This window comes from Anser brachyrhynchus (genome assembly GCF_964034855.1).
Source record: "Anser brachyrhynchus genome assembly, chromosome: 4".
Taxonomy (NCBI): Eukaryota; Metazoa; Chordata; class Aves; order Anseriformes; family Anatidae; genus Anser; species Anser brachyrhynchus.
Window position 1 is genome coordinate 48,993,893 of NC_137698.1, and position 202,002 is coordinate 49,195,894.

Here is a 202,002-nt window from a genome sequence, read left to right on the forward strand (position 1 = left end):
GAAAAACTGTTTTAGATCAAAAGTACATGAGTTACAGAGCATTTGGCAAATACAGGTGAGTATATTCTTATATTCAGTGATGATAAACACAACAACAACAACAGAAAAAGAAAGTTATCTACTATCTTTTGCAAACTCATCTTTTATATCAGTTGGACTCCTGCAATTCATATCAACCCCTAAAGACATATAAAACCAGGTATTCGATACCCAGTAATATGAGGATGAAACCTTTTTTCTTGTCCATAGTTGCCTAGTTAGGCCTTAGACCCTATTTAAGTTTAAAACTAAAATATCACGAGTTGTTTTTTTTTTAAAATAAATTAGCTTTTGCATCATATTGGCCATCTCAGCTTTGACCTTGGGGCTACATCTATTAATAATTACCAAAAAAAAAGCTATTTATATCAGTGGTTCGCACCACTGCCTTTTCCTATCATTCCTGGAAAAGGATAATCTGAAAATCCATGTCTGCTATAACAATACTTCAATCTAACAGCTCCCAAAGCAAAGCCTACAAAAAGTGACCACATTGCTATTGCTAAAGGTGCACTGAATACATTACATAGAAAACCTTATATAAATACTACAATAATAAAAAATAGTAGCATATTGTCCACACTGAGCTGATGAAATTGGTACAAGAGACAAAGCTGAAAATATGCCATTTTATTTGCCTAACAGTTAAAGTGAAGTTAGGCATTGGCAGCTGTGAAAAGGTGGGTACTCTTAACAGGTTGCTTCAGAGCGTGTTATACTTTGTGTGTTTTTATGTGCAAATGATAACAGGCTATAATTTTAAAATACTGCTTTGGGTATTAACAATCCCATCAATCTAAAAATATCTCTTAATAATTGTGTCTAAATGGGAAGTTGATTTTTTATTATTATTATTTTTTTTTGGTATTGAAGCCATATGACCCTTCTCTCATCTTGTAAAAACCCTTATCAGGAAACGTAGCTTAAAAAAAAAAAAGTTGAATAATTTCTTTTTATATAATTTCTTATTATATCCTGGAGGAATATTATATCTTTGTTCACTGCTCTGTTTTTTTCTTCTCTTTTTTGTCTTCCCAGCTGCTGTGTATTTGTGTAAGATAAAGAGGCTGAGAAGAACCACTTTTTTTTTTTTTTTTAAGAAAAAAAATGAGGCTTACTTTAGGAAAAAAATAAGACAAAAACATTTTTCCTCTTAGGCAGCTTTGTATTTAAAGAAAATTATTTATTTACTTATTTATTTATTTAACTTTCCAGCCATTCTTTACTATCTCTGCCCCCCTCCACCCCTCGCCTCTATTTTTAAAGAACACCGATATTCTGGATGAATTTATTTCTGTACTTGCACAAAGGGATGTGCTTTTCTTCCCTGGTTTTCGAGGTCATGCTGGAAACTAGCCACCAGGAGGCGGCATTTCCACGCGTTAGTCTCGGTTTACGTTGTTGCCTCGTACTGGCGTCTGCTGGTTTTTAGGATCTGGAAGAGAAAAACGAACCTTGAAGCACAGGCAGTCGTTCAAACCCCCCTTTTCCTTATTGTCCTGCAACTAGTAACAGTCTTCAGGCTACCAGTCCACACAACATGTTTAGAAAAATCTTGGCTCAAGTACACAGTTTTAAGTCATGAATTGAAGAAACAAATACCTTGCCAAGTCTATTTTAATGAGAATTTTTTATCTTAGTTACTTTGACATACCTTTCTTAGACGTCAAATCAGTAAATCAGTGCTCTCAGAGCACTCAGGAAGGCTTGAGCCCTCACAGAGCGATCAAGTTTATGGATAGATTGGGATCAAATTTTGAGCAAAGTTTCTGGTGTTACTTTTAAAAATTAAATACAATAGGGATAATTAACCACAACAGTATATGTTTATAATGCTTTTCACAAACTTTATTGGATCCTCTAAATGCATGTTTGGATGGAGAAACAAGGAAATTATTTTGATTTGATTTTAAATCATACAACGGTCCGTCCTACTACAAAACCATTAATACCTAATAATAACTACTATTATTATTACTAATAGCTATTCCTAAATAGCAGCAATACCCAGATTCTGTAGTCTATTTGCAAAAATACATAATAGTTTGACTTTTTCATCTTTTTTTATTCTTAGCCAAAGAATCCAAGTAGCCTGTTTGAATCACAAGGAATGTAAAATGTGCTATAAATACACGCAGATTCTGCTCAAATGGTGTGATTTCCCAGTCGAGTTTAGATTGGGTAAATTTGCAGTAGTCTGCATACTTGTTCTGCCACAACTCTTTTTGAATATCTTGGCTCTGTACTTACAACTCAGCCCAAGTGAAAACAAGGTATCTAGTCAGTGCTGCCGCTCCTTGCTATGAGTGCAACAGCAGGAAGCATGGATTTTCAGCCTTGGAAAGCTTCTCTTAAGCTTTGTTGACATATGTTAATTGCATTTGTATTCTTTTTATGTTATTTCCAAATAATCATTAACAACAATAAACATTGCCGAGACTTAGCATGTGGTTTAACGACACAGCATAAATTATTTCTGATAAAGGGATCTTCCCATGGGTCTTACATTACAGGTTGTTCTCAGAAAAAAATGCCCATGAAAATTGTTTTTCTGACAACGTACATCAACAGAACATAAAACCAGCATTAAATATTGATTTTTACTTCAGTATACTCATATAGTTAGCACTGTTACTGAAGCGAACATGTTGTTATGAGTTTACATCCAAGTAAGTTTTCACTGAAGTCTCCAGCATACCCATCTAGTTATCTTCATTCTTGTCACTTGCTAAACTGTTCGTCAGCTGTCTTTGTTTTTGAAGCCCCTAGAACTCATCTAGCCACTAGACAGCTATGTTTTTTGGCAAAACACTCTTTTGTTCACCATCCCAGGATGTAGCTTTATCTCCAGTTTATTTATATCACTCAAAAAAATGGAAATTCTAAAGACACGTCACAATTTTCAACAGCTTTTTCAGGTCAAACATTTAGAAAAGATGTTGGTATAGCTACAGTTATCTGTATGAGAATCTAAGCTCATGGCATTTGCTTTATGAAAATATATACTGTCCCAAGTCTTCTACAAAATTATAGACATTCCAAAATACCTGTCACATGCATATTGCAGTTACTATTGCCTTATATACCTCAACAGTTTCACCGTCTTTTATGGGAGGGAATGAGTGACTTGGCAGCAGTAATGTGCCAGTGGTACAAAGTTCCCTTTTTTTTTTTTATCTGGGTTTTTGGTTTTTGTTTTGTTGGTTTTTTTTAGAGGCACAAAATTTCTGTCGAATACAGGATTGAAATTCCATTGCTGACTATTCTTTTTCCTTTCAGGCAAGGACAGATGGTCCCTTCTCATGTTTCATTTCTGAGGGCTGAGAGGTGTTTCCTTCTGAATGCGCAGCAGAATGCTGGTCTTTATGGCTGAGGTGAGTAGCTGATCAAACATGATGAACAGGGCTGCAAATGGCTTAAAGCTATCTGGGAAAAAAATACAAATACTGTGGTGGGTGGGGGCTGCAGAAAGACACAGGCAGATTAGAATTGCATTGCCAAGTTAATCTCTGAGCACTCTTCTTTTTGGAAGATACCTTGATGTGCTGATGGGGATTGATAAATCGGAGTCCAGGGACCAAGGGATTTGGGTGCATCACTGTTGGAGAGCTTGTGTGCTGGCAGCTGTCTGTGATCACCAGGAGAATTACAGGAAAGCACTTAAAAGAATCTATGAATATGTGCAGCTGAACTTGGGTGTTCTCTCTTTGAGAGAAGGGCATGGGAGAAAGCTTATGAAGAAATTTCTTGTAATGTTCTGCTTTGCTTTAAGTGTTAAAAAAAAATGAGGTCTATCTTAAATGATTGCATGGTAGTAGAAATATGGTTTAATACACTTATGATGAGTGCACTGTTCCTGGAAAGCAGAAAACACTGGTCAAAATCAAGGTGCAATCTGGTATATTACACAAAAATGGCTGGACAATGAATAAATTGGTCTTTTAAGAGCAAGTCTGTAATCAGTGTGTTTCTCAGGATCTACATTTTTTTTCTTTCTCTGTATTTTTAAAAAAACTTCATTAATATAATTAGATTTTCCTTGTTCTTCAAACTGGACTATTTGCCACTTTAATTTAGATTTAGACTTAATTTAAAGTTAATATTCAATGAGGAGGAGAGGAGTAGCCAACTTCTTGAAATAAAATTAGCTGGTGTGGGGTATATCATATTTATTGTCTAGGTACTACAGAAACAGCGTTTTTCTGGAAACTGATATGAATCCAGCACTTTATTGAAAGGTCACCAATATAATAAAAGTTATAGAAGAATGTATGCAAAACATCCTAGAAACAATTATCAACAATCCATTAATGAGGAGCAACAAATATAGGCATCAAGTACAGCATCGTACCTGAGATTACATATTTCGGGTAGGTATCAGAAGTAAAGCTGTGCTGCTAGCAGGTAAGATGATTACTAAGGAACCTCTGGGCTGGGCTGAAAAGTCATATTTATGCCAACGCACCAATCAGGAAAGATAAGGACAAATTTATCCTTAGTATAACTCTCTTAGGTTAGTGGATGACTTTTGCTTATGATGCCACCTGTTTCACATATAAAACAAAGATGTTTTATCTTCTCTGTGCAAAACCATTTCTGTGCAGAGCATAAGAACCTGCTTTTTTTGTTTAGCCTGACTCTGGAAAGGAAACCCCTTTAACTACAAGGCCTTCACTGAGAATGTGTTTTGCTACTTCACTGAAATAGTACTGGCAAAAAAAAAAAAGCAAAATCCAAAGCCTATAATAATTGTTGCTGGTTTGTCAAGTGAGTTTCTACGTGCTGTTCAGCTCATTTTGGGAGATACTTTCTGTGTTGAAGAGGATGAATGCATCTTCACGGAAGCAGGCATCCCTCTATTTTTAAGGCTAAATAGAGTGTTCTTTACAAGAAATTATCCTGGCCTCCTACAGAGGTCATTACAGAGAACAGACACATTATGACAAAGACTTACTGTGCTGAGGGGGAAGGCTCCAAAGAGGCAAGGAAAAACAATTGGCTGGGAATTAACTTCATGGCTTAAAAAGGAAAAGAAGTTAACTAAAACCAGGTGATAGCTACAGTGTGCCACATGCTTTTGAAACCTCTCTACATTCTGACTTAACATCCCATTTCCAGGGAACACGGCTTAGTTCAGGAACACAGAAACCAAAACCAACCTCTTAACTCCAGCCAAAATAGTGTTAGCAGTGCTCTATAGTTAATTATCTTGGGAGTGGCTGGAGTAGCTATGGAGGATTACTTCTCAATTCGCTCTTGGCAGAGAGATGGACTCACTAATTTCCAAGATTGTTTCTGTCTCTAATTTCTCCTAGTTTCCATCCCCACAGTGAAAATAACAGAAAATGTCTTTATTTTGTTTCTGATTCATGTACAGGTACAACAGTTACCAGCTATTTGCTATTTTTAAATTGTTTTTACCTTCAGATGAAAACTCTGAAATGCAAATTTGAAGCAATTTTAAGTGCTGCAAACTCAGCATTTATTTTTCAGAACTGGAGCAAGTGGTGTGCTCAGGTAACCTAGAAAGCCGATGGCATCCTGGCCTGCATCGGGAATAGTGTGGCCAGTGGGACTAGGGAAGTGATTGTCCTGTTGTACGTGGCACTGGTGAGACTGCATCGTGAATACTGTGTTCAGTTTGGGGCTCCTCGCTACAGGGACACTGAGTTACTTGAGGCTGTGCAAAGAAAAGCAATGTGGCTGGTGAAAAAAACTGGAAGAGAAGAGTTATGAGGAGTGGTTGAGGGGGGTGGAGTTGTTTAGTATGGAGAAAAGGAGGTTGAGGTGAGACTTCATCAGGCTTTACAACTAGGTGGAAGGAGGTTGCAGCAAGGAGAGTGTAAGTTTCTTTCCTCAGGTGACAAGTGATGGGACATGAGGAAATGGTTTCAAGTAGTGCCAGGGGAGATTAAGATTGGATATTAGGAGGAATTTCATCATGGAGAGGGTGGCTAGGGATTGGAAGGGGAGCCCAGGCAAAGTGGTTGAGTCCCCATCCTGGAGGTATTTAAGAGATGTGTGGTCATGGCACGAAGGGACATGGTTTGGTGATGGGACTCGGTAGGCCAGGTTGAACTTGATGACCTTGAAGATGTCTTCCAACCGAAATGATTCGATGATTCATATGGTAGCAGTAACCATCTTTGAGTACTCCTCTAGAGTAAGTAATTTCTAATTTCTCAAAGTATTCTGCTTCCAGAGTCTGCAACTATGGATAACAAAACAATTTCCTAGCTGTTCCTTGAAATATATATTTTTTTTTCAGCTAATCAGGCTTATTACAAAACTGTGCAAAGACTATCACAGTAATCACCCAAAGCTGGAACTTTAAATGGAAACCCTCCTTCCAGTTCCACGTTTCATGCCATGAAAAACAGCTGCAAGGGTTCAATCCAGTTTTAATTTGCAAAATTAGGCTTAATGTGACTGTGTGTTTGACTATCCATAGGCATATATTTGAAGTTTGGAGAGTACTGTCAGGCTTATCCTTCTTTATGCTTAGTACTTTTAGAGTTGCAAGAACTGATGACAGAAGGTCCTAGGTCGCATGGAGAGTTTGAAAAAAAGGGAGGCTTTTTATGTCTTGTTTTCCTAGCATTTATTGTTGGGCAATGTAGTCCCATGCTGCAAGTTGGGTGGGAGGCAAAAGTCCAGGGTTGCACAAGAACATATATTTCCATTGGTGTTTTAGTAGATTAGCTTGTATGTGAAGAAAACATACGACATAGAGAAGGAGGGAAGAATTGCAGCAGTCTTCACTGATCCACAATTTTCAAAAACAGCATACAAACTAGCAGCTGTTCCAAGTGGTAAATTACCTCTGTCAGCTCTTTAGGGAAACTGGTTGTTGGCAGATTTTTTGCCCCACTCTTTGATGTGTACCAGGTAGTCAAAGTAAAAATTCTGCCGTGGAGACTTGTGATTTTGCAAATGGCAAAGTTGAGTGGTTAAGTGAAACTGCATGTAGCTCTGTCTGGAATTTGTGCTACTTCTGAGACAGCGTTGCTAACAGGACAGTGATGCACTAAAGTCTGTTGAGTGGTGGCCAGTACAGGCAGGACTTTCTCAAGGGTGTGGAGAAGGAGCAGAAATCTCAGGTCGCCTGTGAATTGCAGGAAAGGAATGGTGGGGCAGAAGGCAGGAGAACACGCAGCATATTCATGGATGTGGATTGGTGCTGCCAAGGTTGGGGATGGAGGTTGCTTACCTGTGGTAGTTCCCAAGTGCCAGTGATGGAAACAGCTTTTTATATACCTGGGTTTCTTTTCTCCTTGTTTATCAAGACACAGAGTGCTTTGGTGTTGCAACACAGTAAGGCATCACCTATACTTGTGCCTGTTTTCCACAAGAGAGATGAGGAGGGACTAAATCCAACTTCTCTTAACTGTGGCAGACTGCTGAGTGAAGTACACATTAATTTCATAAGAACAGCCACTCCAGATGGGATGGAAGACCCACCCAGCCCAGCCTTCTCTCCTTTGATGGTAGCTAAAAACTTACTTCTAGAAAAGAATAGACCAAGTGTGGGGCAAGAATTTCCCAGAATTGCCCCTTTACTGCCAACAATTCGTGTTCCACAGACTTCCTGAGCTAGTCTTTAGATTTTTTCTTTTTTCCATATGTCTACACGTTATCCATAGGAGATACTTGTAAGCTCCTATTATTTGCAACATCCTTGGCTATGACTTAGCCACATGTTATGTGATTAACCACCTTTCTTTGGTTTCCAGCTCTTTGCTGCAATCAGGCTGCTGAGCACATCTGTGTAATTCTGAGGCATTAAGACACAAGAGATTGAATGTGGGCTACTTGCTTTAGTGGCCTTTCAGTATAAATGTCTTTATGTGGCATTGCTCTAAACAGAATTTCCTACACTCGTAGGGCTGTTGCAGTGCTCTCCCAGGAGAGCCATGTTTGTTGCTCTAACCTAAAGGACTGGATTTGGGGCTTTCCTGCCCCTCATGCAATAAACCAAGCAGCCATGCATCCCTCTGGCATGCCCTGTGGAGCCTCAATCACAGTAAATCCATGTGATAAAATTTGTGTGTATTAAACCCTGAATGCTTTTAAGCAAACCAGTTAAGGGTAATTGTGAAAATAAACTGAACGAGAAATGAGTAAATTGCAGGATACACAAAGCAGAAGTGTGTAGTTTATTTCATAATTGTTTCTGTATTGTTGTATTTGTCATAACCACATAATGCTGTATCAGGCTTCAACAGATGTAGTAACCAGGCAAGTGGCACTGATCCAAGAGAATAATGGGAGCCGTTCTATTTTGCCCAGTGTCTGTTTAAGGGAGGGTGTGTGCATTTGGCATGACAGCTACATCTAAATGTTTTGTGCAGGAATCAATCCACTCTGTAGCAGACAAATGGGACAGAGTAGAGAACCGAGTGTGTTGATGCGATAAAAAAGTCCTCTATTTACTTTTCTGTGCAAGAATGCTAGTTTTGAATGAACTGAGTAGTTCTTCTGGCTGTTCAGCACAAGTAACTTTCCTTAATGCCCATCTAATCGTGTTTTTATCTCCAAAGGAGATTCAAAACGCAGAGTGTCTCTTACATTTTAAAGAGGGCTTGCTACAACAGAAAAGCTTTGAAGTAAGACACCTGAGTATCAGGCCTCACATGATTCTTATGAGTTTGGAAAGAACTGGTGCACCCTCAGCTCAGCTCTTTGGAAAACCCTGGTGTTACTCCTAAGACCCAGTTCTATACTCCTGGACTGTACCTCTGTCCTCATCTCTGTCCTACTGACTTAACTACTGCCTGTGTGTGGAGAAAGATTTGCGAGATAACGTGTAAAACTTATGCCAGGAGACCTTTTTGCTGCTAGAGATTTATAAAGTATGAAGGAGACCTTTTTGCTGCTAGAGATTTGTAAAGTATGAATGGCTAGCGTAAAGATGGTTGTCAAGGCAAAAGTTAGGAGTGTAATTCATGTGGGGGTGGTATGCACTCTGTGTTGGAGTCATGGTGTGAGGAAGAAAATAGCTTTTAGGAACTAGTATATTTTTTTAATTGCAAGGGACATTGGCAATGATTTGACTGCATTTAAATGTAAGCAGGATATGTGAATCTTTTATTTTGCCGTCTGTGGTTCCTGGCTTGGGTGGGCAGGAATGATCCATTAAACACAGTGGGAAATTTGCAGTGGAGACTGGCTGAACTCCTTCAAGACAGCTCCAGCTGAACTGGGAAAGAATTAGCTGTTCTATTAAGGTCAACTGCATGATTTGGTGCCACTTGTGGTCTTAAGTATAAAGTGCTGGGGTTTTCAGCATTGAGGTCCAGTAGTTCTAAGAAATGTGAATGGTAAAGTTAAATTTAGGGCAAGGTTTTATGTTGGGGTACATTAAACTCTGTGGAATTCATGTTCATTAAGGTTAATAAGTTTGCATAAACGATAATGAACAAGCACATTTACATGGGTGTGCATTCTCTGGTTTAAAAATATTATGTGTGTAGAGAGCTGTTGAATAGTATGTGTGTAGAGAGAACAAGAGCCATTTATTTTAAATCCCCCTTGAAAATGAATTAGAAAAATTCTGCAATTACCAACCTAATTTACACAATCTGACCACAGTGGGTATTTCCTAAAAAACACAATATCAGTCACCTACACAATGTTCAGCTTCAGCCAGCTGTGGTATACAGGACTTATTTTCACTTTCTTCAGCCTTTCCAACTTTGTGGTAGTGGCACAGCGGTGGATAATGTCTGGAATTTGACAGCTACTTACAAAATCCTTTCGATTTCCTCTTGAGAAGGTGAGGGCAGACACAACTGCACCCTAAAAAAGCTCTGGGAACATAACTATAGGAGCATAAGCCCTAACACGCAGACAAGCTTTTAAATAAGTTGTGTCCAGCAAGTGAGGTAGATGTGCTGGCAGAATAAAAATGCTCCTTACGGATCTGCAGTCCTTGCCGTGGCTTCTTGCAGCACGAATCTCCAAGGTAGCTTTCCAGAGGGATGCAAGCAGCAGTGTTGGTGCTGTCATGCTCCACTGCACCCCCTCACCAAAGATGCAACTTTTCCTGACAGCACAGGGTTTCTTATCTTAGACAAAAATGCTGTCCTGAGCAAAATAATGTTTGTTTGTTTGTTTGCTGTTTTGTTCGTTTTATTTTTAAATCTGCTTTCACGTTACTATTTGAGTAACACAACTGAGTCAGGGAGTAAATTTCTTCCATGTTCCTAGATGACTCAACGCTTTTTTACCATTCTGAATATAGATAAAACTAAATATTTGATGATGTGGAAAAAGTCTTTTTCTATTCCTTATACAGTTAAAAGCTTAAGATTTTTTATGCCACTCTTTAATGTATGTTTCAGAAGCATGAAGGAAACCAATCTGAACTGCAGCTTCTTCAGGTCCTGAATGTCAAGCAAAGGGTTTTAAGCACATAAAGATAAGAATAACATAGATGTGATTTATCCTGCTCTGGATAAACTTAGCCAGAAAGGAAATAAGTTCTCAGTGTCTGAAACCACAAGATATTTACAGCAGGGTTCTGTTGCTGAAGTTGAAGCATATGGGCTCTGTCAGTATAGCAAATCGAGAAATCAGATTATTTTATTGTTAGTTTCTGAGTTTTGTAAATACAGTTACACTATTTAACTTCTTGGGTAGGTGTTAAAGTAGAAGACGATAGCTATTTTCTGAACTGTAAGCCATTATGTAGAATTCGAATGATTCTGACCCTCTTTGAATTGATGCACTTCAACAGAATCATCTAAAGCTTCAGAGAGCAACACTCTCAAATGCTGAGCCAACCAAAGGTGTTCCTGGTGCAGTTAGTAAGGGTGTTAAAGTTCCAAACAGATGATAAACTTTAATGTCCATGTCTAATAGCACTGTAAAAACTCTACTTGTTCTGGAAGTGACACCTTGCTTTTCTAAACAGAGAAGCATGAAGCCAAACTAGAATGGTATAACTGTGATATTACTAATTGTATTGGGATTGTTACAGATGTGAAACTGGGCTTTTTCTTACTTGCAGAGTGGTAAGTATGAACTGGAAAAAGCCATTTGTATTTCAAAATCACTGCCATCAGTTAGTGATACCAGTAAGCTCATGCTTTAAGTTCATAACCCATGAGCTCACTCAGCCATGTAGACTCAACCGGCTTTTTGTCTGGCTTAGACTTTTATATGCTTACATCACTTCTAAAAATGACATTTATTCGAGGAAGTTCTTGAGGCTATTTTGAACCTTTTATCTTAAATCATAATTATTTTTCTTCTTTATTCTGCAATCCATCTCCCCATTAGACTAGGGTTTTATCTAAGTAGGTCTTTAAGACATGGCAGCTCCGATGTTGCTCATTTCAATCTTTAGTTTTTTATCCAACCACAACATTACCAGGGGGATAAGTATGTGTCAGGGGGTACTTGTACTTTCAGATACAACTCAGCTGTCATCAAAAGATGTGACTAAAACCTTCCACGTATGAAAATCCTCCAGAGCAAGCATGTGGACAATTTAGTCTCAAAAATAATTTGTCTAACAACACTGTAAACCCCCACAGAAAAGTAGAATGTCAGGAGAGATGGCAGCCAAACTTGATCAGAACCTGCTACCCAGTTCCTGTCCATTGCTGGGTTTAAGGCATATAATGCCTTCCTACCATTGCAATTACTACTATTTATGTGCCATGTAAGGAAAACTTTGCTAATATTTAAGAGATGATGACTCGTAAATAGGGTGTGCCTTTGGAAAAACCCTGAAATGAAAAACTGCTATTGCAAAGAAGCAGGGAGAACTGGTATTTTCCATCGTTCAGTAAGCTAGTCACAGAAAATGCTGATGAGTTCATTCACGGGACAAGTATTTAGTATTTATATATGGCAATCATGAGACAAAAGCATCTGCAGGTTACGTTCGCTTGTAGTTTAATTCTATTGACTTCATTGAAGCAACCTCTATGTTGAACTTTACTGTTTAATATCAGTATAAACAGGAAATTTGAGACTTTTCTAATAATGCAAGGGTAATATTTCACACCTTGTGACTGAGATATATTGTATGTCATGTGGGGCAGGACAGAAAGTCATTGGAAGAGTAGACAATTCAGATCATGGGAAAAATCCCATGAGATTTAAGAACTCTTTTACTGCAAGCTTTGTCATGGCATAGCTACTGAAGAAGAGCTCTAGAGAAGTCTTTCTCTTCAGTACTAGCTTACCTACCCTTTAAATACCCAACATTCTCTCGCAGGGTGTGAAAATAATTTTGATAATATAGAAAAGATTTTTGAAACCACCAAAGGCCTGTTGTAGTTTTGTACAGAAAAGAGTGCTAAGGTACAGCTCGGTGACAAAACAAAAACAGCAGGACTTTGCTGTAGTGCAACCCACATGCAACCCTTCTGCTAGAAAAGTTTGTGTCGAGTAAAGTGAAAGTAAAAAGAAGTGAGAACAGAAGTTTGGTGGAAATTTATGTCTTGTCATGTGCTTTACTGTATTTCTCAGTAGGAAGCTTATCTCAGCTGGATGGTAAGAGAAAAAACAGTGGGAGAGTTTTGTGTTCTGTTTAGGATAAATGGATTGGCAAAGAACACATTTGCCAATACACTTTTTTATTCAAATCCCTGCAATGTTTCATTTCATTGACAAGAGCAGATTTTTGTGTCTGTAAGAAAGATTCCTGAAAATGCTGATCTGCTGATTTGAAGAAGTGGGAAGACAGTCCTTCAGTGTTATACAGCATTAGAAGAGAGGAGACCTTGCTCAAAATTCTGGGATATTTATGACTTCAGTTTCCCCATCACTAAACCACAGGTGATTATAGGTCTTTACCTCCTGTAGAGTGAAGATTTGGTTCTTCATTGTAGCAGGCTCTGAAGTTTTCTAAGAAAAATATCTTTTTGGTCGCACACATCAGTATGGAACTCCATCAGTGTACTAACGTGATATAGAGAAATGTGGCCTGCAGTATGAAGTGGTTTCAGTGTTGTCGTTGAACTGCGGCATTTTATCAAAAATACAAAACTCTAGTGGACAGTTAAATAACCTGGGTATTTTTGCTATATAGGGAAGTAGAACAGCAGGCTGGCAAAGGCTTTTTGGTGTAAATACTTATTCCTCCCAGTTAAAGTAGCTGGTCTAATAAAGGTATTAGTGTTACCAATAAGTTAATAAGGATGTTATCACCAAGAAATCTTGTCTTGAAGACCAATAGACATTTGTTCCTTCTGACATAGTGACGCACTGGACAGAAGTACCCATTCCAAACCCTGGGTGCTGGAAGTCAAAATGTAAAAATGAATCCCAAATGAACCCCAAAATTGCATTTCTTTTCTGACTTTGACTGAGTGTATAAATGAAGAATTACACGCATATTCATCATTTTAATTTCATACGGGCTATTTTTATTCAGCATGCCCCAAGCCTGAAAGGTGACTTTTTATGAGTATACTATTTTCCTTGCAGTGAATCAGTATTTCCCACATAATTTCCTACAGCTGGCATCAGAATGGCACATTTCCTTGTGACGTATGATGACATGGGTAACAATTTAGAGCGCCAAAACTAATGCTCTAGTTAGTCAGGCCAGTGCAGACAGGAACAGGAAGATTCCACACCCTTTAAGGAATCTTTACTGTTCCATTCTTTTCCAGATTTCCTTCTTGGTTTCTCATCCTTCTTTCTCTTCCTTTCAGTCTGAACTTGTCCAGCTTCTTTGGATCAGTTATCTTCATTAATCTCCTGTTCAGCTTTTCGAAGAAACTATTCCTATCAGCTCTTTCTGTGAAACCTGTATTACTTGAGCTGGGATGTAACATGTAGCTGGGAAGTAGAGCACCTTAGAATGCAGCCCATTGAAGGAGGTAAAAATGCTGCAGCTAACTTTGCTGAGGTATTGATCTAAAGACTTATGCAAGGGTTTCTCTTCTAGAATTATTGGTGCTTTCATTCTCATTAACTGGATCCATTTCAGAATGCTGACCTCATTCATTTGCACATAATTTACTAGCCTTGCAGTCAACATGCTAAGCCCTTTGAATTCAGAAATCTTCTGGTGACCGCTTAGTCCTGTTTTTTCATAGAGCAATTTCTCCCGTAATTCACAAGAATCATAAAGTAGCTCATATTATTAAAGCCTCAAGTTATCCAAAGGTGGCACAGAGTGCAAAACAAAAGAGGATGCAACATCCTGAATATGGCTTTACAACATGGATTTCAGCTAGTCTGGTCTGAATGTGATCTCACCCTGGTACTATGCACTCACAGGCATGCTCCCACAGCAGTGTTCAATCTGATGTCCAGTCTTACATCAACTTGGCATTAGGGACAAGAACAAGAATGCTGGGAGAAGTGCAGAAATCAGACTCTGCAGCTACCTTCCTGTTAAAAAAAAAATATAGTGGTACATGAGTGGTGCCATACTTCAGGCTCCTAAATATCCCTGTTGGCAGCATGGTGTAATGTATATTTTTCTGCTGGCACCATTTGGTGTTAATATTTAAGTAGTGAGTGTCCAGGGAGCTCTGGCTAATTGTTTTCATTCTCCATGCCAATTTACTCAGGACCAATATGATCTCATAACTTGGCCTTGCTTTTTGATGGTTTCATGTCAGTGACAACTTTATTACTGAGAAAGGGCAGATGGAAAAGGTACCCTGAGATGGTGTCAGTCTGAATACAGACAATTTGTTAGTGATTGGATGCAGTAGGTCAGGTTGAAGGTTGGACTTGATGGACTCGTTGGATTCTTCATAGAGACAGAGAGGTTTCTTCTTTCTGCTACGACTGCAGGGGCAATGGAAGTGCCAGGGTGAAATCCCTCTTCCCCTTCTAAGGAACAGAGGACAAAACAACAGGCCATCAAGTTCTGAGTCCTCATTCAATGGGGGCTACACATTTAGAAGTACAATCCAGGAACATACACGAGAAGTCCTTCTCCTCTTACTTGACACATGTTGGCAGAGATGACTCCAAGTTTTCATATACTTAGGTCTTTCCCACAAAAAAAAACCAAAAACAACAACAACAACAAAATAGTTGAAGGCAATAAGGGCATTACCAATGTCCTAAGGATCTGCAGTACTAAGAATCTCAAATACTGAAGAATTAAATAGAAGTTACTTTTATCAGGCAAAGTATCCCCTTCTGGCCTTCTGGACCCAGCTGTTGTTTGTTCATCTGACTTGGAAAAACATTCTTTGTGTTCCACATCTGATAGTCACATAGGAAACAAGCCTCAGAAGACTTTTCTGTGCTGTTGAGGATAACATTTTATCTCCTCTGGTTTCTCCTTCCTGACATTTCTTCAGAAGAAGGCAGAAAAACTATTCCAGAGGTGATTAGGCAATGCATTTCAAGGCTGATAGATGTGTCTGTCAATCGAATAAACCATACTGAACTGCATGCTGGTTCCAGGAACAAGAAAACTCAATTCAGATCAGTGGAAGAAGTTTCTGAAATTGTATGTTTTCTGTAGTTTACTTGACATGATTAATTCAAGGAGAATTTATGCACCAGTCCTAACACGGTTCCTGTGCACAGTAATGGTGCAATCTTTCAGATTATTTTCATTCTTCCTCATCATGCTGTGGTGTTTCTAAGTCATCCTTCCACAGTGGAAACTATAGTTTCCTTTTTTTCATGCTGACATTGCCATTCATATGGCCAATCTAGAATATGAAATCAGCAGCATGAGGATTGTAAGATTGACTCAGCATACTTTGTGAAACAAACTGCTTTGTTTTATTGCCTGTTTCATTTCCGTAGGTGTATAGGGGAGATTTTTTGAGCTCTTCACACGCAAGCTGACAAGTATCCTGTAAATGTCATGGCATTTCAATAGCCTTAGGACAAAAGCAGAAGAGCAGCTGCATCACCATCTCATTACAGGTTCATCTAGAACAGTATCTTGACACCCACAGTGACCAGTAAGGCATGCTTAGGAAAGAATAGGGAAAACATATAAAGATACTTTACACTTTTAATATTCCTCTGTATTTTTCTAGATGTCAAGAATTTGCAGCTGAAGAACTTCTTGAGCCAAAGAGAGCATCTTTGTGTTGAGTAAACCTTATAGGATTTTCAGTGATGAATTTGCTTAATCACTGTCTGACCCCCTGTAAACATCTAGTATCCACAAATTAGTGTAGCAAAGAATCCCACAGCTTAACAATTAGATGTAAGGAGAACACATTCCTTTAGTTTCTCCTGAACCTGCCACTGGCTGCCTTCATTTTTTTGGCCATTTTTCTTTTAGATTGAAAGCAGTGACTTCCTTGTTCACTTTATGCATGCTATTTGCAACATTACAAAATTTTGTCACATCTCTTTTCCAGGCTGAAGAGGCATATTCTGCTTGGTCGTTTCCCATCCCATAATCCTTATCATCCTCTGAACCTTATCTACGTTTACTGTACAGACAGACTGATGCCCTTCCTGCTCTCTGCCTCCCACTGTTAGCCAGATCACCTCCCAGTTCTTTGAAACCTGGGTGTTTCAAAACTGTAGCTTGTGCCTGTTCTCATTTGCAATGCAACAGCTGCATGATGATCAAAGTGCCATCAACACTGCCAACTCTCACTCATCCTCTCCGGGGTGATTGCTGCGTGTGGAGTGATGCTTGGCAGCTTGTGTGCTGACTTCAGGGAAATGGTTTGTGTTACATATTGCAGGTCATGCTAGTGCGTTCCTATAGTGTTGTGGGTTTGTTGTTGTTATTTTGTTTTGTTTTAATTTAGGCATTGCTGGTATTTGTACATGTATATCTCCAACTTATTCTCCTAAGTACAGCCTCCTCACAGTACGGTGAAATCCTTGCAGAACCAGTTCAAGGCTTCTCAGCCATGTAAACAGAACTGATTTTTGCTGTCCTAAGGAAGAGGAACCAGGACTGGAACTGGGCCAGGAGGGTCTTGCTAGGGGAAGGAAAGGGGATGTTGTAGGCAGACAAAGAGCTTGGGGTAACCCTGGCAAAAAGCTTGCTATGCCTTGCTGAGCGCTGTGGGTGGGAAGTCCTCCCCCTCCAGTAGCTGTCAGTCCTGCACACTCTGTTTCTCTTTCAGCAGCTTGCCTGACCTTCCAGGAAACAGACCCCGGGCCTTGCTACTGTCCCCAGCACGCTTCTTCCAGACAAGTACTACTTTGTCTGCGGTTTAAGTTGACCTTGACTACTCAGCTGTTTCCTTGAGGCACGTTTTATGTATCCTTTCAGCCACTAAATTGTTGGCATCACTATGTGAAAACAGTAGATGTGGACCTTCTGATGTTTTGCTTTCACCTTGGAGGGTAACCAAAAGCATTTTTGTGGAATTTTTCAGTGTATTTTCAGATCCGCTAGGTATGTAGAGGTCTGGGTTTGGGTTTGTGAATTGGCCTTCTTACCAGTTCACTTCAGGGCTGCAGTTTTTGTCTTCTATGCAATCTGGAGGTGTTAAGGTTCAGGTGTAATAGAGGCTTGATCTGCATGTCAGCTGCTCATCCTATTGGAATATCTAGTTTTAAAGAAATACCCCTCTAAGGTCTTAATGCTTCAGTTGCTTTTGTACTTTTTCCAACATATTTTATTTATGACCACATAATTTTGTCATTTGGACATCCCTCCTTTTTATGTAACTGATCACCAAAAGGCCGCTGTTGCTATGAAGGTCACAAAATACTAAAGGGACAAAGTTTTGTGACTTTGCTGCAGTGTCTCATAAAATGCAGATTGTTTTCCTTGACATTGCCATAGAGCAAACACCTTTCCATCCCACTGGCTGCGTTATCAAGGGCAAAGAGCTCAAGACGGCAGCCAGTACCAAGAGTACCTATACGAAAATGGACTTTTTCTCATGTTTTTTTTCTCAGAAGTCCTCATAAATAGAGGGTATCTGAAGCACACCCTCTATTTCTGGAACACAAGAACTGAAATGAGGAGAGCTCCCTCCTGCTCTTCTCATTTCAATAAGAGGTTTGTCCCCCACTTTCAGCTTAGAGAAGAGGAGATTGACGTGCAACCTCATGGTAGCCTGCAGCTTCTTCCCGAGGGGAGTGGAGGGGCAGGCGCTGAGCTCTGCTCCCTGGGAACAGTGACACGATCCTTGTGCGTACCTCTTAGCTCAGGATATTCTAGGATTCTAATTCTCATATCCCATCGAATGCTAAAAATATGCCTGTAGCTGTGTCACTTTTAGGCTGGAGTGCAACATTTTTTTTGTCACAGCTGCTGAAAGACCAAAAGATTTGCCACAGAATTGTTTTTCTGCTTCTTGACACATTTCATTTACCATCACAGAGACCAGAAGTTCTTTCCCTGAGAGTTAAGCCACATCTCAAAGGAATATTGCAGCTCTCTGCCTACATCCTGTCTTGCATCATAAAAATAAGCCTTGTTTTCATTCACATCAATGATCTTTGTAAGGCAGACTGTTTACAAAGGTCTGTTATGTGTGGATGACCATCTACAACAAATAAAATGCCAGGAAAACAACCACAACAAACTGTGTTTTTAAAATCAGCATCATCATTTCATGGCAAGATGAAGATTTTATCTAGAAGATTATTATTTATGTGCAAGAAAGATTAGCTTAAATCAAAGAAGTCACAGGGAAGAACTCTGAGAGTGCCTAGAAGACTTCATATTCTGCAAAGAGATGAAATGGGTTTACATTGTCGAGAGGAGCTATGGGGACTTTTTGCAGGTACCTTAATGGGAAAAATCTATTTATGCAGCAGGATTGAAATGGAAAAACATCAAGAGATTTTGCATCAGTGCTGGGTGAAAGTACATTGGAAGTTAGAAGAACTTTTCAAGTATCTGCAAGAATCTTTCCAATGGCAGATGTGAGGGCAGAGACCTTAATTAAATCTTTTTAAGATGATGTCCCAGAGAGGTGAAGCAACATCTGGTATCGGATGTGTTTTTGTTTCTTACGGGCTTGGAAGGAGATTCACTTGCTGTCTCTGTGTCATAGTTATGCTGTATTAATCTTCTGTGTCACTGCAGTCACTGGCTGTCTGCAGAGATAAAAACTGGAATCCAAGATAGCAGTTTTGGGTGCACAGAATGACACAAAACTGTGTTTATCAAACATTTTTCACTAACAACTCCTACTGCAATGTGAATATGTGCTCCATGTACCAACATGTGCTTTTGGCAAAGTAAACTGATCAGAAAGCTGCCTCATGTTCAGTAAAGCTGAAAGAAATATTCTTTTAATCCAAATACTGATGAAAGTATCAACAATTTTGCTTCTAACTAATTGACTAGATCAGCATATTTTTCAGTATATTTGGAAAAAAATTATTCTTGCTGAGCTATCTTTTCAATTACATTTACATGTAAGTCTTAGTGGCAAACCTGTTCTTTTGTTTTGTTTTGTTCTTTCCTTTATTGAGTAGTCAGATAGACCTTAAATAGCCCCTCATGCTAAACAGCTGAGAAGTGAGCTCTCAGCTGTGTTTGGAGACCAACAATGTTAGTATTCAGTGACAATATCATGATCTCTTACATACACAAGAACCAAAAATGCATCTGTGTTCAGATGGGGAAAGGGTACTTCTCACTTTGAAAACAAGATAGTATTCAAATATGTTATTTAAATGCATTTCACCAAGTCTTTCCATACTGAAAATAAATGTAAAATCTATTTTTTCCCTGTAAGAACAGGCACAGCAATTCAGAAAATTATACACGGTCTTGTATTTATTATAAATTTTGTTTTACATTTCAGCCCCTGGTGCATTATGAATAAAGCCTCACAATGGTTTGCAGGTGGCAAAACTCTGAGCATATTTGAAACATTAAGATATTTCATACACATTTTCTTTACATTTGAATGGATGGCTTCTGAAAACCTAAAAACCTTTTATAGAGAAGAACCCTTTCGAAACTGACAGTATTATTGCAGTCATGCATGGACAAAAACCAAAATAACTATGACTATGGTTTTAAGGTTAGAGATGTATTTAATGACCATGAGACCAAAAAAATAGGTTTTAAACACTAAAATCTTACAGCATTTATTTCACTTCAATTGATCATATTGCCTCTAAGCAAGCTGCTTACTGATATCAAGAAATTCCTTTTTTCCTCTATCTCTCTCTCCCTCCTTCTTTTTAATACATTCACTAAGAATCTCCTTTGGTTAATTCCTCATTAGTTTGAAAACTACAGCTTTCTTAAACTAGACAAAACCCTACTTTGTAGTCCTTCTGAATGAAGCTTACAGATGGTTTGAAGCTTACAGATGACTTGGTATTACCACCAGTTCGGTGACATCCACATCCTTGGTGTAGCTAAACCTGTGCAGGTGTTTCCAGCTGACCGATGCGATGCTAGGCTAGGGTTTGGCTAGGATATTGCTTTAAATGCTCTGCGGTTAAGCACAGTGTAAAATTTTGTGATAAAATATGAGAGCTTGCTTGTGTTGTGGCAGCCTACTGAGCCCAGCAGTTTCCTTTTGAAAATAAACAGTTTGTGCATGGATAGAAGTGAGGACAGAAAAAATTAAAGTAAGATGATGAATACCTAGCACTGGAGACACTGAAAGGCTACTGGCATTTCCGTGCAGCTTTTGCTTGTTTGCAGAGATGCCTCTCTTTTCTTTACTGATGCTGTTTCTTGGCTGAGCTGCAATGCAGACATTGTAATGAATGATAGAAGGCACAACACAGTGAGATTAATTTACAGACATCAAGAACAGTAAAAAACACTCACTCCTGGTAGAAAAAAAAAAAAGTAATTATTTTCTTTTTTGTTTCTTTTTAGTTGATTGTAGGTTTAAGTTGCACTGGTGGGAAGTCACTTGCAACTATTCTACACTAAGGTTCCCTAGATAGCTGTTGCGTGCAATTTATCTCTGAGGAGATGCATCCATCCACAGACACAAGAGAAGCTTGTCCTAGTGACCAGTAAGGCAGTGCTGAGCAGTGCTCTCGTATCTCTACCGAGGCTATCCCTCCAGAAAGCCCAAACATTGCCCGTGGCATTGTGGAGCTGAACGCAAGCCCGAGGAATCCTAGACCAACATACTCATTTGAAATACGGGATGGATAACATTTAGTGTGGTTGTTTGCTTTAAATTACAGAGATATATCCAGTAAGCCTTGTTTCTGCCTTGTCCAAAGATCGACTAATTCTAGTCCTTCCTTATTCCTAGCCTTGCATTTCTCAAATGGCTCTCAGAGACGGAGTGCCAAACATTGCCCTCACATTGATGTTTCTACCAGAGAAAACATGCCCTTTGGTGGAATAATTCCAGTTACTAGGTAATCCTGACAGCTACCTGTGTAGAATCCTGTTAATTATCATCTTCACCCATTTTGCCTGGGGATCTAAACAGATTTGCTGGCTGTTCTTCAGTGTTGCTCTGCAACGGAACAAACATTTCACTTTAATTAATGTTAGCACCAGAAGAGGCAGGCGGAGGACACAGACAAGGCTGAAGGTTTCAAGCTTAAGGGCTGCCAACTCTTCAGCGTTTACAAGCCGTGCCTTCCATCACCTGCTGACTTTACTTACATGATTTCCACAGCCTTGCAGTGGGGGCCCTTGGGAATGATTTCCACGTTGGCCAGGTGCATAGGCAGCATTAATCGTCTGACGTTCCGGATGCAGTGACACCGCAGCTCCGCTGCCAGCATCATCTCTGAGAGGAAAGGAAAGGGAAGCTCATAATGTCTGCAGACTTTGCACAGGTAACAATGAATAAGCTCCTGTTGCTGCCACAATTCTCTTGGCATCTCACAATATCAAGTACAGTGAAAGGCTACGGCAAGTTTGGGGGCCCTGTCTTAGGAGAGGAAGAAGAAGCTAGCCAAAGAGGCCGAAGGCTGCTCTTCATGAATACAGCCTGGAGGTGAAACCTGTTTGGGCTAAATTTCTGCATTGGCACCTGGTGTGAGAGAGCCACAAACGTATTTAGCTTAGAAGCTTGGCCTCAGAATCAGGCTGCAGAGGAAGCCATGTGGTGTAAGTAGTAGGAGCAGGAAATCTAACTGGCTTTGGGATGAAGTTTAATTGAATTGTGACACATTCCCTACAGCTCCCAAGTCCACGGATCTGCTGTTGCCTGACAGTCCTTCCAGCCCCACATTTCCATAGCAAAGCAAGAAAAATGTTAGCCCAGCTTTAAAGATTGGGCACAGAAAGGTGATGGAATTTCCCAGGATCACAAGCCATAAAGCCCAGAGCTCTCCCAGCTCCACCCTCCCAGCTCCCGGCGGACACCGGGATATGTTCCTGTTTTCAGGTCAGACAGCACAGGGTTAAAGTGTACAATCACAGCTCTCACATTTCTTCATTTTTCCTGCTAAGGCAAGCTAGAGCTGCAGCCTGCAATTCCTGACACTTGAACTGTGGAATATATTTGAAAGGGAGGCTCAGTACTTTTCAGGGCAGCATCAACGAGCAGCAAAGATAAGCTCCAGATAAACAGATGGTGGTGGGAGGACAGAGACTCTTACTGAGATGAGCAGGGCCACAGAAGCTGAAATCCCATTCAGTTCACCAGTTGTCTGTTACTGTGGATAGTATTTACACCCCTTAATACCATACAGCTCTGCCCTTTACCTCACCCTGTGCTACTTCTTGTACCTTGATACGATCATCCACCTATTTCCCTTCTTCACTTATCTTCTGGCCAGCTGAATCCTCCAGTGGTTCTTTTGGCTGACCAACACCTCCCTCCCTACCTGACAGAAAGCAGAAACAAAGGCACTTGAAAGTCAAACACCAGGAAGCACAGAGCGTCACTGCATAGCAGCAGCATCTTTTCTTCTTTGGGCTCAACAGAAGAAAATAAGTTTCCAAAGGTGGTGCCAGAGCTTCACCATGGATGTGTATGATGATACTGGCATCCTGTTAACCAGCTGTCCAGCCTGGAGATTGGTCATAGCTTATCCAGCTCTGTTCTGGCCCAGGAGAGACTGTACGTGTGCCATCCCAACGTGAAGCCAGGATGCATGGACTTCCATGGTGCTGAGGCTTGGGAGCATTCCAGACCCCTAAACTTGGCAAACTTTCTGCCCACAAAATACTTTCTGGACTATCCCAGCAGACTTTGCTTTTGTTTACCCTCATGCTTCTCCGGGAAGAGCTTTAACAGATTGGTGTTGATTAGAAATAGATTAACTCAAATTAAGTTGAATATTCCAGGCTTTAAACTCAGGGGCTGTTATTATAAAAACAGCGTGAAAAGTCATAGTGATGAAACACGCCACAGTTATCGCAGGATATAATTTCTCAAGCCTTGGTTCTAATCTCATTTTTCTCAGAATATTTAAGGGACAAATTTTCAATGTTAGTGCATCTCTACTAGCAGAAGAATAATAGGAGACAAGAAATAGGCTCACTCTGACAGTTTGTGGATATCTTTATCTTGACCTGCTACCTTGAAGACAGTGTGAGTTTGGAAGTCCTACACACCTTGAAAATATTGTTTAGTTCAATCATATTGCAGAAGAATTGAAATATAAAGGAAGATAAATTCAATTTTCTTACCAGGAAAGTTGCCCATAAAAGCAAGAATCAGAAGGGAGATTGCAATCTTGGTATCCATGACTGCTCTCTGTGCCTTCTTATGGTGAACTGAAAACAAACTCGGCTGCCTCCAGACCCACATGGGACTGCTGACACTGCTGCAGGATTTGCTTTGCAGGCACAAGTACATACAGATGGAATTGCTCTCGCTCCTGCCTTTTGCCACAACCAGAAGAAGTAGTGGGAAAATCTGAGATGAAACAGCTTCTGCTAACATACCTGTAAGCGAGCAGCAAGCTGAAGCCACTGGGCTTGCTCTGATTCCTTTAATTCCAAGAAAACAGTAAGATACTAAAATGCTTTCTTTATAGGGTTGAACATTGTGTGCCTTGCCCTCTTTTACTTTCAGCAGTGTCATTCAGAAGCGAGCACAGTGGAATCAGTGGATGATGTTCAGACAAAGCTGATGTGAGAAGAGATTGAGACTCTGTCTGAGGTGAGACAGATACATTGCGAGAGAGTAATGGAGAAATGCATGAGATGCATGAGTATCTGAAGTCTGAGCTTTTCAAACATGCTGGCTAAAACAGTGAAGAAGGTATGAAGCTTCATTTGCTGCCAACATTTATAGCTCAGTACTTGCTTTGTTTTCGCTCAGTGAAATACAAGGCAGAATTAACTTTGTAACAGAACATAGGCAAAAATCTGGATAATTGTGTTATTGGGAAAGAATAAAAATAAAATAAAGATATTAAGGAGGTGTGAGTTTTCAACACCTCTGAATATTACGCACTGTTTTAGAAAGAACTTAAAGCCATGTTTAACTTTGTCATTCCAGGTAGTAACAAAATAAGCTCTCCTTCCCTTCAATAGGAACTAATAATGTGTAGTTCACTAAATGAGGATTTGATTTTATTGTGCAATACCACAGATACACACACAAACCAGCTGTGGAAATGCTGGGAACAGCCACCTCATGGTCCCTCCTGTGCCCTTAGCCCTCCTTGGTATTACTCTCTTCTTCTCATTCAGGAGCAATTTAATTCCTTCTTGTGAGTCCCTTTGGATTTGCAAGCACAAAGAGGTTGTCCCTCTTTATGCTTGTGTGTTTAACCCTTTTGAACACGTCTCTTTCTTTCAGATCTCGTCTTCCCACTTCTTTGTTTGTGTTCCTCCAGAGAGGAAAATGAGAAGAAAAAAAAAAAAGAAAGAAAAAAAAAACATGTGTTAGCCACATGGCTAGTTGCTCTCTCCATGTCTATGACCAGACATGTGCACTGCACGCTGCTTGCAATCCCAGTCCAGCCTTTTCTTCTGCCATAATGAATTGCTGGTGATTTTACTATGCCAAAAATACTGTATTCAGAAGAGGCACTCAGTTCTACCCAGTCTATATATGAATGTTTAGAATTGTCATGCGAGTGAACGATAGCTCACAAAATGGACAAATAATGTTTGTGGTTTTCTGTGCACATTTTCATGTTGTGAAATTGGTTGCTTCATGAAATGACTAAAATGTTGGTAACTTTAGAAAATGACTAAATAAAAGGTAAAAATGTGAAGAAGTACCTAATTACCAGTATTTTTGCTTTTGAAGTTAAAATACAAGAACATTTCTCTGCAGTATAAATTTAGAAAAGCTTTTTTTTTTTTCCAAAAACATCCAGTAAGGCATGCCACTCTGCACATCTATGATAATGCTCACAGCTGAGGCTATTTCATAAAGCAGTGGAAAACTTTATTTTTCTGTGAGTAGTTCCCCATGGAAAAGTATCATTATTTTCTCTAAGGAGCAAGATAAAAAACTTGTTCCAGGTGTATCTTTACATACGTCTTTGTGAGAAATTGCTAACGCTTCATGTGAAATAATTTTTCAGCTTTGGTTCATATGTTGGTTTGCATGGAGTTTGGCTTCAATCCTTTGTAACAAACATGGTGGTATGTTTTTGTGGTTTCAGCAGGCCACAACTGCAGGACTACTCTGCTATATCCGAACACCTGTGTGACCTTGTAATACTCGCATTTTTGGAACTGGTGGAGGAACGTGCACCTCCTGGTTGGGTAACAGCAACCCAATGGGCTTGTTACCAGCACCTGAAAACTTACAATCTCAAGCTTGTCCTTAAAGGGAGCAAGGCAAGCCATAAATTTGGGAACAGGAGAGTGATTTCTGGTGTGAGACCAGCAGAGGAGTATCCTGTGGGATTCCTCAGTGAAGCAGGAAACACCTCTGCAAAATGAGCAAGGCTGGGCACTGGGGATGGTCAGGAAGAGGGATGTGTGGTTTCAGCGTGATAGTACGGTCCGCTGGAAACGTGAACTACATTGGTCCTGTCTTGGAAAGAGGCACCCACTTCTGTGGTGGTCAGGCTGCTGGAGAAAAAGACAGATGGAAGATGGAAGGAGGGAGAGAGGGAGAAGCCAAGGGTAACTCTGGTTCTGCAGCCCTACATGGTGGGAGTAGAGGTGAGTGTTGTGGTTTAACCCGGTCGGCAGCTAAACACCACACAGCCGTTCGCTCACCCTCCCCCCTCCCTCTCTGGGGTTGGGGAGAGAAACGGGAAAGTGAAGCCGGTGAGTTGAGATAAAGACAGTTTATTAAGACAGGAAAATAATAATAATAATAATAATAATAATAATAATAATAATAATAATAATAATAATAATAATAATGTGTACGAAACAAGTGATGCACAATGCAATTGCTCACCACCTGCTGACCGATGCCCAGCCTATCCCCGAGCAGCCGGCCCCCCACCCCAGCTAGCCACCCCTATATATTGTTTAGCATGACACCATAAGGTATGGAATACCCCTTTGGCCAGTTTGGGTCAGCTGTCCTGGGTCCGTCCCCTCCCAGCTCCTGCTGCACCCCTAGCCTGCTCGCTGGCAGGGCAGAGCAAGAAGCTGAAAAGTCCTTGGCTTGGTGTAAGCACTGCTCTGCAACAATTAAAACATCAGCATGTTATCAGCGCTCTTCTCATCCTAATCCAAAACATAGCACCCTACCAGCTACTAGGAGGAAAATTAACTCTGTCCTAACTGAAACCAGAACAGTGAGACAGAAGAGACCTGAGCTCATTTGTCATTGTGCTTCCTTTTTAGAAGCTTTTTGCTCGGTTTGGAGAATTGCCAAATCCAGTAGACTCGTTTTGGTGTCTGGATGAGCCACACCAGAAACTGCCTAGAGCAGTGAGGTCCCGTTGTGTGGTGGTGTAACAGGCAACTCTGGTTTTCTGGGTGGCTGCAGTAAAGCTGGCATTGCTGGTGTGGAAGAAGTGTGTTGGCCAGCACAGGCCCAGTCACAGACCTCTGGTAGCCAGGAGATTTGCACATGCCTGCGTCTGAAGACCATCTCCTGGATTTTGTGAAAGGCTGTTTTGCACCAGAAAGTTGCTAGTCCATTAGGGTGCCAGTAAGAGAGGCAGTCAGGCTCTACAAAGCATCACCTAAAATGCCGTTTATTGGAACTAATGCTACATAGAAGAAGAAGATAGTAAAGATCATCTGATGTCCCTTCAGATGCTGGTAGCCCCACACTGTGCGTTATAGAGCAGGGCTCCAAGCAGGGCACAGCATTCTCTGCAGATCCTGGCTGCCAAAAGGTTACCCCATTTTGCTCACACAAGCTCTTTTGAGGGTTTGCTGAAAACAAGGCAACTCTATTCATCATTTCTACGGTTAGATAAGAAGGGTGCTCTCATGAGGCCTTCTTGCTGCAATTTTCGATAAGGGCAAGGATGTGTAGTTGGTGTAATCACCAGCATTGAGCTCAGGGTAACACTTACATGGGACACTAGTGCCTCGATGCACCCATGTCCCAGCCAGGTCTCTACAAGGGGGACCTCCTCTGACTCCAGTGTCAAGTGGCACGGGGACATCTGTATTGTAAAGGACTCCCACGGAGAGAAACAGAGCAAAGTTTCTCTTTTTCTCTCCAGCAGAAAACGGTATGAAGTCTACAAAGGGCAGAAAGTTGGAAAAATGCAAAAACAGTCTAATAAGATAAATTTTGAGAAGCAAAATGTTCTCGGATAGGACAGTAATAATCACTCCAGCTCACTTGGCAATGTGGGGAAACTCTGAATATTTTTGTCTGACAAATAGCATCACAGTCATTTGGAAGCTGCTGATTTTCCTTACAGCCAGATTTCACTGTATGACCGAACCAGTAACACCGGTCATTTCATGAAATGCCTTCAACTTCTAGCTAAGTCATGTTGTGACCAAGTGCACTCAGCAGTTGGGTAATAGAACATCTATAATTCGAGTCATTTTGTGATTTCGTAATGTGCGCCTGATACAAGTAGATGTGTGTGTATTTGGCATATTGTAAAACCCACCCTTTGACAGAAATTTTCTTCAGTTAATTATATACGTAGCTGTAAGTACCTTCCCATCCTCTGTACCTTTTTGACAGGTAGATTTGTCCATTTCTCCCCTCACTTCTCTCTTTAGTGCTTGCAAACATGCATAATTGGATTCACTGCTTTTCCCAGATGCGTAACATCTTTTTAGCCCTTTTTCATTTTAAATTTCTGTACTCAGCAGATGGATAAGTTCAGGCAAAATAATTTATTTTCCTTGGAAAAGCAGTTAATATAGTAACACTTCATCCCTTTACTTCCGATAGCAAGAATATGGTATCACTGAAAAAAAAATTCTCCTTTCTGAGTGATGGAACAATTCCTCTTAACCACAACAGCCTATCAGACTTTAAAATCTTTGCATTACAGAGAGAAAAGCTATTTTATACATCAAGAAGTTTTCAAAAGTCTGATTTTTTTCTGTGTCCACAACTAGAAAACATAGATCATCTGGACTTGTCAGGTAAAGAGGAATAAATAAGGAACAACAGTTTTTCATAAGAATTTGCTTTCCTGTGATTTCTCTCAAAGAAAAGCTAGGCAGTATTGTGAGGATGTAGATTTCCTTCAGTTACCAGAGCAGAACGCTGTCAGCTGTGTCCCAAGGCCAGGATCTCGCTATGTCATCAGATAAGGGCCTGTTGTATTTCGGGAGCAAACAGCACTCTATTTTTCTGTCACTAAATAAGTGTTATGTACCTAGTGATTGAACATATTGTTTGTACTTAAAATGTGTGCTAAAAATAATAGACAGAGATTCTTTGCTTTAAAAGGTGACAGGGCTTCTTGTTACAGCTGGCACCTGAATGATTTCATTTCATGGAAACAAATTCCTCGCTTCCACTTGCAAATCATCATGGTTCCGTACCACAGCAGGCACCGTTGCTCCTTCCTGACCTAAGTCAAAGCAGAATACAAGCTCCTGGAGATTGCAGGGGCGTACCCGGGTTCAGCACACGAGGGCTAATCTGTCTTCACATCATCAGCTCCAAGTGAAGGATTTAAACGCTGCACCCGGGAATGGAAAAGCACATTTGTTCACTACAGAGCATCCTGGGCACCCTGCAGAAGCCTGGACTGCAGGCAGGCGGGTGCAGAGCTCCCCCCTTCCCGACCTCTTGGCTAGCCGGACTGACGCATCTGCACAGGCCCATTTTAATACAGAATTGGCAGAAAAGCCCAGTATATTCTCAAGAAAAAAAGTATTTTTATTGCATTGCATTTCATTACATTAGCATTACATGATAAATCCGCCTTTTCATGTAAATACATTTTTCCACAGCAGAGTAAGGAAAATGCCGTACTCGACATGAACTAGGACAGTATGTTATGAGTAGACATAAAATATCTAAGCGTTGTCAGAACATTTACTGTTCCATCTTGTCTATAAATACCGAATAATTAAATGTAAGTTCCTTTAAAAAATTATCGTTAGGAACCAAAAAAAAAAAACTACGCACAAAACCCCACAGTTTCATGGAAATTCTTAAATTGTGCACAGTGGTGAATAGAGACCTCGGGAGCAAGTTTTCTGTAATTTCACCATGCAGTATCTTGTTGAAAAAGATCCTATTGTACTGTAAATATTATTTATTTACAGGCAACCACAACAGCAACAAAAGATTTGGCTCATTTAGGCAGCTGAGGCAACAGACAGGGTATGGTAGCACAGAACTGTGTGTGCTTCAACCAGCTTTTATTTTGGTGTCATCCTGAATGGGCACTAAAACACTGAAAATGCATAAATACATATGCAGGGATAGGCAACAATAAAAACCAAGAAAAAGAAAACAATAAAACCAAGAGGATTTGGCCTCTGAATTTAGCCCAGCCCATGTTTTCTTGAAGTTCTTAGGTTTGCAAGGTGCTGGTGGAAACTGAGGCATGAAATCATTTGTCCTGTGCATCTAGGGATACGTTCAAAATTAATTTTAGCACCCGGGTTTCTCTGCCAAATGCACAGAGAAAATTTCACTGCAGATTTATCTGTTATCTGCAAAGCAAAAGGCGTGATGTGAAAGACTGCATGGCCTTCCCTCTCCAGCATGCTCAAAAGGCTTAAAGTCTGCCGGGGGTTCCAGGGGCACCTCTGGGAAGAGGTTGTGGCCGGAGGTGTTAGAACCATCCCACCGTCTCTTCCCACTCTTTGCAGACGGTGCATTGTCTCATTTCAGTTCTCTGCCTGCAGGAGGCAGCTAGGGGACTGCTCTTGTGTGTTCTGGAGCAGTGAAGCAGAACTGAAAATTTTCCACTGCAGTCTTGTCAAAGATGTAATAATTGTGCTATCTTTTTTTTTTTTTTCCCCTTAATCTGGGCAGGAAGAAAAAAAAAAAAAAACAGAATTTAATGTTAGGCAATGGACACCTCATTCTTTTTGACTTGGGCTGGGGGGAATGACAACACAGACTGATTTATTACTGTGGTATCTGCAAGTCTGTAAACCTATTCTCTCCTTAATTGCAAAATATTCCAGGAAGAGGGAAGCTGAGAAGAGAGACCATTCTAACTTTGTGCTCACCACTTGGCTGTCAGGTATTTCCCTGTGCACTGACCAACTTGACTGCCTCACAGTTAGTGAGCTGACTATTTTTCCTCTTGCAGCTGTGTGTGAACTGAGAGATTTGTTCAGATCCAGGCAGCACTTTTTCAGCTCAGGCTTCTCTAAGGGTTCCTTTCCTCCCTGGTGTGTGTTACAGCCTGGCACTGTATGGCCCTAGGTCTGCCAGACCTGAAGCCTTGGGGCACTTCAATATTTCTTGCTTCAGCCATCCTGCAGGAAGTTAGGGAAGCGCTAAACTAAGCAGGAGGGGTAGATCTGAGAACTGAAGGGGTTTGTGTTTCTCTCCAAAGTGCCTGCTTCTTACCGTGCTTGGTCTGCCAAAGGGTAGGTAGGGAGCAAATAATGTGATTTCTGCTAGCCTGTAATTCCTTCTGCCTCGCTCAGGAGATTTCTGAAAGAACTACAGGTTGGGGGCTCAATAGTTAAGCACCATCAAACACTAGTCTGGATGCTAGCCCTTGCTCCACAACACCCAACCTCAGCCACAACCCTGCCTATTACTGTGGAACCACCTCACAAGATGCCCAGGAAAATATGTTTTCCTGCTGAAAATCCCATTTCTCCAAGACAAAAGTATTCTTAATAGAAACTGAAGTGATGTGCTAGCTGTGCCAGATGCAAAGGGGTCATGAAGACACAGGCTGGTTTTAAAATGTAAGGAATACAGTCTCTCTGAACTGTTTTCTGCTGTTTTTTCTCTCCGTATCTCAGGTATTTGGTCCACCCACAAAAAAATTTAAGCTAACGTTTCCCAGCTTGTGGCTGTTTATAAGATATGGCATTATGTGCTGGCCTTTGCTTATTTAGGGAAATCTTTTTGATGTTATCAGTTTGTTTTTCTTTTTGCGGTGATGTTCTGTGCAAACAGGCTTTCTTCTCTGGAGAGTGCCAACTCCGTAGCAGCACAGTTTGAATGCAGTCCTTCTTCCGCTGGCATTAAAGGCAAAGCTCCCGTGGCCTGCAATGGAAACATGCTTGTTGGGTGAAGCCCTCATCACACTGACGTCAGTGGCAAGATTTCCAGTATCTTAGATGAAGCCAGCTCTTCATTGCTGACGTTAGGTGCCATTAAATAGGCAAGGGATAGAAGAACAATTGGGGCTGACCTGCATTTTACCCCTTTTTTGAACAATTCATGGAGGGCAGCAGCGGCTGGGCTCTTAGGAGATCACTACAGGTGGTACATTAAGAGCCCATCTCATAGAGGAAAGGATTTCTCTGTTGGAGTGTGGTCAACGTCTCGTGTCACACAGAAATCTGCATTAACAGAGCATAGTTTGTTAGAGTAACTATGTTAGCTTTATTCAAATCTCTGAGCAGGAATTCAAGTCCAAGAACAGGCTAAGGTAAATGCAATATATAAGAGCGTGAATTACTAGATTGGGCTGGCTACTAAACATGCAAATGGTAAAGTAGCAGTGACAAGCTCCCCGTGCAGTGAGAGTCTTCTGTGCTGTGGGTTTCAAAGTGTCCAACTCCAGCAATGTGGTCAGAAATAGCACTGCTTTCCCGTGCCTTCTCAAACATCTGGACGGCTGCTTCCTAGCCTGGGAGATGTCATAACAAGTAACTGAGAGGGCCTAACAAGAAACAAGCTATCTTCAAATAAAGCTATGCTTCTTGTGAACTGGGAAATTTCCATCGTTTTCCTAGAACAATCATGTCCAAAATCTGTAGGACAGGGGTTGGTGGAACGTGGAGCTTAATCTGTTCAGGGCTCATAAAGTCGACTGGACAACATGCCCATGTTCTCCTGCGCCTAGCACCTCCTCCCTGTGCCGGTGCAGCTTTTCGAAGCAATCTGTATGATTGCTCTTCAACTAGGAACGTTTCATTCCCATAAATTTATTTGCCACTGACTGTTCTTGACGTGAATTACAACACAATTCAGTATGAATTCAGCAGATAAGCTGTTCAGGTACATTGCTTCTAAAGGGAGACCTGAGCGCTGAGCAGCTTGGGACAATGAAATAATTTCAGTGATGTGCTGGGGAAGCAGAAAGGCACTGCAGAAAGGGGTGAAGAAGCTTGCAGATTGCTTCACCATGCCAAAAAGGAAATACTCTTCAATCAGCAAATGTGGCTTGTTGACAAATGCGCAACATCTGCAGTGCTTATGAAGCTCATTTGCTCAGTCATTTTCCTGTGGTGTAATTAAGCATTTTGTTTGACGTTCATAAGAACATTTTTGATGGTCTAGAATGTCTTAATTCTCTGACATATCAAACTCCTCAAGAGCTGGCCTGACCTTTAGCCCAGGCTATGGTTCTGGAAAATTATTGTGCAAATATCTGCCATGCCAGCTGAGTGAGAGGAAACTCGAGCTGTGCTAAGATGCAAAAAATGGCTTATGCTCAGGAGCGTTGCTCAGCCCCTTCTCTTTAATCTGTGTGAGACTAACCCTACACATCTGGCCCCATCAGGATACGCTCAAAGCAGTGCTACCAGGAGCCAGTTTTAGCAAAAAAGGTGATAAATGGTCAGATGAGCACCATTTATTTTGTCTCTGTCCCCGTGAAACAAGAACACCTTGTGCTGTTTGTGGTGGTGCCTAGAATATCGTACAAGTATTCCTTTTTATGGGAACCAATAAAATCATCTTTAAAGAAGTCTGTGACTAGGAGGAAGCTGAAGGCATGAATAGGTAATCCACGCTGTCACTTGTAGATAGACTCTCGACAAAGTTATGAGGAAAATAAATCAGGATCATCCCAAATCATCTCTCAAGGGTCATGTCTGCATCGCTCTGGGCAATTAGCTGAATTTTGCAGGTGGGATCAGCCCAACCTCCTGGCCAATTTTTTTCTGGCTAGGGGGATTCCCCTGCTTTTCCTAACTGACACAACCACTTGGTCATACCTTGGTCATTAGCAACTGGTGAGAGATAAGAGAGGCTGACAGGTCCCTTGCCAGTTCGCCTGACGAGAAGACGTAGCTCTGTTCTCCTCGTGCGCTGGTGCCTCCTGGAAGTGGGCACAGGAAAGGGAGCATGAATCAGGGAAGCCCAAGGAGAAGGAGTAATTTGAAAAGCATTTATCTGTGGTGAGGTTAATGTGTCAAGAGCTCGATCTGATGACACAAAGAGAATAAAAATACATGTTGGAACATAAGGAAAATATGCGATCTGCACAGCTCATCCTGCTGCTCTGCATGGATGATAGGAAAGGCATTCTTCTCAGGTATTGAAAGTAACACTAAGCTCGCCTTGTCATTGGGAAGTGTCAGATCTGACCCTGGTCCCACCGAGTGAGGATTATTGCGGTGGTTGATTGAGGTGCTTTGTGCAAACAAGCAGCAGAACTGACGATACCTGCTTTTCAATGGACATGAGTTTTGTAATTGGATTCTCTGACGTCTAATTAGGTACACAACCCAACCGAGGAAGTTCCCACAATTAAGGCCTTTGTGATTTCTCCCCCTCTGCCATAGGTTCTCGAGTGTGTCATGAAAATTTGGTTGACAAGTTCTGATGGGAATTTCTACCATGCACTGTAGACTTTCAGAAACCATCTAGGAAGTACTCTGAAAATGGCCAACACTCAAAAGATACCAGGGGAACAGAGGAGTATAGAACAAATGAAGCAGCTTCAGCACATGATAGACTTTTTTTTACTAAGAAAACCAGGCTGGATGCTGCCAAACAGATGTGGAGCTGGATTTCAGTCATGTTCCACTCCAGGCAATCATCCAAATAGAACAATCAAATTTTCACAGCAAAAGAGCTACACAGACAGAATATCCTCCCATTGTCCACGGCAGCTACAGACCTGTGGCAGGGAAAAGGACACTTAGCCATCCAGGACCTATTTAAGTCTGTTGGTACTCAGGAGATGGGGGGAAGGGTGGGAATAAAAATACTCAGAGGAGGACAGAAATGCCAAAATGTTGCTATCACTCTCAAAGGGAGTTGGGAATCACTGTCACTGCTTGGGCTATCCCTCATTAGGAAAGAGCCAGGAGCCAAAGGATGTCTGCTGGGCACGGAGGGAGCAGTGGGGCAGCTGCAGCTCCTCGTTACTCCTCCAACCAGCCTTGTAAACCTGCCTGCTTTGCTTCTCTGTTGCCAGCTTTCTGATGTCCAACCTTTCCCTGACCAATGTACGAAGAATTCAGCCTATGCGTGTCCCAAAGGAGCCTCACCGTGCAGATGTAGACCAAAGGGATCGTTTTTGTCCCAAAAATGCTTCCACAGCCGAGCCACACCAACCATCTCCATGCAGCACAGCATCCGTGTGAACTGGGAAAGGCCAGGTCAGGTGTTGCAAACAACAGATACTGTGATACATCTGTACCAGTCTGATTGCACATCTGCAGGGTGGATTTATTACTGGAACAATTAGACAATTTGTGAAGCATGCCTCACAAGCAGTTTAATTTCCATGTTCCCCAAATTTCACTTTCATTAATGAGAACCTCCACCCTGCTCATGTTTTGTGCAGAGGCTGGGAATTAACTTAATGAGGCCACCACAAAAGTTGTCATGACCAGTGACTTTAACTTCAGAAGTGAGTTTGCCTGAGGAACTAATTAGCAGCTGGCTAATTGGGGCTGAAATAGGTTGTATCGCCCTTGCTTTACCCACAGCCTTCATGAAAACACAGGACAGAGTGTGTTTTTAAAATATATAGTAAAAACACTGTTGCTCCTTTGCAGTAGGCAAAATGACAGAAGTGTTACCAGCAGAGCCAAAGAGCCACTTGGTTTTGAGAAGCCTGAGACAAACACAGAGCTTCACACCTCAAAGAGCGTTGCCATGTGACCCGCGAGCTGTGCTGGCTGACCTCCATGCGGTCCTGCACTCCTCATTTGAAAAGGAACCAGAAGGCAGTATAAAAAATTAGGCTGGTATGTGGAAACACATTGTTTTATTGCTCCAACTCCTCTTGTCTCAAGCCTAGTTCTGTTTTCAGGTGGCTGCTGTGAAATTTAAGCAGATGATGGAGCCTCAATGCTTTTCACATCAGCCTCTCACATAATTTCATTTCCCTACAAATGGGACCAAACAAAAGAGGCTTAGTCCCAGTGCTCTCACATCAGAATGCCACTAAGGCAAAGGCACGATGAGGGTTGTAACTGTGGAACGGTGACAGTATACTGATGGGCACAGTCTATATAAGCCATTAACTAAATGGACTTGAAAATCTGATGTTATCCAGATAACACCCATGATGTTATCTGATGGCGTGAACACATGGGAACAGACACCAGGCATATTTAACTAAATATTTATTTTTTAAAAGCAAAACACCATAACTAACAAAGGAAAAACTCTTAATTAGGAAACATATGTAGCAATCAACACATTAGAAAAATCAACCGTTTAAGTTACAGGCACTTATTACAATCAGTCTGGTTGTACGATGATGTACCTACACAATAATTACACATAAATAACTAGCAGAGTTTCTTTGACATTTGGAAAGGTTACAGTTAGCAGATGAATAGAACCCGTATGGTCTCACTGTTAAGACAGTTAATTACCAGTAATTACAAAGAGGCTTAGATTCCCCCTTGTTTTCACTTTCTGCTGGACAGAGCTATGAAGAGTGGGGAAAAATACGTATGTACAATTCCCAAAGGGGATTTGGACTATAGCAAGTAAACATCCACCAGTGCAACAGTCAGTTTTACGTGACTCAATATAAATTATGACATTATGCCATACAAAAAAGACATCACTTGTCTAAGGTTGCCATCACATGTCTAAGGTGGACATCGCTGCCTGCGGATATCCCGAGCCCCACCAGCGGCGTGCTGATGCTGCAGCCCGGCACAGTTTGCGCGTTGAAAGGCGGCAGGGCGGTTGCTGGAAGTCTTCTCGCGCTGCGCCTCTCAGCAAGGATTTAAAGGCAGAAAATGAGTAGGACACTTAAAATTGGGCTTTAAGTGCATCCAGATACCACGGCGTTAAATAAAGGTGCCAAGCCCAGGCATGGAGTCTCAGGAGGCGTCGTCCACTGAGGGCTGAAGCCGAGAGCGTTGCAGGAGCCCCTTCCCCATCAATTCTGCGCTGAGCTGCAAACCAGGGGCCAGGAGCTCAGCAGGGCCAGTCCTGGTCCTGGTCCCACCCCATCCCATCCCATCCCATCCCATCCCATCCCATCCCATCCCATCCCACCCCGTTGTACCTGCGGAGGAGCCTGGTGACCAGCAGCTGCACCCAGGGCGCCGAGGGGCTCAGGCACAGCGTCCTGCCCGCCTTCGTGGTGGCTCTACAGGGTGAGGGGGGACTCAGGAGGGGCTCTGCGAGCCGGGGGACCCCGGGACGGGGACAGGGACAGGGACTTGGCACTTACATCACCTCGGGCACGGCGCAGTGCGGCCCCGCGGGGACGAGCTCCAGCCCGGCCAGGCGCCGCGGGGGGATCACCTCTGTCACAGCCTGCACGCAGCGGCACCGCAGCTCCCCGGCCAGCGGCGCACCTGGGGCGGGGGGCACGGCCTCAGCGAGGCTCTGGGGCCGGCCCCCCCGCCCCCCGTCCCCTGTCCCCCATCCCCTATCCCCCCTAAGCTACGTCCCCGCTGCTCTCACCCCGGCAGAGCGCGGCGCTGGCGGCTAGGAGCAGGAGCAGGAGGTGCGGGCTCATGGCTCGGGATGCTATCGGAGGTGCTACGGAGCTGCCTGAGCCGCCCCGCTGCCTGTCCCTGCTTTTATGCCCCGGCCGGGAGCTGCCGGGGGTTTTCCCGGCGTGGAGAGGGGCCGGGTTCACCGCTTTCGGGCCAGGAACCCCGGGGGCTGGGCGGGACAGGGCTCCCCGTCCGTCCCCTCCATCCCCTCCGTCCCTTCCGTCCCCTTCGTCCCCTCCGTCCACAGGGGCCTCCAGGGGCTGGAGCTCGCTTTGCTGGCGACCTCGCGCCTTCACCCAGGGGGGACTTTTCCCCCTGCTCACCCCTTTCTGCACCTGCCGTTTGAAGGGTGCAAGGCGGTGTTGCCTGCAGATAGGTGGCACTCGCGTTTGCATACCTAAAATCCCCTCCTGCAAGCTTCTACTCCGCTTCTCTGCAGATAGGTCCCTCTCGGTGTTCAGTACACCCAACAAATTTTGCTAACTTCTGCCCTGAAGCAGCGAAAAAGCAGCTTTCTGGGAGTTTTTAAAAGGAATTAGATGCTATTTAGATTTATTTATTTATAGATTTAGTTAGAGATATAAAAACATTGGCAATTAGCTTTGATATGAAATATCACTTTGCAGGGTTTCGTTTTGTTTTGTTTGTAGCTGATGCTTTTTTCTCTTTTCCATGAATGTTTGTGAACAGACTTCAGCAAAGCGAATTGTTCCAGAATTGCTGCCATGAGTTTTGCTCCAACAGCTCACAGTTTATCTAGTTTATCAGCTCTAGTTTATCTCTAGAGCTGCTGGTATTTTTGTACCATTTGTTGCTTTGGTTCGTGACACAGTTATGGCTATACAAGCATTAAAGATTTGTAAGGGTGTTCTTTGATCTCCCTCCCCTTGCAGTGTTCTAATATTTATTTATTAAATAAATACTTTGCTGGGGAATATACATCTACGACTTGAAGCACTAAAGCAAGATCCCATGAAAACAAATTTCAGCACAATATTCCTGGTTTATGAAGAAGAGATTTGCTCATGAATCATTATTAGACTGACCTGAGATCAGGCATATTATAGTGGCTATTTTGAACTGGCTTGACTTGATTTTCAGGGGAAAATGGGTATTGTTTCCATATAAGAAGACTCACTACAGAGGTGGCTTCTTGCAGCTGAGGTACATAGGTTACGTTTATTTTTTTTAAGTGACTAGCCAAGTATGCATTTTAATGACAGTAATAGGACAGAGTAGGAATTAGCTGCAGGTAAAGCTGTACTGGTGGGGACACCAACATGGAATGCAAAATAAAGTGATTATTAAAGTCACAAGGATCACAGTACAGCAATCCCATTAGAAAATTTCCTGTCTGAAAACAAAGCCAAGCTCAGGACTGAAAGCAGGTGGGATGCAGCAGAGGGAAGAGCCCTAGTGAGCCGATTGAGGGGACAAGGGGTACACAGAGGCTCTCCCCTGAGCTCTGTCCTCTTTGCAGCCCAGATGGCTTGTGCAGCTCCTCGCTCAGTCCCTCAGGAGACCAGAAGTGCAGGAAGATTGCACGTCATAACCAAATGGTGATTGCCCCATGTAGGAAGGAAATATCTAATGACTAATTTGCACCCCTTTCCAATGGAAAGGGGCGCAAATGGTAATGTCATCCTTTTGGGCTGGCGGCTTTTAGCTGAGTCTTAGAAGGAAATTACATGCTCAAGATCTCTCTGTCCAGCTCTGTCATTCCCTGCTTCCCCAGCCTCACCCCTCCAGTAAAGTCTGTCTCACTTGGCCAACCGCAGGAAGATTTGTCTAAGAGTTGTAGGTCTGCGGGCTCCAATCAATCAAGCTGATGCGAGTCGGTGTCGTGTCGAGGTGGGAGGGTAAGCCGAGCCAGCGCTGCCATTAAGGGAGAAGTGCAGCGTCAGTCGTGCTCCCTGCCTTGCCAGCTGGCCAGTCTGTCCACTCCTGCCTGCAGCCAGCGCATAGCTTGGCCTGCCTGCCTCCTGCCCAGCTGCTTCGGCGTCCCCAGAGCATGAGCACAGCTGGGGAAATGTTGGGGCACTTACACAGCCACAGGGAGAAAGGGAGCAGCAGAAAGGGACACAAAGAGAACCCATAGTCTGTAGAGGGCATAGGGGTTGCATGAGGTCCAGTGGGTGTTGCATTGGGTGGGTTGGAGGAAATACCTCTTTAAATCTGGGCCTGTTACTGCCCGTGAGTCATGGAACGCCATCTCTTTTTTTAGTTTAGTGAATTAGTTTTAATGAGGATGAATTCTCCACTGATGTGTGTATGAAATTCAGCATAGCTGATGCATCATAACTGTGGCTTCAGGCATCATAGCAGAGGTGCTCTTCCAGGCTGTATTTTTGTGACCTGACTCGTAAGTAGCAGTAGTAGTAATAGACCCCAGTGAACAGTGTTTTATGTGTTTTTGTTTGTTTGTTTGTTTGTTTGTTTGTTTTTTTCCAAGCCAGTAGAATGTCAGCTGAGGAGTTTGGAGCCTTTGAGAGGAAGGGGACATGTTTTTCTCAAAAACTAGAGAGATTGCTAAAGAAAACAATAAAAATACAGCTGTTAAGATGACACTAATGAACACAGATTTTAATTGCATATGCATGTTCATAGGAACACATGCATTTCAGCCACTTTAATTTGCAGCAAGCCAGTCCCCTAGCCCACCCTTGTATCCCCGTGTGTGTCCGTAAGTGGTTTTCGCCTAAACGTAGCCTTTGCGAGCTGAACAGCGCGCTGTGTTACCAGGAAGAAGGATTTGCCCAGCTGTAGCCAACTGAGGCAATAAACAGTTAGGATGATGCACAGATAATCCAGTGCAGATCACTGAAGCTTTCATCAGAAGATCCTATTCTGAATAAATGCAGAGAGCAGATCTGTTGAGTAAGAAATTGTCACAGTCAGATTACGTGTTGTTCTTGGACAGTACGCATGAGTAAGGACAGTTTACGTGACAGTGCTCGGATTTATGCTTGGATGACTGTCCACAATATCTGAACCGTCGGGCTCATTCCGCAGTGGTTACTGCTGGGGAAATTCCAGAAGAAGTCTCCAGGGGTCTGAAAGCGTGAGGCTGTTTTGGATGCAGAGCAGCAATGTGTGAAATTCAGCAACCAGCTCTCCCAGAGAGTCGTGTGCCGAAATGAGTAGTAGTCAGAGGTTGTGAGCATGCTGAGGTGCGGGAGGCAATACAGGAGTATCCTGTGAGTCAGGACACACACAAACAGGCCCGGTGCCCATGAAATGGTGATCTTTGGGAGTTCTCCAGGAGCCAAAACTATTTGCATGAGGAAGACTTTGTACCTGTAGATTTCCAGATCACCTTTAGCTGCCTTCCGTGTGAATGTGGGTAGGCTCTTTTCAGTCCAGATAACACTGAGCTGCAGATGAGCCCTCTTGGATTCTGCCTTTTCCTCTTGATCCCCTCTCTGTCCTTGGCACATTTCCTTTTACAAGGAAGGAAAAGACAGGAAAGAGAGAATCATGTCAGCCAGAATTCAGAAAGCCAGGTTCTTCCCTGCCTCTTGCCTCTTTCATTATGGATTCATCATGCCTTGGCTACAGGTGTATGGCCAAGTGAGATGTTAACACTATCATTTAAAATAATGATCTATAGCAAACTGATGGTCAGTATTTTCTTAGCTCTATTCCCGGTCTTCAACTGTTTTCAACACTTTGGAGTTTTGGGGTCTTCATTTGTTTCCTAACAGAGTTAGAGGTTCTCCTTTTCCTGTTCTCCGTGGTGGCAATAAAAGCATGAACAAACACACAGTGTTAATAGCTGCAAAGGAATGTGCTTATATTACTCAAGCATTACCTTAGCAAATACAAATGCTTGGCTTCGACATCAATTCGTCCGGTAACCATTTCTCCATTGTACAGTTTCAGGTTGCATTTTACCCCTTTAAGGTAACTATCGGGATTGCAGTTACTGCCACACTTGGACCTTGCTTTGTGTGACCCTTACACATGCAAGTGTTTCAAAAGTGTGCAAACTGTCTGGTTCTGGGAATTCATACCCGACATATAAGGGCAAGAGGGGCTTCGTTCTGAGGCTGGGAGCAGTTTGTTCAAGGGAACACTTGCCTACCTCACCCTGAGGGGGAAGAAACCCTGGCTTTTCGGTGGCAGGCTTCATCCTGGATGAAGGCTACAATTTGGTGACACCCTTCCCCTGGAGCTGTTCATCTGGTAAGCTCTGGAAGTCATCATAAGTCCCAAAAGGCTTTATGAGTTCATTTTGGCCTTGCAAAGAGCTGAAAATGCTGCAAATTGTGCAAACTTCCTGTGGGTTTTTGCCCTTGGGTCTGTAAAAGCATCAGGAGCAACTCTTTGCTCGGAAGGTGGAGAGGATCTCTTGCTGTGGGCTCTTAGGCCCTGCTTACCTGTCATTAGCAAGCAGGTTTTTTGATTGCCGGGGCAGATTTGTGGTTTGCACGGTAATTCAGGTATAACTACACTGAATACATCTCTGGATGCTGCTGCTTGCTATCTGACTCTAACATCTGAGAGCAGGACTTGTACTTTGGCAGTGGCTTGTACAGGCGTGGTACCAGTGTCTCCTGCAACAGCTGATGGTTGTTCCAGAAAAGATGTGGCACCAGCAACAGCCACTGACACTCGTACGCTGCCACTCTGCTGATACTTTCTAGGTGTTAACATCTTGTAGTGGTGGGTATGAATATGTGAACACATATGAATATGTGAAAAAACGGAACCATTCACCCAACTAAAAAAAAAAAAAAAAAAAAAGAAACACCAGGAAAAAAAAAGGAAGAGGAAAAAAATTACCCCTATCCCAAACCTGGGTTTTAATCCAATTAAGTTTTTGGGTTCAGTGGAGCTGAGTAATGCTTGCGTGTGCTTTGGATAGCTGTAGTCTTTGGGCTGAAATGATGACATCAGTTGAGGAACCGAATGTGTGCTCACGTGAAAAAGGGGACAGTTGTTGGAATCATCCCAAAATCTTTGAAAGCTTCTCTTACGACATGCACACTTTGATGCTCTGTTACTTTCATTGGTTGTGTTGCAATGAAGGGAAAAAAAGAAGCTGTATTTAATTTATAGGCTAGAATATATCGAAGCTGTTATCTCAGGGAATACTTTCTTAAAACACTTTTGAGTGCTACATACATGTTTATTCTTCAGCCTACTTGGTGGCAGTGGTAAAATTGATTACCTTGTTCCCAGCAACAAACGATGCCTGCTACTTAGTTCAAAGGAAGGAAAGATAATTTTGGTAAGTTTGCATGATTCTTGGTGAATTGTGCAAGGTATTATACAAAACAGAAAGAGGGAAGGGTATTCATTTCAGCCGGTGTCCTGGTTCCAGTTAGGACAGAGTTAATTTTCCTCCTAGTAGCTGGTAGGGTGCTATGTTTTGGATTAGGATGAGAAGAGCGCTGATAACATGCTGATGTTTTAATTGTTGCAGAGCAGTGTTTACACCAAGCCAAGGACTTTTCGGCTTCTCGCTCTGTCCTGCCAGCGAGCAGGCTGGGGGTGCAGCAGGAGCTGGGAGGGGACAGACCCAGGACAGCTGACCCCAACTGGCCACAGGGGTATTCCATACCATCTGACGTCATGCTAAACAATATATAGGGGTGGCTGGCCGGGGTGGGGGGCCGGCTGCTCAGGGATAGACAATTGCATTGTGCATCACTTGTTTCTTACACATTATTATTATTAATACTATTATCATTATCACTATTATTATTATTATTGTTATTATTATATTCCTGACTTAATAAACTGTCTTTATCTCAACTCACCGGCTTCACTTTCCCGTTTCTCTCCCCCATCCCAGAGAGGGAGGGGGGAGGGTGAGCGAACGGCTGTGTGGTGTTTAGCTGCCAGCCGGGTTAAACCACAACAGCCGGTTAGAGGGAGGAGTTTAGAGAAGGATGTGTTTGGAGGGAAAGCATTAATAACGTTTTTGATAACTAAGATCGCCCCTGAGGTTACTTCCCAGTTATCTTATCAATGGCTGTCTTCCCCATTGTCTTGCTTATCATATCAGGAGCACACACAGAGGGCAGAGAAGTAAGAAAGCTGCAGGGAGTCTGTGACAAATAGGCTATTGAAAAAAGTAACTTCTGATCTGCTTGCAATTCAGCATTTTTACCTTTAGTCTTCTTCTAAATAGCCTAAATTCCCCCAAAACCCAATTGATCAGGACACTGAAAAGAATCATTTCACTTATCCCTAAATACTGTGTTGCTGTGAGATCAGAGTAGCTTAGTTTATATAAGCAGTTTCCCATACGCAATTGAATATACGCTTGCATTTGACAAAAACTGTGCATTCTAGTGAAGTTTTTCAGTTTGTTTGAATCCATCAGCATGCTTTCCCTTTGCAGGGCTCCGGCTGTATTCATGGTATGCATCATTTGAGACAAACTACTCAGTACCTGTCACTGAGAACTCACTCTTAGAGTCCTTACTGTTCGAAACACTTACTCTGTTTCTTTTAGTAGCCACTTTAGTATCAGAAGACAATTGCATGTTCTTCACATCCTTTCCTCCAAGTAGGAACAGCATTATGAGGCTTTTTCAACACGGACATTTATCTGTAGGATTTGGCCTGCCAGCAGGCCAACTGTGCGCAGACAGATTTACAGCTCTTTCCCACGCTTCTTTCTCAATCTAGTCCCCTGATGATTTCAGTGAAAGATTTGGGTATGCAAAAAACACTTTTTTTTGTGTGTGTGTGATGTTAATCTTAACAAGGAGTGAAAGTTTCACAACTACAGTGTTCAATATGAATCAGCTACAATGTCAGTTTTCTTTGGCTCTCTTCCAATGAAAACTGGGTTCATGGTGGGCAATGCTCATGTGAATTGCCTTTTTTTTGTAGAATGACATCTTTGCTGTCAGAGGTGAAGTACCAGAGGGGAGCGAGAAAGAAGCAGCAGACTTGAGAGCTGTACCCCTAAACCCCAGATAAACGTGGTTAAGGCAGCGTTATGCTCTCCACCTCTCACAATAGCAGTCTGAGTACTCTGGGACTCCACCTGTCTTAACTTTCTGGAAAAGGAATTAGTAGAAAGTTGAGTTGATAGAATTTTGACAACAGAAATGTAGTGAGTCAGCAAAAGTTATTGTTGTCATTACTGGTCTGTTGCTGTCAGTGTCTGACTTAGTCATCCATGCACGAGCCCGGATTGCTGCGCATTTATCGGTTATTGATCATTCAAACACAAAGCTTTTGGGGTGTCAGACTTCCTGACAAGTCACTCACTCTTCTTTATTTGTGTTGGGTAACACAAGTTGAGGCTGTGGTTCACATCTGTATGGAGAAGGTGCAATACGAGGTCCTTTTAATGAAAATTCACACAGAGGATTCTGCTCGATTTTAAGCATGTCCTTTCACTTCCAGTTGCATTATGATGTCTTCATACTTCTCCTGGATTCCACACAGCACAACGAAGTGGAAATGAAATCTTCGCTCTGCTGTTCTGTTTGCAAATGTATTGAACAGTTGTTCTGATTTGGAATAAGGAAGTAAGAGTATGCAGGTTGTGTTCAGACTTCATTAGCACCCATTTCACACTGCAGTCATTATGTTATGGTGCTGGGTGAAGCCCAAACTCAAGCTGTCCTGAGGCATGATTTATATCCTTACTGACTGATATTCAGTAAGCTCTTAAAAGTGATGGGATATGCCGTCTCCTGCACCCGTGTTTCATCCTGCAGAGGCAGGTGCTTCACTTTCCTCAGGAGCTGTTGATCTTTTCCAGCAGCGGATCAAAGCACAGGTATGCAGACATGAAATGGGACATGAACCTAGATTTCATTCAACTGTTTAGCCACCTCTATGTCCAGGTATGATGAGTAATTCTTCTCCCTGAGCACCTGCTACTGTCTCAGCAGCAAAATCTTTCAGGGAGTCGGTGCCAGGCTGCTTAGTGAAGCAGTTAGCGCAGCAGTGCCAGCTGAGCAAGGTACCACCACTGTCATGGTTGTACTTGGATTTAGGAATAATACTGGGAACATAACAGTGCAGTTTGCAACTTGTTGGGGGGTTGTCCCATTTTTATTAATTTTTTGATAGGGGGTAAGATTTACCCTGACAACAGTTTTTAATTTTATTTTTTTCTATGCAAAAAGTAACAAAAAATGTTAATAAAAACTACAGGCTGGATGAAATTTTACTTTGGAGGAAACCTTAGACTTGGGCTCTGGGTTGTTCAGTCAGGACTATTCCTAACTGTAGGCACTACCATCTGCATCTGATGCAAAAGAAATTTGGAAACCTGGGCAATTCAGTTCAAGAGCTCCTTTTTTTGGCAAAAATGCTGAGTAAACATGGTGCTGACCATTGAAGTGCTTCCCTTTTTCTCTCAGCCACTATAATGATTTTGCAATAAAAATAACCCCAAAATAAATCTTGTGAAACATGAAGACAAACCTATCAGACTGCACCTCCAGACTTGTTTGGGGATTTGGCCAATTCTACAGACCTTCAAATTTCTCCTTGTAGTGGCAATCCCCTTCTCACTGAGTTAAATTAACTTTTTCATTTTTTTTTAATTTTTATTATTATTATTTATTTGGGTTCAGTTTCAGGCTTGGAGCTGTAAGTTTATTGCAAGCAATTTGTCTGTGTTAGTTCAGGTTCAAAAGCATCAGCATGCTTACACATCAGTGGAGTCCGAACAAACAGCAGAGAGGGGCTTTCTTCTCTTCCACTGAGCTTTCTCCAATGGGGCAAGTACCTTGAGCAAACCAAAAGCTCTCAAGGGATTGCCACTAGCCTCACTTTGCTGCAAAATGTCTTTTCTTTTGGCTGTCAGACCCATTTGTCAGTATGCAGTTTAGAGTATGGTGGGAAGATGGATGGAAGCTGTCACAGCATCTGCCACTGGAGATGATGGTAAGAAACCTTTCAGAGTGTCAGACTAGGTAGGATGTCCTGTTTCCTACATTGATAGCATGCTTGATCTCATCACTCACGTCCTTGTACTGATGGTGGGGTAACTCCACAGATTTTGGTCTTCAATATACAATCAGTGAACAAACTCCTGTAGTTCTTTAGCTGATGTCTGAACTAGATTATGGGAATGGTCCTCAAGCCTCTCAGCTTTGTCCCCTTGCTTTGGGATCCCTATATCCTGAGATGCCAGGAATTTTTTCTTTCTCGCTTTTGGCGTTGGCTTGTGTTGCTTAACCACACAAGTTACAACACTTCTTGAAACGGCCTTTTTCACAATGCCAGCCTTAAAACAGAGGTCTGCTGTTGCATTACTGTGAATGCCCTTCATTTTTCTAATGACTCTGTAATGTTCTGACTCTGATGAGGATTCACTTTTCCTCAAATAGCTGAGATAGAACTGGACTTACAAGGCATAGCAATTAGCTTTCTTTTTCTGTGGTGATGGCTGTCATTTCTTTCACTGCAAAGACTGAGGACCCAAGTCCTACAGTAAATTTAGCAATATTTTATAGTGTCATTACCTTCTTTCAGTGCTTTTCATCTTTCCCTATCAGAATCCAATAGAGTACCCCAAATTTGTCCATTATCACTTTACCCCAAAGGATACATCAGTCTCCAGATTTGTATGCTTCTCTGTGTCCTGCTAGCATTGACATTGCTTTGGGCAGCTCAGACTGGATTCTTCATAGCACTGAATAACATGATCTCTTTTCTGGGAGCAAAGTCTGCTGCCATGTCCAAACTGAGCTGCTTAACTTTGCTTCTAGAAGATTCCTTCAGTTCTTCTCAAGCATTCACGTAGACAAAGACTCCAAGCTTAGCAAAGGACATATTATAGAGAGAAAAGTTGTGTTTTGGGTGCAGGCAGCCTCTCATTTTGAGACCTCTGTAGACCAGAAAGAGGACCAAAAGCTATTATAAGTGGCTGGTCTTACCCAAATGGGCCAGTTCTCCATCCTAGAGAGGGACTTCATTGTGATGTATCTCACCAGTACCTTAGATCTGGTGATTTTGAAACACACAAACAAACAAAAATACTGTCCCATACATTTTTGAGGGGAGGATCACTTTGCCTCTCTCCTCCTTAATTTCTGCACCATTCTGGACTGACAAGTCTGCAGCTAGCCCTCTCCCACAGAGCAAATCTTTAATGTTTGCTGTTCCAAAAATGTTTTCATATCTAACCACAGATATCTTCTAGTTTTCTTTGGAAGACTTCCAGCCCCAGTTTTGGAACATCATGGCTTATTTTGAACCTTCTCCATCTCTTCGATGTCTTAGTCTCCCTTTCTTTCGATTTTATTTTAATTCCTTCTATTTTTTTCCAGCCACCCTCCACACACACACATTTGCCCATCTCCTTTGCTTATCTTATCTTTTTCCACAAGGGATCCTAGATGACAGTGTATCTTCTTCGAAAACTGAATCTGCTTCTCATAGCAGCAGCATCCTTTCTTGTTATTTGTACTAAATCAAATGTTGGGGTTCAAAGTGCCTTTTCAGTCTGAAGAAAAGATAGATTTGTTGATAGAACTAGATTTTTTTTTAATGTAATTCCATAGATTTATTATAACAAACAAAACATTCCTTTCTCAAGGAGCTGAAGGCCAGATTTATTTTCCCCACTTCAAATTCCCTTTGTCCAGCAGATGCCAAAAGCCCTGTCCCGGTGTTCTTCCCACTGAACTAATTCCATCTGTGCTGGGCTCTTCTGTCTGGGAGCTTAGTGCGTGCTTGTCCCCTGTCATCCCTGCCCTTCCCCATCGACATGCCACGGGCAGGAATTATTGATGCAAACCCGCATGCTGAGCCAGGATCAGCCAGCTGGGCTGTGAAGTGATGGTGTGTGGCTCTAACAAAATGCTGGCATGTCTTTTGTTGAGTCACAGGAGGACTGCATGGGCCAAAAACAACTTTTTTTTTTTTTTTGCTTAATGTTTGGAGCCTAATATGCACTACAAACCAGATCTTTGAGGCATGTCTCCCAGCCTTTCTTTGTGATCCTATTTTCTGGGCATTTCTGTATTCTCGTGTCCTGTATTTGGATTACAAGAGGTGTGAGTTTGCAATCAGCTGATTACCTACATAATTGCACCTTAAGCCCTGTATAGTCTGGAGATATTGCCATTTCCCCCACTAAACATGGGGACGGGACTGTCGAACTCCAATGGGTTTGCCTCTAAGGGAGGACAAGCAGAGTCTTCCTGTCACTACCCCACACTGGCTTTTTTCAGCATGTTTGCTCTAATAGGCATGAGTTTCCCACCAGTGGGGAACAACAATTAGACCAAACCAAGAACCCAAAATGTCTCCAGCCAAACATTTGTTTAATGACACCCTGCATTTGTGCAGGCAGTCTCTGAGAGTTTGCACGCATCGCATCAAAGAAGCTGTTGGCTGGAGTGGCAAACTGCTGGGTGGAAGGGTTTTGTGTTGTTTGAGCTCCAGTGGGACACTGTCACGTATCCTGCAGGGCTGTCTCCTGCCCAGTTGCACAGTTCCTTTTCTGTTAGGCACCAAGCATGGAGTCATAAGCTATTAATTCCAGGCAGTGTCTTGTGTAATAATTCAGTGAAAGGTAAATGCTAGTGGAGGATCTTGTTTCATTTTTAGTTACTCTTTCTGTGTTCACCTACACTGAACACACACATAATAAAAAGCTGCCTGCCTCTGCAGAAGTCTGAGCAAGAAGTGGTCTGCCTCCCTGCTTAGTTCTTTCTAGTAGGATGAATGGCCCACAAACATCAACTTCTGAGCTGCACAATCCCCACAATTTTTCTGAGATCCTACTGGGTAGATCCTGTGGTACCTGACAAGCCTGCAGCAAATAGATATATTCCCCCAAATGTGCATCTGTAAGATGCTGTCAGCTTCCCGAGAACTCTAGCTTGCTTGGAAGAATTCAGCTGTGCTCGTTTATGAAGAGCTGAGGTCTGGAAAACTGTGAATGCTACTTAAACAAATTACAGATGCACACAAACAAACATAGTTGCCAAATCCCCAGCAGCATGACAACTGTGACAGTATCCTGTGGATAAGTTAAAACAAATTTTATGTGCTTTACAGCATTGCAGCAACTGCAGCTAATGGCATTTTCTAACTAACTGGAAGAAAACATGTTTTAGGTGTTCCCATCTCAGCAGATAAAAAATAGATGCAGATTATATTAGACAGGATAAAAACAGACTGCCATGTTGTAAAGTACTGAAAAAAATTGGCTCATCTTCTTGTTTCCAGATGCAAAACACAGCTGAGTGCACTCATGAGATCTTCACTGTTCTCAAATATTCTGCTTATCTATAAATACACAGACTGTATTTCCTTGTGCAATATTTGTTCTTCAACAATGCTGCAAACTATATTTAACTTCTAAACTATTTACCCCATGTGACCTCAGAAAAACAAAAGATCAATTTTTAAAAAGTTTTTTTTCAATGTCTTCAAAATTCCTTTCTTCTGGAACTCTAAATGCATGTTGTTGCTTATAAAACTCCTATAACATTTCATTATCCAGTAGATAGTCAAGATCCAAGGGGTTTCTGAGGATCAGATCCACAAGCAGGATTTTCATAATGTGCCAGGGTCTAGGGCTTGTTTTGAGGTACACAGTCATTCTCTTTCACTGACCCTGAGTCCATGTGCTTAGGTTTCTGGATCCCAAGGCCATGTGCATAAGGTAGTTTTTGGATTCCCCCTCAAAATTTCCTTCCATAGTTCACTGTAGGAACTGCAGAAAATCTACTGGGAGCTGAAAATAACCACCCTTCACTGATCCAAGTGGCAGACCTAAATTCTGGGTTCAGGGGGTAAATTTGGGAAACAGGAGAAAGTCAACATGAAGTCAGATATTGCTTTGATTAAATTGTTTCTCTTGAAAAGATAGCACAATGTTGTTTTTGCCTGAATGCAAATACCAAAACTTTGCTTGCACTATTCTTTCCAGACAGCAATTAGCCTGTATTTCCAGTGCTCTTCTTGTCAGGATATACCTCCTTGGTTGTATCCTGCTTCATTTCCATCTCCAACTTTTTTTCCCTAGTATATGGGAAAGAGAAGTTTTCCAACCTGGTGCCTGATTCTGCTCCCTGCGTGTCGAGGTTTCCTTCCCGTGAAGATCAGGACGTGGCAGAGGATGACAGAAACCCACATGTTGTCCTGACAGGGAGACAGGGTGCAGCTGGGTCATCTACGCAGCTCCAAGAGCTGGGAAGTGATCTCAAACCTAACATTTTAGATGGAGCTGCTGGAAATGACTATTAGTCTGGCTTTCATCAATCAGCAATGACCCTTTACTTACATATGCTTTTCATATGTCATTGTTTTGCATGGTGTAATGTGCTTTTGTTGCTAATTTTTTCATCTGGAAAACATTGTACTTGTTCATAAAATTATTACTAATGAAGGACAGCAATTGTATCTATTAGTTTCAGTATGATTTCACCTTAACCCATGACACTCTATGTCCTGTCCTTTATTATCTGATCCAGTATCTCAGAAGCTACAGGGAGTTGTGGTTGGAATTTTGGTGGCATGAGTATATGCTATTCTTATCATCCTTCTGCCTTTCCTTGTGGTGGATCCATGCCTGGACATTCTCCTTTATTCTCTATTCGTACCAGTTTTAATGTGGATATTACAAGCCTGTTCAGTGTGAGGCAAACAGTGCTTTATGGACACATGCTGAAGAAATCTTCATACCCATCTAGAACTCTCTGCAGATTATTTAAGTCTACGATAGCCATTTCTCACATATTGCTTCTGTGGCATTTGCAGGGCTAACCACGGTAATTACAAGAGCCATTGGCACAGCAGGTATAAAGAGCAGCCCAGGCCCAGTCTCAGGACGTGTTAAGGATGGAACAGACCCAGAATGCGCTTGTTTCAGGAAGGCAGGTATATACTTAGAGGCTAATTCTTGCACGGATGCCAGATGTCTGTGGATTAACTAATCCAAACAAGTTTTCTCATTAAGCAAGATTCATCATTTGAAAATAAATATTCCAGAGACATAGTTCATCTGTTCAACAATCTCGCTGAAAAGCTAGAGAAAGGTTCCCATCCTTGAAATATGTGCACTCGATCCACATGTCAGGCTACTCCTGAGGCAGCACGTGCAGTTTCCAGCCTGGCGTGTTAGTCTGAGATGCTTTGCTTTTGGTTTATATTAGTATGTTGGGCGGTCAGGGATTCCTAATTCTGTGGGAAAATATGCTGTCTCTATAGTTGTGTAGAAGCTGCAGATGGGAGGAGCCTCAGGTAGGAGAAGTAAAAATATCTGCTTCTACAGAAAGATCACGGATGGCTATTATCAAATTAGCATATCATGGTAATTTTGCCAAACAAGGTACTGTAGTTGCCCTATTTCCTCCGAGAGTGTATGACACCACACAAGATAGCTCAGAAGAAGCAGAGCTGCCCCTTGATATTTGTCCTCAACAAATTACTGTGAGAAGGTGGGAAACCCAAGATGTGAAGGGGAGATTTAAAGAAACTATTTGAAAATAAAAAGGAGAAAAAGGAAGTGGGATGTTTTCCAGCTGTCCTTTTCCTGTCAGGATGTCACTAAAATTTTGGCTTCAGTGGTTCCTCTGCAGTGACACATGGGATTTGAAGACCGATCTCCTAGTCTCTTCCACAACTACACCTCTGGGGAAGCTACGTCATGAATGGCTTTGTGGAAGAGGAATTATATTTCAATGTGAACCTACATTGCTGGTATTTTTTATAACTAAGATGAAAATAGAAAGCTTTTTATAATGAAAAAACAACTGAATAAGAAGGCTGAGAGAAGAAAAAACATCACTGTAAATATGCAGTAATTTAAATTCTTTGCTAAAGGTAGGCAATTGGGTTGAAAAACAGCACAGAATCAAAAAAATTGCAGCTGCTCTTCAATCTTACAGCTGTCCTTTATCTGAGAGAGCAGCTGCCTTGGTCTGAACTGGGAATGGTTCTGAGGGGACCTCAAAAGACCATTTTTGCTCGTGCAGAATGCACATCCACCTTGTGCTGAGCAGTGGGGGCCCTAGCTCTTCGTGTCTCCATTGAGTTTCCTACTGGTGACATATCATGCATGAGCATGAGGATTTGAAAAGAAAATGAGAAATTCTGGTGAGAAACAGGGAATTTTGAGATGCTTATTACTTCCATCTGTAGAACAATTCAGAAACAAATGATTGTAAATCTGAAAAACGTGGCAATTCTGACAGATAGCCTTTTGTAGGGGAAAGGGTAAATGTAAGTTTCATCCCGTTTTATCGACACAGTCATTCCTTAGCAAATCAATCATTGATTCTAAGGAGGAAAATAAAACAACAGGGCTTCAAGCATTTCAGAAATAGCCTTGACTTGGTCAGTTCTTTTGTTAAGTTTAAATTATTTTAATATCTTCAGAATTTTAGAATAAGATTATGTTTATGCTTTGAGATTATATTTATGCTTTGAATGAACACACTTGGATTTGTGATAATAATGGGATGTAATTCCAGTTTAAGCATTTGCAGAAACTAAACACGCTATTACTCATCCATTTAAGTTGGTGATGAAAACTTGACTAATGCATATTTTAGGGAAACAGGCAGATGAAGTACAATGCTACACCAAAGCAAGGGGATAGGCACATACCTGGGAAATGTTCAGGAAGGTATTTTTATTATGCTTCAGGGTGGAGCAGTCTCTGGACAGATCATTTGCAAACCTGTAGTACTCTCAGTTGGTTCAGTTTCATCTTGGCCCAGGTAACAGGGAAGCAAAAAGTCTTTATTATAGCAAACATAATATGAAAGCATCTTTGGGTATCCTTAGATGCAACCTTTTGTCTGTAGGCTACCAACGGGCGATGGAGAAGAGGCACTGAGGTCGTAGCTGACAGAGCTTCTCTACAGATAACGCAGCTGTGATGCTGAGCAGGATGAGAGAGAGTGCAAAATAAGAATCGCAAGGAAGCGATGGTGCAGAGGGAGATGGCATTACCTTTTGGCATTTGTAATCGTTGCAATAACAGCACTGCTCAGAGAACAGAAAGTGCCCCTAGGAACAAGAAAATGACTCAGATGAACCTGTGTCTCATGACCACCTAGGAACCACTCATTACTCTCCATTTACGAGATCTGTGAACTCAGAGCAAAGCTTGAAAAAGCACTTCCAGACACAGTAATAGTGCTGATGTGTAAAGGAGGGACCAAAAAAAAAAAATGGAAGGAAAAAATAAGGATGCATTACTTTTTGCTTCTGAAGTGTAATGCCACATGATGGGCTGTCATTTGCAGCTCTGTCAATCTGGTTTATAGGTGGATTTGCCCTCATGTTGTTGTGGTTATGCCATGTCCTTCCATGCTCCTCTTGGGATGTTTTGCCTTTCCTTACCACTGGAAAAAACTTGCTGGACAGGGAGGGAAAGACCTAGTTAGGATCAGCTACATCTTAATTTTGTACCAACCTTGAAAGAAGGAGGCAGACAATTTTTGCCTTGTGCCTCTTCAGCTCAGGGAGCCTGTGCAGGGCAGGAATTGTGGCACGTGGATTGAAAAGGACTTGCACACTGTCTCCAAATGCTTTGGGTATTCAAAGTGGAAGAAAAGGTGCTTTTGTGCAAACGTTTGTCATGAAAACATCAGCCAGAAGTGTTCGTGCAAAGTACCAAATGCCCAATGGCACCGTTTTGAATTGCTCTGCTAATTACGGCTAGGCCATTTTCTGAATTTTCGGAGTTTCCCTGAGCAAATAAAAGGCTCAGTTTCTATGGTTTCAGCAGAAACAGGGGTGGGGTTCGAGTGCCTGATATTGCTAAACCTTTTATTTGCTGTCCCACAGTAAAGATATTTGCACTGCAGTAGAATTTCTATTTCTGTTTCTGTTTCCTTCAAAGCCAGTTACTATAGGGTTTGAAATCTTTGCTCTCGAGGAAACAACAGGGTGTTTTTAAAGAGTCTGTAATCTGTTAATATAGAGCTACCAGGAGTAAAAATAAAATAAAGATAAATATAAAGGTATAAGGATTGCATAAAGCCTGTGCATCAATTAGTACCAGTTCAGATCATCACGGGGCATCATCAAGTCCCAAACTCAAGCAATTAAAATCTGCAGTTAAATACTGTAGCTCAAATCTTGTTCCTACTTCACTCTACTTCTGAATGTGGAAAAACTTGTGTCTTTCCATTATGTAATGAACAACAGAAAGCTGTGATGCTCGGCCACTGTTTAGCAGTTGGTAGCAATGGTCTTTGTATGAGCTTGAATTAGCCAACCACACCAGCAGACTTGTTTGCAGATAGATTTGGGACCTAATTCTGAAGAGTACTGCAGTATGGAGAAAGGAACCATGCAACTGGAAAACCCTTGAGATGTTTCACCCATAGGCATGCTTATACAAGCTACTCCTTTGGCTGAAAATCAGGCTCAATGAGAAGATGTGAAAATCATGTCCTTAGATGTCTTACAATGACCTGAGCCCCTAGGTCCTGACTTCTGTTTCTGTGCCAGTAAATGTTTCCAGTGTAGACTTGAAAACACTCTGCCTCTGTCATGTTTTACGGTATTTTCAAGAACTGGCCACATTAAACACTTGTTACATAGCAGTAACATGCATAATCACCATCACTGGGTACTGGGTCTGGCTGGGATGGAGTTGACTTTCCCTGCAGCAGCCCATACAGTGCTGTGCTCTGCACTTGGAGCTAGAACAGTACTGGTATCACACCTGTGTTGTGTCTGCTGCTGAGCAATACTGGCACAGCAATAGGACTCCCTCTAACCCCCCCGGAGCCAGCAGGCTGGGGGTGGGCAAAAGGTGAGGAAGGAATATCACCAGGGCAGCTGACCTAAAGCAACCAAAGGGACATTCCATGCCATATGGCGTCACACTCAGCAATAAAATGTGGAAAAAGGAAGAAAAAGGGAGGGGTGGGCTCTCATGAGAATGTCTGTCCTCCCGAACAACAGCTACGTGCGTTGAGGCCTCGCTTCAAGGATGTGGTCAAGCATCGTTAGTTTGTGGGAAGTAGAGTAATTTCTTTCCTCTGCACTTCCACACAGCCTTTGCTTGTTGTTGTTGTAGTTGTTGTTTTTCCCTTTTCTCCTTTCCCTTTTTTCCTTTTAGTTAAATTATTTAATTAATAATAATTTTTCCTTAATAATTAGTTTTCCTTTAATTAAATTATCCTTATCCCAACCTCTGAGTTGTTTCTTTTCTTTTCTTCTTCCCCTCCTCTTCTGAGGAGGGGGAGTGAGAGAGCAGTTGTGGTGGAGTTCAGCTGCCTAGCAAGGTAAAACCACCACACTCCTATATATAGATATCATTCAATACATTAAAAAATGTGTTTGGGGATTGAGAACATATCGTTTCAGATTCTGACACTGCCTGTAAGTTGTAAGTCTCAGCAAATTAAGATTGCCATATACATCAGCTTAGCATTGTCTTTATTATACCACTTCTAATACATTATTTTAACCTCTTTTCCTAAGGAAATATGCCTCATGCAATCACCATGTGCCTGTCTCCCCAGTCATATATAGTTGCATTTGAACCATGCCTTTCAATTTGACAGAAAAGAAACATGAGAAAGATAAAGCTTGTAGGAAGTTCTGGGAAATAGGCAGCCAGGTATCACCAGAAAAGTTTCTCATATTCCCATGTGAGACAAACTATGAATGCCTTGACTACAAGAAAAATACTGTCAGAGCTCACCGTAGCTCAATACGAAACTTTATGCAACTCCAGGGGAAATTGGACTCCATTAATCCTAATGGCAGAAGTTCCTTGTGGATATTTATTTGAGGCATTTCCTTAAGTGTTCTCCTGTTCCTAATGTGTGCTGGCAATGAGAAGTGTGGAACCACAGTGAATGGCTTTTTATTATAACTACAATTTTGTTTTGTTTTGTTTTGTTTTGTTTTGTTTTTACCAATCCTCTCACGTTATTGTGTGTAATGTGCTGAAACTTGCAATGCAGCATCTAGGAAGTCTTTAGGTTTGGATTTATTTTTTTTTCATCTGAAGACAGAAATGTAGCACTGAGAGTGACCTGAGAGAATGGCCTGGTTCAGACTCAGCTGGGAGATTTGAGTCTACCCAGTCTTTCTCTGATGTGTCTTTGGGAATGATGAGAGTTCAATGATCTTCATGGATAACCCATTCCAGTGTCTAAGCTTCCCTAGCTTTCCTGTATAAAGTTAACATCAGAGTAATACCTCCTTTGTTAAAAAGTAGGCTATTTTTTAACCCCACCCTTGTGATGTTCTGCTGAACAACTGACCTCTATCTTCATCCTACAAACATACGTACAAGAAGATATATCTCAGTTCCTGCTCCAATTTCTCTAAACCAGACTAAAAGCTTTCAGTTCTTTGATTTTTTTTCCCCTCAAAGGCCATATTTTCTTTAAATTGTGCTGTCCATGCTGTTGTCTTACTTGACATTGAGATGTATTTAGAATGTGGCCAGTTAATGTATAGCTTTTCTTAAATGCAGAAGATGCAGGATTCCCAACACTGCAGCTCTCAAGGTGTGCTGCAGGGTCTCAAAGTACACTTCAGTCGTATATGATGGTTGTAACTGTGAAAGAAAACAAATTTAGTTTGTAAGTCACATTGTTTTAGAGCCTAAGCTTATGTGCTTAAAAGCAATTACTGCGTTTGCACCAAAGAACACTGTTAGGCTTCAGATTCCCATCTGTGAGGCCAAAATATTGATCTGAAATTGATACTGATCTGATACTGGTATTTGTTGCACTAAGAACCACCTCCTATTGTTTGTCTGAACTTTGCTTCTTTGAGCTTTATGTGATGGCCCTAGTTATCATATTACAAGTGAGAGTGAACACTTGTCTTTCTCTATGCCCCAGCTCAATCACATCTTGTTTGAAGAAACACTTCCTTTTCTTTGTTTTTAACCTGTCACCTGCAAAGTTTGTGTGATACCTTCTGGGCAATATGTACAGTCTACAGTTTCATAGCTATCTGGCCACAGGTCCTGCACTCCCATGGACTGTGGGTCACTCAAAGTCGTTGGAGCTCTGCACATTTACCCTGGACTCAGACATAAATGCAGTAAGCCATTCCCAAGGTCCAGCATCAACTCTCTTCTCTTGGACCCCAGAGCCCAAACCCGGTCCCACCTTCACCAGAGAAACCAAAGGGCTCGGGATGCGCTGCAGAGCCAGCGTGTTTTCTTCTGGAACTCAGCATTTGTTCCTCCTCATGGAGCTCTGGTCTGGTGACATTTTGTGAATCCGAGCTAAGCCTTTTATTATACAAAAATTTGCTAATTTGTTTGAAGCAAGAAGGTTAGATCAAACACTTGAAGACGCATTACCTACAATACATTTTAGAACAAAACAAAATAAATAAATGGACCTGCCAGCCAAATTCTCACACAAAAAGAAATAACTTTGAGTAGTTATGGAAATGAGGCAACAAGAATCAAAATGTATTAAATCAGGAGGGAAAAAGATAGCATTCTAGCTAAGTTTTGAGCCTCTGAATATATAAAACGTAGAAAATCTATAAAACCTCTGAATATATTAACCTAGAGCATAGTAAATGGCTCCCCCAAATGATAACATCAAAACTGGTGTTCATGAATTTGGCTGTGGTTTTTTTTTTTTTTCCCCATAAGCCATTAATGTGCAGTCAGTATTCTGGCCTCAGGCTGACTGCAACTCAGGATATTTTTGATTCAAGAAAGAAGTGGTGCCTCAGAAAGGAGAAATCTTTCCCAGCTCCCTGATTTAAGAACAACCAGACAAACTATAATATAAGTACATCTGCCCTGCAAGTGTGTGGCACTGATAAACTTACTTAATGATTTGCAGTTGTCATCTGGCTCAGCAGCTCCTTTTTCTAGTCTGATCCTTCTACTGACTAACATATATCAGAGCCTGTAAAGCCTTTAAAGATTTTGTTGAAAGGATGCTTTAGCAGTAGGAAATTAACACAATGTACATTTTTACAGAATGCTTCCTCCTGGAGTAAAATAGGCTTTCTTCTGTCTTGTATTCAAGTAGCGTCTGAATATTTTTTTCAACACTGTAGAGAAAGGTAAGAAGAAAAGGATTCTGATAAAGTAATTCACAAATTACACTTTCCTAACTGTCCTGTACTTTAGCATAATTCTGTAATTGACTGCTGAATAGGAGAAGCATAGGAGCAGCAAAAATACAGCAAAAATAAATATCAATGGTTGGGCATTATGAACACGTCGATTAGTTTTGTAAAGAAAAATTTTAAATGACAAGTAGAGGGAATTTTTCAAAGGCACTTATATGGCTTTCTCACTTGGCAGTGAGGTCTGCTTGGATCCATCTTGCTACCTGAGTGACCCTGCAAGGGAAGGGCTCGTAAGTGCTTGTACACTAACACCAGAGCTCACAGCCCACTCTTGCCAAGTCTGACCTGTGAAAAGAGAAAAGGAATAGAGGCCACTACACAAAGCATCTCTCCAGCTGGACCTGGTAAGACATGTAGTTGTCAAAATTGTTCTCATATTGACAAAACTTGATAGAAGAATTGCCTCTGATCCTTGTCCTAAACAGATAAATATTTAGAATGTAAAGCTTTGTTTTCAAGTACTTGGAACCTGATAAAACCACAGTCTGTGGTTAGTTGTAATGTATTAAATCTGCATTAATGCCTTTGCAAATATCATTTTTATTGCTTTGAAGCCTGTCTACAGATGCCTCTTACATTTGTGCAATCCACATTTGTACAATCCTCTTTTATATGGCATAATTGTTATTTTGGGAAAACAAACACAAAACAAACTGCCTCCCATAAAAGTTAAGAAAAACAAAGGAATGCTACATAGAGAAAGACCTTACCTGCATCAGAGTGAGGTCAGACAAACAGAAAATATTGCATAGCAATTATTTTCTACCATGAGTAGACTGTTTCTTTAAATGTTCACTAGGTTTTAGTTCAGAGTAAGTACTGAGGGTAGGTAGTTTTCTCACTGAGCGTAGGCTGTTGAAACTGAAAATCATTTGTCAGTGTTTTTGTCACTGCCTACGTGTATGAACACACACTCAGGTTTTAACAGGTAGGTCACTGGGTATTTTGGAAAGCTACTCTGGCTTTAGTCATAAGGGTTTGAAGGATTTGCTCACATTCAGACACAGCTTGTGATACCAGGGAAACAGTCAGGGCTGCAGCAATGCCATTCGTGATTAGATATGGGTCAAGAATGTCTTCTGTTAGTGCTTCTGTATTATTGGTACTTCATAGCCATAAGCAGAGCTTTCTTTAAGTGCATGGAAGAGGACAGTTTATTTTCAGAAAATGCATGTGTTTCTTCTTACCTGGATTTTAAGGTCACTGCAAAGTGGGACAAAAAAAGTCCTGTCAACAGTTAACAGTAATCACTGCTGAAGACTGCCATACTTTGAGTATACACTAACATAACTTGAAGAGCGATGATAGTCTAGCAGACAGGCAAATGTGTGCCCTAAATATGTATCTTACAGTTCATAAACAGTAAAGAAGGAAAGAATGCACTGCAAAGAGTTAAAGCAAAAAGAAAGAAAAGAAAATGCTCCTATTTCTTAGAAGTAAGGTTTGACTTCCTATCATCTGCCTACATTTTTCTTTCTCTTTGTTATTCGGTATTTCCTGGAGGGAGACTCTCCCTGGCACCACCTGATTCCTTTACATTGCCAAGAGTCCTGTGATAGTAAGCCACTTGAAGTAAGATGAAACAAATTTAAAAGTATCTTAGAGGGCAGAAGTTTGAGCAGAAGCCCAAAGGCCAGGCACCCCTCAGGTCTATTACAGCAAGCATCCTAAAATCAACCCCAGTTCTCCTAGTGTCCACATACATGTGCTTTTCCCAGTATGTAATCCTAGCTACTGCCAAGCATTACCACTTTCTCCTCCACTGAAAAGGTGTAAGGGCACAAATGCTTTCCCTGCTGCATCAAAATGCAGTACAAATGCTCACAACAGTATTATTCATTGCAGAAACGCTGGACTTGCATCCCCTGCAGAGCTAACGCAGCCTTCTAATAATATTCGTCCCATCAGAGGAATATGAACAGGCTGTAAGAGTCAAAAGTGTACCTCAGAAGGTTGAGGGGTGCCAAAAGCGTGGCATTTTTCTTTCTTAATCCTGGAATTAAGATTAATTCCTCTCAGCACCTTCACACCCATGTCTTGATCCCACTTTCACAGCAAATCGAAACTGTCAAGAAAGAACAGATATGAATCCAAAAACCAAAAATACACTTATTTTCCTAACTAATGGTGTCTAACCATGTAGCAGAGAAAGATGAAATTTGTATCCATGTCCCTGGATATGAGAGAAGTCTCCCTCCTTGGTGACATCCTTGTGCAATAAGAAGGTAAATAAAGGTGATAGAAATATTTCCAGAGGAACTCCCTAATTGTAAATAGGAATGTTGAGTATGTCAGACTTTTACAATCATATTGACATTTCAGTTTTAGCATGGGTGGTTGAATTGTGATTCCTTTGTTTGCTGGTAATCTTGAAAAAAAGGTGACCTCAAAAATTAAAAAAAGGAGGGAAAGAAGAATTGACAGTGGTTTTGAAGTCATTGTGATTTCTGTGGAAGAATGAAATACACATCTTTAATTTTAAAAAAGCAAGCTAAGTAGATGGGCTTATTCATTTGATGCACATACGTGCCATGCAGTTTTCATTATTTGAGAAAATGCTTGTAAAGAAAAGCTGGAAATCATCAGTCTCAGCAGCTCAGTGCAAGCATTGCTTCAGTGCTTAAAAACTGATTTTGGCATTTTGGCATATTGTGTTAGCTGAGTCAGAAAAGCTACTTTGCTCTCCTTTTTCCACTGCCTTCCCCAAAAGCTGAAAGCTCATTGGAGGAAGAGCAATTAACTGGGTCCAAATGTGCTTTCAAAACAAGCTTCTTGTCTAATGAAATTTTACTTCCACAAATTTTGAAGGTTTGTATCTATGAAAACAGTGATCTGCAAAGGAAGAACGTACTGGATTTTTCACAGTTTCTCCATCCTCTGGTAGAGAATAGGAGAAATTGCTAGACTGATACTGGAGATGCCAGTGTGCCATTTGGAGAGGAAAGTCTTTCTTCTTATAGCCCCTAGAATCCTGGCTGAGTCAGTAGAGATAGACGCAAGTGGGATCTGGTCAACCTGGTATACCTTTCTTTCCAAAAAAATTGATCATGTTCCTCGTGAATAAGATAGTTGGACCTGTTAGAGGTTGATAATTGGTTAAAATGGATGATATTTGTTCAAAAAAAAAAACAAAAACAAAAAGAAAAACAACGAAAAACGTATCTATACTGAAATCTGTCTGCAGAAAGTTGTAGAAAGATGTCACAATGATGCCTGTTAATGAAAGGGCGATGTAACAGCATCAGTAAGTATGAGTATGTCTAGTTATATCTATAACTAACAGTATATGTACAGAAGGAGTTGTAATTTTGTGATTGCCCCTGAGGAAATAGATCTGGGTGTCACAGGTTTGATGCTCCTAGACAACTGTGTAAAATGTATGGCAGCCAGAAAGGCATCTAGAGTTCTAGGAAGCATTTAGAAAGGGATTATGAAGAAAAAAAAAATGAGAAAATATGAAAAAATCCTGTGTGTCGTGTTGAAGGCAACTAGATGTGTGTAGTTCTACAACACATGATAAAACCATGGAAAAATCATTGTCACAGGATGATGAGAAGGCAAGAAGTGTGATGGGTTTGAAGAAAACATATCATAAGTACTGTAGATATGCAGTTGCAATAATACAGTGTTTGGACTTGAACTTTAGCTAGGCGTTCAGTCAGATGAAAGGGAAACAGCTTATTCCTTTTGTAATTCAAAACTGTAATTTCCAAATTACACTTAGATTCTCAGACTGCATTCTAGATTCTTCCCCTCATAATGTCTTCCTCTCTAGAGATCCATAGAAATGGTGAAAGAAGGCATCTGTACACTGACTGCGACTAATACTTACTATTAAAAATAAATGTATATAATATTAAAAACAAACGTTCGCAATTTTTTTCAACAACAAGCATCTCAGTCTTGATTTCACAGGTGGCAAAATTCTTGTTTCAGTTTTGCACACAGAAATAAAATGTCTATTTCCTGACTCACAAACATCCATGGAAGTCTGATTCTAAGAGGGTCCATTTCCTGTGGAGTCAGTCATAATATCCTCATATAAACAAAAATAAATGCAAAGCTTGGAACAAGTCTGCAGTACCAAGCTGGCACTATGTGTAAATTTCCTGGGATTTTCCCATGTTAAGTGATAACAACTTAAAAAATGCAATAATTTCCAGAATGGGGAGCAATCCATAAAACAAAAGAAAGCAAAACATGGACAAAGTATCTGTCACCTGATACATGACCAGGATGTTTGTATTAGTCAATATACAGCACAGACAGAAAAGGGGAGACCAGCAAGCTAATGTTTGTATTCTCTGTTCTTTTAAGGAAGAGTTTAGAGTGCTTGTCCAGGGACTTTCCAGTATTTCTTTCAATGACTTCCTCTGTGGTTTGCAACACTTATACATTAGAGAGAAATATACTTTCGATATTTTAAGAAAGCACGTATGAAACAAAGCATATGAAACATATGAACCTTGAGGGAACACATTACAGTTCACAATGGAGTTTTTACAGCAACCAGCCATGGGAGGGAGAAGATAAGGGGAATGACGTGAGGTTGCTGCTGGGTTGTTTGGTTGTTGTTATTGTTGCATTGCCCCCAGCTTGAAATTGTTGCTGTAAGAAGGAAGAGAAAGTGGTTTTGAAGAAAGGTGAAGTAAGGGACCATGAAAACAGCTGAGGACAGAAAGTACACATAAGTACCTCTGTTGCATTTAATTGTCAGGATGGCAGGAGAGAAACAAAAGGAGGGTGATGAATGCAGACGGCTGTTATAAAGGGAATGGCCTTCTGGCAGGGCTGCAGAATACAATTCAGATGCAAAATGAAGTGGCCAAGGGGAGCAGAAGCTTCTACACGATTGCAGAAAGGCGAAGGTGGACAAGAATGTAGAGTTAACTGCAATGAAATCTCAGGGTCCTTTCAGTGGTGGCACAAATGTCCTGAGTCTTCCTCAGCTCTCTGGTGTATTACACAGATCCATCTGCAAACACACACACGTGCGCATACACACTTATTAAATAGTCTACATGTGTTCAAAGGATGCTGTTTTCTCCTGTTTGTGCATGACGTGGTAACTGTAGAGCACACTGTTCAGAGGGCAAGTGGCTGAACACCTCAACCTGATGCCAAACTCATGTGGGTTGTGTAGAGAACAGAAATTGATCTCACTGAGCAACGTCTTCAAGAAGAAGCAAGCCAAAGACTGTTCTCTGGCTTTATAATCACAAAGTTACCTGGCCAAAATTCTTTTGAGGTTTTAAAAATACGTAGATCACAGGTAAAGGTGAAGTACCTTCAGAAAGAATGTACGCAGGGTCTGAAGGATATGGATTCACCTGAGTTTCAACTGGTTTTGTGCCAGTGATAAAGCAGGAATCCAACCTATTTTTGCCATATCCTCTGGAAATGCTGTTTACTTGGGGCTATTGTGTAGTCAGTCTCTTGATACTCTGTTTTATCTTATGAAGGTTTCATTTTTTTATAGCAATGCTAGTATTTGCAACAGGAAGAAGTACGTGCAGACTGGCATATTAGATCTCCTTCCTACATGGGCTTAAGTCCCTGTTCCAAATCCAGCAGGACAAGGTCTTGAATCTGATAGATTTAGAGTTTCCAAAACATTCAATACCTCTCTTGCAATCTTCTTTTCCTCCTGTCTGGTATAAAGCCCTTCAAATCCTAACCCTTTTCCTCTCTTAAGAGAAGAAGCAGGCCCGTTTTTTTGCCTCATTCAGCCTTTGGTTATGAAATGGGCAAACAGGTGGGCAAATTGGTCAAGAATTTGCTTTGCATGAGTGTAAATTGGGATGCTAACCCCATGCTGCTGTGGCACGAGGACGGCTGGTTCTTCTGCACAAAGTGCCTTTCACTCTGGGAAGTGATCCTGAAGAAGAGAAAAACAAAAACAAAAACAAAAACAAAACAGAAGCCACGTTTTCAGATCAGCTAAGCCTGATCTGGTTACTCCAGAAGAGAACATACAAAATGCCCTTCGGGTCAGTGCTGATGTCCATCCAGCCCAGCAGCCCGTGTCCATCAGCAGCAACAGGGAGTTGCCATCCCCACTGTACCATGCCAGGTCCTAGGGAAGTGAGAAGTGTGTCACTCCGTATTCCCTTTAGTATCTGAATCTGTCTGCCTCCTTCCAGAAGGTCTATACAATATAATTATATACTGTGTAAAGAAGTACTCTTCCACCTATTTTACACTGACCTGCAAGTTTCATCAAGTAACATCAAAGAGTCCTGTGTTCATGTCATCAGTTGTCTACGTGATTTCTTAAATCTTGCTCAAATTCTCCTCAGCCTTCTCCTCTCCTAAGTGCAAGACATTTTCAGTCTTTCCTTCTTTTCAAAGATGCAGGCGTAGAGCACTCAGTGCTCTCTGTTCCAGCAATCAGAGTAGCAAGCTGTTGTTACACCAGGACAAATGCTTGATATCTGGGTGCCTAAAATACAGACCCTAAAATTTTGGCAGACAAATAGTGGCCTTTTGATGCAGTCAGGATTTACAGCTCTGGGGCTGATCTGGGCACGGGCAGCATTCAGACATCTGAGGGTAAAGCTGTCTTATAACAAGGAACCTAAATTAGGAGCCTTGCCCCACAGCCCAGCAATCCTCAAAGCCAGAAGAGAGGTGGATGAGCATTTTACCCTACCCTCTTCCCAGAGCTAGGAGTTCTGTTTTGCATTCAGTAGTGTCAGGTTACTGTAACAGAGTGACTTAAAGTACCATGGACTCCAAATTGGCATTTCAGCTCCAGAAATCAGACCAGGATAGCAAAACTGGAGCAAATTGTTTCCAAATAAAGTGAATGAAAATGTAAAATAACAAAGAGATAACAAATAGATTTTTTTTTTTTGTAGAAAGCATTTATTAAAATATTGTCAGGAATAATGACATTCTCACAAGCAAATTCTGTCTATATAAGCTACAATTTTTTCCATTTGATGAATAACTTGATAATTAGACATAGAACCAAGTCCTTACACAGCGTAACAGGTCTGTGAACATTTCTTTAAAAATTATTATTAGGAATGGAAAATACAGTAGAAATTAAATAAATTATCATCGCTTTCTGTCTTGTGTAGAAACTACTAAATAAATATATTTATAAATACCACAGAAATCACAATAAATAAACACCAAAGCCACTCTCTTACAGATTCTGCAGGCTAGATTTTTGAAGTCATAAAGTCAGAGCTCACAGTGAAGCCACGGGCTGACTGTGATTAAGGAAACTGCTGTTGACACAACATACTAGAGCACTCCAGGGGAGCAGGAGGATTTACTGGTTTGCTGCTGTAATAGCAAAATAGTAGGGCTTCGTACAAGCAAGCTGTGCTGTAAGTGCATTGCACTTAACTGGTTGTGTTTGACTGAAGTGACTTCCAAGGGATCTTCATTTCCTTGAGCAAGCCACTTCTCCTGTTCAGTATCTTCGGTTTCAATGGACAGCGTGTCCTACGGACAGCACTGACCATTTTGAAAGACTTTCTTAAATAGATGCAGTTAAATAAATAAATAAATAAGTAGACACGGTGATCTACGGCGAAGATAAGAACACCGATGCGGGAGGAGGAAGGTGGCATGCCTCCTGAGAGTAGGATGGTGCTCTCCTTGGGTGTTTCTCTCAGCGGAGGAGCGGGAGCGGTTCTGAGAGTTTTTCTGTCTGTATTTTTCTTACAGCGGTGCATCAGAATTGAGCTGAGCCCTGTTAAGAGGTGAAGGAAAAGGGTGGTTTAAAAGGCGGTTCAGAGAACGATTATCATTACTTAGTATTGCATGAACAGTTAAGAAGGAGTGAGTGCTCTGTTTCCAACTCTGTCTGCTGTCACAAGGCACAGAGACAATGAAGGCAAAGTTTCAAAAGCAATTACTGGAGTGCCAGTGTTTGCATAGCTGGTGCCCAGCTAGGAAACTTCTGCACCAAGAGTTTCTGCATTCGCTCATATCAAGGAATTCATTAACTTTGAAGTATGGATTATTGACATAGGATACTGCAATTAAGGGGCAGATGGATTGTACTAAAGACCCATTTTTCAGGGAATGTTCATTTCCCTGCAGACAGAGTTGCCAGTACTTAGTGGTTTAATAGAGGCATAGCAGCTTGAGCAAGGACCCTGCAGCAGAGCTCACAAAAGAGCTCATTTCTATAACTAAGCAACAAGTATCCTTGTTCTTTAAATCTGACTAAGAGCAAATGGAAACTATCACTATGAAACCCTACAAGTTGGCTTTTTGGGGAGGCTTACAACTTAACTGCCCAAACTGAGAATGAACAGGACTTACTTGGCCAGAATTGCCTTTACGATCAGCTGTACCCAGGGAGCAGTGGGGTCCAAGCACACCTCTCTGTTGTCCTTCAGAGTAGCTCTGCAAAAAGGAAAGAAAAAAAAAGTCAGGAAAATAGTACGTGGGTTTGTTTTGTGCACAGAGTGTAATACTGCATTTTCAGAGTCTGCGTGCCTGCACTCAGATGGCTCACACATTCCCATTAATCCTCCTCAATATTTATAGGTACTTGTTTGGAGTTTGTTTGCATTAGTAAAGATTCTCAAAAAAGCGCTGAAACCTCCAGTGCAAAGAGGAGTTTCAGCAGTATACAGATTGCAACATCTTACTCCCTCCTCCATGCTGTCCCAAACCAGGTTAGTTTCAGGGGCTCCCTAAATCTGCTTAACAGGAACGTATTTTGTCTCTCTGAGGTGGTCACAGGACTGTTTTACTGTGAGTTTTGCCTGCCAAGTAAATGCAGGATTCAAACTAAGTTAGTCCCTCGTGCATTAAGCACTGACCAGTCCTTGCAATTCATGTTCTACCTCTGTAGAACAAATACTCGGTGTGTCCCGTGACAGATAAATACAGATCAGTTCAGAAATATACAAGAAAGGGAGACTACGCAGAAAGCCTGCAGCCACAGCGCAGTGCGGAGTGCAGGTACAGAAGAGAGGCTCTTGCAGAGGTACTTACATGATTTCAACGTTCTTGCAGTGGGGGCCGCTTTGCGTCAGCTTCACATCTTGAATAGATTTAGGGTGGATGAACTTCGAGTGAGTGCTTATGCACTGGCACCGGAGCTCGTTTCCCATCCTTACCAGGCTCCTGCCTATAAGCAGAAAAGGAAGATTGCACTTTGAGAGGCAGTTTTATCATCGCTGTATTGACAGAAAGCACGGCTGCTCCGTCTTAAAAACATTCTAGATTAGAGTCCTGCATTTGGCCAAGCTGACTAAATCCTCATGATGTAAAAATCAGTTGTTTATTTTTTTCAGAGGATCCAATACCTGAGCACATTTAAAATTAAATTAGCGTGGCGTTTTAAAATAAAACCACACATTTTGTTGTTACTTGCACTGACAACACTGCTGATTACATCATTTCACTATCTGGATTGACAGACTGGCACCTGTCTAGAAGATAGAGCCCTGCATTTTTTCCCTAGCTTGAGGCTCGTCTTTGCTGCATGTTTTTATTGTTTGTTCTCCACTGCCAGCTGTATACTGCTTGCCTGAGGCAGCATGGTCAAGAAGTCAAAAACATGAGCTGATAAGCTGAAAAATACTGTCCTTTGTGTGGGAAGGCAGAGGAACATTCAAACACTTTTAAGAAGATCCTGCCTCTAGCCAAATGCACTTGAAATACAGAAGCAAAGCAAATATCAGTAGCATCCTTAAAATTTTTCCCACAAGATGTCAGTAACTCTTCAGTACGAGAGCTGCACGGTAAATTTCTGACTGAGGAGAAGCAGCTGAAAATATTTCAGAAGAAACCAACTTGCTGAAACAAGCATAAAGCTACCTTTCTGCAAGGACACGCGTCTTGGCAGATGCCAAGGCAGTGCTGCAGTCAGGTGGGTCTCGGCAGGGATTCGCTTACCTTGAGACAGAGCCACGGAAATCAGGAGAAGAGCCAGGACAGCCCCAAGTTTGCCGTTCATGATTAGAGAGGAGTCTTTAGCTTGGCTGTTGAGCTCAGGTTCTGTGGAGCTGTGACCTCTCCTGGCAGAGGATTGCTGATATCTGAACTGAGCAATCCATTGTGCTTTTATATGGTTTTGTGCCTGACTTGTGTGCTCTGCTAGCTTGTAGATTGCGTTAGAGGAATTTCCCAGATGCAGTAAAAATGAGTCACATGACTGTTGTGAAACTCCTTCCTAGATGACGATGAATTATTCTCCTGCAAATAATATAATGCATTAGTTTATTAAAATACATAAATAATATCCCTGCAGTCCAGTTTCCTTTGTAGACTTTTGTAAATGTTGTGCTTTTTCTGTAATGCATATGCTTATTATTTCATAATATAACTTTCTGATGGTTTCAATTACTTTTATGTTATAATTGTATTTTTTTCTTCATGGTAATAACTGTTTTTGTAGGGATGTTTGAGATATTTATTTTCTTCTCTCCCTTGGTGGTGATAGCTTCTACTTATCTGATTTTACACAATTGGTATGGAAATCAGATAGTGCTGAAATCAGTGAAAAGCTTTTCCACTGCAGTCAAGATTTTACCTCTGCACTATTTTGATTTTACTGACTTTTTTTGTTCTTTTCTTTTTTTTTTCTGTTAAAGTGGTATCTTACAAAATAAATTCATCTCCAATACTTTCTGTTTAGTAAAGGAATTGAGGGTGTAGTATTCAGAGCTTCCTAGGGGATGTAGATACTTGATTCTATGCAACCTTGAAAATCATTCCGCAATTTTCTTGTAACACATGTTAATGAATGAGGAAGCTTTGTATGCAAACACAGTGACATGACTTGCCGAACACAATTACTTTTGTTTGCTTTATAAATATTGGTATTGTTAATAACTCGTTTCTCTTTCAGTTACGGTAACCCTAGGTCTTAACACAGGGAAATAACAATAAATATTACGGTACTGCTGTAGACAAGCTTGTTAAAGAACCTTGTTGCATGAATGCTGAGTATTTATTTACTGTGGCTGGTAGAAATAATAGCCATTTCAAGGGAAAACTTGGGCTCAAATGGTGATCTATCACATAAACAAAGATATGGTTTTTAACCCACCTGGAGTGCATGCGATTAGGTGAAGACATTCTGTTCTGATGCTGTAGAAAAGTTGTTCTTTTGACTACAAAGACTTTTGCTGCTTGTCATCTCCAACCTCAAAGCTTCATGTTTCTGTGATCTGAGGATTTATAGAGATATTTCTCCCTAGCTTTGAGGAGTTTGTAAAAACTCAACTTATCTTTAGCATGTAAAATATTGTAATTTATTTATAAGAACAATTGAACAGTTTGTTTATAATTTCTTATATTTTACTACTTACCATTAGTCATTAACTCCCTTGATAAAGAAACTTTGTGATGAAAATTCCTCTGTTTCCTATCACTATATCAGCTGGTCTAAGAAAAGATATAACCAAGTTTGACTCTCCTACCACTTTCTGAGTACTGAGTCAACAAAAGATACCACTTTCTGGTTCCAAATGGTGTTTCTCCTTAACTGTATGCCTGTCTTACAGAGCTTTCCTGAAAAATACCTGTAGTTCTCTTACGGCATGGAAAAGGAGGAGATTTTAACAGATATTGAAGCTTGTTTTTTGTTTATGTTTCATTTAAATTAACAGTGTGGTTTAACTGGGATCACATTGTAGATGTCAAACTTCTAGCCAGCTTACTTTGAACAAGGTTTGGCTGATTCTTTTCTTTTGGGATCTCTTTCTGTATTTCTGTCTCTCTACATATGCATGCATACACACACAGGGTAATTAAAATCTGATTAGGAATCCTATTTTCTTTGTAACTATTTACAGCTTTATTATCTAATTATGGCATGCACTGAAGTGTCATTAATATTTGAGGCAAAAAAAAAAAAGAAAAATCCCCTTTGAATCCCCTAGTATTATCACTGACTTCTTGCCCTCCTTAGCACTAGACTAAGCTATTTCCTGAGTGTGGCAGTAACAGAACCACAAAAAATCCCCAGGACAAAAGTGAAGCCAAGAGCCTGCTCCACCTATATGATTAACCCTGCCCCTGAGCTAAGAGTAAGTATCAGTTTAAAAGAGCAGGATATTTGTAATGAAATAGAAGTCCACTATGTTTTCTGAGAGCTAAAGCATCGCCTCTGCCTACACTTTTTCTCCGATATGACACAGTTTCACCAGGACTATGTAAGGAGATGTAATAGTGGCATAAAAAGGTTGAGACATGAGATCAAGCCCAAAGGCTAGGCACTCCTAACCTGTGTTCCTGGGAGTGCCACGCTTCACTCAAGTTCTCCCTGGAACCCTTCAACACTTTGCCCAGTATCTGATCCCAGCCCCTGCCTGTGGGAACTCCAAGCCCATTATCTGATTTTGGCAGCATGTGTTTTCCCGCCACCATCCAGATGACTTGTGCAAATGGAATTGCCTTCCCTTTTGAAGGGTAACGTCATTAACGGAGCTGATACTGCCGCGAGCAGAGACCTTCCATGCTTAACTTTGTTAAAAGCATGCAGCTGTAACAAAGAAAGCAAAAGTTATGCAATAATCCAGTTGCTGAAAGACTGCTGAAAAGGGAAGCAAATACTTCCCTTGCTTGTGCTTTAAGGCAGGGTATAGGATGTGTTCTCCATGCTACAGGATGGAAGACACTATTTCTTCTTTTTCATGACTCATTGCATTGTGTAATGAAAACACAAGCCAAAAGGGATTTTCTTTGGGATCTTGGCTGGTATCATTTAGAGTCTTCATATGTAGCAAAGGATGCCCAAACACAAGGGACATGGTGGAGGGGATTCAGGCATATTCTGGTGATCAAGACCATCATGAGGGGGTGGGAGAGAGGTGGGCTCCAGTACCTTGCTGTTTTGATTTGCCACAGTCCCAGGTGAACGCTTTAACCTCTGCATTCATAAAGTTACTGTCTCCAATAAAACTAGGAATCTGTCTTTTTCAGACAAATTCAAAACTCTCACTTGAAAAGTTGCAAATGCCAGACCCCAAAGGCACAGGAGCCAAAGGTTTCCCTGGAATGAGAGCTCAACCAATGCAAGGTGAGCTCTACCAACTACTGTTTCCTGTGTGCCCTCTCTACCAGCCTACTCCCTTTTTTCTCCAAGAGAAAAAGTCCCACAATCTTCTGAAGTCACCTCCTTTTTCTTGCCAATGGCTTAGCATTTGCTTGTCATTCCACTTGAACTGTGGAGCGCGGAAGGGACAAATACTGGGGGTTGGGAAATAATCATTTCTGCTGCTGAAAAACTGGGCACGTTGTGCAAACTCTTGTGGAAGTTAACGGTGAGGCAACATGTCAGGAACAGATATGTAGAGAGCTGACTGTTTTTTGACTTGTGTGAGGAAGTGATGACAAGGAAAAAGAAGAGCTTAGGTCAACTGTGGTTTTTGTTTTTTTGTTGTTAGATTTTTTTCCACTTAGGTGTCTAAATATAGATGATTATGCACCCAGATCACCACACGCATTGGACTTTCCTAAATCCCTCTGAAATCATAAAATAGCAGGACAGCTTTTTAATTGATTTGCCTTTTAATTTGTACATTTAGAAATACAATAATAAAAGTATGTATTTGTCTGTTACAGCTCTGCTGGCAAACAGTCAATTCTTTATTGTAGTTGTCATTTAAAAGATTGTTGTGGGCTAAATGCAATATTTCATTTGATCCAATTCAATATGAAGTCACTGACTATTAAATATCTAGTAATACTAGTAAATGATACATTAGTGTCATAATATTAACACACAATATTAACCAATCTTCGTAATTAAATATATATTTGATCTACTTGATATTAACAGAAGAGATTATAAGTCCTACTAGAGAATTCATAGGGACAAGCAGCTAAAGTTTTAACTGCTAGATGAAGGCTACATTTATTCCTTTAGTTGCATTTCCCTTTCATGACTGTGGCAGGAAGCATTTTCTTCCTGTCCAGCAGACTGTGGAAGTAAGATATGGAAGCAATGGGAAGAAACATATGAGATGTTTGAGGAAGTTGTCCTGGGAATTTCTGATTAAATTAGAAGTGGTTAGTAGACTATTTACATCATGCATTCACCTCTGGTTCTTCAAAGGTCACTTGCTGTTAATTTACTGGCTGCTTAAGCTACAGCCAGTGTAGCTTTGCAGATATCAGCATGAATGCTTCCTGGCAGTGCGGTCAGAGCAGCTCACTTTAGCCCGAGCCTCGCCAAACAGCTTGCAGACAGGTCGGAGTGCTGGGCTTCGTCACGCTGTAGCCGCACAGCCCTTTGTCCTCCATCTCGCTACATCTGTCAGCATCTTCCGATCTATAAGTGGAAACTAGAGCACGATAAATATCACTTCAGAAATAACAGGTAATTTAGTATCACTAATTTTAGCTTCTTCCTTCCAAAAGCCATTAGTTCATAGTCATTAGGCTACCCTGAGGCTGACAGCAGCTTAGAAGTGCTGATGAGACATCACGAAGCATCTCACAGAAGATAGTTTGGTTGCTAGTTTTCTGGCAGTAGCAGAGAATCCATGCCTATCCATTCCTTGACAGGAGTGCTGCAGGTACACCCAATCAAGTATCATTCAGATAAGTCACTTCTAAAGAAACTTCATTTAATTAGTCAGTCACATTTTAATCAGTCTTCCTCCTTCCAGTGAATGGCATCTCTCAGACATCTAAATCTCCTCTTAAAAAGATCATTTTACAGATATGCTGCCAAGAAACTATTTTCTGGACACACACAAAATGAAGTCAGCTTTGGCGCTTGTACTACACATTACAAAGCTGTTTTAAGACTCTCTGCCTCTTTCTCAAGGGTGTTTTTTTGATGGAGAAATGGGTATGGATTCACTTCTGTCACATTCACCCAGGGGTACCTCACTTTTGAAAGGCAAAAAAAAACCCAACACCTTGCTTGCTTCCTCAGTAGCAGGCACTCAGTCATCTTTCCCAAATCTACTCTATCTTCTTGAAGATGGGAGACCAGGGGTGCAGCATGAGGGTAAATTTACACACCAGCAACACACATTTCAGTAGTTACTCCTTTATTCATGCTGTAGTAGCTCCTAACATTATATTTGTGTTGGTTGATGCATTGTTTTTTGTTTTGTTTTGCTTAATTTTGTTCTAAGGTTCTACTCACTGCTGAGTCCTGACCTGCCCGTCCTATCACACAGCTTCATATAATCCTGTGATCTCTCCCATATGCTAATATCCAGCCAAGAACACCTCATTTTTATAGGAGCTTGGGAATTTTCCCTTTTGGCGTGAACCATTTTTGCTACATCCTGCAGTTAACTTCATCTGGTAGTTTACTGCCTACTCCATGAGTCTCTTTATGTCTTTCAGTAGTTCTTCATAGTTGATCTTGGTCTTTCCTACCCTTCAACTAGTGGCATGAGAATACCACAGCTCAGGCAGAATTACCTTACCAGACCACTTGTAGCTATGCAAACCCAAACAGGACCCCACACAAGCTGGTGTAGTAATCTCCAAGCCATGTCCCTTCATCACAAACAACTGACCTTCCAAATTTTGTCCTTCATTTCTGTGTAACCATCTGTTAACTACCCCATCCAAGACTTCTTAGCCCTGATGTCTTATCTCTAATGCTTGTTGAGGGCTGTGAAACCCTTTTAGGAAGACAGTTGGGCTAGACCTAGGGGAACTTCCATATCCGTAAGCTAGTTGTCATCTTCCAACAACTCGAAGAGGTGCATGAAAGACAATTTCCTTCAACAAAACTTTGTAGACTTGTCCTCAGTATGTTTATTCATGTTTTAGTTATATGTTTACCAATTTTATCCTTTATACTTCTACTTTCAGTAGGGCCATGTAAAGCTAACTCATTTCCTCTTGTTTATTCTTGTCCTTACAACACTGAAAAACTCTTGTTAAGCTTGATTTGCTCTATCTATTGCAGATATAGTTTTAGAGATACAACAAATGAAATAAGTGGAATTAGCAAGTCTCAGGAAAAAAGGTAATAACATACAAGGAATTCTGTTGTGACATGCTATGATTCTCCTGAAAAACTCATTCATTTTGCATCCTTAAAAAATTCCATGACATTTTTCCTTGACTTCTGTTAGACTGATGAGTCTATAGTCTCTGTGCCTATAATTAGAGGAAGCATAAAGTGAACTGAAAGATTCATTTAAAAAAAAAAACAAATCACCAGCTACAAGGAAAGCAATGGGTAAGAATTCATGCTCATTTTTACAAGTCAATAATGAGCAATTTTTACTGTGAAAACCAATTGAAATATGTGCAAATTGTGTTTACACAAGTACTGCTCCAATAAAATCTACTCCCATGTGTGTCCAAACTGAGTTAAATAGGGACCTGCCTGTCCCCAATTACACCTGTAAGAGGTAGTTAACTTAAAAATGCCACCTAGAGATTTATATATCCCAAAAGATGAAATGAATCTGATTTTTGTAAGTGTCAGAACACAAGAATTGAGGCATCTTTTAACAGACATATAGGTGCATCATAAATACGGTCTATTGCCTGGCTTAATGCACAGGGAATATATAAGAGCTACAGGAAGCTATTTTAATCCCATCACTGATCCCCAGGCATTTAAAAACATTGATTTTGAGACAATTGTTGGAAAGAATTAACAGTGCCTGAAGAGGGTGAATATATTTCATTCCAAGAGATTTAAATCTGCTTTTTTAAAATAGCTTTTAACCGAAGCTGTTCTAGTAAAGAAAACAACTTAGTTGGCTCAAATCGCCTTTGTGGTGAGCCAGACCCAGGGAGCAGTGGCTTCCAGACATGCTTGTCATCACCTTTCAGCATAGCTCTGCCAAGAAACAAACGATGCAGTTCAGGCAAGGTGGATCTCTCCAGCTCTCCCAACATGATCAAACTTATCTTGGCTATTTGGCAATGAACTATCTGGAGGACCTGGTACAAACTTCTGTTTGTTAAAGTTCTCGGATATTTTCCAACCAGTAGTCAGAGAACAATGGAAAAATAGTTTTCCTATACTTTTTCTATACTAAAGTTTTGTTTTTTCTTTTTTTTAAATAATGACTTATGTCTCTATATAAGCTTATGATGCAAGTGTTTTTTTTTTTAAGCGTTAGCAAGATTTTTTTTAATTGGGTTTCTCATCTCTATCTGGTCATAGTTAAACACATCTTCCAGGAACTTCTTCACCTTGGCAAAGTGTTCATTTATTTATTTCAATGAAATTTGGCTTGAATTATCAATTACTGGTGAGGAGGACACAAAATACTGCAGAGAGGGTACAATCACTCATGTACTGTTTGCTGGTGAAATTGTAATGAAAACCATATAACCTGAAAGTCCCCTTCTGTTCATGTGTATGCATTGATTCAATTAATGCAAATAGTTCTTGATGTCAACTTATAGGAAGCTCATCATGTCTTTGACTTGGTACTCACATGGATTTTTCAATTTAAATTCCATGCAAAACAAAGTGCTCAGTAAGCAATTTTCAGCATAAGGAACAATATGGGCCACTTCCAACTTTTGCCACATGCAGACCAGGTTAGAGGAAATACTTCGAATTCCCATCAACAGGATCAAGACTTTGTCTTTTACTCTTCATCATCAGAATTGTTAATCATGCCATCAATGTGTTATGGGGATCTAATTTTCTCCTCTGCCATTGGTCTTAATTAGAATATTAGCATAAAGAAACTCTTACAATGTTTTCTGACGTGGCTTATACCACTGTTTGGAAATTAGTTCATTACTTTCCATTGAAAACCTTTTACGTTATACTTACCATCTAGGAGGCTTTGCAGGGGATGTAAAATTCCACTCCAAGTAAGTAAGTAGGGTACAAAACACCAGGTCATTTCCTCTTATAGAGAGAGCAGGGTGCTGTTGGGCAAAGCTACTTATATGATTTCCACCTTTTTGCAGTGAGGTCCTCTTCAGCTTAGTTTCACATGCTGAATTGCCTTGGGAGGGATGAAATTGGAATGACTGCTCATGCACGAGCACTGGAAGCCATTTTCCTCTGTTTTTGCCAGGGCCTTACCTGTAAATATATAATAAAAACTGTGTCTACTTAAATGAACCATCTCATTCTTTGATCTTAAGAAGCAAACAGTATTGTTTTCCCATCACCCCTGTTCATGTTATTTATAGGCATGCTGATTTGCTCAGGACTTGCAGATAACAAAATTTATCTGTGTCTTCACAACAGCAGCAGTGACATTTCAGAGCTGTTGGGAGGCAGATTCATTTAACGCTGATCATGCACCTCTCTAATTATAAATACTTATGTTTTCATAGGTGCAGGATCTGGCCAGGCACAAATGCAGTAAGTTACAGCACTTGAACAAACTAGATGAACATCATTAAGTATGCCCACATATTCTTTACTACTTTTTGCCGTGATCATCTACCCATTGTTTATTCTCTTCTGCAGAATGCATAAATCTTACATCAAGGAAGCACCTTCGTTATCCTGCCAACCAAGAATAAAAGCACAAATAGGAGAAAGTTCTTCAGAAAAGACATGCGTGGACATGTTTAGAAAAAAGATCCTGTCTTAATCAAACATGGCTTAAAATCTAGGGTTTGACATACTTAAAACATGACATACAAATAGCTAGTTTCCTGGCAGAGGCATATTCCACCCCAGCCCACCCCCAGCATGTATGCAGATAGAAATGATACTTTTTGCTGCTGAAAGAAAATTTATTATTTATTATCCATTACTACTCACAAGTTTTCTTCTTGACAGACTTCCTGCTGCACTTCTATATCCTGTCAGGCTTTTTGGAAAGGTGTGCTCCCACCAGCCTATGTGGTTAACACATGCTGTGGATTCTGTACATGCACGTTTCCTAATACCCAAAAGCATCACGAAATAAATCCAGATTTCTGTGCCATCTGCTCAGTAGCACTTCAAAATTCAATAACTTACTTCTGCTGCTGTGTATTAATTATTTTTGTTACATTTTGATTATTATCTACCTCATTCTGTTTGCACTTCATGAAATGTTAGTTTTAATTAGCAGGATTACTTTTGCATTTGGATATCCCTGCCCCCCCCTCCTCAACCCAAAATAAAGTGGCTTCTGCCCCTCTCTGAATCTAGGATTTCTGTTGAGCTCTCTGCATTGAGTTTAAATGCCTTGCACAAAAACTTGCACCCAACATAGTTACTGAGAGATTTCATCCCAAATGTTGTGAATTATCTCTAGATACAGCTCTACTGTAGTTATTTAGCCAGTGTATTATGAAGGCAAGACATAACCAGTTCCTATTGTTATGTGAAAGGATTTCAGCTATCATTTTCAGCTGTGCTAAAGAGATTTAGACACTTTGTTCTGAAAAGCTTCTCTATGCATTGAGCAGGAAAAGATGAGCAGCTTAAAATGACTGAAGAATTACCACCTAAGGCACTTAAGCTCTTACAAAAATGTCATTTGTTCTGAGTATGAAAGAAAGATTTATCTGACACTAAGATTTGTAATAACACCTGATTCAAATAAGCACTTAGCAAGTCACCTGTTCTTCTAACACCACACAGCTAGTATAATAATAGGTGTTTAAAGAAGAAGAAAACACATCAGAAGTGAAATCTCTTGAGTATTGACTGCGTATTGTTTGCTCACTGGGATATTGATATGCTTTTTTTTTTTTGGGTGTGGGGAGCAAGGAGGAAATGGTGGTCTAGAGGAAAGTAACCAGATAAGAACTGATCTGATAAAATATATCATCCATCTGAAGTAAATTTCATTAGTTTTCTAAAATTGATAAACAACTTGGGTTTTGGAAAAGAAGGCACTGACTATACGAAAAACCTGATACTCTGTGGAGAGCAGGTTATAGTTTGTCCTGGACATGCATAGTGCCTAGCTTTTGCTCACTGAGGAGTAGGACACTTGGGATATATTAGCTCAGACCGTTAACTAGTTCACATTAACCTAACTCAGATATGTCAACATGTGATGCTCTGATTGTAGTGGGGACATATCACATCACTTAGCCTGCTCTATTTATGAGGTGCGCTTGTAAACATCCCCAGCTATTTATAATGTAGTGATGAGGAGAGAATCACTTCAGCTAGACCTGATGGTCAAATGGCATACCGGGCTGGCAAAGCATACCCTGCATTCTGCAGTTCATATGTAAAGCTGTTTGGTTTCCGAGTCCCACATCACAACAGCAAAATGTAGACCAGTTAACTAACTCTGGTTTTGATGACTCCACAGGAGTAAAGAACAGGCTGGAAAAAGGACTGTTCCCAGACCAGGTCTGATGATTGGCATGGTCATCTTGAGGGAGCACCAGTCACTTGCTATATCACTCAACTTCTTACCAAGGTCAACTTCAGGAGTTTAAAATAACTTAAAAAATATACTGTATCTTGACAACGTAACCTTTTCTTTACCTCCTGTGGTTATTATTTCTTCTGCCTTTATGTAGTGGTCAGTTATAGAAATTGTGATCAGCCAAAGAAAAGACTTTCTTGATAGAATTATTCTCTAAACTCCTAGACTAGAATGATGATTTAAGACGGAACAGCAGTGGACACCTGCTCCTTAAAGGTCGCGGTAAAAAAAGGGACACCACATCCACCAGCACAGAATACACAACAGCCAGGGCTCATCCCACACTGCCTGAGCAAGACAAGCAGAATCCACCCAAAGATGACATCCAAACTCAATAAGGAATTAAGCTCACTAGCCATGTTCCTGATGATGAGACAGGTCCAAGATCAGGTCCACAAGTCAATCCACAGGTCAGGAACAGGATGTGCTCAAGAGGCTGCCATAGAGGTCTATGGTAGCAATACAGACACAAGACCAAGCCAAAAGTCCTCAAGTCATTGTCTGGATCAGTAGGGTTCATGGTTAGGACAAAACACAACAATAACTAAGCTGAAGAGCAATGCTTATGCAATACAGCTAGGAAAAAAGGCAAACACCCCATGCTAAGCTTAAATGAGGCTCCTGGGCCTATGGGCAGGTGAATAGTTAGAGGCCCCAGGTGAGGCTGATCAAGGCCATTAGGGTTTAACAGTGCCCGCTGGGGCACTCCCTGCTCAAAGGTATTTCACTTGATCTGATGGTAGCTGATTACAGACACTGAGATAGCCTTGTACTGTAAAGTCATTTTAATTCACAGTCCTGATAAGCAGTTTACCCTGATAACATGCTAACAAGATATCTATGTGCCATCTGTATCTGAAGAAGACCTGAACGTTCAGATGTTTAGCAAAAGCCCAGCATATGTTTTAGGTGGACACAGGCTATAGTAACCAGAGGAAAAAAAAGTGAAATTTAGTAGGATGGAAAGTGGCTGAGCATTATGCACACACTAGATTTTGTTATCAGGACAGTTTTGTGTCCTAACCACATACCAGCTTGAAATTGACTCTGCATATTGTTATGTTCCTAAGAAAGGTATCTTGTGATTACTTGCTGAACAGAAATGCAATATTTTATCATTTCTAGCCAGCGTCTGACTCACTTTTCACCTATGGATAAAGAAGAGATATGGTTAAGCTTCTATGTAGATAGCCTGCCCGGGCTCCCTGGAGTAAGCCATTGCTGACATTTTGGACAGAAGCACTGATGAGAAGAGACGTTCCTTGCCATGACTCAGCTGCTGGTAACATGACTGGAATTTGACTGGTGATAGAGCTTGTGCGCTTACTGTAAATATTTGTGGAGCAGTAAAATGGGTGCCAAACCTTTAGAATACATGCATGCTATTATGGGTGTACATATAAAGTCTTTCTTCTGCACTGCTGCCACTTTTTGGCTAGTATTTCAGACATGCTTGCCTCCAAATTGGAGATCTGAAGGAAGCCAGTTTGTAAAGATCCTTCAGAAGCCAGGAGTCTTACTGTTGTAAGATGAGTCTGAACAAAACCTGGTCCAATGAGAAATTTTCTCCTCTTTACATCCTGAGGATGAAGTCTAGCTGTCTTTGTAGTGCACAGGGACAGGAGCAGAGATAGGGATGGAGGCAAAGCATGGTTGGGATTGTTGCACAAGAGCTTGCTCAAACAGCAACAGAAATTCCCTTTTTATCTCCTTGCACCATAAGCAAACATACACTGTTTGTGCAGAATATGGAGTGGCTCCTTGTTGGAAATGACCAGAGAAAATTCAAAATCAAAACATTTGCTCAACTTTCCCGCTTTCTCAAGTGCTCGCTGCTGGTATTCCAGCCATTTCTGTGTAAATCACTGTGTCACAGAAAGACATGGCTGCCCAACTGGAGCACGTTCCTCAGGATTGCTCTTGATGTAGTCCTCCCTCCTCACTGGAATTTGGGAGGGTGCTCACAGACTTCCTTAAAGTTTATCAGGTATCCCTGATAACTGTAGGTTAATGAGAAACCTTGTTTTGTGCCAGATCTGCAGTTGACATGCTGTCTGAGCACCACCACTGCTGTGACCCTGGAATTTCTTTGACTCATCACTGTTTGTTCTTTAGTTTCTGTCTGTGGCTTTTAGCACCCAGGCCTCTGAAAACACAAAGATGGCTTTAATATTTCTTCCTACTAGAAATCATCTGCGCTCACCGGAAGCAAGCATTTGCTGTTTTAATCAGCTGTCCCCACAACTCAGCTACCACTCGCCCTTGTAAGACCCCTTTAAGTGATACACAGTGAAAGTAGACGCATCCTCTTTTTCAGTTCTGTATTTAAATAAGGAAATTAATAACACACAATATTGAAATAAAAACATTTCAACAAGCATTTATTAGGTACATAAACTTCAGTATTTTCCATAAAAAAATAAATAATGAAAGCATGAAGACCAACTACACTCTCATGCCAAAATATAAATTAAGTAATTACTTATAGAAACAATATTAAAAGTCTAATATAATTCAAATAAATAAAGTGCTTTTTTCTAACTGAAATATGTCTTTAAAATAGATGCTTATAGCTTCACAGCAATAATTCACAATAAATAATACCTTGAAAATGATGGCACAAAAAATGGTGCCTCAGAATTGTAGCTTTTTAATTTTGAAAGTCTCCTCCCCCCCCTTCTGGTCAGCAGCCCACTGCGAGTGGCAGTGACCTAGGCACAGTTGTTGCTCCCTGTCAGTGCATTCCTGGAGAAAAGGAGCTTTTGGTCAGCTCCTAAACAATTAGCGAAAAGGGAAGATTTAGAGAAGGTTCTGATGAGAGTGAACTGCACTGATCCAGCTGTGGCTAGGAAAAATGACTCCAGAATCATCTCCATCACTTTTCACAAGCTGTGTTTTCTGCCTGCTTTTTCTGGTTTCAGTGGTTTCTCTCTTGTCTGAGACCTCTTTAAAAGACTTAGAGTACTGTTGTCAACTAACTACACAATCAGGGAATCCCTACTCTCTAGATGCTGATAAAAATGTGAACGTAGGAGGCAGGAGGAAATGAGCTGCCAGAAGCTGGGCGGTGGCATCTCCCATTTTTGCCTTCCTGGAGGAGGTAAGACAGTTTTGTTCTTTGCTTTAGGACACGTTCTCAGGCTTGGTGTTTGCCCTAGAAAGAAATAAAATGGAAAAGGAGAAAATTAAATGTAGTCCATGGAACAAGTATCATAGAATCACACAATGATAGAATGGTTTGGGCTGGAAGGGACCTTAAGGACCATCTAATTCCAACCCCGCTGCCATGGGCAGGGACACCTCCCACCAGACGGGGTACCCCTTGCTGGAATCACATGAAGTCAGCCACTAAGGGTTTGTGCTTCTGTGTCTAAGTCCCTTAAAAGCTGTTATATAGGATGCTAAGGGACGCTGGTCTGTAGTCACCTTTTCACAAGTATTCAGTAACTCCATGGGCTTCCATATTTTGATGCTTCACTTAATACCTTTTGGGACTGATTTTCCCCCACTTATCTAAATGCCATTAGTTCTGAAAATGTATTGGTGCTTTCTACCATTGCAAGCAAAAGAAAACCAGTCAGTTAATGCCTGAATTTCCAGAGGACTGAGCTCTTGAGCTTAGTTTTTCAATATGCTTGTACCTTATAAGAGATGTAGCTAATATCTGCGTGGGTGGCATGTCACTGCAAGGAACTGAACCTAACACCATACTTAAACCACAAAGCAATCACAATATTTGTCCCAGTTAGTGAACTGAAATGGTAGCAACTGTCTGAAGAGACAGAGTTTTTGAACTATTTATGCAGTGAATGTTTGCTAGCTTATTTAAAATACTACTTTTCAATAAACTGTGCTCATTGAGAACAAATGACTCACTTGTCCAAAATTGCCTTGATGATCAGCTTTACCCAGGGAGCAGTGGGGTCCAGGCACACTTCTCTGCCGTCTTTCAGAGTAGCTCTGCAAAACAGAATAAAAAGGAAGGGAAAAGGTCTATTTAGTGAATTCCAAGGCAATTTCTCTTTCCTCTTGTAACATCAGAGTTTTCTAGATACACACTGACACGCACGATCTCCTTTAAACCATATCATTTGAAGCTGTAGTCTAATACATAGTTGTTTTTTTTTTTAAACTGGTTCTTATCATCTCACATCTCTTTATTTGAATGCATCAAATTATTACATGGACTCACTGTTTTCAAAATTGCTTCTTTTTTCACATTGCCTCATTTGTATTTGTGATGTTGTCTAACTGAGGAGCTGAATCTTTCCATCTTGGTTTAGAAACTGAACTGGGTAGTCCATAGGAATTTTGTCACAGTAAGATTTCTGGAATTGTGACTGCATTACATGACTTCTGTGCTAATGGTGTTTTTTTCATTGACTTCAGTAGAGGTACGACCATATTTTTGACCTAGCCATTAAAATTTATATTTTGATAATTTGCTCAGTACAGCTCAATGGCTTTAATTCTCTTTTCTTATGCTGGTGAAATTCTGAGGTTTAGAAATTTATTTGCTTGTTTGATGGCTGCAGGTTTAAGTTAAAATAATACAAGGAGTGTTTATGAAGCAGAGATTTGCAGAACTAAGATGCAACAGATGACACATAGTAGAACATTCGTAGGAGCATCACGCATTGCTCTCTTGGATTCTGAGTAGCCACGCCTGCTGGCTTGTTACATCTTTCACAGAACCCTTACATGTAAAATCTATTTCCTTCTTGTTAAGTAACAGGGAGGATTTTGCATAAGCACTTACATGACTTCGACATTCTTGCAGTGAGGTCCGCTGGGGGTGAGGTTCACGTTCTGGATAAACTTGGGGTGGATGAACTTGGAGTGGGTGTCTATGCACTGGCACCGGAGTTCAATCCCTGAACGGGCCAGAGCCATACCTGTAAGACAAGAAGAAAAAAAGAGGTATTGTATGGACTGTTTCACTATTTATGCAGGAAACACAACATACTCTTTTTGCTTAGAGTATTAGAAATAATTCTCTTTAGGAGCCTGAGGACTTGAAAAATTTGCTTTCACCCATTCTTTTAAGCTGCTTAAGCGTTTAGCTATCCAAAAACTGCTGTTAGAGCAACCAGTGGTATAAGGAAATGGAAAATGATAATGACTGAGCACCGGCAGTTTTAACACTGGGCTTTTATTTGGCTTATCTCTGCACCTGGCTACATCAGATTATACGCGGAGTTACACCTTGTATCTGAGAACATGATCTAGCTCCACACAGAGTTATTCTCTGCACTTTTAAGACACAAAATATCTCCCTTACCGGCATTCACGCTAGCAATTACTTATGAGAGTGTTAGGAAGGATTTCTTTACCTTTGGTTCCGATCACTGAGATCAGGAGAAGAGCCATGCCAGCAGCCACAACCTTGCCCGTCATGATGAGAGAGTGTTTCTTCCTGGTGTTACCGGCGTCTGGTCGTGTGGTGAGGTGAGGAGAGCTCCTACAGCCCTGAGGGTGGCCAATGTCTGTGCTCTGGTACCTGCCCTGGTTATATACTGCCCTGGCCCCCCCGCGTCCTCCAGCGTCATGTGTGGGTCATACCCATGGAAACTCCTGAACCTGTAAGATGCTGTTGTAGAATGAGTCACAGTGGCACGGGTAAACCCCCTTCCCTCAATGACCACAAAATTGCTTTTCATCAACAGAAAACACTTTGCTAATTAAAACAAGATAAAACATAGAATATGTACAAAATAGCCCTTTACTTAGCTTTGTGTAATCAGTATATTTTGTGTAATACTCATTTTCTTGTGATTGTTTTCTTCTGTACCTGCATACTTTTGCCATTATTATTGTGTTACTTGTTGTGACTTTCCCTTCTAGAGGAGGACATTTGATCTGTGACTTTGCACCTGTGTGTCTATGGGCTTTGTGTATGTGTGTTTTAAATACTATCATTATTAGAAGAAATGATGGAAACAGAGACTACTGTTTTTTAGAAATGCTGGGTACTAGAACTGGATTTTAATGAGCTCTCCTACTGATATGCAATTACATTTTAAAAAATATTTTCTGAGATTACTTATGGTACTTTTGAATACATTAATACCTAGCATCACTGAAATAAGCAACAAAATACAGAATGACTTTGGAGGGCTACTGAGAATGTTGAATTTTGAATTTGGGCAGAGGAAAATTCCAAAAGCTGCTGTGGGATTCTGGTTCTGGCATTAATTGAGGTAATTGAGAAAAACTGGTAATGGGATCATGAAAGAGGATTATTCAGATAAAGTCAGACACGTACAACCATTTTTATTAACAACAGAAAATAACACTTAAATACAAGCATGAGATTTTTGTTTTTTAAAGGATTAAGGAATCTTTTTATCGTTTTTCTGTCGGTTAAAGGAGACAATCAAAAGAACAAAACATAGGACCAAATATGAATGAACATGTTTCTTGTTCTCTGACTCATCATAAAGGACACAGAGATTTATGTATGCCAGGTTGAATTCCACTTAATATTACCATAAGTATCAGCATCTGTAGTTGTACAAAGCTATATAAATAGAGGATGGGTTCTGATTAATAGCCAAATAAGATGTGTAGACATGGAATTAAGCACCTGTTTTTCCCGTAAACTTTTATCTTGCAGTGAACGTAGCTGGATTAGGTAATGTGAGCATCTAAGCACTTAATAACAGCCTTTCTTTGTGAAACCAGAAGTCTGCCTGATGAGTATCCTCTCTTCAACTGTGGCTATTAGCAGGTGTCTGGGAACATGTAAGAAAAGGTCAGGTGTGTTTGAGACTTATCCCTAGTACTGTCCCACGCTGTGCCTGGTTTCGTTTGATGCCTCCTGATACTTTTATGGGAAAACAGGAGTTAGGAATTGATTCTTATTGTTCATTTCCATCTTCTTCTTAATTCTATAGACCTCTATCACATCTCCTCCAGATGATCTCGATACAAATTGTTGTCCTCTTGGGTTGCTCATTCCCATATCTGGACTTTTTCACCCCCCAACACACTATTTCTGTGAGCAGCAAACAGTCTACAGAAATGTAAACTCAGGTATCAATGGAAATGTCTTCTGGCCTACACACAGAGAGAACATGGCAGTAAGAATGACACTGCCTGTGGCGTGCAGACCTTGTCCAAAGAAACCCAAGAAACTATTCTTTGTCTTTAATTTCATTAAAGTTTTTCATTAACTCAGAGATAAATTTATTGCTTCTGTACTGCGTATGGAATGAAGGTGATATCCTTTGTGCTCTTTGTGTGAAGCTTACTGCCTGTTGCGTTTTAAGGAAACAGTATTTCTGCTTTCTTGATTTAGACAGACAATTTGTTTGTGGCTATTGTACCTCATTACTAGTCAAACACAAAGAAAGGGCTTAGATGTCTTACATCTGATGCAATGACTACAGGGCAACAAGTTTGATATGAAGCAATGAGAGCAACTGAGCAGAGAGTTCTGGAGCCTGTGTTTTGACTTGCAATTTAAAAATCTTCTTTTAAAAAGTTTTAAAAGTTTTAAAAAAAAATCTTTTAAAAGACAGAAAAGCAAGAAGTAGTGAGCGGAGACTTACCCTTCAAAAACCCACAACCAACAAATGTAAAATTTGTTTTGTGGTTACAGAGAGAAGTCAGAAAAGATGAACCATAAATGAAAACATCACATGTTTTATTGTAAACTTTCATGATTTGGGTGAAGGAGAGGAGTTGCTGTTTAAATTGATTTACAAGCTTCTAGTCTGGGAGATGGGAGGCAGGTAATGACATGAACTAAAAGCTACTGAATTTTTAAAGCATACAGTCTCTGACCAAAAAGAATACTTCCCAAGCCTTAAATATGACTATCATAAACAACATATGGCAGCCTCCAGCTGCAGAACCGTTTTTGTTATCATAAGTTTTATCATTTATTGGTGATAAGGTTTCTGAGAAATGATGGACTTGTCAGCAATATGATACCCCTGAATGCTGGCTAGAGACTAATCTAATATCCTGCATCTGACTTTTGACATTGATGTGTGGTACAGAAGTCCCTGCCCAAGTCACATCGCAAACTGGCACACGTTAGAGTATTTTGAATCAATCTGTAGGTGCTACTGCAGGCCTAAAATTAGCTAATTCTGCTTGTGGAGGCTTTCTCATCAGTTTTGCTATGACACAGCAAAAGGCAGGAAAGCACTTGAGTGAAAAAAATGGAGTTTCTCAGATTATTTTCTGTGTGCTTCTCCCCAGCTTACCCCGACTGGTGAGTGACCTGGAACTTTACATTTCCTTATGCTCCTGTGAGCAGTGGGGGATTTTTTTCCCCTGGGGTTCCTCTAGCACTGCTTTGACCTCATCTACCCCAGTGGTTCCTTACCGGTGTCTTTACAAATCCTAGGTCTAGGTCTGAAATTTTAGATCCAAACATTTAAAAGATCATTTAGAAACAGCTGAATAGGTGAGTCAGTGAATGTGACAATTTGTGTTCTTCCTTAAAAGAATATTAGGTTCAGCAAGAAAACGTAGACCTGCTTGAGCTGTAGATTTCCTTCAGGGAAATTCTTCCCTGCGTTTTCTTGTACTTCTGTGACCCTGTATGCAAAACCTATGCATACTTTTGATCTGCAAAGGGAAAATGTCTCATCTTCTTTGCATCTTTGTCTGGCAGTCTGCATCTTTTGTGTCATCTGTAGTTTCTCTGGGCTGTAAGACAGTCTCTGCTGTGAACTTTACCTGGGGCAACTTGACTGACTTGAGAGGGCCAAACAGAGAATTTACTTATAGTTACCTATACCATAGGGATATGTCTTTTCCCCCTAACCATGTGTTAATTAGGTAGTGACAAAAACAAACAAACAACAACAAGAAGATTTTAAGTTTGCCAGCTGTCCCACTGAATGATTTTCATATGAAAAATGTGGACTAAATGCAACCAAGAGATACATGTTTAGTACCTATCTTCCCGATAAGCTTCAGCAGTGTCTGGATCAGCCCTCTGCCAAAATACTCTTTCTCTTTTGTTTAGGTAATATGCAATTCTGAAAGATTAATGCATTTGGATGAGTCCTCCTTCTCAGAAAAGGCTTACTGAAATTTGTGTGGCTGTCTGTGCCCCTCTTCCTGAAGCTGTTTATGCTTGATATTTAACACCATTAACACAAACAGAAATCGCATTCATTTGTTTCTAGAAGTGCTGGGCATGAAGTGAAGTGCATTTCCTAAATCAGTCCTCGACTGGGCAGGTGTCACAAAGGTCACTGTGCAAGTGATTTAACAAATGAGCATCAATGCATGAAGTTGCACTAAGCCTTTTGAGAACAAGTATGAGAGCACAAGCTCTGCTGTCCCACAGCACCACTTCCTCACCACACAGGAGGCGACCATCCCTGTTCCTGGATTTTCCGCACAGTCTGGTGATTCTTGCTGCAGAGAAGTACAGTTGCAACACCTATGTTGGTGAATCGTTTTTTCCACCTATGCTGATGATGAAAGCTCTGTTTTGGAGGCAGGAGAAGAGCTTTTGAGTTTTGTCTCAAGAGAACCTAGCACGTGGATCTCCTTGCAGCACAAGCAAGTGCTCCAGCAATAGATGCCTATCTAACACATCTAAACCCATCACTGTCACTTCTTGCTCTGCAAATAAAAATCATCTTCTTTGCTCTCTCTCTCCCTCTCCTGCAGTTTCTGCTAGCTGGCTTAATTTCCCTTTTTGCTCATCTTGCTAGCTGTTCTGGATCCTAGTCCAATGCATTTATTACTCCACCCTTGCAGCTTGGCTTCAAAAATTCATTGGTGACAACGTCGAGCATTACTTCAGCAAAGTCCCTGAGCCTCAGTCAGAGCTTTTATTGTTGACTCAGAACTTTATTCACAGTTCTCAGTAGTCCAAAGGAATCCAAAATTGCAGTCCTTCCTTTCTGTGCCCTATGACCTATTCACAATATAATCAAAAGCCATTAAAGGGTCGGTTTTGATGGAAAATATCTGTCTTTGTATATTCCTGGGGTTTCCCCATGTATGTAGTAACTGCATAGGAAATGAAGTCATCTCCAGAAAGGGAAGTAGTATTGAAAAAAAAAAGTAAAAAATAAAAAAAATGGATAGGATGCTGCCTGAAGAGTGATCAAGCTATTCATGCTACTCACAGCTAATTTTTCAAAACAAAAGTGATCGCCGTGCTTTAGTTACATTACTAAAAAATAAACATTTCAGTAGCATTACTCAGGGGCTTTCCAGAGTTTCAGTCAGTATCATCATATGCTGTCTTTCCTATTAAATAAAGACCATTTTTCATTAATCGCCTTAAGTAACTGAAAACCAATCACAATACAGAAGCCAAAGAGTTTTTCAAACAAATATTTTAATGAGTGTGACAAAGCCAAGACTTCCAGACTAAGCAGAAACAGTAGTTAAGAGTAAAGAAAGAGACCATAAAATATGTATGAGTACCACTTGCTCTTGTTCTCACACAAATTTACTCACTTCCTAGCCTCCCCTTTGAAAGTTTCTATCACCTGTGCTATTGGCAAAACTAGTATCTGTTTTCTAGGCAGCCCTGATCTACTTGAGGGAGGAGAATGAAATGATGGTAGTTTTCCTGAAGTTATTTTCAAGCCTACTGCCAGTTAAAATTGCAAAGCAAAGCAGAATCGACAACCTCGTCCTAGCTGGGTATTGCAATTCTAACCATCTGCCTACTGGTGTAAATCAGGAATAAGTGAAAATCAACGGAGTCACGCTTCTGCATCAGATCAGATTACAAAAAGAGCAAGGTCCTGAGCTCAGATGCAGTGGGATGATGTGAAGCATGACAGCTACCACGAGACAGAAGAGGGTGCGTTGGCCTCACATTCCTGTGTGAATCATCATGGCATTTTTTCTTTCCAAAGTTTCAGCTGCATGGAGGAAAAATCAGTTTGAACAAGAGAGACAGAGCTTGTGTATATTCTACCTGCCTGCACCAGAGGAACGTGGAGAGGAAGGGGACTGCAGTCTGCATTTTATCCATGAGGGCCCATCCCCACTGCGTGGGAAGCTAGCTGGCTTTTCATGGGACTGATCTTCATTAAGCAGACTGTATGTATACATCATGTGAAACCAAGACAGAGTTTTTAGCTCCCTAAACAAAGACCTTTAGCACTGGAGCTGAGGGAAAATGCTCCTGACCAAGAGCCAAACTGGAGGCTAAATTGGAACAAATGCATCCTACGGAAACTGCTCCTGGTGCAGCCCTGCTGGTAGGACACTGCAGAAACCTTAGCTGACTCCAGGCAGGTAACTTCTGAAGAATAGATTCTGCTGGTTTATTTACAGGTTCTGCTTAAATATTTGCCTTACTGGGTGCGTGGCATCCGTTTAGGCAGATTAACAATTTGTATTTGTTCTGCTCTATGGTGTGTTGATTTTCAATATTTGCTGTGGAGGAGGCTGGTTTCCCCTATTAATATTTAAAAATAAGGATTTGCACTGCAGTTGCACTTGGGTATTCCAATGGCTTCTGCAGCTGTTACAGACACTGGGCAGGAGTCAGGAAAGTCAGCAGAGATGGGAACAGACCCCGACTGCTGTCTCTTCCCACCCAGCCCTGCTCTTCAAGAAAAAAGAACAAAGGCATTTGCTTTTTTAGATTACTAAGACAGTGCTGGAAGGTTATGTTTTTCAGGGGAACCAAACTCATTTTTCTTGCCACTGGCTTTACTTCTTCTTTTCTTCATTTTATGTCATAATTTTATTCCTATATCAAATTGATTATTCTGACTTCTTGGCAACTCCTGCTGTAGAGATTCTTTTAACTCCCACGGATCCTGTAACACTGATCAAAAGTCAACACTTTTACTGCCTATTGCCTCAAAATCAACAATGGGTGAGTAACAGTTGAGTATTCCTAATGGCAGACCAAAGATGTGAAATAAGATAGAAACAATACATTCAGCAGCAGGTTGAACGAATGCTTTAGTTATGACCTGTTTTACCTTCTCCCCCTGCTCATAGACATGTAATAGCACACCAGAACTTCTGCGAAGGCAGGAGTTTGTGAATTTGCACCTTGATTTTTGCACAAGTAGCTCCCTAGTTTTTTAAAAGCCCAGTGATATGAAGACAGAATTTGTGGGTTTTAAGCCCTGTAGTTTGCCTGCTTTTGGAAAAGTAACTCCTTTTGCATGTAAAACATCTCAGATTTTGTGGAGCTGACATTAAAAAGACCATTGCTCAGCAGTATAAATATATGTCTAACCACCCTGGATTAGTTATGCTCTGAACCATATCTCCTCACATCCTATGATTCTTGTGCATTTGCAGTTCACCCTAGTGCTCTGGGGAAAGCGATGAAGCTATTCTTTAACTCTTCGAAATAAAGTGACAATTGAAAGTAGTCATTTTATAATCTGATCGAAACACCTCCAATGCAGATCACTTTTAACCCGAGGCAGATCCTGCCTCTGTATGACTGGTAAAGTATGACTGTGGGTCTGATGTTTTCCAGACCACCATCAACCAAGATCTGACTTAGCCTGTATGGTCGCAGTTACAATTGCTAGTGGTTTTATGCTTTTTTCATTTACTAAATTGCATCCTGAGCTTCTGAAAGCCCACCTCTCCCTCTGCCATTCTCCCTCTGCCCTCTCTTTCACAGAATCACAGAATCACAGAATAGTCTAGGTTGGAAGAGACCTCCAAGATCCCCTAGTCCAACCTCTGACCTAACACTAAAAAGTCCTCCACTAAACCATATCACTAAGCTCTACATCTAAACATCTTTTAAAGACCTCCAGGGATGGTGACTCAACCACTTCCCTGGGCAGCCCATTCCAATGCCTAACAACCCTTTCAGTAAAGAAGTTCTTCCTAATATCCAACCTAAACCTCCCCTGGTGCAACTTTAGTCCATTCCCCCTCGTGCTGTCACCAGGCACGTGGGAGAACAGACCAACCCCCACCTCTCTACAGCCTCCTTTAAGGTACCTATAGAGAGCGATGAGGTCGCCCCTGAGCCCCCTTTTCTCCAGGCTGAACAATCCCAGCTCCCTCAGCTGCTCCTCGTGAGACTTGTTCTCCAGACCCCTCACCACCTTCATCGCCCTTCTCTGGACTCTCTCGAGCACCTCCATGTCCTTCTTGTAGCGAGGGGCCCAAAACTGAACACAGTACTCGAGGTGCAGCCTCATCAGAGCTGAGTACAAATTTCATACTGTTCTTCAGTGTTTGTCCTTCTGGTCTTGGATCCTTGGATGTGCTGCTGTGCACAGGAATCCACAGAGAAACAGTGCTTCGCCACTGAAGTAGCAGTCAAGTTCCAAGAACCTCCTCGCGATATGCAGAAATCAGGGCATCCTCTGGGTAGGAAAAGACCTACGACATCGTCAAGCCCAACCTTTAACTGCAACAGTATAAGCAAACAGCCCTTTGCAAAAGATGGCTACAGCTGTTCTTGCTGACAGAATCCAGCTTCCAGCCATGGCTGTTAATGAACAAGTTCTTTGAATAAAAGTCTTCTTTGCCTATTTGTTTTAGGGAAAATATTTGTCACTGGAATTCAATGCAAGGTGTAAAAATTACTCTTATGTACCATCGTTTCTCTTACTTCTAGCCCAGACCTAATCTAGTGTCATATAAATTAACGTAACTAGAACACAAGAATCGGCCCACTTGCAATTTATCTTAAACTGTGTGTTAACACGGACCATTAGTGGTGTGTGCCAGACCTGAACCAGGAAAAATGTCTGAATCTTAAATGTGGATCAAGGACGTAAATATGCAGCCAGGGGTTTGATTTGGTCAGCACTTTCCTGGAGGTCTGCTAATACCTGTTCATTAAGTCCTACCTGTTGAGATATCCAGTCCCAGTACAGTTAACCAGGAAACTATTATGAGTGTAAGGCATGCACTAGAAATAGTCACTGCTGAAGGTTTTACCACCCACACAAAACCCTACACCTTCCCCATTCTTCTGAAGTGCAATAATCGCTGGAGAGTCTGGATCCTGTTAAGAGTCATTATAAATTTGATTCCAGCATCTCATTTATCATTTTGTTTCTCAAGCAGTATGCATGACCGCACACTGGCTGACAGTCTTTATAAGGTTCATCCTGCTAATCACGTGAATTCTTCAGAAAACATTTCCCTGGATTCTGCAAAATCTCCGTGATTTCTGCAATTTTGGCAGACAAAACTTCCTTGGGTAGACTGATGATCTCAGGCAGTTTCTCACAGACTGTCAGAGAGTAAATGAGAAATGCAAGAGATCTTAGGGCCCCATCTTCCTGGCTAGTCTTCACGTTTGCATCTACTTTTTGGCTTTGGTGAGGTTTTAAAGGTTCTCTCCCAGATACACGAGAACAATCTCATGTATTCTGGTTTTACTGTTCTGGTCAAGGAATTTGGCTGAGATCTGTTACACTGAAACCACTATAAATTTGCCAGTCTTTAAGGACTTCGGACACTCTGAGACAAATTTTTCTCCTTCATGCTTTGGCTTAGTGTGTCCTTCCACAAAATCTTTCTGATGATCCAAAAGTAGCTTTGACTTTGCCATTACCCAGGAGGTCTGACAGAGCCAACCTTATGGACTTCAAGGTACAGAAATGGAAAGGAATAAAAACAACCTGATTATTTTGATGGGGTAACAGAGGGATAGCATCATTTCCCAGACCTGCAAGGAACACCTATTACAAATGATCTAGTCAAGTTTTGCCAGAACCTGACTCCATGACTCAGTTTCACCTGTAACGAGGGGTGATTCATTGCTGCTGGCAAAGCAGTTAAGTGACAACAGTTACTTCTGCAACGTATGACATTGGAAGCTGGAACCTTATGTGTGAAATCTTATGTTACAAGATCGGGATGTTACAGCACATCAGCATGGCTGCTCTAACACTCCTGCTACTTACTGCACGCAGGTGTTATTGATACTTGTGGGTTGACCACAAGTTTGGTACTGACCTCAGGTGGTGAGTGTTTGAAGAGTGGCAGCACCCTTCATGAGCACTGAAGGCCTAGCAAATTAATACAGATGACATAAAAAAAAAAAAAATCAGGTTGTAGCATCTCAAAGAATGATTACCTCATACTGTATTCAATGCCCTTTGGCTGTCCAGCTGAAATAAGCTCATACTTATTACCATGGTGTTAATTTGGAGCCAGCTTTGGAGAAAGCTTTAATTTACACTTCTGGAGCTGCAAACGTCCCATAACCACACTGCACCTCTCAGCTCTATTGCTGCGATTTCAAATGCTTTTCTCCGTGAAACGAGAGTCACTTTGGCAACTATCACAGATGATAAAATTGTCCAGTTCAATGTACCAGGAGCAGCAAGGGGGGCTCAAATGCTTTGTCTCATTTCCTACAGTTAGTACTTAGAAGTAAAACTCGTTGTAATTAATGGTTTGCAAGCATTTCTTCTGCTCTTTAGTAAGGGAGATGTAACAACTTGGTTGTATTTTTGACCAGGAATGGTTACTGAGCTACAATTTCCTTCCAGCTAATGTTGCAAAATGAGCAGGATGTGCACTTGTTGACTTGAACGTCACTTTTCATGTAAGTTTTTGAAGTACACTATAGAAGTGTGTGAAAGGGGATAGCAACAGATTACACTTGCATTCATAGCCCTCGTTATTAAAATTACTTAATAAGGCTTAAACTTCAAGGTATAGAATTGGAAAGGAAGGAAAAAAATGACTTCAGGAGTACATATGTGCAGCCTCATCCAAATTTTTAGGCTTTTATGCCCAGTTTAAGATAGGGCTCAATTTATCATCGAGCGTTGAAGCACAGTGTACTGAAAGGTCCACTCAAAATGAAAAAGCTGATATATTTTGTTGCCCTGGCATAAATACTTCAGCCATGATAGATAAGAAGAAGTCCAAAGCTTTGTGCCACAGTAGTTCTTGTTTTTAAAATCCTTGGTTTGGGACACTGTTCAGTGTTTTTCTTTCTAAAGATCTTCTGAAATAAAAATTGTGTCATCCCTTAAAATCAACATAGTGCATTCTGAAAGGAATGCTTGTTATCCCATGTCAGCCAGTACGTATCCTACTCTTTTCACAATCCATTCTGAAAGGAAATTCCAAACATTATTGCAATCATTCACCAAAAGAAATTCCAGATGAAAAGCATTTATCTGTTAGAGAAAGAATAAAAGCAAATAAGTTTTTCATATTGATTTTTGAGTATGTGTTTGAGAATGTGATCTAATGCCAGTACAAAGTGTGAACAGGGTGGCACAAGTTAAGACAACTAATGAGTTGCTTGCCTTCTGAAAACAATCAAAATTATACTTTATCGTTCAAGCAGAACATTAAGGCAAGTCATATCATACCATGATGAGTTCCTCCCACTCCTTTATTATCCTCTCCTTATTTCTTCTCTGAATCAAAGATATTTCCCAATAATCCACACCTACAATACTGTTTTATTATGTTTTGGACAGATTAATCCAGAAAGGAACAGTATTTCTCATTAACATGCAGACAAATTAGGGTTTCCATGAAGGACTTCTGGAACTTATTTTGAGATCTGGAAATAGAAAGGGTTGAGATTTCCAAGGTGCTCATTATTATAGAGAGGTTTGTGTTTTGTTTTGCCTTTTTTTTTTTCTCTCCCTGCTGTAGTGCAGTGCTGGTCATTTTATCTTTAGGGTGATTCCTATTTTTTGACGGAGTCCCATTTTATCTTGTGCCTCGATGACAGTGGCAGTGAAATAACCAAGAAGGCAGTCCAAGAGCTGTGCTGCAGCACCACGAACAAGAGATCAGGGCTGAGGAAGGCATAGGAATATCTTCTTTTGGCTTCCCCAAAGTTGTATGCCTCAAACTACATCTTAAGTGGTAGTAACGTGGCCTAGAAAATTACTTATTGTAATCCATGGTTTGAGACATCAGGCATGCTGCACAGGCAGGCAGATAACATCTGAAGGATTAGCAACAATTGCTCTAAAGCCTTAAAGAACTAAGGTGCCATCAAGTAAGTGGTAAGACAGCAGAATTATAAGACATCATGACATTTTTATTGCAGCAGGAAAGCTATTTTTATTAAGCCGTATACATTAACATGTAGATCATCTCATTTCTTGGCAAGTTCAGTCATGTTAGCTTTTCCTGCTAGCAGCCATGGGCGTAAATTAAGCAAGTGCTGGGCATCTCTACAACTATGCTCAATCCCTTAACCCTGACAGAAACCAACGAGGACATCAGGCACGCAGCACTGCTCATGAAGCAGTCAGATCATACTGTTATTACTTCTCATTTACAAAGACTATCACAACTACCGCATTACAGCCGGAGCACTGGGCCGCATGTGGCTTCTGTAGGAGAAAAAGAAAACAAGCAGGCTGGAGGCAGAAGAGCAGTTGCGTAAGGCAAGCAACAGGTGCCTCACATCTTTCAGATCGTGAATATGTCTCCCAGTGATGTTTATCTGCAAAAGGCAGAGCAGCAAAATTGCATTTTGGCAGTTTTGCTGGGTCCTGTCCTCAGGCAGACGTGCCAGCCATGGCTTGTTTCAAAGTGAATCATTCCTTGTGGGGACATCCACCGGCCATTGTCATGTCATTTTACTTCGAGAGAGGAACTTTGTAATGACTTCCAGCAAGACAATAAACCCATACCACATCCTGTTGCAATCTTTGTGTTACATGGTGTCATCCTGGCCATCCTGTGTAAGAAGTCACTTCTGCACTAATGGCACGCAAACAAGGATGCCATCATTTTGAAACAGCGGTGGTGGTCCCTCCTCAAGGACAGCAGGGCAGCTTCCTGCCTAGGAGCTGTAATCGGTATTTTAACATTTCTGCTCATTGAGAGTGCTTTTCTTCTGAGAACGCAGCATTTTGCCACCTTTCTACCTAAGGTCCTGGTGTAGTTCATTAGCAAGTTCAGAGTAATTTTCTGTCCCTGTAAGAGGCTGCATTAGATCCTCTCTTTCAGCATAAACCCACAGGTCAGGAACAGCAGAGAGGGGACATATGCACGGTTTCTGACAGCACTTGTGCTCTTACCTGATGCCATCTGAGAGCGTTTAGTGCAGGGCTTACCGCAGGTTGCAAAACTCCAGCACCTGACCGCAAGCATCCCATTTTCCTAGCTCTTGAGGAGTATCAAGAACAGCATCCCCTTACCCACAGCAGGGCTTTTGCACACTGCCACAGCAGGGATGAATAATGCTGGCAGTGACTCAGCGTGCTCTGCACGCTGCCCGCTTGCAGAGCCACAGCTCTTCCAAGTCCACGGAGCCTTTCCACACCCTTCAGCACTCTTGCACAATCAGCTGCTAATGGCTACGGTCCTAAGCATCAACGAAGAAGCCAGAACTACAACACCAAGACCAGAACCTGAAGCTCCCATTCCAGTGTCGATGTTTGACTGGAGAAATTGTCTGAAATTCCCTCCGAAGACCCAAAAGGGCTTTGTGAAAAGAGAAAACAGGCATGTGTATTTACTGTCTAGTCCATATCTGGTATGGGTTAACATTCTACATGCAAGGTAACCCTTTGATATTTGAAGTCATACACTTGAATCTGCATATGGATACTTAGATAAATGACCTAATTTCCACATCTGCTCTGCATTTATAATTGCTGCTCAAGATGCTGGATATCTGTAACAGTAGTAATCAAGACAATTTAAGTACCTTGCTTAAGGAGTGCCCATGTAAGAACATGGGCCTATTAAAAATTTTCAGGTTAAGGCAAGTCCCTCATGAAATAAAAATGTTAAGAGCCACCCGGGACAAAATGAGTACTTCAATTACATTTATTGCATTTACATGATGTGAAACATTGATCAAGTCAGAGGAAAGACAATCATGTGCTTAAAGCGCTAACCTGGAACTCAGGTGATTTCAGTCCACCTCTTGGCTTCACTGGAGAGTTTTGAGACTGGGATTATTGGTCAGGGTAGGATCTGCAAAGATGCGACTGTCATCCTCTAGGGTGATTCCAGAGCAAATTAATTACATTTGAAGATTTAGGCTTTATTTCTTTGTGCCTGACTTCCCCACTGTAAGATTACCTAGCTGCATAGCTAGAAGCTGCCTGTCTCCCAGGACATGGATTTGAGTTACCACAGTTCTTTTCCAGAGGTTTGGAAAAAGAAACACTCTAAGGCTTACAGCATGAAGAAATGTTAGTTTAAAGGCCATGAGAATTCAACGATTAATGTTTTTATTTTAGCGAAATGTGTGCACCTTTAAAAATGGGAAGAGGGGATTGCTGTAGGTTATGTGATTAAATGAATGATTAACAAAGTTCTTAGAAATAACAGGTACAGACTTCAGACAAGGCAAGTAAATCTAGGTTTTCTTTTTGCAGGCATAGGATTTGTGAGTTATCAAGTAGAATTTAAGATTTCTGGAAGACCTTTGAAAAACACCACCCTCATTCTATCTGTTGTGCTTGAAAATAGGCAGCTTAACAGTATGAGCTTAACTTTAACACTTTAGGCATTTGAACATTTTCAAATTGAAGCTGAGTATGGGGTTTAGTAATGCAAAAGCTTGTTTTCTTGCTTTCTACAATCTGTCTACCTTACAGTCCTCTAGGAAGGATTCCAGCAATACCTTTCACCCTCACTGCATTTAATAAACTAACACAAAAAATAATATTTATGTTGGATTATGGTTTTGCTCCACACCTTAGAGCAAGAAAATTTAGCTACAGCTGACACCCTATTTTTCATTACAACCTGTTTTGTTTTCACAGTAATGGCAGCGATAGACACTAGATGGAAGCTGAATTTCCTTCTAGAAACTGAATCAGGTCAAATGTAGGATTTCGATGACTTATTTCTCTTTTGCATTACTTGACCTGATACATGATTGGAGATTACAAGGGTTTTATTCATCCCACTGAAGTCACTGGGATGGTTTCCCTACTGCAGTATTCACTTGTGAAATCTAAGATTTTTTTCCATTGTCTCACATGCCTTAAGAATATCATTTAAGTTAAAAAGTATGAAAAGGATTTTGGGCCGGTATGTGACTTGGTGCACATTTCAAATGCATAGCCATTAAAGATATTTATGACTACCCTGTAGCCTTGCATAAGTCCTACCACCACTGCCATTTCTACAGCATCAAATTCCTTTTAAATACACACGACTCAGTGGTCCTTTTGAAGTTTTTATTGTTCTCTCTCAGAGCGTGTAAGATAAGCAAACATAACAGGGGTCCAGCTGTGAAAGGAGCATTATATTCCACTGTAATCTTTTACTTCAAAAAGCCTGGGATCATACTCTACAGAAGTAGACATCATTAAAGAGATGTTTTAGGATGGTATTGACTGAAGGAAATTATTAGTAACACTGGAAATAAACAGAATCCACTTGAGTGTTTCTTTATATAAACATGGATTGCAAAGTAAAGAGTCTTCCCGGTTATTATTTGAATTCCAATATATAAATATCTTCTTTTTCCAGTTAATATCTAGCGTGAAACTGCAACCAGACACTAGCATCAGGAATCAGGGCTTAAATGTAGTAAAGCAAGTCAAGAACACATTGATATGAGGCCCCGAGAGCCAGCTGCTCCCCAGGGAACACGGAGCCAAGTACAAGAACCCAGCAGGCAGGACAGGAGCCTCACTGCCCACACCCCATCCCACCATAACTGAACAAGGTGAGCCTGAGCCAGGCAGGCCCAGAGATCACAGCCAGGTTCAACCCAGAGTCGAGATCATGGCAATAAACTAAGTCCAAGGTCAAAGGGGAAAGTCAGTTCACAGCACAGGGGAGCAGCACAACACAGTCCCTGACCATACAGGTCCACAGATGATGCTGAACAAGACACCTACCAGGAAACAGCTAAAGCACCAAAACCAGAGCTTAAATGAGCTTCAGGGCCCCTGAGCATGGGGGTGTGTATGGAGGAGGCTGCAGATGAGGCCAGTCAAGGCTATTAAGGCCAATTAAAATCATAGAATCATTAAGGTTGGAATAGACCTCCAAGATCACTGGCACCCTCAGAGCCCCCGAGAGCAGGCAATCCATGGTGCAATGAGACCACTAATGCTAGAAAAGCTGTTTTGGCCTGCTAGTCATTGTTAGAGGGGTTTAATGAGGTTCTTGAAGGACTCAGCTGGAAATACTGAAGGAGCAAATCTTCTAAAGGAACAAAAAGCTGTAACAGCATTTCTTCCCTCAGCTATAGAGTAGGAAATTTCAAGTTTCAGCTTTAGAAGGGACCTCTGTGCTTTTCCTGAAGGCTTGCTTTCTTCCCCAGTCTAATAAACAGAAATAAAATTCAAACTAAATCATTTCTGAAAAGCAAGGGAAAACTACAGAGGTTTTTCTTCCAGTTCTGGCACACCAGTAAAGACCTCTCAGAATCTCTTTGCCTCCCATCTTCAAACAGCAGCCAAGCTGTAGATATATTGCTTTATTTGAATTGTATCCAGTACACACCTCTCAGTGTAAACAGTCCTTTACTCTGTGAGGATACCTGCCCAGTGCCAGATGTTGAAGGGATTTTTAATCACAAGTGCTTCCTATGGGCTTGATCTCGTGTCCTTTGTCACCAGTGGCAAAACTTCCTAGTGCTGTTTCATGGTCCAGTTGTTGGCTGCGGATGCCTTTGGTTTTGCTGAAAGCTCAGAAGTGCCACTAGTCATGAGGTTTTAGACTGAATTTATTCACATTGCCCAATGAGAGGTGTTACCTAGAGGCAACTTGTTAGCACTAATACCCATTGCTCACTTCTTTTTTTTCTAGGTCAATGGCTTCTACTGTTGTAGCAGAAAACAAAAAAAGCTGAAGCACGTGCCCCAAGACATGATGCAGAAAGAGATGAAGCATTTTTCCCCACATTTGGTAAGATATTTATTTTTGAGCAAGACACAACAGTACATTAACAGGACATTTTGATAACACCAAAAGTGTCGTCAATTAAATGAATGTGAAAAATGAAAAATGTAGAATGCCTGAAATATGATCCCACTTCCCCTGGAGATTTTCAATTGTATGTTTAAAAGCTTTGCAACCTATTTTAAGGGTCTGCCCCAATACAAGGACTAAATTGGTTTCTTTAGGATTGCTTTGAACCAAAGTAGAGAACGATCCGATGTCCATGTAATTTTCACAACGTGACAAAGAGGTGCTCACGTTCTATTTTATGAGAAATATCATCATTTATGATACAATATTGAAAGCAATAAGCAGCGACAAGTTACTGCACGCATAGACAAACCACCCAGGAAATAGCAAGCTGTTGAGAGTTCTCTTTTCCACACAGGTGCTCCATTGTATTGTAAAGCCTGTTCTGGAGTTTGTGCATGCAGTGTTTTTGCTGTGTCAGTTTCAGGCACATCCACCTGGTCCTGGAAGTTCAGATTATCCTTACGGGTCATAACCAGTAAGAAGCTTATGTTTACTAGAGAGACACGTCACACATCAGCCTCAGTGACTGGTGTATAATTGGGAGGATCTCGCCACATCTAAACCTCTAGCAGGTGATCCCATGCTGGCAAACCTCCTAAGGACAGCAGCACACCACTATCTCAATAATTTTGTGCTCATAGATCCAGCAGGCAAGAGCTCAGTGCTACATACAGTACTGGGACCTATCTTGTTTAATATCTTTATTGACGACCTAGATGAGGGGATTGAGTGTACCCTCAGTAAGTTTGCAGATGACACCATGTTGGGAGGTAGTGTCGATCTGCCTGAGGGTAGGGTGGCCCTTCAGAGGGATCTGGATAGGCTGGACTGCTGGGCTGAGGTTTAACAAGGCCAAGTGCCGGGTCCTGCACTTTGACCACAATAACCCCATGCAGCGCTATAGGCTTGGGGCAGAGTGGCTAGAAGACTGTGAAGAGGAAAGGGACCTGGGAATGTTGATCAATGCTCGGCTGAACATGATCCGGCAGTGTGCCCAGGTGGCCAACAAGGCCAATTGCATCCTGGCCTGTATCAGGAATAGTGTAGCCAGCAGGAGCAGGGAGGTGATCATTCCCCTGTACTCGGCTCTGGTGAGGCCACACCTCGAGTACTGCGTTCAGTTTTGGGCCCCTCACTACATGAAGGACATTGAGACCCTGGAGTGTACCCAGAGTAGGGCAACAAAACTGGTATGGGGTCTGGAGCACAAGTCTTATGAGGAGCAGCTGAGGGAGCTGGGATTGTTTAGGCTGGAGAAGAGGAGGCTCAGGGGAGACCTCATTGCACTCTACAACTTCCTGAAGGGAGGTTGTGATGAGGAAGGGGTTGGCCTCTTCTCTCAGATAACTAATGATAGGACTCAAGGAAATGGCCACAAGTTGTGCCTAGGGAGATTTAGATTAGATATCAGGATAAATTCATTCTCTCAAAGAGTGGCCAGGCATTGGAACAGCCTGCCCAGGGAGGTGGTGGAGTCACCGTCCCTCGCTGTGTTCAAGAAGCGCCTGGACAAGGTGCTACGAGATATGATTTAGTAGCTTTGTGGGTAGTAGTGGTGATACAAGGATGGTTGGACTAGATGATCCTGTAGGTCCTCTCCAACCTTGTGTTTCTATACGACTGCAGCATCTGACGGGAGGATATTTAGCCTCTTAGCAGTCTAGCCACTCATTCATCTGAAAGATCAAAAAAAGGATATTTACCTATTCACAACAATGGCAGAAGCAGCTTCGTGCATTTCTGACAGAAAAGCCTACAATGAACATTATTTGTTCAGGCCTCAGCATTTTTACTCCAGATTATTTGCTTTAGTAGTACTTGGCCTTGCTAGGAATATTTGGATTTCTCTTTGCAAGTGCTTCATAGACTGTAGTATCATTTAGCTTTGTACATGACCATTTATTTATTTATTTATTTTTGCCACTGAACCACGGTAGAGCTTGTAACTGAAGGTGAACATCTCATGGCCTTACTCCGCTATTATTTCTTGCCCATGAAGATCTCCTGATGTCCTTGACTATGGCCTCCTATCCGCATCAGCTCCCCCAGCCTCAAACTCAACACAGGTACCCCTTTGGTAGGGAAGTGTTAAGTATGGGTCTTCAGGTGCAGCCAGCTGGCTACCGGTGTGCTGGGGAGAGCTTATGACCCATGTATCCAAGTCTGTCCTCTCCTGCCCTCTTCTCTGGCCCAGTCACCACAGTAAAATGCAGCACAATAAGTGTAATTATAGCACTTCTTAAAGCAACCTCATTAGGAAGTCAAATTTTAGGAACCTCATTAGGTTCAAATTTTAGGACCTCATTAGGAAGTCAAGTTTTTCCCCCACAGATATTTTAGCCAGGAGCACCCTGCTCCCAGAAACCCACTCAAAGTTTTATCTCCCACCGTTTCTTTGGTCGAATAAAAACAAGGTAAGCAATTCCCAGCTCTGTCGTAGTGAGTGCAGGCCCTTACACCGCAGGAGAAACGCGTGTAGCCCTTTCCGCTGTTCCTTTACCCTCCCTGTGGGTCCAGGCAGGCCCACAGTTCCACCTTGAGGCCAAGTCAGACACAGCAGCCTTTTGTCACTGACATTCAGAGCTTGCCCTTAATGGCAAGAAGCAGTCCAACACCAAGTCCAAAATCTTAGTCTAGCCACGCACTTTTCTAGCATGTTGAGTTCATTCCACCTGACCATTATTTGTGTGCAAGATTCTGCTCTTGCCCCGGAAGCTATGGCTGTTGTGACTGTAGTTGTGCCCCACCATTATCCCCAGCTGTCATCACATTACTGTTATTAGATCCGATCCTATATCCTCAAAAGGCCACTGATGGGAGACTTAATTGATACATGCTGTAAAGTACTTACAGCATCTAACTTAGCTTCTTGAACTGGAAGTTTTTTTTTTCCTTATGGACTTCAGGTCAAAGAGCATATGCCCCCAAGTAGAGCTGTGGGACTCAGACCAGCTCTTTGATAAGAAAAGAGACTACTGGATCCTGCCTTCTGTTTCTGATATTTTATTCTTCTACATCCACCCTTTCTCCTCTCCTTTACTGAGGAATATGTGGTGGACACTGATTTCCTCCAGGAAAATATCAGAAAAAGTACCCATATCACCTGGGTCCTCTGCCTGCCCACCCACCAATTCATACTGACACCCGAGGAGGTCCCAGTCCACAGCTTTCCCAAACAGAAGCTTTGTTAACCCTTTGCCCATGTTATAGGTTTAGCCCCCAATTCACTGACTCATCTTCATTCTTTTCTGCTAATTTGCTTCATCCAGGCAAATGACTTAATGGTCTGTAATTTCCCAGACTCACAGAAGACTTAGTTTCAAACTGGGCTTCTAGCTGCCATTTTCAAGTCTGGTACCAAGATTGGTTTAAGTCAGGGTTCTGGCATCTGGGGGTTGTATCTACATATTGCATATACCAAACTTCATATTCCTTTCATCTTTTCTGTATTTGATGTTTCTTTAAATTTTGAAAGCTACTTTTAGAAAGGTCTAATAGCCTCATTAACAGTTTAATTACACAGGCTTTTAAAACATCTTCCAACACAAACAACTTATTTTTTCCTGAACTACAAAGAGCCACTAGAGCATTCTCAGCAGTGCCTTTTACTCTGATACACAGATGCTGACAGGCCTGACAACCCCTCAACCAGCAGGAGAACAATTTTATTCCAGCTTTGCCAAGTGAAATACAAGCTTCTGTCAAGAATAACTCTATCAGCCAAGTAGCATCCTTGGGGCCGCACCACCTCGTGGTGTTTTTACTCCACTGCATCTTTATTAACCAAGGGTTACAAGGCAGGTATTACTCAAAACCTCATAGGTGTTTCCCTGTGTTATTTTGTTGACAGAAATTAGATAAGATGGTTAGTATTAGTACTTATATTGGAATGGCATTTCTGTTTCTTTAGAGACCAGCACAAAGGCTCAAATGTATAATCAGGAGCTTTCATCATCTAAAGAGTGAATAAAATGAAGAAATAAGAAACAAGACCAATGTAGGAAAGTAGTTAACATATCACATTATTTTTGTTAGTATATAGCACTTAGATTAATCTTTTGAATTCAATACCCTTTTCTGAGTTAATATATCAAAGAAGGCTTGCAGTAAGATATTTTTCTGAAAATGGACTTGAATGAAAATAGAAAAAAAATCAGAAAGCAGCAGGGTAAACAACCTAAGTGAGAACTGACAGAAACTTTGAATTTCACAAGAACCTCTGACAAAAAAAGTCTTTTTTTTTTTCATCTGGCTGCTACATTGCACTTGTATTCATTTTACAAGAGAAACTTCAAGTTCAAACATTTTAATTCCAAAGATATGTTTGCATGGATACTACATTCAGACCAAAAAATAAAAAATCCCTTCTGAACATGCTTTTACAGCAAATGATCAAAATTACTATTATACTGTAATGCAGAGTCCCATCAGTTTACATAAGTGTTGCAGATATGTGCACAATGACCACAGATTTAAGCTCCAGGATACAAAGAACTTGAAATTCATTGATTTGAGTGTCTTAGCTCAACCATTTTTAATTATATTTGATGCTATGCTTGTGTTTTGTGATAAGAAGACAAAAAGCACAGGTAAAGTGAAGTCCTTTAAATGAATACACCACAGATGTTATGTCCAGCATTGCAGTCCCAGTCACCCTGGAAGATGGAGCGGAGCAAGAGCAATGCGTCATGCAAATCCCAGGTGCACATTTTGCTGTAGAAACCACAAGAGGCCAGTGCAAGCTCACCGTATGGGGCTGCAGGTTGCCTGCAGCACAAGCCCAGCTAACAATAGCAGACACCCTGCCTCACTGCTTCCCTGACACTGATTTGGGCTTACTACACCTCTTGGTGACCCCAGCTGCAAAGCAAGTCCCCTTGTACCTTAGCATAACAAGCCAGGCAGAACCACAGATTGTAGCCATGTTGAACCACACATCCAGTTACCAGGCAAGATTACAGTGATGATGCAGGTCTGAAAAATCCACACAGGTCAAAATCAGGTCACATAGCAATTGCCCACTTAAGTCTACAACAACATCAAAGGAAGTCAGTCTACATATCACAATCAATAGGATCTACAGCTAAATGCAAACATTACTATGACCAAGACAGAGACAAACCCTTCTATAACACAGCTCAGCAAAAAGAACAAAGGCTCCTCAATTTGATCTTAAATAGGGTCTTGGACCAAAGGTCAGGGATCAGGGGTGGGGAGATCCCAGGTAAGGCAGATCAGGGTCATTAAGGCCAGTTGTTGCTGTTAGAGCCCTAATACTGAACGAGATCATACTTTTCATTTTGCAGCGTGGAGTTATGCGTGTGTTTGCTGTGCAGAGTCCATTATGCTGGCAAAAAGTATATTCTGAACCAGGCGGGGCCTTGCCCATTGCTGCGGAGTGGACAAAGCAGAAGGATCCAGCCCCAGAAGAATATCACCACTAATGACATTTCAGGTAACAAAGGCAGCTGTCTGTGAACAACAGAGCGCTGTCCCTTTTCAAAAGTACTGTTGTTATTTAAGTGCAAATTGATGATGTCCTGTGCCAAGGCAGTGATACCAGGCTGAACGTTCAGATGACTATTGTAGAAAGGACCAGTGGTCTAGGAGTCCTCAATTTCAGGGTATTTTAGTAGATATTCCTTCATTTCTCACAAAGGTCTCTGAAATTCTGACATTTATTGCTGTAAAGCAAAGGCATAAAAACTTAGTGCCAGCTCCTACCGCACTGCCAGACTGACTGCAACAGAAGCACACAGGGACCCAAGAGGATCTGTGCAGCTACAGGGTGCTCTGGAAGCATTCTGCTTCCCATTTACATGCCTCCGGTAATGCTGGACATTTACCGCTCAGATGCGGTTCCCATTTCTTCAATATCTTTTGCATAAAATTTCACGCCTGAAATTGCTTCCATTCCTGCACCTGTTTGAACCTGTGCTTTCTGCACAAAGCAGGGGGAGTATACCATGCAACTTACAGTCCTAAAGACACTCCCGTTTCTCTATAGCTTTTTGATTTTTCTCTCTAGCTGATTGAACTTTCTCTAGTAAGGCGCTGCCTGTGTCCCCCAGCAGCCCATGGTTTCCTGAGGTGAGAACTGCCTCCTGCAAGCGTGGTACATTTTCCTGGTGTGGAGTGCACAGTGGAAGCTGGGACAGCACAGTCCCAGAGTCTGAATTTGCATTTCCAGTGGGCAGCTTTTTCAGATTTTTCACTTGCAGGGACATGTGTACGGGCTGGAAGCAAGGGATCACCCTCAGGGCTGAGTGACAGTTCCAGATGGATCAAATTCCAGACTGGAAGACACACCCTCTGAACAACTGCGTAGGGAAGAATCTTTCCAGAATTTCAGCATTTCCTGAATGGCTATTGATTTGTTTATGTTGCTTTACACAGGAGCATAGTTCATAGTCCAAATCAGACAGTAATTTTACATGCTGCTGTGTTCCATCTGCCTCCGTTGTCATCTGGCTTTATTGTTCCAAAGCACCTCTCAACCAGGAAGATATTCACATGTCCTCAACAATGAGATCAAATTTTAGCCTTGTTAATTCCTGTGAAACTCTAGCATGGGTTGTAAACATATTAGCCATGCACTGAGAGAAGATCTAGCACTTCAGAGTTAGAAACACTATTGTGTCATCCAACACCACCGAAATGCCACCGCCTCTGCTGTAGAGCTGGCACGTAACTGCCTGCCATAGCACACAGCACTCACTGTGCTCCAGGACCCTACTTAGAAGAGTTTGGGCCCTGGATAGCTGAACGAGAAGAAAAATGCGATCCATAAGGTCAAACGCTTGAAAGAATAAGAAATGACACGGTAAGTATGTAAATGTATTTATTCTTTGCAAAGGATGCTAGAATGGTTATTTGGTATTGTAATCAGAAAGCAGAATTGTGCAAGGACAGAACGACAGAAGGGATTCCTAACAAGCAGTTACGGTGTCTACGAGGTGATTTTCTGCAAGTAGAGTGAGTAAAGGTGAGGAATGTCTTAGTGTCAGAGGGAAGATTTTCTTAAAGAGAACTGAAGAGTCACAGAGGTCTCTTCAGGACACCAGACATGAGGCAGAACTTCACGGAGTCAGCCCCATCTGTTTTGCTTTGTACTCTGCCCTTCACAGTGCTCTCTGTGCTCATGTGAGATTTTAAAGAGTAAAATAATAAATAAAGGTGAGAGATGCTTATAGTTCATCTGTTTTACTGTCTGTTTAGATATCTAATGTGGTACAAAAGGTAAAAAGTTGGTTCTTTCTCCAAACACTTTTTATGGTGTACTTCAGGGATTATGAAGTCAATAGTCAGTATGAAAATGAAAGCTTTTAAGTCTCACATTTCATGTGGTAGCTTCCCAGCAGCTTGGTGTATCATTCAAGTTACTTGTGCTTAGCGGCACACAATGAAGAACTGTGCGCTGTGCAGAGACCCCAGGACGCAATGCGAAGAATGTCTGCGCTGCACAGCAGCACTGAGCAAGGGAGCGTGGGCTGCTCAGATGCAGAGGCAGGCTGCAATTGCTGTGCATTCCCTCCATGTGAGAGAGCTACTTGCCATGCTATTCCTTTTCAACCTGGACACTTTCATTGCACAAGGTGTTATTACGTATATTAGGCTATATGAAACTGCTTTCAGTGCGCTTTGCTGCAACAGCAAACTCTGTCCTCATCTGTACAGGAGAAGCTGTGGTGTGTAATGGCTCTTTAAGAAAATCTGACTTGCTTCTAGAACAGGTGCTTGAACAAATGACTTAGAAGAAGTGTCAGTATGTTCTTCATACTTTTTATCGGGGTACCTGACCTGAGAAGATAATGGGGTAGCTGATCTCTTTCTGGGTGACTTGTGGTTCAATCTCCTAGATCTCCTAGTGACACTGTGTCTACTAAGAGGTTATTTTCCTTCAGTATTGATGAAGTTTCATCATTTTATGCCATCAGGAAATTTCGTCGAGTAAATTAGAGTCATGTAAAATATGGAGGAGATAACAAATACCTTTATATCACGTTTTTTAATAAAATTAATTTATAATCTCAGTAAAACATCTGCAGTTTCCCCATCTTATTTTGTCCTAGATAACTAGTAATAGGACAAGAGGAGTGGACTCAAGTTGCGCCTGGGGAGATTTAGATTAGATATCAGGAAAAACTTTTTCTCTCAAAGAGTGGTCAGGCACAGGAATGGCCTGCCCAGGGAGGTGGTGGAGTCACCGTCCCTCATGGTGTTCAACAAGCGCCTGGACAAGGTGCTACGAGATATGATTTAGTAGCTTAGTGGGTAGTATTAGATGGTTGAACTAGATGATCTTGCAGGTCCTTTCCAACCCCATGTTTCTATGATTCTGTGATTTTCTTGAAGTTTGTAAGTTCTTATAATGCTGGGTAGCAAGGTCGTCAGTCTTTGTTCATGTTGCTTCCACTTGGTGTCCCTATGCAGAATGTCTGAAGAAAATATATTTTCTGTTGACAAGTATGAACGGAATGATGTCTAGAAATCTGGACTACTTTTTTTATCCACTAAAGTATTTACATAAATGATGACAAGGTGTTTACATGAATGCTCTCTCACCCATATCCAACCTAACATTAAACTAATTTAACATTAGGAGGTTTTTTGATTCATAAGTATGGTTCAGCTTCAATCACTATGAAGCAGCAATATTTATCTTATTTTAGTAGTATGCTGCACTATATCTTGGTAGTACAGTGTATAGTAGTGACACTCCTGAAATGCAGTTTACTTTCAAATATATCTTGCATTTTACAGAGAAAAAAAAAAAAACAAAACTTGCTGCTGAGCTCTTCTGTGAAATTTGCCAGAGACTTGCATGTGCTCAGGGTATTTTTAAAATGAGCAGAAAAGAGTGGACAGTCCACGTTATGACTCAGCTTCTTTAACAAAGAAGTATCTAAAGAAAAACTATTAGCATATTGGAAATGGGAGTCAGGTGCTATAGTCAGATGACCCTCAAATGATCGTTACAGAGGAGTGACCAGAGCATAAAAACATCCTATAAGGGGCATATAAGGAAGGGTTGGTATTGTTTTAAGGGTTGGGGAGTATGTAAGGTCTTGATTACAAAACTAAGGGGGTGGGTAGTGGAGGAAGGCAGACTTTGAGGGTCTTATTTTGAAAGCAGAAGACATTCATAGATAGAAAGATACTTAAGAATAAATCAGAGTAAGTAGTGTTTCATAGAAAACTCTGTAGTTGACTTTGGTATAGATCTAGAAATCTTGAGAGTAAAGAATTGAGTTTGGAAGCACTGTGAGAGTGGGCTGGGGTTTTTCTCCCAGTGGGCTGCAATGTAGTGAGAAGCTGTGTGACTGCTGCTCTTTTGTGTGGCAGGTTGTCCTCTGCCCTTAACAATATTGTTTAGCTCCAGGCAATGAGAATGTGTGTATGGCTTTATGAGACTGTGTTATCAAATGGATGACATCATGGGATATAGGATCAAGTTATGATGCATGACTAAAGATGTTTTAGTCTCTGAAGTTGGACCTGCCCTGGCTCATGAGGGCAAAGGCAGGTAGCTTTTTACTCATGCAAAGATTAGTGCCTGAAACATTCCTGCTTTCTTATCTGGGTAGAAAGCCATTGCTGTTAGTACATGTACTACCACAAACAGCAGGTCTGCTCTTCCTTCTCTGTACTATTTTTGAAATTAAGAACTTCTGGCCCTCAAAAGTCATATAATGGTATGCAGAAGGGATTATGGCCCACAGGAGATAGCCTTGTAGTGGATATGTGTTTTGTGTATTTAGTGATTTGAGCTAATCATCTGTTTCCTAGTTTCTGCTCTGGGCCATGCTTATCAGCTGTGCCAGTGAGACATGTCCTGGCACAGGAATATTGCTGTTGGCAGTAGGGTGTGATGACAGAAGATAATATTGTTAAAAAACAGGAGGCCCTTTGCAGGGCAAGCCCACTTGTTCTGAATTCCTTGGTTTATTGCTATTACCAGTGCAATCCTCATGGTAATTTCTGTAATGTGAAGCAAAGCATTTGAACTGATACCTGTTGATTCATGTGAAACTCTGATCTTGTCATTGGAAGCTGCATCTCTGCCTTGTAGTGTCTGGCTCAAGAGGTCCAAGAAGCATTTTCCCCAACTGGGATCGATGTTGGTCTGAAGTTGTCCAGGAACAGTTGTTAGCAAATGATACAGGTGATTTTCTTTTTCATTGTGAAGCAGAGAAATCTCTTGTGATCTCATGCATATCCTATTGTGTTTTCAGAACACTGTCACTGAAGTCCAGCATACCTGTATGATCTTGCCATGGCGAGCTTGTTTACTCTGATTGCATCCTGTAAAAGCAGGAAAAGAAATTTTTTTTCCCCACTGTTGGAAGTATTCTTCTAGTTTTAGCAGTTGGACAGTTAATGATCTGAGGCCAGGTTATAAGGCAGCTGGAACTCTAACCTCCAATTATTTACTAACTTAAAATGATTTACATTAATCATGAAAGGAACCAGAAAAGTAACACAGCCCTAAGGACTCAAGGATCACTATATTACCTGCCTGTTTGGAAGAAAAATCATGGTTACCCTTTGATTTAAGGGCTGAAATAATATTACCAAGTTATGACATTCTTAGTTATCCAAGGCACATGAACTACAGTTACTAAGAGGGATGAGCAATGATGCTTGCTCTGCATGTGCTGACTTATTTCTCCTGAGAGGAATAGGAACATTCTTTCCTTCTTGTAATTGACTGTAAACTAACCATTGCTTTGTGGTCCTAAAGACATCTTTTTCCTATGTAACACTTATTCCCAGTCTGCACTGATGAGTCTCCACAAAGTAGTTAGCACTTAATTGCATGTAATGAGATCAGAAGTGGGACACGGGTACAAGTAGCTAAGTGTGAGAATAAAAAGTAGACACAAGCCTGAGACATGTTCACCAATCCAATATGAAAATCAATCCATCTGGTTTAAGTGGAAGTGAGGACTATAGCCCTTTATTACAACATTTTCTATTATGGCTTTAGTATATTACAGACATTTTTTGCATGAACATAAGTAATTACTGCATAGGGTTTTCAAAACTTACTTGTAAATGTTAACATATCTATTACAATTTCATAGAATGGCTGGGGTTGAAAAGGGCCTTAAAGATCATCTGGTTTCAACCCCCCTGCTCATTTATATGAATCCTTTTTATTAAAAAGAAAACACTGCCACCAAACACTTTAAATATTGGTTATCAGGATGAACACCAAACCGGTAACCTCACATTGCTCAGTTGTAAGCTGCTGACCTGGCCCTCAGTTCTCAAAATACGTGGTTACCTCTTGGCACTGGCCAGCTTCATGATGTCAGTGTCCAGCAGGGTGGCCTAGTTGTCAGCTACAGATCAATTTGACTTCATCTTGTTTTAGGAATTTGAAAGGAGGCTGTGCTTTCTCTGTGCTCTAATCTGGCACTGTCAGGGAGAGTGCTTAGGTGTCTCAAGCTGTTGACAGGAAAAAAAAAAAAATCACACTTCTGGATTTAAACAAGTTGAAGTTGTACAGGTTTGTGCTCAATCATTGAGGAAAAGCTGGAGCAGCTCTAGAAGTGGAGCTTGATGTGAAGTGCCAAGCTCACTGCAACATGGAGCTGCTTTGCTGTTGTGAATTGAGCAAAAATCCCTGTATGTTCACCCATTCGTGTGTTTTGAGAAACTTCTTTGTATTATACAAACCAATAAAATCCTTATTTAAACATTTTTTTCTGGGTGTAGGGCTAGAAGCTCTACAGCATAGACTATAATCCCAAATATCAAGTCCATTTTGTTGCATGTATAGCTGTGAGTCTAGCTCTTGAGAGGAGTACACCAGAGGATATGAGCAGAGATCAAATATTAATGGGTCTGTTCTGCCTGTCTCTAACACGAAGTAACTCGATGTTACTCACGGTATAGTAGGACTGGTATGAAGGCAAATTCAGGTTCAGTATTTGTCATGCTCTTCTCTCTGTGGCCCAGTGATATTCAGTTTTAGGCTTGATCCTTTGAATAAATTGCTTGCTAAAAATGGATGGGCAAACAGTGGGAGTTTCAAAGGTCTGTGTTCTTCTCTTTTCTTTTCTGTTTTTTTTTTTTTTTTTTTACAGCTCAAACATCTGTTTATATGATTAGCTGCTTAGCAATTAAGATGAGTAGCGGTGCTTTCTCTCCTATAGACTCAACTCTTGCCCAGTGAATAATGTAAGGTATCTTAAGCAAGAAATTGAGTTTATAGCTGAGTGTGATTAAGTGATCAAGCTATGTTGACACAATTTTTATCATGTTATAAACCCATCTACTTAGACATCACCTGATTGTATGCTTTTGTTACTCCACTAAACACTAGAGACTTAAGCATATCCAGAGAAGGAACGACCACTTTATCCAATGGATTAGAAAACTGACATGACAGGAGTTTAAAGCATGACAGTGCTTTCAGCACAGGATGTTTCAGGGTGAACTCTGTCAGCAAATAATTACTAAGAGTCAGCAGGTTGCCTCTCATTATAAAGTTAGTGATTAAAGCGTTAACCGGAGCCTCCCCGTAGGTGTAACCATGACTCAGGGAGCGCTCCTGTCAGAGGCTGGGAGGAAGGAAAGTGGGTAGGTAAATGCTCCCGACATGCATCGAGGTGCGGGGAGTGTCCTGGGTTGCCAGCACTCTCAGTTTGTTGAGCAAAATAGTAATTACCAGCTCTGTGGGTTCCATAAGGTAGCAGAGGCGGCTGTCAGCTAGTGCAGTGCTGTCATGCCTCTCCCAGGGCTCAGTGCAAGGTACGTGAAACCCCTCTGCTTCTCTTCTGCTCACACGCGCAGGTAAGTGAAACGCGAGGCTGGAGCTGTTCTGCTCGCTGTGTAACCTGCAGCGTCAGTAGAAAGCAAGGTCCTTCGCAGTCATCCAGAACTAGAGTCAAATTCCTTTCAGGTAATTAGGGTGCCGGAGGGAAGGAGAAATGTTCAGTCAGTCAGAAATTCTCATAAAAAGTTCCGAAATCTCAAGGCATGAGTCACTTGTGATAAAATAGGCGGATAATAGGCAGTGCTGCTGCTTGCTGCGTACGTGGGCACGAGCCTTCGCCGCCCGTCGCTCAGTCGCCAGAGGGACTGTAAAGGTTACAGCGGTCACCTTGTCTGCTCTTTATAGTGAGTAGAAGCTACCTTTCCTAAGTGACCTGGAATAGCAAGTAACTTCATAGTAACGGGTGCTTCATGTTTGAAATCCGTTTGGTGCAAGCCCAGCTGTGTAATCATTGCTGGTGCAAAGGGAGGGAGCCTGTGTTATCTTTCCCTCTGAATGCTGAGGGGCCGCGTTCCCCGATAAACAACAACTGACTTTGGGTTTCGGTAATCCAAGCCAGTTTTGAGCGTGCCTGAGCAGAGGGGTTGCACTGTTTTGTGTGTTCGAGTAGTGCAGGGTTCTGTGCTGTAACAGTACATTTTTTTAATTGAAGTGTAAAGAAGTCTGGAATATTAAAAAAAAACTTCAGCTGGGAAAAATGCAAGTGTTGGGAATAAGTTATTTTTGATTAGACCTTTGCTTTGGTGTAAAGCCATGTAATTTCAGGAAAAAAACAACTCAAAAGCATAAAGGCTCGTAGAATTAGAGTTGTGGCTAGGTAAAGACCTTATTCTGCTGACACTGAATGTGTTACGTACATGAATAAGCCCTAAACTCATATTTTTTTAGAAATAATGGTTCAAAAATATGCAAAGTAACAGGCACCACTGAGTGTAGAAGGTGACTTAGGTATTTGTATGTGCCGTCATGCCTGCAGCGCAAAGCTTGTGCCATACAAAATGCTATATGTATATTTGGCTGATAGCTAAGTAAATAGAAAGCTGAGCCTTGTGGTTTCTATATGAGAAAGTGATAGTGCTCACACCGTCCTGATATCCTGTATTCTTGGAATGGCTTTGGGAAGCACAGGGTCAAAAGATGTAGAAATCTTCAGATGTTTTTGTGGGTTTACTTTTTCTTAACACTGGCAGGAGCACTGTATAGCACACTGATGGCTCTGCAGTCCCCATCTTAATATATAGATGTGCCAAAAAGCACATCCAGGCAGAAGCATCCAGCCTCTTCCGTAGGCTGTTACATACAAATTCAAATGCTGCTTTGCTGCTCCTCCTTGGCTTAGCTCTGGGAGTTGGGTGGCCCTCTCCTACCAGCCCTCCTGCTGCAGCCATCTCCTTTTATCCTTGTGTAAAAATCTGCGTGGATGCTTGCTGTTACGTTTGCTTTGTCACTGAACCACTGTCCTGTCCCTGTGCTGTCCCCTGAAGCAAAAGACTTTAAAATCACTGCATTTAATAACACGAAACAAGACCTGTCATCTTACCTTCCACTAACAGTTGGACTTTTTCTTGGGAAGAAACATTTCAAGTGAGACAAATCTTATACTAAAGGAAAATCCCATACTTTTGTTAGATTTGTCGTGTACCCTGATGTGGCTGTTGATCCTCTCACAGCTTTGGGATTGTGCAGCAGTCTGATTTTCCTTATTTACCTAGATTTCTCTGATAGTGACAATCTTTGATGTCTCATTTTGCATCTTCCTCACCTCTCACTCCTGTTTTCCCTTTGTTTCTTCCATTTCCTTCCAGTCGTATTTTAGGTTTCATTCTTCCTCCACATGTGGAATTTCTTCTTAGTTAAGTCTCAGGCCATGAGGTTGGCCCAGACAGGGTCTGACAACAAGGCCTTGCCTATCTGAGGGGATCTTGTGGTTCTAGTCCAATTTAACATAATGTGGAGACCTGTTTGATATGAAGCAAGTCAGGAGATATGGTTGGATAGATGGCCATGGTCTTACACTGCTGGAAGGGCTGGAAAATCAGCAATTTTTGATTATTTCATATTGAAGGGAACAATGGGAAAAAAAATCCCCCTCATCTCTTCAGTTTGCTTCCTCAAATAGCTGCAGGGAAGTGACATGTAAGAAAAACAACAAAATACCAGGCGGTGACAGAAAATGTGACAGCCCTGTGGATTTAGGAAGTGCAAGTGTAAATATGCTGTCAGCTGCAGAGCCATGTACTGTGCTGGGGAAGTCGCTGCACGCTCTCAAGCCACAGGTTTCCGGGATCATTACAAATCAGGGCCGTAGGATGTTTTAATGACATTTATTTGCTTAAATGGTGTTAATACCTTGCATAAAACACCAAGTGAATAAACATAGCTCGCGGACACATGCTGATCCTTTGGGGAACTCCTTCTCTGTGACAGGAGCGTGTCACAGGTAACTCCGAGGGCAATGCATGAATTCATTCAGCTGCCAGGGAAGCCCCCTGGCTTTTTGGGCAGGGCTGTCCCTTCAATCCTGCTGCTGCCAAGGAGCCAGCACCAGGGGTGAGCTCCTGGTTTGGAGTCTCCGCGTCATTCAACTTCGCGTCATTCAACAAAACACGCTGGTGGGAAGGGCACGTGGGGGGGAAGCGTGTTAGCTCTAGGGTGTGCGGGTAGAAATGTGTTGGACCATCCTGATGAGCAGCAGTGGTCAGAAGAGTGAGGAAGGTGGAACGAGTGTTTGCTGGGCTTCTGCACCTGCTATTGGGAAGAGGCCTGGTTTTGTCCACAGCGATTGTCCAGTGAGGGAAGGAAAAGGGGGAGGCATTGGTGAGGGGCCATTGCCATCACCAAATCCACTTTGGTTTCATTGTCAGTGCTTCAGTGGCAACCAGCAGACTTAAGGTATGCTCAATGATTCCTAAGGCAAATTTAGTTAAGAACCTGGCACTACTGAGCAGAATAGGTAGTTCAGCAATAATCTCCTTTTTGTGTAAAGATCATTCCTCTCAGTCCATAGAGATAAGCTTTTTCCTTCATATGAATCATTTTATGGTCAAATTTCTACAGAGGAGTATGCAGCTCTGAGCAGTGGAGCTCGCTGGAGTCACTGCTCTGGCCACTAGCCACATGGCTACCTGCTCTTCTTCACAAGTTGCTTCCTGACAGATGGCAGGACGCTCGAGCCTATATCCAGTTATTCAGGTGCCAATGTACACAAACTCCTCTGCATCTTTTAAAACCGTTTTGAAATGAGGTTGGCATGGGCAGTTGATTCAGCTAGAGGTATTAGTAAATCGTGTAAAAGCAGATTTCAAGGTGTGGCCAGTGGTTACTGCACTCACTTGAGAGGCCAAGAAACAACATTATTAGTCTGGGGTGCAGCAATCTTTTCTGTATATACAAACTCATCTCTGGACAAAAGTCCTTGGGCCCACTCGGTAGTCAGATGAATTTCACCTTTACGTGGATGTTACCCAAAGCGCAGTGGGTTTATGGGGACCGTCGCACTGTTTTAAATGAGCCTTTGCTCGAGCATTGTTTGAACCCACATCTGCTCGTGTAAGGCTCATTTCAGTAGTGCACTCGGATTTTAGGGGTTTTGAAATAGCTTCTGACAGCACTCTTCTATATGTTTTGTAGGTGGAAGACAATGTATTTTTATGCAGAACATCTCATTTGTCCACATTTTTTTCAGAAGTCATGCATCTTTGACCATGGCAACTTTGACATGTAACTTCAAAAAAGCAGCGCACTGGTGTAGAATCATTTTTACATAAATTATTCCCTTTTTCAGCTAGCTGTGATCTTCTTAAGCTTTAATTTCCTTTCTAAATGGATTTCCTGGATGCTACTTGTCATTGGTACTGTTGACAATGAACGGATTTTCAGATGGCTTTTACTGGGCTAACCTGTGCAGTCTGACACCAGACTTAAGCCCGTCTCCTGACATAAGCGCGAATGGACATCAAGTGCTGCTGGACAAATTCCTCTGTCACAGCGCCGGAGTAAGAGAGAAATAAAAGTGGAGTAATTGACTTGCAGCGCAGTCCTTGGGGATTCTACTGCTTGTGATGTGATTCACTTTTCCCTGTTTGCCACTTCTAGGGCTGATTTTTTCAGTGCAGTATCAGTTGTCAATCTTGAGTCTCTGAGTCTCTTTGGTTCCTTTGCTCTGTCTGCCTTTACTTCTAATACCTGAGGGTGGATGAAAGCAGCCAAGACTCCATAATTAGGCGTATTCAAGAATGTACTGTTGGAGTCTCATGAGCCTGGCTTTTTGCCTACACAATATGCTGAAATCGCTGTGCGGAGATCTGTAAATTGTATTGCTACATCACTTTAATTATAGCCTTGTTCTTGCTTTAATATTGCAGCTGGCTTCTTTGTGTGCTGCAGGATGCTGCCAGTGAGCAACACTTCTTCTCTTGCCTAGTCCTACAAACCTGGTTAAGGGTAGTTTGCTGAGTCACTTTTTTTTTGGTGACCCTGGGCAATGCTCTATCCAAAATTAACAAATGAATCCTAAGCAATAAATGAGTTTCAGTCTACTGAGTATTGAATCATTGTGATGGAGTTCGAGAGTAATCTTAAAACTCCTGGAAAAAGTCAGGGCGTATGTAGTAATTGGGATTTAAACCACTGCGATATGCTTGGTGGGAATGGCTTATAGCTTTTTTACTATGAGTGGGAAATATTTGGATATTAAGGATAAATACAAAGCAGCTGAAATATGTGTATTTAAGCCCATAGCTTGATAGTCTGGGTATGTTTTGCTTTGCAAGCTAAGGCTTCGTTGTTGTGTTTACCATTCAGTCTTTCTTAGTGACATTAGTGGATGTAATTTTTTTTTCCTTTTATTTAGCTTCATCTCCTCTGAATAAATGAAGAAAGTGACTATGAAAGCACAGCATCTACCTTCTATTGCCATCAATGAGGAGAAGTTTATAACCAGGTAAATTATTAAAAAAAAAAAAAGTAATAAAGTAATGACTTTGCTCTACTCAAGTTACTCTATATTAATTCATTAACAGGACTCTGTAGAGAGCTGAGCCTATGGGCAGCTCCAGCAGCAATGCCTGCACCTTGCTTCCTGTGAAGTGTCTATAGAACAAAGTGGCCTTTTATACTGATTCCAAAAAACAGAGCACTAAACCTTTTGGTCTGTGGACTGTTTATTAGGTAGAACAGCACTTTCAAAGGTACCGAAATAAAATTTCAAATTAGGGAAGACTACCTTCCTGTCTTGGAAATTTATTGAAATGGAACGTGGATTCCAGTGTTTAACATGAGTTCTACTAGTTCGAAGCATGGGGCTTGGTTTCGAGCCCCCGATGGCAAGGTTTCTTTGCAGAGAAAGATGTATCAGGCTGCCAATTCTGTTCTGTGGTGAGCAGAAGTTCTTGAAGCTATTTAGAAAAGGCTTGGAACTGTACACGAACTGTATTTCATGGGATACTTTTCCGCAGTTAAATCTGTCTGTTAGGAATTTTTCCTAATGTTCCAATATACCCTGAGCCTCCAGGTGTATGGTTCCATCACCTTGTTACGGAATGGCTTTTTCCCCTGTTGTCCAGAGCACAGGAGCTGGAATAAATGGCAGTTTTCTCACATCATTTCTATCCCTCTTGACATTACTGTGGGAGCATGGGAGAAGATAATTAAATGCACCCAGGGATGGGGCCTGTGGTAGAATTTCTCTAACTGCACTAAATATTTTTATCTGAAATTTGATACTCTTATACGGGTTATGTGAAGTGCTGTTGATTTCTCCCTTTTTAAAGAAGGTCATCAGAGCTCTGCCCAAAGCATGCAGGCAGTAAGTGCAGCCTGTTTCTCCTAAATGCTTGTTCCCTTTATGCTGCTGCTGCTTGGCACATGGTGGTTTCATGTCAGAGGTAATTATTCTGTGTTAATATTCATATGCTTGGTATACAAAAGCATTTGGACGTGTTCCAGATGAAGCAGTGTCTTCATATCTCTAGGTATTCTGTGTGCGCTCAAACTTCAAACTCCTTTCCATCGCAATTTGCAGACTCTTGTCCTTCTCCACCTTGAACTGGCTGTCATGCAACTCCTCTTCCAGCTGTACCATGCAAATCGTGCTGATGTGGCAAGCCTGCTGTTTGAGGATTGCAGAATGGCCGGATCAAAAGGGAGACCAAGGCTTGGCTGGCTAAAACATCATGTGTCTGAGCACAACTGCTATAAATATCCAGGGGTAAATGCATAGGTCTCAGGTGAGAGGAGGACACAAGTGAACTGTCCTGGATTAGTGTTTGGAGTGAACACGTGATGCTTTCTCTTGTGGTTTACCACAAGGGCGCTTGACCTTACTGCTCCCTTGTATCCTGCCTTCATTACTGAAGAAACTGGTGAGGCTGCAGTAAATGCCACCTTTTGGGAGTTTGGCAGTAAGTAGTTTTTCCAGTTACTTGGCTTTGGCTTCATTAATCGCTGTGTTTGGCTATTGTCACGAAGGCATGCTCTGAGGAGCAGTATTGCAACACAAGGGAGCCACTGATTTTTCTGGCAGTGTAACTCTGAGGAGATGGGCATCTGCCTCCATTAGGGCAGTCCTGGGGCCTGCTTAGTGAAGATGGGCTACACTGAGACTCACTGTGGAACTAGCAGACTGGTAGGTGTGTTAATTCTTTCTGGGGCTAAAAGAAGAAAATATCCTTGTCTCTCCGTTACACAAGGACAAAGAGGTCTGTGTGGGTTACTGTCAAATCTCTCCCTCGGGGCTTTTCTAATGGCTTGCCTGGTTTGTCACCGTCTGTTGCACTAATGCAAGAGTGAAACCCGGAAGATTTGTTTATGCAAACCTCTGTGGAAGTTAATAGGCAGGCAAGAAACAAAAAATCTCAGAGCTCGCTCTGCTAAAGGTTGAACAGAGCCTGTCCCACAGATTACCCTTGCCACATCACTCTGCTTTTAGCCTGGAACTTTAATTGCCTTTGCAGCTGACATGGCCTAAGAGATGGGCCTCAGAGGTAGACTCAAGCCCTTAGCTATTCCCTCATCTGTCCTCAGGGAACTGACTTATACAACTTTCCACTTGGAAAAAGCTTGCTAAATAACAGCTGTCAGAGAAATGATTGCCCAAGATATTAGGCTGTGAAGTATAAAAAGATTTAAGTTTTCAGCATCTTGAAAGCAGGATCAGCAGATCTATCACAACATCTGTCAATCAAAAATATGGATCTCATACTTGGACCTTCGTCTTGCGTTGCATCTGGATTCTGCCTGTGTATGAGGCCAAGATGTGCTTAATCTTGCTTACCTCTAGCCAGTGTGAGGAGAATTTTGCTTGTACCTGATTCATATCGAAGTGTGTGGCAACTTTCCATTTCAGGGGGATGACATGAATATAATCCCCCACGGCTCACAGAACGAGGAATGAGTTGTTCCAACACAATGGAAAGAAGGTCTTCCACCACCGGTATTTATAGGATTTAAAATTGAAGTGACTTGAAGATGCTGAAAATGCTGCTTTAGGGGCCAACAGGGTTGATAAAGCCACTTCAAAATATATTTTGGAAGTTGTAGTAAGTTAATGAAGTAAATAATTTACATCCAGTCTCAGAAGGGAATGCAGTTAACCTTGCTGAGTTCAGTGGTGCAGACCTTGCCCTCATATGACCTGCTGAATAAACGCCCTGTTTCTCTTTTCCCTTTCCCTCCCTCTCACAGGGATGGAAAAGGATCACCAAGCAGCAGGGCACAGCCAAGTTCAATTTATTAAGTGGAGCAAGCAGGAGATAAGCTGTAACAGGGAAAGGTACTCACATGCTTGCCGCCCCATTCCAAACACACACACATTAACCATTTCCCCTGCTCCCCCCAGCTTGCTCTGTGGTGTGTTAGCAGCCTGGCCTAATGGGAGGTGTCCCTGCCCATGGCAGGGGGTGGAATTGGATGATCTAAGGTCCCTTCCAGCCCAAACCATGCTGTGATTCAGCAGTCTGGCTGGGGAGGGCCATGCTCCCCAGTGGCATACATTGGTCCGACCACCAGCGCTCTGCTTCAGTGTCAGGAGTTTATCTGTGTGAGCACTGCCCCATCCACTGAAGTGAGAGGCAGGTGCTACAGGTCTGTGCCCCGTGTGGGCACTGCAATAGAGCTCCACGTCGTGCTGTTCAGAGACACTCTTGGCTGGATGCTTTGGACACACAAATGGTGAGAGGTGACTGAGACACGAGGCAGATGCTTTGAGCTCTCAGGGAGACTGTGGACAGCAGAGGCTGAAGACGGAAGAAGAGGGCAGGTGTCACAAGCCACAGAAGAGGGTGATGTATGCCCTTGTAGTCAGACTGTATGATGGAGTTGCAGGAGAAGATGCTTTTGTTGTCTAATTGTTGTCACTTAAAATCATATGCACCAGTTTCTACCTGCATGTATTTCTTTGTATAATCCATTATTCTTCTATTTTCTTGTACTAATTTATTGGATTTCTTACATTCTTAGGTGCAATACCCTGAGCAATGCTGTCTTTTATTGCATTTATTGATGTCACAATCTGATCATAGAGATGCTATGAACTAATACTCATTTGATCCCTGAAAATGGCCTTCCTAACTGCCTTGCGATGACTGAGAGGCTGGGCACACTCCTAGGAGAGATCACTCTTAGGCTTGTCATCTCTGATAAGGGCGCTGTTGTCACCATTGATAACGTCCCTGTGTATTCTGGGACGTGGGTGTGCTGTGACCGATACAGGAAAACAAACATTAAAAATTCTCCTGAAACTCTTTGTGCCAGTGTTTCCTATTCCCCAAGGCCGTATTGTTAATTCCCTCCTTAAATGTATTTCTCACACAAGCAGGTGTTTAATGCTTTGCATAAGGTCTCTGTCAGTGTAGTCCTGCACCTGGAAGGTTCCTTTGTTTGATTTTCTTGGTGAACTCTGTGACTGTCACAATACTTAAAATGCAATTTCTACTATGCATCGTTCCAGTGTTTCCATATGTTTCAGTGACACCACTGTAAGTCAGTTCTTACACTCGAAATTGGTGTAGGAGTTGTAACAGCACTTCTGTCAGTACGTGGGTCTTGAATAATTTCTCTAAGTCTCTGTGGGACTTCACTGTGAGATGAGCTTTCAGATGCCGTTTGTTTTGCTGATGGTTGGGCTGTCATAATATTTCATACTAAAAAAAAACATGGAAATAAACTTGGTGTCTTCACTTATGACTGAAAGACAGTCCTTTAAACTATCTTGTTAGTGATCTCATTTAGTTCTTAAAGATTATCAGTGAGGCAGAATTTGTACCTTGCCATGCAATTGTTTCCCATGCTTAATTACCCATGCTGGTGGAAATTACGTCCTTGAATTATAGTCTAAATAATCTTTAATTGGAATTGGTGTGGGGAAGAGTGCTTATTTCTTGATGATATTGGCTCATACCACTTATCACTCCACCTGTTCTCCTTTGGACTGTTGTCAATGTGGTGTGTATCCTTCTTCAAAAGCTGTGCTAAAAAGCAGAGTACCTTAACCAAACTCAACCTTGAGCTGTAATTCAAGCAAATTTGCTCTGATGAGGGCGTTCCCATGAGCACCTGCTGTGCAGTGGTTACTTTTTACCCAGCAGCATGGCATTGTGCCCTTGAGACCTACTGGTGCTTACCAGTGACCAGAAGGTGCTTTTCCAGAGTGCTAGTGCCCAACCAATTGCACCCCATGCTATGTTTGTGCAGTGTGGCATTTATTGCTTCTTCCCTGCTTGCAAGGCCCTATGGGCAGCAGCGTCAGTGATGTGGGTTGTCTGCTGCGTGGCTGCTGTCAGCACAGGTGGGAGCAGCTTTTGCAACAGATGTCAGCGTAGAGCTGGCATCGCCCCTGCCCTGTACTTTAGAAAGCACATACTTAAAATCCAGTAGCTGGAGTTATTTCTTTCCAGACCAAGTCCCAAAAGGGAGCAGGAGGTGGCTTAGGCCTAGAAATTCGGATGTTCAGCAGTTCTAATTTCGTTGCTTTGAAAAGCTATCAAATTTGAGAAGTTTTCTGAATCCCTCTTCTGCAGCATTGTGAAGTTATCAAGGATGGAGACGGGCATTTTCTGCAAAGGTTTTTCTTAATATTAAACTTCAAGGCTCACTAACACCAGTGGGCCTCACATTGCCTTCTGTGCAGTTTTTTCACAGCGGAAGGTTATGCTGCTTTTTTTTTTTTTTTTAATTGCAGTGTGGATTTCTGTTTGAAATCTGAGATGATGGGCTTGTTATTAATTCTTGCTTGTTGGCAGATGTTCTCTTCATATCCATCCTTTCTCTTCTGAGCAAAGATTTAACACAAAGCTGTAATGTTGCACATGGAAGGAAACTGAAGTGTTTTGTCTAGGCACACTGTAGACATGTTGAAGTCAGAAGAAGTGTAGAAACAACAACAACAAAAAAACACTGAAAACTATCTCATGGAGGAAACGAATTGTAACCTAAATGAAATCTTCTGCAACTCTTGTGTATGGGAGTGCTGTTCCTGTTTGCTTTCCCCTCGCAGCTCTAACAGAAGTCCAAAGTACAAGTTATTCTACGGCAGCGTTATTAATGTCACTTAAGTCTAACTCATTTCCTCCGTGTATCAGGTCTTTAAAGAAGTAACTTATAGGCAAGCCAGTCTTCTGATGGAATTTTACTTGTGGAAAATGGTGCATTATTAACAGACCTTTACAGATTCAGTGGGTAACACAGATACAGGGTGTTATTCTCACACCTAAGCCCTGGATTTTACAGCAATATACATGTTTAAAAATGATTTTTTTATTTGGGATCTTTTATTCTAGAGAGCAGCTCAGTTCTCTCCTGAAGACCTATAACTCTTACTATTCTGATCAAGAAAATCTGCAACTGTCACTTAATCAGGTAAGAATCTGTGCAAATGTAACACAAAGAGCATAAAGTAATAGCAGAAAAAGCACTAATGGGTCTCCTTGAATGTGAACCTTTAGTACAGAGAACGTGCTTGTAACCACAGACCAGGAACGCCCCTTATGTGGAGACCAGAAGAGCCCATATGGCTGAAGGACTGATGAGGGCCTGAGTCATGCCTCTGATACCAGAGTCCCTGGTTTAGCAGTCTGAATGTTCTTTAGCTTCACAAGCTGTGTTTCTGTTGTTTTACCTATATCAGGACTGAAAGGACAGAGAGTAATTGTGGGTAGAAATGGTCTGAAAATTGGCAGTTTTCAGCTGTCTTTCCCAGCTCTTTCTGCTGGGACGAAGGCCTAGTGACCAAATTTGATGTCGCCAAGAACGGGCTCTGGTAACACGTTTTGGACTGATGCAGTGCCGTGTGTTAGTGAGGATGACTTCATTAACTTTGCCTTCCTTCCTTGCCAGTGCTTGTTCTTCCCCTTTACCGCTTCTTGGCATCCTGGTTCCAGAAGAGCTAGTCATCCAAGGCAGAACAAATAAGATTTGGTGTCTAATTGCATGAAATTATGGAAACGTTGGTAGGGAAGGGCCTCTGGAGGGGTCATGTAGTCCAGCCTCCTGTTCAAATTTGAAATAATGCTGACACAAGACCAGGTCAGCTGTGGCTTTAGCCGAGTTTTGGAAATCGCTAAGGAGAGCGATTCCACCACCTGTTCCAGGACTGTGCAAGCCTCAGTGGTTTCAGTATATTCCTGTTTCTTTGAGGGGAACCTGCTTCTCCACCTTGATTATTGAGCAGCATTAATTTTTCTTCCTTTTCTTTTTTTTTTCCCAGCGAGAAGGAAGCGTACCATTTATTGAAGGAATCTTGTCAATATTTTGGGGACTCCGACATCCTATCCGATTAAAAATTCATGATGAGAAGCAGATACCCTCTTTTGTAACCTTAAAGTCAACAGAGAATGTGGGTTTGTTCCCTGGTAGAAGGTAATGTATTAAATTCCATAAGAAGGAGACAGGCTGACATTTCCAGACACCTCATTTAGGTAGCTTCAATGGCTGTAGCTGATTTCGTTTCCCAAATTCCCTAAAGGCTGTGGTGGTCGATTGCACAGCAATAATCAGTGTCAGGTGTAACTGATCAGGCCTTTCACCAGCTTCTGTTGGGCAGAAAGATTCATCTTTCTAGCATCTTTGACGTATCTTTGTCTGGCTTCTAGCTTAAGAATAGTCAAGGAGGAGGCTTCTCTTGTCTATACTGATAATTCCCGTGAAAGTACTGGGAAAATTATGTACATCGGAAATCATTAAAAAAAAAAAGTATGCATATATACATATGTACACCCAATAACTTATGCAGCCCCTGAAAGATCTCCTGTTGGTACACATTCTACGGCATGAAGCAAAAAGCTGGAAGGTTAGTGCCAAGTGGTTGTCTGTCCTAGGGTATCTTACCAGATACTTCAAGTCTGTCTTCATTGCTTCTCATGGCTAAGTTAAATTCAGGAAACAAAATACTTACTCCGTGTAAAATCTGATGTTAAAACACATTAGAAATATACACAGATGAGTTGTGCCTTCAGGCAGCTGCCTATGAGATTTTTATATCAGAGTATTCTGTGTTGATCTGAGTCCTGCTAGACTGCCCAGATCTTTATAATTGGCTTAGGTGCTTAGAATACTTTTTTTTTCTGTTTTTAAGACTATTTCCGGAGTTTTGATTGGTGAATTTGGAATTACAACTGACAAACTAAAGCTGAGCAATCTGCAATATGGAGGCTGAGCCAATGTTTACCATGATTGAATCCCTGATAAATTCTGTATTTAAGAGCTCCTTTTCTTAGTTATTTGTCATCGTAGTTTGCATGTGGTACATGTTTGAATTGTGGATTTAATTCTCCCGTTGTTGCAGCTGTGTAGCCTTGATAAAACCAGGGACAGTCTTCTCCCTATCTCTTGCTGTTGAAATTAATGGCTAACCTAACAAGAAGTAACCAGCAAGGAACTTGAGTCTGAGGCAGATCTGGTTCTCTTGGTTGACCTTCAGTAGCTCTGCTGATGGTCAGTGCATGTGGCCTGTGTGATATGGTCTAGTGTGGCAGTTCAATTTCTCTTTGCCTTTTATTCCTTCAAAAATATATGACTGGTAGCAGATGTGAATCTTAAGGTAAATATTAATTCATGATCACACAAATGTGAAACTGCCCTGACATGCTTTAAGGTATGCAGAACAGCTTGACTGTTTGATCTTAAATGAACTTTCTAAACACATGGAACAAAGCTGAAATAGTTGTTTGGCACGCTCATTGGAGTTAGATGAATATTGTTGTGACTGTATATAGGAAATCATTTCTTTTTTTTACTGTTTTCCTACAAATTGGTTTATTCTTGGTCAGAGCAGTAACTGGCTAGAGACTTTATTCAATGAATTATGCAATTAATGTTATGCATAAAGTTGGCTTTAAAATAGGCATTCATCTCAGGAGCTGGGTTGAATTCCCTGCTCCGCCTACACAAATGGTTTGGAAAGCTCAAGAGGGCGGTGTATGCTACTATAATCTTTCCTGTCCATGTCTGTGTAACAAAAATTACATGTCCTGTGACTATTTAAATTACAGTGTTTTTTCTGTATGCCTGCATGTTTTCCTACCTGTGATCAATCCACGGCATTGCTGTGCATTATTTGCAGTAATTCTTTACCTGTTTTAAAGGACATCATGCTCAACATTCATCAGGCTCTAAATGGGGTTGTGTTATGTTTGGGATCCCTAGTCATGCCACATTTTACGAGCACTAATTTATTAGGACATGAACTGAAATTACTTGCTCTGTATTCCACATTGAAGACTGCAATCGTGTCCTGTTAGGTTTTGAACAGGGATAGGAATGTATTACATGAAGCCTGGCTACAAGATAAATTGAATTCACTGAGTTAATGAGGAATAATTAACTGTAAATATATGTTTTGTGTTTTAGCGGAATGACACGCTGGGGAGAATTTGATGATCTACATCATATTAGCGGGGAGACAATGAAATCTAATGAAGAAAAGCTGAACCCTGAGAAAAGTTAGTGTCTGTGCTCTAACATTCACTAAGAAATTTTGCAATAATAAGTTGATATACTAGGTCTTCCCTCTTAGTAAAGGGAAATGCTTCTCCGTCTCTGTTATCTCCATCTATTAGATGCTAGTGAAATAGTGACATGATTGCTTAGTGAAAGCATGGATGTACAAATAAATTTTTAAATGACTGGTGCTTACAGGTTGTCTTTTCACAAAAGAAAAAATTCTCAAGAAGTAAGCAAAATAGCAAACTCTTGCCTGTGTCCACTGCAGGCAGCTTACTGCTTTTTGTCATGTGCCCATGCCCAACTCCCCCGCAAAGATATAAAATAAAATAAATTCCTCCACCACTAACCTTCTTCCTGTGTTGGTGTTGGCAAGGAGGGTGGTGCAGCTGTACAATATGCTGATGCGGTTTCATTTGTTTCATTTTGTCCAGGTTATTCATGTTACGAAAGCAGCACTCTGAAGTCCAAGAGCGAGCAGGAACATGACTGTGCTACCCTGCCCAGGGCGGTCAGTGATGCTGCAGCTGTAAGGAAGAGGACCAAGTTCCCCATGATAGCAAGAACAGAAGTGGAAACGCACAGGTTTTCTATTAACGGCCACTTCTACAACTATGAGGTACAAATGTAGATGCTCGTCTTTCTTCACCTGAAGTTGGGCACTGGAGCAGAATAAAGCCTCCAGCGAGCTTCTGGACCGCTCCTGCACCCCTTGTGCAAAGAGAGGCACTCCCCCCTTGGTCCCCTGTGTGTGGCCAGGTCTCTGCCACTGGGCTTTGGGCTTCGGAGGGTCGCAGTGGTCCTTCCTTCCCGGGGGAGGCCTTCACTTCTCCCGGGGATACCGTGTGCCCTTTGCTTTACAGTAACGGTGGCAACATACCTGACAGCTTGCTTTATCCCAGAGCTGTGCTGTTTTAGATCTTCTGGAATCCCAGCCACTAAGTACAGAAGTCCTCAAATTCATGCCCTTTGCTGTTGGTTTTATTTCCTAGACATCAGTTTTTACTCCAGCTTTTGGATCAGAAACCAAAATACGAATTAACAGCTATATGAGAACAAGAGAAGTAATAGAACAATTGCTTCGAAAGTTCAAGGTAACTCTGTGTGCTTGCAGAAGCCACTACGGCTATGTTCTAGAAATGTTAACTCACTTAAGTGGTGTCCCACCAGCACCGTGTGACAGGCAGGAAATACCTGGAAGTATAGTGTATGAAACAGCTTAGAAAAAACACATGGACAATTTTTAAGGAGAAAGTTGCTTTTATTTTCCAAATGCTTCGTGGCTTTTCGTCTAGAAAAGGCATATCAGGTATACAGTTTGCAGTGAAGAAAGAACTGGGGCATGGCTTCTTTATACCTTCTTGCATTGGAGGGGAAAATGCTGCTGCACCTTCAGCATTACCCAGCACAAAGGATGTTTAATGGACATGGCTGTGCTTCCCTCTAGTGACAGGCTCTAGTAATTAGATTTTTCTTAGAAGAAAAGAGAGCTTTCATTTAGCCCGAGTGCCTGGAATACACGTTATATTGGACCCAGGCACATACAAAGCTCCAAAATGCCACAGTTAAAAATAGTACTCAAAGCCAGTTTGTCTGATTTATTTATTTATTTATTTTCCTTGTAATTTGTAAAAACTAAAAAGTTACAGATGCTCCAAGGAAACTCTGGAAAGATCTTTTGTTTTCTAAGATGCTATATTGCTGCTTTGGGCAATATGATAGTGTTAGTAATGATAAGGTAGTGGGGGTACAGGGACAAAGAAAATGCAGCCTAACTTTAGATCTTACCCAAATCCAGTATCTTTTAACTCATCCATAGACAGTGTCCTAATTACAGGCTTTGATTTAAACATCTGAGTTGAGAAGCAGGCTATATCTGCTGATGACGCAGTGCTCAGGAGATACGTTGGTCAATCTGAATAGCCTTTGGTTTTGTGTTTACAGATAGAAAACAGGCCGCGTGAATTTGCACTTTATATTATCCATGCATCCGGAGGTAAGCCAGGCATCACTGTGTGATCATTTCATCTTTAATTATCCTCTGCATATGTGTGGGGGCTGTTGATCTTGGAGCAACAAGATCCATCACAGGCAACTGTCCTTGCTCAGAGTGCCCAGGAAGTGTGGCATTTTGGCTTTTCTTGGGAACCCTTAGATATGTGCGCTTCTCTGATGGAGAGGAAAACCTGAATAATTGTGTCCTGAGTGCTTTCAGAGTACTGCAAATATGACTGCTTCAGCTAAATAGGCCTTAGGTTTTCCTGTAATTAAAGACTGTTTAGGATGCTCTTCTGGTGTAACTTCTGTTCTGTATGGCTGCATGGCAGCCTTGGGATGCCAGGCTCCAGCTGGCGGTGTTACGGGATATTTTAATTGAAAAAATGGTACAAGGCTTTTAGAGAGTGCTAGGAGATACCCAGACTGTCTTTGAAATGTTAACCCGATGAAAATCAGACTGGCTAAACATAATTCATTTGGACTTCACAATTTTGAAACATAGTCTTGGTTCCCCCAAATGCCTAACTGAAAGTACTCAAAATTTATTGGAAAATATACACTTACACAATGTAGTCCAACTCTATTTCTTAATGAAAAAGGATTTTTTTTTTCTTAAAAGCAATACCTGAAAGAATGGGAGAGACAACTGAGGGGCATGTGCCTTAAATGTCAAAATAGAAATTTGAAAGGATATTTGAAAATTATGAAGTAGATTTTATTCGTGAGTCATTGACAAGCTCTCTGGCCTGGAGCCAGTCTCTTAAATGTGTACTTGGCTACGTAAGTTGCAACTCCTTAGTGTTGTATGTGCCAACATCTTTCAAAATGCATAGTTCAAATTTAGTTACCACATCCTCTTGAAAATGTTAGAGACTTGCTGTATCTGTAGTAATTGCACATCAGACAAAGATAGGATCTTTGCCAAGAAAGAAGACTTCTGATGGCATGAGGTATTTAGAAGCACTGTTGTATGTTCTGTACATCATTGCATTACCTTTAAATCCCAGAGAAGAAACAGCTGAGGAGTGGAGACGTTCCCTTAGTGCACAGACTTCTGCAGGGGCCCTCGGAGAAGATTGCCAAGTTTTTTCTCATGGACAGGGATGTGGAAGAGGTCAGCGGCGATGTACGTATATCACCATTCCAACAGTTCACAATATTTTTCCCCAATAGTGTACTCACTAATGTGCATTTCTTGTCATCTTCTTGATAGGTTGCTCAGTATATTCAATTTCATCTTCCATTTTTGGAATCAATCCTGCACAGAATAAATGAAGAAGAAGAACAGGAAATTCAACAAACAATTGCAAAGTAAACAGAAGTAAAATTAGAGGGTCACTTTAAGTCCAGGAGAATATTTACAATCATGGGTTGGCTCAATAGACAAATGCATTTATGTAGCAGTGTGCAGTCAGAATGCTGTGCTCTGACTGCTTACACAAAACTTTGTGAGAATTATAATTGTTTCTGTATCCTGCATCCCTAAGTGAGCTGTTGCTGTTGAAGTTTCTAGAGTGTATACCAGACTATATGTAGAAGGTTGGAGCTTTCCAGAAAATTAGGAGCCCCAGGGTCGCTTCTGTTGTATTTTGTGATATGTCTTAGTGATGTGGTTTAGTGGAGGACTTGTTAGTGTTAGGTCAGAGGTTGGACTAGGTGATTTTGGAGGTCTCTTCCAACCTAGATGATTCTGTTGATTCTGTCTTCTGAGCCTTAGACTAATTCTTCAGTTTCTACTTGCTGCTGTGTAGTTCTCTGGAATGTATGGATGCAGCAAATACTGTGGTACTCTTTAAGTGGTACAGCATTCACTTCAGATAGGCGTGAAACTCTTAATGTCTGTCTAGAACTGAATTTCCAAAAAATGGTATGAGTTCTTCTGATGGTAGCTCAAAATTCACAATGGGTATGGGTTGGAAATATACCAGTACTTCTAAACATATGAGACCAGAGGTCAAAAGCAATGCGAGTCTACCAACTGTGGATCTGTTATCAAATGACCATCAAATCATTTTGAATCAAAATCGCCAGGGAATGAAAAGAAAAAAATAGATAGCAATTGCCATTTTTTTTATCAGAAATGCTTTCATTCCAACATTTTTCACCCGTTCAACTAGCATGTTAAAATTGGGGTTTAATTCTTGAAGCATTCTGTCAGTAAATGCATTCTTTCTCTCTCGCTCTCTCCCCCAGATACCTTAAAGAGAAGCAATTGATAAGACAGCACCTTCAAAATCGAACTGTTAAAAAAACAGAGACTACTGTTTGATGTGCGTGGCGTATTGCGAATACCACCCACTGCTGTTGGCAAAGGAAAGTCTGTGTGCTTTCTTGAATGTGCCATGACTGAAGAAGACATAGAGCACACGGGTGTGCAAAGTGTTTCTTTAGACAATCATGCAACTGAAACTGCATATGCTCCAGTATGGCTCTGGAATACAAGTTGGGGACCACCCAAGAAGATGCACTAAATTGTCCAAAAGGCAAATACTGAATCTAACTTGAAACTTCAGATAGGGAAAAAATCCCATCCTGGAAAGCACAAGGCTTTACCACCTAGTAATTTCCAAACCTTTGCTGAGAGTCTAGTATATATGCAAAGTGTTGCAGTAACTAATCTGCTAATCATAACAAAAAAAAAAAAAAGAAAAAAAATGAAAATAGTGAAAAATTAAAATGGCTTTCCTTCTATTACAGAAATGTTAAATTTTATTAGGAGGAAGCTGTTCAGTAGAGTTAAATGGCAAAAGGTATTTATGTATCCAAGATTGCAGCTAGGCATTTCACTTAGCTTAAAAAAACACCTACACAAGAGAGACCTGATAGTCCCCTGGCTTCAGATTGGTAGATACCTAACTTATATAACCTTTGAGCACAAGTTTTAAAAATACAAAGAGAAGCTCTCCCAATTTATTGGTACTCAGTTTTTAAATGTATGAGTGAATGTATCTCTGGTGTCCATCTTAAGCTGCAGAGTAAGAACTAAGTGTTGTGGTATCTGCTTGACTGGGTGCTGGAATGTACCCTAGTGTTTTTTTTTGATGAGACAAATTATTCCATGTTATTTCCTGTGTTTTGATTCAAAGATAGAAAGGAAAAGAGTTCAGTGAGAGAGGCTGAATGTCACAGCCATGATAGGGTGGGGTTGGCATCCTTCTGCAGATGCAATTTGTGGACTGTCTGGTTGTTGCTCAAGCATACAGCAGTCACCTGTAGGGTCCTGTCTGTTCGAGTCATGCTGAATGGTAAAGTTCAAATTGTAGAGGTGTAAATAAAATCCAATTTGTGCATAATTAAGTGTCTTCCTGTAGTAGCTTCTTTCTTATGTGGTGCCTGTGTTTTACATCAGCTGCGGTGGGCTTATGCAGATAACAGCATAAACACTTTGAGAGAATCGGTGTGCAGAATGTGTTGTCTAGAAATCATGTGGAATAAATCAAGAATGAAAAGCTGTACTCCCCTTGAGGTGATGTTCCTTGGATGATAAGTCAAAAATGAGACATCAATTTGCTAATTAAGCTGTTGTGCTTGGGGCAGGTACTTACTTTAATGTACAATCTATTATAATCCTGCCCAGAAAAATGATTGAGAGGAGAAATAAAAATAATTCAGTAGTCAAGATGCATGGTATTAAGAGTTGCTCTAGTTGTGCAAATGTCAGTTCCTTGAAGCAACAGATGTATATACACAAATGTCACTGAAATTACCCAAGCAAGCCACTCAAATATCGATTAGCCAAATTATAGGAGATAGGAAACTCACCGTAAAACATCACAGGTTGGACTTGCAAGGTAAGCTCAAATTTCAACGATGTCTAAACTAGTCCACAGTCAAGTATGGTTCTCATCCAAAACCAAGCAGATGTTGGCAGCTTGAACCAAGTCATGCACTGAGGTGTTTTTGGTATATTTTGGCACCAGCTGGCCATACTGAGACACTAGCAATGATGCCAAAGTCAGCACAGGAGCAGACCTCTTGGTCTGGATTTCAGGCTTTGTTCTACCTAACTTACTCTAAGGAACAAGTCAGAAATCACATACAGAGCAATATTCAGGTAGCTCAAATTCATGGGCAGGGAAAGTCTATCCTGCACTCATGAAACTGGGAGTGATGCAGACCCCTCTGCCTGCACTGCTGTACCTGCTCATCATTTTAACCAAAAAAAAGTATTTAATTTTTTTATGTAAATAGGCTATTTGTTAGGTGTTTCACTTCGTAAATGCTTGTAGTTTTATGAATGTAACTACTTGGTCTGAGATGTGAAAAAAATAAAAATAGGATCAGTGCACTGACCATGTGGAAAAGTGTTTGCAAACAGATTCTCCAATCCTGTCTGTATGTACACAGTTCCTAAATGGAACCATTTTTGCAGTCATCTGGTGTTAAATACTAGGATCCCATTGGGTTTGCTTGTCTTGCTGAATTGGGACTAAAAGATACTGGAAAAATAACAACGGAACCTAGCACAGATTACCTGTAAATTGTTGGATTTTAAGCACTAGTAAAATAAAGCTGCTACACTGCAGTGGTGTGAGTTTTGTGAATACTGTGTCCATTTTAATGAATTGTTTCTGACAAACACAGACAAGAACAGCAGAAGAATTTATTCCAAAGCAATACTGGATATTCAAGGTAACAGCAATGAGAAACAGATGATGGAGGAAATATGCATGTGGTTTTTATGTTTAATTCGGGGTCTAAGACATTATCAAAAAGGACAATAGAATAAAAATTTGATGTGATTTTAGTACTACTAAGCTATCCAGTGAGAAGAATCCTAAGTCATCAGTGGACCTAAGTCAGTGAATAAGTCCAGTCCTTGAGGAGGAAAACAAAACCACCCAAAGCCACCCCTCTCCCCCCCCCCCCCCCCCCCCAAATTCCAGAAGACTGATCTTTATCAGAACATTAACTCCTGAGAAAACTACACTAAGAGAAACTTCAGATGGTTGTCTATTATCTATTGTTTTTGTTGTCTTTTGTTTCCTTTTTTTTTTTTTTTTTGACTGAAGACATCACTGGCACTTGGATTGTGTGTGTTAAGTGTGTCTCTTTCCTTTGGAGCTTCCCACTTTTCTCAGAATGTCAATTATATTTGTTCTCCTTACTGGGTGCTGATGACTGGATTTTCTTTGTCCCAGAACCTGCATTTTTTGATGTGTTTTTCAAGTTCTTGCAGCCTTTCTTATTAAACTACACAACTCCAATCTGTTCTGGCTTTCCTTTTCCATTCTTTCTGGATCTTTGACTGCCAACCGTTATTTTCTTTACAGTGAAATTCTGTCTACAAGTGAGAGACCCAAGACTTGTTCTAATACTCCAGCAAAGTCCTTATCAAAGGTGAGGAAAGCAGAAATATGATGTGTATGTTGTGTATCTTATTTGTCTGTTCTATCTGTTGTTATTGTTTATGCTCCTACTATGCAAGCACAACATTAGACTTCAGTTAGCAGCAAGATATCAGTGTCTCTTGGTCAGCTTGTGATTTGTTGTTAACTGCATTGTTATCCATGCAAATCCCTAACATGTGTTTTACCCGTTCTGTGCTAGTGTGGTTGCTTAATCATACTTTTGTCACGACAAATTTGTCCTCATAGAACATAACTGTTATTTTTCTAGGCTATTGCTGTAATTTGCCTAGATGATTTTGACATGAAAAACACTGTAAAGGGATTTGCAACCATCTCTGTACACCCTGTTGGCAGACACAAATTAAACAATTAGTTTTTCCTTTTATTGTGTCATTAAGGAAAATATTGCGTAGAGTATATATAGGATGGATTCTGATGGGACATCATTTGGTCAATCTCTGTACTTTAGGTTTGCATTTTAAAAAAGATTTGTTTGGTGAATGTTTCTTTATCTTACTAATCTTTTCAGATGCTCATTGGATAACTACTTCTAATTCTTTTGTTCACAAAAAGGATCTGCTATATGGTAATCTCTTGCTTCGAGACCAAGGCTTCCAGAAAAATTTCTTTCCTTTAATACCGTTTTGACACTGGATTTTTAACATGCCCTCTTATTTCTTTTTAAGCAAAAAGGAAAGTAAAAACTCAAATGCTGTTTGATGTAAAATCACCTCAAATGCAAATTTTTCATTCTTCCAGTGCTTTCTCTAAGTACTTGTCTGCTGACCAAGTTTCAGCATTTCATGTTCTTTTTCCATGACTTTTTGCTCATCTGTCCTCTTCCTTTCTGTTTGAGATGCCCAAGATAATATTTTTGTGCTTAAAAGCAATTTTACAATTCCCATACAGCAATGTTAATGAATGAATGCGTTGTATTTCAAAGACATTGCTTTTAAAATGCCAAAACAATTATTTTGTGGTTCACAGACAGTTTAAAAATGGTTACAGACAGATTTTCTCAAACTTTTGTCTTTATGCTGTGTAAGATTTGAAAGCTTGTCTTTTTTTTTCCTGTTACTATTTCATACAAGAAAAATAGTATCCTTCATCATAGGATGATGGTGAAATTTAAAACCTCAATTTCCATCCAGTTAACTTTTAGTAAATTTCTTTAACATGATGCTTCTTTTTAGACTTAAAGTAGTTTTAATTTACTTGTTTTGGTTTTACATGACCTTGATTATTTTGAATCAAAGTGTTATGAGCCAGCTATGAAGTTTGAAGAGGAATTTCTCCCCCATCTGAATAAAATTGATATACTTACTTAATTTTCACTTAAGCTGAGCTCTGCAGGCAGACGAGATTTACAGTTTTATATCTCATCATATTCTTTCTGAAATTTGATATTTTACTTGGGGCACCTTTTTTATCTTGTTCACAGTGGAAAATCAAACAGTGGCAGAACTGTAGCAGGTCTAAGTTTTCATGACTTTGTTAGGTTTGTGAGTAAAGAGCCACAACATGGTATTCTCCACTATAACTACTCCTATGTTCCTGTTTATACCTCATGAATATTTAGAAAAGATATGCTCACGGTTAAATTTGTGCAACTCCATAACCTTCAGCAAATACCTTCCAATATGCTATGTGAGCTCTTTATGCTGACAACATTTTTTCACTTCTTTTTATAAGTTCTGGACCCTGAAAAAAAAAAAGCAAAACTTCTATTAGCAATGAAATTGGGAAGGTAATGTACTTGTGAACAAGTTACATGTGTACAATAGCAGTAAGTCAATTCATTAATGTTTTATAATCTGTACACAACTTGCAGAAACACTGTATATACAGTGTGTATATACATATGACACTGTTTAATATACATTTTGTTTTTACTGTTCAGCTCAGGTTGCCTTAGATGCTTTGGCATTTGTTAGAAAAATACTGAAATACAGCTTTATTAGGTAGAAGGATGATTCTTTGTGGATAGGCTGGTTTTTTTCTGTACTTGATCATTTGAAGCAAAGTAATGCAAAGACTTAGAAAAGAAGGAGTAAGGCTCAAGGGTTGTGGGAAACATGTTAAATTTCAGTTTATCTTAAGGAATATATCAGAGAGATGAGAAGTAAGGAAAAGCAGGTTTACTGAAAGGTAGAGAGAAACCAAAGTAGCTCTGCGTTACGAAGGTCAATAAGCTAAAATTACATAGGAAAGACAAGAGAAAAGCAGAAATAGGGCAAATAAATACAGAAAATGTTTTGACCTAAAGTTGGGAATATTTTTCCCTTCCTATTGCAAAGAAACTTTTAAAAGGAAATTCAGTTAAATACTGTTAGCAAGGGGAAGAACTTTGCATATATCTTTCAACAGTGCCAAGTCCCAGTGACTCCCCAGTAGCAATAGATGTAGCTGAGTTCTGTGTCTATAAATTGCTACACAGAAACACAAGGATAACTAGATATGTTCTCTAGCAGTCATTCACAGCTAAACTGACATGGCTATCTACCTGTGCAGGCAATAAAGTTGGTCTTTGGAAATAGAACCAAAGGAATTCTGGCTAGTCAGGCTTTGCTTTTGTTGCTTAATGGAGAAATTTACACTCTTGTGTATATTTTCATTTTGAATGAGAATATAAAGGTGAAAACAGAAACAATACCTCTTTCACAAAACATGCTTCGTGGTTTTCTTCTTTGCAGCACTGTTCCCTCATGGCAGTAAAAGCCGCAGTGACGGAGGTCAGCTGTTCCTGTGTGATCTGCGGCTTGTATTTGATGAGGTTGATGAGCATTCTGCAAGAAAAGCAAAGAAAGCACTGTGAACCTGGAAGGGTAGGCACACGGATTAGGACCACTTCTCAAACACTATTCCTGCAAAATCTTGTCTTTCTTATTGCCCACTTGCTTTCTATAGCTTTTTCTTTTTTTTTTTTTTTCCCACTACTCGGGTAGGGATTTGCAGTGGTGAGTCAATATGTGCCTCATTCTCCTGTGGAAAAAAAAGTGGCAATGCTCATTTTTGGAGTTGTTCCACCGTGAATGCCTATGAATACATACAGTTGGTTTGTGTTGTGTACCATTCCAGAGGGTCCAAGGCAGTATGGGATTGCCATAGCACAAGTTGAGCTCGGAGAGCTTTTTTTTCTTTATGTTTTTACACTGTGTCTTGTGCAGCTCCTGTAAAGGATGGTGCAAGGAACTAATTTTAGGCACCTGTTGCTTCCATTCTGGTGGTGTATACACCAGTGCAGATTCCCACCTCTGAAAATGACTTTCTTCTAATCAAAGGCAGGTAAATATAGGTTGAACTAGAGAGCAAAAGAAACCGCAATAAACATGAGAGGAAAGCAAAGCAGTTTGGAAAACACGTTGGTGAGCATTGCCAGGATGAGAGTAAGAAACAGGGGGAACAGTAAAACAGGCATGTCTTACTCCTGCTTCTTGTGCTGTAACTTTTCCTCTTCCGTTGTACACAAGTCTTCGTGGAAAGTGAACAGACCAGGAGTCAATGATAAGGGCACATAATTCTCATCAATTTCTAGTTTCCCCATGCATGGTCTCCTAAGAGCGTAGGAGCTACTACAGCAGTGGCAAACACCAGGGTTTATTGGGTTGGTTAGGTGTCTTCTACATATTTCTCCAAGCACAAGATCCAGCTTTACCAAAAGAGGTGAAAAAAAACAATCTCATGTTATTGCTTTATTTTCTATTTTCCCCTGAAAGATGCCGCTCTTAGTAAAGTTGTAAATAATAACCAAGAATTTAAATTAAGCTTTGTCTATAAGATAAGTTTATTTTTCTACTGAATGCTGGCTTTTGTTAGTGCAAAAATGGTTCAGATTTATCAGGATATATATATGCAGTTTTAGAGACTGTTCTTTGTGCATAGATATTATGTGATTTCTTCATAAAATGGTGCTTCCTTTTGATGTGTATTGATAAGCAGGTTTTGTGGGTATGTTCTACTGTTCTCGTAAACATAATGTTTCACAAATAATGGCTGGGTACAGGCTGAAGCTTACGTGTTTTGACCTATGGGCTTGGAGAGCTCTATGAAAGAGCTGCACAAAATATATCGCTTTCATAGAGCAGTATGGCTTCAGGCATCTAGAAAGGATGATCCCTCTAGAAATAACCATCTCTCAGATGAGATCATTAGCTTCAGAGAGAACAGGGTCAGGTTGCCTGTACTGCATAACTGTTAAGTGCCTAGCGCTGGCATGACAATTTCCTGATCCTCACAGAGTGTCATTCAAGCATTAACTTCAATGACACTGCATTATGCTTACTTCAGGTGTGTACCTGGTAGTACATCTTCAGTGCAGCTCAGAAGTTGAGTCAACATTTTGCTCGTTTACTGGTACTCTAAGTTCTTGGACCCTGCTAGTAGCAGGAATTGTCACAGAAAAAGTAGGACAAAGATGAGGGGGGAAAAAATTACTCACGTTTTCTTCAGCACAAGGCAATAGCTTGTCCTGGCTTAACTGGCAGCATTTGGAGCCGATTGTAGTCATTTGTTTGGTGAATTTTATTAGCTCTGCAGATGTTAGCTGAGGCATCTTCTTGGTGAAGCTCATGAGAAGCCTGAAATGATAATTGATTTGATATTGGTGCTTTTGTTCCACCAGGCAGCAGTGAGCAAGCCACTGCCTTCACATATGTAAAGCTCCAGCCAAACCCCACCGAAGAACACTTATTCATACAAGGGCAGCACGGAGCCTGGTGTTTGTAACTCCTGTAGGCAAGTATAAGCATGCTCTGTTGGTTGGAGATCTCTCCTTCTTCTGACCAATCTCTTACCAGGTTAAATAAAATTAATGGTAAGAAGGTCATTTATATGTTGGTGGGCCCTCTTATGAAATGGTACGTATACTTTTCCTGTGTTATTCACTTCCCTTGAATGTAGGGATCTGGTTTAAAAGCCAAATTGAACTCAAGTGACTTACTGACAGACTAAATCAAGGCAGAAGATTAGCTCAAAAAAGTTCACTTTTTTTTCTGCTTTAAAAATATGCTTATTAGCTATCATGGCCAGGAGAAGCATAGCAACTGTTAAAACAGGCAGACGTAGCATACCAGATTTATTGGAAACCTGGAACTCCTAAGGTCTTTTAAAGATCAGACATGCCCAGGAGTACAAAAAGCCTACTCTATCTCCCCAGAGTAAGACAGCAGAAGCCTAACTTTAAGTACGCAAGCAATTTACAGATTTCATTGAGATTGCTTACATACTTCGTTAGGCATGTGATCATTAACCTTGCAAATCAGGGCCAGAGTTCCTCCAAGAGGCTTGTGCCTGCATGTTGCATTTAAGCGTAGCATCCATTTAAGCTACTCAGGTTTTGTTCTGTCTTCTGTAGTTAAATCTTGTTACAATTGTTAATATTTACATCTGCTGCAGGAGACAGAGCAAAGTCTTTTGCAAAAGATGCAGCAACTGCCTTTTGGCCAAAATTACGACTCATAAGTTGGAGCTCATAGCTCAAAATGCAACTATAAAGCAAAAAAAATCATAGGAAAACATAGGTGAGAGATAGAACAAGTTGTCATTTCACTGCCTCAGGAGTTTGGATAAGGACAGAACCCATAAGAAGCAAGAACACTGTCTTGGAAAAGAAAAAAAAAATCTTAAAAGTAATAAATGTATTGGACCAAACATTCTAGTGGTGTCGTTTAGCCTAGCTTTTTTGCCATACATGGATTTACTCCGGCCCGAGTTGTGCCAGCTGGTATGGGAATAATATAAGCATAAAATAAAAACAAGGAATACTCGTTTTGGAAATAGTAGTCTCCTTTTTCCTTGTAAATGTCACAGCTTGTTTTCATCACACTTTCCGTTTCATAAATGTGTTTCTTCAGTTCTTCTTCCTGAGGAAAAGAAATTAGTTTAAGGAGCCACTTTTCAGGGGGAATGCAGAATCCCCTTCTGCCTGCTGGTGAGGTCTTGATATCCAAGGCTGCCCCTCACCTGATACATACCACCAATTTTTAATTTCATGAGAAGTCTTTATCTGTCTAAAACCTCTAAACTGCCTGAATGTGACTAATGTCCAATTGAAACATCTTCCATTAATTTTGTATAATGGACGGAAGGCTAGGTCTGAAACTGGGTGGCTCCAAACTTCAGACAAGTACAATGCTAAATGTCTATATCTGAGACAATAACCACAAGGGTTTTTCACATTTGCAAGAGGGCAACTGGCACTGCAAGGGAGCCTAAAAGAGAGTAGGTAGTGGCTCACAGAAATGCCAGCTCCACCCATCTCCCAAGCATGTCTGTCTATTCCTGATAAATTACTGGCGTACCACTGTAGCACCAATGCAGTCTCTTACAAAACATCTGCAGGGAGAAGAGGTTGGGTACCTCTGAGCTGTTGTTTGCAACAAGAGAGGAGTTGGTTCTTGTCCTGTCCCCAGAAAAAAAAAGTCGTCTTGACCCAGAGGGCCTGAAGTCTTTCCCACCTACCAGCTCTTTTGATCTACCAGCCTTCTCCCCAGCGTGAGGTTAATACCAAGGGAGGAAAGCAGAGGGCTGCCTGAAGAACCCAGTCCCTCCAGGTGCTGCTGCAGGGGTGCATCCTGCTCCCACTCTTTGCAATGCCATGTTCATTTCCCCAGCAACCCTCGTCTGCCTCCAGTAACTGAAGGCTGTGCCGGCTCTGTTGATGCTTTTCTGTACAGCAATCATTTGGGACTCACAATTTTGGTTACAGGAACTGTGGGTACTTGCTCTAGACCTGGAGTAGGGATAGTCACAATTTAGCCAGAACCAGTCCTATGGTCGTGCGCCTGTAACCATCAACGTATTGTGTGAAGCATGATGGCACCCACCCCTCTGCTGCAGCAGTCTTGTGGAGAACCAGTTTTGCAGCACTCATCCAGTAGGTCCTCATATCCTTTACCAATTCTTAAAAGCATTTGAGCAGAAAATTCAGGGTGTCTTCTGGAATATTCATAGAGAAACCTGCAATATGCGGAGTATGTATGTAGCGGATATTAGAGATAAAACAAAACTGCCCTCAAGAGATTGGGGATGGTAAGGACAGCAGGGTGGTTTTGAGATGGTCTCATCTGAACTTTCATGTAACGGGGAGAATTTCACAGAATCACAGCCTGGGATTCAACTAAAACAAAACCTGACTGACTGAGCACAGCATTGCCTGAGCAAGTCCTGTGCACGTTAACACTCCCAGTTTAGTGCCAGCTTGGGTCAAGTGTAGCTTACATCTTTGTATGGTTTGGATTTTTGTTCTTCTTTAAATCCTATCTAAATGATAATGAAATAATTTCCAGTAACAAAGCCATTTATCAATAGACAGCAAAAAAACAAACAAACAAAAAAAACCAACTCTACTAAAAGCAGTCACCTCACCTGGAGTAGTCGGGCTTAATCTATTTCTTGGGGACTTTATACTGTTTCTGTTGCAGCCATTTTTTTGCCCAAGTTTAATACTAATAGGATCGGGGCATCATCACACAAAGGAACATGGCTGGAACAGAAATAGGTCAAACCTGTTTGGATCAAGACATGAGCCTGACTTAGATAAGTGTTTTTTAATTCTCATTTAAGAGTGGATCAAAGCTATATTTTGACCCTAAGATCAGAACTGATACTGCCTAATTTTCACATGCTTTTCTTCAGTTTTCTCTGAAATAACCATTGTGCCCTGTTCAGCATTTGTTCCCATTCCATATCTTCCAGGGTTGAGTGGTATTTTACTCAGATAAACTTGTACAGTACCACATGCCCACATGCTCACAGAGCAGACATCTGAGACTAATAAGCTGAACTTTAACTTTCAAACTGGCTCCTTTTGACCCAAGTAGCAAAACAGCAAAATTGAAGAGTAGAGGAAGATGTGTTACCTGGCTAAGTGGGTATCTTTTTCCTGAGCAAAGCGTTCACATATTCCTTTGTCTTCTATAAACTCCCTGACGTGGGGGGACAAGTTTGCAGGTTTGTCATCATTTTCTGCATTAATTATGCATTCACTTCTTTGTAACAGTGGCTTTTCACAGCACTTTTTAATTTTACTTGATATGATGTCTTGGTTGGTGCAGACATAGTGTAGAATCTCTTCCTGAAAGGTAAAGAAAGAAAGGAAAGGAATGTTATCACATTTTGGTCTCTATTTTTTTGATCAGTATTCTTATCTCTGTTTTACAGACAGAGAAGGCGACACCCAAAGAAAGGAGGTGGCTGGCCAATGCTGTGCAACAGTCACCTAGCAGAACAAGGAAGACTGAAGTCCTCTTGCTCTATTTGCTGAAGCTTCTTGCTTGCCATTTGGTAGGTGCTAGGTAACCACCTAAACAGAGAAGTTAACTCTCTAGCTAGACAGCACAGACAAGTAGTGAGATAAACGGATTTGGTTTGTTAGAAGAAAAGAAAGAACAGAGGACAGGCAGATATTATGTTTTGCTGCAAGTTGCATGGAAAATATATGGCACTGAAGCAGTGTTAGGTCATTTTAGTCACAAAGTGGTTCTTTCTGCCCTTTTGGATAACTTGATGCTGGAAAAAGTCAAATGGGAGAGTCAAGCAGATTTTTAGATTGAAGAAACAAACTCCAGGTTTGGCAAGCAACCAGAACCTCACATGAGAAAAAAAAATGAAAACAAGAAAAAAGGCATTTAATTTTTCCAACCATATAAAAATTAAATGAATTTTACCCTATCGTGCATACACTCCAGCATATCTCCACGACAGCAGTCCTTGTGCATGTTAGCAATATCCATCACAAGTTTGCTAACAGTAACAAAATCAGCTTTAGGAAATTTCTGGCTTATCTGAGCAAGTTTCCTGGAATGAAAAACAATACATACTGCTTATATTAACAATGTGAGACTGAGAGTTCACACCATTTTCCTGTAGAGGGCGTTATGCAAACTGGTCAGAAACGGTCGGCTCCTGCTCCCACTGAAGGTGATTAAAAAAAATGTCCCTTGAAGCCGGTAGCTGAGGTACTTGAAGTTATCTGAGGATGCTGGGTGAAATTCAGTGTGAGATAACAAAGACGTGGTAGGTGAACATAAAATTACAGGAATAACCTTATGTTTTTAGAGCTGGGCTGTACTGTGCTCACGATCACTCTTTCATCACAAAGAGCTTGGTTCATTTCAAACTTTGTTTTTCAATTTTTGAAAGCTAATGGCAGCTTTTAGGGAAACAGTGACTACTGTCATGCATAAATTTGTATTCTTAATCTGTATGCCTTGTTAGATGCTGCTAGTGAGCTGCAAACAAAAATGATGTGGCCAGTATTCAGGGTCATTGTACTGTGTGCAGGTGTGGATTCACGTTTAAGCTAGCATGTGACATCCATGCTTTATTTTAATGTGTCTGTGCCAAATGGAGCTTACAGAAGCAGTCGGGAAGGATTGCAATGAGTGTCTGTAGCAAAGCATTACATCTTGGTGATGAATTTGGCTGTTCTGTAGCCAAAGCAAACAAACCCAAGCCTTGTTTGGCAAGCAGGGGGAAGACTTACAGAGCCTTTATGGTCCTTTCTCCAAACTTCTTCAGAATTCCACATGTGTGTTCCTGCCTCAGGCCATCTTCTCTGACTGGCTTCACTACCTTTGGCGCCTGGTAGGAAGAAGTTAAAGGTCGTGAAAACAGAACAAAAGACAAGACAATGCTTTAGGGTAAAACTACTGACAACTTTTTTTTTCTTTTTTTTTTTTTTTAGGAGGGATTTTTAAATAGTGAAAGAAAGACTTTTACTGTCCAAGCTACAATCTGAACTAAGTGTTGTGCCTGCTATTTACTCATCAGCATGTATTAAATAAGTGTTCTGTGAAAGGAAACTAGAACCCTTCTAGACAATAGTTTACTATTTTTAGGGTGGGGAAGAAATCTTCACCTGGAAGCTACAGGATTGCCTTTGTGTTACTGTTAGCTAATGTTAGTTGTTATTTGTTAGTGGTATTAGCTGCCATCTCTTGCAGCCCAGCCGAAGTGTAAGAAAGGCATATTCAGCAAGGGCAGGTTCCCCATGCTTATTTTCCACTGTTACAGGTAAGTTGCTGTGAATTTCTGACTCTAGTTGCATGTGGTGCATACCTCTACAGTGCAAACACTTGGCCAAGCAGGTGATGCGCTATCATTATGGGGCTATAAACAGGGAAAAAAAAAAAAAAAACACACCACAGATTTCTGCACGCTGCATACTACCACTTCCTCTCCAGGCATCCTTACAACAAACACTGTGTACATAGCAGAGTCAGAATTGATACCATGGGAGGTGTGGGGACTGCCCTTGGCTCCATATACATCCACCCAACATCCCACATCAGGTATTTTCGTTTAAAAATTTAAACTATAATTTCAGAGAGCATTTAAGTCTGATTTCAGCCCATCCTTAACAAGGTGAATTTTAACATCAGATGCTGAAAAATAAACAGACAATAGCCCTGCTTCAGCATTTGTTTAGCTATGGGAAAGCCACTGCTCACACATTATTAAACTAAACCCCTGCAATGTAATACCTGTCTCCGAAAGCATTCCTCCAGGTTATGAGTGGGGTTTTCGTCACTTCTACAGCAGTCTTTCATCATCTCATTATAATGGATAGCAACAGAAAGGATTGTTGGGGCATAGAGGAAAGGATGCCTTCTGGAAACCTCGTAGATGAAACTAAAACAGAGAGCAATGTCGTTACTTTCAGAATAAGCCCCCACATACAAGGGACTGCAGTGTTATTGTAGCATCTGCCAGTACATTGAAATAATAGCTACTAAAAGTGACTGTTTTCCTGTCAAACTATCAGCTGTATAGTGCAGTGTTTATCCTGGAAAAAGTCTGATGGGGCTAGCATTTTCCTAGAAATGAAGGGCTCAAACCCTGATGGTCCTGGCCTAGAGGTCGCAAAACATCTGCTTGCCTTTTTAGGGCTGAAGGGAGGTCCTTGGTTTCCAGATGAGTCCTCTGCATAAACTACAATGAAATAGGTCAGATTGTTTATCATTTGGACCTATATTCAAAGCAGGAGGTGGCAGAACAGGGTTCACATAAGGACAATCAGAGCTGGCTGGATTATACAAATGTTTCTCATTAAGAAGGAAAAAGAGGATAGCATTACAGAGAGTCTCATATTGAACTTTTGGTTGGTACTGCATTTGTGGTCTTTAGACTTGTTATTATCATGTCCAGGCAACGAATCTTTGATTTATTTACTTACTATCCTGTTAACGAATGTTGATTCTGTGAATAATTTTTGCAGGCAGCTTCAGCATTTGGCCTTTCAAAAGGAGAAATGAATGCTCTTGATGAATTTTTAAGGGAGAGGAAGCAATCATTTCTTTCAGGGTCCTTTTTAGCACAGCAGTCAGTAAACCTGGGAAGATTTTCCTCCTGGCATATCGTATCGAGGAAAATCTTGTCCTGTGAAGAATTAGAAAAAAGTTGACGCATGTGAGCATTCCATTTTACTCTTGTGAGCTTTCTGGGGAGACTTGTTAACCCAACAAGCCCTCACTTGCATAAATGTATAGTTTCTCTCTTTTTCTTTCCTCCTGCTTTGACTGCAACAAATATCAGACTGACCTCTAAAACATAAATGATATGTCACTCTCTGATAGCTACTATTATGCCAAGATAGACTTTGAAGTGAAATGGTTTTGGAACACACTGTCCAGCTTTCACTGAACTTAAACCAACATTCAGACTCTTGTTTCTTGATTACATTTGAGATGATAGTTAAGATTTGTATAGTGTTGTTTCTAACATAGCAGGATCTATTCTTTTCTAATTAGTCAGCTTTGTACAATGATGAGTCTCTTGTTTCTTGTTCATATAATAGCAATGCTCAGGTTCAGCTGTCAGTCATGTATCAGCTGGGAACTGTTTTTATTCAGGGTTTGCTTCAGACCCAAGTTTAATAAATAGAAATGTGTCATAACACAGATGGATATTCATGTTTTGTGATTCAATCTACCAGCTCCAAAAGTGGGTTGGAGCAGACACCATCAAAAACTAGCAGTGTGAGTTAATGGAGTGGAACAGACATCTATAAGCACCATATTTGCTAGAAACATCTAACTAGGCTCTACTGATTTTTTTTTTTTACACCGGCCATAAAAGCACAACATTGCAAACATCTTTTAGAAAGATATAGATGAAGTAATTCAAAAGTTACTGTGATATATGGGGGGGGGGGGGGGGAGGGGGGGGAACTTTGTTTTCCTCCGTTCATCTTGAGATGCCTTATACATGAGAGCATGGAGAGGGAAAAACGTCAGTAAAAGCAAATCTATACACAAAGAAGTCACATCTCCTAATAATGTGTTCCTTTTTGGAAGAAATACGTACCAGTACTCTGAAATTATAAGTCACTTTTGAAGGTCTGTGCCATATTAGAAGTATGGACATGCTTACCAAAGGCTTCAGACAATCTGGGTTGTCTCCATCTGCAGCAGCGCACCTTTTGGCAAGGTCCGTTACAGCTTCAGCCATTTTAACCGCTTTGGTGAATGTGCTTCCTTGCACATACTGAGCAAACATGATCATGGCACTGCAAGAACACAGAGCGATAAAGATGTTGCTGCCTACCTAAAAACTCATCACATTACTTTTAGTGCGAGACAGTAAGATGATCATATTCTATGATTTCTGTCATCACAGACTGAGTTTGCATGGGCTGGTGGAAGAGGTGAGTGTTTGACTCACAGTATGTGTTCATTTCCAAATGACACAAAATACCACAGGGATGTTCATTGGCAGCAAATTTGCAAGTAGACTCTTTATCTGGACAACTTACATGGCTTTAAAATTATTCTCCTGCAGCTGAGAAAAACGCTGTCCAATGCTGTTTTTTTCCTCTGAAAAACAAGATAATTGGTCTTTGAATAAAAAAAAAATGTTAAGTGAATTCTTCAAATGCTTTTTTTTTTAAATATATATATATATATATATATATATACTGGAGTTTCAGAAAAACATAATTCAGTGCCTGAGGTAGTCTGAGGTAGTAGCACTAGGTTTGGAAGTAATAAGCTCATATTACCTATTTGACTTACGTATGAGGATGTGAATTTGTTTTTGAACTACAGGGCCAATATAGTTCCCCTGCCTCATTCAAGTGTTGTGGGGGAAATATTCTGAAACCTAGAAGGTGTTCAGCTACTTAGATGATGCAAGTCATATGATTAAAATCCTTAGAAAATACCTTTTAGCCTTATTTTAGCTATTTAAGGGTGTACTTGACAACTGTTTCGCTGCAGATAAAGGCTTCTCTATGTAGAAAGCATGGAATAATTTGAGGGCTACATTGGTAGGCAAAGCTCCACAAAAATTCACACAGCCACATCCTTCTGTACGAGCTCTGCACATGGCCCAGTGGAAAACAAGTGTGCTCAATCTACCTGAAGATTATATGCAAATATTTTTCTTTTGTCAGTGGATTATTTATTAATGGCGAAACCTAAACCCAATAATTTCTTGAGTTCCTCGTTCATTAGAGAATATTCTCAGAGATTAATTTCAACATAGTGGGCTTATTCCCAAATCAGGATGGTACTGGCTCACATCCATGTCAGTAGGGCTGAGAGCAGTATAAAAAGATCAAAGTGAAGTAATAAGCCAGCTTCTCCAAGTAACTAGGAAGTGTGAATTGGGATGATAAGAAGAGATAACAAAAATAGCAGTTGTTTTATGGTCTTGGGCCATTTACTGCATTTGGAAGTTCTGAAGATGAGAAAATGACTAATGATAGAAATATGTAAAGTGAAAGACTCATCTGAACTGCACACTACAGGAGGTTTTCAGTTGTCTCATTTTTGGCACTTGACCTTAGTGCAAAGCGGGGCCTTCATAAGCCTCTCCAGGAGTCAGTGAAGAACAACATAGATTCCTCCAAAGGATAGTAAAGAGCAATTGCATAATTTAGCTACTGAATAGCCGTCTGGAGGTAGCATCCCTTTTGTGCCTTCACTGTGTCACTCTCCCATGGACTGCAGAGGGAAGCTAAAACAACTGCAGTCAAAAACTTCAGCAGTTGTTGGAGTACCTGAAATTCAGTGGAATAACTCCCACAGAGGTTAAATTACTCTTCAATACACATCCTCTCAGTAAGTATGGGCTGTCCCTTTACATGGACTCTCAAGACATTAAGAAGCATCATGTCTATGGTTGATCTCAAGAAACAAGTTATACAGCTACAGTGTTGTTGTATATCTTTCACTTCTAAGAAAATACTATCTAAATTTGGCAGTGATAAAATGAGATACAAAATAACCATGCATGCCAAGTTGCATTTATCAGCATTAAATGAAAGAATAGAATAAAAATATGAGATATATTCTTACCTATGTCCCGATAACTTCTAGGCAGGGCTTTGACTACAGTAAAGCTTACTAATAAAATGATATAAATTACTGTTCTCCAATTCATAATGTCAGCCTTTGGCAGAAGCCTGAGATGGGTTTGGTTTATCTCTGAAAGGCAGAAAGATTTAAGAGGAACGATCTTATATACTCTACCAAATGATTTCTGGTTAATCAAAACCCTTTTAGTGCCATATATAACATTAACCCTTTTAGAATATTCCCACAATAATTAAACATGACATTATTTGCTTAGTATGATGAACCGACCAGCTTGTTGTGAAGAAGGGACCTTGTAGATTCTTTTTTCCCCTGAAATTTAGACAAATAGACATTTTAAACTTATCACACTTCAAACAAGAAGTTTAAACATTCTTTGTGCTTTTTATCATGAATGTAGATCTCTTCTACTTACAGATTTGTTCAAAGGTGATTGCTGTGCAGAAGATGCCTTTGTAACACACTGTTGACTGAAAGAACACAAGTTCATCAGTTTAAACCCTTAAACCTGAGATTTTTGCATCCCTCCTTGCCAAACAAGTTATCTCTTGCTCCCACACTTGGTGGCTCCCACACTTGATGGCATGGTGAAAAAGGTGAATTAAGCAGCCCATGCAATGTATTTGCAGCATTAACAATTAGCATCAAAATATGCCAGAAATCTTGAAACAAAATCAAAACTATATTGAAGGGGAAAAAATAATAAAGTTACTTAGTGCCTTCTTAAAAAGTACTCTATAATCATCATCATGATGAAAACATCAAATTTTTGGAGATTTAATGGCTTCAGAGAGCCAGGGGTATTTGTAACTAAGAGACAGGTGGGCAAGGATATGTATATTCAGTCTGAAGGAGGCAACAAAGATAGAACTTCTTATTTTTTTAATGAGAAACTGGCAGTATTCTTTGTTCCATGCTGAAGAAAGATGATGAGGGTTGTTTGTTATCACACGAGACAGTATCAAAAGGAAAAAGATTCTTAATGAAGGCGGGAGCATGGGGGCAATCTGGGGACTACCTACTGCAATCCCGCATCACTTTCCCCAGAAGCAGCCAGGAAGAGATGCAGATTGATCCTCTTATTTTCAGAATGGTACCCTAATACAACCTTGCTACTGTAAGCTCTAAAAATAAGGAAAGCGGGGGGATGGGTATTTGCTTGAAGAAAAACTGCAGAAACAGCTGAGACACTGATGCTAGAAACTTTTTTATAGCAAGTTCCTTATAGCAGGAGTGTGTTTGAGAGTTCTTGTATGTGTAACATGTTGTCCTAAGTATTTCAGGAAGCTGTACTTGGCTGCTGCATTTAAAACCCTTAAACTCAATTTCTCTATTGACCTTCACCATGCTTAGGATGGTTAAATATTTTTATATATTTAACCACTATTAGGGTGGCAATGTATCTATTTACAGTGAACACGCTCTCATTTACAGGAGGAAAATGTGTGTACAATATTTAACCAGAAGAAAAGAGTGTGTCAAACAGCAGAAATAATCAAGAATTCTTGCTTTTCAAACTACAGAAACCATGCCGACAAAATCTGTTTTACACCTATAGAGACCAGAACTGTTTCCAGACCTTCTTAAAACTATCTGGCAAAGGCCAAGGTAAAGCTAAAACAAGCTGATTGCAGTCAGGGTTTTTGGAGCTGTAAATTCCCATCAGCTGGGGATGGCTGCGTGGAAGGGGGAGAAATGTCCTCAGCAGACTCTTGAAATTCCCAGGTACTCTTATGCTGCAAAGTTTTTGTTTTGTGTGTTATTGTAAGCAAAGAGGTGAGTTACTTTGTGTAGGTTGTTCTCCTTTGTTGTTTGTTAGTTTTAGGGGAAGGTTCCCTTTTTTTTGCCTGCTCTATGTTCATGTTGCACTTTGGTCATTGATTAGCATTCTCAAATTAGGGTCCCAAAGAGCAAGAATGTCTCCCCAAAGCTGAGGTATTTAGTCTCGCTTCTTACTAATGAGAGCAGAATTTGTGAATTTATTTTTTTTTTCTTAACTTTTTTTGTGGTGGTATCAATATATCCATTGCATTTCCTTAAAGTCAATGTTGGTACTTTTTTGGTAATGTAAGTAATACATGTAAAGCATTTCATTATACCCTTGCTTTATTGCACTTGGAGAATAGTATTCTTACTAAATCTTGATCATTCATTCTAAAACGAGTGATGTTTGTAGGAAGTTCATCTACATGGAAGAATTAAGCTTCTTCCTGAATAGTGAGATACTTGGTTTTTACAAAATCCTAAGCTGCTTTGATGTGATATTTGGAGTTCTTTTCCATGTAAATAAATTCCCCTAGTCTGATGTGCTGTCTAAAACTCACATTGGAACTTTCTTAACTCTTTTTGTAAAGAAAAGATCGCTCACATTCATATTTTTAGACTTTGATTTAAAAAAAAGGAAGCTGGCTAGGCTTAATCTGATTAGGTGTTTTGGAATCTATCTTGTTTTGGTACTGGGGTATTTTGCCTATGGAAGATTTGCTACAGCAACTGTTATGAACCACGAAGTTTTGATTTCTCCCATGCTGTCTCCCTTTGAGTGCTTGTCTCTGTTGCATGCCTAAATCTCCACAGGCCTTATCAGCTTCTTAGGTAATAAAAGAAGTTTCTCATCCCAGGATGTATAGTGCAGGTAGTTAACCTCTGCATGGTTTGGTGCAGGGCTAGCTCTGGGTAAGCCACTAAACGGGGTATCAGCAGTCATACATGTCTGATCTCTGTAGTCTGGCTACATTTCTGTAACTTCTGTGGATCTGTCTCCTTAGATGGCTGTGCAGCATGCATCTCGTTAACCTAGAGGTTATTGAACCCTCATTATTCAAATAACTTGTAATAAGTTATAAATGCAAATAATGCCCACAGAACGATGGTTAGCAGCACCTGTTCTGCGCCTACCAGCAGTACTTCCTGTCCTCTTGGAATTAAGCAATAATTCCCTGCTCTGAAGGGCAAGTACTTGTAATGGTTAGCTCTGGGAAGGAAAGGATAGAAGTATGGGTTTATACATTAAAAACTGAAACAAAGAAAATTTGGCTTGCTTTTGCAGGTTTTTGTTTTGTTTTTACACCGCCCCTTTCATTGAAAATCCTAACCCTTCTCTCTCCCATCTTGCAATAATTGGTTTGTGGTTGAACATATAGAATTTTCAATTGAAAACAGAAACTACTTTTCTTTTTGATCCATGTTATTCAGTTAATTATCTGTAGGTTCCTTAAGAAAGCTTGTTTTCCTGGAAAGTGTTTGAGTTTTTCCTGTAAATATTTAGCTAAAAAATGTGAGCAGTTCTCTGTTCTCTCACTGCTGTGATATATGTGTGTGAATAGCATTCCAAGTGCTCTGAACTAGTATTGTTCTCAGCTCTGCTTGCTAAAACATACTGAACTTATTGTGCATACCATGGAAGTATTGGCCAAAGCCAGACTAATTCAAATGAGAAAGCATGTTAGAGCTTGAGGACTGCTGAAGGAGACCTAAGATTTTTTTCTGTCTGTTTTTTAGGATCTGCTTTGAAGCTTATTGAAGGGAGTGGAAGACTTTCCTTTATGATCACTTGTGACAATATTACAATTAACACTGCTGAATATATGCCTCAAACATTAAGGCCTTTATGGGATGTATTATAAAGAACTTTCTTACCTGTACATTCAACAAATCTTTTCCAGTGTATGTAGCAAACTTGGAGACAATACAGGGAGGAAACCGATGTTGTTAACTTCATTTCTTCAACTGATTTAACAGATTATTTGGCAATGCTAGGAAGACTGATGGTAAAGAATTACTCTTTTCAGTCCGTGAAAGTGACTGATTATCACTTGTGAACTTCTGTTTGAGCTGGATAACTCCCTGGATTGGTATATTTTGCCAAAACTGCACGTCTCAAGTGTTTTCTTACTGCATACATAGTTCAGTTGTGATTCTTTTAAAAAAACTGCCTAAATTAATGGGCTATTCACTACATGGAGAAATATGACTTGTTTCACGTGTAACATGGAATGTTTGATGTGGAATTCAAGTATTTTCTACTACGTGTTTAAGTATCTTCACTGCTGACATAAGTTGAAAAAGATGCACAATGGTGCAATGCATACCGTTTCTCTCGCTAAGAGGATTCCGTTCAAATTCCGTTAACTTTAGGGAATGAAAAGATTCATGAGTAATATCTTGGCTTCTCCCCTTTTTTCAGTCACACTCGGGTGCTTTGTGTGGCCCCTTGGTTTGATACAATCTGACAATTTTCCCTTGAGTGCCTGTCCTAAGGAGTGTTCACCCTGTGGGTGTGTAAGCATGTCGGCACAGGAGACTGGGTAACCTCTGGCAGTACAGGTGGAAGCATGCCCAGGCCGCGCACGCCTACCTGCTGCCGTAAGCTGGCAAAGATGTCCTCTGTCCTTTGGTTCCTCTGAGTCACTTGGCTGGGAATGAAACAACTTTCCTTGCCACTTTACTGGCAGTGCTCTATGCCCTTTGTCTCTGGGCTTGTTTGGACACATTTGCAGTGTGTTATGTCAGAGTGGCATGTTGGTGGAAAGTGCACTGGGTGCTTTGTCTGGTCCCAATGTTTGGAATAAATTGACATGTCCCAGGAGCACTTCTTTGTGCGGCTGTAAGTACTGTAGCACTCTTAGCATGTCTACGCAGAAAGAAGCTTACCCTGTCTTCAGTTTCTTTTAATTCTGGTAAAAATTTTCTGGTGTACTTCAAAGTGAAACAAGAAGGAACAAAGCCTGTTAGCAAGTAGACAAATTAACATCTTCATAAATTGGATATATTCATTAACTTCAGAATCTGTAGCCCTCTTTGCAGCATAAATTCACATACATTTCACAGCCGTTCTTCCATTGGGACTTCTCTTCCCATTCCGTTTGTCTGTGACGCTGACGGGATGCTGAAGAAAGACTGATCTGTCCAGGATAACTCTGTAGGCCATCTAGTACCATGTGGCTACCAGGGTGACAGAGCCATTTAGCATTCTCAAAGAGGAAACTGAAGAGGTTTAGTCAGTGGCTGATACAGCCACCTCATTGTCCTAACAGATGGATTGTTATTTATATGTGATCAAGGATTCCTCACTGGCCTGTTCTTGAGGAAATTATTCTTGAGCTTCTGATAAGAAATCTGGGTTTCATTCATATGAAGAGCTATACTCCCAGCTACAGTTCTATGAAGCTGTGCCTTTCTCCCAGGCATGCTGCAACGAACAAGAGCACAAGAAGAAAAAGCAACCATCCCATTGTTGCTGCCTGCTGGAGCTCCATGGCACTGTTCCTACTTTTTTTTAGTAGACAGACACTCGAATCTTTCGATTCACTCGAATCTTTCCAGGTACAGGATGTAAAGTTTCTGTCCAAAAGGACATTTGGTTACTTCCATGTCATAAGGACTGAGTAGTACCCTGCAAATCTTACTACTCGGACTTCCATCTTGCTTTATTCCTCACCTTCTGTTTCATTCCAGGGCCATGTCAACGACAAAATACACATTTCCTGTAGAGTACAGAAGATATATTCAAGTGAATAAAGTGGTTACAACTCACCTCAGAGCGAATCTCTGTAACAGACATTATTTTAGATTGTAGAAAGAGGATAGAAAATGGATATGTATGTTGTACTTGGAGGATTGACATCTCTATTCATGAGTGCAAATTCTGGTTTCGTTCAAGGGGGTGGTGTTGGTGCCAGTAAGGATTCATCAAGTGAACCGAGTACCTGCTTTTGCTCTGCAGGACGCTTTCTTTCACACCATAATGAGATGATCTTATTGGATCTTACTTTGTTTTGCTTTGCGTGAGGATCACGTTGATGAGAGGCTCTTCTACTTTCCTTACTCACTGCAACAAAATGTCCCTCTGGAGGTTCTGGGCTGAATTGGTTATCACACCCTAAGGATAGAAGAAGCAATCATTGATAATGGGTGGATTGTGGGTATCAGGAGTGGGATCTGCAGCCTGGTATTTAGCATGCAAGCTTTAAATGAGTGCTGTTTCTGCTGAGATTTCTGCATTTGTTACAACACAAATGCTTTTTGTAGGGAAGGAAATCATATATGCCAGTTAAGTATGAGAGCATAAGACAAACCTACAAAATCTGGAAGGGAAGAAGTAAGCTATCCTTCAAGTTAATATACTTTTTTTTTTTTTCTTCCCTCTCTCCCTAATTTCCTAAGCTCCTACATCTATGTATGTTCCAAATCCCGCAGGGGGTTGTTTACAGCTGAATGGGACACAACAAAGTACAAAGGGTGACATTTACAACTTGTCCTTGTCTTTATCTGGCACCTGTAGGCGTGATGGTCTAGCCAAGTGAAACACCATTGCTGAATGTCAAAACAAGCTATCTTAATAGCACAGAATCACTGTTATCTTAATACAACACAAACTTTGGTTGCAGTGACCTGCTTACACAGCGTTTTTGATAAGGTGGGGAACTTACTATGCCTGCTTGCAGGTAACAAAACAAAATGCATGCACTTTAGAGGGCTCCGAACAATTTCTTAAGTCTGCTCTGCAAAAGACTGTGGTCCCAAGATAATGACTGTTGTACAGCTCACTATGGACCTACAAGAGTTTTAGCTTTTGGAGTACAAATTGTCTTTTAACTCTTCAGTGTATGGCACTGCCTTATCTGGGGTTCTCCTCTGGTCAAGTCATTCTCCCACTGCTGCCCTCTCTGCTCCCCTGTACTCCTAACACCACTCGGTTTGCAGCCTGACCCTCAGGGCTGACTGTTCTAGCAGGCCCACAGAGTGGTGACAGCTGTAAAGACCAAACACCCTTTTGAAACCATGCTGCCAGCTTTTACAGATCACTTCCTGAAAAGGATGAGGACTTGCCTTGGTTCAAGTGCATAGAGTAGTTATTTTTGACTTGCAGGTGGAAAGCTTGTTGACTTCCATTCCACCAGGAATCTATTTGAGATGGTTCTTCTAGCAAAGGATCCTGTTCCTCAGCGGAATACTGCCTTATGACCTTTTATTTCTCAAAGAAGACCAGTGGCTCCTATCTTATCTTAATCTTTTCCTGACAATTTTTAGGTTGTTCATGCGGCAAAAATATTATGGTTGAATGAACAACTTTGAAAGGTAGACATGAAGCCCTCTTATATGCTAATTTCATATATAAAGCTTGTTCTTGCTTAAACATTTGTAAACCTACTCTCTCAGTTTTCACGCCTGACTGTTGTCCACTGAATAATATCTCCTGTGTGTGCTGCTGGATAGCTAAGATATGGCACGGCAGTTGGTTAGCATAGCACTTTGCCCAGAAAACTCCTGTTAGTTTCTGGAGTGGTACTAATCAAGACAAGGAGGGGTACCTAGGGTATCTCAAGTGGTGTTAGATGCCACCTTGTAGTCAACTAAATCTAGTCAACTCTCTGTACCTTCTGCATGTCTGAAGAATGATACAAGCAGGCCGGTTGTATAGAATGCCTTAGAATTCTAGAGACTTATAATGACTTGCCCCTCTTTCCTTTAAGGAAAAGGCATGTAAAATTGCTCTCCCCGTTGAATTATGTCTACCTGGCAGAAATACATGCTAGAAGAGATAGAAAAACGCCCGTTCTGGACTCCTCCTGCTAGAAATGAGTCAATGGAACAGGTCACTCTTGCTGCAATTCAGCCTTGAATTATGTAAGGGTTCTTTAAGGAAGGGATATGGAAGAGTGAGGAGGCAATGGCTTTCATTTCTACCATGTCTACTCTTGCATTAAGCCACTTCTGCAATGCATGTGTAGTTTGCTTTTGCTTTACAGAATTAGCCAACAACTGGAACAACATAGGTTTCCAAAGTGTTTCTTCATTACCCAATTAAAAAAGTATAAAAAAAAAAAAATTTAAAAATCCATGTTCTTTCAGACAGAGTATGACTCCCAAGATGAGCAATCCAACAACAGCTTTTTCCTGCACAGGTACTACAAAGGTCTTGTTGCTTGGACCATGTAGAAGATTCCCAGACACTGGGAGAACACACATCCTAGTAGACATGTCCAGATGTTACTAGTCTCTGTATGTATTCTGAAGATGAGCTTTTTCACTTCACGTTCTTTGTGAAATTATGCAAAAAACCTACTAACTAGTTACCGACACAGTTGCAAAGCTGTAAGGTCAGCTTAAGAAGGAAAACAATTCTACTAGGGTTTTCCTACCTGTATCTTGAGCAAGTCTTTTCTGACGTTTTTGCATGTAGCTAATTGGAAAAGAAAAAATCAAAGAACGAACCAGTAGCCACTTCATTATTGTGGATTATATGCGACTATGCAGGGGAGCTTCAAAACAAAGAAGACTGGAAGCAATGAAATTACTTATATGCTGTTATCAATGAGTGCCTGTAAACAATTAACCACACAAATGTAAATTTCCATTAGACTTCAGTGAGGCTCCCCAGCTACAATCAACTTGGCTGAAAAGAATTGTGACAAAATTACTTATTAGGTTTGTGATTTTGGCCAGACTATTTTGAAAGCATCTTGTAAATTGAGATTTTTACTTTGCCCAGCTACTTAAGGAATTGTGTAAATAAAGATTGGGGTACAAGTCTTCCTGTAAATTATAACTTGGTGTAATCCTCAAACTGTGCAGCCTTTGCTTTTGTCAATACTTCTTGAAAATTGGTCTGTATTGGTATTGGCAAGTAATGGCTCAGGCATAGGGGAGATTTGCCTTTATTATTCACTTAGGACTGCATATCATTAAGAAGTTAATTCAGAGTATCAATTACTTTGCATAACTTGAGGGACAGTTTCCCCCATCTTCTTCATGTTTACATGCTTCCAACGAAAGAAGTAAATGAAGTTTCATTTTTTTCCTTCACAGAGAAGACCAGAGGGGACAGCATGCTCTCACAGATCTTGTGCGACATCTATATGCAGTTAAATTTGATAGATTCTGCAACCAAAGCCAAATTAAATGTGTTTCAATACTAGTCCTTGTGACATGTAGTTTTATCTTGGTGGAAATTCAACTTACTAGTCCTGGTTGCAGAAAAGTCACTTCCAGGTCTTTGGGTCAAGACAATAACACAGCATGAATCAGAAAACATAAAAGAAAATAAAGTCACTTAGCACTGATTACTAAACTATACTTATTTGTAGTTAACTTAAAAAGCACACCCACTACTGAGCAGCAAGTCATGTGCTACCCTTAGTAAGAGGTAACAGAGAACAACCCCTGGGCAAAAAGATCATAAAGATTTATATTATGAAAAAATATACCTGAAGATGCTAGGGGATTTTCATGTATATCTTAAGATGCACCCAAAATTTGCACATTTGTTATCATACAGTCATAAAGATCTTCTGACATGTATCTGAGAGCAGAAAAGCTGCTGTTTGACCAAGAGGAATTCTCTGTAAACTTAGGAACATGCCCTGGTCCAGAGCCACTACCCACTGCCAAGCTATTGAGATACTCTACTGTTTTTTTTTAAAAATCTGAGCTCTTCAAGATCAGCATCATAAGCTGGTACGGAGAGCTAGAAAAACATTCTTGCTAACTGATCAGTTTGCTATTTTCTTTCTCGTGATCTGTATATAAGGGTTACCAAAGATCAGGATGTTATCAAATGTTCAAATGAAAGCTGAAGCATGCATTAAAGGATTTCCCATTTATTAAAGCTGCAGCTAGTGGCCTTACAAGAGACTCTCTAGAATCATGAGCTCCCAAATATTGAGACTGAATGCAAAGCAAATGGGGCCAAGAGGGCATGGCATTTCATCAACCTCAGAGGAACTGTGAGAAATCAAGCAGTAACAGGGAAATGCCATGGCCAGGAGATGACAATACCTCGTGGGGATGTCCTTACAAATACCAGTACCAATACCCAGTGTTTTAAAAGACAATGGAAACTCTGCTTACACACAAAACAACTGTCACTTCATAATTCAGAGTATAGTACAGGTATGGACAGGAGGAGATAGCTGATTAATTCAGGGATGAAGAAAATAAGGAGCTTTGGGCAGGTGGGGGGAGAGTCTGATGGATGCAGATGATGTGTGGTCAGCTGAAGGAATTAAAGACTGAAGGAGAGGGAAGAAGGAAACGGATATGGTTTCTTATCCTTCTACCCCTGGAGAAGTCAGATAAAGATCTTGCTTTCTAACCGCTTAAGGGAAAAGCATCATTTCTAACTTCTGGATCATGCTGTTATTCTGAAAGCTTTGGAATCTGCACAAACATCTTCACACAGCAATGGTAGGTTTTGCACAAGAATTAATGATTTTGACTTTGTTTTGTAGTTTTAGCATATGAAATCTAAATATAACAAATAGGTTAATTTAGAGGAGTTTTTTATCAACTAGTGTTAATGGATGATACTGTCAAAACTGTGTTTGATGTAAAGGATGGGTTTGTAGCTGCCATCAGGCTTTTTCCAAAGACTGAAAAACTTGATTTGCAGATGTAGTCTTTGTGAATGTTCGAGGTTCACTGGTCATGGTTTTATTACCATTATACCTTCAGAGAGGGTATATGAAAAAGAGATATGAGCTATTAAAAAAGTGAAAACGGAGAAAGTAAAAATTAGCTTGCATATTACTGAGCGGCTACAGCACATCACAAACTACAGCTAAATATTGATTTACTATACTGTGCTGTTATAGGAGGATGAATAGGCAAATAGGGCATACAAACAGGAGCAGACTGCAAGGCTTTGTAATTCTCTGGAATACTCAGTACTGCAAGACATCACTCTTTTAAATCCTTGTGTATTACAGCAGTACCATTTTCACAGAATCACAGTCATCTAGGTTGGAAGAGACCTCCAAGATCACCTAGTCCAACCTCTGACCTAACACTAAAAAGTCCTCCACTAAACCATATCACTAAGCTCGACATCTAAACATCTTTTAAAGACCTCCAGGGATGGTGACTCAACCACTTCCCTGGGCAGCCCATTCCAATGCCTAACAACCCTTTCAGTAAAGAAGTTCTTCCTAATATCCAACCTAAACCTCCCCTGGCGCAACTTTAGTCCATTCCCCCTCGTCCTGTCACCAGGCACGTGGGAGAATAGACCAACCCCCACCTCTCTACAGCCTCCTTTAAGGTACCTGTAGGGTGCGATAAGGTCGCCCCTGAGCCTCCTCTTCTCCAGGCTGAACAAGCCCAGCTCCCTCAGCCGCTCCTCGTAAGACTTGTTCTCCAGACCCCTCACCACCTTCATTGCCCTTCTCTGGACTCTCTCGAGCACCTCCATGTCCTTCTTGTAGTGAGGGGCCCAAAACTGAACACAGTACTCGAGGTGCGGCCTCACCAGAGCCGAGTACAGGGGGACAATCACCTCCCTAGACCTGCTGGCCACACTGTTTCTTATACAAGCCAGGATGTTTTTGGCCTTCTTGGCCACCTGGGCACACTGCTGGCTCATATTCAGCTGACTATCAACCAGTACTCCCAGGTCCTTCTCGACCAGGCAGCTTTCCAACCACTCATCTCCCAGCCTGTAGCGCTGCTTGGGGTTGTTGCGCCCCAGGTGCAGGACCCGGCACTTGGCCTGGTTGAACCTCGTACAGTTGGCCTCAGCCCTTCAGTCCAGCCTATCCAGATCCTCCTGCAAAGCCTTCCTACCCTCGAGCAGATCAACACACGCACCTAACTTGGTGTCATCTGTAAACTGAGGGTGCACTCGATCCCCTCATCCAGATCATCGATAAAGATATTAAAGAGAACTGGCCCCAGTACTGAGCCCTGGGGGACACCACTAGTGACCAGCCTCCAACTGGATTTGACTCCATTCACCACGATTCTTTGAGCCCAGCTATCCAGTCAGTTTTTAGCCCAACGAAGTGTACGCCAGTCCAAGCCAAGAGCAGCCAGTTTCTTGAGGAGAATGTTGTGGGAAACAGTGTCAAAAGCCTTAATGAAATCAAGGTAGACCACATCCACAGCCTTTCCCTCGTCCACCAAGTGCGTCACTTTGTCATAGAAGGAGATCAGGTTCGTCAAGCAGGACCTGCCTTTCATAAACCCATGCTGACTGGGCCTGATCGCCTGGTTGCCCTGCAAGCGTTGCGTGATGGCACTCAAGATAATCGGCTCCATGAGCTTCCCCGGCACTGAAGTCAAAAGACTGAAGTCTTTCCTGAGACACCATCTCCCTGAGAAGGCATTTCTATTTTTTATCTAGACAGACACAACAAACATCAGCCTCTCCAGGGCACACCACGTACTAGCAAAACTGCCAAGTGAATTGTCACACTGCAAGAAGTGGATGCTTGCAACAGTGCTCTGGCTGGTTTGGCATACTATTGCAAACTCAGTTGTCCACAGGCAATGAGACAGGCCTTCCAAAACCTGTCATAGCGTACAAATGTGTGTGCTGATTTGTGTTTTGATTTTCCACTTGACTACTTAGGAATACTTGTGTAATTTTTCAGTGAGTTCTGGGGACTAGAAGTTGAAACAGAAGTATCAAAGCAAAAAGTCTGTTGAAATACCCTAACAAATGCTGCTGCATGAAAACAAGTCACAGGTGTCATGCCAAGAGTTATCTTAACAGTTGGCCTTTCTGAAACTTGAAGTCATGGTTCAGGTTTGGTAGCAGAAGCTTAAATATGTTCCAGGTTCCAGGAGAGTTTTCCCTACGTCTTTAGGAGACATTTATGTGGTTACAGAATATTTTTGCACTGTCATCTTAGCTAGAGCTGCAGCTCTGCTTATTCCTCTGCTTTCTGAACTCAGACACAACTCAGACACTACAAGGAAAAAAGAAAAGTTACCTCATTATAAAGGAACCTGGATTGACAAAAAGCATCAGTTTTGGAAAAACGCAGCCCAAAAGAGACCTTAAGAATACATGGAAAATTGCTCAGCATGGGAGTAAAAGCCGTTAAGATGTAATTTTAAAAAACATAGCATTACTGAGGCTTTAGATACTCCTTTAAGTGCTGTAGCTTGTCTATGGTGCTCTTTCTGTAACTGAAAGATGCTTTCATGTACAAGAGTGAAATGGATGGATTTCTGTGACTTGTAGAAACTGGGTGGGGGTGTCAGTCCCTTTCTTTCAGATTTTTTGGTATATTAATATTCAACTTTACTCTGTTCTCTTGACACGTCACTTTTTTCAGCAATTATACATGCGGCCTGGATATCATGCATATGAATTTTGTATCCCTTTGGAGTCAGCAAAATTACACAAGCAGTAATTAAAAACACATTCTGGATTACTAAATCTTAATGGAATTGTTAACTTGCTTTGTATATGTAATTATTGTAGCTGTTTAAAAGATCTACCAGACATTACAGTGAGCTAACCAGCACATGAAAGACTGGAAAACTATCGAGAATTCCCCACTTCTTTATAGTCTTTTGGGGCTAGACCTGATTTCTCTGCTTCAGAATCCTAGCTGAACGTTTTCCTTGGACAAGCTTAACGTGTTCTAATTAACTACAGCTAAACTACACTGTTGTAGAGCAGTTTAGTCTCAGCTGCAGCGAACGACTGTGAATTAGAAAATTTATACTTTATAACGACTTTTGTGCTCCTTTCCATGAACACGGAACAATGAAGGGAAAGTGTTTAACTGTAGCTGCTGAACGTTTCTTGCTCAAATTCACTAAGCTCTGCATCTCTAATGAGATGATTGTGAACACCTTGAGGTCACATACATTCTTCTAAAACAATGCATAACTATGACTATCTGACTGAAATTTCAAACCTTCCAATTGTATCAAGATTCACAAATTCTTCCCTTTACATTTTCAACCTCATGTCTCTCTTTCATTCTGAGTGTACTTATGTGGTTCTGTAGAAGATTCTCAGTTCATGAACTAGAGTCACAAAGGGTTTCAAGGCCAAGAAAACTGCTCCCATAAAATGCTTTATTATGCAAGGGCTTTAAGCAGGAAAAAAAAAAACACATGCCATCCTACATTCAACTGTACAAGATTTGTGTTTTTTTTGTTGTTGTTTGTGGATTGAAACTAAGTATGTAATAGAAAATCATGGTGTTTTAGTGGTGTGGAACCCAACAATGTCTCTGTTAGGAACTCACTGCAATGAAGGGCATGATTTTGGTTGTTGGCTTCTTAAAAGGCATCTCTAAAGTCATAAGTTCTTTTTATAAAGAACTAATGGCATAAATAGACGTGTCTAAAAACAGCTCACTGTGCAGTTCTTTGCAAGAGAAGAGATGCTTGATCTGTGGCTATAAAAATAATAAAAATAAAAATCTTATTTTCATTTTTAAGAGAACATTACTAGCCATCTTCTTTGGACTGATTGGCTCTTTGGAACATTCTCTTACTGTGAAATTATAATCGTGAAAAGTCAAATGTTCCTATTACAGTCTAGCTAAAAATCATACCACCTTTCATATTATCCAATTGGTGGGACATAAATATTTTAAAAGAGCAAGAAATAGAGAAAACAATGGGATGCCTATCCATAAATACTTCTGTATCAACCATCTTGTGTAAGGAGTGCCTGTAAGATCTTTGCCTTAGAGCAGTCACCAGCAGACCAGGGCAGATGCAGATTTATAATGATTTTATTTACTATTCATTTTTTGCAAAGTAATAGAATTGAAAAGTTTCTGGAAAAGCATGTGGTTTGACAAAAAAATGAAGATTTACGAAACCGTCATTCAATACTAAGGAAAAAAGGTAATGGGCAGGAGAAGTTACACAAAAGCATTTTATCTTCATATTTTCCCCTTGGGCAACCTAGATGGGATTAAAAAAAAATAAAATAAAAGATTATTTTGCAAAACAGTAGCATTCTAGTAGCACTTCAACCTTCCATATGCTGTATGATTGTAGTTGGTAGACTACCCCCTGAGAAAGCCAACATACAGTGGCTAAAGGGCAGCTAGAGGGTCTTTTTGATTTGAAGTTAAATGGGTAGAAAGATGGGGAGACAGGGATGGGATTACCCATTTTGATATAAATGTTATTTCTTTTACTTACCGTGTCTTAAGCACCAATTCCTAATGTGGCTCTGCTCTGGACTATTAGATTGGCACCCTAGAAAAAGGAATGCAAACAGTTGTGAAAGAGAAACAAAGAGAGCACAGTATGCAGTGCTTGTGCAAGAACTTCTATGAACTTCAACTTGTGTCTGTGTTATGGCTCAAAGGATAATTCTAATGGTACTTTCTAAGCTTAGGAGCTGTGTGTGCTTGTATGCTGGGTATCTTTCAATTTTGCAAAGGTAGAAAATAGAGTGAATTACAGACAGAATAATTCCTTCTAAGGTCTTCCTAATATATGTACCTATGCGATACTTTGGTTATAAATAATAAATAAATAAAAAAAAGGATTCACTCAATAATGCAGATCCATTAATGCTTCAAATGATAGAGAGATTGCTCTTTGGAAACTGACATTTATACCCCTTTCCTAGTGGCTGGTTTCCTAGAGAGTTCCCCATTTCCTGTATGCTTCTTTTTATTTTTAAAGGAGATAGGAAATACCTCTTCGCCAAAGCATGTCTCGATATCTGACTGCTTGCAGCACTTGTCTACCATGGCAGTGAACCCATCAGCAATTGTCTTTATTTGTTCTTCTGTCATCTGGGGCTTGCGTTTAATGAGGTTGACAAGCAATCTGAAAACAAAGCATCAAGCCATAGTTAATGCTACCTGTTGTCATTTGTTTGCCAATTTAGAATATGTCATTCTATGCAGATACAGTTCATTTAAGACGCTTTTCGTCATGCCTCAAGAGGTCTTTGCCAAACTCCCTGTCTATCACCATCACTTGCTGGGTTTTCATTATCCTGGTTATGGATGGAAAGAACTTAGTGAAATGATCTGTATGCTGCGTTAACTGAGTAAATCCTAAGACTTGCACTGTCTGAGGCCCTACATGAAACTGGTCACGTTTAGTTAAGACACTAATTTCATTTGAAGAAAGTAACTTATTGTGCCTCTTCTTAACTATGTGATGTGACATGCTGACAAGCTCAGTACAAATACATAGTTCCATCTGGTTTTCTCTGTCACCAGTGAAGTCCCAGTCAGACAACAGATCAGGGTTTTTGTTAGCTTACTTCTGTCCCTGCTCAAGTGTTACGTTTTTGAGTTTATTCTCCAAGAAATTTCATTTAGCTTACTTCATCTGGCCTATTGCCCGTTCTTCAGCAGGAGCACTGCACAATTTTTCATCGAAGTTGAACATGTCAGGATTAAATGGTGGAGGAACATATTTGGTATCTACTCCCATGGCACTGAAACATGGTCTCCTGTAAGCGTAGGAGTCACTGCAGCAGTGTGAAACATTGTCATTTATAGGTGAGGTCTCCTGTCTCCTGCACATATCCTGAATCACCATGCTCAGCTGGTGAGAGAGAGATGGAAAAAAATACAAACATGAGTTAAACCTTCTACAATAACAGAAGAAATGTGTGATGTTTGTGTCACTATAGCATAGCTGAAAGTGGAAGCTTTCCAATCTAATCAGCTGCTCAGAAATGGTACAGTTTTAGAATTTAAAATGAACGTGTATTCCTGGAGTCAGGCATTTTTAAATCTGCTGACAGTATGACCATTAGACTACAATCAATAAGAACGGTTTTCTTTTAAGAGACTCTTTTTCCAAACACAAGCTCCTATAGACCCAATCATCTGACTTTTGCTTTCTGAAAGAGAGCAAAGCTGAGTTACAATTTTCACAAGCTGCCATTTGAGAGAGCTATTTAGGTCCTCATGTCCATTAAAAATGAATGGACTTTCCAATTATGTTATGTTGCTAATTAGCTTGAAGGCTATGAAAAATCAGTGTGAGTTTACTATCCCACCAGAAGTCCATGTTTTTGAGAACAGAAGAAATCTCTCAGAGGAATAAAAAGAATAAACAAATGTACTCACATAACCCTCAGAACAAGGTAGGCGTTTGTCTTCAGGAAGCTTGCAGCACTTGGTACCAACGCCTGTCATTTTCTTTCCAATTTCAAGCAAGGTCTCAGTTGATACCTGAGGCATTTTCTTAGTGTAGCGGATCAGCAATCTGAAAAAATTGCATTAAAAATGACTGCTCACTTTTGAAGAATTCTCTGCTTAACTACACTAGTGAACTGAAAATAGAAGTCAGGTTCAAATGCATATTCCCAAAGCTGCCAAAATCATTGTTTACGCTGGAGAATACTTATCAGAAAGTACTTACGCCTTGAGGAAGTCTGCCTCGCCATGGGTAGTGAGAAGATCACAGTTTGTCTTTACAACATCCTGAGTTTCTTTGATATGTTCGTTTAGTTGATCTTGCTGCAAACAAGTAAAAATTTATCAGTAACATTAGAGCAGGACATTCTGGTCACAATCATGCAAATATACCTTATGGTCTCTTCTAAATCTTACTAGCTCTAAGATATACATTATGCAAGGCCAACTGTTTGCTTCTAGCCTAGCTGGAGTAAGGGGGACTTGATTCACAAATGAGCATTCAGTTCTAACAGAAATTCAGTAAAAAAAAGCTGAAATTATTTCATATCTTTATCATGGGCTCTGCACTGCTTCATGTCCCATCAGAATATTAACTTCTTCTGGGATTAGTCTCTCAAAATGCTTTTTGTCTGCTCCTCGACTGAATTGCTTCATGATTGGTACCAACCAAGCATTCTAGTCACATGCAAAAAAAGCATTGCACCTACAGCATTTGCATAGCAGTCAGCAGGGTTGTCGGTTTTGCAGCACTTTTCCAGGAGTGTTTCATATCCTTTAGCAATTCTCAGAATCAGCTGTGTGGAGAACTCAGGGTGTCTTCGTGAGTATTCATAAACAAACCTGAAAGACACGAGCTGACAGCATTAGAGCTCCTGAATAACATGCTGCTTTTCTCATGCACAACACAGTAATTGACGGTGACAGTCCCTCAGATGAGATCAAGGTGGACAGTGAGTTTGAAATGCTCCCTGTTTTTTTTAGTAGAATTTTTTGGGTTTTGGCCATTCTTCTGACTGCCAACAGGGCAAATTTAAGAGGAACAAAATAGCTTCCCCAGGACAGAATGCTTCTCAAGCAGATAATGTATGTGGACCTGCACAAAACCCCTGAATAAAGGAAAGGCAATGATAAATTCAGCTTTGATAACAGCCACAAAGTGTGAATGAGAACCTAGGCCTGAAGTTGCACCTGCCACATTGGACTTCCATGTGGTCCTCTCTTTCCTCCATACACACTTGAAATATCCAAGAGGACTTTTTTTTTCTTTTTTTTTTTTTTTCCAGTGATACAAAAGGCCATAGCCCAGAAACAAAGCAGATTGTTTACAGGACAAGCACACGTACTGTTTGCACTACTTACTCTGACATGAATGCATCATGGCCTGCCTCAAAGCTTTTACAGACTTCCTTATCTTGGATGTATTTTTCAACTAGTGAAGGAAGATCTTCAGGTTTGTCATCAAATTCTGCTTCCATAATGCACTGGCTTCGTTCCACAATGGGCTTCTCACAGCAGTCTTTGATTTTACTTGAGAAAGTCTCATGTTTAGAGCACATGTAGTTCACAAGCTCTGCCTGTAAAATTAAAATAGAGCTTCAGATAAGCTATGAAATAATAATTTAAAGATAAAGATCAATTCAACTCTCTTCTCTGTTTCAGACTTTTTTTTTTTTCATTCAGGTTACTTATTTATTTAGCAGTTTCCTAAAGAAATGCTGTCTCCATACAAAAAGAAATAATCAGAGGGACTGGCATTTCCTGCACGTGTTAAGCAAGATGTTCACAGGCACGGGGGAGAATCAGCTTCCCTCCCTGATCTTGGAATCTTTGAGGAGACAAACTCTGGAAAGGCAGTTAAAGCCACTGAGACTGTCACAAGGATGCCTGATTAATCTTTTCAGTCCTGTCACATGTCCAGCTCTGATAGAAAACAAAACATTAAAAACCCTAGAGTTTTATGAAGCCAAACCAGCACACCAGCTGGTTATAAGTTTAAGAAGTATGTCTAAGTTCCAGCTGGGCAGGCAATATTTAGATAAGGTTATTATTGCAGTTTTGCAAATCCTCCCATGTGAGCTGCCCTGTAGAATTCACTGGGACTACAGAAAAACTGGATTAATGGTGATTAAAATCACACAGCAGGATTGCAAAGAATTTCTTTCTGCCTCCACTTTCTTTTTCTTTGTTTACAATTGACTTGAAGTGAGCAAATGCCATCAAACAATCCCCCTCCCAGATGAACGTTTTGATTTTGACCACATACACACACTATATATATATGTATATATGTAAATAAAAACTCCTTGCCCTCATGATCATGGTCCAAAACCTAGTTCCAGTAACAGTTAGCTGAGCTGACTGTAAGTTTTTAGTGGCTGAGGAACCTTCCAGCAGTGTTGAATAGAAGTTCCTAGGACTGTGAACTTCAGCAGCTATTCATGCTACTGAAATTTTTATTTTCCTACTGTTTTTCATGTATGTAAACATTTTAAAAGAATATTTAACTTACCCTGTCATCCATGCACTCCACCATGTCCCCTTCACAGCACTCTTTGTAGACATCCTTAACATCATGGATAAGTTTTGAGATTTCTGTGAATGAAGCCTTGGGATATTTTTGACTCAGTAAAGCAAGTTTACTGGACAGAGAAGAAGAAAAATACACTTGATTCAAAGCTCCATATGGAACAGAAAACTTGCAAGTCAGTAACATACTATACATCACTGATGTTAGAAGTAAACATTCATTCTTCTCACCTAACTTCAGGTGGCTAAAAAAAGGCATTGACACCTGTACCTGCAACCCAATTCTCCTTTAAAATGAACAATAAGAAAGAAGTTTGGATTTTTCTGATCTGAGGTGTATATATAAGAATCACACCCTAGAATTCCCTCTCTCTCAAATGACTGTAAAGCATCTCTGTATTAGCACAGACACAGTACAGGCATCAGAACAGGGCACGACTTCGGCAAACACGTAGATTAAACACATTGGAATCTGGTTCTGAGTGACCTCTCTCAGGTAACTCTATATCTTGTGTATTGGTTCAAGGGATGGTTTCATTTCTTTGTGACTCACGTGGATGACCTCTTTACTACTACTCACTATCCACTTGGAATACACAGGTTCCCCTCTGCATCCACTCTTTATGCTGAAACGTGACCAGAACTAAATTCTACACTTAAAAAAAATGGGCTGAGAAATCACTGCAGGTGCAGTCCAGAAAGACTGACCCACTAATCTCTACTGTGTTGGACAGTGTTCCTCAGCCAAAGTTACACTAGGAAGTACCATGAGTACAGTTATCAAACTCAGCAAATAGAAGTGAATTGTGTGTGTTGATATTTTCCTCATGAGTAGTTGCAGGTTTAAGCCAACAAGTTTACTTTTTATAAAACACTGATTGGAACTTACTCTGCTTGGAAAATTCTCTCTCCAAACTTCTTGAGGATTCCACAAGAATACTGCTGCTTCACGCTTATTTTCTTGACTTTTTCTCTTATGGTAGTTTCCTATAGTAATAGGATGCACATTGTCACATTAAGTTAATTACATTTAACGGACTGAGCAGAAAGCAAATCTGAAAATCCCACTTCAGAAACAGTACAGGTTCTTGTCCAGTTAGCACTGATGTAAAGCGAAGCAAACTGAGAATTCCTTAGGAAGCCCTAATCAGTTCACAGTCCAGCATCTAAATTCTAGCCTACACACTATGCCTTATGGCATAGTGCAATTCATCTAATGATAAGCTGCTGTTATAACCAAATATTCAATTTCATTGAAACTCTGTGGCCCCAAAAGAGCGTAAGTTCTCTTCTGAAGCACCACAACTATCACATGGAAGTCATTGGGACTGAGTTTTGAGACAGAGAGAGAACTTGGCTTACGCCAAATAATCTTGAAAGTTAACTTAAAATCTACAGTTCTATCTGGAATTCATCTGATAGTGATCAAAGCGCTAGCACATGATTAATCCTGACCCTTCTCTACAAATTCTTCATACAAAGAATTACATAGCCAGGAGCATTCCACCCACTTCTCACTCTTTCTCCTCCCTTTGCTCATGCAAGGAACTGGGGAGGAATAGGAGAGACCTCTCATACACCTATCTGTTGGGTGTGGAAATTGAATGTTAGGCTGCCTATATCTGTCTTCCCCTAGAGCCTCTTTGGTAGCACGCCTTCTGGCTACGGTTCAGCTTTATGTTGCAGACCAGCTGCATTGTTTTCAAGCAAAGTGAAAAATTTGCTTTACCTTGCCGTCCAAGCAAGCACCGACATCGCTCTCTTTGCAACAGCTCTGAAGTGCGTGTTCATAATCAGCAGCCACACCAAGGATTGTAGGGGCATACAAGAAGGGGTTTCTTCTTGCAACAGAATAGATGAAACTGTAAGAAAAAGGAAAACATAAGTTATATATTTCAATAACAACAGCAAATGGCCTCAAATCTCTTATGGCTTCTACAACTTTTATTTCTAATTTAGACATTTTATATATTTTTCTATCGTAATGCCTACTAATGGTACATGCTGGGTTAAATCTCACTACTTAGAAAGCAGGACACAGTAACAGTGACAGAAGGATGAAATCCTCTATCTTCAGCCTCTGAGTTTGATGTACATGTGCTTGTTTTAAATGTATTGTGAAATATTTGAAAATTCTGATCTTGAGTGTGAAAAATTAATCTGTGGCCATTTTCCCAGGATTTTATTGCCATTTTTTATTCTCTTTATTGTTACCTTTCTTCATATCCTTTCTGGTTAGAATGGGGTTAGTGGGAAGCTGGAGTAAGTAAATTATTACATTAATGTTGGAAAAATTGTGTTTTTTCAATTTTTTTTTTTGGCAAAATGTCCCCAAAGATTTACAAAATGTGATCATTTAAGGCCCATTTTGAATGGAAACACCTGCTCCAGCATGGAATGAAAAGAATGTGATGAGAGCTTTGGATATTTAATCATTAAGCAGCTGTTTTATACATGCAGATAATTGATTGCATGCTTACAACCTCTTCAAATGTCCTCACGCACTCACTATGCCTTGGGGATCGCTCAACTAAATATTTAAACAGTACAAAATTGCCATTTTTCTTACTGTCCCAGAAATGACACTCTGTTGTCCTCATATTCCTTGCATATAACATCAGAAGCTGGTCTTTGGTATGGCTGAACGAAGTCTGGTTGGGGAATTTTAAATGACAGGAAACACTCATTTCTTTCAGGATCAGTTTTAGCACAGCAGTCAGCCATTGCACCGTATGAGTCACGGAGTTTTTCTACTTGGCAGATTTCATCCAGGAAAATGGAGGGCTATAAGGGACATGATGAGTTAAAATTATTGTTAGAAAGATACTGTTGTATAGATAGTGTAATGTACTTTCTATCTGTAAGAGAAAGCCCAAATTCAAAAGTAAGTAAATTTTTACCAGGGAAGATTTAGACCATAAATCAGAAAAATCCATTGCTTTCAACACAATTTCATAGTTTTATTTTATGTCATCCAATATCAAAAATTACAATGCCCTACTGAAAAAAAAATATTATAAGTTAAAATACTACATGCCAGACAGTGGTCTCCTTTTACTTGTAATCTGACTAAAGTGAATTTTCAGATGAATTGAAGCAGGATTTGGTGTTCTATTTGATGATCAGCTTGGGAAGCCTTTAGGGAGAACTAATATAGTCCTGTAATTTGGTTTGAATGTGAGAACTGGCAAGAACACAAGCACCTAAATTTCTCAGGGGCCTGGCTGAACCTGCTAGGCATCCAGGGATCTTATGTACCTGTAAACATCTTAGGATACCTGATCTTAGCAGTTTTTTTTGTTGTTGTTGTTGTTGTTTTTGTTGTTTGTTTGCTTTTTAACTTTTTACCCGAGTACCTTAAATTATGACAGGTATTTTTTCAAGTCACCCCTGTATGAAAACCCACACACTATGGTTGCTTTAATTCCTACAGTTAGACCTGTATTTTACAGACAGGGTACTTGTACTAATGGTAACATTTATTTATGGAGAATGCTAAACTTAATGTACTGAAGTCTGCTTTTTGGGCTCCAATATATAACTCCACTCATCATTGTGACACTTCTGAAAGGCAGAGTTTCAGAACCTGACAAAAACAAGTTCTCTGTTTCAACACAAAAATCTGAACATTGACTGATGACAAGTATAAATCCTCAACGAGGATGATTCTGGTAACTGCATAGAATGAGGAGAAACGCAATACCAAAGGATTTGCTGCCTACCAGTGATTTTGAGCACTCAGGAGCCTCTTCATTGGCCACACACTTTTGTGCCAGATCTACAACATCCTTCACAAGCTTAGACAGTCCATCATAAGAACACCTCTGGAGATACTGGGCAAATGTAATCATGGCACTGAAACAGAAAGCAAATTTTGCTATATGGAGATAAGGAACACATGATTCAAAATTACTTGCTCAAACGATACGCACAAATACTTAAATAGAGTACTAGAAAGATCATTAATACTGGATCCCATATTCTTGCTCTTCTCACCTCCTTAAATGATAGACTAGAATCTACACGGAAAAGACTGTGATTTGAATTTTCTGCCACTTTAACCAGTACATTTCTAACTACCATAAACTAAGCTGTTTTCGCCATTGTTACAGATAATGATCTTCACTGGGTCTTCTTTCTGAAATGGTTATGTTCCTATAACGGCCTTCTGCCATTCCCAAAACCCATTTCAAAAGGAAATCATTGAATTGTCTCAGAAAACCTGCCAGAAGTTTGTTTGTTTGTTTTTGGTGGTTTTTTTTTTTTTTTTTTTTTTTGTAATGTCTTAGTCCAGAATAACTCCTCTCCATCCAAAGGTTATCAAAACTGTATTATTTACATGTATTTTCTTTTCACATGAGGAACACAGGTTTCCTCATAATGTGTGCAAGGAATTGTGGTCTCAGAGAGCAAGAAAGTCATCATGACTTTTGCAGCCCTTACAGCACCTGTAAGCTTTGCATACTAACAGTAAGAAAGCTAATTCAATGCAATGGTTTGATGAGACCTATGCACCCTTCATGAGCTCATACAGTGTTTAAGTTTCCCTTTTTAATTCAATATCAATAGAGATGGAAGCAATCAGAAAATGTAAGCAGAACATTCACTTACACTGCCTTAAATGTCTCCTCCTTCAAATCATTGTAGCGATGGGCAATCTCACTCTTGTGATCTACAGGGAAAAAAATAAAAGAACAGTGATGTTCATTTGCTGTGCTAGACCCCCTTGAAGAATATATTCTGGGCACCTCAGGCCAGATTTCAGAAGTGTGCAGCATTAAACCAGCTCTTGCACATATCATTATTTTGAGCGCTTGCCATCTTTGGGTACACCATCCTGCGTAATCTGCACAGCTTTTCCAGGTATGTCAATCTAAAGGTTTCTTCAGGCCATCTAGAATTCTTTGTTGTCTTAGATGACCACTTGTCTGCAAATACCTAACTCTTATGCATGCCTATCTTTCTGAAGGCACTCAAGTAATTTTTTTGATTTTAATATAATGTTCACCTCTGTAATCATATTCATAACTCCTATCTTCAAAATGACTGCTGTGACTTCCTGTTAAGGGTTAGAACATGCACTTTACATAACCAACATGATCATATCTAATCTACAAATAAAGGAATGCAGCTGCAGTTTGATTAGACTAAGCATTAGTAGATTTTTCTTTCTTCAAAGACAAAATTATGAACTGGGCAGACACGTATGATTTTTCACTGAATGCATACCATCTGTGCTCATCATGAGCAGGAAAACAGATGAGACCCTTCACTTGGTCCTGATAGTAATAAATCCAGGTTGTAGTTACAGCTTGTTCGTGGTAAGAAGACTCCCACAAGATTTTCCAGATACTGAGGCAGGTGGCCACAGTAATGAATTAACTAGGATAGGGCATCATTTTGTTCCAGAAATACCATCCCAGAAGCATTTAAAAAACACAGGGAAGGATTCATTTACCTGAACTGGAGGAATATATTTCAAAAAATGAAGGATCATCAGTAGACCTGATTTGATAAGAAGGGTTTCAATGCTGAAAATTGTAATTCAAATTTGTTGCTGTTGTTCACTGGCAATTTCACACAGATTGACTGAGAAGTCAGTCTTGTTAAATTTGGCTACTTTCATGTTTCAAACAAAAATCAAAAATATCAGTGGAAAAAAAAGTCTAGGACTGCCTGCAGAAATACTTCTTTGACCAAGTTCTGAAGCTTAATAATACAGGGAAAAACGACACTAAGTCTTCAGCTATGCCTTCCTACGTCCCAGACTGAGATTTAGATTTTTGGATTTTTGACCTAGTTGTGTGAAAACCATTGGTGAGGAGCTCAGTTATAGACTGTCATTTAAAAAGCTTAGCACATCCACTTGCTCCATGCTGGAAAGTAACAGATTCTGAACGATCAACATCTATTCGTGTAATTCACTCATGGTACAAAGAGACATGTCACCAAACCTACTTGCTCAGTTATGTAATTGTCTGGAGTATTCTACCCATCTCCTCAAGATTTCTTAATTCACTTTCTTTTCAAGTCAATCACTTTTCTTTTCTTTTCTTTTCTTTTTTTTTTTTTCCCCCCCTCTTTGGATCAGGCTTGAGAGATTTGTTCACGAAATTGCATTGCAGTCATTAAGTCAATATAACAAAGACTATAGGGGCAATTAATTAATCCTTTCTTACCTGCATCTCGAGCAACTCTTTGCAGATTCCTGGACGTCGCTGAACTGAAGAGGAAAATAAATGAAATTAATGTTACCCACTTCATGGTTGCAGATTATGGTGTGGGCTAAATTATTCAGAAATGCTAGGAAGATTGAAGGGAAAACATTTTCTTATATACCTCTTCACTACCTGTTTCGGTAAAATATTAACCATAGAGCTGGCATTTGTAGATTTCCATTTGGTCTGAAGAAGATTACAAAACTTGCAATGTCCTTGCCAAAAATGAATTTGATATTATTTGTTCGTTATGTTTTACACTGGACCTTTTTGTCCTGAAAAGGTTGAACCTTCCAGCATCCAAACAGATAAAGTTTTGCGTAAATTTCCTTATCAAATTACAAACAAGGAGTTCAAGGCATCAGATCAAAATGTCATCGTCTAATCCTATAGCCGTGCTTCTTCTTTGCTACTATTTGCTCAAAAGTGCAGCAAGTTGGTACTGTACAGTAATAATTCACCTAGATAGGACTGAGTTCACATACTCATTTAAAATTACAGAGTTTTAATTTTAAATCCCCTTACAAAGACGAGATGGCAATCTCCTTAGGACAGGCTACATGCTTTCAGTCCTCCAGGGACAGAAACAAATTGAACATTCAAGAAGGAAATACTGGTGTTTCTCACCTAGGAATGGCACAAGGCACACAAGTGAATCTAGCCTTTCATTTGGAATAAAAAAATCCATATATAAAATATAACAATTAGTGCAAAGATACAAGTAAACAGCATCTCCGATTTTAATTGTCTTCTGAATTCTTGAAGAAACAGAGAGTAAAAGTTTGAAACCAGGGAATATGAATCTCACAATATATGTAGCTCCAGGGTGGAACAATTTCATGTGGACAATAAATCTATGTCAGTAAGTTGGAAATGGCAATTTTACTCTGTGTAAGTCTTCACCTCACCCCAGATTTCTGGACATAGGCTTAGGGTAACATCCAAAAGGAGGGCTGTTAAGACAGCAGAAGGGCTGTTTGAGCACCTGATTTGGTAGATCCTATTCTGGTTTTCTGGTGGTACTGCTACTCATCAGGATCCACAAAATTGCCAAATATATCTGTAAACATTTGTAAGAGCTGTCACTTGATAATTTTTCCAATGAATTTTCATTTACCCTGACATCCTTCCAAGACTATTCTCTTTGCTATGCACCGCTCTTGTCTTTGAAAGGTTTCTGTTAATTAGTCAGTAATTTAGGAGATCAGGCACAGGAAGAATTGTGACATTTGCATGGAGTGCTTGGGCATGGTATAAAACTTAAACTACTTTTCCGGAATATTCAGTGAGAAGCTTCAAAAAATATCAAGCATAAGGCTTGATCCCTACTGAGTGCAAAGTGATGCAGTTCCACAGCAGGAAATCGTATAATGTACACTAGCTGATTTCAACTTTTTTTTAAGCATTGGGAGCTGGGGAAGAGTACACAAGAGAGCTGAACTCTTCTATATCATTCACTCAGAACAGTTTGAGCAGCCAGAAATTAATAGTTATATCGTTGACATTTCAGTCTGACCCTCAGCCTCTTTGTTAGGCTATCTTTAATACAGAATGTAAAGAAGTATTCTCATCTATTGCAGGTAATTATTCAAGTTTTCATTAACAAGAGCTGGATAAATTTCCTCTGGAGGAGACTCTCATCAGCTTGAACGAAGTTGTTAAAATTATTATATAGCCACCCAGGAAGAACTTTAAATTTCTGGCATATGATCAGCTGATAATGATATCTTGAGGGACAGGCAAAGATTGAACAACATCTTAGAGCATGAAAAGCATGCCCTTCCAGACCTCTTCTGCAACTTTCCATCCTTCTGCTTTCACTACCCAGGATGCTTTCCTCATCCTTCCTGATCCCAGGTTGTCGCTACCTAATTCCCACTAACATCACAAAAGGCTTGCCTGTCTGGTTGATTCGTTATCTCCTCCTCCTAGAAGTGAGATATCTTCATTGTGGTGTAACCTGTGTTCTAATTCTCTCTTGAGTTCAAAACCCCGTTGTTGTTGCCAGTGAGTTTCATTCAATTTAGCCATATTTATATATAAATTTCACTGAGACTAGATTATGTCATGCCAAAGTACTTTTCCCAAAGTACCTTATTTTGGCTACTATCAGGTGCAGCACAGATATGATCTATGGCAGTAATCGCCCTGTCTATCTGTCTATATACTTAAAATGCTCTGGTTAGGTAGACCCTTCTCTTAACTTAAAATGTAAACAGTTAGTAATTTCAAGTCAAATACAGAGTTGAAATTAATTGGCTTTTTTGTTTCTGGCAACCAGTATCTGTTGGCCTTCCTTCTTTCCAAATCTTTTTCCAGTCCCTCCATCATGTCCTCTCATGTTTTCTGATCATGCTACTCCTGTCCCATGACCTCAGTGCTGCTTGTGTTAGTTCAGTAAAATGCTCTTCTTCTGTTATTACAAGATATACATGAATATGAATATATACATCCAGTGCAGACAACGCATGGTTAGGTGGAGCTGAGATGGAGAAGACACAACAAAGCCTTAAAATCTTATTCCAGCAAGACTATTATAAAAGGGAAAACAAACAAACAAACAAAAACAAATTGGAGATGCTCTAGTAATTTTAAGGCTTAATCTTCAAGATTCTTAAAATGGAAGGTCTAGTGGGAAAAAAAAAAAAAAGGAAAAAATTGTAGAATCAGAGTAACTAACATATCCTCTCCAAGAGGCTAAAAAGTGAATGGATTTCCAGATAATAGAATCATAGAATAGAATCATTCCAGTTGGATAAGACCTCTAAGATCATCCCGTCCAACCTTTAACCTAGAACTGATGAGTCCACCACTAAACCACCTTACTAAATTCAATATCTACACATTTTTTGAAGACTTCCAGGGATGGTGACTCAACCACTTCCCTGGGCTGTCCCAGGGAGCTCTCCTGCTGCTGCCCCTCTACTCCAGGTTGCAAAGCACCAGTAAAAGCTCCCTCTGAGAGGGGGCTCCTGCTTTTAAGGAGCTTCTCCCTCCAGTGGCTGGATTTCAATCCCCATACCTATCCTCAGTGCATTGCTGGAGGTTGTGCTCTGCTTCGCAACTCACTGCTTCTGGTAGCAAGTAAACTGGTATAGCTCAGAGCAAGGTCTTCTAATACTTCCTTAGTCTTCTATTCTCTCTCTTGCTCTCTCTCTCTCGCTCTCTCTCTCTCTCTCTCTCTCTCTCTCTCTCTCTCTTTCTCTCTCTCTCTTTTTTTTTTTTTCCTGAAGTGAGCAGTTCTACCGCAATGTTATATTATTCCTGCTGGGAGTTGTATGAATAATTCAATCTTGAGTTTTCTGGAAGTTTTACAAAATCAAAAACAAAACAAAACAAAACAACATCAACAACAACAACAACAACAAAAACTTGTTTCTGAACTTGAGTTTTTAAACACATCCAAAATAAATCTAATGACATATCTAAGCTTAAAATGTTTCCAGGTAATTTTAATAAGAAAAATGTCAACACAATGCATCAATGCATCTTGTCTTTCAAAAAGACCATTCTGTGCTCCATGAAAAACTGCTTAAAAGTTAGATGACTTTACATTATAGTTTGATACAATGAAATTTATACTAGCTGCTGCTTCTGAAAAACAACAGCAACAACAAGAAACTTTTCACTTTCCCAAATCTGCTCCTGATGTGTTTGCACATGAAAAATGGCTTTTTTTGTTAGTGATGTAAAGGATCTAGGCCCAGTTTAGGAATTAAAGGCACTCAGTGAGATATAAACATGTAATTAGATGTATTGTTGATAACCATAAAGTGAATGGGAAATGCAACCAGACTGGGAACATTGCCCAAGTCACAGTGCTGAAAAAATGTAATAGTGATAAATCACGCCTTAGACCAGCTCTGGAAACATTCTAAGGGTATATCAAAGCAGTCTGAAGAAAATGCAGTAAGGACTGGGAGATGAAAGTCTTTTCTGTTTTTTTGAAATTTAGCACAAGAAAAGGTCTCAATATTTACTGTTGCATCTTGAAAGCTATCTGGAATTTTCCCCTACAGCATTGTGCAGTGTTAGCAAGAACACTACTGGTCCCCTGGAGTTAATATGTAAGTTTGTAATACAGGGTCCATGTTTATTTCTAGATATCTTCTGTTGTCTGTCCTGTACTTCATGCCAACATTTCATATTACTGCTGAAAAAGAGATTTGAACTCCAATGCTGATGTTTGTTTAACAATATTAAGTATTATACTGAGCTTCCTGTTGCTCAATTCTTCCATACTGCTTTGAGTAAACTTTCAGCAAAGCTGTCCTAGTTAGTATTAAGAAAGGAACACAGCAATTGCATTTTAACATGAAAGCATTTGCACATACATTAAGATGAATCCATTTACAATCACATTCAACTGTAAAGTTGCAAACAGTAACTAGTATTACAATCTCAGTTGTGGGGAACCAAGGGCAGTAAGTCCAAGCCTAACTGACCTGCAAAAAAAGAAAGCATCATTTAAAAATATTTCCATCACACCACACTGTGTAAAGTGAAAGTCTAGATACAGAGTAGGTAACTTTATTCTCAGACTCCTAGTGGAGAAATATGTTCAAGGATACCTACTTAACAAACTCCTTCCAGTCTGCCTATGGAAAGGCTTCATTTTGTGCTGTCAGCTATCTTATGATACAACGTAATCACAAAGGATGAAGAAGAGATACCATGGAAGAGCAACAGTTTGTTTGGACTTTCTGAACCATGAATTTTACAATAACTCCTCCTTTACCAAAAAGAAACACCTATTCATCTTTGTGGTTTGCACTTAAAGGAGACTGCAGGAGAGTGGAAAGCATTCAGAAATGGAAGGGAAGAGTATTTGTATTTCATTGGGATTAATATTCCTACTAAAAATTACATATATGCAGACCAAAATGTACGAAAATTACTGAAGCTTTTTGAGTAACAAATTTGATATATCATCATAAGAAAAGTGCCAGAGCACTTCTGGAAAGTAAGTCCTTGTCACAGTGATCTCCCAAACTTCCTAATTCTGTGGCCCTCAACTTATTTAATGCTATTTCTTATTTGTGTTAAAGACCAAAAGTTTTCTTTGTGTTAATGAACTTTGAGATACACATCAGATCTCGAGATGTTCGTGTGCCAGGACTGCATCTACTGCCAGTAACCACAGTTCTGTTTTGGAGGTGGTTTTGTTCTTTGTTTTTCTTTGGCTTTTTACCTATCTAATGAAACCACAAAGGTGGGCAGCCAACTAGCAATTTTTTTTCTTCCTCAAAATGAAGGATAGCTTTTTCCTAAAGTGGATGGAACCTGCAAAAAGAATGCTACTTCCCTTCCAATCTATCAGCAGGCTGAGGTGACATAATGCTTAAAAAGGTGTTGCCATCTCCTATTTCCAGTGCTGGGCCTACGGACATGTGCTTTACCAGTATTTCTTTGCCATTGGGCAGTAGCTCATTTTTAAAATAACTTTAATTAGCAGTACATTTCTCAATAAGTGTCTGTAGTCTGGGACACATGCTCAGGTACCAGTCTTTTCCTACTCCGGTGCATTATGTTTGCTATTCTTATCGCTGATGTTTGGCTCCAATGTAAAACAAGTCAAACAACTGAAAGAGATATATGGCTTTTATTTGAACAGAGATGGACTCAGAGATATAAAGCGAGCAAGAAAGCCCATCCAATGAGCAAACATAAACATTGGAAGGATTTGATTACTGTAGCAGAATAGGCAGAGGCCTGCTAACACTATTCCACGACAGGGCATGCCTTTTGGGAACATCCTTAGTTCTCGTGTTAGGCCAGTCATCCTGAGAGATCCGCCACTCATCTTCAGTTTTCCAGAGCTTTTTTTTCATCAAAATAGGAGTGTTTAAATCAAGTAGAGTGACCATCCATAGTTTCACTGCACCTTAATAATTCAAACGCCTAATTCCAAAAAGCTCAGATTGCAATTTAGTGGCTTAATTTTGTACTCCTCTGCTGGAACAGATTCAAGAGCACAGATCTGCATCCTCACCACCAAAACAGTTTTGCAAACTTCATGCCAAAATCCAGGACACAGACTGTGTCCAGAATATGCAGTATTTAGTGCTTACTTTAAAGCGAGGGAGAAAGACTTCAGATTGAACAACACGCAGACCTCGTTGTCCTCTCTATGCTCTCTCTCTCTAACATCAAGCCCACCTAGAAAGCAGAGATTTCTTAAATATGCTGAAAAGCATACTTTAAAAAAATTGCTTTTCATGTGTTTCAAAATATTTTCTATATACATTGTTACAGATGGTGGAGGTATGTTTTCCAGACTGCAAAGCTAAGCATGAATTGAACAACCTGATTGCATAATGTGACATTATACCTTCTAAAGTCCATCTCAAGACAGGCACACACACATTCATGCCCCTTCTTTTTAAGTTACTCCTTTCTTTTTCCTTGGGTAGTTCCCTAATCACCTGTTAATATGGCATTTACCATGGCAGGAGTTGGAAGAAGGCTCTTTCACGCCATACTAGCCCTAAAGGCCTTGAGAAGGCCTTGCAAGCAGATGTAGGAGAAGCCAGTGCAAATCTAGTTTTGGTCTTGTTGATCAGGTCTCAGTGGGCTCTAATGGCTCCAGCATATGTTTTCGAAAATATCTCTTCTCAAAAATATGTTTAATAGTATATTGCTTTTATATATGATGTTAGTAGTAATTATTAGCCTGTGATCAGAGCTGATTCTTGTCCTTTCAAGTTCCTGCCTTCAATCTGGTATATAGTTGCTTTAAATGATGCTTTCCCTTAGAAGGAAAAATGCATTTTTCACAGTTTTCGCTTTATGATCTAGGACTGCTGCACAAGAAATCTTCTCTGTATCTCATAGTATCTCAGGTTTAGCACTGCTATTCCAAGAACATCATGCGACAGTATTCTCTGTGTGTGTGAGATGCTTCATAAAAACGCCTTCTGATCATCTATAGTAGTTTCTGAAGAATTTCCTTCTGGACTGTTCTAGTGGAGCTTATTATTGCACATATATGAGACTGAAAGATGCTTCAGTTGTGCATTTATTGCTCTGTGGGTGTTAGTAAGATTAATATGAAAGCTCCTGGTTGCCATATATCTAGAAACATTGTCCTAGTCCCCATCTCTGCAACAACGTGCTTTTATTCATTCACATTCCACTTATCATGGAATTTCAGAATGGGGAAGCTAGTTCCTACTCTTTGCTTCATCTTTTAGATGACCTGTGTCTTTTCTGCACTCCCATCCTCGACTCACTCAGAGGGCTTATACACAGTAGGCTGACATAGAAGAACCATGTGAAATATTTTTAACAAAGACTTTATTATGATTTAGTAATGACTTTTAGAATGGATATCTTCTTTATTGGTTTTACCCAGTGAGAGGAAACTGCAGGTAAATTAGTAAGTGTATCACATATGGTGCAGCAGTCAGCCAGAAATCTCCTTTTTCTTCAGTCTTGCTTATTTCCACTGATCAGAAGAGATTGACTTCAGACATCGCAGTATTTCTTGCTATGCTCCTTTTTCATCTGACGTATTCTGTTTTGACATTAATCTCTAAGGTGTTTGAATCCTGTTAGTGAGCCCTGTTGCCTGTCCTGCTTTTAAGCCACTGTATGTTTGATCCCTAGGGCATTCTACCATCCCTATCAATTTGTCTCATGAAATCCAGAGCACAGTGATGTAGCTGTTTTCCTTATCAAGCAACAGATGCCAGTATCAGCCTTTGGCATTAAAAGCATGAGAATGGTTTTGCTTTGTCCTATGGTGTAAAGCAATATGATGTAAGAGAAAATGATGTAAGATGTTTGTAGGCGTTTCATATTGACACCTTTATAATGCATTAAATTGCTTCAGTCTACCCAGATGAGTCAGCGCTGTGCCACAAAGGCAAACTGCATTTTGGGGTGCATTAAACACAGCATAGCCAGCCGGTCAAACGAGGTGATTCTCCCAGTATATTTTATGTCGGTGCAGCTTCATCTCAAATATTGTCTGCAAGTCCGGGTTCCACGATATAGAAAGGATGTTAAGATACCTGAATGCATCTAGAGGATGGCAACAAAGCTGACAAAAGGGTTGGAGGGCACGCCTTGTGAGATGAGGCTGAGGACAATTGGTTTGTCTGGTCTGGAGGAGAGAAGGCTGAGAGGTGATCTCATTGCACTCTACAACCTCCTGAGGAGGGGAAGTCGGGAGGGAGGTGCTGACCTCTTCTCTCTGGTAACTGATGATAGGACACGCGAGAATGGCACAAAGCTGCAACAGAGGAGGTTCTAACTGGACGTTAGGAAAAAATTCTTTACCACGAGGGTCATTAAACATTGGAACAGGTTTCCTAGGGAGGCGGTTTATGCCCCATGCCTGTCAGTGTTCAGATGTTTGGATAATGCCCTCAATAATATGCTTTAAATTTTGGTTAGCTCTGAAGTGGTCAGGCAGTTGGACTGGACCTTTGTAGGGCCCTTCCAATGGAAGTATTCTAACTTCTAAATGTGCAGCCTTCAATGTTTTGTGAGGGCTATCAGCTGTTCTGTGAATTTTATCTTTTAGGTCTTTTTTTCCCTGTTTTCCTGACTCTTTTTTTTTTTTGTTTGTTTTGGTCAATATAAATAGGTAATCTGCAGAGCAGGTGAAATACTGGCTTGATCATTTTATCAATTTCTAGCTACAGGGTCCCTCAAAAATATCATAGCCATGTTTTTGTATGAGTAAAGTGCATACCTGTCTACAAAATAGATACAAAAAATGAATTATCCCAGGTACAGTGTTACTGGGTTCATGATGCCTTCAGCTAAAAGAGCTTTTTGCTTCAGTACTTTTTAGACCTTTCTTTGATACACTATTTGTAATTTGAATTGTTGCAGTGGTGTGATTGTTGTTTGTTCCGTGATATAACTGTCTGTGGTGATCTTTTTTTCTTCCTCTTACATAATTCTCAGGAGGCCTTTGGAATCCAGCACATTCACTTGTGCCCTCAAAACTATTTGGCACTCAGTTTCCAATTTCCATGCTGCTGCCTGAGCTTTTTGGCCTCTGTCATTCTGAGTTTTATGATCCACCTATTTTCGCTCTTTTATACCCCACCGATGTTATACATCTGCAGAATCTTATATTCTCAGGGTCTGCTTGCATTCTTCTTTACAATGCCATTAAAAAGCGGTTGGCATAACTGATACACGTGGAACCGTATATATTAGATTAGTATGTTTTTTCTGTAGTACACACAGCAACAATTTTGTTGCAACTCTATTTCTGTGCTTCATTTCAATTTTAATACGCTTTTCATGTGTTTTCTTTTTTGATAAACTCTTTTTGGATCTATTCTACTTATGCATAGGTTTAGCTGTGAGCTACTTCATATATTTCTAATGACCTTAACAGATTTGCTCCAAGTTCCCTGAAAACTTTCACTCAAGAGTTTCTGTGGTTCATCCTTTTCACCAATCCATCTTTGTTGTGGCTACTTTATTGCCAATAGCTAATAAAAGCCATTCAACCTCAAGGAGTTGTTGATAGCACTGTGCCTGGAAAAGTCCAACTGCAGTCAACTGTAGCTCAATTGTCTTTGGCAGTATAGAACCATTCAGTGCAGAGAGCCAAAGCTGAAAGCTTTTGTTTGGTGAGAGATTGTTAGTATTTCTTCTCTAAGTTTGATGCGGTTCAGGTTTAGTAATGAAAGTGATACTGAAAACTTCTGACAAATGGCAGGAAGTGTTTGGGCTGTTTTTATTCTGAATTAATTTAAGATGTATATCTGTGAACTCCAACTTATAAAAACCATGACTACAAACTTTTTTCTAAGTTTAAGCATATGTGTGTGGTAAAATCTGAAGAAAAGCATGCTGAAAATTAACTAGTGATTCTGGGAGCCACTGTTTTTGCTCCCAACTTCAAACTCTTGAAGACTTGAAAAAATTACTTCACGTCTAGTGGGACTGTGGGACTTCTACAAAATTTCTGTGATTTTACATGGACTCCCCAAATTTGCAGCTGACACACCCAAATGTTACAGCACCACTGACAGCCTTTGTCCCTTAGCAGTACACTCTTACTTTGTCTTCCTTTTTATTTAATTTCATTGTAAACTCACAATTTTCCTATTTTGGCCTAAAAACTGTGGAGTTAACAAATATTTTCTCTTTCATGTCTATCTCCATAGAAACAGATTTTGTGTTCCTGCTATAATTGTTCTCTGAACTTGTGCTGTTTTTTTCTGTTAGGATATCTGGAATTTTAGCACTGGTTTGATTCTTGCTAACTTATTATTTTATCTATTTGAGACAACTTATAAATGTTCTCATTCTGCCCTCCATTTCTCAGTAAACAATTCCTAAATGTAAAGCTTTCACAACACTGGAAACTGGAAAGATGTTTCTTTTAGCAGAAGCCTTGGAGCAGGAGTGGCTTTTTCCTCCTCAAATACCCCCTTCAGCCTTTGCGATTTCTTTAGCTGAGTCAGGGCCTGAGCTGGTACCTCAACAGGGGACTGTAAGTTTATAGAACCATTTGTAGGTCCTCTTCACTGGAGCTTTGCTGGTTATTGCCCAAGGGAGATAGACAAATGTGTAGGGAAGGATCCTTTCCATCCCATGTACTGAACAAAGCCCTTTCATAGTTGTAGTTGAAAATATTGCTTCCAGCACTCCTATCAGAATCCAAGTTTTCAGTTTCCTCAAAGCCAATATCTGCATAGATGTAAGACTCACCCCCTGATATCCCAGCAGGGAACGCTGAAGCTCTGAGAGCAGGAGGGTAAGGATGAACCAGAATACACAGGGTCCACAGCTCTGCAGCCTACCAAGCAGGCCTGCTACAGCTAGGACTGAGGCTGTTTTTTTGAAGCAGTGTGGTTAAGAGATTTTGAAAGCTGACACTTTCATCTACTCACTGACATAAAAAGAGAATCCATTCCTGCATATTACTATATTTTAATGAATTCTGAGGCCCCACTGTCAAGAGCTCAACATGAAGTTTTAAGTCCCTGCACGTTAATCTAAAAACACAGTGAAATATTTCAACATTTTTGTCTAAGCCTCAGAAGCAAAGTTCAGTTAGTCAAACCTGAGCATGTGTACTTTTGTGTCTGAAAAAAATCAATTGTTTTTAACAGCTAAAAGCTTTTCAAGCAGCATTCAAACAGACCACATTTATTAGGTGATCTCTGACTTGCAGTTCCAGGTCCACTACTCCCTTAAACGTGAATCAAACCCCAATGATATTACCAGCATGTCACGATCTCTTAGAAGAGAATTTGACATGCAGCAGCAACAAAAACTCGTATTTCTGCTGATTGCCATTTTCCTTCATATGTTCTCCTTTGCCAGTATTTGTTATGATGTAGTACATAACAGTGGAACCTGGGATTGCTAATGCCAAGGAATTGACTCAAAAATAATATAAATCTGAGGAAAGGTTGCTTTTTTGATTGCTTGTTTTCTTTAGAGTAATGCTTTCAAACTCTAGTTACAATTTTCAAATCAGACAAGTGATTTGGGGTACCAAATTTGAGAGCCTTCAGGAAGGCCTGATTTTAAAAGAGAAGTTCCTCAGTACTTTCCAAGAGTCAAAGAATTTCATCTGGGACCAAAAAATGTGATCAAGCCTACCAAAGATCTATACGGTTCATATGGTTCTCTAAATAAGTAACAAAAGGATTGGTCCAGATACTCACTGATATGAAGGAATTAGAAAGAGGCAGCAGATACAGCTGTGGCTTTGCAGTCTGAAAAGCTTTTTTTTTTTTTTTTTTCCAAATTTCAAAGCTAACCAGAGAATTCATCTCAAGTCATGAAAAGAAATACTAGCAAACTCTTTGCACATGAAGCTTTTAATGTTGTCTTTTGGATCAATTAGACAGTGGCTATACTCGCTAGGCCATTCCTCTACACTGCCCTCCAACCTGAGTCCTTGACATTTGCTTTCTGTTCAGATGGCTTTTATTCTAATACCAACAGCGGCTCAGTTTTGCTAATCAAGCATATTCATGATCTATCTATAGGTCTCCAAAATATTTCATGAAATTAAATTAAAAGAACTAATTTAGAATTGCCCTGAACTGACTTGATCTTTTAAGTGAACTGTAAGTGAACTCCACGACTAAGAGAGCTGCAAACACACAGTGGGTTTCCTTTTACCAAGCTTCAGGTGTCTGGAGGCACCTTAGCTAATCTGACTACAAAGAGACTCGTGACTTCCTTTAAAGTCAGCGTGGATCTCGTTCATATAGCCACTGAGTTAAGAATATATGTCATCTAACCCAAAGAATCCTGCCCTGTGTTCCTTGTGGTAATGGGGTGATTCCCTTTACCCTGCTCAGAAATAGTTAGTCACATTGATGTATATGTTATATCTACCTCCCAAGTCTTAGTAAGTGTTTTCCATGCCAGGGTTGCCTCAGACTGCCAGATTCCTGGCTCCCTGGGCAAGGAATTTGGAAGCTGTGCAAGTTCTGTGCTGAACCAAATTTCTCACAGTTGCTATTGGCAGAGTGGAGAGCCTAGCACTGAGACCGGACCGAGGACTCAGCTCCTCGTGTAAGAACAGGAACCTTGAAAATGTTGAGAGCCTGACACAAACACAAGTCTTATAGTTTCCAGTGTCCTGCTTCAGGGTCAGGCACTGTAGCCTCATTGCTGTCGCCACTGTATGAGTTTTGGGGTTCACAACTTCCTGTCAGGGAGCCTGGATGCTTTGGCATGGCCATTCAGCCCAGAACACTGATACTTGTGCTTCACTTGACTGGGTGCTCCAAAACTAGAAATCCCACAAGCACAGGGCTTGTCTTCCTGCATGTTGTTAAAGCCAGTATGTGTCTATGGAAAACTTAACCTCAGATTTGCTGAAAGTTTATCAGAAATGTGATGTTTCCAGTGAAACATTTTGGATTCAACTAATTGGCATATTACGTGAAAACCGTCCAGTAAGTAGACCAGGTCTACTTTATGCAATAACGGCTGCTTGAGGAGAAATATCAACAGCACATCTGTGCTCCTACTGAAGGCAACAGTAAAATTCGTAACAGGAGTCTGAGATAGGGCTGTACTGAATCCTTGGGAAATCTCATTTCCGACTGCATTCAGTGGCCCCAGGGCCACTGGTCAAGACAGTGAATGCTTAGAATGTTCAAACCTTTCAAACGATATATATCTTTTAATCTGCTATCCCTGATCTATGTCCAATAAGAATTCAGAACAATTTAATAAATTACAACACTGCAATCCTAGAACTAGCATTCAACTATGACCTACACGAACAAATGCCAATTTCTGACTCCAGCTAGTATACTGACGTCTTCTCAGAGACCAAGAGTGCCCATTTCTGAAAGACTTAGCCTTTTACTGTGGTTATTATTTCCATCTGACTTCTAGAAATGTGCAGATTAGATTGTGTTAGTCGCAGTGACGCCTTCATGCATTTACACCCACACCTGCTCCCTGTCTTCCAGGTTGTAAATGCAAATCTGAGTATTGAATTTAACCTGCCAAACGTAAGAAACAACCTTCAACCTAAAAACGTGAAAGGACTGAAAATGTAACCCAAAAGATGATTAATATAATTCCTGGAGACCCTATTGGAAAATGTACGAAGTTCAATGTGTGTCAAAAAGACCAAGCCTCATGTTCCTTGTGTTGTTACTTTCTGTCAGAAAATCTGTGTAAAAAGGAACACAGTGTGAGCAGAAAGTGGATGTGCAGGAAGAAGTGGGGCTTCAGTTAAAATCCTGCATATGGAAAGCACGGGATCCATCATTATCAGTGGTGCTTTTGCTTCTAGACAGTGAATTTCGAACCTTCAACTCTATTCCCATTAACCCAAACAAAAGTAAAATTTCTGATCCTGCAGGCCCCATTTTGTCTTACACTGGCAATCCCATGAAACTGAGTGAATCTAGACTAATGTAACCTGAATTGGACCTGCAAAACTGTTTTGGTGGGCATGTGCAGCAGTTAGATGTGAATTAGAAGGTATCTTGTAAACAGAGCCTCCATTAAAAACGGGACTATTTGAACCCAGTATAAAATCAAGAGAACAGAAAGATACCAGCTTATGAACAGGTCTGCCTTTAAAGTTAAGGTATTGTCTCTATGGAAATTCAAGAATGAACTTTCCTTCTTTAAGATCTATGAACTCAGACCCTAAAAAAGATTTGTAGTTGCCATGGTTTTAGCACAACAAATGTGGAAGCCAATGGCTAGTAACGTTCACTGTTTTACTGATAAGGTGTATTTTTATCAGTCTTCATGGCATTTATTCATGAGACTTTGAACTGAATTTGCTGTTCTTTGGAAAAAACACAAAGTTATTGTACTGTGTGATAACAAACAAAAATTCCACTGACATGGACTTAGGTCATTTTATCTTGCCACCCACAAAAATAAAACTTCATAATCAAGGTGGTCAGAAACTCAACATAGAACAACGTAATAGTTGAACTAAAAATTGTTTATTGGAGAAGCTGAAATTTAGAATAGGCTTCCAAAGGAATTTCTATGTCATTTATTATTTTTTCAAAGAAAAATAAACTAATTTTATTTGATTCCTATTTATCAAATAGGCAATCTATCCACTTGCACTTCTGAAGGGAAAAACAAGTATACCTTTTAGTACATAACTGCATTTTAAGTTAGGCAAGGACAGATTTAAATCAGACAAATTGGAAGATATTGTCTATTGGGCACTAATATTGCCTAGAGTAGCTATCTGAGAACTCAGTAAGGTTATCAGGTCCTCACTGTAGGATTTTGAAATATGCTCAGTATTAACCTAATTCTGGTTATGCCAAAGTCAGTTCTAAAACTTGTCTGGCTTCACTGGAAACCAAGTTAGATAAAACTGCATACTTTTGAAAAGTGCTCTGCTTATTTGGCCCAGACAAGAGAAATGGATCGCTGATAAGAAGATGAAAAACTGGTGAATAATCAAACAATATATATTTTTTTTGAGAAAACTAATAGCCAAAGTCAGAGATTCATTTATGTCAGGTCAAAATTAGAATCTTTATCCTGCCAAGAGGTCTGTGTAGTCAAGACTTTGTATTGGCAGGTCTTCTAAGATAGGAGTTACAAACATGCTTAATTGTATGCTCAGTGTATAGCCACACTGAAGTTAACAACGTATGCAAAATCAAACTCCAGCAGAGACACTGGTTAGCATGGAGTATCTTAGAAACTGTTTATTTTATTGCAAGTGGGAAGCTGTTCTTCATGCCAAAAGCTTTTTATTATGCCTTGGTTTTGGAAGCTAGGGGGTTTAATTTATGAAGGTGGCGAGAGCTATAATACCTTGGATTTTTCTGTAGGGATGTTAGACATTCTCTGTAAGATTCTGAGGCAGTTATTCCACAGCAAATTACACAAATATTTTCAGTCTGGTTACCGGAGGAGCAGAAAATGTTTGTGTCATGCAGCAAAGACTTACTATGGGTTTAATTACCTCCTGCACGCGAGGCCAAGCAACCCATTTGAAACTGCAGCAGAAGACTAGTGCAGATGGAACTGCAGTAGTGGATGAAAAGACTGTTGCAATGAGCTGTGGGAAAAGTACAGGCAAGGAGAGTCACTGGGAAAAATGGAAAGGTACAAATATGGAGAGTGAAAAGCGGGTCTGCCTCAGATTATATCGAGTTTATTCTAAAACTGATATTCATGCCTAATTCTTTCATAAAAGAGAGCTTTGGCAGAGAAAGCTACTATGTGTGCTGAACTAAATAGCTATCAGCATTTGCTAGGAACTAGTTTTGACTAACATGCAGCCTCTACAAAGTCGTCAGTCAGTCGGGAGAAGTATGCCACCTGCTGTTAACAAAACTCTGCACGGAGAAGCTGTGCACCGCAACACAGAAAAATGTAACGATCCTGTGGGCCAAGAAAGTAACCTTTCAAGTAATCAAAGACAGCGTTGCTACAGATATTTCCATTTAGTGACTGTCTATCACAGGATAAAAAGCTTGTAAGGTGTTTCTCCATCCTTTGTTGCACTGGTGAAGGACGCTAAAAGATAATTAGTGCCTCAGCAACATTTGAAAACAACAGGATATCAATTATTTGTGCTTGTTTGACAGGTACTTCAGCATTCAGGCCATACAATTACATCTGGATACAACTTTGCCTGCATTAATTGTACTTCTCTCCCCTCTTTTATTCAGGATGCTTAGAGTAAAAAACACTGAATCTATAATTGCACGTTACAGGTGGCTAGAAATGATTAGACTCACAGTGCCCACTGCAAGCTACCTATTATAGCAAACGGCCACATGTAGAGAAGCATAGGAACAAAACCAGAGAGAAAAAAACATTCTCAATGGATAGGTCGCAGAGCTAGAAGATGGGTCCCCTTCTTGGCTCTGTCATTAACCTGCTGTGTGACCTTTTCTACTTCACTAGGTCTCTTTGCATCTGCTTCCTGTCTTACCTTTTGTAACATTTATTGGCCTGTAGCACAAGCATTTGAGGTTGGGACTACCTATCAGGAAGAATCTGTATAGTACCAATAGAGAAATCAATTCCTTATACAACTAGTAAGGACAGTGTTCTTCTCAGGAGGCAAAGTCTCTTTATATTTCTTCATGTGAGAATGTTGCAGAAATGTTTGCTATTTTAAATAGCAGAGCCAATCGTTCATAAATTACATGGCTTTTAGCTATCTATTTCCGTGAATATGCATGACCCACACAACACACAGAAATATACAGGTAGTTAATGGTTCTATCCTCAGAGAACCTGTTAAAAATGTGGCCACCAACTAATTTAGGGATATGTTAAATGAAAGAAGTGAATGATGTGTAGAGAAACTATGACTCATATCCATAAATCTCTTGCATTCACGCTGGAGGAAAAAATCTTTAACTTCCCCTTGTTTGGAACTGGCATTGGGGAATACAGACAGCACCAGATATTTGTCAAACAATGAGCAGAAACCACAGTGTAGGGAAGCGTCTGATTTTTCCTTTAGCTCTAAGTGGTTCCAGTTTCTTTTACAGCTAAGTTGTCTGAAGTTGAATTTTATTAAAACACTGTAGGGAATGATCACGTGTTGGTTAGAAAAGGAAGAATAATTTTAATTTTAACTACATAAATAAGGTCTCACAGGAAAGTTTACTTTCCCAGATGAGCACACACCCTCAATTTTGGACAGTTAGCCAAGCACTGTCTGCCATTTGTGCATGTACGAGCGCTGTACAAACTGCAGTGTGTCCCATGGAAAGAAGGACTTCTTGTATACTTTGAACCCTAGAAAGTTCCAGACAAAATGTATTTGTGGTCAAGATCCAGATGGGAATTTGACACTTGGTTCTAACTTAGGCTAAAACTTAAATGAAAGCTATGTGGAAGGAATATTTGTAATTATTATTAATAACTCATACACAGTTCAGACATACATGCATCCACACTTATACTTACCAAAAAAAAATCAATCCATAGATCTGATGAGACAGTCAAATTAATTGCATATTCCTTTAAATGTATCCTTTCAGAAATGATTTTTGGAATGTTAGGTACATGGATTGTTTCCAATCACATAGTGTGATTGTAATTGCACACAGAAACCCTCATCATCCTGAAAAAAATCCTCTTCTTTTTTGTCCACGCTGAGATTCACTGTCTGTACCAATTCAGACAGATGTGATTTCATTCAAAAAGAAAATCACAAACTGAATAGCCTCCATTACTTTTCAGGATGTCCAGAGCTAATATATATATTACACTGCCACCTTCTGTAAAGACACTGATCCTGCCTCCAGACAGTAAACTCTTACTGAATTCTCACTTATGTTAGTGAGTGTTCATAGAGGAAAAAGAAAGAAAAAAAGAAAGAAAACACTATTAAAGAAAGAAAACACTTGAGCTGCTTGTTATCATCCAGTCAGGTAAACTGGAACAGAGAAACAGGAAAGGACACTGCATGTGAGAAATTTGAAGAAGGGGCTGGTAGTCTGGGGGCTCGTGAATGAGCATTTGAAGAATCAGTCTGAGGACGGATAGGAAAGATGGAACTCAATGTCCAAAGCAGACTCAACAGGGAAGGATGTGCTGTGCCTGGAGTAAGGTTCTGAGTCAAGAGAAGACCGTCCGATAGGCTCAAAAGAATGGGAGTTGGACAATGAAATAAAGATGGGGAAAAAGGAACCTAGACAGGAAGAAAGTAAAGGAGACAGGGTGAATGTGTGGCTGACAATTGGGAAGGGAATCTGTGCTTCCAAGGACACATCTACCTTGGTGACCTGGAATACCACTTGGTACGTACCTTTGAGACTGTCTGTCCCTCCCCACTGCATTGCTAGCCTGCTGCCTTAGGATGTACCTGCCCACTGTGGACACTAGCTAGACTGCTTGTTCAAGCATCAGAGAAGCCTCTGAAGCAAATGAATCTCATGGTTTCTCACAAAACACTTGTCAGACACTAATCAAATGTCTTCTGAAAGTGTTTTGAATAAAAATATGTGAGTAATGAATAATCCAATTTAAATTTGAATTTTTTTTTTCTTTATGGTTAATAGACAACTTGATCAGGGTTATTTAAATTTCTCTTCCATGATAAACTCAAAGTGAAAACATATTATCTCATTTTCAGTACTAATAAAAAGTTACTTTTTTCCAAAATTTTTCAATTTCTTCTCCTTTCAGCTGACACTGAATTTGACACAAATCTGTGCACAATTTGCCAGTCTAATTTGCATGCAATTTGCTATTTGAAAAATGTTGGTTTCTTGCTTTGAATCACTAATTGTGACCTAATAGTTTTATGGATGTCTGGATTGAAACTCAAAATTCTGATCTAGAGGCAAATTAAGTCCTCAGAACTGCAACCGAGGTTAACAGGAGGTGGGCTTTGCAAAAAAAAACAGTGTTAAAAAATGCAACACTGTGATAAAATCAGGTCATTTTGAAAAAAATGAGTAGAAGATCTGATCTGAATCCTGATATGTCTTGGATTTTAAGTGTAAAATGTAGAGATAACCTTCCCTTCATCTGTAAGAGATGGGTCTGGAATAAAAAAGCCAACTTAAGACAAGACTGAGGGCTGAGTGCAAATTACTCATTGAAACACTTGGCTACTGAAATGATAAGATTAGATTGTAATTATAAACAACAACAACAAAACCAACCAAACAAGCAACAAACAAACAAACAAACAAAACAGAAAAATTAATAACATGTAGTAAATAATTCCAGGAATCATATACTGGAGAGAGAGGAAAAATCAAAATACTGAACAGATACTTGCTGAGAATCCAGGCTATTCCTTACATCAGGTGAAACAGCAATGAGTAGAAAAGCAAAAGACTATGACTGCAGAGGCCATTTATTTTAGCCTTTCCAGACTGCTGATTGTAAACTTAATCTTAACACAATGCAGTATGCCTCTTGCCTATGTATCTGAAGCATATGTACATTAAATACACTTTTCAGAGATGCTGAACATCCAGTTTTGTGGCCAAGAGGAGTTACATATTGTAATGCAGAGAGAGATCTCCACCCGTCCTTCTATGAATTGGCATATAATCACATAAAGTTCATAAAAGATTTCCTAGCTCTCATTTATCTTCCCTCTCTTTGAAGGTTGCTATTTTGAGATATTTATGTTTAGCATACGTGACATACTCATCTAGACTTACTTACATTCTCACATTCGTGAATGAAAACTTTTCATTTTCTTGACAGTCCAAAGCCTTTCATTTTCCCTGATCCAAACATTCAAAACAAGCTTTTAGAAACCCATTTACTTGCAGCTGAGAGAAAGATCCTTCTTGAGGTGTAGCACAAAAATAACAGGTACCACTCTCCAGTCATGATATAAGAGATTTCAACGAAAGACTGTACTAGTATGGCAAGCTTCTAGAAAGAAACTGGAAGCTTTTGTTTTAGGAAGATTACTCTATGCTGATGGTTATGTTTATAGTTGCAAGCACAGAAATTCCCTTCTTATGCAAAATTGAGATGACCCTACCTGTACTAAGGTATTAAGATTCATGCTTGAGAAGACTAAACCATAACAGTCAGATGCTAATTTGGGGTACAAGATCTACGTATGATGTACGCTCCTGTACACGAGGGGAGAAAAGTCAGGGCTTCAGCTATGAAGTTACAGTCTACATCTGAATTTGATTTGTTAAAGTGTTTTTCTTCCAGCCAGAAGGTGAGATTTTCTTTTTTTTTTTTCTTTAAAAGCTCCACTTTAGGCTCAGACTTTTTTCTTATGATCAGAATTCTCTAAATGCATTGATATCACAACATTGTTAAAAAAACACATCTAATGTCTGACTTAACAATCTTCAAAAATTGCCATAATGAGATGTATAGCAAAAAGACCAGCTCTCACTGTAGCTTCAAGTATTAACAAAGAGAAAACTAGACTTGTTGATTAATTAGGATGTGTGATTTTTTTGCTGTTCTTGTGGGAAAGTGTTTGTGTAATTCTTTTGGAATTACTTTTATCGGAAAATGTTTTCATTGTTTTTACATGAGTTGTTTTAAATTAAAGATATTTTAAATAAAGAATGTGAAAAATTCTTTAAGACACTAGGTAATGCTGATAAAGTACAACGTTTGAAAAATTATGAAGAGCTTTTTCCAGTTTGTAACAGTCAGTAGCCAACAAAGCAGCGTGCAAGATGTGGAATCAGAGTACACAGAGCTTATACAGAAGTTATTTGCTGAATGCAAATAGGGTGGAGAAGACATTTTAAATCTGACTGACGTTCAATAGAATGTAAGAGATTTGCAGAACGGGGGAGACTGTAGCAACATTTGAATTTGTGTTCAAAAAGACTTCCGGAATACAAAGTTAAGTATTAAAAAGTAGTATCTCATGCATAGTTGAAAACCACACACCTGAGAAAATAAATTTTAGTCTCAGCTTGCGTATCTAAGCTAACAAATGAAAATAAACAATCCAGATATACTTTCAACACACTTATAAGCCTTCTCATGACACCTATAGCTAAATGTGTATTATGACTTGTTGCAGCCCTCTTTTCAAGTACTTTCGAGTCTTTCTAGTGATACTTTCTTGGTTAGTAATATAACTGAATTCATATACATGAATGAGAAAATAAGATAACTACAGGTGACAGATGACAATTTACCTCATCAGCAATTTTCCTCCTGTGTACGTGAAATCCGCATTGAAAAGAACACTAATTCAGGAACACCAAGCTATTCAAGACAGCACCTAACCTTGTAACTAGTTTGCATTAAAAGCAATAGCATTTTAAATGTGTTTCATATACACAAGAAAAAAAAAATCCCTGCTTAATCTGCTGGAAATAAATACAAAACAAACAAACACCAAAGCACTCTGTATTACATGCTGAATAAAAAAATACATATAAAAAAAGGATATGTATGTTTAAGAATGAAATGCTTTAAGTATTTTTCCTTTCTAACCTGGGTTTAGTGGGTAATATTGATGGTTGAGGAATGGTTGGACCTGATGATCTTGGAGGTCTTTTCCAAGCATAATGATTTTCTTAATTTGTCCTTCAATTCTGACTAGTTTTAGATGAACATGGATTGCCAGCTTCTAGCTCCATCTACTGTGGCAAACTAAAATGACAGAAAGCTTGATCTTTCTTCTTTAAAAGACTGCAATCTATGGCTTTTGAAAGCAACTGAACTAACGTAAAGGCAAAATGGCAGATAACATAAGCCAATAAGTAGAATAGTGCAAAATAAACAAGGTAAGGAAAGTTTTGTTTTGAAAAAAAAAGAGGCTCTGCAGGATCCTGGGTAGCTGGACAATTCTGGACAACTGGGGGCTATTAGACAGTTTTTCTAAATGTCATTAGAACTCTGGGAAACAAAATTTTCTTCCATTTAACACACCTTTTTGAGATATCACAGAGACTTACACTGCCTTCACTGAAACCTAGATCTTACTAAGGTTTTCACAGAAAGACAGAGACAGAGATTGCCACTCCCTTTCTTGTCCAGAGATAAACTAGCCTCGTATTTTCTAAATACTTTCTATGAAGATAGAAGAGCAACAGCCTGAACCTTGTTATTCTGCATCGCAGCAGAAGGCTGTTTCCATTAAGATCTCCTGAGCTGCACCAAGAGCAGCAATTTCAAGGACAAATTTCAGGACTGATCAACTGTTTACTTAAAAAATGGTTACTATAGAAATTATCATTAAAGACCGGCAAGGCTCAAAGCAAAACATAAAATGTAAGAAATGTTATACCTCCTAGTCAATTCTTGTGTAGTCTATATGCTGTGCTAGTTTCAACGTTTCTAATAATAAAAGCAAAATGAAACAAAACACATGACTTAGACAGGTAAACTTTGATGTTGAATACAGGTAGTTTTGGCATGAGAGTTCTCACTCACAGTTTGGGATTACAGATCCGTAACACAAAACTTCAGAGGACCCGTGGTGAATATATCTGTAGCACTGAATGCCAATGATCTACTCCTGCACTTCTACTAAGTGTTCTTCTCTCTATTCAGTTATTTCTTCTGCTGAAGACTACAGGACATTATTTGGCAGGTTTTGGTGACCCTGAATGAAAAAGCTTCTCTCCCTTACCCCAACAACTAAACTACACACTAGCACAATCTGCGTTCCCAGTAGAGTTCAATCACTAGAAAAAGCAAGGACTAATTCAGAATTAAAACCAAAGGAATGGAGCTGTAGATGACTTATGATACAGAAAAGGTGTTTTGGTGAGTAACAAAGAGTAGCACAGGCATTAGTGTTATATTTGCATGGTTGGTAGATCTCCCTCTCTGTAGCTTCAGTCCAAGACTTTCTCCAAGTCAAATATCTTGGGAATTTTGTACCACTCTATATCATACATTTAATACAGAAAACTATATTAGAGGTTAACCTTCCTAAACACTTCCCCTAAAAAATCCCAGTGTTTCTCCCCATTGATCATATAGAGACTAGGCTTATAGGTTAGGTGTCAATAACCTCACCTTTTATTTTTACCTTTTAAAGCGCTTGAAAGGAACCCAAAGAGATCCAGAAGCTCATCAGATACTATTTGCCTCAATTCGCCGTGGTATTTTTTCATCTTATACTCACAAAGTGTATACTCACATTTTGAAAACGTGAAGCAAATTAGGAACCTGAAAACTACTTTCCAAAATGATTTATCCTTGTAAAAAAGAAGTAAGTTTCACAAACTATTAATAAATTTTCTGGGTCCCAAGTGGTTAAGCCATTTCTTAAATAAGATATAGACTTGCAAAGTACTAAATATATTACAAAATAAATGTTCTTCTCCCTTAATGCTTCAGACCAATTTCTATCTCATCAACCCTTCAGAATTTCAAGTTTAAAATTATGTTTTAAATGAAGTTAAAGTTTAAATATTATATGCTGGGTAGTACTGGGAGGATTCAGTAAGGTATGAAATGGTGATGGGTTTGTCAAGCTGAGTGTTAAAATCTACAAAGTTCAAACATTACATAAAAGACTCACTGAAGGTTTTGCTTTGTGGGTGTGATTTTACTTTCTCAATCTTCCCCAGGAGGCAGCAGTCAAGCACAATGTTTTTTCAAGTTTTAAGGGCAGTAATCAGAATGTGCAAAATGAGTATCTGAGGTGGAATACAAATAATTTTCAAGACAATGAAGGAGGATATAAGTGTATTTCAAATTGAAACTGGTGTGGATAACCACTGCAAATGGCAAAAAATCACCTGGTTTACCATGCCAAGTGGAGGCAGAAGTCACTCTTGAAAGGGCCTTCAATATTGGGTGCATTTGAGTATTAGTATTAATGTAAATGCTTTACCTTCTCCATATGTAGAGGTGCTGTCCCTTGATGCACAGTGCTGCTGTAACTATAAGCAGTTCTTCCAGGCTGACATCGATCTTGTTCAGTTCTGAATCTGTGTGGACTTTCTTTACTTTCTTCACTCACAAAGCCACTCCAATCGAGATGCTGACAGGAAACCTTCTGTAATGGAGAAATGCAGATATTAAAAAAATGTAATTTAAAGTAATTGCCTTGGCTACATAAAAACAATTTTTAAACTTTCTTTTGCATAATTTACTGTTATTAAAAATGAATTTTAGACAATCTGAAAACATAGCACAGAAAAAGTATTTCATGAATGTAGAGACATTTCTTTTCCTTCTTTCTCCCTTTGACCTTATCATCTGTAATTTCATAATTGCTGAACAACCTCAATTTTATTATTTCTTTAAAAGAATTAACTACAGTCTAATTTTAGTTAATCTCATCTCCCATTTCAGATACGTCTTTTTTATTATGAAACAATACTATACACCAAGGAGGTTCAGTGAGCCAATCCTTGTGGAACATGTGTTGAAGGAATACAACAATTATGGGTTCACAATTCCCAGAACAACGTGAATAAAAATACTGCAGCACGTACAGAAGCTGCAACAGCTGCATCCTGTCAAAACTGTGAGCATCAAAGACATCCAATGAAATCTCTGATTCTATAACCAGCGAGAATGGCATGATTTGGGTTTTGCTTTACTTTCTTACCTCATTTGGATAACCATCTAATCTGGAGATGTGTAACTTCTGTGCTCCTCCTACGTTCCTCCTACTCTCACAAATATTAAAACTAGATGCATTCATTCTTGAGATGAAGAGATAAAAATGGGGGTGTGGCTTTATCTAAGAGCATTCAGATTTTTTAAGAAGTTGTTGCACTTTAGCACTTACAGGAATTCAAGCAAAGCAGCTGTATTCACAAAAAAAAAGAGAAAAATTGCTACTGAAACTGGCTATTGGGAGACAATGGGAAAAGTCAGCTTTGAGGCAGCTGGATTAGTCCTGAGTTGGGGTTAAACATTCAAAAAATGTTCACAAAAATGGAGGAAAAAATAAATTTACCCCCCTGCCAAAAAGGAAAGCATTTTAGCAACTCAGACGTATCATTTCAGTGCATTACCAACAAAAGTTTTCAAAGCTGAAAGTAATATTCATCATTTAATCTGTGCACTTCAAGAATGAGACACTTTCCTTCACCCATTTTTCCCTCCAGCCCTCAACAGATCATTTCACACATTCTGATTGCCGTTTGGGAAATTCTAGACTGAAAAAATACCTAAGAAGTAAGAGCTGAGTGTGGATAGAGCATGTTTTGGGTTGTGGGATGGCATGTCACACAGCACATGTGGCTTGAATTAGATGCCACGTGCATGAATCAGGAAGGAGAGGGTGCATATTTAAAATCAGAGCAGAAGGGCAGAGGCAAAAGTTGGGCTGATTGGTCTGAAAGTATGCATATTATGTGCCTGTGTGTGTTGTCAGGGTTACCAAGACACAAACCAATAATATCTTTTTTTTTTTTCCAGTTCCTGTATCAGCGTAATCGCAACTCAGTATCCCCGCTTCCTGATTGCAATGGTAATACTTTTTCCAGTAGTTATAAACGAAACTGAAAGCAGAATCCATGCCAATACTTACACCACAGCGTAGGGTTAAACACGTGAGTTGTCTCACAGAACTTTTTAAAGAATCCTTCCCCCCACAAGACAGTCCCCGAAAGCATTCACTGAATTCAAACGTCACGTTTATCAACTATTCAAATTTAGCATTTGGTGCAGTGACCAATAACTAGAAGGGAATTGCATAAATACTCAAGTAGAAGTCACAGATGAAAAAAGTAACAAAGGATTGGTGTTTTTCTCAAGATTTTCTGCAGCCTTATGCTCACAACAAAAAGAAATATCTAAAGTTAATCAATCTCAGGCTCACAAAAGGAAATGTATTTGTTAGGTGTTACTTGCCTGATTAGACCCCATCACTGACTTTCTATCGTTACGCAATCCACTACCTCAAAGCTCTGTGAATGGCAAATAACAGCTTTGGGTTATGTGCTCACATTGATAGTAGGATACAAAAAGAAATTATCTTAATTATTTAGTCTTTCATCATAAACATGTTTTTCTCAGGGGTTTTAGAATATAAAGTGCCGTTACGCAACTGGAGGAAGTTTCATGCCTTCCCCAAATGTTCTCTTGTTTAAACCATCACAATTCGTACCTGACTTCCACAAGCAGCTTTTGCCCATGACAAAAAAACATGTTACAAGCATGACGATTCTAACACCAACCTTCTCCGAAGGCCACAAGTGCTTTTACTGCTGCTGCACTCACAAAAAGTTCAAACTAGTAGGGGCAGTGGGGAGAGCAGGTATATACTCTGTTATAAAACCGGTGGAAAATGACTCGTTGTACACTGCAAGATTAGAAGGAGCAACTCTTTGATCAGAACAGAGGTCACCACCATAAAATAAACTGAACAAATAGCCTCAGATAGGCCATACTGTTTCTGCCTGGAATGGCGGTGCTTTGTAATTACTCAACCTGATCTAGGACTCGATAATGCAACTGAGACTGATAAAATTATATGGTTGCTTTTATTAGCAAGAAACCTGGATTTTATGGCTGAAAAGACCCTTTCCAAGCCTACCAACTTAATGGATACGTGAATTAATATGTAAATGTTGAAGCTCATTATGAAAAAGCAGGTTTGGAACAAAGTTGAACAGAGCATTACTGCAACACCAATCCCTCATTGTTATTTTCTGACCTTATGCTGCACTGAAGAGACACAGGGAGGCAACTCATTGCTAACAGCTCAGAGGGTAAAATCCAGCCCTGTAACTGCCCTTCCTGAATCCAAATGGGTGAATTTGGTGCATTTGGACAATCTCTCCTCTGCCAAGCTGCTGAGGCAGTCAAAGAGATTTAAGATGTGTTTTGTCTTAAATTTTCTGTTAAAGAAGTCAGTCAGTCCTTGGATCAAACTATAGAGACCAGGTCACTTTTCCAGGCTTCCCACTTAAAAAAAAAAAGTGATGCCTTTTTCACATGTAAACCATTAACCTCAGGTGGAAGGGCTGAATTTACCTGTATTCTCTTCATTTTTTTTGTTTGTTTGTTTTGATAACAACAAAACTTAATGCTTGACTTGTGCTTGTATTTCACTATGCAGCAGTAAAAATCCATGCGTTTGACACAAGAAGACAAAACCATTATTCTGATAGATCTGTATCTTGCGCTGTTTTGGTTTTGTGATTTTTGTGTAGTCATACCAGGAAGTAGTAGTGAGGTGGCTAGAACATCCAGTTTATTCCTCCAGGATCGCATCAAACTGCCATCTGCAGAGGTATGTATAAAGGTACTTTCACTTTAGGTCTTCTACCTGAGGATGAGGTTAAGAGCTACGGTCAGAGCCAGGTGACTCGCAAATTATGCTGTAACTTAATAGTGGGGCTGTTACCACTGCTGCAGTCCTTTTCTTAAGAGAATAGGTTTTGGTGGGCTGTGACCTAGAGGGAAACTCTGCGGACTTGCTTTCATGATAAAAATTAGTTCTTTGAGAAGTTTTTTTAAAAGCAAATGTTCATTTTAGAGGTGCTGCAGACACAGACGTTTCTTTTTAATATTATCCAAATAAGACGACAATTAAGAAATCAAGTGTAACTTCTTTGCATTCCTGTAAAATGTGAGTGGAATAGACCCTATTAGCTTGAAACATTACATCCAAAACATCACTAGCATACCTGTGCATCACAGCTGTTATCAATCTGTACACTCAGGTGTTTCTGAGGTGAAAAAAAAATATTTTCCTTGGTGATTTCCATCATCTTGAATAAAAAAGTTCCCATTCTTTTAGTGAGCTTGCATCAGTGGCCTGTATTTCAGTGCCAGAAGACTTTTGTTAACAAAAGAATGAACCTGCACTGCGCTCAGTGGAAGTGATATTTTTCCACAGAAAACCAAACCAAACCAAACAAAAACATTTGAGTATGGATGTCCCAAGTCCAAGTCCGGGGCGGGGGGGCCTTAGGGAGGAAACAGGATACCGTGACAAGAGTTAAAAGGACAGGATTGCAGTGTGTGGTGACAAAATTAAAGGACAGAACTGAAGTATGCAGTGCTACTTGTTGGCAACGACGCCCTACCAACGTTTTTTAC

General features: G+C 40.4%; 7 protein-coding genes and 2 long non-coding RNA genes across 27 annotated transcripts; 2 read left to right on the forward strand and 7 right to left on the reverse strand.

Moving 5' to 3' along the window:
* Positions 1-3,312: 3,312 nt before the first annotated feature.
* RASSF6 (Ras association domain family member 6) lies at positions 3,313-132,118 on the forward strand. Of its 10 annotated transcripts, XM_080591534.1 has the most exons (14): positions 3,313-3,413; positions 58,179-58,347; positions 99,937-100,035; positions 105,408-105,556; positions 117,741-117,830; positions 123,664-123,742; positions 124,590-124,741; positions 126,731-126,822; positions 127,258-127,442; positions 127,816-127,917; positions 128,768-128,819; positions 129,829-129,947; positions 130,035-130,132; positions 131,015-132,118. In XM_080591534.1, exons 5-14 carry the CDS (start codon positions 117,760-117,762, stop codon positions 131,088-131,090), a joined length of 1,026 nt encoding a protein of 341 aa, XP_080447660.1. In that variant the 5' UTR covers positions 3,313-3,413; positions 58,179-58,347; positions 99,937-100,035; positions 105,408-105,556; positions 117,741-117,759; the 3' UTR covers positions 131,091-132,118. The 10 variants fall into 10 exon arrangements, with proteins under 10 accessions (XP_080447660.1, XP_080447662.1, XP_080447661.1 ...); XM_080591536.1 differs by lacking the exons at positions 3,313-3,413; positions 58,179-58,347 and adding an exon at positions 67,152-67,850; XM_080591535.1 differs by lacking the exons at positions 3,313-3,413; positions 58,179-58,347 and adding an exon at positions 70,928-71,006.
* Positions 16,698-24,994, reverse strand: LOC308194922 (uncharacterized protein). The gene is made up of 4 exons (XM_080591550.1): positions 23,498-24,994; positions 21,518-21,644; positions 21,282-21,365; positions 16,698-20,626 (listed from the first exon to the last, which is right to left on the reverse strand). Exons 1-4 carry the CDS (start codon positions 23,892-23,894, stop codon positions 20,602-20,604), a joined length of 633 nt encoding a protein of 210 aa, XP_080447676.1. The 5' UTR covers positions 23,895-24,994; the 3' UTR covers positions 16,698-20,601.
* LOC308194919 (uncharacterized protein) lies at positions 33,851-58,183 on the reverse strand. 2 transcript variants are annotated; one of them, XM_080591544.1, is made up of 5 exons: positions 52,523-58,183; positions 36,936-40,410; positions 36,705-36,826; positions 36,532-36,615; positions 33,851-36,418 (listed from the first exon to the last, which is right to left on the reverse strand). In XM_080591544.1, the coding sequence occupies exons 2-5, from the start codon at positions 37,363-37,365 to the stop codon at positions 36,344-36,346; spliced, it is 711 nt and encodes a 236-aa protein (XP_080447670.1). In that variant the 5' UTR covers positions 37,366-40,410; positions 52,523-58,183; the 3' UTR covers positions 33,851-36,343. The 2 variants fall into 2 exon arrangements, with proteins under 2 accessions (XP_080447670.1, XP_080447671.1); XM_080591545.1 differs by lacking the exon at positions 52,523-58,183 and having other exon boundaries at positions 33,864-36,418; positions 36,700-36,826; positions 36,936-40,408.
* LOC308194926 (interleukin-8) lies at positions 58,358-69,452 on the reverse strand. The gene is made up of 4 exons (XM_080591566.1): positions 67,877-69,452; positions 66,971-67,106; positions 66,290-66,373; positions 58,358-65,711 (listed from the first exon to the last, which is right to left on the reverse strand). The coding sequence occupies exons 1-4, from the start codon at positions 67,935-67,937 to the stop codon at positions 65,681-65,683; spliced, it is 312 nt and encodes a 103-aa protein (XP_080447692.1). The 5' UTR covers positions 67,938-69,452; the 3' UTR covers positions 58,358-65,680.
* LOC308194930 lies at positions 72,108-79,535 on the reverse strand. The gene is made up of 3 exons (XR_013951073.1): positions 78,629-79,535; positions 75,711-75,968; positions 72,108-72,273 (listed from the first exon to the last, which is right to left on the reverse strand). It is a non-coding gene; the product is annotated as an uncharacterized lncRNA (long non-coding RNA).
* Positions 79,567-83,915, reverse strand: LOC308194925 (interleukin-8-like; the record flags this gene model as incomplete). Of its 2 annotated transcripts, XM_080591564.1 has the most annotated exons (4): positions 83,610-83,909; positions 83,036-83,171; positions 82,153-82,236; positions 79,567-81,430 (listed from the first exon to the last, which is right to left on the reverse strand). In XM_080591564.1, exons 1-4 carry the CDS (start codon positions 83,671-83,673, stop codon positions 81,400-81,402), a joined length of 315 nt encoding a protein of 104 aa, XP_080447690.1. In that variant the 5' UTR covers positions 83,674-83,909. The 2 variants fall into 2 exon arrangements, with proteins under 2 accessions (XP_080447690.1, XP_080447691.1); XM_080591565.1 differs by lacking the exon at positions 79,567-81,430 and having other exon boundaries at positions 82,149-82,236; positions 83,610-83,915.
* LOC308194908 (alpha-fetoprotein-like) lies at positions 131,774-149,601 on the reverse strand. The gene is made up of 16 exons (XM_080591476.1): positions 148,906-149,601; positions 148,761-148,802; positions 148,473-148,601; positions 146,927-146,987; positions 146,545-146,680; positions 145,349-145,551; positions 144,657-144,804; positions 143,657-143,754; positions 142,839-142,968; positions 142,032-142,246; positions 140,997-141,129; positions 139,936-140,033; positions 138,611-138,749; positions 137,598-137,821; positions 136,826-136,958; positions 131,774-135,873 (listed from the first exon to the last, which is right to left on the reverse strand). The coding sequence occupies exons 3-16, from the start codon at positions 148,555-148,557 to the stop codon at positions 135,829-135,831; spliced, it is 1,848 nt and encodes a 615-aa protein (XP_080447602.1). The 5' UTR covers positions 148,558-148,601; positions 148,761-148,802; positions 148,906-149,601; the 3' UTR covers positions 131,774-135,828.
* A 36-nt stretch (positions 149,602-149,637) lies between these two features.
* On the forward strand, positions 149,638-162,800 carry LOC308194935. 3 transcript variants are annotated; one of them, XR_013951083.1, is made up of 3 exons: positions 149,638-150,215; positions 151,992-156,494; positions 157,302-162,800. It is a non-coding gene; the product is annotated as an uncharacterized lncRNA (long non-coding RNA). The 3 variants fall into 3 exon arrangements; XR_013951084.1 differs by lacking the exon at positions 157,302-162,800 and having other exon boundaries at positions 149,638-150,266; positions 151,992-157,035; XR_013951085.1 differs by lacking the exon at positions 157,302-162,800 and having other exon boundaries at positions 151,992-157,035.
* A 155-nt stretch (positions 162,801-162,955) lies between these two features.
* Positions 162,956-174,289, reverse strand: LOC308194906 (albumin). Of its 6 annotated transcripts, none has more exons than XR_013951050.1 (15): positions 174,070-174,245; positions 172,502-172,562; positions 171,613-171,745; positions 170,460-170,674; positions 169,620-169,752; positions 168,780-168,877; positions 167,874-168,003; positions 166,724-166,938; positions 166,072-166,204; positions 165,588-165,685; positions 165,293-165,431; positions 164,452-164,762; positions 163,898-164,102; positions 163,392-163,448; positions 162,956-163,148 (listed from the first exon to the last, which is right to left on the reverse strand). XR_013951050.1 is itself a non-coding variant. In XM_080591471.1 (15 exons), exons 1-14 carry the CDS (start codon positions 174,152-174,154, stop codon positions 163,398-163,400), a joined length of 1,848 nt encoding a protein of 615 aa, XP_080447597.1. In that variant the 5' UTR covers positions 174,155-174,289; the 3' UTR covers positions 162,956-163,148; positions 163,392-163,397. The 6 variants fall into 6 exon arrangements, 5 of the variants coding, with proteins under 5 accessions (XP_080447597.1, XP_080447599.1, XP_080447600.1 ...); XM_080591471.1 differs by having other exon boundaries at positions 163,898-164,030; positions 164,539-164,762; positions 174,070-174,289; XM_080591473.1 differs by having other exon boundaries at positions 163,898-164,030; positions 164,539-164,762; positions 171,613-171,767; positions 172,470-172,562; positions 174,070-174,192.
* Between the last annotated feature and the right edge of the window lie 27,713 nt (positions 174,290-202,002).

Bases quoted from the DNA above. Each gene is read 5' to 3' on its own strand.
- LOC308194922 (XM_080591550.1), bottom strand. From the start codon at position 23,894: ATGACACTGCTGAAAGTAAAAGAGGGCAAGGCACACAATGTTCAACCC. The intron at 21,645-23,497 runs GTAAGAAAATTG...CTTTCCTCTCAG, and splicing joins TTTTATGGGCAACTTTCCTG to AGATGATGCTGGCAGCGGAG. The intron at 21,366-21,517 runs GTAAGTAAAGTC...GTTCCGTTGCAG, and splicing joins TGCAAGGCTGTGGAAATCAT to AGCAACACTGAAGAACAGCC.
- LOC308194919 (XM_080591544.1), bottom strand. From the start codon at position 37,365: ATGCAAACGCGAGTGCCACCTATCTGCAGGCAACACCGCCTTGCACCC. The intron at 36,827-36,935 runs GTGAGAGCAGCG...CCCCCGCCCCAG, and splicing joins CAGCGCCGCGCTCTGCCGGG to GTGCGCCGCTGGCCGGGGAG. The intron at 36,616-36,704 runs GTGATGTAAGTG...CTCACCCTGTAG, and splicing joins CGCACTGCGCCGTGCCCGAG to AGCCACCACGAAGGCGGGCA.
- LOC308194926 (XM_080591566.1), bottom strand. From the start codon at position 67,937: ATGAACGGCAAACTTGGGGCTGTCCTGGCTCTTCTCCTGATTTCCGTG. The intron at 66,374-66,970 runs GTAAGTACCTCT...TCCTTTTTGCAG, and splicing joins TGCAAGAACGTTGAAATCAT to AGCTACTCTGAAGGACAACA. The intron at 65,712-66,289 runs GTAAGTCCTGTT...ACCTCTTAACAG, and splicing joins GTAAAGGCAATTCTGGCCAA to GGCTCAGCTCAATTCTGATG.
- RASSF6 (XM_080591534.1), top strand. From the start codon at position 117,760: ATGAAGAAAGTGACTATGAAAGCACAGCATCTACCTTCTATTGCCATC. The intron at 128,820-129,828 runs GTAAGCCAGGCA...TTTAAATCCCAG, and splicing joins TATTATCCATGCATCCGGAG to AGAAGAAACAGCTGAGGAGT. The intron at 129,948-130,034 runs GTACGTATATCA...TCTTCTTGATAG, and splicing joins TGGAAGAGGTCAGCGGCGAT to GTTGCTCAGTATATTCAATT.
- LOC308194908 (XM_080591476.1), bottom strand. From the start codon at position 148,557: ATGAATTGGAGAACAGTAATTTATATCATTTTATTAGTAAGCTTTACT. The intron at 146,681-146,926 runs GTAAGTTGTCCA...GTGTTCTTGCAG, and splicing joins GAGAATAATTTTAAAGCCAT to TGCCATGATCATGTTTGCTC. The intron at 142,969-143,656 runs GTAAGTCTTCCC...TTTTCATTCCAG, and splicing joins GAAAGGACCATAAAGGCTCT to GAAACTTGCTCAGATAAGCC.
- LOC308194906 (XM_080591471.1), bottom strand. From the start codon at position 174,154: ATGAAGTGGGTAACATTAATTTCATTTATTTTCCTCTTCAGTTCAGCG. The intron at 172,563-174,069 runs GTAAGAAAGGAT...TTTTCCCTGTAG, and splicing joins AAGAGTTGCTCGAGATGCAG to ATCACAAGAGTGAGATTGCC. The intron at 169,753-170,459 runs GTAAGAAAAATG...TTTTTCTTACAG, and splicing joins AGAGTGTCATTTCTGGGACA to TTTCATCTATTCTGTTGCAA.